Source organism: Myxocyprinus asiaticus, chromosome 37 (assembly GCF_019703515.2).
Source record: "Myxocyprinus asiaticus isolate MX2 ecotype Aquarium Trade chromosome 37, UBuf_Myxa_2, whole genome shotgun sequence".
NCBI classification, from domain to species: domain Eukaryota; kingdom Metazoa; phylum Chordata; class Actinopteri; order Cypriniformes; family Catostomidae; genus Myxocyprinus; species Myxocyprinus asiaticus.
In genome coordinates this window covers 24,083,681-24,372,038 of record NC_059380.1, presented here as the reverse complement: position 1 = coordinate 24,372,038, position 288,358 = coordinate 24,083,681, and the positions used below count along the sequence as shown (strand labels likewise).

Genomic DNA, 288,358 nt, shown 5'->3' with positions numbered 1-288,358 from the left:
TATTAGTAGTAGTAGTAGTAGTAGAAGGAATTAAATGTACACTCAGTAATTTCCCCATTAAAAGTACATTTACAAGCTGTTTTATTCTACATGGGGCAGAGGTGCTGAATACTACTTGCTTAATCTCAGTAATCATATTGTTATTGGATATTTTCACTCTTGGATTAAATGAATCATGGCTGATTGTGAACTGTGAATTTCTACAATGGCATTTGTAACTGAAAACTATTGATTTTGAATGATGCTGCATCCACACCACTAGGTGTCACTGTAAGTCCAAGATGACACAAAAATAAAGTTACTGTGTGCACCTGTAATTTATTTTAATTGCTCAGTTAACTGTCTCATGCTTCTTCAATGTGATCTTGTTTTAAGTATTCATTTGTAAGCTGTGGTTCTAGGACATTTTCAAAAATTTGATAGGCACTGATTTGTACAATATTAAAGGTGCTGTAAGCGATTTTAGCGTTCTGAAGCTTGACAGGTGAAAAGTGTAAATGTCTGCGGTCCTCAGACACATTTTTGTTTGCTGTTTACAAAGTCTACAGCTGTCACAGAGACCGGAGAGATTTTTCAGGACACTTATTTCATTAATATCTTTAAGGGAGTAGGACATTGTTTTGCACACTTTTCAATGAAAAAAAAATCACTTACAGCACCTTTAATGTATGGGCAGCTTCTACAACTTCATATGAATACAAGTGTATTCCAGTTCTGACCCGTCGTCAAAGGACTCATAAAGATTTGCTCATTAAACATAAATTGTACATACTGTATGTAAATAAATGTCTATCCAAACATACAAATATGTATGCATAAACTTTATGTACACTTTTTTATTTACAAAGGTACAAATACCCAAAAATACGAATGAGATCAGCCTGGTTTCTCGGTCACCTTATGAATTTTCCTGTGATGACTTGAAGAGCAAAAGCCAACAGTCAACTACCAACAGTAAACCAGCTATAACTTTAAGCTATTTAAAGCATCACCTGACAGCAAGTCAGAAACTTTGCTGTCCTTGGTAGTCAGTTTGTTTCAAGGACTCACTGTACATTAAACAGCAATGCCTGTGGGACTGTTTTTATGGTGTACAGCGTGTGAACCTGCCTCCACTCCAGTACCTCAGTGTTTCTAATTAACGCTGATCACTCTTATACTTGCATACAAATACAGACTAAATCACAACTAAGACACACACAAGCTGCCGCCATATGGTGCTGTCTGACGTCCAGAAATGAGGCCAGTGGTCCTGTCTGAGTTTTCAAACTAGCCACAGATTGTTCACACTGTAGCATGGTGCATTTACGCTGCACTGATATACTCAGCTTACCTGTATGTGTGTGTGTGTGACCTTCAGTAACTTGCAGTAGACATGTGAACTTTGGTTCTACCTTTCCTTTGTTTGAAATGCTTTATTTGTTCGTAGATCTGTGGGTTACAAATTGTTGTTAGGGGCCGTTCACTCAAATACGTACTTACGATGAACTGTTTTTAACTAATAGTTTACCAAAATGACTTTCATCATTCTCATTTACTTGCTTCTTCCAAAGATGCATTTATTTGCATCTTTTTTCCATACAATGCAAATAAAGTCCAACAATCTGCCCAATGTCTCCTTTTGAGTTCCATGGAAGAAAGAATGTCATACAGGCTTGGATCAACATGAGAGTGAGTAAATGATGACAGAATCTTAATTTGCATGCAAACTCATCTCATTAATGGACAAAGACGTCCAGCTGGCACATGTGTACAAAGACCAACAATTACAAAATAGTGCAAACGGACGTGTTTGAACATTGTGTCGTGTCTAGATGTTTATTTAGCTTCTTGTGCAATGAGTGGTGCATTTTAAAGATGCCATATCAAGTTGAAAAAGTTCTACAAACATGGGAATACACCCTTGCATTCTGTTTCATTTCATTGTGCTCTGTCTGTTTCTGAAATCAAAAATGTACCATGTGAATGCCCCTTTGGGTATGTTATTAGGCCGCAAAATAGCATAGGTGAAAAAAAAACAAAAAAAACGACACATGGTTCCATGATTGCACATTCAACCTCTTTATAACACATCCCAACTGTTTGGTTCCCTAAGTGTCCAGAAAAGGGGCTTTACTAAGAATTGTCCCTGAATATGTAAAACAAAAAAAAAAAAACATTTGAAACTCCACTGAGAGTGACTCAGCCAAGTACCTTTCAGGCCATCTGTTCCGTTACATGTATGGCTAATTCACAATTCAACGGGAATGCAGACAATTGAGGTGGACTAATTTAATCAATGCCACATTAATAGGTTTGTGTAGAGCAAGAGAAGGACAAAACTATATAAACTTGTGCCAAGATGTTGGCCGGTCTTTTGTGATGCAATAAAATGAGGTTGTCTTGGTCCACAGTTGTGAATTATTAATTGCTCTTCACAGTAAGAATGTTTGTTAAACAGTGGGGTCTTCTGCAGTTCAGTTCTTCTGCTTCACTGCTGCAGAACCCTCGGGATGAGATGACTGAACATTTCTGAGAGCCTGTTTATGAACCGCAGACTGGCTGTTTTAGAACAGCATAGATACAAACTGTGAAGATGCTTCTAGCAGAGCTCTGGTCTGAAAGAAGACTTATTTCAATTATGTGAAATAAAGTACAGAAGATGAGTTGATTTAAACATAGATGCTGTAAGACGCCACAGTGGACATATATATATATATATATATATACTGTATATAGTAGGGGTGTGCAGCGGAGCCATTATCTGTATTTGTATCTGTATCTTTTCATATGACAAAATTATCTGTATCTGTCCTGTATTCGGATAGAACTGGATGTGGCGGGGCTTAAACTGAAAGCCCATCAAAACTAAATGAAACGCCCATTTTTAAGTGTTACTCTTATTATTTATAGTTTCTATTAATAAAATATGCCTTGTATATGCCTTTTCATAATTATAGCCTAATAATAATAATAATAATAATAATAATAATAATTATGAATATTATTATTATTATTATTATTATTATTATTATACAATTATTATTTAAAATATTTTAGTCTTTTTTTTTTTTTTTTGTCTTACCAGATGAAGCTGAATTTGTAGGCTACATTAACTGTGAAATATGCTTTTAACTGTGGTTTCTCCTGGTATTTCAGATATTAATATCTGCATGAAACGTTTTTCATTTTCGTTTGTCTGTGCATGTATCACAACATTACTCATGAGGCAGGAGTTGTCAAGCAAAATGTGAAATGTCAAGCACACATTTTGCAGTGAATAATAAATACAAATTCAAACATTAAAAGAAATTAAAATAAAATCAATATAGCCTACAAACGGGAAAGTCCCATAAGTCTATCAGGAATTTTTATGATAGGACACCATTATTTAGTTAAATAATAATAATAATAATAATAATAATAATAATAATAATAATGTTACATTTACACTGACGGCCAAAAGTTTGGAATAATGTACAGATTTTGCTGTTTCGTAAGGAAATTGGTTCTTTAATTCACCAAAGTGGCATTCACCTGATCACAAAGTATAGTCAGGACATTACTGATGTAAAAAACAGCACCATCACTATTTGAAAAAAAAAAAAAATAATAATAATCTAGACAGGCCCCATTTCCCGCAGCCATTTGTCCAACACCTTATCCTTGAGTAATCATGCTAAATTGCTAATTTGGGACTAGAAAATCACTTGCCATTACATCAAACACAGTTGAAAGCTATTTGGTTTGTTAAATGTAGCTTAACATTGTCTTTGTGTTTGTTTTTGAGTTGCCACAGTATGCAATAGTCATGTCTTAAGGTCAATATTAGGTAAAAAAAGAAACACCTTTCTCTAGAAACTCGTCAGTCAGTCATTGTTTTGAGGAATGAAGGCTATACAATGCTTGAAATTGCCAAAAAACTGAAGATTTCATACAAAGGTGTACACTACAGTCTTCAAAGACAAAGGACAACTGGCTCTAACAAGGACAGTAAGAGATGTGGAAGGCCCAGATACAACTAAACAATAGGATATGTACATCAGAGACTCTAGTTTGAGAAATAGACACCTCACATGTCCTCAGCTGACAGCTTCATTGAATTCTACCAACTCAGCACCAGTTTCATGTACAACAGTATAGCGAAGACTCAAGGGTGCAGGCCTTATGGGAAGAATTGCAAAGAAAAAGCCACTTTTGAAGCAGAAAAACAAAAAGAAAATGTTAGAGTGGGCAAAGAAACACAGACATTGCACAACAGATAATTGGAAAAGAGTGTTATGTATATTTTGTGGGATCAGCTAGACTGTAAGGTGCGTGAGAAGTGCCTGACCAGACAGCCACATATATGGAAAATGCTACAGGAAGCGTGGGGTGAAATGTCACCTGAGAATCTGGACAAAATAACAGCTAGAATGCCAAGGATCTGCAAAGCTGTCATTGCTGCACGTGGAGGATTTTTTGATGAGAACTCTTTGGAGTAGTTTAAGAAGTTCTGTAAATTTTTGTTCAAATTGTAATAGTAATTTTTCAAGTTATTAATGTCCTAACTATACATTGTGATCAGTTGAATGCCACTTTGGTGAATAAAAGTACCAATTCCTTTCCGTAAGAGCAAAATCTGTACATTATTCAAAATGTTTGGCCGCCAGTGTATATAGCGCCTTACTAGAATTCAAGAACACAAAACATTTTCAAATTTAGCATAGTTTAAAGAAGAAGAAGAAGAAGAAAGACAAAGCATGTTTCAGATTCTTTGTTTTACATAAGGAGGAATATTCCTAATAGATGAATACTCTATGGAGCATTTATGTTACGAGCTCTGAAGTTAAATCACTTCAGGTTGGGAATTTAACATCGTTCTCAGGTTTAGGCTATAAATAAATACATGAGAATCACGTATACATTAACAGACATTTCAAGAAGTGGAAAGTGTATATGGTGTCATATCTTAGTTAATGTTACACTTGACAAGCTCCAGACGTGTACAATTATCAGAGACCGCAAACAAGACCGCGGCCAACTGATTTGAAATCACACCGTGCGCATTTTCATTCATAAGGTTTACACCTTAGAAATATTGGCTGCACAGATTCATACATTTGTTGTAATTTTGGATATGTTTATTTAAAATGTTGCTTTATCCTTGTGCTTTTTGGATTATTAGTCATACAAATATTTTTTTATATTATTCGGATGAATCAGTTGTTTTTTTTAAGTCATTATTCTTGCCTTTCTGAGTAACATATTCAGCTTCGGGCACTTCCTTAATATATAGGCACTTTAATTCACTTTTGGTCATTTCATGTTTATTATTATTTCCAATAAATGCCTCTCTGAGGCCTGACATCACAGCCACTGTATCTGTCTCTTGCTCACAATATAGATACTGTCTATACTGTATATACATGTACGTATATTCAGTATTTGCAGGCTGCATATATAAAAACACATATAAATATCAGTTCCCACTTTAAATATTTTTTTATAAAAAATGATATCAGTATTTTCAAAGCTCTGTGTTTTTTATTGTGGTGTGCATGAATGGAATCTAATGTTGATTGAGAGATATAGGGCCTACCTGAAATGCCTGTTGTATCATATTTGATACACGCATTTCATGAGAATGTACTATAAAATATTGCAAGAAATGTTAACAAGGCATAAGTTCCTTCAATTCAGCAAATACTAATTTTTGAAATATCAGTAACAATATAAACATTATTGTTACTACATTATCAAAAACAGCAAAGATTCTACAGCAAAAATGACATGTGCATCGCAATACAAAGGCAGTCATTTTAGAAATTATATTACAAGGTTTTCTACTTCCAGAAAAGTACAGAAACCTTCACCAAGAGGCAGTAGACATCTAGTACATTGCACACAATAGGTGTTTTCAGCAAAGAACTCATCATGCTGATGATGTAGAGGCTTTAGAAAATCATGTATCAGATATGATATGCATGTCTTTATGGATTAAATGCTTCTTAAAAATAATTCTGAGTAAATACTTTGGATGTAAAGGTATAATTCACCCAAATTCATCCTGTCATTATTTACTCACCTTTATGTTGTTACAAATCCATAAGCTGTTATTTTTATTTATTTTTTTCTGTGGAAAGAATACTGTAAACATTTTGAAGAATCTTTACACAACTCTTTCTACATACGTGAGAACCCACGGCGTCAATGTTGTGGACGCACCATTTTTTTATTATGGTGAACTTGGGCTAGACTAGATTTTGGAGAGGGGAAGATTGTCAGTGTATAATGTCTTAAACTTCACACAAAGTTACCATATGTCTTCAGGAGTCTTGGAATATAGCACAAGAGTCAAATGGACTAGTTTAATGATATTTTTATAGTGTTTTTTTTTTTTTTTTTTTTTTTTTAGTTTATTAGAGCTTCATAGACAAGGTCACTATGAAATGCTTTATGGGAAAGTCTGCATAAAGATTCTTCAAAAATTCTCCTTTGCGTTCCATGGAGAAAAAACAAACAAAAACAACAACATTTAGAAAAGCATATGTGTTTGTAATGACATGAGGGTGAGAAAAATGGTAGAATTGTCATTTTAGGGTGGACTATTATTTAAGTCAGTTGTAAAAATGCTTTGAAGTTATTTAATCTTTATGTTCATTTTCATGTAGATGGTTCTTCTGTCATATTAGCAGCTGGGACTAGTTTTCGTGTAGCCGTAAACGTTTTCTTGCAGTAGTAGTGATTACTCATCAGTGTGTGTGTGCAAATAGCGACTGAAGCACTAGTTTAACCTCCATTTACATCGTCCTACAAAGCCACAGTTTTTGTTCGCAAAATTTTTCGACATTCAACCGAATCCAGGTCATGTATAAAAATGTAAAAAAAATCTGTCTTTACTCCTGCCTACATGCTTGAATCATGAATTGTGGGATAAAATTCAGCGGGAGAGAGACGTCACTGCGCTTCTCTCCGCTAGAGTCATGTGACACTAACTTTGATCTGCAGAGAAACAGGTGAAAGCTTCAGGAAAAAAAATCACCAATGAGAGTGAGAGAGGGAAAAGAAAACATTGCCCCAGCCGATTATCAAGAGTTATGTTTTATTCAGAACCTGAGCTGGGCCCTGTGAATCTCCTGTACATTTACGGCTGAAAAAATTGAATGGCTCTTTAATACCGTAGAGATATTTTTCATTTATATTACACAATTTTCTTTTACTGTTTTCTGGGAGGAGAAAAAGAATGAACATGTTAATGTAGCTTCTGTTTTTGGTACACCTCGCTGAGAAATTCAGTAGGTATTCATATGACAATGCTGATGTTAGGGAATATTTTCAAGGATTTGGATTCATAACGAGAGCTACTTACTGTTCTGTGACATACGGGCAAGTCCTGTCTTTCTTTCATCTGGTGAATGATTGAAAAGTTGAGCCATGTCCCAGCTCTCTGCGTGCAATGACTGCAGTAATTAAGGAATTTCAGCGGCAGGTTTTTCTACCACATCATTCATCCAGTTTTCAAACAGACATTTTTTAATGCCTTAAAGCAAACAGACAAACATACAGTACTATAAAAAACTAGGTGTGCAAGGTGTCCTTTCTGTGTCAAAACTTGATTACCACTGAGATGGGCAATCCATGCTGTTTGACCTGTTGTGTAGTGGTCAACAAAATGTTTTTTTTTTTTTTTTTTTGGACAATAGCTATATCTCGAGAGCAGAGAGGCTAATTCCCAATATACTGTAATGCGGATATATATAATACAATTTAATAAAAATTAGACCTGCACAAAATCGCAGAAATCTCTAATTTCATTGGTCAGTCAGACAGAGAGTCCTGCCTCAAACTCACACAATTGGTTGAGCCAGTGTTGTTATGTTGGGCAGGTTGCTAAAAAATGATAAAAAAACAAAAAACAAAAAATAGAGCAATGTTTTGATAGCTCCATAGAGGCACAGCGTTTTCACATTTTAGCGTAATTTTACAAGTGGCTTACTTCTGTTGTCTCTACATATTAAGATGGGACAGAAGAAAGTAAAAAATTACACACATTACCTTTAAGTAAAACTTTATTTTACACAATATTTAATCTTCTGACAGACTTGTGTATAATTTTCTTTTTTTGAGTCCCAAGTAGGCATTGTTCTCAAATCCAAAAATGGCCAAAAATCTGTCCATAATTAATGTTTGGGATGAAAAAAAAAAAAAAAAAAAAAAAAAAACAACAACAACAACTTCAATTGTGTGTAGGAACCATTTTGTGAAACCAACATACACCCGAGATCACAGTACTGCCATAAAGGTGGTGCTACAACACTGTTGTCCCATATAATATGTGTGTGTGCATGTATGTGTGTGTGTGTGTGTGTGTGTGTGTGTGTGTGTGTGTGAGAGAGAGAGAGAGAGAGAGAGAGAGAGACAGAGAGAGAGAGAGAGAGACTTCATACACTCACTAACACACACTCACACACTTTCACACTCCCCCACACACTCGCTCCAACACAAATCCTCACCCACACATTTTCTCAGTGTGCTGCTAATGTTTTAATGTGGGAAATATTTTGTAATCTAAATGTGTCTGATTCATTAAATGGATAATTAGGCTCAGTGTTTTCATCTCTGTTTCTCTCTGTTTCTTTTATCTTCTCATTTCTTGTGCCATTGTAATTCAATGAAAAAAGAGGAATTTGCTTTGTCCACTTAAAGTTTCATAGTGAAATTTTAAAATATGCATTCTGGTGTGATACATGTATAATGATTGCCACAAAATTATGTTTTGAGATTCAATTGTCACATGATTTTGTTTTCAGAATGTCTAATTAGTCAAGATAAGATCACTTAAAAAAAAAAAAAAATAATACTAATAATAATAAAAAGATAAAAAACACTGTGCTTTTAATATTAGGGATAGAGGATGGCAATATTACCTATCCAGCTGCAAGATCAGTTTGTTAGAAAATAACACATTTAGATATTCACTTATGCTTTTTTCTTTGTCTTCTGCTGAACAAAACTCCAGCATTGGTTCTATGAGCTGGAAAGGGTGGCAGATATAATGTAGTCTGTGTGTAAACAAAAATTCACGTAAAAGAATGGAGCAGAAATTTCTGTGTGATGAAAGCAGCAGAATGATGAATGTGCAGTTCAGGTACTTAGAAGATAGAGTGATTCTGTCAGCACACCATATGCTTACAAATTATTCCTGCAAACACAACGGCCAGTTGACACAAGCTTTTGCAGCAGCACAGGCCCTGGACTCAGAGCGACACTGAACCATGTTGTTTATAGGTGAACTGCCAAAAAATAAATAAATAAATAAATACATAATATATATATATATATATATATATATATATATATATATATATATATATATATATATATCAGTTGTGCTCAAAAGTTTGCATACCCTGGCAGAAATTGAAACAGAAAAGGCATTGATTTTGAAAATATGACTGATCATGCAAAAATCTTTTATTTAAGGATAGTGATCATATGAAACCATTTATTATCACATAGTTGTTTGGCTCCTTTTTAAATCATAATGTAAACAGAAATCACCCAAATGGCCCTGATCAAAAGTTTACATACCTTTGAATGTTTGGCCTTGTTACAGACACACAAGGTGACACACACAGGTTTAAATGGCAATTAAAGGTTCATTTCCCCCACCTGTGGCTTTTTAAATTGCAATTAGTGTCTGTGTATAAATAGTCAATGAGTTTGTTAGCTCTCATGTGGATGCACTGAGCGGGCTAGATACTGAGCCATGGGGAGCAGAAAAGAACTGTCAAAAGACCTGTGTAACAAGGTAATGGAACTTTATAAAGATGGAAAAGGATATAAAAAGATATACAAAGCCTTGAAAATGCCAGTCAGTATTGTTCAATCACTTATTAAGAAGTGGAAAATTTGGGGATCTCTTGATGCCAAGCCAAGGTCAGGTAGACCAAAAAAGATTTCAGCCACAACTGCCAGAAGAATTGTTTGAGATACAAAGAAAAACCCACAGGTAACCTCAGGAGAAATACAGGCTGCTCTGGAAAAAAGACGGTGTGGTTGTTTCAAGGAGCAATTGCAATTTAACAAGCCACAGGTGTGTGAAATTAACCTTTATTTGTCATTTAAACCTGTGTGTGTCACCTTGCGTGTTTGTAACAAGGCCAAACATTCAAGGGTATGTAAACTTTTGATCAGGGCCATTTGGGTGATTTCTGTTATCATTATGATTTAAAAAGGAGCCAAACAACTATGTGATAATAAATGGCTTCATATGATCACTATCCTTAAATAAAATACTTTTTCTTTTGCATGATCAGTCATATTTTCAAAATCAATGCCAAAATTTCACAATTTCTGCCAGGGTATGCAAATTTGAGCACAACTGCGTGTGTGTATATATATATATATATATATATATATATATATATATATATATATATATGTATATATGTATATATGTATATATGTATATATGATATATATATATATATATATATATATATGTATGTTCATGAGACAAAATAATACATGTTATAAAATAAACAAATAACGTATATTATAACTAAAGTGTGAATTCTAAAGAAAAAAAAATCCAACAACAGTATGAAGGCAAATCTAACTTAATTATCTTTTCATATTAATTATTCATTAATTGTGAATTAAGATATAATTATGAATTTAGTATATGTAATTAATTTAAACATTACAGAAAAATTGCTACTTTCATGTGAACCAGTAATAGGACAACAGAACCATAGCTGACAAACATAATAATAATAATAATAATAATAACATATACAATAATATAGTAAAATAATTATTATTAATTATTAATTTGTAATTATGTTAACACTTTACAATAAGGTTCCATTTGTGAGCATTAGTTAACATGAACTAACAATGAACAATACTTTTACAAGATTTAATAATCTTATTTACTGTTAAGTTCAACATATACTAATACATTTAAAAAAAATAAATTGTTAACAATAGTTAATACAATATGAACTGACATGAACTAACAATGAACAATTGTATTTTTATTAATTAGCATTAATTAATATTAATAAATGCTGTAAAGAATATATTGTTAATTGTTTGTTCATTATACCTAATGCATTAACTAATGTTAATGAATGGAACCTTATTGTAAAGTGTTACCATTTGTATTACTGAAAAAGCAAACTAGGTTGCTATAGCTCATTGTTTAAATACAATGAATGTATGATTTATTGCCAGGTAGAAAGTAAAATAAATAAATTATGATAATAATGATTATAACAGAACACATTTCCTGTGACTCGTCTCCTGGTAATCTCATCAGAAATATAATGTCTAATATACAGGAAATATTTTACTGGTTAAGACAAACATCACCATGTGATTTATGATATCTCAGAAATCAGTAACATGATATATACATTCACATTCTAAAGTTTGGCATATTAAACATAAACTTACCAATGTGCTGAATTATATATATATATATATATATATAATGACCCTCGGTCACCTAACCTTCATTGAGCACAGCCTCATGGGAACTGTGGCAACTACTTGCAAAAGTAAATCTGAAATAGATTTGCATAAAAGTTATTTTCTGTTTGTGAGATGTGCTCCACTTAAAACTTGCCTCAACATCTGAAAGCAGGTATATTTTTCTTCATAAGAGACAAAAACACCATATTGCCAGTAAATCTGTTGAGTGGGGGCTGATATTCCTGTTCGTTTTCTTGCGCAGGATGTTAAAGTGTGTGAGAAGCAGCTGCGTGGTCACCCTGATGTATCTGTTAGCATGTCCAATCGAGCTGAAAGCTTTAATTCCCCATGTCTTGAGGTCCATCCGTTAACGCTTTTCCTGCTGTCTGTGCCAGTAAATACAGTTTTTGAGACAGACACACCAGCTTTTGCTCACTGGAGGTGTGTAAATCACAGGGGGACATCAGTTTCTAAAGCCTTTTCGCTTGGTTTGTCTTCCTGATGCTGTTTTTTTTTTTTGTTTTTTGTTTTTTGTTTTGTTTTTTTGGCTATGACACTATGTGAGGTTGACCTGTTAATAGGTCACCTGTCTTTCTTCTTAACATTCTTTTTGTAAGTTTTTGTTCTTTATATATATATATATAAATAGCTTTTTCTTTTTTTTTTTTTTTGTCTTTTGTTTTTGTGAAATTGAGTTAAGAAATTGGACAATGTGATTCAGGGCTGATGAGTGATACATTCAATAATACAGTAGTTATATATTAAACACTGAACAAAATGGAGTGGGGTTTACCTAGAAGAAAAAACCTAAGAAACAGTTTCATGCAGAAATTGCAAGCAAATTTAACAGACCACATTTTCAAGTAAATGCTACACAATTCATGGTGGCTTTAATTAGATATTTTCATGTAAAGTTTACTTCCCAATACTCTGTTTCAAGTACTCACACTTTGTTTGTACATTTTACTTAAAAAAAAATTGTAGCGCTGAATTAATCCATGCTTTTAAAAGTGTACTAACGTTTCAATGTTTTATAACATGCTTAATCTTGTACCACATGACACACAGAAACCTTCTACTAGGAAGCTTAATGCATGCAATGAAGTCTATTAGACAACATCACTTTGCTTTAATGGTGACTGTAACAAGATCCAGAGCTGCGCACGCAGACCTCAACCCTTGGTACATAAACTCAATGATGGTAACAATCAACAGATAATATTTTTGATCATGATCGGGTAATTAGGAGTAGAAAATGGACTTCCAAAGGTCACAACAAAATCAACAATAAAAACGGTGTAAATAAACTTGCAAACAGTAAAACCATGCAAGCGCATTAACTATTCAATCCCGGTAAATACTGGGAACACCATTTTCGAAAAGTTTAGTAAAATATATTTATTTTATTTACCTGTGAAATCTACTGAAATTAGCAAATACATATGACAAGGTTAGTACTGATACATAATGATGTATTGTAAAGATGTCAAACAATCATAAATAATATTTATTTATAAGCTAGAGCATTCATTTTTACTTGTTTGAATTGAGTACAAATGTAGAATTTACTTAATATTTTCACATTTCTGCTTAAACTAACTTATTCAATGTAAAAAGTACTTAATCTATTTTGCTTTATTTACTTCACCACAATTTTTTTTCAGTGTAGTTTATAAAAGCTTTGAACACCTAACCAAGAAGTTAATAATAATAATAATCAGTAGAAGCTTAATGACCTTTATGCCCATTTTCCATTATTTGCAAAGACAATATATTTTATTTGCTAAGGAACTATAAATCCATTGAACTATGATTGTTATATCCATATGGCTATATACTGTAGACAGTATACATGAATACTGGGGAGACTGGGGCTATTTGTCAGACAGGGTAGTTGTCAGAAGGGCTATATCTCAGTATATTTTTTGGGTTTTGGTTTCAAACAGCTAGTACAAAACTATAATTAATTATTTTTATTTTTTTTATTCTATCCTCCAAATGGCAATTTTGACATATGTTTGCTATAGCTGGGTAAACAAGTGGACATGATAAAAGCACACATGCATGCAATCAGGCAAGGGTCAACTTTTAGTATATTTGAACCGAAATTTAGAACTTTGTTGTCAGGGCTTTTATTTTTACATCAATTTCCGGTTGGGGCAAGTTGTCACACATACAGTATTTAAAATATTATAAATTCTTACTATGTACCACTTACGATATTTGCCAGACAAGTTGCTTGCAGGTTAGTTATTTTTCTTTTTTTTTTTTTTACAATTCTGTTTTATAATTATTTCACTGTGTAAATTTGGTTAATAATTGCTTTTGTCATGACCGGTTTCATTGTGACAACTTACCCAATGTACAACATGCCCCGCTATTGGTCAAAAGGTCAGCGTTCAATGAACTGTATCTTTTTCAAATCTACCAAAAGAAATATTTACTGGAGTGTGACGAGTAGCCCTGCTCTCCCCCTAAAAATACATAAATAAAAATAAATTGACTTTATATATAAATATAAAGAATATACAGTTTGGGTATATATGTGTACTTAACCAAACACAATGGCTTCATGACCCTTTGACCCCATCAAAACACACACTTGATCCAACAAACCAACAAAATCAGTGCCGAGGTTATTTGATGTTGTTAGAGGTTCTTTGATATGTGTGTAGGTACTGGTTCCTCTATGTAAAGAAACAGGCCCAAATGTTTGCAGGATCTTTTGTAATTATATTATTAATATACTTATTAATGTTTTTTTTTTTTTTTTTTACATAAATGTAACATTGATGGGAAAAGCAAAAGAACCATTAACCAAAACCATCTTCAATATTCACCGTTCTTGCAATGAAAAACACTGGATTGCTGAAGCATAAACTGTTAAAAACTGGCATTTTCTAATCTAAAATCCACACAGTCGGGATGCTATATTTGAAATCTAAGACCTCTTGAATGCATCTATGGTGATAGATTATACAGGGTTTAAGGGAGAGTAGGAGCAGATTAAGAGACGCTCCACCATTTGCCACTTTTCCATGTTGTTAACTCTCCTGTCCCCACAGGCTAGTATGACCAGGAAAGATAAACCTCTTTACAGGCCAAATGCAATTGGTTTTTATTATCTAAGATGTGATTTTAGTTTTAAAAGACTCTATTTAATATCTAAAACCAATCCCTCATTCTCTGTGTTGAAGTAAACTATATAGAATAAAATATCTTTACTCAGTTAAGACTCACTTACACTTGTTGTCATCACTTAAGTGTTTTTATGTAATGCTCATATAAAATTCAGTGGGTGAATGTTTTATTCTTTCATATAATAACATCTATTTCACTCAAGAACAAAATTGATTGAAATTAAATTAAGATGTTTGATGAAAAGCTTTGATTCTATACAACAGATTTTAAATATTCTTCTCATGCCTTTGGAAAAAGAAGAAAAATATTATTCATATTAGTGCAATTTCAGCCATGAATATGTTAAATGTATAGTGCAGTGTGAAATTTGATTCAGGACTAATATAAAGAGTGATAAAGGCAATAAGACACATTATGTAATTAATCATTAATAATCTAAAGTGCTCCCTTCCTGCTATAATCTTAAATCAGTCAGGCATTTTATTTTATTTTTCTCCTGTATTTGACACTCTCACCCGGAATGGACATATCAACTCAACAGCAATGTAAAATATACCTGCAATATTTAAATGGAAACAAACCACATATCACCAAAAGGTGCAACAATGCAGAAAGAAATTGTGATAATCAACAGAACGTTAACAACTTCCACTGTATATCATTTGTTTTAAAGAACATAAGTTTATTTTTAACTGCTAAGGAACATCAATAAAACAAAACAAAAATGGATTTGCTTCCACATGTATCTCTGGATCTATGTTTCTTTTTATTAAATAATAATATTGTATCATCATCTTTACAAAGGAGTTTAGTCTGTATAAGGTGTGTCTATGAGTGCCAAACAAACTTTATAACCTTTAATTCAACTACAATACAGTACAGATATTTTATAATCCAAGCAAATATATATGATGTGTGATACATTAATGACATTCCATCATCATTAAATTGTTTGCAACAAGACGTCCTTAAATTTATACATGCATTGTTTGATAGATCAACAGAGACTGCAAAACAATATTTAGTGCACCCTCAATGTTGTTACTACTCTGAACGAAAACTGTTTGAATGTGCCATTTTACACACAACACATATTAGAAATGCAGCAGGTTTTATTTTCCCCTTTCTTCCATTCTTTCTCACTCTGCTCAGTTCATTTGTTATTCATATCCATCTCTCAACTGGGAAACAGCACACAGGCACTGATATGGCTCACACTGAGTGATTGGGGAATTTCTATTTGTGTTAATTTACCTTGTGAGAATTTGAACACTATAGTGGGTTCTGTCACATGAGCATTGCTTTATATTTAGGAAAAGCTTGATTTGACTGATCATTTGTGTGCATATTTCAAAATCATCATGATGAGTTTTTGCAGTTGTTAAGTACTTAATAAGTGGCTCAAACTGCAACAAACTTTAAAGGAATTGTTCACCCAAAAATGAAAATCCTCTCATTATTTACTCACCCTCATCAACATCCCAGATGTTTGTGGCTTTCTTTCTTTTGCTGAACACAAGATGTTTAGAAGAATATCTCAGCTCTGTAGGTCCATGCAATGCAAATGAATGGTGGCCAGGCCTTTGAAGCTCCAAAAAAGGAGATAAAACAAAACAAAAATGGATTTGCTTCCACATGTTGCTTCCCGAGTGGACTCAAGATGGCGCAGAGTATGGCTGCTGCGTTGCGAGCTCCGACACAACATAGCAATGTTTTGTTTGTTTTGTTCACAATTCTTATGTTTTTTGTCTTGGATGTTGTCTGCCTTTTTGTCTACGACAGACAAACACTTTTGGACATTGGTTCAGCGATCTCACACCGAAAACCGGACTTCACATTCCTCAATGCCGACCCGCTGTTTACAAACACGCAAACAGAGCCCTTTGTCTGGGCAGCACGGCCGTGGAAATGCAGGAGGAAAAGGGGAAACAGAGCCGGCATTCTCATCAGAGTAAGACGCCGCGCAAATCAACCCCCACTACCCACTATTCTACTGGCAAATGTTCAGTCTCTGGATAACAAGCTCTGCGAGCTGAAAGCGCGGATCTCTTTCCAACGAGAGACGAGGGACTGCTGCATTATCTGCCTAACAGAAACTTGGATGTCTGCGGAGATTCCAGACTCAGCCATTGAACCCGCGGGGTTCTCCATGCACCGAGCGGACAGAGCGAAAGACCTCTCAGGTAAAACTAGAGGAGGTGGTGTATGTTTTATGATCAACAAATCCTGGTGTGATCAGAGGAACGTACATTCCATCAAGTCTTTCTGTCCTCCTGATCTGGAATTTCTTATGTTTCTGTGTCGACCATTCTGGCTACCGAGGGAATTCACAGCGGTCATTATCACTGCTGTGTACATTCCCCTACAAGCCGACACAGACCGGGCACTCAAGGAACTGTATGGGATTATAAGTGAGCAGGAAACCGCGCACCCTGAGGCCGCGTTCATTGTGACCGGGGACTTTAATAAAGCCAGTTTAAAATCAGTCGCACCAAAATATCACCAGCACATTAGTTTCAACACACGAGGGGACCGGGTTTTGGATCATTGCTACTCTCCGTTCCGGGATGGCTACAAATCCCTCCCCCGCCCACCATTTGGCAAATCGGACCACTCTTCCATTCTGCTTCTGCCCGCTTACAGGCAGAAATTGAAACAGGAAGCACCCACCCTCAGAACGATCCAGTGCTGGTCGGACCAATCAGACTCTACGCTACAAGACTGTTTTGATCACACGGACTGGGAGATGTTCCGGTCCACCTCTAATGACGACATCGAGCTTTACGCTGATAGCGTAATGTGTTTCATCAGAACGTGTGTAGAGGAAGTGATTCCGACCAGAACTGTACGAATCTATCCGAATCAGAAGCCGTGGATCAATAGCGATGATCGCGCGGCACTTAATGTGCGGACCTCCGCTTTTAATTCCGGGAACGCGGAGGAGCATAAACAAGCCAGTTATGCCCTCCGAAAAACAGCAAAATGCCAGTACAGGAGCAAGATTGAAGGACAGTTTAACACCACCAACTCTAGAAGAATGTGGCAGGGAATTAACATCATCATGGACTTTAAAGGGAATAAAAACTCCGCTGCCTCTCTACCGGATGAGCTAAATACTTTTTATGCTCGTTTCGAGGGAAATAACACCGCCCTCGTGGAGAGAGCTCTCGCAGCCGAAGCTGCAGAGGTTAGTTCACTCTCCGTCTCTGTAGCGGATGTAACCCGATCCTTCCGACGGGTGAATATCCGCAAAGCCGCGGGCCCAGACGGCATTCCAGGCCGCGTCATCAGAGCGTGCGCGAACCAGCTGGCTGGTGTTTTTACGGACATTTTCAACCTTTCCCTCTCTTTGTCTGTAGTCCCCACATGCTTTAAAACATCCACCATTGTGCCTGTTCCAAAACAATCAAAAATAACTTGTTTAAATGACTGGCGTCCTGTTGCTCTGACCCCCATCATCAGCAAATGTTTTGAGAGACTAATCAGAGATTACATCTGCTCTGTATTGCCACTCAATCTTGACCCGCTGCAGTTTGCTTACCGCAACAACCGCTCCACTGATGATGCCATTGCATCTACAATATACACTGCTCTCTCCCACCTGGAAAAAAGAACACTTATGTGAGAATGCTGTTTGTAGACTACAGTTCAGCATTCAACACCATAGTGCCCTCCAAGCTAGATGAGAAACTCCGGGCTCTGGGCTTAAACAGCTCGCTGTGCAGCTGGATCCTGGACTTCCTGTCAAGCAGATGCCAGGTGGTTAGAATAGGCAGCAACATCTCCTCATCACTAACCCTCAACACTGGAGCCCCGCAGGGCTGTGTTCTCAGCCCACTACTGTATTCCTTGTACACACATGACTGTGTGGCAACACATAGCTCCAATGCCATCATTAAGTTTGCTGATGACACGACGGTGGTAGGTCTGATCACTGACAATGATGAAACAGCCTACAGAGAGGAGGTGCACACTCTGACACACTGGTGTCAGGAGCACAACCTCTCCCTCAACGTCAGTAAGACAAAGGAGCTTGTGGTGGACTTCAGAAGAAAAGACAGAGAACACAGTCCCATCACCATCAATGGAGAACCAGTGGAGAGAATCAGCAGCTTCAAGTTCCTGGGTGTCCACATCACTGAGGAACTCACATGGTCTGTCCACACTGAAGTCGTTGTGAAGAAGGCTCATCAGCGCCTCTTCTTCCTGAGACGGCTGAGGAAGTTTGGAATGAACCGCCACATCCTCACACGGTTCAACACCTGCACTGTGGAGAGCATCCTGACTGGCTGTATCTCCGCCTGGTACGGCAATAGCACTGCCCACAACTGCAAAGCCCTGCAAAGGGTGGTGCGAACTGCCAGACACATCATCGGAGGTGAGCTTCCCTCCCTCCAGGAAATATATACAAGGCGGTGTGTGAAAAAAGCTCGGAGGATCATCAGAGACTCCAGCCACCCGAGCCATGGGCTGTTCTCACTGCTACCATCAGGTAGGCGGTATCGCAGCATCAGGACCCGCACCAGCCGACTCCATGATAGCTTCTTCCCCCAAGCAATCAGACTTCTGAACTATTGATCTCCCACGATCAAAATACATCAGCACTGCACTTTATTACCCTTACTCTTATATCTCACACCGGACTATTATAAATTATATTATTATTATATATTATATTCTCTCTTAACAACTGACTATCAACCGACAGCCTGAATGTCAATACAGTACAATACTGTACATTCTATATATATATATATATATATATATATATATACTTTTTTTTTATATATATATTTTTATTTTTAATTTTTATTGAATAATGTGTATCTATATAGTAAAAAAAAAAAGAAAACAGCGTATTGTATACTGTACAGTGTATGTTATTATTTGTATATTGTTGAGTGTAGTTATGTGTATATCAAATGTTTAAATTGCGTTGTGTTAATTTGATGTTATTGTAAATTGGTATATGTCTCATCCCTGTCACGACTGCTATGTTGATCGGAACTGCACCCAAGAATTTCACACACCATTGCACTTGTGTATATGGCTGTGTGACAATAAAGTGATTTGATTTGATTTGATTTGATAAAGTGAACATAAAGGTAATCCATAAGACTCTAGTGGTTCAATGTCTTCTGAAACGATACAGTTGGTTTTGGATGAGAACAGACCAAAATATAACTCTTTTTTCACTGTACATCTTGCCATTGCAATCTCCAGGCATGATCATGATTTCAAGCTCGATTACACTTCCTAGTGCCTGACACATGCACAGAGCACTAGAAGGTCATACACATCTTACATGGCATGAGGGTGAGTAAATGAAAGAATTTGTGTTTCTGCTTCTGTTGTAATGTTTATTTATTTATTTATTTATTTTTATTTTTATTTTATTTTTTTGAGAAGCTCAACAAACTAAATGTCTATAGCTGTTGATCCTTGTCAGCCTGGACCAGACCAAAAGCAGAGGAAGGGAACCCTTAGCCTTAGCTTTTGAGAGGTTACTGGGGCATTTTCAATCCAACTGGCACCTGCCTGTCCTCTGTATTACCATGTTTTAGAAAACCGTTTATCACAGCTGGTGTGGAGGTCAGGCGACGGCTCATGCACAAGAAGTTCTGCTCACCGGGCTGTAATTAGCACCTTGTTGTTCTCAGAGGTGCCATAGGCCGAGAGCAGTGAGCTGATGCCACTGTGGCAGGCAAACCGGAGATGCTGGGCTCAATCCAAATCCTGTTTAACTGCTCTGTTAATGCTCTCAATGAAACCTGAGAGGTGAAGCAAAAATTAATTTTAGTCAGCTGGTCCATCTTGGCCAATCACAAATTTTTATGAGAGGAGAGAATTTAAGGGGCAGGTTAGGCCATATTATATGTTTCTATGTATGTTTCTGTTTCATTTTAACTGAAGTCATAAATAAACCTAATTGTGGACACAGAGGCGTTATTAGTCATAGCTGACCATGTCCCAGATTTTGTGAGACCACCTAGATCTCACAAAGGCAAGACCCACAATGGGCATCGCACTGTGCTAGTATTGATGCCGTAAAGATATTTCTTGGTGAAATGCTACAGTTGTTTCTGTCCATTCCTTTAATATAAACACACACACAGGTTCTCTTTCAGTATATCTGAAGAAGCAGAAAATTCATTTTCAATCATAAGAGAGAGAGAGAGAGAGAGAGAGAGAGAGAGAGAGAGAGAGAGAAACTAATTAAGCAACAATAAATTAATAGTAGAGGAAATTGTCATAACTTCTCTTAATCACTGAACTCTACCATGCATTTGACACTTTATCAAATAAAATAAATTAAAAAATAAAATAAAAATTGAGGCCCGAAAAAAGAAAAAAAAAATCACAATTCTCCAAAGAGTGTGTTAATTTTCTCTTACCCCAATGGCTGACCCATTGAACAGACAGTCTAAATTACCTCCACTGCCCGCTGCCCCACTCATTTTGATCCAAATAATTGGACATTTGAATAAACCAGAGAGATTTCACTAATTCACCAACTGGTTCATCTTCACTGTGTAGTTTTTATGTTCTTCCTGAGTGGTTTTAACCTCTTTTTCAGATGGTAAAGTATTTAGTCTTCCTAGCATAGTGAGTCTTCCCTTTCAAATAAGATACATGTTGTCAAAATAGCCCAAATAAATGTCATTTGCAATTACTCCAAATATTTTCCATTTAATTTTACAGAAAAGGCCAAAGGCAAAAGTCAATAAACACCATAGCTTTGTTTTTCACACATTTAATGTTCTATAAAACTTGAAGCCCAAGTGCAAAACCTTCTACAGTGAAATATGTACTACTCTCTTAGAAAAGGCAGCCAGTCTAAAGAAAAAATACAACATCTTTTGTCACCTTTAGTAAAATCTTGTTTGATTTATCTAGAGGCTAGAGCGCAGTCAGAAAAAGGAAACAGTCCAGTAAAATAGAGGAAAGATTCTTCCATTACGTCTTATTTTTTTTTCCAACAGTTTTTAGTACTCACACTGTAAGCCAATGTGTGATGTGTAGAGCTGCTTGCAGTCCACACAGACCCCAGTAAAATGAGACTAGTCAGGTCTTAATGTAACCAACAAAAGCCGGATCACAATCCATACAAACTCAATTAGGAATCAATTTGAGTTTGTGTCAGACAGTCTGGTGCCAACAGAGAGGCTTTTCTATTAGCTTATGCACAAAAAAAAAAAGTCCTTTCATTTAAATATTTCACATGGCTTGCCTGAGAGTATCTGATGCAAGCCACTTCTACTCTTCTTCCTCTGCCTGCTTCATGGGCCAACTCAAGTACTGGATATTTATAGAACAGGATGAAGACTATAATCAATTCCTTTCTTTATTTTTAAGAAGGGAGCCATTTCATCATGTTGCAACTACCATTTAAGTGATGCCACCCTGTCGACATGTAACTCTTGTATGGAAATGAGCCAGGTGAATGGAGGTTCAGCATTGTACCAGCAGGCATTAGGAGATCCACAATGCCAGGATACAGTCCAGCCTCAGAGGTGCCTGGAATTGCATCTCCTCAATGATGACTCTAAATTCCCCACAACAGAGAGTAAAATATGGCTGGCAGCTTTGGCTTCAGCCAAAAAAGTTATTGTTCACCCCCACTTTTAGCACAATCAAACAAATTTAGATATCTAATGTTAAAATATGTACCTCTAGTCGTGGTGGTGAACTTATTGTAAGTGTGAGTGCTCCAGTTGATTTCCTGTGTTTCTACTAATATGTCTATTAATAAAATGGCAAAATGGCCTATATTTTTATACAGTATGCATGTGTGTGTGTGTGTGTGTGTGTGTGTGTGTGTGTGTATTAGTTGAATCTTTTACTATTTTTTACTAATTTATCACAGTTTTCTGTGATTAATCGCAATTAATCGAACATGATACTTTACAATGCACATAAAAAAAAAAAATCATAAATAGATTTACTTTATACTTTGTCTCAAAGAACTTGCAAGAAATGTGGTTATTCATAATTTATTTTAATCATTTAAACATATGCATGTCAAATGTTCAGTTTTTTCACAGATAGAGTTAATTAGGCATATTTTTTACATGTATAAATCATTGATGTATGAGTATACATGCCATGAAATCAGCGGACATGCTGCAATTAAAAGTTGGGCAAAATCTTCTGGCATTTTTTTAATAATAGGATCAAATGGGCAGATTCAGTTAATATCAAACATTATGGTCGAGACAAACTCAAGTGTGCTTTGCCAATGCATTATTAGACACTATACATACAGATTTAAAATATACTGAATGCTGAAGTTTAATTTGCTGGTTTAAAATCTCAAAACTATTATTTTCTCTGGCTGCTGTTCAGTCTCTACAATTGTACCTGGCTGCAGCTTGCTGAATGTCCAGGTCCCTATCAGTCTCTATCACACAGGTTCATATGAATGTGAGTGAGCATTTTCGGGCAATGCAAAGAGATATGGCAGCTTACCTGTAATGTTTAATGTGTGTGTTCATGTATATCATGTCTTTTATTTTGTATTCTATTTCCTGTTTCATGTCATGTGTTCCCTAGTCATGTGATGTCCTGTTTTCCCTCCATGTTCATGTGTCTTGTTTTCATTGGTTCATTGTTTGATTATCTTGTTTAGAGTTCTGTTTGTTCATTGGTTTATGTTCTCCCATGTCCAAGTATTTAAGCCCTCATGTTTTCCATTGTTGTTTGTCAGGTATTGTGAATGTAATGTTGTCAGTTTATGTCAAGCCATGTTTATGTCAAGTGTCAAGTGTCAAGTGTCAAGTGTCAAGTTCATGTTCATGTTCATGTTTCACATCTGTAATTATTATTTTTTTTTTATTTTTGGATATCATGTTTGTCAATAAAATTGAACTAGGGTTCTTCACATCATCGTCTTCATCATTGCCAGCAGCCACAGCGTTTCATTACCCTTGTCTCTTCCAAGACTGGTTCACTGCTTGCGGGTAAAGTCTCCATTCTCTATACAGTAAATCCGCTCTTGTGTTTATTATGTCCGGGACATGCGTGGTGCATAATGAATAAGCGTGCACTGCTCCACACAATCCGTTTCTATGCTAGGATATGCAGTTGAGTTGAGCAGTATCAAAACAGATACTGCATTAATTGTGTTTTTTTTTTTTTTTTTTTTAACACATTAAACATATGGAGTTTCATAACAAAGTTCGGGAAGAGTATGTTCATTTAATCCGACCAATCACATTGCCAGAGTAAGCATATACAAACAGCTGCTTACCTCCATGTTGCGACAATTCTTCCGGCATCCCTCCACCACCCCAACTTCCTCTGTCTATTCATTAATAAACTAAACTAAACTACTAAACTAAGTCCGGGGGATAAACTATTTATCGTATAAATTAATGCATTAAAATTCCCATATATAGGGTACCCCCTAGTGTTGTCACGGTACCAAAATTTCAGTAATCGGTACCGATACCAGTGAAATTTCACGGCTTTCGGTACCACAGCATAAATATGCTAATATGAAAATGTGCTATTGAACACACCCTTTTAGCCTTTTTAAAAGTTACTTTTTAATGTAAATAATAAATTAAAAGAAATCCATGTTTCCTTCAAGTGTTTCTCAATCAAGGATGCATTGCTTAAGTGTTTTTAAGTAGCGACCTACTTAAATCTGTTTTATTCTTTACCAAATCATGTTTTCCTTTTTGTTATTATTATTATTATTTTCCAGAACTCCATGTTTTAGAGTCTATTTAAATTTCATCATCAAAATGGTGTCTAATCAATTCATTCTTAAAACTTTTAACAAGTGAAAATATAACTTTTCAACATGTCAATGCATTTTTTTGCCAAACTTTTATTCAACAGCAGTCTTGTTTGTGATATATTGCTTGATTATTACTGTTATTATAATTATTAATTATTATTATAATTACAGTGAATATTAAATTAAACTAAACAGCTGTAATATATTTCTGTCACAATTTTTTTTTTCAATTTCAGGGCTGTAGCTTATATTTTGAAATGTGCTTCTATTATGATGTGCATTTTTTTTGCCGGAATCTATACTTTCCCGGATAAACAGTTTGTGACACGGAGAATTTTAAGTCACGTCTGGAATCTCATCTCTTTACACTGGCCTTTGAGTCTGACAAATGAAATGTAGGACACAGTTTTGGAGTGTTTGTATTTTGTGTTTTAGATTACTGGTGTTTGTGTATGTGGTAATTTTTAAATGTTACGTTTTAAATTTTATTACTGTGAAGCACTTTGGTGAACTGTTTTTATTTTTTTTAAATGCTATATAAATAAAGTTGAGTTGAGATTAAAGTACAAATGCTGTGATTTAATTCTATAAATATGTAGTTTACATGTGCTGCGTGGTTCACAGTAGATTAGTACTCTGCTCTGTCATCTGATACAACGTGAAATATTCTCAATGTCTGTGGAGTTTCCAGTGTATGAGCAGTCGGATTTATACATACATTCAAAATACGCAGCTCTTCCACACTAAGACTGCTGCCTTTAGCGGTTTAATGTATCACGCTAGGAAATGTCACGATTTTAATTTGATAAATTGTCCATTTCAGTGTAAGAAGTAACAGAGCACGGGCTCAAAATGAGCATTTTAAAGCAATTGTGTGTCAGTCATACTGCGCGCTGGTACCGGATTGAGTCAGTGGTCGGTACTACTGGTACTGCAGAAACACTGGTATCATTACATCTTTACTATTTTAGTATTGACTTGGTACCGAAGTACCGGTACTTTTGACAACACTAGTACTCCCTATATAAAGGGTTTATATACATACATACACTGGCAGCCAAAAGTTTGGAATAATGTACAGATTTTGCTCTTATGGAAAGAGACTGGTACTTTTATTCACCAAAGTGGCATTCAACTGATCACAATGTATAGTCAGGACATTAATAACATGAAAAATTACTATTACAATTTGAAAAAAAATTACTTAAACTACTTCAAAGAGTTCTCATCAAAAAATCCTCCATGTGCAGCAGTGACAGCCTTGCAGATCCTTGGCATTCTAGCTGTCAGTTTGTCCAGATGCACAGGTGACATTTCACCCCACGCTTCCTGTAGCACTTCCCATAGATGTGGCTGTCTTGTCAGGCACTTTTCACGCACCTTACAGTCTAGCTGATCCCATAAAAGCTCAATGAGGTTAAGATCCATAACACTCTTTTCCAATTATCTGTTGTCCAATGTCTGTGTTTCTTTGCCCACTCTAACCTTTTCTTTTTGTTTTTCTGTTTCAAAAGTGGCTTTTTCTTTGCAATTCTTCTCATAAGACCTGCACCCCTGAGTCTTCTCTTTACTGTTGTACATGAAACTGGTGTTGAGTGGGTAGAATTCAATGAAGCTGTTAGCTGAGGACATGTGAGGCGTCTATTTCTCAAACTAGAGACTCTGATATACTTATCCTCTTGTTTAGTTGTACATCTGGCCTTCCACATCTCTTTCTGTCCTCGTTAGTGCCAGTTGTCCTTTGTCTTTGAAGACTGTAGTGTACACCTTTGTATGAAATCTTCAATTGTTTGGCAATTTCAAGCATTGTATAGCCTTCATTCCTCAAAACAATGATTGACTGACGAGTTTCTAGAGAAAGCTGTTTCTTTTTTTGCCATTTTTGACATAATATTGACCTTAAGACATGACAGTCTACTGCATACTGTGGCAACACAAAAACAATGTTAAGCTTCATTAATAAACGAAATAGCTTTCAGCTGTGTTTGATATAATGGCAAGTGATTTTTAATAACAAATTAGCAATTTAATATGATTACTCAAGGACAAGGTTTTGGAGTGATGGCTGCTGGAAATTGGCCTGTCTAGATTTGATCAAAAATGACTTTTTTCCAAATAGTGATGGTGCTGTTTTTTAGATCAGTAATGTCCTGACTATACTTTGTGATCAGCTGAATGCCACTTTGATGAATTAAAGTACCAGTTTCCTTCCGAAACAGCAAAATCTGTAAATTATTCCAAACCTTTGGTCACCAGTGTATGTGTGTGTGTATATATATATATATATATTAAATGGCAATTAAAGGTTAATTTCTCACACCTGTTGCTTTTTAAATTGCAATTAGTGTCTGTGTATTAATAGTCAATGAGTTTGTTAGCTCTCATGTGGATGCACTGAGCAGGCTAGATACTGAGCCATGGGGAGCAGAAAAGAACTGTCAAAAGACATGCGTAACAAGGTAATGGAACTTTATAAAGATGGAAAAGGATATAAAAAGATATCCAAAGCCTTGAAAATGCCAGTCAATACTGTTCAATCACTTATTAATAAGTGGAAAATTCGGGGATCTCTTGACACCAAGCCAAGGTCAGGTAGACCAAGAAAGTTTTCAGACACAAATGCCAGAAGAATTGTTCGAAATACAAAGAAAAACCCACAGGTAACCTCAGGAGAAATACAGGCTGCTCTGGAAAAAGACGGTGTGGTTGTTTCAAGGAGCACAATACGACGATACTTGAACAAAAATTAGCTGCATGGTCGAGTTGCCAGAAAGAAGCCTTTACTGAACCAATGCCACAAAAAAGCCCGGTTACAATATGCCGACAACAACTTGACACGCCTCACAGCTTCTGGCACACTGTAATTTGGAGTGACGAGACCAAAATAGAGCTTTATGGTCACAACCATAAGCGCAATGTTTGGAGAGGAGTCAACAAGGCCTATAGTGAAAAGAATACCATTCCCACTGTGAAGCATGGTGGTGGCTCACTGGTGTTTTGGGTGTGTGTGAGCTCTAAAGGCACGGGGAATTTTGTGAAAATTGATGGCTAGATGAATGCAGCATGTTATCAGAAAATACTGGCTGACAATTTGCATTCTTCTGCACGAAAGCTGCGCATGGGACGCTCTTGGGATTTCCAGCACGACAATGACCCTAAGCACAAGGCCAAGTTGACCCTCCAGTGGTTACAGCAGAAAAAGGAGAAGGTTCTGGAGTGGCCATCACAGTCTCCTGACCTTAATATCAACGAGCCACTATGGGAGATCTCAAACATGCGGTTCATGCAAGACGACCAAAGACTTTGCATGACCTGGAGGCATTTTGCCAAAACAAATGGGCAGCTATACCACCTGCAAGAATTTGGGGCTTCATAGACAGCTATTACAAAAGACTGCATGCTGTCATTGATGCTAAAGGGGGCAATACACAGTATTAAGAACTAAGGGTATGCAGACTTTTCATTTTTTTCTTTGTTGCCATGTTTTGTTTTATGGTTGTGCCATTCTGTTATAACCTACTTGTTGACTATAAATCCCATAAGAAATAAAAGAAATGTGTTTTGCCTGCTCACTGATGTTTTCTTTAAAAATGGTACATATATTTCCAATTCTCCAAGGGTATGCAAACTTTTGAGCACACCTGTATATATATATATATTATTGGTCACTGTCCTAAGTGACAGCAGTTATACCTTCTTCTGATAGGCTCCACTGTGGCCTTGGAACTGATCTTACATGCAGCACAGACAGAGAATGCTGTACTGATGAGCATGTTATTTTAGTTGTTAACACATCCTTATGACTATGACGGATTGAGAGCAGTCAGTAACAACAACAACAACAGCAGGAGCCACAAAACTTTTTTCTCTTCAGATTAATGGGGTGAAAGAGCCACGGGGGAAAGCAGACCAAAATGTTAATCAAGTTCTCTGTCTGGTGTGTAGAGTTGATTTCACAAATATTGCTTGGAAGACATCTTATTTTTAAGCAGGTCTGGGAATATATATTGAAGGGACAGTTCACTCAAAAATAAAAGTTCTATAATTTATGCACCATCGTGTAGTTTCAAATCCATATGCTGTTATTGTCACGGCTCCGGTGAGTTTGCTGGTTTGTTTTGTTATTTTCTCTCCCTTATGTCTCGCATGATCTGCGTTTTCATGGGAACATTGATTGTTCCCGGGGGAACGCTGATCATGCCACTGATTAGCGTGCCGAGCAACACCTGTTCTCCTCTAATTCACTCCCTTCTTAAGCCCTTTGTGTTCTCAGTATCTTTGCTAGATTGTTGTTTGATGTGAAGTAACTAACCTCACTCTCTCTGCCTAGTTGGTCCTGTCTCATGTATCTGTTGGTTGCCCTTGTGTCGGGTGTGTGGCTGCCTTCCAGTTCGCTGCGTGTCAGCTGGGTTTCCATGGAGGATACCTCGTCTTTGCTCGCGTGTCGGTAGCTAGATCGCCCTACCCTGCTGGGCATCATTCTGCACCTCAATAAGCTTCAACGGAGGATTCCACGAATCTATTCCTGACTTCCACAACACACACACTCATTCTGCGAACACACTCTTCACGGATCGCCCCAGGCGCGGTCACAGCGAGCGCACTTCTCTGTCATCACTCCCCACTGCTGCAGCCAGTGTCAGGATCCTTGACATCCACAGTGACTGGTCACATTTATTGCAAATAAATCCTATTAACTGTTCCTCTGTATTTGGGTCTGTTTGTCTCGCTATCGCTTGTTACAGTTATTTTTGTTTTTTTACAGTGGACAACAAAGTATAACTTATTGAACAATCAGACACATGCTAGAACCAATGCTGCATTAACATCAATGACATAAATGGCTTGCTTTTTGGTAATTTTGTAATCTTTTTTGGTCAGTATGAACTGCCATTGTATGGAAAAAGCTTTGAGAATATTCTTAAAAAATATTACTTTTGTATTCCACAGTAAAAAATTAAAGCATACAGGTTTGGAATGACATATGGGTGAGTAAATGATGACAGAATTTTAATTATTGATTAAAATATTTCTTAGTGGTGGATCTGTTGGAAAAAGAGCAGAAGCAAAGTTAATGTGACACTGTTGGGTGACCCTACAAGTCACATATTTAACACCCCCCCCCCCCACATTGCAGGTCTCGATTCGTAACGGTTTGCCGAGGGAGAGAATTGCTCTAGCCACCTCTGTGAAGGAAACAGTGTCGAGTAGTGCGTGGGAGCTGATGCACCCCCCTACCACTACTGATGTGTATATGTGTCGGGCGTTGCCTTTACGGACCAGATCATCCAAGAAGCTTAGAAAAGGAGGGTGTGGTGTGTTAGGAGTGACTGTTTTTGGCCTTCCCTGTTTCCCTTTCCCATCTTACAAAGTAAATTTTGGCGTTAACAGGAGAGGGTACATAGTTTAGTACTGCTGACAGGGGGTCAGCGCAGTGTTCCTTTGAGGAGTTTGGTGGTCTTGGTGAACGTCGGAGCACGTCAAGCTACATTATTGCCTCCGTCAGGCATCTTCTGATTATAACCTCCATTTCCTGTCTCAAATCTTGTCCTCTGGGGGGGGGGGGGGTTTTGAAACCTTGTCTTCCCACTCACTCTTGTTTGGGTTTCCATTCAAACCGTACCTTTCCTTTTGGCCGGCGAACATTTTGCCATTTTGGCCCGGTGTGATCCTGGGGGTCTGGTCACCATCCCCCTGGTTCTGTTGCCCACCCTGCTAATGAGGTGGTCGGTGCCCCTGGGGTCCTGTTGTAATGTTCACCTTAATGCGAGGCATCTCACTGCCTTCAAGCGCTAGGTCGCCGTTTTCTGAGGCCCTCGAGCAGGGCGCACGCACGTCTTCCATGCCATTTGTGCATAACTTCTGATTTCCTGCATGGTAGGGTTGCCCGTTCTGCAGGGCATTGTAACGTCATAACACACGCTCTCGTGGAGGTTGTGAAGGAAGAGAGACTTGAAAGCCTGTTCCTCCTCCAGACCTGGTGCATTACATCCTTGGAAGTGTGCGGTTCTCAGGCATCTGTAATACTCAGGCAGAGGCTCCTGCCTCTTCTGCGAGATGGCGAAAGCACCTAGGGTAGCGGAGGCTGCGTCGGTATACGGCAAATACTCCTCGCGTAGGGCTTTACACAGAGCTGAATAGCAGTCTTGGATACCAGTCGGTAATGTTTCCATGAACACATGGATACTCCTCACTGTGGTCTTCCATATGAGCTTGAGTTGTTCACATGATGAAGCATGAGGTAAGTCAACAAGGCAGCACTCAATTTCTCTGAGATAATCATCGATGTTTGAATCTCGAGTACTCGGGACAAAGCGCTCTATGTCCATTGTAAGGGACTCGAGTTGACAAGTGCATAAGTCTTGGTGTTGGTAGACAGGAGTCCTGTCATCCGAGTCATCCGAAACACCATAGTCACTCAGATCGCTATAGCGATGAGCACAACTTCCCCCTGTGGTGTGGAATCAGTCTGGTTTATACACAAGGTGGCATGACTGAAAACTGGAAGGAGGGGCACCTGCATCCAACCAGCAGGCCGCTGGAGGCACTTGAAAGGCGTCTAGGAGGATGAAGTCAGAGACTGTACCACTAGGGGCAGCTTGGCTCCTAGCATGTGTCCCTGGGTTTCCTAGGGGCACATTTGTACTTGTTGTGCTAAAGAGGGGGCCTTCTTCAATGTCAGATGTGGTGTTGTGTGTTTCCTTGGTGGCCAGGTCAGCAGCTGCACTTACCTGATCTGACTCTGCTCTTTGCTGGGCAGCTTTGAGCTGCCCGTGCAGGGTTTCATTTACCTCCTGCATCCGGGCATTATCTTCCTGTGCCCAGACTCTTTCAGCTTGTGTGCATCTAACTTCTTGGCACAGGCTGAGATTTTCCTTCTGCACCACTTGGTAGCTGTTCTGCAGCTGGGTGAGCTGGGCCTGGTGCTCTGTTGTTTGCATTTGTGTTCTGCGGTGATGAAGAAGAAACATGTGGCCCACGAGGTTTGTGATTGTGTGCTCTGGCTACCCGACCGGGTTGTTGACAAAATCAACTAGTTCCTGCAATGCTTCATCACAACGGCTACAATGTTAGTCGTTGTGATGAAGCATTGCAGGAACTAGTTGATTTTGGTTATCTCTCTCCTCTACGGAGAGACGGAGGACAGCGTCGACCACATCTTGCAGTGCTGGGTCATCTGACCTCTGAGGAGCTTCAGCTCCGGCCACGTGGGGTGACTGGCGACTCATTTTACCGGGACAGTAAAAATGCTCGTGACACAGTGGCTCTGACAGCTTGTTGTGTTACAGTGGCTATACTACTGACACGAACGCACAGGTGAGAGGCTTCGACCTGTGGCATACGGCTTACTGTTATGCAATGTGCAAATTTCACTGCGACCTCTCCTTGGTGGACGTTAATTAGGTGACCTGACACCTCTCTGAAACATCTAGGAGAAAGCATTAGGAGTTAAATAACAACAACAGCTGGCTTGGAGCAGACTATTGTAAATTTACCAACCCCTAATCCACTCTAAGAGTACTTTCACAACACACTGACTTATACTTGGCAAGTCGTGAGAGAAGTCAATCGTCAAACAGAACCAAACTTCGAACTAATGATTCAAGTTATTACTTTGGATTCTTATGCATACACACTGTGACAAAACTGACATGTAGGATGCCTCACATGGGTTTGGTTATTTGCAATAATTAATAATTAAAGATAATTATTAATTATTAAAATCAATAGAACATTGATTAGAATCAGCATTAGCGTTTTAATCCTTTAATCAACAATCATCAAAGATAACCATCAATAATCAAAATCAATAGAATTTGAATTATCAAAGATAATTATTAATTATTAAAATCAATAGAACATTTATTAGAATTAACATTAGCTTATTGATCCTTCAAATCAACAATCATCAAAGATAATTATCAATTACCAAAATCAATAGAATATTAATAAGGATTAATATCACCGGGGCACCACCCTGGAATCAGGGACTAATAACCAGACAGTATGGCAGTCTCATTATTGGATTGTTCTCTTAGGAAAGTTGATGTCTGGAGAACATCGACATTCAAAAGATAAACAATGAAGGCTTGAATACAAGCACTGACATCCTCTGCCAGCCCTTGACACAGGTGCATGCAGAACGATACCAAAACACTTCTCTTTAAAGTATAACAAAGTTTACTGAAGCAGTAATATCAATTAATAATCAATACAATACAGTCGATAAACTTCAGACTTCCAACTACAAACTAAACAGTAACATGATTATATATCAAATAAATAAGCCTATAATATGTGAGAGGAAGTATGTGTGTGTGTGTGTGTGTGTGTGTAAGGAGAGAGGGAGGGCACAAAATGGCAGACGTGGCTCTCGTAGAGTGTACGTCACACGAGGTTTCCGGCCAAAGAATGTGGCCGTGATTGTGAGCGGAGAGACTGGTTAATGGCGTCCGCCCGTTTAACGCATGTCTCCGCTGGTACGATAACTTAGGGACAAAGTGGCCTCTATCGCCATGTTATCTGCTCGCCAAATGTGTGTGCGGGTATGTTTAAGAGGGGTCGTGTGTGTGCGGTTAGTACGAGAGAGAAAGAACAGAGTGACGGCACCAAAGCCGGTTCTAGCAATCGTTGGTCGTTGATTCTATAATGGATAAACTCAGTGTGCCAGTCTCACTCGCGATGGCAGAAATGCACAAACAGTCCAATGTGGTTGGACGACAACACAGCAAATCTAATTCATGGTAAAAGTAAGTTACAGTAATACCTTTGAGTATTATTAGCAGCAATGAGCGGACTCAGCGGTCCTTAAACTGTACAAGCAATAGCCTTAATACACAAGAATAACACACTATAATGATCTATCTCTGCCCAGACATAAACCTCTTACTTGAGTCACGTGAGGACATGGGTAGAATGTGTGTTTGTCCGTCGTTTGACTCCGACTCGGTTCCTCGAAGCTTGGATGATGACAGGAGGCCATTTCCTCGCTCTGTTGGTGGGCGGGCTGGCGGCTGATTCTCGGCGGGCTGGCGAAGAAATCAGTGAAGTCGACTTGGTTGAAGAGGGAAGGGAAATCTTCTTTCTTCACTTCTGCAGGCAAATGGATGAGACGTGGATTGCTCAGCAGTCTCCTTCGGATCCGTTAGCGTGCTCGGTGAAAAACAGTGGAATCTCAGCTACAGACGAGGCACATACTGTCCCTGGAAGCACGCCCAGAAGGAATTTCCGAGGTTTTATACTCTCAATGACATCATGGCTGAGGGAAGCGTTCTGTCATGCGTCTCATCCAATAGGAGTTGAGAGTTCAATCCTTCAGAATGTCACACATAGGTGTAATGTGATCAAGGTTTGATGGGATCTGTAGTCTATTTTGGACTCCTTTTGTTTGATTTTGGTGCTCTTTGTGTTATCAGGCTTCTAGTGTTCCTACAGGCTGCAGTCAGGCTTTATGACTGTGTTTGTAGGCCTGCCTTTGTCTCTTATCTGAGTACATGAGGCCCAACAATCTGTTGTATGCAGTTGCCCATAGGTAAGACAAATCACAAATGAGATCTCTTTTTAAAATCTTTTTTTTTTTAGACAGCAATCCATAACCCCCATCAAGTCAAGTGAAGTGGCTTTAATTGTCATTTCAACCATATACAGCTAGTACAGTACACAGTGAAATGAAACAACGTTCCTACAGGACCATGGTGCTACATAAAAACAACATGAAACAACATAAAACAAACACAGAACTACATGAGACTACACAGAACTAAAAGACCTACACATCTCTACATAAAGTGCATGTGCAAATGTGTGCAAACAGTACAAGACGGTACAATAACTGATGAAACAGGACAATAGGCACAGTAAGAGACAGTGCAGTGCTGATCAGTATACAGTTCTAGTGTGAAAGTGTCAGATGAAACAGGTAGTGCAAAAAGATAGTACAGTATAATAGAAAATGCAGTCTGGGCGTGAGAGCCCGAATGCTTCGTACCTTTTGCCAGACGGCAGAAGGGTGAAGAGTTTGTGTGAGAGGTGCGTGGGGTCATAGACAATGCTGGTGGCTTTGCAGATGCAGCGTGTGGTGTAAATGTCTATGATGGAGGGAAGAGAGACTCCGATGATCTTCTCAGCTGTCCTCACTATACTCTGCAGGGTCTTGCAGTCCGAAACGGTGCAATTTCCAAACCAGGCAGTGATGCAGCTGCTCAGGATGCTCTCGATAGTCCCTCTGTAGAATGTGGTGAGGATGGGGTGTGGGAGATGAGATTTTCTCAGCCTTCACAGAAAGTAGAGATGCTGCTGGGCTTTCTTGGTTATGGAGCTGGTGTTGAGGGACCAGGTGAGGTTCTCTGACAGGTGAACACCAAGGAATTTGGTGCTCTTGACGATCTACACAGAGGAGCCGTCGATGTTCAGCGGAGAGTGGTCTCTCTGTGCTCTCCTGAAGTCAACAACCATCTCTTTTTTGTCCACATTCAGAGACAGGTTGTTGGCTATGCACCAGTCCATTAGCCGCTGCACCTCCTCTCTGTATGCTGACTCATCATTCTTGCTGATGAGACCCACCACGGTCATGTCATTGGCAAACTTGATGATGTGATTCAAGCTGTGCATTGCTGCACATCGTGAGTCAGCAGAGTGAACAGCAGTGGACTGAGCACACAGCTTTGGGGGGGGGCCCAGTGCTCAGTGTGGTGGTGGTGGTGGAGATGCTGCTATATATATAGGGCCCCATCAACCACTGTTTTTTTATGTTGTTGTTTTTTTTTTCAACAGCCGTCAGAATAAAAGCTAAAAATATATATTTTTGTATCCTGTGTTGTTTCTTTACAACCCACTGGCTACATTGTTGGTACTGGGAGTGGAATGTCTGACTGATGGGAGCCAATAGGTCAATTTTTTGCTCTTTTTGAAATACAGTTGAGGTGATAATAGGTGCCTATGGGACACAGTGACATTCTACAAGCAAGAAAAGAAGTATATTATACAGACATTCGGCAACATATCCTTTGGTTTCAACTTTACAGTCTTATTAAGATAATTTTGCCCACAAGTGAAACTTCACTGTTTTTTTTTACTGAGTTGAACTGAGACATTTGAAATTTTCAAAATGTCACAATATGATGATGATAGTCCATTATTAGAAAACACTGATGATGAACATTGTGCAGGTAGTATGCATGACAGATTCAAGAGCTCAACAGAAAGCATGAAGAGACCATGGTTGCTATCGCCAGTTTGAGTAGACAGCCTAACAGGTCTTATGTTTATGTGCCAAGAGAACGTCACATTCAGCCATTCAGTGGTGATTTCACCAATGATGGGAGATATGTTGATGAGTTTATTGAAGAAGTAGAGAGGGTGTTACAGCACATGTTAGAAATCAGACCACTGAGGACCAGTTAGACCTCATACTCTCTCTCCTAAAGGGTGCAACCTTAGAAGAGGTCAGATTACGGATGGGGAATGAACCAAAGCGATCATGTGACCTCTTTGTGTACCTGAGAGAAGGTTTTCGAGAAAAGCGCAGTGTGTTTCAGTTATTACAAACATTCTATAGCCATAAACAACTGGAAAGTGATGTTCGTGCTTACACTCATGCTTTGTCTCAAATTCTGAGTTCTATCCTGAAGCAGTCATCAAATGCAGTATCAAATGTGAATTTGACAATCTGAGATCAATTCATTGAGGGGATTAGGGATGCAGGCCTTAGAAGGGAGCTTTGTAAGCTTGTTAGAAACAAGCCACAGTCAACACTATTTGAAGTGCGAGATGAAGCCCTTATGTGGTTTCTAGAAGATCCTAAATCTGGTGTCACAAAATTAGTCAGCAACAGAAGCGTTGTGTCTAAGATAGCAGAAGCTTTCAGTGTGCTGCTATTAGTATACCTGAGAAGAACCCTGCTTCTCTTGAAGAAGCTTAAAAAATTGTAGCAGAACAAGGAAATGCTATAGGAGAGCTAACACAAGTTGTCAAGAAACTCTTTGCAGTGCACTAATTCAGAACTTATGGCTCATAGTAAACCCAAGATGCAGGTTTACAGATGATGGTCAGCCAATATGTTTCCAGTGTAATGGTGTAAGATACATAGCTAAGAGGTGTGTGGAGAAAAAAAACAGACTGTCACAGAGAATGCTACATCATCAGTGCAGCAGTTAAACTTGCACCCTCACTTGCTGTGAGCCAGGCAGTGCAAGGGCAGTCCATAGGCTCAGCCATTATCGATACTTGTCGTGACCGACTACTCAAGCGTGCTGAGGGAAAATGTCCTATCGCTAATCTAAAGATTAGTGGAGTAATGGCCTCTTGTTTACTTGATGCAGGAAGCCAAGTCAGTACTATTTCTGAAAGTTTCTTCAGAGAACACCTATCTGGGGAGGATGAAGGTATGCTGTCCACAGCGATTTGGCGAAAAATTACAACTGCCAACAATTTAGACATACCTTACCTACTGTATGTTATCTTGAGTTGGAGGTTGAAACTGTTGCTTCCTGTACAGGCTGTGAAACTTTTCCCAGAAGATATCTGGTTACAGACCATAACCAGACTTGGTACTGTCTCGTGTCGAGAGTGTGAAGTCCAATGAGATGTGTGAGGTGAGATTTCAGAGAATTTCAGCTGATATTAAAGAGATCAGTGTAAACACAAAAGAGAGTCAGTTATTGGAGGACAGATCCAAAGAGTTTCTCAGCAAGCTACACATTGGTTGTGCTCCTGAACAGCAGGCAGAGCTGAGTGATATGTTGATGAAGTACTCTGATGTTTTTGCTGTCGAGGATGAAAGATATTGGTTTTACAGACAAAGTGCAACATGATATTCAAGTAGGGGATGATGTACCGGTGGCCTAGACTTATTGGCGTATCCCACCCACAGCAATCAAGCAGTAACAAGAAGCGGTCAAGCAATGGAAAATTCCCAGTACAGTTAAAGAGCACCTATTATGGTTTTTCAAATATTACATTTCATGTAGTGTGTTATATAGCTGTTTGTGAAAGTGCATGACAAATAGAGTTATTGACTCCCAAAAGAAAGAACTGATTCTGAACACCTGAAATGAGTCGTTAGTAATTCCAGACTTACTTCCTGTACTAACCTATGTAATTTGGTAACAAAAAACCCGCTTCTGGTCTTCATTGGCTGCTCGCGAACAGCTTTGACCCATCCTCAAATACTACACACTAAGAGGTAAACCAATCACAACAGACTGGGACATCTGACCAATCAGAGCAGAGTAGGCTCTCTGAAAGGAGGAGTTTAGAATGAATCCTTTAGAATGGATCATTGAGTCGTTTTTGACACTGGGAAAAAAGTTAAAGTTGCAATTTAAATTATGAGCTAATTAAAGTGTTTTTTGACCTTGGATGCATTTAAATCTATTGTATGAGACCTTTAAAACAAAATTAGGCACGTTTAAAAACCATAATAGGTGCTCTTTAAGAAATTATGCTCATTCTTAGGGTTCTGTAGTTACTACAGAAAGTTCATTGAGGGCTATACTAGAATTGCTAGCCCCCTCCACAGGTTTAGTGAACCTGTATATCAAGCAGTTTGGAACCACATAGAGAGAGTTTAGTGCTTTGTTGTCATCAGAGTGCCAATCAATGTTTGAGCTGCTGAAGGAGAAGCTTACTTCTGCTCCCATGTAAGGGTATGCAGATTTCAGTCTTCCTTTCATATTGGAGACTGATGTGAGCAGTGAAGGCCTGGGTGCTGTCTTATACCAGCAGCAGGGTGAGTGTAGCAGAGTCATAGTTTACACCAGTAGGAGCCTTCGTAAAGCAGAAAGGAATGACAGAAATAACAATAGCATGAAGATTGAAATACTGGCCCTCAAGTGGGCTACCTCTGAAAAATTCAGTGGTTATCTGCTTGGTTCCAAGTTTGTGGTCCTCACAGATAACAACCCTCTGTGACATGGCCAAGCTAGGTGCAATTGAGCAAAGACAGATCTCTCAATTAGTCATGTCATTTTTATTTGTATAGCGCTTTTCACAACACACATAGTTTCAAACCAGCTTTATAGAAAATCATGCATTAACAGAAAATTAAACTGTAATATCTATAAAGTCTTAGAGTCATCATTGTGTCGTTTGATTAAATATGATTGTAAATTGTGTAAAAAAAAAAAAATATATATATATATATATTAATTGTATTTAGAAACCCAGTGAGCAAGCCAAAGGCAACTGTGGCAAGGAACACAAAACTGGTTAATGGAGAAAAATAACTTTGGGAGAAACCAGGCTCAATGTGGGAGCCAGTTCCCCTCTGGCTAAACAGCATGAATATAATGCCAATGTTAGTTATTTGTGTGCAGTTAAAGTCATGGTTTAAAATTAGTAAACTAAGTATGTGTTATTAAGGGCCAGTGTTTAAACAAAGATTTTGATTGAACAGTATGATTAATGACTAATGTCTTTGAAGTCCTTCCTGGATTAACTACAGAAGTTCAAATAGATTAATTGTCCTTTGCTAGTTGGCTGATGAAGGCTTTTGGCAGTTAATTTATAGTCTATGCATTCCATTTTAAGAGTGTAGTCCATCATTAGTCCAAGGAGATGCAGTCAGAGATCAGTGAGGTGAATTGCAGTTCAACCTCAAGGTAATTTCGGTGAAGTCTATCCTAAGTTCAAGGTTCAAGCTTTGGCATATGAAGTATCCCATGTCTTATGGCTGGAGTTGGCATCAGTTCATCCTCTGAAGTCCATCGTAATAGACTGAAGTGATGTCTGGCTGGCACCGGCTGCATTTAGTCGTCATCACTTAGCGACATGTAGCAATGGAGTCCGACACCAAGCAGGAATGGAGCTGGATCTGGCCGGCTCTGGTAACCTCGAGATATGAATCCCGAGGGTGAGACAGGGAAACAAATAGAATAATATTAACGTAGATACCATTCAAATTATTGCAGAGTTATAGATTATGATAAATGTTTCTGGTTCCAGCAGACCTAACTAAAGTAGCCTAATTGTGAGTTGATGGATAAATTAGGTGTATGCATGGCTAAATAGATGAGTCTTTAGTCTAGACTTAAACTGAGTGAGTGTGCCTGCATCCCAAACAGTGTTAGGGAGACTATTCCATAGTTTAGGAGTCAAATAGGAAAAAGATCTACCTCCTTTTGTGGATTTTAATATTCTAGGAACTATTAACAGGCTAGAATTTTGTGATCATTATGAATGTGATGGAATAAAGTGTGGTAGAAGGTCACTTAAGTACTGCAGAGCTAGACCATTCAAAGCTTTGTACGCAGTTAAAAGAATTTTGAAATTAATACGAAATTTAACAATGTAGCCAATGTAACAATGATAAAATGGGGTTAATATGATAATATTTCTTGATTTTGCTGCATTTTGAACCAATTAAGGTTTATTTATTGAACTTGCAGGACATCCTCCCAGTAATGCATTGCAATAATCTAGTCTTGAGGTCATGAACGCACAAATTAGTTTTTTGGTGTCAGCAAAAGAGAGCATGTGTCATAACTTAGCAACATTTCTGAGGTGGAAGAATGCTGTTCTACAAACACTGGAAATTAGATTTTCCAAGAACAGATTGGTATCAAATATAACACCTAAGCTCTTTGCTGTAGAAGACGATGTAACAGTACATCCATCGAGAGTCAAATTATATTTTAGCATCTTATTTTTAGAGGTTTTTGGTCCAATAATTAGTACCTCTGTTTTGTCAGAATTGAGTAGAAGGAAATTTCTGGACTTCCAATCTTTGATTTCATTGATACACTTGGCTAATTTGGAGAATTGTGAAATTTTGTTGGGTTCTGATGAAATATAAAGTTGGGTATCATCGGCATAACAGTGGAAACTTATTCCATGATTCTTGATAACATCTCTCAAGGGAAGCATATATAAGGAGAAAAGCAGAGGTCCTAAAACTGATCCCTGTGGCACTCCATACTTAACTTTTGTTTGATTTGACAATTCCTTGTTTACAAAGACAAAGTGGTAGTGGTCTGCTAAATAGGACCTTAACCATGCTAATGCAAGTCCACAAATGCCAACATAATTCTCAAGCCTATTCAAGAGAATGTCATGATCTATGGTGTCAAAGGCAGCACTAAGATTAAAAAGCACTTGAAAAGAAATGCAGCTGCGATCAGATGATAAGAGCAAGTCATTTGCAACTCTGATAAGTGCAGTCTCTGTACTGTGATGGGGTCTAAATCCGACTGAAATTGTTCATATATACTATTTCTCTGTAGAAATGAACATAGTTGGGAGGACACTACCTTTTCTAGTATTTTCAACATAAATGGTAGATTTGAAATTGGTCTATAATTAGCCAATTCTCCAGGAACAAGCTGTGGCTTCTTAATAAGCGGTTTGATAACTGCCATTTTAAAGATTCTTGGGACATGTCCAAAGGATAGTGAGGAGTTAATAATATTAATATGAGGTTCTGAGATTACTGGGAATACCTCTTTTAAGAGCTTTGTTGGTATTGGATCTAACATTCATGTTGTGGCTTTTGATGTTTCAATACATTTTGTTAGCTCTTCATGACAAATGACAGCGAAGGATTGAAGTTGCTCATGAAGAAAATTATGAGACACTTGTTTCTGAGGTACTGTGACAGATGATTCATAATTCCAATTTATTTCTAATTGTAACAGTTCAAGGATGGGCAAGGATGAGGCGGGAACCGGCTGAACAGTAAACATAACGTTTTAATGTCAAACTTTCCGTCTTTGATTTTGAGGTGAAATACCACCCAGGACGGCATAATGCAGCTGCAGATGCCCTCTCTAGGCAGCAATCAGCAGGGGAGCCTGCCACTCCTGAGGATGCAGAATACGACGACTTTATTGCCATCTGCAATATAATAAACAAAGGAACAGCCTTAGAGCCTGACTTAGTGATGGCTGGTGAAAAGTGCTGTAGCGTTAGACAGATTCATGCTTTAGTGTGTGGAGTAGAGGAAGTCAGTAACCCTCAAGGAAGTATGCCTACTCTGCCGGGTTATACAGCAGCTAAATCTGAAGGATTTTCAATTGAAAGATCCCACTCTCAGTTCTTTCAGAATCTTTTGGGAACGTAAACAAAAGCCCACCACTCGTGAGAGATGTAGTCTATCAAAGTCTTTACTGTCACTGATAAAGCAGTGGAAGTATGTTAGAGAGCTGGATACTTGCTTTATTGCATTGTGAATGACCAACGTCTTGGTGAGTGTCAACAGCTGCTCTTACCCTCATGTCTTAAAGAACAGGTCCTTGAAAGTGTTCATGACAGTATGGGACATAAGGGCATTGAGCGCACACTATACCTGTTGAGTCAGCAGTGCTTCTGGTTTGGCATGTATAGTGATGTTGAGCATTGGATCAAAAAGTGTCAAAGGTGCATCTTAACCAAGATGTCACAGCCATGGATACATCATTTCTGGCTTCAAGGCCACTTGAAGTAGTGGCAATAGATTTGACTGTGCTTGAACCTGCCTATGATGGCCTTGAGAACATGTTAATTGTGACAGATGTTTTCACAAAGTTCACACAGGTGTTTCCAACTAAGGATCCGAGGAGTGATACCGCTGCTACCAAGATCCTTCTGAAAGAGTGGTTCATGAACTATGGTGTGCCTGAACAATTGCATTCTTATCAGGGCAGACATTTTGAAAGCAACGTGATTGCTGAGCTGTGTAAAATATATGGTGTAAAGAAAACCCACACCACACCCTATCGGCCTCAGGGTAACGCTCAGTACGAGCGCTTCAACAGAACGCTCCATGATCTCTTACATACACTTCCCCCTAAAAAAAAGAAAAACACTGGCCAGAACACCTTCCTGAGTTGGTTTATGCTTATAATGTAACACCACATGCAACCACTGGATACTCACCACATTACTTGCTGTTTGGAGTCAACCCGCATCTTCCAGTAGATGCACTGCTAGGTCAAGAGCACACTGTGGACAGAAAACATGACTGGTTAGTTATTCACCAAGACAGACTTAAAGGAGCTCATGAAAAATCCAGGGAATACGCCGAACACAAGGTTGATGTGAGATTGCTCCTTTGAATGACAAGGTCTATTGCCCTGTGATTGATGTGGGTCAGCAGGTATACTTGCGTTACAGTTATTTGGCTAGGAACAAAATACATGATTCATGGGGTCCTACTGTATACAAGGTCATAGATGTGCAGGGTACCACACATAATATTGATCTCCTTGAAGATGGTCCTATAAAGAGAATCCAAAGAGTTGACTTGCACCCTTGTGTTAACTGTTCCTGAGCCAGAGGTGACTGAAACCCATTCTCCCACATGTTTAGATATTTGTATTGCATTACCGTATTCAGTTTCTGTAGTTTCTCTCTCTCTCTCTCTCTCTCTCTCTCTCTCTCTCTATATATATATATACATATACATATATATATATATATATATATATATATATATATATATATATATATATATATATATATATATATATATATATTCTGTTGGCTGTTGAAAAAAAAAAAAAAAAAACAGTGGTCGATGGGGCCATATATATATACTGTATATATATGCTCAACATCAACCACTTTTTTTTTTTTTTTTTCAACAGCCAACAGAATAAAACCCCCAAAAGATATTTTTGTATCCTGTGTTGTTTCTTTACAACCCACCAGCTACATTTAGATTAGGGGTTTTGTACTGACATTAGTGTTTCAGACATACTGAAAATGTTGTCATATATAACAAAGCACTGTAGTAAAGTACGAAAGTAGTACAATAACAAGTACTACAGCAAAAATAAATAAAATAAAATAAAAAAACAATAAACAGACATTAAATAAAACTGTGTCAGACAGAAAAAGGCTACATCCACAAAAGTGTTAATTCTCCTGCTTCTCAGATTTTTCTCTGAGAGCAGACTCCAGTAATGATTCATTCATTACTATGATTCCTTAATGAACGTTACATTTATATAGCGCTTTTCTGACACTACACTCAAAGCACTTTACACAGTGAACAGGGGACTCTCCTCAACCACCACCAGTGTGCAGCATCCCCCTGGATGTTGCGACAGCAGCCATAGTGCACCAGTACACTCACCACACACTAGCTATTGGTGGAGAGGAGAGAGCAGAGTTATAGAGCCAATTAATGGATGGGGATTATTTGGAGGCCTTGACTGAGAAGGGTCAATCAGGGGAATTTGGCCAGGACACAAGGGTTACACCCCTGCTCTTGACGAGAAGTGCCCTGGGAATTTTAATGATCGCAGAGAATCAGGACCTCGGTTTAAAATCTCATCTGAAGGACAGTGCCTTTTCACAATATAGTGTCCCCATCACTACACTGGGGTGTTAGGACCCACACAGACCACAGGTTGAGCACCCCCTGCTGGCCTCTTCCAGCAGCAACCTTAGTTTTCCCCAGGAGGTCTCCCATCCAGGTACTGACCAGGCTAAATCCTGCTTAGCTTCAGTAGGCAACCGGTCTTGAGCTACTTTTTTTTTTTTTTTATCTTTTTTATTTTTCTTTCAATTCACAAAATTACATTTTCATAATTCAACGTAATATTTACAAAGAGTACCAGTACTTTTACATCCAAATAATCATTCTAGAAACCAAAAACCAAAAAACATTTCACATGATATATGCATATATATATATATATATATACCTTTGACATTTCCCCAACCCAAAGATAGCTCTTTTTCATAAAATCTCATTTAGAACTCCAAAATCATTATAGCACAAGAAATTAAACCTCCTGATTTTTACCAATTAATGCAGATTCCTCCCGCCTCCCCTTCATGAATAAACTTATTCCTACTTACAAAAAATTCTTTTACCTCCTTCCCTCCATATTCACAGATCAATTCAATGTCTCTCTTTAATATTGCTTTAAATAAATCTTTTATTTTTACTGCCCTCCCCTCAAAGTGTGCAAAGTTCCTTCTGAGAACAACTGCAAGTCTGGCATGGCTTAAAACAAAATTAATTAAACAAAATTTCACTTTTTCCTTTTTTTCAAACAAGCCAAACAAAAACATTTTCTTCCACCCTTCCTCCGAATCAGAATCCACATCCCAATTTTCTTTTAATAGCGCTTTCAAAAAATTGAAAAAATCAACTAAAGCATCACATTCCAAAAAATAATGTAAAAAACTCTCATGACCACTTCTACAGACATCACACATCACATCTACATCATTGTTTATTTTATTTAACACCACATTTGTATAAATTCTGTTGTGCCTTATTAAGAAATCGTTGTTCTCACATTCTATGCTGTTATATTTTATATTTAAATTAGACCATATTTTCTTTATCTCTAAGTCTTCAAACACTCTGCACCACACTTTTTCTGCTGCTGGCTTTTTTAGTACATCAACTATTAACCATCTATACACTTTTTTCACACTCATATCCTTTATTTTATATTTCTCTTCATCTTGCATCACATACATCTCAGGCATACATTGTTCTTTTTTATTAACACACTGTCTCTTAATGATAGTAACCCATTTCACAGGTATACATGATTTTATTCTTTCATAAATTTTATTTACCTTCTCTTTATTTTCCATCCCCTCAAATTCGCTTACGGAATCATATATGCAATTCTCTCTAAGAAATCCTGGAATAACCTCGTAAATAATGTCTTTTACTTGCTTTATACCACTTTTCATGAATTTGGGTTCATATAACGTTTTGTTGTTATATTTGAACTTTTCATTTAAAAACAGGGGTAGGTTTACAAACATTTGTATTCCATCACACTCATAATCTACCTTAGGTAGAAAACGCCTCCATGCCTCCAGTACCTCCCTGTAAATTTCTGGTATCCCTATAGTCATTGACTGTTTAAAACCCATGTACCAGCCATTATCACCTATTCCTCCTACATCATCAATGTACTTCCTTAAACATTCCTTCCACCCATAATTCCACTTCCCTACCATGTATTTTTGTACAATTTTTATTCTCATTGCGGTCTTTTTCATTTCTAAGTCCATCAGGTTTAAACCTCCTTCCCAACTCTTCCCCACCAGTGTTTTCTGTGCAATTTTCACCCCCTTCCCTTCCCATATAAAATCACACACAATTTTGTTTAACTCATTCATTACCCACTCTGGCATTTCAATAACACTCATCACATACACACATACTGATAACAGAAGACTGTTAACAACAATTATTTTCCCTTTTAATCTTAACTTTCTCCCTCTCCACGCTGTACATACCATTCTTATCTTGTTTATCACCCCTGCCCAAGTCATATCCCTCGCCTCTTTACTTTCCACCCCTAAATGCACTCCCAACACCTTCATGTACTTTTCCTCCACTCTAAATCCCACGTCTATTTTCTCTACCTCTCCTACGTACATTATTTCTGATTTATCTTTATTTATTTTAGCTCCAGATGCCCTCCCATACTTCCTTACTAACTCTAAAACCCTTACCACACTTCCACCCTCCCTCACTGTGATTGTTGTGTCATCTGCATATTGGTTTATTATGCATCTCCCTCCATATGGCAATTCAATCCCTTCTACCCTTTTGTCTCTTTTGATTAGTGTGGCCAGGGGTTCCACTACAATAGCATATAATAATGCAGATAGTGGACACCCTTGCCTCACCGACCTCCCCACCTCAAAAGTGTCTGTTAATACTCCGTTTACTTTAACACAACTCCGTGCACTTCCATACAGTCTCTTCACCCATCCCACCATTCTCCCCCCAAAACCAAACTTCTCTAATGTCCTATACAAAAATTGGTGCTCTACTCTATCGAAGGCCTTGTTCCAATCTATCCCTAACACTATTCCCCCTATTTTGTCTTGTTTCATATACTCAATCACATCCCTAACTGTCCCTATTGTATCTGCTATATCCCTACCTGGTATGCTATAACTCTGTGTTGGTTGAACTATGTCGCCTATCACTCTTTTTATCCTGTTTGCTAATAATTTTGTAAGTATTTTATAATCCACGTTTAATAAACTGATTGGCCTATAATTTTCTAAATCTAATTTATTCCCCTTCTTATACACTAACGTTATCACCCCCTCTACCATCCTATCCTGCACTATCCCTGTTCTTTCCATCCCCCTAAATACCTCCACTAGTATTGGTGCTATCTCTTTTTTATATACTTTATACCACTCTATGCCTATCCCATCACTTCCCGGGCTTTTCCCACTTCTTAATCCGTCTATTGCTTCTATCACTTCTTCCTCATCTATTTTCCTATCACACCACCTCCTATCTTCTTCACTCAACTCACTTTCCACACTCTCTAGGACTTCATCTATACTTTTCTCCTCCACTCCTCCCCTCTTGTATAACTCCCCGTAAAACTCCTGGACCCTCTCCAATATATCCACATAATCTTTTATTGCCCCTCCCTCCTTTGTGTTTATTTCATTTATATATGCCCTACTCTGCCTCCTTTTCTCCAATCCTAGGAAGTACCCTGTGCACTTTTCACCCTCCAGCGCATACTTCGCCTTACTTCTCAGGATTGCTCCTTTACATTTCTCCCTCTCATACTTCTCTAATTCCATCTTCACCTTAACATATTTTTCCATGCTATATCCCTCCTCATCTTCAGCTCTGCTCAACTCCACCCTCAATCTTTCTCTCAATACCCTCTCTTCCTTCCTCATCTTTTCCCTCCTTTTCTTGCTATGCCTAATACTAATTAGTTTTACATTATTCTTTATCTTCTCCCATCTTCCCCCTATACTATCATCTATCCTATTACTTTCCTTATATACCTCTATCCTCTCATTTTCCTTATCTAAAATATCCCTAATCTGTTGCTCATATTCTTCCTCCTCAATATACCCTGCATTCAAAATCCACATCCCTCCCCCTACCTCCTCACTCCCTACTTTAATTTTAAACCTAACCCCGTCATGATCACTTAAACTATTTTCCTGGTGCCTTATTCCATCTATATACCTAATAATTTCCCCCTGTACTAACACTAAATCTATTCTACTCTGTTTTAAAACCCCATTCCTCATCTGTCTCCTAGTGAATTCTCTCTTCTCTGGGTTTTCATACCTCCAAACATCTATCAGTCCTTTATCTCTCATCACCTCCATCAACATCACCCTTGATTTCTCCCATCTAAATTTTACCCCCTTCCCCACATCAAGCCTACTACATTTAATATTAAAGTCCCCTACTACAATACACCTCCCCACAATTAACTCTTTTAACACCTCTATAATTTCTCTCCTATCTATTTCTATGTTTGGGACATAAATATTAATTAATCTAAATTCTATCTTCTTATATTTAAACTCAATTACTAAAATCCTCCCTATCTGATCCTTGTACACCTCCTTTATATCTTCTACACTGTCTTTTTTAATCATTATTGCTACCCCCCTTGCATTCCTAGCCCCATTATTATAATATATGTCTCCCTTCCACTCCTCTCCCACCTCTCTCACCTTATCCTCATCCCAATTAGTTTCTTGTAAACAAATAATATTACTTCGAAAAATAAACAAACACTCCTTCATCTTCTTCCTATCCCTTAAACCATTTACATTAATTGAAGTTACAGTGGCCATGAGAGCAAACAAACAAAGAAAGGAGTTGTCAATCATTCATTTAAAACAAAACTCACATACCCGATCGTTGTTCTTTAATCTGTTCAGCTCGTTCTCTGTCCTTCTTCGCCTTTCTCTTAGCACTCAGTCTCTTAGTTGTCATCTTCACGCTTCTCAAGCCCACTCCTCTCTCCTCCTCCCTCCTTACTCCTCCACTTCTTGATCTTGGCTCTTGTACTGTTTCTTTCTTTTCCACCACTCCATCTCTCTCCTTCTCGCAACCTTCTTCTCCCTCCTCGCTTTCTCCCTTCTGCTCCATCTCCTCCTCATCATCGCCATCCTCGCTCGTACTTTCAGACCTATATCTCCATTCCATTTTATCTCCACCTTCGCCAGCCTCGCCTTCGCCCTTCATCTCTCTCTCCACATCATCGCCGACCTCCTCGTCCTGCTCCTCTGTCCGCTTGTTTTCTGTTCTTTCACCATCATCTTCTTGTCCACTTTCCTCCACTCTTTCTTCTCCCCTTCGATCATCACACTCTCTCGCGTAGTGTCCCTCCTTGCCACATTTGAAGCATTTAAACTCAGGGCACTCTCTGAATATGTGCCCTGGTTTAATACATAGTCTACAGACACGCACTTGTCTATCGTGAATAACACGAAAATATTCCGTGCCCCTCAAAGTCTCAAACTTTGTAGAATATGGAAGTGACCGCACTTGCTCAGTGAAGCGAACCTTTAGAAATCTTGTTCCATCAGCTGTCTCTGTTCCAGGCCATATCCGCCGTTTGATTGCTGAAATCGGTTTTACTCCCCACTCCTCCAGTTTAGTGAATATCTTTTCATCTTCTAGATACACCGGTAGATTTATAAAAGACACCACCATCTCGTTGTTAATAATGTCTCTGGCATGCACCATCGCTCCTTTTATTCTCACCCCATCCATTAGTTTGCTCTTTGCCTCATTGTCTTTCATTGTTAGTTCATAAATCCTTTCGCTTCTCACTCTGCAGCCCATCACTTCTCCACATTGCTCCTTCACCCCCTTCAGTAATTCCATCATGGAAACATTCTCAGTTCCTTCCACCTCCACCTCCACAGTTAGCTCCTTGCAGTATTTCACTCTCTGTTCTCCACTCACTTCACCACAGTTCTTCACACTCTCTTGTCGTTCACTTCCTATTCCTTTGCTTGTTCCATGTCCTTTCTCATTATGATTTCTCTTTCTTTTGTCATTTTCAGTTTGCTGAACTTTGTCTTTACATCTCTCCTCACCTTCATTCTTTGTGTCCATTTCCTTTCTCGTCATCGTTTGTTCTATCATCTTGTTCATAGCCGTGCTATCCATCCGTAATATTAAACTCAGAAAGGTCCCCCAAACAGCAAAGCTGTTGGGGGCAAAACAACTGGAATTAAACCTAACTTTTCAAAAATAGAAGCACACGAAAAAAATAAGAACAAAAGCACTATGATATAAAGAAAGTCTCCAAACAAACACTCTCCTGTAGCTTTGTTGCTTGCTAACACACTGGACTGTACCACTATGTGAGCTACAGGGTGATATGGCTGCTGGCTAATATAATATAATATAGGGTGTCTCCTCTTAGTCTGCATTCAAAAGTCATTTCAACGCAGTGACGCTGGAAGTTGGAGTGCTGGAGTTTTCAAGCAACTGTAAATCTAACACATACTGTTTTATAGGGCTGGAGACAAGACGATGTAATCGGATATAGACGATATCTGACAAATATCCCCATGCAGTATCGACGCTCACTGACAGACGATGTTTGACAATATCGGGAACTGACAAAACCATGGAGCTGGGAAATCGCCAAATACAGTCAGTATATTAAATACTAGCCCAGGGTTTGTTATTATCACCTGCGAGTTGCAACCCGCCAAATGTGGGTTGCCTATTTCATGTGCATTTTGCTCATTTACCCGCCACTGTGGCAGGTGATATGCAAGACGTCTCGGAGTGACACATGACAAGAAATGCTGTTAGACACAAAGATACATGCTTGAAGAAACACACTATATTATATTTTTAACAACAGATGACAGAAAAGCTGTCAATCTGTGTGTCTGATTTGCTGTTTGTTCAGAGGTGTGCAGTGCAAGTGTGTCTCATGGAGCACATGTTTGTAAAGAGTTCTCACTCTTTCTACCATCTATGAAAATACTTAAAATGACATCAGATATTATCAGGAGGTCCTCGGAGTTAAGTTTGCTCTATTTCCACAGAACAGTTTGAGCTTAACATGCATTGTGAACGCAACTCTGCAGGTTTACAAATAATAAAATAAAACAAAAACATCTTGAACCCAAAACATTTTTTATATTTCAATTATAAATATTATTATGTTTAGCCTACATGTATAATTTTCTTTAGATCAATTTGTGTGATCCTTACTTCCCAAATTAAGGACCAATAAGTTACACGCGCTAGCTGCCTCACTATTGTCTCTCAAAAATGTAACGTAATATACATGTAGCCAAGTGGAGAAATTTCATGCAATTTAACTATTCATAAATCGGATGTGGCCCCTTTAAAAACTCCTCATGTTGCGCATGTGTGCCGGTTTGAGATGTGAAAACAGACATTGTGCAAAAGAGCTACTGATTTTGTTTATCGGTTGATAATTCTTTGGGTTAATATAAAATATTACATAAGATGCTTATAAATTGTTTTAAATATGTGTTGAGAAGAGTTGTGTGTTAAAACTGAGTGTTTGTTATGGGTTATTTTTGAAGGATGCATATGGATTGCATGTGTAGTGTTTGAGCACATTTGCTACACATGTGCAAGAACTGGGTATGTAAATTTTGTATTAATCATATCTTATTTAATGATTTATAGCCCAGAGTGTTTTCCAAATAAGTGTAAAACTTGTTATGTGTGAAAAATGTGAATTATGTTGTTTTAAACTGCAATACATGTCCTTAAAGCCTAGTTAAAAATAAGTAAAATGCTTTGAGTCATTTAACCATGTGTTAAATGCATAAAATACTGTGAGAGTTTAAGCATATATTAAATGCATAAAATGCTGTAAATGATATACGCATGTATTAAGTATGTATGCTGAAGCATATGGGTAGACTAATGCCTTGTTTGTATTTTCTTTTGACATTAACCTCTGCCGTATTTCATTGTACCTTTTTCATTACCATATTTCAAGCGCAAAGACACAATTGTTGTATTTTCTTTATTCTTTATATATATATATATATATATATATATATATATATATATATATATATATATATATATATATATATATATATATATATACACCTGACATTTCAGCACTCCTGCCCCAAAACATTTTTCCGTGCCCCTGTTTCAATGTAAATTCACGCATTACTTATCAAACTCTTTTTAAGACAAAATTTTCTGAGCTACAGTATGCAATCAAATTTTAGATAATTTTATAGCTCTTTACTCTTACTGTCCTTCATCAATTATGTCATTTGTGTTTATTTTTATTTCTCTTAAGGAATTTTAAGAGAAACACCTGAAATAAAGTTGTATCTTGGTCTCTGAAAGAGCCACCTCTGAGCAATAAAATTTTCCACTGGGCTCTTTAAGCGTCTTTAAAATAATCTATCGTTGTACTGTACCATCCCATTAAAATCTCTCTCACTGTTACTCGTATTACAAGATCAGGTGCTTTTCGAAGATGTGTGAATGTCTGTAAGTCATGTATGATTATTGGACATGGGCAAGCATGTATTAAAAAAACTGCCAGGTTGATTATTTGACAATAGGACATGACACCATTTTATGAGAGCAGGCTCATACAGTTTGGAACAGTATGTGAGCATTATATTTTAGCAGTGCAAGTTATATTTTTAAGATTTGGGATTTTCTCTGAAAACATCTTCTCAAGTCAACATCTACACCCGCTTCCTTCTTGCACTCTGACAGTGATTGTTATAGACATCCATTTATCATTTCTCTGTATCACAAGGTCAGGCTGTCACAGATCAGGTGCTTTATCGTGTGCTGACAGCCTCTTGTTATATCCATTGAGTTATTTCAGTTTGGGAGGAGGTGTGACATGCTTGTGTGCTTGACTGCAGTGTCATAACTGGGTTTCGCCATCTGGTACCGCAGCACTGAAGCTCGGGACCGGAGGAATTTTGGCAGTCGTGAAAACAGCCTGAAGAAATCACAAACCTATCAACCATTGATTAGATCTGTATAAATTGCAACTGCAATAAAACCTGCAGTTTATTAAAGGATCCAAACTGCTGAGGCAAAGGATGGCTAACTCCACTCAAGTGGAGCCACAGTAGCATTAAAATGTGAGTCATTTCATTAAAAAGTATCGGAAACTAATGAGCAACCTCACTTGTCTGCTCTACCATTGTATATGGTTTTGTTTTGTATCATACTTTTTTCATAAAAATGTCCTATATACAAAACATATAAGTATTGGGCATTTCACATATAATGTTGTTTGTATGTAATACCGAAACAGAAGGATTAATGCATTTAGAAATCAGTTTGATTAAATACTGAGAGACCATCTTGATTAATTATGGAAATGTCAATGTACAGAATACAAAGATGCAGAGTATGTAGGTATTGGCTTGGGATAAGATAAGATTAAAATAAATCACAAAATTAGAGTGAGTTAAGAGAGACCAGAGTATAGGGAGTATAATCTGCCAATCAACCTGCAGGCAGTGGAGTTTATAAGCCACAACTTACCTCAGTCTAGCCACAGTCATCCTTGCATCCCTCCACCTCCCAATCTCCATCCTCAGTCTTCTTAGAATTGCCACATATGTTTACTCTTTATCACTCAAATATTATATGGGCAGGTGAACTCGTGAAACCAGAGTAAGCATGTAGAAATCAGAGTGAGCATGGAAAGATCAGAATAAGCAAGGAGACATCAGACAGAGTGTGGAGAGATCTGTCAGTGAACACGGAGAGACCAGAGTGAGTATGGTGAGATCAAAATGAGCGTGGAGAGATCAAAATGAGGATAGTGAGATCAAAATAAGTATGGAGAGATCAGAGTGAGAATAGTGAGATCAGACAGAGTGAGCATGGAGAGATTAGAATGATTGTGGAAAGATCAGATTGAGTATAGGGAGATCAGAATGAGTATAGAAAGATCATAGTGAGTATGGAGATATCAGAATAAGCATAGTGAGATAAGAGTAAGTGTGGAGAGACCAGAGTGAGCATGGAGAAATGCGAGTGAGTATGGTGAGATAAAAAACAAGTAGAGAGAGATTGTCAGAATGTGTATGGAGAGATCAATATGAGTGTGGAGAGATCAGAGTGAGTATAGTGAGATCAGACTGAATGAGTGTGGAGAGACCAAGGTGAGCATGGAAAATTCAAAGTGAGAATGGAGAGTCCAGAGTGAGTATCGAGAGATCAGAGTGGATATGGTGAGATCAAAATGAGTATGGAGAGACAGAGTGAGTATGGAAAGATCAAAAAGAGCATGGAGAAATCAGTGTAAGCATGGAAAGATCAGAGTGAGAATGGAGACACGAGAGTGAGCACTGAGAAATCATTACGAGTATGGAGATATCAGAGCGAGTATGGAGATTTTAGAGCAAATATACAGAAATCAGAGAGAGGAGAGGTTAGCAAAAGTATGGAGATATCAGCTGCAGTACAGGAGATCAGACCAGAAAAAAGAACATAAAGAGATCAGCGTGCATATGGAGAGATTAGTGTAAGTAATAATAATAATAATAATAAAAAAAAAGCACTGACATGCATTGTGGGTATGTAATTATCAATTCACACTGCTGCTAGTCAGTTTCTTAGTTCTTGAATCGCAGCTGCATACCATACTGTTCATGGATTCAGCATTCTGGGATGGAGTGAGCATTGTATTGGAGTCTTTGACTACTTTCTAAAGACCATATGGCATCACTGATGTATCATATTTCTCTGATACTCCAAAAACATTTTATTTCAGGAAATAAATGACAAATCAGTTACATTATTTAATACCTTTAATTTGAAAGGCCCTTCAAGAGTCAATCATGCACACAGTTACACCTATCAAATAATAACAACCTATCAGAATTAAAAAATTGTTCTGTTTCTCACTCCAACCTATTATATCGCTCCTGAAGACATTCATTTAACCACTGAAGTCTTATGGATTACTTTTTGTGTTGCCTTTATGTGCTTTTTTGACCTTCTGAGTTCTGGTCACCATTCACTTGCAGTATTTGGACCAACAGAGCTGAGATATTCTTCTAAAACTCTTTGTTTGTGTTCTGCAGATAAAAAAGTAATACATATCTGGGATGGCATGAGAGTGAGTAAATGATGAAAGAATTTTCATTTTTGTGTAAACTATCCCTTTAAAACAACACAAAGTGAGCAAATAAACCATGCTATCTGTGGGTGCAGTTCATTCTTAGTGAATTCCCCCAACGACACTGACCAAGTCATGGTGATTGCCGAGAGGAATGAGAGTGAGAGAGAATGAAAGATGAAAAGTTTCTGAGTTGAGTGATGGCAAGGTAATGCAGCTGGGCTCCAGGGACCTGTTGCGAGACTTCATGATGGTTCGGGCTCCCAGTCACCTGAGCTTGGCTTCTGTCTGATATTAGAGAACTTTGCTGACAAGCAGTCACTCAAATGTGCAACCAAGCCTTTCAACATCAGCCCGACGGCCAACTATACACAGAATATTCACTCCGAAAGGCCCTGGCATGCTTTTGTCAATAGGGTAATTATTGTAACTGGATACATACATATGTTTAATACTGGTTTTATTACTAATTGAGGCTGAAATTTCTGGAAAAGAAGGGGAAAGGCTTTCATAGTATTTCTGAAAAATTAGTCAAATAATTTGTGGGCTTTCTGCTTGCTGACATGTATAGGGAGCTTTAACTGACAGAGTGAAAATACGCTGAAATACACTGCTTGGCCAAAAAAAAAAAAAATTCGCCATTTGGATTTAACCCTTTCATACGTACCATCACACATATGTGTTGTAATAACTTGGCCCCGCAGAGTAGCGTCACACATATGTGTTCCTGCAACAGCCAGTTACGTTAAAAGCTGCCAGATTCAAATCGGCTTTTGCGCCGACACAGGCTGCGTTGGTCAAGCATCTGTAATTTATATTCGCTCAAACAGTTACTCATACAATCTTTCAAACCACATAATAAGTTTATTTTATATACATACATCTAACTCGTCACCAAAGGACCATGATAAAAAGTTTATACGCACAATCAACACATCAAACGCGATCTTCCTCCGATGCGTGCTGACATTTGTTTACATTAGTAGCGGTTGTCATTCGTCAAACAAACAGCTACTCAAAGAGTCTTTTCAAGCACATAATATGTTAATATTATGTAACAAACAGCCTAATTGTCACCAAGGTACCACAATAACAGTTCATAGCTTGTATATGCATAGCCATCATATCTAAACGCGATCTTCCCATGCACGCAGCCACATCTACTTATTATGTGTAGATGCATTTTTCATTCACACAAACAGCAACTCAAACAGTCTTTAGGCATATAATATGTTTTATTTTTTTCTGAAACAGACAGTCAAACTATTACAAAAGCACCATGATAACAGTTTAAAACTCATATACTCACAGTGTAAACATGCTGATCGAGCGTGATTATCCGATTAACGCAGCCAAGTCTGTTTACATTAGCGCTTGTCACACACACACACACACACACACACACACACACGTTAGTGTGGCGATCCTTTTGAGGACTCTTCATAGACATAATGATTTTTATACTGTACGAACTATAGATTCTATCCCATAACCCTACCCCTAAACCTAACCCTCACAAAAAGCTTTCTGCATTTTTACATTTTCAAAAAAACATCGTTTAGTATGTTAAGTGATTTGAATTATGGTGACACTAGAAATGTCCTCATAAACCACATTTATAGCATTATACCCTTGTAATTACCAGTTTTTAACCTAAATAAATGTCCTCATAAACCACCCAAACCCACAAACCACCACCCCCCCCCCCCACACACACACACACACAATGTCTGAGAAGTCAAAAAGCGCATATAGGGAAACTGGACTGCTGATATTATTTGTTTGTTTGTTTATTACAGCCATAAAAACGAATAAATAAAACAAATACAGTACAGCAGACATAACCCATTGGTCCACATGTTTACTATATTATATACAGTATTTTCTTTATTTTTCTTTATGAAAAGAAATAAAAAATAAAGATAAAAAATACTCCTCCACCTCTACCAGCTGTGCAGTGTCACGTGCAAAAATAACTCACTCCAGGGGGCACTGCAGGGAAATTTAGACCCTACTCATGAAAAGGTTAAATTAGCAGATACTTAAGAGCCTGTGATTGGATCATTATTGCAGTGATTAATATGTATCAGCTGGCAATAATTCTTTTAACCCTAACTGATGCAGTGTGCAGCTTCTCATTTCTTAAACAACCATGTCGGAAGACTTATTCCGTGGTCGTGGAAAAGATGTTACTGTGTTTCAGGAGGGGCAAATTATTGGCCTCCATCAAGCAAAGAAAACAACTAACGAGATTGCTGAAATCACTGGAATTGGGTTAAGAACTATACAATGCATTATTAAAACCTGGAAGGATAGTGGTGAATGGTCAGCTTCGTGGAAGAAATGTGGTTGGAAAAAAATCTTGAATGATCGTGATTGGAGATCACTAAAACGCTTGGTGAAGTCACATCATAAAAAAATTGACAGTAGAACTCACAGCTCTGTATAATAGTAAGAGTAAGAGCATTTCTACATGGACAATGCGATGAGAACTTACAGGATTGGGACTAAACAGCTATGTGGCAACAAGAATGCCACTTGTTAGTGAGGCTAATCAGAAAAAAACAACTTCAATTTGCTAGGGAGCATAAAGATTGGATTGTGGAGCAATAGAAAAAGGTCATATGGTCTGATAAGTCCAGATTTACCCTAGTCCAAAGCGATGGGCGCGTCAGGGTAAGAAGGGAAGCGCATGAAGTGATGCACCCGTCATGCATAGTGCCCGATGTACAAGCCTCTGGAGGCAGTATTATGATCTGGGGTTGCTTCAATTGGTCTGGTCTAGGTCCAGCAATGTTATGCAGCAATAAAATTAAGTCAGCTGACTACCTGAATGTACTAAATGACCAGGTTATACCATCAATGGATTTTTTCTTCCCTGACGACAGGGACATATTCCAGGAAGACAATGCCAAGATTCATCGGGCTCAAATTGTGAAAGAGTGGTTCAGGGAGCATGAGGAATCATTTTCACACATGAACTGGCCACCACAGAGTCCTGACCTTAACCCCACTGAAAGTCTTTGGGATGTGCTGGAGAAGACTTTGCAGAGTGGTTCGACTCTCCCGTCAACAATACAAGATCTCAGATAAAAATTAATGCAACTTTGGATGGAAATAAATGTTGTGACGTTGCATAAGGTTGTCGAAACAATGCCACGATGAATACGTCCCATAATCAAAGCTAAAGGCAGTCCAAATATTAGAGTATGCAACTTTTTTTTTTGGCCAGGCAGTGTATGTACAGTGCCAAAGGAATGACATTTCTTGGCTCTTGGCTTCACATTCAGCTTTGCAGTTTCACCCATCTGCAATATGAAGTTCTTTGGAAATACTATGGCAATGGTGTTCTACGTCAAATACATAGGCCATTCTGTGAGAGCTAATGTATTCTGCAGACAGTCAAGCAAGAGGGAAAGAAAATATATTCCCTCACATTTACTTTATTAACACTGATGGCATTTCAGATTGCTATGAAATTCTGAAAGTATTACATGCATGACGATAGGTTTACCCTTAGATGTCGGTTCAGAAGAAACTGTAGGAGTAGAGAGAGATATGATTAGTTGTGCCATCTGCCACACCTGTTTCTCGACTTTGTTAGCCATTTTAAACTAATTTATTATGAGTTAAGGAACTGCTGACTGTGTGAGACAGATAGCAGAAGGTGGTTTGAGATGCATACAAGATATCACTCGGCCAAATTTAAGTGTATCAGTGTGTTCAGGCCACATACTGTACATACAAATTGTATCATCAAACAGAAGTTTGGGAGCCCTGCAATCCAAATGTGAGCAATCAATCATGGACCAAGCAACTACAAAATGTATTAAATCAAAATGATCTAGATTACACTCACGAGCACTTTATTAGGAACACTATGGTCCTAAAGTACCTAACGTGGTCTTCTGCTGTTGTAGCCTATCCCCCTCAAGGTTCAATGTGTTGTGCATTCTCAGATGCTATTCTGCTCACTACAATTGTTCAGAGGGGTTATCTGAGTTACTGTAGCCTTTCTGTCAGCTTGAACCAGTCTGGCCATTCTCCGTTGACCTCTCTCATCAACAAGGCATTCCCATCACTGGATGTTTTTTTGTTTTGTTTTTTGGCACCATTCTGAGTACAGTTTAGAGAATGTTGTGTGTGAAAATCCCAGGAAATCAGCAGTTACAGAAATACTCAAACCAGCCCGTCTGGCACCAACAATCATACCACAGTCACAATCACTGGGATAACATTTTTTCCCCATTCTGATGGTTGATGTGAACATTAACTGAAGCTCCCGTATCTGCATGATTTTATGCATTTCACTTCTGCCATACGATTGGCTGATTAGATAGTTGCAAGTAGGTGTGCAGGTGTACCTAATAAAGTGCCCTGTGAATGTCATTAAATCAAACAGAATGAATTGAACTTCATTACATTTGCATACTGTATATGAGCCCGGGAATAGTAGATCAGATGTACAGTATATTCATTTTGCAGAGACACATTTATGTGGCCAAATGTACAGTAAATGTAAAGTATGTTCAATCAATATGCATGAAGTGACTTGAAAATCAGAATGTCACCATGACAAATCACAACACATTCCATCAAATCCCACATACTGTAAGTAAATGAACTAGAAATAACGTATGGTTATGTCACTTGTCATATGTTTCTTGAAAGACAAATGTACAGTTAATTTGTTTTGAGTAAAGTAGCTGTTAACTGTGTGAGGTGTTATAACTAGCGTTTGCAGCAATATGCTGGGTTTTTATCAAATCATGGACAATATGCACAAAAGAACATACAAAACAAAACTTCATGAAGGCTTTCTAACAAATCAAATGTCTTGAAAACACCTTTTTTTTATCATCAAAGTGGGTTTGAATTTGCAATGGACTGGAACTACAGTCCACACTCCAAACTATGACAAATCCCAACCCAATTCCAACAAGTCCCACCAAAGTAAATTAATTAGGAAATAACTTATTACTAAATTCAAATCAAATGAAGCTGAAATTATTGCATATATGAACATAGAAAGTGACATTAAGTTCCAGTATACAGTATATTTGAATGAAAAAACATACACTTCTTCACACTGTAAGCAGGATTTTTGTGAGTCTTGAAATTATGCTGAATGGGAAAACAGGAATGGAAGAAAATGTTATGCATACTGTTTTCTGGTGGCGTGTAATGGGCTAACAAAGTTTGACTGGGAATTGGGCTCAGATTTTATCAAAGGATTATTTCTGTTGTAAAGAGGAGTCTGCCACCTCACGCTGCTGTTTTGGATTTTGTTGACAGGAACGTCTCTTCCCCTTTCAGGCCATTTTATGTCTGAAGACTATCCAGTAGTAAATTAACATTAAAATCAGCCCCAGTGAGTCTAGACTCCACAGTGCACTCGGCTCTCCCAATAATCCAATATTTTCCAATGGAGTTGCTCGGCAGCTGTGAAGTCTGAGCAGCAGGGATGTCTTTCATGGGAGAAATGAAGGTCTGTGTGATTTGGAGCTCTCAGGCATACAAAGGTCATTCTCTTTTGCTGAAGTAACAGTATATCCTCTAGCTGTGTGTACAACTGTCCTCTGGTAGGTGGCAAATCTTCAAATGAGTCAAAGGCCAGGGAGCTTTCTCGCTGCAAATGTTTCTTTCTTTGTTAAGGGTTTAAATAAATCTCTGTTCTGCTCCCCAGAAAGTCAAAGGACGGCGCTTGAGATGCTCACTGATATAGAATGACACGGTGCACTGATTTACATTTACATTTACATTTATGCATTTGGCAGACGCTTTTATCCAAAGCGACTTACAGTACCCTTATTACAGGGACAATCCCCCTGGAGCAACCTGGAGTTAAGTGTCTTGCTCAAGGACACAATGGTGGTGGCTGTGGGAATTGAACCACAGATTTCAGTGCTTGCAGGGCAGGCTGAGCAGCACTGTATTGATATTCCTCAAAACATTTTTTGTGGTGTTTGCTAAGGCAAGAGTCACTGTAACTATTGTTTATACAGTACTTCACTAACCCTAAGTAATATATTCTGACCCACAACTCACACCACACCATTTGTGTTTTGAACACGAATGATACTTCAAGTCATGCTGCTTGCTGAGGAGAGGTGTTTTATTATTTTTCTAAGCAAATTGGACTAAAGGTTTTTGCCTGGTGGGCCAGTAGCAACAACCTAGCAACCACCCAGAACTAGCAACCACATAGAAACGTGCTAAAAAGCCAGAGCCCTTCTACCAAGGGGAGCTTGCAAGGTTAGCAACAAAATGCATAACTTGGCGGTCCCATAGACATCCAATGGGCCGTAACTCGGCGAGGAGAACAGAGGCCGTTTAAAAAAAAAATGTATATATTAATTTTTTTATGGATGTCTATGGAGGAGATGCTTCAGTGTGCTGAATACATTGTTTTTGTGAGGAAACAGCTCATCACTTAATGAATTAAATGCTTGTCCGATAATCTTCAATATGTTTTACACTAATCAATCCTTTTGGAATTAACTATGTGTGGAGTTTACTACGGTACAATTGCTGTTTTATTAAAGAAGACAGACAATTTTACGACAGGTAGGTGTCAGTGTTACGGCTTTCCTCATTCATTTGTATGGTATCTGCAAACTGTGACATACTGTCGTAACACGCTAGTTGACCGTTATGCTCTCTATTATGGTATAATATAAAAGATCACTGCAAAAAAAAAAAAAAAAAAAAACACTAAGAACACCTTAGCAACCACAAAGCAGATCCCTAGCAACCATCCACAACACCACAGCATTTTTTGCACAGGTAAGAACCACTCATATTGTCTTCAGAACATTTTTACAATTTTGATCTTTCATTTCAGCAATTCATTTGTTCCTGCTTAACCTACAGTCTCCATTTAAACTTTGTTTTGATCATTTAGATAATTTAAGTATTTGGCATTTACTTGAATAACATTGATAAAATGTTGATTATTCAAAAAGTCAAATATTTGCATAATGAATTCTGCATACCGAATTGTGATTGATCATTTCCTTCTTAAGCCGTCACCTGTGCACTCAGTTCACTTTGATTCGTATTCATGCAAATACCGGAGAGCAGAAACGCAAGCTCATGTGAAGAAATTTAATCTTGTGCTGCAAACCTTTGCGCCAAGTTCAAGTGTGATGAACTCTGACCTGTGAATTTGCAAAATGAAAAGACGTTTATACAACATAGGATCTATAAATAAAATAAAAAAAACTTCAAAGCTAGATGGTTTGCAGTGTTGTAGGGTCCTAATTTTGCATGCACAAAGCATAGTGTAACCTTCCTATGTGTATCTTTTCATCTATATTGCATTTTACTATCAATTTCGGTCTCTCTCTCTCCCTTTCTCCCACTATTTATATTTGGGTTTACAACTTTTCTAACTATGATAATGCCTAAAACATAAACACTATCCTTTTACTGCCTTGCAAGCACTGTATTTTCCTTTTGGAAATGCAAATCTAGCTCAAGGTAATAAAATGTCTGCTATATTTAATTTTATAAACTGACATGATCAGACTTAAAGAAAACAGCTGAGACTTGATTTAATCCAAATTGGGTTAATTAAACCAAACCTGACTAGATAAAAAAAATCAGGCCTTTTTTATTTATTTATTTATTTTATAATAAACCATCATACAGTATGTTCAGGTTCACTCACATTCACATAATTTGTTCCCTAAAATGTAAAGCATTTGCATGAATGGATGAAGAAATACCACACACACACACAAATAGTTTGGTAATGCAACTGAAGAGCCACATTATTCCTTTTCCCTTAAAACGTATTGAAGACGTGGCAGACGGGGGGAGTGTTCATGAAATCTTGTATTCCTTATATTTCTTATACAATTCTTTTTATTTATGTATTTATTTATTTTTTATCCATTTGGTGCCGCTAGTGGTGCAGAAATTGCACACCTAAACATGTCCAGAACATCCAGCAATCATTCAGATGGCACATCATTGTATTGTCAATTAGTCCATTTTTTTTTTTTTTTTTACTTAATGCATTAGTTGATGTAAATAGGAAATTAAATTTTCATCCCACCCTGATTTACTGTGTCTCGAGCCTCATGAGGTTGCATAGTTGTTATGGAGTTAAGATGAGTTTAAACCTTCATTTCATCCCATTTATGCATAACTGAGCACTTACATTTAGAACAATAATGTTTTATGGAAATAAGCTGTATGTATTCAAAAAGTTTTATAATTATCGTCTTTCATACGAACCCAAAGAAGTTTAAATGAATAGATTTAATAATGGTACACACGGCTTGACTGGGGATTGTGCATTTACAATTATGTATTTCTATGGGAGATTTTTCATCTTCTCTTAATTAAAAATTCAGGCAATTATTTCAGAAGATTATTGACCTCAGAAGGGACCTGTAGTGTCACATTAGTTTTTGACTTCTACCTTTCTCTTACAGTACTCATGTTAATTAGAATACAAGAACTGACCAGCATCTCCATGTGTACAAACACAATGTGGTGCAGATAAATTATTCTTGGTTTGTGATAATTTTATTGTGGATTTTGGACTCTATTTTTTGGTTTGTTGCACAACAAAAACTACTAAAGGGCTGTTAAATGTCAATCAATCACTTAATTCTGTTACCTGTAACATTTTGCACAGGTATAAATATTACACATTGATTACTCGCTGGTTTCTGCAATATATTTATAAGGTGTAAGGATGTTTAAAATTGTCTAATTTTTCTAGGAGGAAAAGACAAACAAATAAAGAAATACAAGTACATACATAAATAAATGAAATGTTATACAATGATTGCTCATTTATTGGTTTAGGTAATATATGTGACCATAACATAAATAGATATTTCAGAATAAAATAAATAAATAAATAAATAAACTGTCTGTAATTTTGCTTATCATATCTCTTTACCCTCTGGGGCCGAAACAGGCTTCAGTTCATTGTGAACAATGTATGAAACACTTTTCAATCTAATAGTGTGTGGAGGGCCTACAATAACAGCGAATACTCTGAACAAAAGCAAATAGCTATATTTTTAAAGAAATTAAGCCAATTTAGGGCTTCAGGTCCTTGGTTCTGGGATGTTCTGGTCTTTTTTAATTCTAAAGATGATATCACAGATTGTCTAAACTTTAGATAATTATACAGTTTGGATAAGACATCAAGTCACTCTGAGCTTGCTAATGGGAAAGGGACAACATTATTGCAGAATGTGGTTTTTGGCCTCTTGTGTAAATAGTATAAATTGGAGTCTTGGAGGTCATCGTACAGCAGTTGTATACGCCAATGTCTGGGTTATATTAATCTTAACCAGCGGACCTCAGTGAAAGACTGAGCTGTCGGCCAGCGCTGTATCTGCCTTTATGCCACATCTGTTTCCACTTGGCTGTGGATGTCTTTGCATCGAGCCCCCGAGTTCAGACGTAACACTGACTTTAAATTACAGTGACCTTAATAACAGTTGCTAAACCATTCATTGCTGGTAAGATTTATTTCACAGATATTTGTTTTAGCAGATATCATCAGAGAAAGAGAGAGAAAGAGTTTGCGAGAGACTACAAAACCATTGTATAATAGAGTGACATACACATACAAGCTGTTGAAGGCTGTGTTTGCGTTACATGGAGGAGAGTGGCATTTGTTTGAATAAGCTGTTCTCTTTACAGGTCAGTTATTTGACATTTGTGTAATCCAGAAACCTACGTGGTCATAAAGGAAGCAAAATGTGAACTTCCTTTAAGGCCTGGGAGTGTACCGCCCTCTCTCTTGAGTAAACAGTGAAATTGGGAATGGGGAGGAGGGGTGGTATGATTGCATTCGGAAAGGGGTAGAATGGTTTATTCAAGTTATTGTTTGGTGTTTATTACAGATCTTTTATGTTATGCTTCTATCAAAGTTGTTTTTTGTGGAAATGTCAGATTTTTTTCTGGACTCAGAGGAAGAGGTTACTGCTCAGATGTTTCTTTCAATGGAGTTAATAGAGTATCAACTTTGTATCAAATTCCATAGGAGAAATAATAATTGACACAAAGGTAGCAATTGTTTAAATACATTTGTAGTATTATTAGGAGTAGTACGAGTGTATAGGTATAAAATTAATGTAAATAGCATAGCTATAAGATTATTTGCTCTTGATATAGTTTGATGAGAAATGTTTGAGTTCATACTGAAATTTATGACTTGCAGATTTGGCATTTTTGGCTTATCTGAGCACAATTTGAGAATGAGATCACTATGAAACTCTAAAGGAGACATATGTCCGAATACTTTTTCAGGGCAATAATAAAAAACAAAAAATAAAAAATAAAAATTGCTCTCCATTTAATTTTCAATACTGTCTAGGAGAAACAATAGAGACACTAAATACATCTCCTTTGTGATTTTTTCATGAGAACAATCATGAGAAATTACATGAGATTGATTTTTTCAGACAATTTTTGTTCATTTTAAACATTTAATTTATGTTATTTCTTACATTTCATATATTAATAACTTTCACCCATGATATTTTAAAAATGTGGTATGCTCCAAAACAACGGCAACAGAAAAAGACTTACAAATGTTTCTTTATTACAAAAAATACACCAAACCCAACCCCCACCACACACACACACACATATATATATATATATATATATATATATATATATATATATATATATATATATATATATATATACAGTGTGTGTGTGTGTGTGTGTGTGTGTGTGTGTGTGTGTGTGTTTGGTGTATTTCAAAACACACACACACACACACACACACACACACACACATATATATATATATATATATATATATATATATATATATATATATATATATACAGTATATGTGTGTGTGTGGGGGGGGGGGGGGGCTTGGGTGGTTTATGGGGACATTTTTTTAGGTTACAAACTGGTAATTTCAAGGGTATTTTGCTATAAATGTGGTTTATGAAGACATTTCTAGTGTTCCCATAATTTAAATCACTTGCACATACTAAACAAAGTTTTTTTGAAAATGCAGAACATTTTTTGTGAAGGTTAGGTTTAGGTGTAGGGTTAGTGTTAGGGGATAGAATCTATAGTTTGTACAGTATAAAAATCATTATGTCTATGGAGAGTCCTCATAAGGATAGTCACACCAACATGTGTGTGTGTGTGTGTGTGTGTGTGTACACTGTATATTGTATATTTGGTTTAAATTAAGGTAATTAATTCTCTCTCAACAGTATTGCTTTTATAGCTGTTACATCTAAACAACAACATATGGCACATGGAGTACAAATATTATTTTATGCAGTATTTAAAGTAGTGATTGAAAATATCTTATTTTGTAATATATTACGCATGCAACACACACACAGACACAGGTTTTAGCCTTTCACTAGTTTAAAAGAAATGGTTTTATCTCTTCAGGTCCTCTTAAACCACATTGTCTGGGTGGATATTTATATTTCTGTCCTGTTGGTATCTAGACTGTTTTTTATTTTTTTATTTTACAAATAAATAAATAAAAGGATGAATAAATTCATAAATAATTGAGCAAGTTGAAGAAAGTGATTTGAAGACGTGTGAAGTTCACTGACTAGAGAGTAGCTGCTTTCTGCTGCTGTCGAGAATGTCAAATGCAGCACAATATTCTGATTGACAATTTACACCAGCAACCCTCAGGTTTACTGCAGTTTTCCATTTATGAAAATGAACAAACCATGGATTAGAAAACCATATAAATGTTTTTGAAGAAATGAATAATAAAAACCCTCACACACACACACATACACACACACACACACATTTTGGTGAGGCTATCCTTATGAGGACTCTCCATAGACATAATGATTTTTATATTGTACGAACTATAGATTCTGTCCCCTAACCCTACCCCTAAACCTAACCCTAAAAAAAAAAAAACTTTCTGCATTTTTACATTTTCAAAAAAAAAAAAAAAAAAAAAAAAAAAAAAAAAAAAAAACATTGTTTAGTATGTTTTTTAAGTGATTTGAATTATTGGGACACTAGAAATGTCCTCATAAACCACATTTATAGCACAATACCCTTGTAATTACCAGTCTGAAACCTAAAATTTTTTTCCTGTAAACCACCCAAACCCGCTCACACACACACACACGCACACACACACAGGCCAATGTAAATAAAACATTACAAACACAAGATGGAGGGGTTGTTTGATATTTCAGAGGAATGTTTCTTGACAAGTGTGTGAGTGTGTGGCTTTCTAGAATTCCCAGCCATGCTGAATCCCTACTGATGTAAAAAAAAAAAAAAAATCCCAAACAAGCAAACTAACAAAGATAAATAAGAACTTTTATGATTTTATTTATTTATTTATTTTTTTATGTTTTTTAATGATAATAATAATTCTTATTTTCATCCAGGAGAAATGACCAGATGTTCTCTTTCATAAGCAGCTATAAAATTATATTATATTAAAAATACAGCAGTTCTGTATAAGTTCCATTAATATATTGCATGTTTAATTGTCTTTATTTTTAAAAGTTTGTTCTGTAGTGCTTTACACTGTTAGAAATGTAATATTAATACCAAAACAAAAATAAATAAATAAATAAATAAATAAAAAATACAAACATTAAATGTGCTTTGGTTTACCCAATAGACTAGCATATTTAAGTCGATAAAATCAGTTTTGTGTGTGTGTATCTGTGTGTGAATGTGCATATTTGTGAATGTGGATGTGGCTTTGCTACAACTCCGTTGTCTGCAAGAATGCAGCATGCATTTTGTTTTACTTCAGCAAAATGAATGCATAAACATCAAAAAATAAATAAATAAATAAATAAATAAAAAAAATAAAAAATATCAGAATGATCTTTACTACATCTGTTTTCTCTTTTGTCCCCAAAAATGGATCTATTACTATGTAAAGTTATGCATATGAAAATACAAGTGTGCGCTCTTACGCTGTGAACTTCACCTGCTGTAAGCCGTATGAGTGAAATTGTGAAATGTGCCCTTAGTGCTGCTGTATTTGACTGAAATGTCTCTCACTGGCTTTATTAAAGCCAGGTGTGGAGTAGGAGGGATTTTAAGTGTTTTTTTATTTTTTTTTTTTTTACTCCTGATCATATCCGAGGCAAATTGTACCAAATGCATGTTTCTCCTTGTACATCATTTTCATTTAATTCTTTAACCGAGTGTGTTCGTGTTGAGAATGGTGTGTGTGTGTGTGTGTGTGTGTGTGTGTGTGTGTGTGTGTGTGTGTGTGTGTGTGTGTGGGAGATGCCTGTATGTGCCTTTGTTCTGTGTATTATCACTCCAACCTCCCTATTGAACCTCGACTGCAGTCACTCTTTCAGATTCAGGCCAAATTGAGGAAAAAAAAAGAAGAAAATCTGCACTCTTCTGCCTTTACTCTTCATGCGAGCTAGAATTACAGTGAGAAAACATCTACAGTCATTGGCTGAGCAGCCCGGCCTTCCCACAGCATGAGTGATTCTGTCTCCAAAGTGTGCCCTGATGAGACACATGTAGCTGTTCAACTCCAATGGAAAATGGCCAAAAGTGGTACATACTAAATAAATAATCTGCTTCAAATTCCTCCTCAGCTCTGCGTAATCGTCTTCCACAACAGTCCTTGCTTAAGTTGTAGCCTACTCACGCTCTACATGGTAATATGTTTTAGCTACGAGATTATTCGCTCCCGATCTTTGCGATCCAGGAATCCAGTTCCACGTTTTAAACGCAGCCACTCGCGCACAGCTCAGCTCAGCTCTCACAGAGAAAAATCCTTCAGCCGCGGGCCGCTCTCTCTCCGGCTGGAACGGGACTCACCGCAACAAACCTGGAGAACGGAAAAGGACTGAATAAATAAAGAGGACTGTTTTTGTTTATTTATTTTTTTCTTGCATTATTTTTGTCCCTTTTTTGGTTGCTCAGTGCACAGATCCGCGTCCTCTCTTTCTCCTCCAGCAGGACGGACGCACTCTCTCTCTCCCCCCGCATCCCTTCATTCTGGCAACGCTGAGCGCAGGAGTGAGCGAGCGCTCGTCTGCGGGAATGTGAGCGCTCAGACTCAGATAAAGGCTCAGATGCGTCCCAAATGAGCGGAGCATGTGTGCGATGTGCGCTGAGACGCGCTGCTTTTATTATAAGATATTGTTATAATTGCCTCAACTGATTCATTAACTTTCCATCTGATTTTCAACCTTATCCGTTCACCCACAAAAGGTAAGAACCTTTCTTGGTAACGCTCATAAGGCGCTTAATACTTGTAAATCCTGTTGCTCTAAAGTGCGTGACTATTAACTTTATATTGGTTACTCTCAAACTTTTTTTAAGCAAAAAGATTCATGGGGAAAAATAAATAAATATCAGAGTCAGTTCATGCATGCTGTTAGATCAAGATATTTATGATAAACTGCTTCCATGATTGATCATCTTGTATTTTCCATGTCATAACTAAATAATTGGTCACAAAAATAGTTTGTATGAAAAGAGTTGGATTCCAGTTTAATGAGTCTAAAAGAACAAAACTGCTCTGTTCAGAGTAATTAAAATGATGGAAAGCGGGACCATGGCTAATTGAGAAATGGTTAATCAAAACACAACCAGATGTGGAATGATTTGGTCGGCTGCCATTTCTCTCTCTCTCTCTATTTCTTTGTCTATCTTTCTTTCTCTCTCTCTCTCTTTCTTTGCATGGAAACTATTAGTGTGGTAATAGAGCAGATCAAGGCATCAGATATTTCCTTCCACTGGAAATTCTTTAAAGGTGTCAGTGAAGTGTGCACACTTTAATTTATTGTCATTGCCATTTGCTTCCCATAACAAGTGTGGGATGACCTACATCAACTGTTGAACTTGCTAAAGCTTGACTTGGGTTGTTAAACTGAGGTCTTGTGTCTATAATTAAAATAAATTTCAGGATTTTTTTGCTCGTTTTTAACTCCTCGGGATGATTAATGTGAAAAGAATGGTTTGGGGTGCACAGCAGTGATGGAGTGCTAACTAGGGGACTGAAAGTCTGAAACTGACATTCTCTAAATCTAATGTTGTACACTTGTGAGCAGCCGCTGTAAAATTAGATCCTTTAACCCCACATTCATAATTAATCCGCACCCGAGCCCCCCGTGCCAACACTGAGATTAGCAGAATGTGGTCGGTAGCACTTCTCTGCTCGATCACACAGTGACCTGCTCTGAAACATCCATCCTGTTGGAGTATAGAGACAATATAGGACATACTTTGCATTAGTGTGCATATTACATCGTAATTACATAAGTAATAGTGTAATGAATGTGCAATTATTTGTGGAGCGCGTAATTATATTATTACTGTTGATTTTTACTATAGTATTTAATTATAATAAGATATAATACATGTAAAAGTACACTGCAATGTAAAACATTACCAGAATACTGAACAAATCACGTTTGGTTTTATTCAAACGTGGCTCAGTGCATTAATAAGAATCTGTGCAGTTAGGTGTTGTTTGAAATGCAGTGCATGAAGTGAGAGGTGCAAAAACTGAACTGAAAAACACACCGTGTCGGCTGAATGAAAGTCTTGCCTGATTGTTTCCGGGACAGTCTGGACCTAGAGATGCATTTTATATTGACGGGAACTGAACTGTATTTTAGGTTTGGGATTATGATAATGTTTAAAGTAAATTAAAGCTTTTCTAACCATTATTAAACAGCAATGTAAGTAACAATGGAAACATGGCATTAAGAAATATCTTGCAGTGCATTATAATAATTTTGTTTTTTTTACATTTTATCTCATAGACCTGCAAAATATTAAAAGTACCCAATATAGTTTGTATATGTGTGAGGGCGCAGGGATTTCTCTGAATCAGGACTTGCCATATGCAGATGTGGAGTTTTACCACATGGTGTGTGGTTTATGGTCTGGATTCTTGCATGTCACTGTTCATGCTTTAAATAGACACTCTCTGGCCAAAATGTTTTTTAAATTTGTATAAGTTTGAATGGACTCTGTTTGAAGCTGCTCCATTAGCATTTCAAAGTGGCCTGAGCTCTATTTGAGCCCTTTGCTCTAATAGCTTCAGCCCAGGCCCAGAGAACTGGAGTGGTGAAAGGGGACCAAGGCTTGTAGTTCATTTCTCCCCGTCTTTGTGTTTGTGTGTGAAAACACTATCCTATCCCTTTCATTTCAAAGGAATATTTTCCTTGGCTCTGTTTCTTTCTGGCCCCCTTTCCAGCATCAGAGAAAAGAAAACAGCCAAACATGAGCGGGATTATGAGATCCACCATAGAACTTGCTTAGGTATTTTCACTCTGAGTGGAAAAATAGCTTTTTTCTACATTTTCAGTAATGCAGAGATGAATGGATGTCATAACACCTACACAGTGCGTAGCTTTGTGTTTAAGAGAGATTGCTTCTTATAAAGCCCAGCGCATGTCTGAATGTCCTGAATGTCTACAAAGTGCAGATGTTGTATCTGAATTACATTAAAATGTGCTTTTGTGTGTGTCTGCATTAATGATTTCAAATTTATTTGGTTAGAGAGATGTTGCGTTAGATTTGCTTAATGATGCTTCTTTGACCTTGACCTGTTTTTGTTCCATTTACATGGTCATATAGTGTCTTCTGTTTACAAAGAACAATATTTCTTTATTTTCTTTAAAAAAAAAAAAAATTATGTGGAAAATGAGATTTGTGGCCAAGAATTCTGATTGAAACATCATCACCAAATGGTGACTATCAAAGACGTGTGGAGAGCGTTTTATTTATTGCGTACGGCAATGTGTAGAATACGAGCATTGTGCCACCTTAAACAAAATCAAACAAAGTCTGCTTAAATCATGCTAGAGACCTACATAATACACATGCCAAAGCTTTTGTTGAAAATGTGGAAAAAAACTTTTATTAGATCATGGTATTTTATGTGTGTGTTTTGCACAACAGTGTAATGCCATTGACAGCCATTGTTCTTTTAACAGAGCGTTTATCAGAGCGATTGCACAGCCTAATCAAATAATCGGACTCACTAAACAACACATTCGTCAGTCTGTGCATGCAGCCTGCCACCATCATTCCAAGTAGGCTATACAGAACACATTGGTCATACATGTGCTCGACGAAGGGACCACTTTAGCATAGACACTCGGTGTGGTAGGTCAGTGGTGTCATCGCTTTAGAGAAAGCATGCAGCATATGGGCCTTATACTGTGACTGGTGACTAAGTATATAAAATCAAAAATAGTTCCAGTTGTGCCAGAATATCAAATCAGATTGTTTCTTCCCCTGTTTTTCATTCAGTTGTGTTTACAGGGTGTCATGCTGTGCTGATAAATGGTTTCCAATTTGTGGGGAATAAACAGCCATGTTTCACATGGAGTTTTATGTAAAGTGCTCAGCTGCTTTTGTTGGGTCAAATACCTGCATTTTATGATGGTTTTTATTTTACGATCAGTAATCAGCGGAAGGCAGGGTGCCTTCTCTGCCATTTTATCAAAGCGTTTGTTTCTGCTTGCGAAAGGTTTGTGTGACAGTAGGACGGCAGAATTTATACACAGGCTGCCATTTTAATCAGCTACAGACTGGGCAGGACACCACTCTAAACAGAGACTTGAGAGTGTGTTCAGAAATGCAATCAGTTTGATTTATTTTTAAATATCTGGCATTTGAAAAAAAAAAAAAAAATAGATGATTAAAATGAATTGGTTATTTTTTAAATAAACAACAGCATAATAATAATAAAAATAATAACAATAATAATAAAAATGATGATGATGATGATAATAAGTATTATTATTATTATGATGATGATGATTATTATATTGTTGTTGTGTAGTAAACTATATTTGTAAAATGCTAATTGTATTATTATTATTATTATTATTATTATTATTATTATTATTATATTTTAAGGTTTTTCTTACATTTTATTTTCTGATTCAGTTTCTAAATGAATATTTTGGTAGCACGGATTACATCCATTTAGCATTTATCTTTACACCCTGGCATGCTTATTTTTATTTAAATGTAAATGAAGCCCACAGAGTGATTCATTTTATTTCAAATTCAGAACTACACATGCATTTAGTTTGGTGTACACACAGGGGGCATGACTTATCTATCCCAGGACTGGTATTTAAAAAAAAAAAAAAAAAAAAAAAAAAGATGAATTCAATTTTACATCATAGAGTATAAGGCAGGAACCCAAGTACAGGGTAAACAGTATCTGTGTGAGAGAGAGAGAGAGAGAGAGAGAGAGAGAGAGAGAGAGAGAGAGAGAGAGAGAGAGAGAGAGAGAGGCTCAGCAGAGGTCTGGAGGCAAAGGGGTTGTGTCTCAGCTGGCTTGCAGAAGCATGCTTGAAAGGCCCATTTTCAAGCAGACACACCTGTTATTTGGGGATCTGACGAGAAATGTAGGGCTGCAGTGTAATTTTCCCTTCGGTAGCTGTAAGAAACAGGTTAACAGGTTCAAAGGTTAAGAACATACTAACTTTTGAAGCTGCATCTTGCTTTTTATTTATATGAATTTCTTTTTATTTATAAATTACAATTTTTCTTTTTACAATTTAAATTTGCCATTTAAATTTGTGATCAATTGATAATAATAGTAAAAACAAAAAAACCCCCAAAAAATATATGCTAAATTTCTTTCTGAACATTTGGAATCATGTATATTACAGTTCAAAGTCTGGACACATCTACTTATTTTTCTTCTTACCACAAATTCAACATTTAATAATAGAATAACTGAGTTATCAAACTATTAAATACCAATACAAGTGGAAGTATGGGAATTATGTGCTAACAAATAAAAACTATTTTTTATTTTATTTTAGATTCTGTTCTATTTTATTATATTTTTTATTTTACTTTACAGCTCTGCACAACCTGGGCATTCTCTCAACAAACTTCAGCTTCATCCTGGGATGCTTTTTAAAACTTTGCATTTTAAAATGTTGCCTGCTTTCATTATCTGGTCTAAACCATCCATCCATCCATCCATAAATAAATAAAATTATATATATATTTACACAACTGATGTGTATCTGCAAAACTAATTTCAAGCATTTAAGTACAAGCCTTTAGGTTTTGAATGTCGTAAGTCTTTTGACTGGTAGTGTACATTCGTATCATGAAATGTTGAAATAGAATAATAGTTCAAACATTTCCTGCATATTCCACTAATCCTCTAGCTAACTAATCTAATCTGGAGTCAACAGGAAATGGTATGTTGAAAAAATTCCGAAGTCACAGGTCAGACTTATCTTGTGTGGTTCATGTGACAGTTTATCAGGGCAGTTGTAGTAAATCATGAGAGTTTAATCTGAAGCGTTGTGTTCCCAGATCTCCTGACCTCCTGCCACAGATAATGTTGCTTTAAATGATCTCTTCACATGTTAAGAAATTGGACCAGGTGCTGATTCAGCACAAACACTAAGTATGTGAATCAGAATGAAAGTTTTACGTCACTCTGATCAAATCTGTGTTATCAAAAGGTTTGATTGTTAAAGTAAATTATATGAAAGCGAAAATAATATATATATATATATATATATATATATAAACATATACATTAGAGGTAGAAGATTTGCTGCAGTCCAGTATGAGAGCTGGACATTCAACTGATGCCTGCCTGCTGAACTGTACACACCATAACACTGTATTTTCATAGTCAATGCTCTGCAAAATGTAAAACAGGAAAATTGTTACCTTCAGGAACTATGTTTACCTGATCTGACCCTTAAAATGACTTTTGTTGCTGCAACCCAATATAGTCAAGTTGATTCAATCATATTAAAATAATAATACCACATGATGCACATTTTTAGGTTACATGACACAGTGTTTTACAGTGTAGAACTTCTGTACACAATTAACTTCAAAACAGATTGCAGGCTAAAACAATTTGACACTATAACATTTTCACCCTGCATTTATTTAAAAATAATAATAATAATAAACCCTTGTGTGGTTTGTAATAACAGAGCTAAAATTTTTAGACCTAAAATAGCTGAAATTCTGTGATGATAGAGCCGTGATGCTTGAGATTTACAAACAAAAGAGACCACGGGATATCTGCTCCGCTTGACCTGATGCTGGCCACCAACCGCTGATCTTTGACCTTCTTTTCTTCTGTGGCATTGTACTGATTAAACTTAAGATAGAAGAGGATACTGTTCCTAGATCAGCACTTTGGGGTCTTTTCAAATGTAACAGCCTGTCAGCAGAGCACCACAACTCTTCATAGGATTAAATCAGTGCTGCAGCTGCCGTGCATTCATCTAAATTCAGATGTGTTGATTAGGAGTTTATTAAGGTGTGAGACCTGTGACACAACATTTGTGCAGGCCACGTTACGGCTGATTGGATAATCAGTCTGCGACTGACACCTGACAGCCCCGCCTCCATTGATCTTCTGGAGGCCGTCGGCCACATTGTGTAAGATGACACATAATGAGTGAAGAATTTAATTCAGACAAACAGCAAAGTTGCAGAGCTAAGTTAATTACTTTAAGGTAGCAGTCATTACTCTTTACTCTAGTGCTGATGTGCTCAATACAAACATCCTTCAAATGTCTCACACTCTGACACAGCTCACCTGGTTTTCAGCGTCAACGTGTTGTGTGTGCTTATTTAACGCAATGCGTCAGCCACGCCAGGCTGAGAAATGACAGTTGAAATATTTACTGCCCGAACAAACTGGATTTATGCGTATAAATCCTTTATTTTTTTTTTTTTTTTTTTTTATTTTTTTTGCCATGGCAAAAATGACGCATGTCAGGGGCTCTCGATTGTACAGGGCAAAATATCTGCTGAATTTTCTTCCTACCAACAAACTCTTCAAATTTACCTGATGCTTACCTCTTCAGAAATTAAAGTATACATGAAAATCAATAATTTTTTTTTCTTTCTTAACATATCTTCCTGGTCTTATTGTGGACAATTAAATCTAGATGGTTAAAATTAACCCTTGTCCTACATTTTTATTTTATTTTTATTTTTTTCTAATTGAATGTCCTGTTTAGTAAATCACATAACATATGGAAAATGGGTTGTGAACGCTATTTCACATTGACTGTAACAAGTTAGAGAGCAAGATAAGAAGAAACCTTACTACAACATGATGAGTTAAAATTTGGTCTAATATGAGCTGTAATTTCTTATTCTGTAAATTACACTATTTTTGTTGGGCTTTTGTCAAATTTTTTATCCAGAGAGACTGGAAATGATGCAGAAAGTGAGGGCAAATCGATACTTGACACGAGCAGTAATCAAACTCACGACTCCCGAATGAGCACCGCTGCTCAATGTATCTGGAGCATGTGTGCCGACCGCCAGGCCGCAGCTTAGATTGTAAAGCACTGGATTAACCAGCAGATGACATAAAATGAATTCTCGTAGCATCAGGCTGACTTTAATGAATACAATACATTTCCAATGTGAATTGCTTAAGGAGAGGGTGGAGGTCACTGCCTGTTACATGTGTAGCATAAAATGACAAGTCCAGACTGAGTGGATAAGAAGTATGTCATGGCTAATGTGAAAAGAGGAGATTTGTTTGATTTTCTTTTCCTTTTTCTTTTTTTTTTTTTTTTTTTTTTTAAACTAAATATTTTTGAGAATATACCCATATTTATCTTATGGTATAATAAGGTATGTTTTAAAACTCTACAGTTGTTTTCTATGAATAACATTTTAATTATCTTAAGTGTTTTAGCCACATGGCAGTTTTCATATCTTTGGTTTGTCGCAGCTGCTGATCGCCAAAAAACTGTGACGTGTCAAACACTTCCTAATGGCATTTGCATAACTCGCACATGCCTGGTGTGAATTTCGCCCCTGTTAACACAAACACTGGTGGGGTGGCTCGTCTCTCGCCACACACAAAATATGAAGTATTCGCCGCAGATCTCACAGGATATCTGCTGAAATGTATTCCACAGAAGAGATTTAATATTGCATACTATACAAAATCTATAAAAACCTTAAAATGACACAAAATCCCCCAATCAATCTTTACAAAAATCTCAAAAAATGTTATCTTAAAAAAAACAAAAAAAAATGTATATTATTATTGTGACATACCAACATATTTAAATGAAATGTGACAGAATTAACCAACCATAAATGCTTCTGTTGCATTATTATTACAAGGAATATTTCAAACCATTTTTGGCTGCAGTGATGGACAGGACTGCTTTATCTCAATTCTCCGATCTGTTACTCTGGGCTAAACGAGCTGCTTTCGACATACATTACTCTACAATTGGAGTGATACCAGCCCAGGGGCCAGACGGCCCTGTCAGACCCCCCCCATCCCCTCCTTTGTTGTGTCCTGATAAGATCTACTCAGTGTTTGCTTCACCAAACAACAGTTGTGTGTCTGGTTACTTCACTGCAATTAAGAAAGGGAAAACATGCCCAGCTGAAGCGTAGAGACATTTTGTCTATGTGTTTGTGTGTGTGTGTGTGTGTGTGTATGTTTGTGTATGTGTGCGTGGGCTTTCATTCAAACTGTTTATTGTGATTCATAGATTATGTGACAGAATACATGCTTTTATTGTGCAGTTGTTGTTTTTTTCTAGTGGTGTGCAGTGAAACGCAAGCCCCATCCAAGCAATTGCCTTTGCTAAAGCCATATTAGTCTTATAATTGGATAATCTTGTATTGCATTGGCTTAATACTGTCTGTTGCACCAAATGGTTTCCTGCCCTCAATAACTTGTTAAAAGCTCATGTTCTTAGAGAGAAATTCTCTAGCCTTCACTTCATCTTATATTGTACTCTCTACTCAATTCGACGAGTTTTATATTAACTTTAAAGTGCAACAGTGACAGCCCACTTTTTTAGGGGCTTTGCTTTTGGAAGGTTTTTTTTTTCTCTCTATGATTTTCTCTATACATTCTCTATACACTTATAAGATTTAATTTGAAGCAAAAAGATGTCTGAAAATTGAGAGAAAATGGCAACAATACAGGACTGTTCACTTGAAATATTTTATGAGGAAATAACTACTTACTAGAAAGTAAATTATAAGTAATTAGTTATGTGATTACTTTTCTGATTAAGCAGTCATAAAAATCAATAATCTGATTACAATTTTAGAGTAGTATTTAGTCATTTGTTGTGGATTACTTTTTTGAGTAATTTACCCAACACTCTATGTACAGTATATACTGTATACAAATTAAGTTGATTGAGAGTGTATGGAGATTTGTATGTATGGAGATATGGAGATAATTTCATCATTCACAGTGCTTCATAGGATTAGGCAATCACTGTTCAGGTCTTTCGATTCTGAATGGGGTAGTGTAGTGCTTTACTGAGAATTTCTAGATTTTGTTTCCCTCAGGCCTTGTGGTCTGTTTTTACATGTTTGTAGTGCTGCCTATCTTTTTTTTTTTTTTTTTTTTTTTACTTCCGGAACCCTACTGTTGCATTCTATTGTAGTGAATCTGTGTTTATTTTGAATTAAAAGAACACAAAGATATATGCATTGATTCTGATTGGTGGATTTTGCTTAAGGATTATGGGTAGTGTAGTGCTTTAATGGGAATTTCTGTATTTTAACGCTTTTTCCCCCCTCAGGATTCTGGTCAATTTTTACATGTTTGAATTGCTGCCTATCTCCCAAGACAACATTTTTTATTTTTTATTTTTTTTTTTAATATCCGGAACCCTACTGTTGCACTCTCTTGTAGTGAAATCTGTTATTTTGCATTAAAAGAACACAACAAAATGATGCGCTACATAGGCACAAAGACACAAAGGAAAAATAAGTCTGTGTGAACTGTATCAATAATTTAACCATATAATTTGTATACTGTGTGTTCAGCTTTTATTAAAACTAAACTTAAGTCCTGGTCAGAGGGAACCACTGCTTGTTATTTTTTACCTCAATGTGAAGCATGCTTCCTGAATTGATTCCTGCTTTCAGAGAGTTGCGCTGTCACCCCCGAGTGTGCTCATGATATCCTGGTCTGGACTCAGATTGTGGAAAATTACACTGAATGGCAGAGACCTTCCCAACATAGCTGGAAGAGGACCAATGTAGAGGCGAGATATAAAAGAGAGAGAGCAAGAGACAGGCAGAGAGGACATTTCTGTATCTGCAACCCCACTGCGGGTGGCACAAGACAATTGAAATCCTGGTAACCTATTTATATCAGGAAGATTTCTCAGGACATGACCGGATTTGATTTCTGGACAGGTTCAGAGTCCATTGTTGAGAGGTTGTGTCCCTAGATGCAGGCCACTTATTTGACACCTCTCCAAAAAGCATTCAGGTACCACCAGCCATTTTAGGGTCACATGAAATGTTGCAGGAAAAGTTATGTGACAACAAACCCATCAATGTCCAGGGTTGGGGAGTAACGAAATACATGTAATGGGATTACGTATTTAAAATACAAAATATAAGTAACTTTATTCCACTACAGTTACAATTTAAATCATTGGTAATTAGAATACAGTTACATTCAAAAAGTATTTTGATTACTGAAGAGATTACTTTGCATTTTATTGTCATTTGTTTAATTTAATATTTAGTCCTTTCAGATGGAAAAATGTATACATATAAATGATGCGATCCAAAATGCATTTGAACAGTGATGAAACACTTTCTTTTGATGTGTTACATTCATACGAGCAGACAGAGAAGTAAGTTTGAAGTAAGTTTGGAGCACAAGAAATAGAAATAAACCTTGTGTAAATTGTCAGCTTTATGCTAAGCTAAAATGCTATTTCTAGCCATTTTACATGCACATGCTACCAGGTACAATCATATTTTTTTTTATCAAGAAAATTCACGTTGGATCATAATTTCTTTTTTCTAGTAACACCTTTTCTATTAGGGCAAAAATCGTATTCTTGATAATAATTTTTGTATTGTTTTCCTGTACAAATATCTAAAAATCCTTAAAACAAGATCAATTTGATTTATCTTGTTTTAGAAACAACACTGCATAAGATATTTAGGTTTTTCAGAGAATGTATTTTTAACGTGTATTTTGTCTTGCTGTACTGGCAGAGTTTTTAAAGTCAAAACAAGTGAAAAAATCTACCAGTGCTGAAGAAGTAATCCAAAGTATTTAGAATACGTTACTGACCTTGAGTAATCTAATGGAATATGTTACAAATTATATTTTACAGCATGTATTCTGTAATCTGTAGTGGAATACATTTCAAAAGTAACCCTTTTTTTAATTAATTTTTTTATAAAATATTTATTTAAATGCTGCTGTTCATTACTGTTTTTGATAAATTATGTTTTCTGGTTTTGTTGGATGTAGGCCTATTTAATACAAATTGATCTGTTCAAATACTGCCACCGTTATTGAGATCTTTATTGTTTTTGTGCCATATTAATACTGCTCTAATTGCATATAATAATAATAATAACCTTATATATTAAATTATTGCATCTAAATACATTTAATATTGTTAGTTACTTTTTGTTAGTAGCTTGAAGTGTAGCTAATATATATATATATATATATTATATATATATATATTATGTATATGTATTATGTATATACTGTATACTGTATATTATATATATATATATATATATATATATATATATATATATATATATATATATATATATATAATTTTATATATAGTTTTTAGTTTAACTGCTTTAAATTATGAGTAGCTTGTAGCCTGGGTACACGTAGTTTGTCATTATTGTCTGAAAAGCAAGATTTCTTTCTTAAAAAATAGAAGAAAAATATAAAATAGACAAAGCAGCATCGGTATGGCAGTGTAAGGCTGAGAAACCTTTCTGCAATGGTTTTGAAAACGTTCCTAAAAAAATGTTGTAACTGGTTTTAGAGTCGGGCTCCAAGTCCTCCAGCAAACCACTGTTCCACATTCCATCATGCATTTATTACACTGTAAACAGGAGGAAATGGAAAGAAATCATGGTGTCATACTATGTCACACATTCTGTGCATGAAGGATGCCAGTGCAGCGATACACGTGGGCTTGTTAAGATTGAAAAAGCACGAGGCGATGAAGATGCATTCAGTTAGGCTAATATTGCATTCAAACTCTTCAGTCACTACACACTGAGACCGTTTGATTGCTGTTTTAACATGTGTGACAAACAAAACCGCCATATCTGCTGTTCATCGGCTCTGATCTTTAAAACTGCTAACTAGCTTTAAAATAGAGCCATTTTTGCTATGGGTAACAAACAGTCACACGTCACATGCCTGCTGGAACAGCTAGAAATTAGTGTCTGGTTTCAAAAATAAGATATTTCTGAAATAAAATTTTGAAAAGTACACAACAGGGAGACAAATATGATTCTCTTTCGTAGGAACTCGAGCTGCATAATCACATTGGGACATGCCCTGAGTGTCACGTGGTCTGAAGCCTTTATACAGTCATGGCAATTTATTGCCTGGTGGCGCTTAAGCAATGCCTTTAGGGAGCTACGTCATGGACTCCATAAAAGCGCTCGCTTTGGCGCCATCGAGTCAGAATTTCTGTTCTTCAGTGCACGATTTTGTCTAAGCCCGTGTTTGTTCAAGTGACTCACGTTGAAGTGAGGATTATTAATCCTCCCTCATGAGTGGCGAACACATAAGGATGTCGTTTATACAATGTAAATTTCAGAGTAATTTTAATGTGTTTTTCCCCAAACATTACAAGGGTCCGACAGGGACAGCTGCGCATTTCGAGGCTCGCAATTTCTCACCACGAGGCGTTATCCCCAATTGTTCCAGTTCCATGGCCTCCAGATTTGGAGCTCCATATGTGGGAGCCATTTGGGATTTTGGCTCTGTGTCTGAGAAGTTTGGAGTGCAAACGAACATCGTCGGACATGCTCAGAGGCCTAGATCGGCGGGCATTTTCTGACGAACAAAGCGTGCAAAAAAGTTACCATGTGCGTCTTGAGCCGTCGACATTAAAAAACGCTGTATGAGAGAATTCGTCGTTGGAAGGTAAGGAACAAATTGGCCCCTTTGTCCCTATTGTCTTTTTCTGTGTCATTCTGGGAGATTGCACATGAATAAGGCAATGGAGGAGCGGCCTCGACCTTTCACTTTCTCCCCGTTCAAAGCTAACTGCTCGTGGCGGAGGGGATCATGCATAGATCAGTGAGCCCAGGCTGCAGAACAAGGGGGCTGGAATAATAGAATATTCCCCAACAGAGTGATGGCGAACCAACGTGCTGAGTGCTTCGCCTGTGCCATTATTTCTTCAGGATTCTATCAGGAGATGTGAGGTATTTTACTTTTATACTTTTATCTTTCGCCCGTTCATGGACCACACGGGTGTTCTGGCATGCACTGCTATCTCTGCTCGATTTTTCGGTGGCGGCATGTATGTCACGCTTTTCAGTCAGCTGTTGGATCTACACATGATGGTTTTGCAGTCCAACCAAGTGCTTTTCGTTAAGGAATGACTTTGAGCTAATATCGGCTCCATTTGGAATTTCCCTCGTGTTTTCCCCCGCGGCTCTCGCTGGGGAACGAGTTGGTCAAGGCGATGCTTTTGTTTGCGAGGGTGTTTTGCTCTATCTGGGTACTACATGTTGTTCCTCCATTGTATACTGGGATCGGTTTAGTGTCAACCTGTTTTTCAGTACACCAATTAAGCTCTGTTTTCCCCATAAACTACACTGGCGAACTTGCATTAAACATTTTCAGCTTGAGTTTGGCCTCTGCCTCCATGACCAAGGGTCTCAGGGCATACATAATATAACTCAATGTACGAAATAAAAAGGTCCACACATGAGCCTACGGGCTTGCTGTGTAACAGAGGATGACAACCAGAATATGGTTTAGTTTTCGACCGCAGCTTGCTGGGGAGCGAACATAAAAATTGTTTTTAAAACACTTCCTGAATTCAGCCTCTGTCTTGAGCTATGCGTAACATAATTCAATGTTCATCAAGCACAAGTGTACACAAAACACACAGTGAACATAAACACCATACGTTGTCCCCCCATAAGAATGCTGGGGCCCTTGTGGTGAGCCTGCTTGCTCTCAACTACCCTCCATGTTCGCACGTTCTTCCCTGTTCTATGCTAGGGAAGATGGTTTATCTGGCGTCCTCTCTTGTAAATACATTCAGAGTGAATGTATTTTTATAATAAAGTTTTTTTTTGTTATATTGTAATTGCCTGATCAAATTTGGCCTTTGTCTTCATGACCAAAGGTTTTGAGACATGCATAACAGAATTCGATGGTCATCGGGCACAAGTATACACAAAACACACATGTTGTCACACCATAAAGAATGCTGGGGCCACTGTGGCGAACCAGTTTTCTCAAATAAACATTCCCCCAATGTTCATACACTTTTCCCAGTTCAAATACCAGGGAAAAGGTTTATTCTGTCAGCATCCCTGCTGTAGATACATTTCAGGATGCTCGTCATTTATGCCTAAATACAATAAAGGCAAAAACATCAATATTCCCTTCAACCAGCCACTGTATTGGAGGAGGGAAGGCTTCCCTCCGCTGTGACGCTGGTTCTGGGGCAGTTGCCAAAAGTAAGCCAAGCACGCCATCTAGTGGTTACAGGTCACACTGCAGGCAAGAGCCATACATTAATCCCTCTGTATGCCTGTCTGTCGGCTTGGCAGCAGCTGTAGGGCATTTCAGACAGAGTACTTCGAATGATAAAGCATGGTTATGTAATTAAATTCAGGTGGGCTCCACCAGTGTTCAATGGGGTTGTTCCGACAGACGTTTCTGTTCGGGAAGCCCCATTTTTGATTCGGGAAATTCACTCTCTCTTAGAAAAAGTGGCAATAGAGGAGATTCCCCCTTCTCAGAGAGAATGCAGCTTTTTTTCTGGTCCCGAAAAAAGACAGAGGCTTGCGTCCCATTCTGGATTTTGAGACGTTTGAACTTCGCTCTAATGAAATGTCAATTCAAAATGCTGACGCAGAAACAAATAATGTCACAAGTGCAGCCGGGGGATTGGTTTGTGACAATGGATTTGAAGGACATTTATTTCCATATTCAGATTGCACCGAAGCATAGGCGCTTTCTCAGATTCACTTTCGGGGGCAAGCGTATCAATTTTGCGTCCTTCTGTTCGGACTTGCACTGGCACCACGCACTTTCACAAAATGCATGGATGCAGCTTTGATGCCCTTGAGGCTTCAAGGCATCCGCGTTTTGAATTATCTCAACAATTGGTTAGTGTTTGCCTACTCTGAGATTTTGGCTCCCCAACATCGAGATATCATTCTCAGCCATTTGATCTAGGGCTGTGTGTAACCTATACAAGAATGTCCTGTTGCCAGGGCAACAGACTCTGTTTCTAGGGGTGGAGCTAGATTCACGAGCGATGCAGGCACGTCTGTCTCCAGTTCGTGTTCTGTCATTTCGCCAGTGTCTAGCGATGTTCAGAGTGGGATGTGTTCTCCCTGTGAGAACATTTCACAGGCTTTTGGGGCTAATGATCGCGGCTTCTACTGTCATTCCCCCGGGCATGTTGCATGTGAGACCTTTTCAGTGAATGAACTCCACAAAGGGACTTCAACCATTGACGCATGTGTTTCATCTCTTTTACGTGACATGTGGGTGCTACCGAATTCTGTTACCATGGAAATGGACCTGCCTTTTGATGTCGGGCGTCTAATGGGACAGGTGTGTCGCCGCAAAGTTATAATGACAGACGCAACATCCATGGGGCGCTGTGTACAAGGGTCGTCCAGCCTATGGAGTATGGATGGGCCAACGTAAATATTGGCACATAAACTGTCTGGAGATGTTCACGGTGCTGTTGGCGGTAAAGATTTTCCTCCCTGAGATTCAGGGCAGCCATGTCCTCATCCGGTCAGATGGGGCGGTGGTGTCCTACATCAATCTCCAGGGAGGAGTGCGTTCTCATGCCATGCTGAGACTGGCATGTTGCATTCTTCTGTGTTTACAAGAGAAACTTGTGCCGTTCACAAACCAAAACAGTCCAAAACAATTTCATAACAATATAAAATCAAATAAAAAATAATTTTAAAATAATAATAATAAAAAAAAATTATGTAAACAATGACGCGCTTCCTGACTCCTCCTCCACGTGATGTGTGACCTTACCAATGAGCTTATGTCATCCCTCTCATAAGTGCATGTCACAGAGATGTATGGAAGCGAACATTTGTAGTTAAAAAGTATATAAGTATTGTTTTGTTTCTAATAATAATCAATCGTTTGGGTTCAGAAGAACTTTATTTATTGACTGGTGTCATGTGGATTATTTTGATGCACCCTAAATATGCATTTTGGACCGTCAAAAATGGAGGACATTCACTTGCATTGTTTAGAGGAGGCCTGAAATGTAATCCTAAAAGTCTTCAATTCTGTTTTGATGAAGAAAGAAACTCAGATACATCTTGGATGGCCTGAGGGTGAGTAAATTATCAGCAAATTTTCATTTTTGGGTGAACTATTCCTTTAAAGTCTATGTTGCTGCTATAGCGGCTGAGTATGCGCTTATCAATGGAGTCTCTATCAGTAGACATTCTCTTGTCTCTCGTTTTATGCGCAGGGTATGTAGGCTTAGAACTTTTCGTCCCATCTGCATTTCCTTTATGGGATTTATCTGTTGTTTTAGAGCCGCTTTCGGGTGCTCCGTTTGAGCCCTTGGCAACAGTCACTTATAAGTTTCTGACACTTAAAACGGCCCTGCTAGTAGCATTGGCATTGTGTAAAAGGGTTGGTGATTTGCATGCCCTATCGATCAATCCCTTATGTATGGATTTTGTGCCAGGGTGTTCAAGAGTGGTGTTAAGACCTCGTTTGGGCTATTTTCCCAAGGTCAATTCTACATCATTTCGCTCACAGACTATTCATTTTCAAGCTTTCTATCATCCCACATTTGATTTGGAGAAGCATGAAAGATTGCATATGCTTTGCCCAGTTTGGGCGCTGCGAGTTCATGTTGACCATACTAGCCAGTGGCCTAAGTCAGACCAGTTGTTTGTGTGTTTTGGTGGCCGCAACAGGAGTGTTTCAGTGTCCAAGCAAAGACTCAAAATCTCAGTGGCTTATTGATACAATTTCAAGTGCTTATGAAGCGCACTATTTACCTTTGCCTTCGGGTATTCCAGCCCATTCTACAAGATGCATGGCATCCTCATGGACTTTGGCTAGAGGTGCGTCTTTGGAGGACATTATATGGTGGCAGGGTGGTCCTCTCCGCATACATTTGTAAGATTTTTTAATCTGGATGAGGGTTTGACTCTAACCTGCTTCCCAGATTATCTCTGTTGGAACAGGAGTAAACTCAGAATTTTCTCTGTTTTATTCAGATGCTTTAGCTCGCTTGTGCACCGCTATATGCTTGCCACATGGGCGTAGACAGATGGCAGATACTGTTTGCATGGCGAGAATGTATATCGTTCCCAGTGCAATTATGCAGCTCGAGTTCCTACGAAAGGGAATGTCTCGGTTACGTGAAATGTAACCCTGGTTCCCTCAGTGGGAACGAGTCGCTGCATAAGCTGGCCATACTCTCTAGCAGCTTCATAGGCTCGTGCATTCCCACAGAATATTTGACTCGATGGTGCCAAAGTGAGCACTTTTATGGAGCTCGTGACCTGCAGTGTGAACTGGCTTTTACTTTTCGACTGGAGTGTCAAGAACTGACATCTAGCCATTCAACTTCCTTTAAAGTTTAAATAGTGCACAAGGTCAAACAGGTTCGGTCTCAATCCAGTGTATGGACAGCTGCGTCTCAGTTCCACTGCTGACAGCATTAGTTAACACATGTAAATGAGGCTAACAATCCAGACACAATCTCTCCTGGCGTTCGTCTCTGAAACATTGAGCCTAAACAGCTTAGAATAAGCAGGGTTGGAGAGTAACGGAATACATGTAACGGGATTACATATTTAAAATACAAAATACAAGTAACTGCACTACAATTACCATTTAAATCATTGGTAATTAGAATACAGTTACATTCAAAAAGTATTTTGATTACTGAAGAGATTACTTTGCATTTTATTGTCATTTGTTTCATTTAATATTTAGTCCATTCAGATGGAAAACATTTATACATATAAATGATGCGATCCAAAGTGCATTTGAACAGCAGTGAAACACTTTCTCATGATGTGTTACATTCATACGAGCAGACAGAGAAGTATGTTTGAAGTAAGTTTGGAGCAGAAGAAATAGAAATAAACCTTATGTAAATTGTCAGCTTTACGCTAAGCTAAAATGCTATTTCTAGCCATTTTACATGCACGTTACCAAGCACGATCATATTTGTTTATCAAGAAAATTCACGTTGGATCATAATTTCTTTTTTTCTAGTAAGACCTTTGATATTAGGGCAAAAATCGTATTCTTGATAATAATTTTTGTATTGTTTTCCTGTAAAAATATCTAAAAATCCTTAAAACAAGATCAGTTTGATTTATCTTGTTTTAGAAACAACACTGCATAAGATATTTGGGTTTTTCAGAGAATGTATTTTTAACATGTGTATTTTGTCTTACTGTACTGGCAGAGTTTTTATAGTCTAAACAAGTGAAAAAATCTACCAGTGCTGAAGAAGTAAGCCAAAGTATTTAGAATACATTACTGACCTTGAGTAATCTAACAGAATATGTTACAAATTATATTTTACAGCATGTACTCTGTAATCTATAGTGGAATACATTTCAAAAGTAACCCTCCCAACCCTGAGAATAAGAGATCGCCACCAAATTGCCACACAAACAAACCCATGCCATCTGAAAGACTTGAAATGGGTTTAGAGGTTATTTTTTCCCCCATATTTTAGACAATATTTTGTCCCATTCAGTAGCTCCACGTCCCAAGACAATTTTAATAGCTCAAAAACATACATAACATTTAAGTATTCGGTCTACACTTCATAACTTGTCGTAAATCTTACGTAAACTTCCTATAAACAAATTTCCAACTTTATGACATGATTCAAAATATCCTTGTGAAAAATGATACATTACTTTTGTTTGGGGTCTCAGAAACTCTTGCTGTAAGACATGAATGAATGCAATGAATGTCCACACGCAAAATTCTCTGTTTGGTGTACAAAGTATATTATTGCATTTCTGTTAATTATTAGATTTTTTTTTTTTTTTTTTTTTTTTCTACAATGTGTATTTGCTGAGGTCAAACTGACCCCAAAAAGAAACATTGTTACAATATTGGAAAATAGTCAAGTTTGTGAAAAGTGCATGCATACTTTATGATAAAACACTTTTCTTATTACATTACTAATATTTTCACATTAGATTATATTATCTAACCTTTTGCAATAAAATCATTACCAAAGTAACGAAACTATAAATCTATGCATCATACATACTAGACACTTGACATACATAGACACTAGACAGATACATTTTTACATATGTTCCAGCAATTATATTTGCAAGTCAAAAGTCCTCTCTCCACTTGGCTTTATGGTGTTATTTAAATTGTAATCCTAATCTAGAGAAAATAATTTAGGGATTTGTGGGTGAAGATTGAAGTTATATAGAGTTAATTATGATTCATACTGTGATATAAACAGTGTGGACAGATAGAAGAGACACCAGGAGAAATGTTTTAATGAGATGGAGAATTCAAACGCCAAACCTACAGGACCACAAGTTTGTCATGTTTAACCACAGAAACCGTCGAGTGGTGACCCATAAGACACTTTTCCAAGCATTTAACTGTTAGGGTGAACTGGTGTGAGGCGAGAGGATAAAACGAAGGTCACTTTCTTTGCTAAAGTCAAACTGTTTTAGTTTCTCTCCCTCTAACCAAATACTCACAGCAGTCTGACACATAAAGCAGCCCGCTAAAGGACTCCATGAAAAAAGAGTTCATCATTTCAGTTTCAACATACATTAGTGAAAACAATCATGTCAAACATAAACAGCAAATTTGGCTGTACATTTCACATCCATTTATGCAAGCAGAAACAGATGCACATTTAAACTGTGGAAAACCCTCAGAGTTTTGATGGTGTCTTTGAAAAAGGTCAATATCGTAGCATCAGGTTTAGTATGAACCTTTAACCGCTGCTTGCATTGTCAGGAGAGATTTAGGCTTGACAGTTGATTTCTCTCCGGGAACAAACTCCGCCCTCCTTATCTGTCTGCCGATTTTTAAACGATTTACTGTCAAGCTTGTTCTCACACCAATGTGCTTGCTAAGATCAACAAAAGTCATCCAAAAATTTATTTTGAAGCTATAAGTGGTTCTTTAGTTAAGACTTTATATGATCAAGAAAACCCTTCTCCTGTTTTAGCTTATTTGCTTTAATTAAAGCAAGTGGCCTTTAATTAAAAGATTTCTAAATTAGTTTGTGGTTTGTGGCTTAAATCTGAATCATCTATGTTAGCGTGTGAACTATCACTGCTCAAATCAACTCCAAATAATTTCCTTTCACAAGAAATTAATCAATAAATCCAGCCAAATCAATCATCGTTTTTTTTTCATGCCACCCGGCTCTTAATGTCACCCATTCAAGACATTCTTTTAATGCCCCTCACTTTATGTTTTGTGTTCCCTTCTGCAATCTTAAAAATTAATCATCCTGTTGAATAATGGCTCACGATGGTGCTGAATAATTGATGATCTGCTGCTTAATAGAGGGACAGAGGAGGCGTTACGCTCAAACAACTGCTCTTGTCTGAGAGAGGCAGTGCGTATCCGTGCACACAGACAAGCTGGATTGTGTGTTTGTGTGTATATTCAAATAAAATGGTACTCAGTAATCAAATAGCAAGGGAAGACAGGAACCTGCACATAGGAGTGGTTATATATATATATATATATATATATATATATATATATATATATATATATATATATATATATATATATATTAAATGCATGTTCCTGGTTTATCGTGAATGATTTATTGATTATTTTAGAGGAAAAAAAAAACTGTCTTCATAATCTTGCTCTTTTAACTGCCTCTGAAACAACTTTAATTTTCAGTTGATCAGTGATCAATGGCTGATTTGCTTGTGTTTGTGGAGGGGCATTTTCATTCTATTCTATTGGGCAAAAATGTGTGCAGTGCAAGATGATGTCATCAATATTTTTTATCAATTTTCTTGGAAAAGAAAAGACTGCACATTTATTAAAGTTATTCTTGTCAACCTTTAGGAGTACACTAGCATATAGATGACCTCAAAGCTTATAGAACTGAGCTAAAAGTTATTTTTGGTTTCATGGGGACTTTAAAACAAGAGAAGAGCTCTTATGTGGAGTCAGGAGTTTAAATATATCAGAACAGATACAGCTAAATGACAAACCTTTTTCAGGACTGTCTCTTGTACACATGGTTACAAGCACACACACACATGAAGGCATTTTTTCTCATGCTTTTGCACCATTCTGAAAGCAACATTGCACAACAGTGCTTTCATTGCGTTTGAGGGAATGAAAAATTGATGCATTTTGTTGAAACTGAGATGATGAGTCTGCAGTAACCTCCTTTCAGTCTCGCTCTCTCTTTCATGTCTCTCTTGATGTTTTATGACCTTGTGCTTTGGGCGGCTGTCTTATCGTGACATGGAGACTGATGATATGACCCTGTTCTCTCCCCTTGTTCTGCCCAGCTGATGCAAAGACAAAGTAAAAATTTAGCATTTTCCTGACAAAAAAGCTCTTTTCCTTCTCATTTCCCAGCTGAAGAGGAAAGGCAGAGTGTCAAGGACTTCTTTTTTAAGATTGGCAGGTGCAATCTGTGTAAGATACCAGAATAATGGTGGTCCTCAGAATTTTGTTTGACCTTTTTATATGTTTTGCCACATTAATGTCACTCCATTACCGTTAAAATGCAGGGAAAACAAGTCGGAGCTGAATCCTCCTTATCGTACGCAACCTGAAAGGAGGAATTTGCCACTATCAGTTAATGGAAAAGACATAATTCACTCCTTGTCCACTAAAACATCAAAATTACTGTTAACAATATGTGAAGGCCGTATTAAAATGGACTTACTCATAGCAGTCGAGTCCCATTATAATCGCTGTGAGAGACACCGTGCCATTTTAATAGGCACGTTATTACAGCGGTGTGGATGTCATTTACTGTCAGAATTAGAAAGCTGTATATCAGAATAATGAATTGATGTGTAAACTACCCCCTCCCTGGTAATCTCTGCTAAAGTATTACTGTTCAGTCTATTTCCAGCAACTTCCCTAGAATTCAACCAGTCAGTTTCAAAAGCTTCAGTTTGTTCTCAGAAATTCAGTGCTTCTCTGGTTTGTACCTTTTAGTTTGTTGTGTCCCTGTCTCTTGGACACAACAAAAGGAGTGATATAGGATTCAGAGAGAGTAATTACAGTACTTTACCAGCACTCGTGTTTGTATAGTTTTATACTGTATCTACACGCTCTACATAGAGTAGTTATTCTTTTCACATGGTCATGAGACAGTTTTATCATTTAGAGCTTCATGTATCTCTTCCAGATCTTACATGAGCTTAATGGACAGATAAAGAGATAGTTCACCCCAAAATGTATTTACCCTTATGTGTTTCCAAACCCATATCAGTTCCTCTCTTCTGTAGAACACAAAAGATGTTAGGCATAATGCTAACTGTAGTTATCATTAAATTCCATTGTAAGGAGAGAGAAAGAGAGAGAGAGAGAGAGAGAGAGAGAGAGAGAGAGAGAGAGAGAGAGAGAGAGAGAGAGAGAGAAAAAGTGAATGGTGACTGAGGGTAACATTCCACCTCTCCAAGAAGAAAGAAAATCATACATGTTTGGAACAACATGAGGGTGAGTAAATTATGACATCATTTTCATTTTGGCCTGGACTATCGCTTAAATCCATTTGCAATAATGATTGTAAATGAACTAGCTCTACTCTGAAGTTGGGATGGAAATTGTAAGGAATATAACAACTCTGGTTCTGATTCTGATTCCGCTTAACAATTCCAGTTCCCTATTGAATCAATTAACGATTCTTTAAGTACTTTTAAAGACACTGTTTCATGACTAAATGATTCATGGGCCTTTTTGATGGATTTGTTAAAAAAGTCTACTCTTAAGTCATTCGTTCGTGAATCAGATTACAGTAGTCACGCATTATGTTTGTTGTTACAGGCTACCAGCTGGACAAATTCAGTAGAAAGTTGTGTTGTGTATTTAAAGCATTTGTATTATTTGAGGTCCCCAATATTTCTCTCTCATCACATTTAAATGAGACTGCAAACTCACAACTAAAGCATAATTTTTTTTGCTGTCACTGAAACACTATCAGAGTATTTTAGTGCTGTGTTTCATCCAAGTTAGTAAATGTTCAAGAACAATTAAAGGGATAGTTCCCCCAAAAATGAAAATTCTTTCATGATTTACTCACCCTCATGCCATCCCAGATGTCTATGACTTTCTTTCTTCTGCAGAACACAAATTAAGATATTTAGAAGAATATTTCAGCTCTGTAGGTCTTCACAATGCAACTGAATGGGTGCCAAAATTTTGAAACTCCAAAATCCACATCAAGGGAGCATAAAAGTAATCCACATGACTCCAGTGGTTAGCTCCATGTGTTTATACACGATATGATAGGTGTGGGTGAGAAACATCAATAGTTAAGTAATTTTGTTATCATTAATTCTCCTCCCTGCCCATTAGGGGGCAATATGCATGAAGGATGTGAATCACCAAAAACAGAAGAAGGAGAATGAGAAAGTGAAAGTGGAAATTGACTGAGCAGGGAGGAGAATTTATAGTAAAAAAGGACTTAAATATCTCACCCACACCTATCATATAGCTTCTGAAGATATGGATTTAACAACCAGAGTTGTCTGGAGTACTTCTATTTTGCCCTTAAGTGGATTTTGGAGCTTCAAAATATTGGCACCCATTCACTTACATTGTATGGACCTAAAGAGCTGAGAAATTCTTCTAAAAATATTTGATTGTGTTCAGCAGAAGCAAGTAAGTCATACACATCTGGGATGGCATGAGGGTGAGTAAATGATGAGATAATTTTTATTTTTGGGTGAACTAACCCTTTAATGAAGTCAAATTGAATGAAAATCATTCAGTTCTGAATCAGAACTGGTACTCAATTCCCAAACCCAAGGTAAACAATCCTCTTGTGTGTTTTTGTCTTTAAAAAATGCAATATAATTGTGTTCAAATATGAGGAGGTCCATCTGGAAAATCCTAGAAATCCAAAATCCTGCTCTCCCTGTCCTTTACATTTAGTTTGTAGTATAATTTAATTGCTTCTAAAGAAGCATTTGGAAAGTTTTTTCTTTCTTTCTTCTAGAGAATCTGTTGTTCATTTAGTGTTTGACATTGTCGTGTATGTGACCTTAACACACCTGTCGTCCCGGACATCATTAGGTTTCTCTTGTTTGATTTGAAGATGTACCAAAAACTAACAGTGTCCGGATGGCAAAGATAAATGTATCACAGATGAGTGCGATTGGATGCATTCAGGGTGACTCATGTGTTGCTGTGCATTAACCAGCCCACCGCTGGACCATTGATTGATTTCCTCTAGCGTTTCTGGCTCAATGGGACACTGTCATCCGATCACTGAGCTGATATTCCAGCATAGATACAAAAACATTGCAAACAAACCCTTCACAGGCAGGTCTTGATGATGGGGTGTGCTGCTAATGGTGGATTATGAATATTTAGCATGCCAGCTTGTGTGCATTGTCCTGACGTTAGGTGTTTGAGTGCTATTGTGTGAGTGCGTGTCCTTGTTTATGGGCCCATTTCTTATACACTTGTCATATTCTTTGAGCATCAATCTCATTGCTCTTTTTGTAGTTCATTGGGAGCTTGGGGGTTAATTCAGAGGTCAAGCGAGACTTGCAAGCTGTCAATCTTGCATTGTAAACTTTGTAAACTTCCCCCGTCTTCTCCAAGCCCCCCTCAGTCTTGCCTCTTGCAGATTATTTCTGCGCCCACCCTTCTGACTCCTCCTCTATTCTCTGGTGGGTCTCACTCCCACTTGAGAGAAAGACGGCCGCATAATTACACATCTGCCCTTTGTTTCTCTGTTTTGGCATTAACATGTCAAACTAGTCTTTCAGCCCTGATTGCAACGGCTCTCTTCTCTCCCAGAGAACTGAAATGTTCTTTCAAAGTTCCTTTTTTTTTCACCGGTTTTGTTGAGGAAACTTGAGTGTTGCTAGCTTGTTGGAGCAGATGTGCGAAGCTATGAAAAAGCCCTTCAAGTCTAGACCTCTCAATCAATCACAGTCCTTTTACAGCAGTTTTGTTGTTAGTTTATATGTAAGCAACACAGTTGTGTGATTCTTTCACTATAAACCAGCAGCCCTGTTAGCTTCCCAATCAAAAGAAGTGTTGGGATCAAACAACCCGGCCTCAGTCCTTTGTAGATGAATGCTAGCTGTCTTCATTTGTTATGATTAGAGTTTTTAATTTGATTTGCTAACTGAAAACACACAGAACAGCGACAACAGGCTTCCCCGCTGTGCTGTGTCGGCGTTCGAGCGCGGTATTTGTTTAAAGCACTTAACAGGTGCTGATCGGTGGTCTTTGCCGCAGCTTAGGGAGATAAGGCATCCCGCAGAGGGGAGAGACCTCAACATGTTTAATGAGGAGCGCGGGAGTCAGGCGTGCCGCCTTCGACCGCACTGCAGCTTCTGCAGACTGATCAGCATGTTAACCGCTCACAGCATGAGACTGCAATATGAAAGTACAGAGCTGTTGTCATTGATTTAGTCGAACACCCCTCGACTATGTAGGGGATCAACCCTCATCCTTTATGCATTTATTTTCCTTACAGCTAACCTGCTGTGAGCCACCACCATTACTTAGCTAGTCTTTTTTTTTTACTCAGGAAAACATGTACTAACAAGCACAGACGGTCTTTGGTATAAAAAAATAAAATAAAAAAATAGGAAAAGAAAAGGGAGTTTTAAACATTTTTAAAAACCTGTGAGTTTTAACCCAGTTAGTATCTGTGTTATTTTGCTAATGTTAACGATGCTATGCCAACCATTTAGTCTCGCTCTCCTTGTATAGCTTACACTCATGTAAAAAAGGCCCCTAACGTTTTCTTAATCACATTTTTTTCACCCCACAAGTCTCAAAAATAAATAAATAAATAAATAAAATACTGCTGATAGGTCGTTTTTTTAGTTCAAGAGATCTGATTGAGTTCTCAGTCATGTTTCTTTTAAACATCAACCTTGTATCAGATATTTCTTCCAGGATTCCTTAAAATAAAAATAGAAACAAATGAGACAATTGTTGTCATACAGTAAGATTGTACAGTAAGAGCTATAAAATGAATGTGGGCAGCATCTTGAAAGTATTTGATGACAAATGTTGTAGTTCATATTGAATTTTATGACTTTTGAGTGCAAAAATCTTCTTCTTCTTTTTGAGGCTGTCTACAATGGAAATAGCAAAGCGAACATTCTAAACCATTTATTTGTCTTGTTGGTAGGTTTAGCGTCATCGTGTGCAGTGCAAAATGGAACGGGACATCTGTTTACTGTCAGCGCGACGCACCACAACAGACGCTTCCAGTGTAGCTTTATTGATTATGATGGGATCTATTAGCTTTTGACATGATGTGCTGCTCGAGTCTGGTGTAGACAGGGTGCAGGGTATTGTGGCAAACCTGAGCACAGTTTTAGACATGGCTGAAATCTCTACTGAAACTTCAGAGAAGACATATGAAATAACTAGAAAGAAAATCTCAGAAGCAGGAGACTGCTCCACTTGTTCTCCATTTAATCTCATTGCTGTCTAGGGCAAAGGATTGAGATTGTAAGAGATCTCATTTTGCTTTTCTAATGGATATGTATGACAATTCCAGTAGCAGAACAGACATTGGGAAATGCCTTGTAATGCAATGATATCTTCAAGGGTGGTGAGATATATTTAGTGTATCTTCAACAAACTGAGGGGGGTGCGCACACTGTTTTTAATGGGCTCCTAAGTGGCTCGTTACTGCAGTGACGATGTCCCCCATGAGGCTGTGAGTGTGTTTTATTGGAGGCCGGTGGATGGTGTAAACATCCAAAGAAGGAAAACATTTAATAGATGAGATACTGTACATGACTCAGTCATCTCAGCTCTCAAGCTGAGCTAGGGGCAGTGGTGGCTCAGTGGTTAAAGTTCTGGGTTAGTGATCAGAAGGTTGGGGGTTCAAGCCCCAGCACTGCAAAGATGCCACTGTTGGGCCCTTGAGCAAGACTCTTGACCCTATCTGCTCAGGGGCACCATATCATGGGTATGTGAAAAAAATTATTTCACTGTATATGTATAATATGTGATAAATAAATAAAATTGTTAATTATAAGCAGAGATGTTCTAGGTATGCATTGGTGGCTTTAGTGGACAGTCTTAGAGCCAAAAAACCTGCTCCCCCTCAGAAAATTGTAGTACAGGTTTGGGAGGAGAGAGTCAGATAAACAGTGAAGGCTAGTCCTTGAGGTAAATAGATTGTTCTTCAGCTTGTTTGTGATGCAGGAGGTGGTGTTTCAGGTCTCAATCAGCTTCCAATGGAGGGGTTTCCACTCCTGAGATTTGATTTGAGTGAATTTGCTGCCTGTTTCTACTGTGAAAAAACAAAAACAAACAACAACTCTGTGGAGGAAACTGAAGCAAGTGAGACTGCAGCAGTTTAAAGGAGGAAGTTTGTATGCCTGAGGAGCTTTTCATTGACTGCTTGAACGCTGACAGTCCACTGTGGTTTTCTTGCAGGCTCTGAGGTCAATGATGGTTATCTCTGAAAGTGACTTCCCCAGATCGTTGTGACTACAGTGATTTCGACCCAAACATGTGGAAAGCGCCTGGTCTAGTCGGAGCCAGGATGGGGCATTCGGAATGGAGATCTTTGGCTCTCTGTGGCCTGCTGTTCATTTTGATGGTTGTACAGAGTTCTGACGGTAAGTCTTAATTCAAAATATCACAAATCTTCTTAAAAAGCAACATCTGCATGGCTCAATAAAAAGAAAGACCTGGTGGCCAGGCCTGGCGGTTGGGGGGGGGCTTTTAAGGCAGACACCATTTCTGATAGCTCAGATAAATAATGACTGTTTCCTTACAGACAGATAGCCTGAGGTTCTTGCAAAACCTACTGCATTAACATAGGACCTGCCTTCGTTTCTGTTTGAATTAAATTAAAAGAAAGACCATACAATGTTTTCTGCCTCTGGATTTATCAGTTTTCCCTCATCTCATCTCAGTCTGTTTACTCTCATGTCCTGTTCTAACTATAGGCCTAAACCCAACAACTGCTCATTATAAACAATATCCTCAAGTAAACACGCCTCATTACACTCTGTCCCTGCCGTAATATCTTTTTAATGCATTTTTATAATTGAATTAAATGGGTTACTGCCAAAGCCATAAAAGGCTGGAAGTTTTCGCTTGTGCAGAAACTTGGAAAGATTGATTGCTTGAGGGTTTGGTGCTTGTCTCTCTCGAGGATATCCTACAAACTTCAGATCTCATCTTTCTGATTTCATTTCGTGGGCCGAACGCTGTCTATAAGTTTGGATGTAACTACTTAGTATTCCGTGCATCTTCTCAAAGTCTGTTTTTTTTTTGGGGGGGGGGGGGTTAGCTGAAGCTGAAATGCAAAGCAGTGATGAAGTCTTGTGGAGCTGTTTTATTGACAGTGTGTCTGCCATTGTTTGAAATGTGGCATTGTGCTCTTTTATAAATGAATCAGGGCTGTATATGCTGAATAGTATGTTAGTCTGAGCTCCTAATGCTTTTTGATTTGATAATCATAGTAATATTTCTACTTCGCAAAAGTGATCTGTTATTTTATGATACATTTTAAAAGTGCACAAGTTGTTCTAACATTGGGGGATGGAACGTTAAAGGCCTGAAAACAAACTGAAACTCTTTAATATGTAATGCACATAATTTGACCTCAATTACACTTGAGATTGACTCACCATCTTGCGAATATTCTGTAAAATAATAATCTGTGGTTTTCATTGACAACCAGTATGATCTTTAATAAGCATAAGACTTTGAAAAAGTATACTCTGCACAAGTATATGAACACAAACATTTGTAGCTATGCAAGCTTGATTATAGACATTGTTTCATTCCAAAATGTGTCAGAACCCAATTCATAATGCTATGAATGCATTGCATTCTCAAGGTTGACACTAGGGGTGCTATAGTGAAAAGTAGAGTAAACTGCCATCTACAGTCAGTTTTCTCTTTCAGGTCAACTACTGTCATGTTGGAGCAACAGTTTGAAAAGAATCTTGCTGAGCAAGTTAGTTGTTAACATGTTTAAAGCTTGCTAAAACACCTGAATAATAACACATTCGGTTTAATTGGACATTTGAAGTTAACTCTGTTGGCCCCTTGAATACTGTGGTTTGTTATTTGGTAAATTGCATTCGTAAGTGAATATCCCTTAAAAAAAAAAAAAAAAAAAAAAAAAAAACATGTGGCTCTGTGGCACTACCAAAACATTGCTTTGGCTCAACCAATGGTGTGAATTTGGGGTGGTACTATCTGTTTGACAATGGCAGATGGGTAAGTGTTTGGATAACATTTTGGTTACTTTTGTAACCTCCGTTCCCTGATGGAGGGAACAAGATGTTGTGTTGATGTAGTGACAATAGGGGTCGCCCTCGGGAGCCCCAAACTCACCTCTGATCTTTGAGAAAAGGCCAATGGGAATTGGCGGTGGAATTTGCATGCCACTCCCCCGGACATACGGGTATAAAAGGAGCTGGCTCACAACCACTCATTCGGGTTTTGTGCTGAGGAGCTGAGACAGGGTCCCGGCCATTTCAGCGGGTAGTTCAGAGTTGTGGCAGAAGGGACACAACGTCTCGTTCCCTCCATCAGGGAACAGAGGTTACGACAGTAACCAGGATGTTCCCTATCTGTCACTCACTCGACGTTGTGTCGATGTAGTGACACTAGGGGTCCCTATATGAAATGCCACAACTAGCTGAACTGTGTTAGGTGGACTGGCGGTGCGAGACAGGCAAACCATTGTGTGCTTCGTAGCTAGTGCACCTGGCCAATACGTAACCTCCCCCAACGCTCTATGAGTGTCGTATGGTCCCCCGCACCTCGGGGACAAGTCGACTGCTCAAAATGGGGACAGGCCACCCCAGCCATGGCCTCTTCTCTTCTTTTTTTCTCTCCAAAAAAGAATGGAAATCGTTCAGCTGGGGGCCATAAATGTCCACGTCGGGGGGTGTCCATTCCCGCGGAGATCACATCCTGCCCAAAGGGGAGGCAATTGTGTGGAAATATGACACATGGTCTTACCGAGTCTTGTCGGCAGTGTCGCATGTGGAGAAGTCCCTGTGGAAGGTCCTACCCAGAGGGGACGGAGCTCTACAAACATGGTGACCGGTGGCAGAGGGAAATTCTGCCCAAGGAAGACGCGGGTTTACCAACAGGGAGACAGACGTCTTGTGGAAGGTACATCACACAGGGTTACAAACAGGCAACCAGCACATGTGGACCACCTACCCCAGTACAGGGCCTAATACGTACTGGGCTGGCATCAAGTTTCTCCGCGAACTCGCCTGCCACAGGGCTAAGGAGGAAGGACATCCAGGGTCCACGACCTCATGAACACGGCTGGGGGGTAAGAAGCGCATGTCTCCCCCTCAAGGAGGGGAAACACATTATATGCAAGCGGTACACCTGGCCAGTTGTCCCACCAACTTACCTGTTCATACCTGACAACACACAGGATGAACCAGCTCAACCCGGAGATTGAAGAACCTCGAAGGTATTGGGTGTTGCCCAGCCCACTGCTCTAACGATGTCTGCCAAAGAGGCACCATTGGTCGGGGCCCAGGAGGCCGCCACACTCCTGGTGGAGTGTGCCCGAAGCCCCAAGGGGGGCGTCACATCCTGGGTGTGGTATGCCAAAGCGATGGCGTCAACGACCCAGTGGGCGATCGTCTGTTTGGAGGCAGTGCTCCCATTCCGCTGTCCTCCGAAGCAGACAAAGTGCTGCTCAGAGCCTCTAAAGCTCTGCGTGCGATCCAAGTAGATGCGCAAAGCATGCACCGGACACAGCAATGACAAGGCTGGGTCTGCCTCCTCCTGGGGCAGCTTCGCTTGCAGGTTCACCACCTGATCCCTAAATGGGGTCATGGGAAACTTGGGCATATAGCTTGGTCAGGGCCTCAGGACCATGCCTGAGTATTCCGGACCAAACTCCAGGCACGTGTTGCTGACAGAGAACACCTGCAGGTCCCCTACCCTCTTGATGGACGTGAGCTTTGTCAGGAGGGCAGTCTTCAAGAGACTGCCTTTAGCTCAGCTGACTCCAGGGCTCAAACGGGGCTCCCCGTAGGACCACGGAGAGATCCCATGAGGGAATGAGGCGCGGTCTGGGAGGATTCAACCTCCTCGTGCCTCTAAGGAACCTGATGATCAGGTCTTGCTTCCCTAAATACTTACCATCAACTGCATTGTGGTGCACCGCCATAGTGGCCACGTACACCCTCAAGGTGGGGGGGGACAGCCGCCCCACCAGCCTCTAATGCAGTAAGGAAAGCACCGACCCGACTGTGCATCTCTGGGGGTCTTTGCATCAGAACACCACTTAGCGAACAGACACCACTGCAAGGCATATAGGCACCTCGTAGAGGGAGCCCTAGCCTGAGTGATCGTGTCCACCACTGCGGGTGGTAGGCAACTTAGGTCTTCTGCGTCCCGTCTAAGGGCCAGACATGAACATTCCAGAGGTCTGGTTGCGGGTGCCAGATGGTGCCCCGTCCCTGAGAGAGGAGAACCCTCCTCAGGAGAAATTGCCAGGGAGGGACTGTTGCGAGGAGTGTGAGGTCTGAGAACCAAGTCTGGGTGGGCCAGTAGGGTGCCACTAGGATGACCTGCTCCTCATCCTCCCTGACCTTGCACAGGGTCTGTGCAAGTAAGCTCACTTGGGGGAACGCATACTAGCGCAGCCCCCAGGGCCAGCTGTGTGCCATCGCATCTGTGCCGAGGGAAGCCTCGGTCAGGGCGTACCAGAGCGGGCAGTGGGAGGATTCTCAGGAAGCGAACAGGCTTACCTGCTCTTGACCGAATCGACTCCAAACCAGCTGGACTACCTGGGGGTGGAGTCTCCACTCTCCCCTGAGTGTGACCTGTCGTGACAGCATGTCTTCCACGTTGTCAAGGTCGCACGGGATGTGAGTGGATCGCAAAGACTTGAGTCACTGCTGACTCCAGAGGAGGAGACTGCGGGCGAGTTGCGACATGCGACGTGAGCACAAGCTGCCTTGGCAGCTACTGTACACTATCATTGCTGTGTTGTCCGTCTGGACGAACACGTGATTGCCCTGGAGCAGGGCGAGCAACATTGCGAGCAACTCGAGGCAGTTGACATGCCAACGCAGTCGTGGCCCTGTCCTGGAGCCCGCGGCTGCGTACCCATTGCACATGGCGCCCCAGCCACACTTGGATGCGTCTGTCATAACCACGGTGACCGGTGCACGAGGGGGAGAAGCCGCTGTAATGCGCTGTAAATCCAACAGCTTTCTTAGAGGTGAATGGAATGGCAGAGGATTCAGCTCGCCAAACACAGTTTGTGGTTGCGAGCCAGCTCCTTTTATACCCGTATGTCTGGGGGAGTGGCATGCAAATTCCACTCGCCAATTCCCATTGGCCTTTTCTCAAAGATCAGAGGTGTTTGGGGCTCCCAAGGGCGACCCCTAATGTCACTACATCGATACAATGTCAAGTGAGTGACAGATAGGGAACCTGTTTGAGAAGAGTAATTTTTTTATATTTCATTTGGTGACGCAAATGGCACAGACATAGCTCACTTTTTAATATGTACAAACAGGACAGTGCGCTTGTAATGCATTGGCCAAGCATTTACGCCTACGTTTGCGTACTTGCTTGGAGTATATTTCTGGTCTTAGTAAGGATAACTCCCACAACAAAAGGTTTCACTCTCACTAAAGGCTTTTTTGTCCATGAGATTACTATAAAAGTCAACAGGACTCAAATTGACTAATTTCATTTTACAGTAATGAGGTGCATGTTTATTGTCTGATAAATTAACATCATCATTTACCAGCAATTGCAGTTTTGCTTTGAACACCCTGATGCTGGCTTATTTCAGGAGCTGGCTAAGTAGTTTTGAAAGAAAGCCTTGCTTTTTCCATCTGGCCAATTTGCTGGCAAAGGATTGTGAGTAATATGAGACGCTCTTTGTTTTATTTATTTATTTATTTTTTAATGAAAAACGAACTGAATAATATCCGGCTGTGTCGTGCTGCCTTGAGCTTATTGAGAACGAATAGTAGGAAACCGTGGCCTCGACCAGCGGCCACCCGCCCATATTCATAAAAAACACTTAATCTCCATCTTAATTCATATCAGAACATATTTTGTATGGCTTTCAGACAGCCAAATCACATATCTAAGAATTATCAACATTCCCGGCCATTTTAAACCTTTTGACAAAACAGAATTAAAGGTTGAATTTTTGCTTTATGAGGAACAACTTTCACCTGTTGTTAGGTGAATACATTACCCGGTATTTTTCACAATGCAAATAGTTTCCTCTCATGATTTCCTTTTGCCCTGAGACACGATTGCAATCTTGACCTATGATGCCTCCATTTTTTCCACAACTCAATCTTTTTAGATATGTAAAGGTCATGCCCATTGAATTTTGGATTCTGTACATGATACGGACTCTATGTCAGTGATTTGCATATGTCCAAAACATATGCATTTGTTAAATACTTGGGTTGGGATGAAAAATGTCAATATTGGATAGGGCTGGGTGGTATATTTTAGAAGATTAGATATTTGCTATAAAGTTTATACCACGGTATATATATTTGCGTGGCTGTCAGTGGGCAGGACTGCTTTAAGTTATTTACCCATAAGAGTGATGAAGAAACATGGAATGATGCAAAAATACAGAGCAATTCATGTCCCAAATTGTTATTAAGGGGTGTAACTCAAAGCAAAATTTAATAGTCAGAACTAGTTGTTTTATAACAATAGTTTTACTCATTTTAGTCAGTTGTTTTTTCATAAAGGTAACATGTTTTAACACCTGCTGTTTTTTACACTAATAGCAGACTTATTCAATTGTTGTAGATAATCTTATTTAATGGTTTGCATCCATTAAGTTCCAAATAAAAACAGAAAATGAGCAAATGAAAAGTACCTTTTATTTGTAAAACTTAATCCACTGGATTATTAAATAGGCATTAATACATGTTTTATATAAACATTTTGGTTTGAATTTCCAGCAAACAGTGATGTGAAATTACTTATACGGTGATATATACTGTACGTTTGACCATTCGACAATTCCTAGTTATGTTTGAATAATTTCCCAACAGTTAACAGCCTTCACCAATATATATGCAGTGCATACATATAGCTTTACCCCCTATAAGTGTAACCTAAAAATCATAATTTCCTTCTCGGAGGGGCTCCTTATTTGGACAGCTGCTGTCCCTCTTGCCTTCAAACTCTGACTGAAATGAGCTGTCTGTCTCTCTGTCTAAAACGAGCCGTCTGTCTTTCAATGGGAAATGAGCCATCTGTCTCTCTGACTGAAATGAGCTGTCTGTCTCGACTCTTTAAACACCTCAGTTTAATTCAGTTTAATTCGTGCCTGTGGCTGAATCACAGCAGTGCTGATGTAAGGCCATATCGCACTCTTGCTCATGTGATATTGTGATATATATATATATATATATATATATATATATATATATATATATATATATATATATATTTATGAGAACATTTTCTTTAGGTTACAAACTGGTAATTACAAGGGTATTATGCAATAAGTGTGGTTTTGAGGACATTTCTAGTGTCCCCATCATTCAAATTGCTTAAAAAAACATACTAAACCATGTTTTTTTGAAAAATGTAAAAATGCAGAAAGTTTTTTTGTGAGGGTTAGGTTTAGGGGTAGGGTTAGGGGATAGAATCTATAGTTCGTACAGTATAAATATCCTTATGTCTACAGAGAGTCCTCATAAGGATAGCTGCACCAACATGTGTGTGTGTGTGTGCTTGTTTCAGAAATTTATGTTTGCTGATGTATCATGAGAAGTAAGAAAGTATACAAGCTTAACGTTTACAATAGGTCTGGGTCAGTTATGTTGAGTTGTTTTTTTGGAAAACGTTTGGATCAAATATTTGTTGAGTTGTCTTTTTTTTTCTTCCTTTAGCTGTCTCGTTGTATTTCACTTTTTGTCTGCCTGTCTCCCTCTTGCTGTTTCTGTCTCTCTCTCGAATTCTGTCCATTTCTCCACAGACAGAATTAGAGCGTATCTTCCAGGTTTCTGTGACTGACTGGGTTGCACATGTGTCTCCTCATGTGTGAAGCAAGTATTTTAGGGAAAACGATGTTGAGGTGGTTTGTATTGTAATTTGGCGTCTATCCTGTGGGATGCTAGTGAAAAATAAATATTACAAGCTCCTTCTAATTATTTGTCTTGAACCAGGAATAATGCTAATGCAAAAGATTCATCACAGATTTGGTTCTTTCACGCAAAGGTTTTCACTGATTAAATGACATGAAACCTGCTGTGAGAATGTGTCATTCCCTTTTAGAAATGGACAAGTGTGGACAAGCCTTTCACATGCCTCAAAGTCCCATCTGTGCAGTCATCCTTTGACAGGAAACATTTAAACCAGTGAAATTGATTATCTTTGAGCAGCTAAAGCCAGTTCCCATCAGCCTCAGTCCTTTGACTTTGTGTTCATATCAACATTATGCCAATATCAATATATCAAAATTCTCTAAACCTTTATTTAGTAGCCCCGAACGTTCTTTTATTAAGATCACGGATTCAGATCTTGTATTCTTTTGTTTTTTGTTTTATACCACAGAAGAGTCTCTTTGTGCCTTTCTTTTCCTTGTTTTGTGTTTTTTGTTTTTGCTCTTACCCAGGGGTTTCTTATCAGACTGAGGGATCAGACTCCCCATAATGCAGAGCGGCCGGGGGGGGGGGGGGGGGGGTCAATATGCCCGCATTCGTCTTCACTGTCTTTCATCAGCCCATCTGTGCGATAAGAGACTACAGTGGGTCGGGGGTAGACTGCTCAAGATGTGTCTGTTGTCCAGCGTCCTCCTGCAGTCAAGCTCTTCAAATCCTCACTAGGATTTAACCGGGAGGAGATGCTGGCTTTAATAGATTAAGCCTCATCACAGCTGCCTCCTGATTGGTGTTTGTCATGCAAAAATCAAACCAGGACAGTCACGTTACTCGTTACTATGTTTCCTACTCTTCCCGGGAGGTCTGGTTGATAAACACTCTGGTGTCCCATTACTTCTTTTTTTTTTTTTTTTTTTTAAACATTAGAGGCATAAATTGTCAGATTTTATTGTGAGAGCTATTAGATATGTTAGATAAACTAAAAAGAGCCTAGTGTGAATAATAGTTAAATAATGTTCAAACTTGATTTTCAATTCATTGTAGCAACACAATGTTTTTAATTAACCAGCCCATCTGGCACCAACAATCATGCCACGGTCCAAATCACTGAGATCAGATTTTTTTTCCCCATTCTGATGGTTGATGTAAACTTTAACTGAAGCTCCTTGCCCGTATCTGCATGATTTTATGCACTGCACTGCTGCCACACAATTGGCTGATTAGATAATCACATGGATGATTGTTGGTGCCAGATGGGCTGGTTTGAGTATTTCTGTAACTGCTGATCTCCCGGTATTTTCACGCTCAACAGTCTCTAGAATTTACTCAGAATGGTGCCAAAAACAAAAAACATCCAGTGAGCGACAGCTCTGCAGACGGAAACACTTTGTTGATGAGAGAGGTCAACAGAGAATGGCCAGACTGGTTCGAAATGGGAAAGTCTGTGGTAACTCAGATAACCGCTCTGTACAATTGCGGTGAGACGAATATCATCTCAGAATGCTATTCTGAGATGCTGGTTGGTGCTGGTTTGGCGGCACGAGGGGGACCTACACAATATTAGGTAGGTGGGTTTAATGTTGTGGCTGATCGGTGTATACACAGAATAGTATATAGATATACTCAGGGTTGTACTCAGGTACAAAATATAAGTAACTTTATTCCACTACAGTTACAGTTTAAATCATTGGTATTTAGAATACAGTTACATTCAAAAATTTTGATTACTGAAGAGATTTCTTTGCATTTTATTGCTATTTGTTTCATTTAATATTTAGTCCTTTCAGATGGAAAACATTTATACATATAAATGATGCGATCCAAAGTGCATTTAAACAGCGGTGAAACACTTTCTTATGATGTGTTACATTCATACAAGATACAGAGAAATAAGTTTGAAGTAAGTTTGGTGCAGAAGAAATAGAAATAAACCTTGCGTAAATTGTCAGCTTTACACTAAGCTAAAATGCTATTTCTAGCCATTTTACATGCACATGTTACCAAGCAAGATCATCTTTTTCTATCAAGAAAATTCACATTGGATCATAATTTCTTTTTTTCTTGTAAGACCTTTGATATTAGGGCAAAAATCGTATTCTTGATAATACGTTTTGTATCATTTTCCTGAAAAAATATCTAAAAATCCTTAAAACAAGATCAGTTTGATTTATCTTGTTTTAGAAACAACACTGCATAAGATATTTAGGTTTTTTAGAGAATGTATTTTTAACATGTGTATTTTGTCTTACTGTACTGGCAAAGTTTTTATAGTCAAAACAAGTGAAAAAATCTACCACTGCTGAAGAAGTAATCCAAAGTATTTAGAGTACGTTACTGACCTTGAGTAATCTAACGGAATACGTTACAAATTACATTTTACAGCATGTATTCTGTAATCTGTAGTGGAATACATTTAAAAAGTAACCCTCCCAACCCTGGATATACTGTGTGTGTATATATATATATATATATATATATAGATAGATAGATAGATAGATAGATAGATAGATAGATGTCAATTCAATGTTCATTGCTAGAAAATGACAAAATCTCACAAATTGTAAACTGCCTTTAGACTATTGTGTAAACTCGTGTTTTTAATGGCTTGCAATAAGTGGGAGAGAGAAAACTTGCAGGATGGTTTCAGAGTAAAGAAGACTTCATAAAGACTGGGTGTGGACGGTGATAGAATGTGATGAGAAAGTGATTGAAACTCATTCACCTTGTCAGTTCATTTGCATTGTTTTGTATTTAGGCCCTATCAGCTACATATGGTGTAATAACTGAGATTAGCACAGTTTAGGCATTTGTGAACAGACTGAAATTCTTGTGATTGTGGCATTCAGTGTTGGGGAGGAACTAAGTACAAGTTGTGACACTATTAACAGAGTAGTAACATTTTTTATTATTATTATTATTTTTTTTTTTTTTTAACAAGTGGCAGTGTATCAGGACAAAATGCTACATTGTTGTTATTGACTTGCAACCAATATTCAAATGTGATCTAATAGACTGTCCTTTCTCTAAAGTTTGAGTCATGTTAGTGAATCAGATCATTCATTCCAGATTCATTAAAAAAAGCAGTCACATATCAGTTGAAAGAATCAAACAAATGGTGTCATAGGACCTTATAATGTAAGTATAACATTAACATTATACTGTATGTACTACAAACACATACATTTAAAATTGACTATCTCTTCCGGGAAAATGAACAAAATATTTATGTATTTATTTATTTATTTATTTTTATATGAAATGCTGTCTAATGAAAATGGCCCTCCCTCTTTCGTTTGGTTGTGACAAAATGAAAGACTATGGGCCATTTAAAAAAGTGCCCTTTGATATATCCCACACAACATTCATGATTTAAAGGAATGTTCTGGGTTCAATACAAGTTATGCTCAGTCGACAGCATTTGTGGCATGATGTTGATTACCACAAAAATGTATTTCGACTCATCCCTCCTTTTCTTTAAAAAAAAAGCAAAAATCTGGGTTATAGTGAGGCATTTACAATGGAAGTGAATGGGGGCCAATACATAAACTTTAAAATACTCACTTTTTCAAAAGCATAGCCACAAGACAAAGTATATGCGTGTAAACATGATTTTAGTTTGATAAAATCGCTTACTAACCTTTTCTGTGTAAAGTTATTGCCAGTTTTACAACTTCATTACCATGACGATGTAGTCAACAAACCCTTAAACCCTAAAATGACTGTAAAGATTACATTTTAAACAACTTTATAGCTCAAATAATACACAAGTTTTAACAGAAAATTCAATGAAAGTGCTTTTATAAAATTATAAGCTTCACATTTCTGTGTTTAAACCCTGTAAAACTTAGCCACATTCACTTTCATCGTCCCCATTCACTCCCATTGTAAGTGCCTCACTGTATTTTTCAAGAGGGACGAGTCAAAATAAATTTTTGTGGTAATCAACATTATGCCACAAATGCTGTTCATTGAGCTTAACTTGTACTGAGCACAGAAAATTCCTTTAATTGGAAATACGTCAACACAGGCAGAACACTGCACTTCTCAAGCAAATTACACCCCAAATTTTATTGATTTATTTATAAGAAATTGCCCCCATAAGTTGCTTCAGCTATTTCTGTATAGTAGCTTGTAGCTTGGTAAACTACAGTTTCAAAGTAGCTTCTCCAACAATGATTGCATTTGAAAGAAATTTCCAGAGGAAGTTTCAGCTGAGAAGAAACTTCCAACTTAAATTGACCGATGAAGGCCAGCTCTTATTACAGATTTCTGAGTGTTTGCAGGTTTTCAGTCAGTGAAGATGTAGCTGTTAGCCCACATGTGTGTATGTGTGTTGTGTCTGTGTCTCTGGCTCTCTCTTATCTTGTTTGGTGTCAAGCTGGTTTGTGGAGTGATCTGCAGAGCAGTAGGAGGTCACAGTCAGCCCAATGAAAATCAGACCTTAAATCTGCTTGTTAGAGCACATATCAAATCTAAATGGAATTGTGCTGTGGAATATTTAGGATTTGGCTCTCTGATGTTTTGGGAAGGGTTCTCTGTAATATGGTTGTTTAAGAAATCTCAAGGGGGTGATATCACAAGGAGATACAGATCCACATAATAACAATCTTTGTTTCATTTCTCTTGTTTTTGTTTCGACTTTGAAAGACTCGATCATTCTGATGGATGGTGCCGAGAGATAGGATTGTAGAAACACCTCGGGGCCATCCCAGTCTCCAATCTTTGAAAACAAAGATGAAAAGATGCATCACTGTTACTCATCTTCTCTTCTGTTCATCATCATCAAAAAAATAAAATAAAATAAAGATAAAAATTAATAAATATATCAAAATTCCAAATTGACAACAGGCGTTGTTTCAAAGCAGCTGTAGATGAAATTATGTTATAACAGAAAATGAATTAATATAATGCCAATATTAGTCATTTATGTTTAGAACTATTAGTGGTTAAAAACTATTAGTGGCTTTTGTTATAGGTATCATTCAGTGAGGTGCATCGTGGTCTGGCTGTAAGCTTATGGCAGGTAATTTTGGTGAACTCCATCCTAAGCCCATTCAGACAGAGGCTCATGAAGAATCCCATGTCTTTGAGTTTTCATCAATTCATCCTCTGTGAAGTCTGTCTAAGTAGACTGAAGTGAAGTCTGGCTGGCACATGCTGCAGTTGGTCATCATCACTCAGCAACATAGTGGGAGTCGAATGTCAGGCAGGATCGGACATGGATCTGGCAGGCTCTGGTAACCTCAGGATATAATCCTGTTTTCCTGGTTTAGACAAGGAAAGAAATAGAATAAAATTAGCATAGATGCCATTCACTTTAAAGCAGGGTTAAAGAATAAGAGAAGTGTTTTCGGTTCCGGCAGACCTAACTAAAGCAGCATAACTATGAATTGAGGGATAAATTAGGTGTATGCCTGGATGAATAGACAAGTCTTTAGTCTAGACTTAAACTGAGAGAGTGTGTCTGAGTTCCGAACACTGCCAGGAAAACTATTCCATAGTTTAGGAGCCAAATATGAAAATGATCTCCCTACTTTTGTGGAGTTTGATATCCTCAGTGTTGTTAACAGTCTGAAGTTTTGCGATCGTAGTGATCATGATGGATTATAGTGTGATGGAAGGTCACTTGAGTACTTTGGAGCTAAACCATTCAAAGATTTGTAAGTAGTCAACATAATTTTTAAATTAATACGAAACTTAACAGGTAACCAATATAACACAGATAAAATAGGGCTGATATGATCATATTTCTTGGTTCTAGTTAGCACTCTAGTTAGCATTTTGAACCAACTGAAGTTTATTTATTAAACCTGCAGGACATCCACATAGTAATGCATTACAGTAATCTAGTCTTGAGGTCATGAATGCATTAATTAGTTTTTCAGCATCAGAAACAGATAGCATGTGTCATAACTTAACAATATTTCTGAGATGGAAGAATGCAGTTCTACAAATATTAGAAATTTGTTTATCAAAGTTTGGATTGCTATCAAATATAACGCCTGCATTTTTCGCTGTAGAATTTGACGTTGCAGTTCATCCATCAAGAGTCAGATTATATTTTAATGTCTTATTTTTTTGAGGTTTTTGTTCCAATAATTATTACTTCTGTTTTATCTGAATTGAGTAGAAGGAAATTTCTAGCCATCCACTTCTTGTTATCATACAATTAATAATTTGAAAAATTGTGACATTTCGTCGGGTTTCGAAGAAATATAAAGTTGGGTATCATTGGCATAACAGTGAAAACTAATTCCATGGTTCCTGATAATGTCTTCCAGGGGAGCATATATAGGGAGAAAAGCAGAGGCCCTAAAACTGATCTTTGTGGCACTCCATACTTAGCTTTAATTTGATCTGACAGTTCCTCATTTACACAAAGTGGTAGCGGTCAGAGAGATAGGACCTAAACCAAGCTAATGCCTGTCCACAAATGCCAACATAATTTTCAAGCCTATCCAAGAGAATGTCATGATCTATGGTGTCGAAGGCAGCAATAAGATCTAAGAGCACCAGAAGAGAAATGCAGCCTCGAGCAGATGATAAGAGCAAGTCATTTGTAACTGATAAGTGCAGTCTCTGTACTATGATGGGGCCTAAATCCTGACTGAAATTTTTAATATATACAATTTCTCTGTAAAAATGAAAAGTTGGGAGGACACTACCTTTTCTAGTATTTTCGACATAAATGGTAGATTTGAAATCGGTCTATAATTAGCCAATTCTCCTGGATCAAGCTGTGGTTTCTTGATAAGTGGTTTGATAACTGCCAGTTTAAAGTTTCTTGGGACATGCCCTAAGTATGTTGTTGATTTAGCTGTTTTGATAATTTTTGTTAGCTCTTCCTGACCAGTAACAGTGAAGGATTGAAGTTGCCCATAGGGAATAATTTTAGTGTTCTGGGGTGCTGTGGCAGACGTATGAGTAATTCCAATTTTGTTTCTGATGATTTCGATTTTATAAGTAAAGAACTTCATAAAGTCATTACTACTATGCTGCGATGAAATATCTGGTTCAATCACAGTTTTTTTCCTAACCAATTTAGCCACAGTACTGAATAAACATCTAGGATTGTTGTGGTTATTTTCAATGAGTTTGCTCAAATATGCAGACCTGGCAGTTTTAGAGCCTGTCTGTAGTTAGAGACAGTATCCTTCCATGCACTGTGAAATACCTCTAATTTTGTATTCTTTCACTCTTTCACAGCTCCACTTTCCGAGCTGCTCTCTTGAGAGCATGAGTGTGATCATTGTACCATGGTGCTGGAGTTTTCTCTTTAATTTTCTTTAATTGAAGGAGGTGACACTATCTAGAGTGCTAGAGAAGACTGTATCCATATTTTCTGTGACAACATTAAGTTCTTCTGAACTTTTTGATGTACTGAGTATTTGAGACAAATCTGGAAGATTAGTAGTGAAGCTATCTTTAGTAGTTGAAAGAATAGTTCTACCTGAATGATTACGTTACGTAGATTGAGTGACCTTTGCTAAGCGCAGCATAGAAGAGATGAGGTAATGATCTGAGATATCATTGCTCTGCGGGAAAGTTTCTATATTATCATATTATCATATATTCCATATGACAATATTAGCTCTAGCATATGATTTTGGAGATGGGTTGGACCTGTCACATTTTGTATAACCCCAACAGAGTTGAGAATATCAATAAATGCTAATCCCAGTGTATCATTTTTGTTATCTATGTGGATGTTGAAATCACTGACGATTAAAGCTCTATCCACAGCAACTACTAAATTTGACAGAAAATCAGCAAATTCTTGAAGGAATTTAGAATATATGGTCCTGGTGGTCTATATATAGTTGCAAGAACAAAAGACAACAAAGATTTTTTTTATTTATATCTGATGATTTCACATTAAGCATTATCAGTTCAAAAGAATTAAACTTATATTCAGACCTTTGAGTAACACAAAAAATATCACTGTAAATTGTAGCAACACCTCCTCGACCTTTTAGACGAGGCTCATGTTCATAACAATAACCTGAGGGAGCAGACTCATTTAAACTAATATATTCATCTGTTTTAATCCAGGTTTCAGTCAAACAGAGCAAATCCAAACTATGATCTGTAATAATTTCATTTACAATTAGTAATTTAGATGAAAGCGATATAATGTTTAGTAGCCCTTCCTTTTTATGATGTTTATCTTCAGTTTTTTTGTTATTTTCAAGTTTGACATCAATAAAACATTTTCTAAATGACTTAATGAGGGTTTTTTTCTGGTAGTTCGGGTAACAGTCTCTATACGATATATAGGTGATTTATTCTCTATGTGTTGTAGTTTATGTGACCTGTGTGATGTCTCAAGGCAGCTAGCAGACATACAGATTAGCCAGTTTGTCTGCTTCCTGACCTGGGCCCCAGTAAGTCAGGTCAGGAAGCAGACAAACTGGCTAACACGAGTGTCACTGATCTAGCTGACTAAAATCAAGATGGCGGCAGTGTGGTAACAATATGGGCAGCTGATCTTTCCCACATTAACCTATTGAACTAATGGGTTTTGCATTCACTTTAATTAAAGAAGATGTTTTGAAAATTCAAAGTAAAAGTTTTTCAAAAAAATTTAACTATATCATTATTTACACACCCTCATGTTGTTTCAACCTGTCAGTGCTGCTTTTTCGATGCAATGAAAGTAAATGGGGACTGGAGCTGCCAAGCTCCAAAAAGGACAAGAAAAACATCAAAATTATAATAAAAGTATTCCATGATACTTATGTGACTTGCGACTCATGCTATATGTTTAAAATTGCATATACACTACCGGTCAAAAGTTTTGAAACACTTATTCTTTATTATATTTTTTTTTTCTTCTTCACATTTTAGAATAATAGTAAAGTCATCAAAACTATGGAATAACATAAATGGAACAATGGGAATTATGTTGTGACTAAACAAAATCCAAAATAAATCAAAACTGTGTTATATTTTAGCATCTTCAAAATAGTCACCCTTTCCCTAGAATTTGCAGACATGTACTCTTGACATTTTCTCAACCAACTTCTTGAGGTATCATCCTGGGATGTTATTTAAACAGTACTGAAGGAGTTCCCATCTATGTTGGGCACTTATTGGCTGCTTTTCTTTATTATTTGGTCCAAGTCATCAATTTCAAAATCTTTTCTTTTTAAATTAAATTTTAGTTTTATAATGAAATAAATTAATATGATGGCACAATTATATTTCTGTCTACAAAACTAATTTCAAACATTTAAGCATACACCTTCAGATCAAAAGATTTTTAAGATCATGAGAAACATTTCAGTCAAGTACACACACTGGTGACCAAAAGTTTGGAATAATGTACAGGTTTTGCTGTTTTGGAAGGAAATTGGTACTTTAATTCACCGAAAAGTACACAAAGAATAGTCAGGACATTACTGATGTAAAAAAAAAAAAAAAAAAAAAAAAAACAGCACCATCGCTATTTGAAAAAAGTCATTTTTGATCAAATCTAGACTGGCCCCATTTCCAGCAGCCATCACTCCAACACCTTATCCTTGAGTAATCATGCTAAATTGCTAATTTGGTACTAGAAAATCACTTGCCATTATATCAAATACAGTTGAAAGCTATTTGGTTCATTAAATGAAGCTTAACATCTTTGTCTTTGTGTTTGTTTTTGAGTTGCCACAGTGTGCAATAGACTGGCATGTCTCAAGGTCAATTTTAGGTCAAAAATGGCAAAAAAGAAACAGCTTTCTCTAGAAACTCATCAGTCAATAATTGTTTTGAGGAATGAAGGCTATACAATGCTTGAAATTGCCAAAAAACTGAAGATTTCATACAAAGGTGTACACTAAATTCTTCAAAGACAAAGGACAACTGGCTCTAACAAGGACAGAAAGAGATGTGGAATGCAAGATATACAACTAAACAAGAGGATAAGTACATCAGAGTCTCTAGTTTGAGAAATAGATGCCTCATATGTCTTCAGCTGACAGCTTCATTGAATTCTACCCACTCAATACCAGTTTCATGTACAACAGTTAAGAGAAGACTCAAGGGTGCAGGCCTTGTGGGAAGAATTGCAAAGGAAAAGCCACTTTTGAAACTGAAAAACAAAAAGAAAAGGTTAGAGTGGACAAAGAAACGCAGACATTGGAACAACAGATAACTGAAAAAGAGTGTTATGGATCTTAACCCCATTGAGCTTTTGTGAGATCAGCTAGACTGTAAGGTGTGTGAGAAGTGCCCGACATGACAGCCACATCTATGGCAAGTGCTACAAGAAGTGTGGGGTTAATGTCACCTGAGAATCTGGACAAACTGACAGCTAGAATGCCAAGGATCTGCAAAGCTGTCATTGCTGCACATGGAGTATTTTTTGATGAGAACTCTTTGAAGTAGTTTAAGAAGTTCTGAATTTTTTTTTCAAATTGTAATAGTAATTTTTCATGTCATTAATGTCCTGACTATACATTGTGATCAGCTTAATGCGACTTTAGTGAATAAAAGTACCAATTTCTTTCCATAAGAGCAATATCTGTACATTATTCCAAACTTTTGGCCACCAGTGTGTATATATATATATATATATATATATATATATATATATATATATTATACTGTATATACAGTATGTTAGTGCTGGGAAATTGTACGTGTAAATTTTTACAATTAATAGTTTTTGTTTAACGCATTAAAAAAATGCAATTAATGCAGTATCTGTTTTTTTTTTTTTTCTTCCTGAGCCTTCGCGAGGGTGGAGAAAGGTGTCTCGAGATGTTCCTGGCCTTACTGGCTCCATATAGCAAGGAATAGGGTGCGGGCAAGGTTAGGGCATCTGCTACCTGCCTGGAACAAACAGAGGCACCTTTGTACAATGGATGAAACTTCACTAATGCCTTTCCCCACTTTCTGTGGCGAATTGGCATATATACACTACCGGTCAAAAGTTTTGAAACACTTGACTGAAATGTTTCTCATGATCTTAAAAATCTTTTGATCTGAAGGCGTATGCTTAAATGTTTGAAATTAGTTTTGTAGACAAAACTATAATTGTGCCACCATATTAATTTATTTCATTATAAAACTAAAATTTAATACAAATAAAACATTTTTTTTTTAAATTGATGACTTGGACCAAATAATAAAGAAAAGCAGCCAATAAGTGCCCAACATAGACGGGAACTCCTTCAATACTGTTTAAAAAGCATCCCAGGGTGATACCTCAAGAAGTTGGTTGAGAAAATGTCAAGAGTACATGTCTACAAAATCCAGGCAAAGGGTGACTACTTTGAAGATGCTAAAATATTACACAGTTTTTATTTATTTTGGATTTTGTTTAGACACAACATAATTCTGTAACGATGTTGGCTGCTGACAATGATGACAATGACGAAGATGACGTGAAGATGAAGAACCCAAGTGCAGTTTATTTACAAAGTGAGAACCAATAACCCTGACTACAAAACAAAACATGAACATGGACTAGACTAGACTAGACTATGGCTTGACTTGACTACAGCGTACCAAACATATACCATCACATTCAATACTTGACAACCAGACAATGCAAACATGAGGGCTTAAATACAAGACATGGGAGAACATAAACCAATGAACAAACAGAACTGATAACAAGATAATTAAACAATAAACCAATGGAAACATGACACAACAGGGAAAACAGAAATCACATGACAAGGGAAACAGGAACTAAACTTTTCAAATAAAAGACATGAATTAACAAAATACACATGACATATCCCCCCCACTAAGGGGTGGCTCCTGACACCCCAACACAAACAAAACACGTAAAACATGACATAAATTCAAAGTTCTGTAGGGAGCTGGGGGGGGTGTCTTGAGGTGTGGGGCATGGCATGATGAGAAAGGGCGAGGGGCATGGGACCAAGGCAAAGTCTGTGGGGGGCGGAGCCATGAGAGGCTCGAGGGGCGGAGCCATGGAAGGCGGAGCCGTGAGAGGCTCGAGGGGCGGAGCCATGGAACTTGGTGCCCGGAGAGTAGCCGAAGACTTGAAGGGCCAGGGTGGAGCCGATGGCAGGGAGGACCAAGGCGGTGCTGGAGGCTCGGAGGAGCAAGGCGGAGCTGGGGGATCGGAAGACTGAGGTGGAGCAGGTGGGACTGAGGACCAAGGTGGAGCTGTAGGGAAGGAGGTCCCCGGTGAAGCTGACAGATCGGAGGGACGAGGCGCAGCCAGAGGATCGGAGAACCAAAGCGGAGCCGGAGGGACCCCGGAAAAGCCGACAGGCTGAAGGACCGCAGTGGAGCCAAGGGAATGCAGAGCTGAGGCAATGTCGAGGGACTGACAGGCCAAGGTGAAGTCCAGGGCTCGGAGGGTCCAGGCAGGGTAGGAGGGTCCAGGCGGGGTCGGAGGACCGAAAGTTACCCTTGCCTGCTCAGGAGAACTAAGGGTGGGTATATGGGTGGGAACCATCTCCAGGTCCCACTGCTCAGGTGTGGCTGTGACGTGGCATGGAGCAGGCTGAGGCGTTGCTGTGACGTGGCATGGAGCAGGCTGAGGCGTTGCTGTGACATGGCATGGAGCAAAAGATGGCGCTAGCTCAGCGACCATGACTAGAAACTCTGGCTTGGCAGCCATGACGTGGACCTCTGGCTCGGCGGCGGCCATGTCGTGGACCTCTGGCTCGGCGGCGGCCATGTCGTGGACCTCTGGCTCGGCGGCAGCCATGACGTGGACCTCTGGCTCGGCGGCCATGACGTGGAACTCTGGCTCGGCGGCCATGACGTGGAACTCTGGCTCGGCATCCGCCTCCCCCACAGTGAACGGGGAACCAATGAACCGTAGGGCGAGGTCGATATATTGAGCCAGGCTGAAGGAACTGCGACCGCCAGGCATCAAAAAAGAAATGGACTCATTCGGTCCAAATCTAAAACAGTCTTTGAGGGCAACCTCATTAAAGTCCACCTGGCTGGCTAGACCGCAGAAGTCCTCAACATAGTCCTCCAGGGGATGATTCCCCTGACGTAGGCGCAAAAGTAAAACTGCTGGGTTCATGGTTGGGTCAAGTATTCTGTAACGATGTTGACTGCTGACAATGATGACAATGACGAAGATGACGTGAAGATGAAGAACCCAAGTGCAGTTTATTTACAAAGTGAGAACCAATAACCCTGACTACAAAACAAAACATGAACATGGACTAGACTAGACTGACTAGACTATGGCTTGACTATGGCTTGACTATGGCTTGACTATGGCTTGACTATGGCTTGACTATGGCTTGACTATGGCTTGACTATGGCTTGACTTGACTACAGCATACCAAACACATACCATCACATTCAATACTTGACAACCAGACAATGCAAACATGAGGGCTTAAATACAAGACATGGGAGAACATAAACCAATGAACAAACAGAACTGATAACAAGATAATTAAACAATAAACCAATGAAAACATGACACATGAACATGGAGGGAAAACAGAAATTACATGACAAGGGAAACAGGAACTAAACTTTTCAAAATAAAAGACATGAATCAACAAAATACACCTGACAAATTCCCATAGTTCCATTTATGTTATTCATAGTTTTGATGACTTTACTATTATTCTAAAAGTGAAAAAAAAAAAAAAAAAAAAAAAAAACAATATATATATATATATATATATATATATATATATATATATATATATATATATATATATATATATATATATAAAATAAAGAATGAGTAAGTGTTTCAAAACTTTTGAGTGTACATTTTCAGGAGGTAACACGCTCGACATGACTGCACATCCTAGCACAGAAACTAATTATGTGGAACAGTGCACGTTTCATTACACGTGACTCATATAAACACGGGAGTGGATTTACTGTATGGAGAATGGAGACTTCACGTGAACCAGGCATATAAGAGATATGGGCAAACTGCTGTATCTCTTTGCATCGCCTGTAAATGCACAACTACTGTCGTCTGAACCAGCGTCAAAAGCAAAACTGCCCGAGTGAGACCTGAGCAAGTGCACGATATAGACTGAGAAGGACCTGGCCGTTCAGCAAGCTGCAGACAGATATAGCCTACTTGTAGAGACTGAACGGCAGCCAGAGAAAATAATAGTTTTGAGATTTTAAACTTCAGCAAATTAAACTTCAGCATTCAATATGTTTTATATCTGTATACTGTATATAGTGTTTAATAATGCATTGGCAATGTACATTTAAGTTTATCTTGACAATATTAATTGAATCTGCCCATTTGATCCACTGTAAAACACTAGAAGATTTTGCCCAAATTTTAATAATAGCATGTCCACTGATTTTATGGCATGTATACATATACTTGTATCAATATATATATATATATATATATATATATATATATATATAGTGAGTTAATTTATGTATTTTAATTGGCTCGTAAATAATCTAAGTGGCTGGCAATATTGGGAATTCATCTGATCACAAGACTAGCTTACTCAGCATTACTCAGTTTCTTGCTTCATAAATTAGGACAGTTCCCATTTGTGTGGCCATCACAGCAGATGTTGCAGTAGTTCTTCAGCAGAGAGTGTATCATTGATGTCATCTCAGAGATCGATGGTCGAAAATATGCAGCAGATTCTGTTACTCTCTGGGAGGTTTGTTCAGGCTAGCCCTGCTAAATGAACTCTATCCTGTTGTAGTTTAAAAAAATTATCTGTGAGTTTGATGCAGAGACAAAGAAACATTCCCAGGAACAAGATAAATCTAAAGAGCAGAGGGCTGGTGTTGTAGATTCTATAATTTGTATATTTTAAATTGAGTACTTTACCGAAGGTCCACACTGATATTTGGGTCATTCTAAGTAATGGGTACCATTTGTATTTCCCTTTAGCAATAATGTTTAAGGTTAATCTAAGATAATGTATGTGCTTATCTTGACTTTAATAATAACAAGCTTATGACAACTTTTACAATTTTTCTATATAAGTTACATTTACAGTTTTATAAACATCAACAAAAATTCTGTAACTTAATTTTAGTATTATTTATTTATTTAGCCATTGGAATGCCTTTTTTTTTTTAGCCTGTCCCAAACTTAATCTTTTTACCGTAAGTTTTCTGCCTGTCACCCCTGTTACCATGGTCTTGTGTAGTAAATACTTATTTTTTGAGAATGGATATTTGTTGACATACCATATTTTCTCTTTACCAATACATAATTTGAAGTTTCATGATCTTACAAAGCTAGTAATGGCTATAATGAACTCTATAACTATGAACCATGTTACCTATTTGATGACTTAATGTAGTTGGGTTATAACCCAAAATATATTAAAATTTATTAATTTAGCTATAGATGGCACAATGAAATTCATTCACACATTTTTTTGTCTGAGAAAATGTTTAAAATTTTACAGAAATTAACTTTATACATCACCTTTTCATCATGAAAATTTTTTCCAAAAATTACGAATTTTGTATGTTTGTATGTACTGAAGTATGTCATGCCAATAAAGCAAATTTGAATGTTTGCACAATAATGCATATTCGGATTGGTGCATAGAGAACTATAAGTGTACAAGTAAATTTTTTCGTCAAATACATTTTTGAATGACTGAGAAAAATGTTAATCCCTAATGCCCCAAACAGTCTTCAGAGGTTTCAGTATTATAGGCATAACATTATTGAAAGAGACAACTAAAGACTTTGGGTTTCAATATAGGGTTCTGGCCAACATTCCAGTTCATCCAGAAAGGTTCTGTTTTGCTTTGGTTAAAGCCCAAAATTGGTGTCCTAATCACATTGCAGAGTTGGAACCCCTTTTCAAACCCCCTTTTTAGAATAAGCACCTTGAATCTGGTACACTGTAAACACTAATAGTAATTATAAAAAATAGTTTACTCAACTTAATCTTAAATTTTTACTATTCTTACTAGTTTAAATTAAGTTACAGTTACTCTCTAAATCCTAAAGTTGTCATTAATAAAAACATTTATGGTCCTAATTAAACATTACTTGAAATGTCACATTTTGGAATCATAACTCAAATACATAAGTTCTTTAAAATTTGGCTTCGAGTACTACTAACTTAAAATTACAAGTACAAAATTGCGGCTGTGTGGAATACCCATAAACCCTTGCACTTGAATAAATTTAGTTTGCTTGGTCAAAACAAGGGAACTTATGTAGTAAAATAATAGTTTTTTTTATTTAAAAATGTATTTAGTTTTAATTCTTATGACTATTGTTGTTGTTTTGTTGTAGCTGGTTGATAATTGAGATTTTTGTTAAGTCACCATGAGGGTGATAAGTGTTACCTCTGGTGAAATTGAGCCTGTTTAGTTTAAGCCATTGTTCTTTACTCAACTGTACTTTACAAAGGGCAGATTTATGTGCACTATGAAGTACTGAGTAGAGTCCAGTGTGCCATATGGCTAACTTAGAGTCTAGTCATAATTTCCCTTATCCCTCATATCTTTCCGTATAAGACATGCTATAACCCAATATAAATAATTAAATCCAAGCAACGATACTTTAATCATAGATGCGATAAGCTTACTTGTAACTAGTTAACATTACTTAAAAAATTACGTTCAGTTTACTTGAGCCAAATAAGTATGTTTACTTAGAAAAAGCATGCAAACCGATTGCCTTGAAAAATCTAAGTAAGGTCAACTAATTAGATTTTACAGTGTATGTCTGCATGACTGAAACACCAATTCCTTTGATTTCTTGATAATCACTATTTCTCTTTTCTAAAATAATAACTATTGAACATTACATTTGAATGTGGAAAAACACCCCAGTTATACACGCTTGCATATACAATAAAGTGGAAGTAGCTCTTGTTCAGTCTTTTTATGTGGGTTTTCTTTTTACTGTATCTCCTCAAGCATTTTGGACCATATGTGACTTGTCTCTGTAGTCAGAGTGACTGACTAGGTCCTGATATTTTTCAAAAAGCCTCAGACACATTTTTAAACACACTCGTCCTTTCAGTTGGACAGCAGCAGGGGCTGTTATGTGCTGCAGAGTAAAAATATGCCTGTGATTTTACTGAAACACGGCCCCGAAGTTCAAAATCTCACAATCATGCACTTAAAATAGTGACAAAAGTCAGTTTCCATAAACTTTTAAAACAGAGGCTCCAGAGAGCTTTCTTGTTCTTTTCACACTGCAAACAAGTTCTTAAGGGGTTTGAAGGAGACCCCTGTTTTTCAATTCAGGGGTATTGTAAGGAGTAATCGTGCTACTTAATTATCAAAGATACACATTTTTGGGGGAAAAGTTATAATTAAAATCCTCTGGGCTCAAAAAACGTTTTGAATGGGAATGGCACTTCTGTTAACGATTTCACTTAAGATGTATCCTAATATTTTACTTTGACTAACTTCTGAAACACTAAAAATGATGCTCTTAACTTTGATTTGAGTATAACAGTATTTTAGTATTTGTGTAATGCGTCAAATTAGCAGTTTTAGCTAGCTTGAGTAATTGGATTCATCAGTTCCCTTATCTGTCACTCACTCACTCAATGTTGTGTCTATGTATTGACACTAGGGGTCACCCTTAGGAGCCCCAAACACCTCTAATCTTTGAGAAAAGGCCAATGGGAACTGGTGAGTGGAATTTGCATGCCACTCCCCCGGACATACGGGTATAAAAGGAGCTGGCTCGCAACCACTCATTCAGATTTTTTCTTCGGAGCCGAGTGGTGTTGAGCAGCGAGTTCCACTACCATTCCATTCACCTCACATCGAGAAGTGTATGCTGTTGAATATATGGCGCATTTCAGCAGATTTCTCCCCCTCTGCACGATTTATGCAGAGTACACCCCTGGGTGCTTTGAGAGCTGAAAGTGTATATATAAAAGAGTGCGCACTGATGGAGATCGCCTTTCTATCTGTGTGTAGTTCCTGGATGCAGTTGCCATCTCTCTGCCTCTGATGGCCACAAGCACTGTCTCACGTGTCTGGGCCGTAGTCACATTGAGGCAGCGTCGTGGATGGTTCATGTCTTCACTGTGACCATGGCAACATTGCGGTCGTGGCTTTCCTTCTTCCGGGGGAAAGCCACTCCAGCCGCTCCCCACCCAGGGCCTTCTACCTACGGGTACGAGGTTGGGTCGGTTAGCGCTAGGGGCAATTTGGGGACCTCAATGGGAGTGGTTCCACCAGGTAATCCCCCACGGACCTCCCAGTATGCTCGTTTACCCTGGTCGAGTTCTGGGATGAGACAGGCAGCTCACCTCAGGGCAAGTTTAATGTCTCTTTTGGAGCTCGTGAGCAGGATGAGCTCTCGATCGCAGCATCAGAGAGTGGGTTGGTGCAGTCAGATGCAGAGGACTCGACTGGGCTTCCATCTTCAGGTGTGGCCACCCAGTCTGAGGCTGATACAGAGCTGATCGCCATGCTTGCCCAGGCTGCCGCGAGTGTCGGGCTGGAGTGGAACCCTCCACCCTGCCCTGAGCCCTCGCGGCTTGATGATTGGTTCCTGGGTATGGAGCGCCGCTCATGGCCGTGCCTTGCCCTGGTCCCATTCTTCCCGGAGGTGCACAAAGAACTCACGAAGTCATGGCGGGCACAGGTCCGCTTCCTCAATGCTCCCATCTCCCAGATCGGCCTATTCAGCGACACCATTGAGGACTTTTTCCCAGCAATTCGCAGCGGTGAAGAAGCAGATGGAGGCGATCCCGCACATCCTGCCCTGGCGCGGTTCAAGGTCCCGCACCCCGTCTGCTCACCACCGAGAGTGTCCCCCTGTGGCTGCAACTTAGGCGGCTCTGCCCCAGCCTGAGCCATCTGCTCGACCCCGGCGTAGAGACCCCCACAGGAAGCTGACGCCCCGTCTCATGGTCCGGCGCTAAGAGCCCCAGGAAGGCCCCCAAGCGCCCCTGAGACAGATGACCCAGGGAAGAAGAGGTCTGCTGGAACCCCTGAGCTGGTATCCAGAACACTCCATCCCCTGGTGGAGGGCTGGGAGGAGAATCCTGTGTTCCCTTTTGTTTTGTTTTCGCTGCACGTCCAAGAGCTGCAGTACCCACATTTTCAAAGAAAGAGCAGTTTCCTCATTCCCTGGGTCCGTTGTTGTCACGACAGCTGGACACCGAACACTCGCAGCCAGGGCACTACGAACGCGGGCCCCCCGCCTTCGCGCACCCGGCCGCAGCACAGCCAGTCAGTTGTGATGAGCTGCGAGGGTGCTCAGCCTCCTCCCCATCTCTGACCAATCCTATGGTGGGTATACGGAGCAAGGTAAGTGCTTTGATGTTTCCCTCAGCCAGCCATGAGCTCGCGATGCAAGGCTCCTCGACATGGCGCTTCCTTCTCCTCCCCGCTGCGAGGCCCCAGCCGCAGGTATGTCAAATGTGATCATCCCCTTGGTGCCCCTCGTGCGGAGTTTGGAGGCATGGCTTGCGCTCTCCAACCTGTCACGTTGGCTGGCCAGGATGATCCGACTCTGACGTGCGATTCAGTTTGCCTGGCGTCCGCCCGCGTTCAGCGGCGTCCATTTCACCACAGTTAGGGCTGAGAACGCTGCTGCCCTCCATGCGGAGATAGAGCCGGTCCCTCCAGCCAAGATGAAGAGGGGATTCTTCAGCCCCTACTTCATAGTGCCAAAGAAAGGCAGTGGGTTATGGCCAATCTTGGACCTGCGAGTACTGAACCGGTCCCTGCACAGACTCCCATTCAAGATGCTAACTCAGATGCGCATTCTGTCATGTGTCCTGCATCATGACTGGTTTGCGGTGGTAGACCTGAAGGACGCGTACTTCCATGTCTCGGTTTTACCTCGGCACAGACCCTTCCTGTGGTTCGCTTTCGAGGGCCTGGCATATCCGTACAAGGTCCTCCCCTTCGGTCTTTCCCTGTCGCCTTGCAACTGTACGAAAGTCGCAGAGGCAGCCCTTGCCCTGCTAAGTGATTTGGGCATCCGCATCCTCAATTATCTTGACGACTGGCTGATTCTAGCCCACTCTCGAGACCTGTTGTGTGTGCACAGGGACCTGGTGCTCAGGCACCTCAGCCGGTAGGGGCTTCAGGTCAATTGGGAAAAGAGCAAGCTCTCCCCGGTTCAGAGCATCTCTTTCCTCGGGATGGAGTTAGACTCGGTCTCCATGATAGCGCACCTCTCGGATGAGCGCGCGCAGTCGGTACTGAGCTGCATGAAGTTGTTCAGGTGGAGAACAGCGGTCCCACTGAAAAATTTTCAGAGGCTCCTGGGACATATGGTGTCCTCGGCGGCAGTCATGCCACTCGGGTTGATGCATATGAGACCGCTCCAGTACTGGCTTCAGACTTGAGTCCCGAGACGGGCATGGTGCTGCAGCACGCATCGCGTGGCCATCACGCCGATCTGCCGGCGCAGGTTCAGCCCTTGGACAGACCTTGCATTTCTGCGGGCAGGGGTCCTGTGCTGACGCACAGCTGGCCCTGGGGGCTGTGAAGTATGTGTTCCCCCCAGTGAGCCTGCTTGCACAGACCTTGTGAAAGGTCAGGGAGGATGAGGAACAGGTCATCCTTGTGGCGCCGTACTGGCCCACCCAGACTTGGTTCTTGGAACTCACACTGCTCCTGACAGCCCCTCTCTGGTGAGTTCCCCTGAGGGAGGACCTCCTCTCTCAGGGACTGGGCACCATCTGGCACCCACACACAGACCTCTGGAATCTCTGCATCTGGCCCCTGGATGGGACGCGGAAGATCTAAGTGGCCTACCACCTGCGGTGGTAGACATGATCACTCAGGCCAGGGCTCCCTCTATGAGGATGTATTTTCCGCGGTACGGTTTCCCTGTCGGTAAATTCGCGTCTTCCTTGCGCAGAGCTCCCTCTGCCACCGATCACCATGTTTGTAGAGCTCCTCCCCTCTGGGTAGGACCTACCACAGCACCTCTTCCACGTGCGGCTGGCAAGCCCATGTGTCGTATTTGCCACATGTTAACCTCCCCTTTGGGCAGGATGTGGTCTCTGCGGTATCTTTCCCCCCTGGGGAAGAACACCTTCCCCGACGTGAATACATATGGCCCCAGCCAAAAAAAAAGTTTTTCACTCTATGGGGAGAAAAAAAAAAGAGAGAAAAGGCTGTGGCTGGCACGACCTGTTCCCATTGTAGACACGTCACATCCCACCCTGGGCTAAACTTACATCATATTTCATAAATTATATTTTAGTTTTTTAACAGTGTAACAAATTTGCCAGCTGGCACTGAGCCATTAGCATTTTTTTCCCGCATGTCTGCAGATACAACCCAATATATAGACAAGTACAATCTACTAAAAAAATCAACAAATGCCAAATTTAAAGGTTCTTGTAACACTTTTCAGTGGAAAGGAGGAGGCGAGAAGCGAGGTTTCCCGGTTCAGGTAGGTGTTTAATTTGTCCACCTTGATGCTTACAGTTTCACAGGCAAATATTTACTTAAACATTTTAACTTCATAACACAAACATCACAATAGCTTCTGTAACACCATGGCCTTCCTTGTGCCAGTCTCTCTCCCCTGTCTGCTGGTGGTGTGGCTCTTTTATGCCGCTCTCCCCGTGCTCACTGTAATTAGAGACAGGTGTCTAGTTCAGGTGCAAGCGGCCTTACCGCTTTCTCTCTCTCCGGAGAGATGCTTGACCATGCCCCCGCTGCCACATATCCCCACCGCCCGACTCAGGCCGGGGAGGCATCCGGCCTGCCTACCACTCCCCCCCCCATTTCTGGAAAAGAAGTTGGTGACAGCCATCTGCGCTCCTGGTCTGTGGACCACCATGAACTTTAACGGCTGAAGAGCTACATACCAACGGGTGATCTGCGCGTTGGTGTCTTTCATGCGGTGGAGCCATTGGAGTGGGATGTGATCGGAACAGAGGGTGAAGGCCCGCCCCAACAGGTAGTATCGGAGAGTGAGGACTGCCCACTTGATGGCGAGACACTCCTTTTCCATGGTGCTGTACTTAGTTTCCCACCTTCTGTTTAGGACCGCCTCCCTCCACAATTTCAGGAGGTTGAGGTGGTATATTTGACGTGTGCCCCCTCTATCGGTTCGTTTAACCTCATAATCGAGATCTCCCACTTGTTGTGTGACCTCAAAGGGCCCTTGCCACTTGGCGAGTAATTTAGAGCTCGATGTGGGAAGTAATACAAGGACTTTATCTCCTGGTGCAAATTCCCTTAGCTGAGTTCCCCTGTCATACAGTCGGCACTGTCGTTCTTGAGCTTGGAGCAAATTCTCTTGTGTTAGTTGTCCCAAAGTGTGGAGTTTGGCTCTAAGATCAAGAACGTATTGAATTTCATTCTTACTATTTAAAGGTCCCTCCTCCCAGGCCTCTCGCAATACATCAAGCACACCACATGGGCATCGCTCATACAGCAGCTCAAATGGGGAGAAGCCAGTGGAGGCTTTATTACACCCGGTGTCCACCAACGCTTGGTGAGTACCCCCCTTGACACTTACCGGTATCTGGTACGCTCCGGCCCGGTCGGGGGCAGCCTGCGGGAGGTCGGTCCCCATGAGGGTCCCTGCACCTCCAGCAGGCTGGCCCAGGCGCTACACCCGCACTTGCATCGGCGGGCACCCCCACCTGAGGGGGAGAGCGGCGGGGCATCGGGGTAGGGGGGAGTGTCGCCTCCCACGTCCGGGGAGCTGGTCTCGGTGGCTGAAGTCCTCCTCGCCTGCGTGGGGCAGGAACGGGCCCTGGGGAGAGAGAAGAATGAGAGGGCAGAGGGGAGGGGGTTGAGACAGGGGAAAACGCAGTGGGAGGGGAGAGAGAGTAGGAGGGCTCTTCTGCCCTCGGGATCGCCGCCATGTGGTCCTCTGCAAACTGGACGGCTTCCTCCAGCGGTGCCGGGCGGTGGCACTGGACCCACTCCGCCATCCCTTTTGGCAGTCGATGTATTAATTGCTCCAGTACCACCTGGTCGATGATCTCATCGACGCCGTGGTCCCACGCTAGCAACCATCTATGGCAGACGTCGCGGAGCTGTTGGGCGAAGGCGAACGGGCGGTCAGAGTTCTCCAGCTTCAGGCTCCGGAAGAGTTGCCGATTCTTTTCCGGACTCTGACCAACGCGTTGTAGGATGGCTTTCTTCAAGTCACCGTAAGCCAGGAGGCTCATCGCCGGCAGTTGTTGAGCCGTGAGCTGGGCTTCCCCGGACAACAGCGGAATAAGTTGGGCCGCCCACTGGCCGAGCGGCCAGCCCCAGATCTCAGCGGTATGCTCAAACAAATCCAGGAACACCTTGGGGTCATCCACCGTCCCCATCTTCTGTAACGCAGGCGGGGACAATGGCGTGTGAGTGTCCGGGGTCGCAGCTGGGGACGCTTCCTGGCTGAGGAGGCTCCGGATCACCTGCTGGTCCTCTGCTTGAGTGCTCAGGAGCTCCACAAACCGGTGATCTTGATCTTGCCGGAGCTCAAGCAGGGTTTGCTGGTGGTTCCAATGTAGGCCAGCAAGGGCTTGGAGGATCTCCGCCAACTGGGAGGACTCTACAGGGCGACTCCTGTCCATCTTCAACCAAACTTTTCCCGGGTTTCGGCACCAGTGTAACACTTTTCAGTGGAAAGGAGGAGGCGAGAAGCGAGGTTTCCCGGTTCAGGTAGGCGTTTAATTTGTCCACCTTGATGCTTACAGTTTCACAGGCAAATATTTACTTAAACACTTTAACTTCATAACACAAACATCACAATAGCTTCTGTAACACCGTGGCCTTCCTTGTGCTAGTCTCTCTCCCCTGTCTGCTGGCAGTGTGGCTCTTTTATGCCGCTCTCCCCGTACTCACTGTAATTAGAGACAGGTGTTAGACATAATCTAGTTCAGGTGCAAGCACCCTTTCTGCTTTCTCTCTCTCCGGAGAGACGCTTGACCACGTCCCCGCTGCCACAGTACTATATGTAATATTTTTACTGTACTAAATCATTAAATGACCATAATATGTCATTAGAGAATTAGGAAACATGCTAAGTTGAAATACTGGCTTCTCCGATAACAATGCTGCAGCCAGAATATTCTACTTTGAAGTTTCCATTCTGGGCCGGAATTTCTGTTTATGTTTTGGCCTGTGTGATCCCACCCACTGCCCACTCACCAATAGTATTTTGACACCACCGGGTTGCCAGATTTGAACAAGTTTGCAGGCAAACAACACTGCGTGCTGCAGCCATGGAAGCCAGCAAATGAACTGGATCAGAGATAACAGATTCAACCTGACCAAAAAGCCTCACCATCCATCTAAATATCACAATGACCAGAGGCGTAGTAAAACAAGGATAAATATTGGAGATGCCTGTGGAAGATGGAGACAGCTTAAACCCCAGAAATCCTATAAAACGGATCCTGTTGCGTGTCCTCATTCTGGAAACCCACATGAGCTTTGAGTCTGGGACGGGGCAGACAACTCTCCAATATTTTGAATTTGGACTGCAGTACCCATTTCAAATGCTTGTTGTCAGTCTTACATATATCACCTTTAAATACATGAAAAAAAAAAAAAAAAAACTGTATTTGATTATTTGATTATTTTTATTTTGGGGATTCACTATGGAATTTTAATGTTAATTCATCCCCCATTAGATTCAGCCAGTCTTCAGCTGTACTTATTTAGCATAGCTGTCATGTTATTGCTCAAGTATGGTTAGCTGCTTATTTTGTCATAAATGGACAAACTTCCTCTTTGAACACATTCAAAGAGTCACAGTTATTACATTCACTGAGTCATCACACCTGTAAGCGAGTTTAAGATTGCAGGATGGTCGTGAAGGGTGCATTCACTTGAGCCAAAATGAACAGTTTGGGCAAATAACCTGCATGACAGGTTACCATCTTTTTGGGGAACAGAAATTTTTCAACACATATTGTCATTTTGTCATATTTTCAAGTTTCTTTTTCTCACTTGCATTTGAATATTTGTACATTTTATCTTTGAAAGGTGTCTTATTTCTTATGGGAGGATCTTTGAAAGTGTTCAAAAATATCTGTGTCTCTCTGTGTCTTTTGTTTCAAAAGTACATTCTGTGATTTCTTGAAGTTCAAGGACTGCTTATATATATATATATATCACTTCTCCAGAAAAGTATTTTTACCACATCTAGAGAGATTCAATTATTGAAATTTTTTTTACTGGAGTGTATCATTTTTCAGTCAACTTGACTAAACAGTTGACCTCTCTTTTTGTGACATTTTTAGAGACAGCGAGTTGACAAAATAAAATATCAAAATCAAATGATATTCATTAAAATTTCATACATTAGGCAGAAACTTTTATCCAAAACAACTTGCTGTCCATTCAAACTACATCTTTTATTAGTATGTGTATTCCCTGATATTTGAACCCATGACTCTGGTTGAGCTACACCTTGGACACACTGGCCTAAATCAAAAGAGCCCACCCCTAAGCCTCTTTTATATTCTGGTCCCTCAATGGAAGTCTATGGATTTTTTATTTATTTTTATTTTTTATCTGTGTTATTGTCTGCCAGGTGAAAATCGAATCGCTTAGAATAGTAACAATGCACATCTCATGAGTTACACACCAAAGTCAAATTCTTACTTTTAGGGGTTTGATCAAATCTCTACGTATGAGCAATAGTAATATTAAATATTACTGATTCTTCAAGTTATTCCAATCAAATTTGTTATCAGTTTGACTTCAAACATATTAGGCTGGGTGAGAACCACTTTAATACAGTTAATACAGTGTAGATTAGCCTATAATGCGTGTCTGTTTGGACTGATGCAGTTTGTTCAATATCAGATTGTCATGGGTCATTAGCAGTGTGTTACCCAAAAATAAAATTGTACTTATGCATCTATAGTCCAACATGGCTATGTCAATGTTGGCAAACTCTCTGCCCTGGGTCTTTTATTTCTAATGAAATTAAAGGGATAGTTCACACAAAAAAGAAACTTCTGTCATCATTCACTCAGCTTCAGGATGTTTCAAGCATGAATGACTTGCTGTATGACACAAAAGGAGATGAAAGGCTGAATGACAGTCTCATTCATTCGTATGAGATGCAATATAAGTTACTGGTTTGAATTTTAGGCTATTATTATGCCTAACATTTCCTTTTCTGTTTCACAGAAGAAAGAAAGTCAGATTGGTTTTAAATAGCATGAGGGTGAGTAAATATATATATATATATATATATATATATATATATATATATATATATATATATACAGTACTGTGCAAAAGTGTTAGGCACATAAGATGTTTCACAAAAACATTTGTCTTAAGATGGTTATTTATATCTTCAGCTTTAGTGTGTCAATAGAAAATATACATTTTAGACTCCCAAACATTCCTTTTGCAAATATAAAAGAACAGAAAAGAAGAACAGGAAACCCTGCAACAAATGGCATGACCCCAACAGAGCCCCCCACTGAACATCGAGTCAGTCTGGGATTACATGAAGCGATGGAATAAATGGAGAGAGCCTAAATAGATAGAAGAACTGTGGCGTATTCTTCAATATGCTTGGAACATCCTGTCTGTCAACAACCAATAAAATCCAGGTGTACCTATGATAAGGTCTGCTGTTTTGAAGGCAAAGATGGTCACACCAAATATTGATTTAGCTTTTTTTATGTTTACTGCAACTTGTATGGCGTGAATTGATATATGAAACCAATTTTTTTTTTTTTTAAGACATCCACACTATGCAACAGTTTTCACAAGTGCCTAAAACTTTTGCACAGTTTTTTTTTTTTTTTTTTTTTTTTTTGCTGAATTATGCCTTTAAATGAGACTTCAAACAATGCATATAAGCACCAATTTCTGTCAGGGGGAGTATTTTAAGAGAAGCCGATAGATTCAGAACCTGGAATTGTCTCACCATATATCTCGCTAATGAATACCCATAGCATGTGAACTTGAAACCATACAACATAAGTGTCATAAGGGTCTTTTCATTCCAGGATGTCCTTGCATTTTTAAAGTTCTCTTGAGGGTTTTAAAATATTAAACAGCGTGTGAACGGCATCAACTGGCAGTGCAGTTGATGCTTCATCAGTAGGTGAATATAAAGGAAGAATTCATGACCTTGATGTGGCCCATTGTGCTTAATTAAGTGTAAAGGTTGATTTACATGCGTGAGTGTGAGTGTGTGAGTCAGTGCAGAGGTTGTCAGATTCATTGGAGAAACTTAACAGCATTGAAAAACAAAACAAAGACCTTGCTTACATGTATAGTTGCTTATCTAATAGCTAGACTTGACACTCGTCAAAGGCACTTATAACTATAATGTTTTTGTCATTGTAAATCCATGTAGTCTTGAATTTTTTATGCTTGTTTGAAGATGACATCATTTATGTTAACGCGACATTGAAGTATTTTGCTTTTCTTCTATGCAATCTATGCCCTATGTTGGACACCAAAGATTAGCCTTAATGTTGTATTGTGCAGAGTTACGTTCAAACAAGCTTGAAGTTTTACAAAGACTCACCTTAACAATGCAAAAACCAGCGGGGTATATTTTATACATCTACCCCAAGCTAAATAACATGGTGTTTTTTTTTTTTATTGTTTTTTTAACAGCATGTACCTATATCAGAGATCTTCCTGATAGCCCGCCTGCTGTTGCCATGGAAGAGAAGGATGCAAATGAATTGGGGCAAATGCTGGTTGTGAATACCAATGAGCCTGGGAGCTGATAGTTCATAAACTACAGACACTATGAGTTGTACTATAATCTCTGATTTCCATATTGTGTTCGTAATAGTCCAGTGATACATCAGGGCAACTGAAGCGGTCAGTAGGCAGTTTTCATGAAAATGATACAAAATAGGGCCTGGAAATCCTAATCGTAATCATAATCCTAACCTTGAGAAAATGTTGATTGTCAACCTCCGGAGATCAAACTAAATATTAAATGAGCTGTTTTATTTTCTATTCATCTTCTATGAGGTTTGTATTTTTGCAACTCTGTTGCCAAATTGTTTGTCTTTTAGAAACTGTTTTGTCTGTTGTTGTTTTCTAGCAATAAACATATTACAGATACAGACATGTGGATGTTTAAAACTAGTTACTTTTCATGCTTGGCTAATTTAATAATAGTTAATAATAAATAAATGAATTGTTGTGGGATTTGTGGCTCTAATGTTATGAAAAGTAATGGGACACCAGAGTGTACCGTATTTTTGGAACCTGCCAGTAATAGTAATGGAATTTATTTTATGGAGCTTAATATCCAGACTAGTACTAGGCTTAAATTTTGACTGTAGAAATTTGCCTAGTTAATAAAGTTGTAATGCTGAGATTTGACAGTGGAATGCCGAAGATATTTGCTCAGACCAACACATAGGGTTGTGTCCTTATCGTAGCTTATTGGAGCTTCAATAAAACATCGTTTTTTTCACGCAAATCTCATTCAGCCCGAGAGCTTCTCCCCTGTTGTGGATATTTGCATTGCTCTGTTGTTCTCCCTGTGATGAGACCTGACTTTTAAAGACAACATGCCCTTATAAAGGATATTGTGGGATTATGAAAGCTGCTCTGTGGGAGGAAGAGTCGTATTCTCATTGGCGTCTTTGCCTGCCGTAGGTTTCTCTAGTATTTGCCTCTAGCAGGGAACAAGAAAGCGACAAAAAATTGCAGGTATCAAGCTGCGTCTCCAGTGGCTACAAACTGATTCAAGGTATTATTGGTCCCTTTTCTCCTCTGAAATTCCTCCAATAAGCAATGTCGTCAACCGCAAGTGTGTAATAATACTGGCCAGCTTTGAAACTGCAAGCTCATTTATAAATAGCTGTAGCCATTGACAGGACAAAGCACAGTCCAAACTATATTAACAGGTCTTGGCAAGCATGATGAGGTCTTGAATCCTCTGTGTTCTCAGTGGGATGGCATGCTGTTTCAAGCTTGAATAACCATATTAAAACTCTTTGCTGTCAGCCAGTGGCTTTTCCCAGAAGACCATCAAAGCAGCTGCAGATCTCACCTCAACTTTATTACAAATACTGAAACTGCTGAATTATATTATTGTACACAAGAAGCGTGTAGCAGGAGAGACTTTTCCGTGAGCTGTTTTCTTGAGTCTGGTAATATTTCTTTATTAGGTCACACAGTGACGTGACTCATCTGTTTGTCATCTGGCTCCTCTGTGGCCGGTGCAAGGGAGCTCAGAGCAGGCCGATGATGGTGATCTTTATCACTGGCACTCTGTTCATTACCCCACTGCAGTGACACTCATATCCTGACAGATGGTCACTTTCCGATTGATTTGCCACACTGTGGAGATTAAAACATTATGGCTCCAAAGAGACCGGCCCCTGTCATCGTCAAATTAGCATTTTTGCCTGGCTGTTGCTCACAGAATGGGTCAATGTCACCCCAGAGGTGATGCCGGACTTAGAGGAGGATCATGGGAACTGGGCGGCAGTGATGAAACTCCTGCACTGGATCCTAACATTTCAGGATGCTGGGATAAAAGGCTACAAGCCTACTAACCATGCTTATCGGGGCGTAGCAACCGAGGGAATCTATAATACCTAAAGACAGCAATCTGTTTGCATTCCCAATCATTTCAAATGCAGTTGCTTGGCTGGCACATGATCTCCCAAAGGAGCACAATTTAAGTTCAGCCAATTTTGGTCATAGGCACTCATTTCCACTTCTGGGTTTTTTCAGGCAGTAACCTTGGAAAATATTTGCAAATGCCATGTGTGGTGGGGTGATCAACAGTCAGACACAGTGGGAATTGCATCAAGCCTCGAGAAGGTGTTTATTTTAAATAATAAAAAACATAAAATGTCCAATAAATAGTGGGATAAAGTGTCTGAGGGCAAAAGTGTCTAAACTAAGGGGGAATCTGGTGAACTTGCAGGGCAATGGGAATATGATTAGGAAGGGAGTGAAGAGAGGCTATTAATCCAGGTGGTAATGGGTGGGGTCCGGCGGCCACATGCACTCTCCTCCTGGGTGCAAGGTGCGGCAGCTTCTTCAGCTTCTCAGCTTCCCGCGATGCTTGAGGGGAAATGGCAGACCAGCTTCCTGGCCTGTCGGCCACAACGTGTGCTTCAGTCCTTGGAGACACATCTAACTCACAAAGAGGATTTCCGGTGAGCGGGTCTGGCAACAAGTCTAATTTGTGCCGCTCCATTCCACGACCTGCGAGGACTCCAACGTGCATGCACTTGGAAGATAGAGGTCAGCCTGCCAAGGAGAGGCATGCTCGGATTTTATAGGCATCTATGATGAGGATGTATTAACATCAAGTGCACTTCACACGCTGTCGAATGGGGATAGTCTCTGCGCCTCTCCTCTCTCTTACGTACTCCATTTGTGAGAACAACGGCCCTCTGAAGAGGCGGGTGACGATGATCGAAGGAAGGGTGTGTTGTTCTGTCACACATGTGACTTATTACTCTGGAGCTGCAGGAAAAGTAAGCCATAACAATGGTGATTGGCTGATGGCAGCAAAAGTCAATCCTGCTGGTGCATGAGTTGTGACGTCAAATTCAAAATATAAAGGGAAAAATATAAATCCATGTCACAATTTTAAAAGCCCTCCGCAAAAATTTGGTCACTGGTAAAACATCTATTTCACTATAATTTAATGTTATGTGTTGGTTTAAAAAAAAATAGTGTAAGGAAATCATTATGTTTAAAAGAGGTTATTCGAAGAAAGAAATAAGTTGCCGGCACCAACATTAGCATTAGCATTGGCAATGGACTGAACGAACACATTGCACAAGCAGTAAGTGGCAATCCAACTACAGCTAGCATCTACTTTCCAATGTCGGCCTTTCAGCAAATCAATTAGTACTACTGGGTGCCCATCATGTAATAAATGTTAATGAGCGAAGCTAAAAAGTTTCATATCCCCCCTCCCCCGCCCCCACTTTTTAAATAGTTTCTATGCCCCTGGTGCTTACTAAAGGATGAATAAAAGAATCAACCTTTAAATGGCATGCTTTTAATACAGTGTAATAATATGCATTATCAAAACCTCTTGTGCCCCGACATCAGACATAATCTTGTTTAATTAAAAACATATGTATCACTTTACCACAATGAATCTCAGTGGTACAAAAGCACCTTGTATGTACAAAAACATTTACATTTACATAACAGAACTCAGCATTGTTAAATGGGAGGTGTATTTGAGCCCTGATTAAAAGGCTCTCCCACCAGTCCCATGGAGCAGATCTGTGGAGCCATGTACAGCATTGCAACTGATAAAGAATGCCTGTGAAAGGACTACATTGTGTGTCGGTGTGGGGCCTGTTTGCTAGAGTTCAGAGTTGGCTACCTATCTACCTGAAAGGAATTGAAAAGCGACCCTTGTGGTGACTGACCAGAATGACTGATAAGCCTCAGGGGGAGATTATAGCGATTTTGGCACTGTTGGAGAGGTTGCCATGACGATTAAATCGAGCATTCTCTTTAATATATTATTTACTGCCTTTGTCCCTGACCCACATAATTTAATCAGGAGAGAGCAGGAGACCTATGCACTTTTAAAAGCACTGGTTCATGCACAGCAATCTTGCGCACCTCTACCTGTGTTCTGTTCATCATAAGATGTGAAAAAGGGGACTGGGTTGAGCATAAACTATACATGAAAACCATCCCAACAGCAAGCTTATGAAACGCTGAAGGAATGGCAAGAGAGGCTATTCACAGGCCTTTTCTCTAAAACACTAAAATACTTTGGGTCACTCAGAATTATTCTGTTAGCTTTAAGAGAGACTTAACGGATTTCAGCACATACCCAAAAACAAATGTTTTATCATATCCATGTTATGGACATTTAAATATGTACTCAGTTTTATTTATTTTTTCCTCATTAAAAAAAAAAAAAAGTTTTTCTCCTAAAGAAGTGAATAGTAATTTTGAAATAAATGTATAAAAGCATGACCATTCACATGAGATGAAGACTCCAGTCATATCTGTAACCTAATAAAGGTTTTATTTGACATGGAAAGGATCCCCTCATGGGCGCTGCCATTTTAGGCTCACATGACCAGCCCAATACTACTCGCTTAATCTCAGTAACTGCCCTGTTATTGGACAATTTAACTCATAAATTAAACTGATCATGGCTGACTGTGAATAGTGAATGTCTACATTGGAATTGGTAACTAAAACTATTGCGTTTGAATGAGTGCACCTTTAATAATTTTGATTATTATTATTATTATTTTGTGTTGTTAAAATGCTTTACACAGTTTGGGGTAGGACTATTTTTGTTGTTCAACCAATGGCAGACCTGGGGAGTGTCATTGTTTTAGCAATTCTGTTTGTTGTCTCAAGTGCCACAGAGATGACAAACATATTTGCCTTAAATCATAAATGTGTGAATAGTTTTTTGAATTTCAAGACATTCATATAACATTTGAAAGTCAAAATGGTCCTAAAAATCATGGGAGTATAATGGCTGAACCATCCCTCGGTGGTCTCTGTTCATGTTTCACAGGACTGAGCATGTGAAAGTCACATAGTTAGTGGACATCACTGAAGCTTCAATAGAGGAAACACTGGGTCCATGTCTTTGAGGTGCAAATGTCTTTCAAATGGACTTTGTCCTTACTGTGGCCTGACTGCTCATTGACCCTGACCAGCTTAGACCAGAGCAGAAATTACACAAATGTTCAACTTTGAGACAAAATGGATTTTCAGGTTTACAGAGATAATAAAGGAAATGAAGAAATTAGGATATGCTCAAATCTCTTCATTTGGCACCAGTAAGTAAAAAGCATCTCTCTTTTTATTAATTTCACTAACATTATAGAAACTACTGATCTAAAGTAGATTTTTAATATATATATATATATATATATATATATATATATATATATATATTTTTTTTTTTTTTTTTTTTTTTTTTTTTAAGACAATGTGAGTGGTTCTTGATTGTGCAAAACTTCTCGGTTACGTGAAGCATAACCCTGTTTCCCTGAGAGGGAACGAGATGCTGCATAATCGCTATGGGGACATGCCCTGAGTGTCACATGGTCTGAAGCCCGTATACAATCACGCCAATTTATTGGCTGATGGCGCTTAGAGATGCCACCAGGGAGCTACGTCACGAGCTCCATAAAGGCGCTCGCATCGTGCCATTGTGTCAGATTTTCTGCAGAAAGGCATGAGCCTATGCAGCTACTAGAGAGTATGACAAGCTTATGCAGTGTCTCATTCCCTCTCAGGGAACCAGGGTTACGCTTAACGTAACCGAGATGTTCCCTCTCGAGGGACTCGAGCTGCGTAATCACTATGGGGAACAATGTACATTCACACCATGCGAACAGAAGCTGCCAACTGCCAGTGCCTGTTTGGCAAGCATATAGCGGTGCACAAGTGAGCTAAAGTGTCTGAATAAGACAGAGGAAATTATGAGCTTACTCCTATTCCAACAGAGATAATCTGGGAAGCAGGAGTCAAACTCTCATCGAGATTATAAAATCTCACAAATGTATGCAGAGAGGACCACCCTGACACCATACAAATGCACCTCTAGCCAAAGTCCATGAGGATGCAATGCTCCTCGTAGAATGGGCTTGAATACCCGAAGGCAAAGGTAAACCACGTGCTTCATACGCACTCGAAATTGCATCAACAAGCCAATGAGACAGTCTTTGCTTGGACACCAAAACACCTCTGTTGCGACCACCAAAGCACACAAACAACTGCTCCAATTTATGCCACCGGCTAGTACAGTCAACATAAACTCACAGGGCCTAACTAGGCAAAGCATTTGTAACCATTCATGCTCCTCCAACTCAAAATGGGGAGGACAGAAAGCCTGAAAATGAATAGTCTGCAAGCGAAAGGATGTAGACACGACCTTGGGCAAATAGCCCAAGCGAGGTCTTAACACCACCCTTGAATACCCTGGAGCAAAATCCAGACATAAGGGATTGACCGACAGGGCATGCAAATCACCAACCCTCTTAAACGATGCCAATGCCACTAGCAGGGCCGTTCTGAGAGTCAGAAACGTATCAGCAACTGTTGCCAGGATCTCAAACGGGGCTCACGAGAGTGCTTCAGAAACAAAAGATAAATCCCCTAAAGGAACGCGGACAGGAAGAAAAGGTCTAAGCCTTTGTATGACGCACATAAAACAAGAGACAAGAGAACGTCCACTGACAGAGAATCCATTAATAAGCGCTTGCTCAGCCACTATAACAGCAACATAGACTTTAAGCATTGCCAGAGCAAACCCAACCCCCAAATGCACTTGCAAATATTCCAGCACTGTATCGACAGGGCAGTGAACTGGATCTTCATCTTGTGCTGTACACTAAAAGGAAAAAAATACGCCACTTGAATGTATTAAGCTTCCTGGTTGTTGGAGCTCTAGCATTCAGAATGGTATAAACGACCGCAGGGGATAAACCATCATTCAAAAAAGCGCCCCGTTATGGGGCCATGCTGGCCAATATGGCGGCATAAACAGAAGCCGAACCCAATCCTCCCGAACTCTCTGCTGAACTGCGCTTAGCAGACTGGTCATTAGAAACACGTAAAGATGCGTTGTCGGCCACTGATGCACCGTAGGACACCATCGTCCTGTTGTCCAACCAGATATGGACATGGCTGCCCTGATCTCTGGGAGGAAACATTTTAACGGCAGCAGCACCGTGAATATCTCAAGATAGTTTATGTGCCAATATGGCAGCTGGCCCGTCCAAACTCCATAGGCCGGACGCCCTTTGTACACAGCACCCCAACCCGTGGAGGAGGCGTCTGTCGTTATATCTTTGCGATGACACACCTGTCCCAATGGAATGCCGACATCAGAAGGCGAGACCGTTTCCATGATAACAGTGTTTGGTAGCACCCAGGCATCACTTTGAAGGGACAGAATGCATGTGTCAGTGGTTGAAGTCCCTTCGTGGAGTTCATTCAGCACTGAAAATGTCTCGCATGTAACAGTCCCAGGGGAATGACAGTGGAAGCCACAATAATGAGCCCTAAAAGCCTGCGAAATGTTCTCGCAGGAAGAACATGTCCCACTTTAAACACCGCTAGACACCGGTGAAATGACAGAACGTGAGCTGGAGACAGCCGCGCCTGCATTGTCTGCGAATCTAGCTCCACCACTAGAAACAGAGTCTGTTGCCTTGGCAACATGGCACTCTTGTCTAGGTTTACACATGCCCTAGATTGCTCAGATGGCTGAGAATGACCTCTTGATGTTGGGCAGTCAGAGTCTCAGAGTGGGCTAGCACCAACCAATCATCAAGATAATTCAAAACGCGGATGCCCTGAAGCCTCAAGTGTGTCAAAACCACATCCATGCATTTTGCGAAAGTGCGTGGTGCTAGTGCAAGTCCGAACAGAAGGATGCAAAATTGATACGCTTTGCCACCAAAAGCGAATCTGAGAAAGCACCTGTGCTTTGGCGCAATCTGAATTTGGAAATAAGCATCCTTCAAATCTATTGTCACAACCAGTCCCCCGGCTGCACTTGTGACATTATTTGCTTTTGCGTTATCATTCTGAATTGACATTTCATTAGCTTGGAATTCAAGCATCTCAAACCCAGAATGGGACGCAAGCCGCCGTGCTTTATCGTTCGAAGTACCCACTTTGAAATGCCCTTCAGCTGCTGCTAAACTGACAGATGGGCAGACAGAGGGATTAATACATGGCCTTTGTCTGCAGCATGACTTGTAACCACTAGATGGCACGCTTGACTTATTTTTGGCAGCTGCCCCTGAACCCGTGGCACAGCGTATGGGATCTTCGCTCCTTAATACAGAGGCTGGTTAAGGAGGATTTGATAATTTTTTCCCTTTAGTGTATTCAGGCATGAAACATGGATGCTCTGAGATGCCTTTGCATCAGGGACACTGATAGAATAAACCTTTCCCTGGTATTTTGAACGGGGAAAAATATATGCACATTGTGGAAATGGGTTTTGTGCATATCAAATTATTTTATGCATGTCTCAAAACCCTTGGCCATGGAGACAGAGGCCAAATTAGATTTCAAGCAATTATAAAGGCTTGCCACTCTGAATGAATTTACAGCAGAGGACATCAAATAAATCATCTTCTCTAGCATAGAAACGGGGAAGAATGCAATCATGAGGGGGATTGAGAAAACAAGCAGGCTCGCACAATGGCCCCAGAATTCTGTATGGGGGGACAACATGTGGGGCTTATGCTCACTGTGTGTTTTGTGTACATTAAATTCTGTTATGCATGTCTCAAAACCTTTGGTCTTGGAGACAGATGCCGAATTAAATCAGGCAATTATGAGGGCCGGCCACTCTGAATGTATTTACAGCAGAGGATGCCAGATAAACCATCTTCCCTAGCATAGAAACAGGGAAGAATGCAAACATGAGGGGAATTGAGAAACAAGCAGGCTCGCACAATGGCCCCTGCATTCTTATGGGGGGACTATATGTGGTACTTATGTTCACTTTGTGCCTTTGCGAACACTTGTGCCTCGATGAACATCAAATTCTGTTATTCATATCTTGAGACCCTTGGTAATGGAGACAGAAGCTGAATTCGGGAAGCAGGTTTCTTTTTTTTTTTTTGCTCCCCAGCAAGCTGTGGGGGAAAACTGAACCATATTCTGGTTGTCGGATGTTCAAAGCATGTACAACGGTGAACTCAACTGATATTGCCCTTTGGTCAACTGATATTGATCAAAGGGCAGATAGAAGAGAAAAGGATACATTTATACAGTCCAACATCCTTCATTACACAGCAAGCCCATAGACTCATGTGTAGATCTATTTTATCATACATCGAGTTATACTACGCGTGCCCTGAGACTCTTAGTCATGGATGCAGAGGCAAAACTCAAGCTGAAAATATTCAATGCTCATTCGCCAGCGTAATTTTTTTTCTTAAAAAAACCGGGTAAGACACTAAACCGGTCACAGCATTAAAAGGGGGAACAACATGTATTGCCCGGATAGCGCAAAACATACTCGCAGAACAAAAGCGTCGCCTTGACCAACTCGTTTCCCAGTGCAAGCTGCGGAAGGTAAAAATTAAGGAAATTCCAAATGGAGCCGATATTATCTCAAAATATTCCTTTACGCGATGCGCTTGGTTGGACTGCAAAACCATCGTGTGTAGATCCAACAGCTGACTGAAAAGGGTGACATCCATGCCGCCACCAAAACAATCGAGCAGAGATAGCAGTGCACATCTCTTGTCTTGCCAGAATGCCCGCGTGGTCCACAAATTGGCGAAAGATAAAGAAAATTAGTTAAAATACTTCACATCTCCTGATAGAATCATATAAAGTACGAAAGAATAATGACACAGACGAAGCACTGCACGCACTTCACTCCATGGTTCGCCATCACTCTGCTGGGGAATTTTACCTTTTTCCAGCCCCCTCGCTCTGCAGGCAGGTTCACGGTCCCTGCATGATCCCCTCTGCTGCGAGCAGTGCGCTTCAAACGGGGAGGGGAGAGAGAGAAAGGACGAGGCCGCTCCTCCATTGCCTTATTCATGTGCATTCTCCCAGAATGACAACAAGGACAAGGGGCAAATTTATTCCTTACCTTCCGATGACTAATTCTCTATAAATCGTTTTTTAATAGCGACTGCTCAAGATGCGCATGGTAACTCTTTTGCATGCTTTGAACGTCAGAAAATGGCCACCGAGCTAGGCCTCAGAGCATATCCGATGAGACTCGTGCTTTCACTCAGGGGTGTGCAACAAACGTGAAGAAGAAACTGCTGTCCGTTCACACTCCATCTTCTCAGACATAGAGCTGAAAAACCCCAAACTGCTCCTGCACACGAAGCTCCAAATTTGGAGGATGTGGAACTGGAACAGGTGGGGATAACGCTTCGTGGCGAGAAATTGTGAGCCTCGAAAAGCACAGCTGTCCCCGTCGGACCCCTGTAACGTTTAGTAAAAAGGTTCTACATTAAATTGCTCTGAAATTTATGCTGTATAAACAACATCCTTACCTTGTTCTCCACTCAAAAGGGAGGACAAATAAACCTCGCTTCGATGTGAGTCTTTGGAACAAACACGGGCTTAGACAAATTTGTGCACTGAAGAACAGAAAATCACTCAATGGCCCGAAGAGAGCACCTTCATGGATCTCGTGATGTGCATGATAATGTATCAGATCTACAGTAGCCTAATAATCATTCCGTGGAGACAACTGAAGGACAATTATGAATTAAGAATTTCACTTTTACCTGTATTTCCTGGTACCAGGCCATGTTTTCATTATAGCCATAAACGACTCAAACAAACTTTAAAGTTGAAAAGATTGTGTTTTTCTGGGTAGGATGTGTCACTCAGATCCAATTTAATCTGAAAAGCACGAATTTGCATGTCTGTGAGTTTCTGCGCCACCACACATATGTTTTGTCATTTGTAAAGGCATGTTTGAGGTCATTTAGAACTAAAAAAAAAATTTAAGGCATTATTTGAAGATGTTCAATGACGTGCTAACAGAGAAATATTTGACTGATTACAAATGATAATGAAGGTCTGGTAGACCTGATTATCTAACAGCCATTGTAAACCATTACAAAATAAACAGCGAGATTTTAAATACTAAAACACAACAATAAAATCACATAATTTCAGATGTGTACGTTACTAAGCATTTGATAATTTAATAAATGTTGGCCTATAGCCTAGCCTATATTTAACCCAGAGGGGCACCTCTGCCCATGTGGGCAAAGGGGCAGTTTCTTGGGCCAATGTAGCCACCCCACTGTGTACGTGCCCGGAAACAAGCATACTACAGAGACATTTCATGTCGGAGCGGGATGTCAGCAAACACTTTTTACCGGTGAGCGTGAGTGGTACTTGAGAGGAGTGTTCACTTGTTGAGCGGAGCTCACACACATGGAGCGAGTTATTGAGCAGAATGTCACACCGCTCCGATTCGCTCACATACTCTGGTCAGCAGTGACTCCAGGCCTAATCAATTGCCCTGCTTTTGGAAAGCTGTTTATGAATCAGACTGCATGATGCATGAACTGCGCTGGTGGGTGTTTCGGGCCTCTGGCAAAGAGAATGAGTTTTAAAATAATTCCCAGACACTTGAGAAGTATTGCGTGTCGTAAACTTGACATGCCAGGCCACAAAAACACGTCAAAGTTTCTCATTAATGTCCCTTCCACACCCTCAACATGTTCTGGTTTCCTGGTGTTCTTGCAAAATGAAAGAATGGAGTATGGTTTGAGAGGATCAAATCCACTGCCATGTGGCGGATCTGCAGCTCAGGGAAGTACATGAGTTTCAGTGGAGCCACTCAGAGGTGGGGAGGGTTTTTTTGGCTGTACTGTTTCTGTTTGGTTGGAGTCGGAAGGGAAGAGAGCTGTGTGAGATAATGCAGCCTGGTCTGATGGACACTGCCGTAGCCCGATTGATCCACATGAACACCACTGTGACCTCATGATCGAGTTGCATTAGAGTAGAGTGGAATGTAGGCCAGGGGAAAGGGGCCAATGTTTTTTCTATGTTAAAGCAAAAGGTGGAGGGGGTTGGGGGTGGGAATGAACATGGCAGAGAGTAAATAAGAAAGAAATTTAAAGTTTGCCTCATAATTTATAAAGACTTAAATAAATATCTCATGAGCTGTGTTCAGACTAATTTTTGACTACATTTTAAAATAAAGCAAAAGGCTGTGTGTTATGTTTAGGATGGTCAAATAATTGACTGTCCAAAAATAAAGGTCAGTTGAGTTTATGTATTTTTTTAGGTAATAGTAACTCATTCCCTTTCAAGTTTCAAATAATTTAAATTATGTTGTTGTGCTTTTTTTATGCAAGAATGTGTCCTGCGTGAACCCCCCTTAGGACAACATTCTAATCGGTATGTAGTGGACATGACCTTAAATCAGCGTATTATATAGGGTTTCCTTAAGACTAACTAATCAGATAGCCCCTAATATAACTAGATAAATAGACGATTTTCAATCGATTTTGATTTCAAAATGTGGCAAATTGGTGTAGTAATGTGGAATTTGAACACAAAGCCAATAGCTGTGTCCCCAACCGCACACTTCTGCACTGCTCTACGTCCTTTTGTAGTGCAAATAGTGTAAGTAGTATGTTATTACTGAAAATGCAAGAAAAAGAAGTGTACTATAAGTACCCGGATGATGCACTTTTTCAACAGTCAAAATGGAGTGTGGAATGTTGAACACTTTGTGCACTCAGTGCTCGAGGCTTGCTGTACGTAGCGGAAGGGGCGGAGTTACCTGGCAGCTTGGTCTGTGTGGCAAAACAGTTGTAAATAATGAAGAATGCAGCAACTAGCGAGACTTCAGTGAAGCACCTTATAAATGTAAGTTGAATGCTATACTATAAACCCACACTGTGTGAATATGTACGTTGTTTGAGATACAAGTGTTGAACTGTGGTTGGCTAACATGCTAAAGCTAGCGGCAACACATCACATGCGTTTGCAACGTCACTTCCGTCGGCTGTTAAATGGCAAATGCTTCTGTGTAGTAAAAAAAGTCATGGTTATTTTTGTAACCTCCATTCCCTGATGGAGGGAATGAGACGTTGTGTCGATGTAGTGACACTGGGGTCACTCTTGGGAGCCCGAGACACCTCTGGTCTTTGATAAAAGGCCAATGAAAATTGGTGAGTGGTATTTGCATGCCACTCATCCGGACATACGGGTATAAAAGGAGCTGGCATGCAACCACTCATTCAGGTTTTATGCTGAGGAGCCGAGACAAGATCCGGCCATTTCAGCGGGTAGTTCAGCGTTGTGGCAGGAGGGACACAACATCTCATTCCCTCCATCAGGGAATGGAGGTTACACAAGTAACCATGATGTTCCCTATCTGTCACTCACTCGACGTTGTGTCGATGTAGTGACACTAGGGGTCCCTATATAAAATGCCGCAACTGGCTGAACTGTGTTACGTGAACTGGCGGTGTGTGACGGGCAGACAACTGTGTGCCTCATAGCCAGCGCACCAGGCTGACACGTAACCTCCCCCAACATAGTTATGAGTGTCAAACGGCCCTTTGGGGACAAGTTGACTACCCAAAAGATAGAGACAGGCTAGCCCAGTTGTGGCCCCTTTTCCCCTTCTTTTTTTTCCACTCCCTAAAAAAAAGGGGGATTATCCGACTGGGCCGACCAGGTCTAGTCGGGGGGTGTCCCTCCCAAGGGGAGGACACTGCGGAGACCACACCTCATCCAGAGAGAGGGGGGATATTTTAAGTGGAAATTTGTCACATGGCCTTGCCGAGCTATAACAGAAGTATGTCATGTGGGGAAGTTTCATGGTAGGTCCTACCCAACGGGGGAGGTGTTACTACAAACATGGAGACTGTGGCAGGGGGGCTTCTGCCCAAGGAAGACGCAGTTTGCCAACAGGGAATCAAATTAGTGGAAGATATACATCGCATGGGGTTACCTACAGGGAACCGCTACATGCGGAGCACCTACCCCAGTACAGGGCTTTTAGTTAGCATGTGTACTGGGCCGGCAGTGAGTCTCTCCGAAAACTCGACTGCCACAGGGCTCGGAGGAAGTCAAACATAGTTTGTGAACACTACTGGGAGTTAATGGCACACGTCTTCAGCTCATGGGAGGTGAAAGGCACTATGTGCAAGCGATACACCCGGCTGGCTATCCCGGACTTATCTGCTTGTATTGTGTGCCACTACACGGGACAAAACCGGTTACACCCGGAGGTTGTAGAACCTCGCAAAGGTGTTGGGGGCAAATGTCTGTTAGAGAGGCACCCCTGGCCAGGGCCCAGGAGGCCGCTACACCCCTGGTAGAATGGGCTCGTAGCCCTACCGGGGGCGGCACGTCCTGGGCGTGATATGCCATAGCTATGGCATCAATGAGCCAGTGGGCGATCCTCTGCTTGGAGACAGCGCTTCCTTTCCGCTGTCCACCAAAGCAGATAAAGAGCTGCTCAGAGATTCTAAAGCCCTGCGTGCGATCCAAATAGAAGCATAAAGCGTGCACCGGACACAGCAACAACAGGGCTGTGTCTGCTTCCTCCTGGGGCAGTGCTTGCAGGTTCACCACCTGGTCCCTAAAAGGGGTCGTGGGAAACTTGGGCACATAGCCCGGTCGGGGTCTCAAAATCATGCGAGAGTAGCCAGGACCGAACTCCAGGCACGTTTCACTGAAAAAGAATGCTTGCAGGTCTCCTACCCTCTTGATGGAAGTGAGCACAGTCAGGAGGGCAGTCTTCAAGGAGAGTGCCTTAAGCTCAGCTGACTGCAAAGGCTCAAAGGTGGCTCTCTGTAGACCCTGAAGAACTACAGAGAGGTCCCATGAGGGAACGAGGCACGGTCTGGAGGGGTTCAGCCTCCTGGCGCCTCTCAGGAACCTGATGATCAGGTCGTGCTTCCCTATGGACTTACCCTCCACTGTGTCGTGGTGTGCTGCAATAGCGGCTACATACACCTTCAAGGGGGAAGGGGACAGCCACCCTTCCAACCTCTCCTGCATGAAGGAAAGCACTGACCCGACTGCGCATCCCTGGGGGTCTTCCCATTGAGAAGAACACCACTTAGCGAACAGACGGCATATAAATGCATAAAGGAGCCTCATAGAGCGGGCTCTAGCCTGAGTGATCGTGTCTACCACCGCGGGTGCCCCAGGAGGAGGCAGACACAGCCCTGTCATTGCTGTGTCCGGTGCGCGCTTTATGCTTCTATTTGGGGCTGTCGCGAGGAGTGTGAGGTCCGAGAACCACATCTGGATGGGCCAGTAGGGTGCTACCAGGATGACCTGCTCCTCGTCCTCCCTGACCTTGCAGTCTTGAGTCTGTGCAAGTAGGCTCACTGGGGGAAACGCATATTTGCACAGTCCAGGGGGCCAGCTGTGTACCAGTGCGTCTATACCGAGAGGTGCCTCGGTAAGGGCGTACCAGAGCGGGCAGTGGGAGGATTCTTGGGAGGCGAACAGGTCTACCTGTGCCTGTCTGAATCGACTCCAGATCAGCTGGACCACCTGAGGGTGGAGTCTCCACTCTCCCTTGAGGGTAACCTGCCGTGACAGCGCATCCACTGCAGTGTTGAGGTCGCCCAGGATGTGAGTGGCTCGCAGTGACTTGAGGTGCTCAAGACAGCGGGCGAGTTGTGACATACAACAAGAGCGCAGACCACCTTGGCGGTTGACATATGCTACCATTGCTGTGTTGTCTGTCTGAACTAACTAACACGTGCTTGCCCTGGATCAACAGCTGGAACCTCCGCAGGGCGAGCAGAATTGCCAGCAACTCGAGGCAGTCGATGTGCCAGTGCAGCCGCAGGCCCGTCTTGGAGGCATCTGTCATGACCATGACGCGCCTGGAGACCTGTTCTAGGGGAACACCTGCCCATAGAAATGCGAGGTCGGTCCAAGGGCTGAAGAGTCGGTGACAGACTGGCGTGATGACCACACGATGTGTCCCACGGTGCCATGCCCATCTCGAGACTCGAGTCTGAAGTCAGTGCTGAAGCGGTCTCATATGCATCAACCCAAGCGGAGTGGCCGCCGCTGAGGATGCCATATGCCCCAGGAGCCTCTGAAAGAGTTTCAGTGGAACCGCTGTTTTCTGTTTGAATGCCTTCAAACAGGTCAGCACCAACTGTGCACGCTCATTCGTGAGGCGTGCTGTCAACGAGACTGAGTCCAACTCCAAACCAATTAAAGAGATGCTCTGAACCGGGAGGAGCTTGCTCTTTTCCCAGTTGACCCGAAGCCCTAATCGGCTGAGGTGCAAGAGCACCAAGTCCCTGTGTGCACACAACATGTCCCGAGAGTGAGCTAGGATTAGCCAATCATCGAGATAGTTGAGAATGTGAATGCCCACCTCCCTTAACGGGGCAAGAGCTGCCTCCTCGACTTTCGTAAAGATGCGAGGGGACAAGGACAGACCGAAAGGGAGGACCTTGTACTGATACACCCGACCTTCGAATGCAAACCGCAGGACAGGTCTGTGTCGAGGTAGAATCGAGACATGAAAGTACGCATCCTTCAGGTCTACCACCGCAAACCAATCTTGATGCCGGACGCTCGCCAGAATGTGTTTTTGGCCGCAAGATTGGCCGCAACCCACCGCCTTTTTTCGGTACGATGAAGTAGGGGCTGTAAAACCCCTTCTTCGTCTCGGCTGGAGGGACAGGTTCAATCGCACCCTTCAGTAGGAGGGTGACGATCTCCGCGTGCAAGGTAGCAGCATTTTCGTCATTCACCAAGGTGAAGTGGATACCGCTGAACCTGGGCGGACGCCTGGCGAACTGCATCACATAGCCGAGTAGGACGGTCCAGATCAGCCATCGTGACGGATTGGAAAGTGCAAGCCACACATCCAAGCTCCATGCGAGGGGGACCAATGGGACAGTCTCATCGGACGTACCGGCAGGTGGGGCCTCGCGGCAGGGTGGATCTCGAGGTGCCACAGCATGTCGTGGCCATGCTGAGTCTAGGGACATCGAAGCACTTACCTGGCTCCTTGTGACCACCCCCGAAACAGCCTGGGATGGGGGAGGAAGAGGCCTGTCCTCGTGACCCATGGAGACTGTCACATCAGGGGCGGATTTGTGCCACAGCTGGGCGCGCAGGGGCTGGGAGACCACCGCTGGAGTGCCAAACCTGCCAAAATGGAATGGCGGACGGTGGTCATGATGACGGCTGTGCACACCGGGTATGTGACCCAGGGAACGAGGAAACCGCTCTTTTGCTGAACTGGTGGGTACCGTAGCCACTTGGCCATGCGGCGAAATCAAATGAAAAGGCAACAAAAGATTCTCCTCCCGGCCCTCCACCGGGGGATGAAGTGGTCTTCTTACCAGCTCCAAGGCAGTGGGTTTTGTCGTCCCTGGGTCGCCCATCTCAGGGGCGCTTTGAAGCCTTTCGTGGGTTCTTGGTGGCTGGCCGTGAGACGGATGGCATCTGCTTCCTGCGGTGGGCTCCACGCCGGGCCGAAGGGGCGGGCTGCAGCGGAGCCGGTGCAGTCACAGCAGGTGGACACCCTTGGCGACGAGCAGGCGGGGTGCGGGATCTTGAGCCGCGCTGGGACGGGATATGCCGGATAGCCTCCTTCTGCTGCTTCACTGTCAAGAACTGCTGGGCAAAATTTTTTCAGCTCTTCATGTACTTCCGGGAAGAAAGGTACTGGAGTAGGGTGTGGCTGCTTTGAGCGGTGCCATGAGCCCAGGAACCAATCACCGATCTGCGAGGGTTCAGGGGAGAGCAGAGGGTTCCACTCTAGCCCGACGCTCGCGGCCGCCGGGAAAGCATGTCTGTCATTTCCGCATCAGCCTGTGACTGGGCAATCGTCCCCGAAGGGGGGAGCCCAGCTGAGGCTTCTGCGTCCGACTGGATGAGCCCGCTCTCCGATGCTGCGCTTGAGAGGTCATCAGCTTTGCAGGCTCCGAACAAGAGGTCGAACTCGCCGTGAGACGAGCGTGCTGGGGAATGAGAGGCCGTGGGGGGATACCCGGCGGAAGTGGTCCCATTGGGGTCCCCAAATCACCCCCAGTGCTAGCCACGCTGGGAGCCGCTGGGGTGACTTGCTTTCTTATGAAAGCAAGCCGCGACCGCAATGTTGCCATGGTCATGTTCTCGCAGTGAGTACATGAACCATCCACGAACACTGTGGGTCACGCCCAGACACGAAAAACAGCGATCGTGACCGTCTGAAGTTGAGAGGTAACAACTGCAACCAGGAATAACACACAAACAGAAAGGCATCTTTAAAAAGATGCGTCTTTAAAAAGACATTCCGTGTGTGCTGCTCTTTTAGAGAAATATACTCTTTTACAAAAATATACTCTCTTTTTTCTGCCAAAGCGCCCAGGGGCATTCTCGACCGTTTGGCTCAGAAGAGAAAATCTGAATGAGTGGTTGCACGCCAGCTCCTTTTATACCCGCATGTCCGGGGGAGTGGCATGCAAATACCACTCGCCAATTTTCATTGGCCTTTTATCAAAGACCAGAGGTGTCTCGGGCTCCCAAGAGTGACCCCTAGTGTTACTACATCGACACAACATCGAGTGAGTGACAGATAGGGAACACGAAGCGTTCCATCTGGAATTGTTTTTATTTTTTATTATTTCAAGGCTGAGTGAATAGTGTATATGTTCAGTGTGTAGTGTGTCATTTGTGACACAGCTATTGTAATCATAATTCTAAGGTGAAACCATCCATTTTATAATCAGTATTTTATCGAGTTTGACCTCTTACTGGCGATTTTACAGAGTCACAAACCTTTTGTTGAGCAGTACGCACAATAAAATGACATATGGCAACACGTGCCATTGTCAAAACTTTCTACTGTTGTGTCTAATGGTCTCAAGGAATGACTAAAGATTTGAAGAGGCCCAATAATAAATTCTCCTGGTTCAAGAACCAAAGATTTGATTTCCACTGAATGGACTTTTTAAAGTCATTTGAATCCATTTAGCTGTCAATGTCTGTGAGAACATCTCAGCATGTCAAACTAAGGGGGGAAATGTTGTTTATAAAAATGCCCTGCAACTGTGTTCTGAATGAAGAATTACAAGAGAAGCTGCTCAGCAAACAGATTATTTTCCTCTTCATTTGAAAACATGTTGAAGACATGTTGACTTTATAATTCCACTTACTTGAATAAATTAATTCTGCAGACTGATGTTAGATACATTTTTACTTAATATGCCCACATTCACACTCATTGCTGTAAGAACTATAGATTAAACAGCAGTCTTTCTCTCAGGTTATAAATATAATACATTATGCATTATTTTAACAAATCTCATTTTAACACCATTTACAGGGTGTAGAGGTGAATGATACAGCAAATAATAAAAAAAAAAAATAAATAAAAAAAGGGATTCACCAAAAATGTAAATCTGGCATCTATTTATATTTGTGGTGTTTGTTTAACAATATAAACATAATAATGTGAAATGGGATTTTGTGTGTTTTGTTTATATTTTCTGGGCAGATGAATAGATATAATTTTCAGTTATAGCACATAATTGATTATTTTTCCTGTACAGTTTGTGCATATGTGCTGTGTTTTGAATGTGAGATTAATTTCTAAATATAGCATTATATTTAAGGTCAGGGCCTGTGATTGGCTGATAGTGTTTTATTTGTGTTTGACATTACAGTGATGAGGGAAATGCCCTTTAAACGCTGTTCTGAGCACAGTCCCACATTTCACTCTCAGTGCATACATTTGACGCTCTTCACATTAGCAGAACACAGCTAAAGTATTGATTTGGTTTTTCACAGACTGTTTTTATCCCATGTTTGCTCTCTCACCCTCCATAAATGGGGAGAGGTACTTTTGTCAGTGCTTTGTATTACATTTTTTTGTGGACACTGATAAAATTGTTGCATCTGCCATGCAACTTTAAATTGAATTAATAAATAATCTTACTTTGTATGTTTTGGCTTGTATTGATGCATTTTTGTTTTCTTTTTGAGAACTAAATGATTTTGCTGTTTCTTAAATACTGACCTGGGAGATTATAAAATATATTTTAAATTATAAATATGTCTTCAAGTATTATAAAAATTAAAAACACAGTAGGCTCATTTTTTTTTCATTAGCGGATGAATCAAAACATGTCCAGGTCATATTCAACTCCAAAATCAAAAGAAATAAAGTAACAAAATTATATTTGCTTAATAAAAAATAAAAAAATAATAATAATAAAAAAAAAATAAAAATAATAATAATAATAAAAAAGTCAATTTAAGGAAAAAAAGCCATCAGGGACTTTGTTTTTTTTTTTAAGAAGATTTTTGCATTGTCATTATATTTTAATTCCATTTTTTCTCAATGGTGATTCTTATTAGATTATCATTACTGTACATGTATGTAATAAGTGTCTGTAAGCATAAATTAGAACAACAAATACTACCATGCACCATGGGTCCATTTCCACCCGGTGGAAAGTGGACACATGCATTTGGCATTTGACATTGTTCTAAACAATTTTGAAGCAATTTGGGTAAATATACAAGGAATATTTTAAAGTATGTTGTAAGAGCCACACTTCCTGCTGCCAGGTGGTGCCGCTATGACCGTGGCCCAAAATAGTCACATCTATGTCATTAGCCCCCCAAGACCAAATATACATCTCAATTTTGATCTATATCACACATTGCACACAGAAGATATGAGACACTTCCTGTTTCCCATTTTCACCATTAATTTAATGCCTCACCATGGCAACACCATTTGATATCTTCAATGTCTTGGCATAATAGTGCCTAAATGTGGTGACAGTCTCATGAATCCCCTAAGAGGAGTATTTAAAAGTTTCAAAAAATCGAAAATTGACTGACTTCCTGTTGGGCAGAGCTAATAACTATAATTATGAAAGTTGTATGTAACTATATATGTACCAATTTTGGTGACTGTAGGTGAAAATGGGGGTGCTACAGGGGCCATCTTACACATCCATTTTAAAGGGGGCACTACAGAGCTCCCCCTACATGCTCATGTGTGAACCTTTGCCCAGACCTAATGGCCAACGACTCTGATGTGTGTGCAAAATTTCATACAATTTTAAGCATGCCAAGTGCCTCAAAAACACCCAAATATAGGAAGAAAGGAATAATTACAATTAATGCGTTGCCATGGCAAAAGTATTTAAGATATCAAATATCCCTTTACAAATTTACATCAGCAGTGTCTTGACATTATTCTAAATAATTTTGAAGCAATTCATGTAAACATAAGAGGGCTATTTCAAAGTCTGTTAAAAGTGCTATACTTCTATGTACTAAGTTACTATGACCGTAACACATAATAGCAGCATAAATGTGATCAGCACCCATTACCAAACATACAGCTGAATTTTCATCAAAATCGTACAGTGCACACAGAAGATATAAGGAACTTGCTGTTTCACATTTTTAGCCATAAATGTATTACTTCGTCATTGTGACACCATTCAAAAATATCAAAAATCTGTTTGCAATTTCGCATCTACAATGTCTTGGCATGAAGTTGCACACATTTGATGAAAGTCACATGAATCCCTTAGGAGGAGAATTTAAAAATTCAGTGCTTACAATTTTCAGAATATCCAAAATGGACAACTACCTGTTGGGTGGAGCAAATGACTATAATTATGAAAGTTGTCCGGCTTGGTGAGAAGTATACAGTATATGTACCAAGTTTGGTGACTGTAGGCAAAAATGTGGGTGCTGCAGAGGCCATCAATCTCACCCATTTTAAAGGGGGGCATTACAGATTTTTGATATATCAAACGGTGTTGCCATGGTGAGGCATTAAATTAATGGCAAAAAAATGGGAAACAGTAAGTGTTTCATATCTTATGTGTGCAATGTGTGATTTAGATAAAAATTGAGATGTATGTTTAGTCTTGGGGGCTAATCACATGGATGTGACTATTTTGGGTAATGGTCATAGCGCCACCACCTGGCAACAGGAAGTGAGGCTCTTACAACAGACTTTAAAATAGTCCTCTTATATATACCCAAATTGCTTCAAAATCATTTAGAATTATGTCAAATGCCAAATGCATGTGTCCACCTTGCATTGTTTTACGAAAGCCACCGAGTGGAAATGGACCAGCTGTGCTTGGGCCCATTATCGCTGTTTACAGCTGTATATTTAGTATTGTTTCCACATTACAGTAATTAAATTGTTCTTAATTATGGTAATGCAAATTAAGGAAAAATTTGCTTCATTGTTATTAAAATGACACAATGCAAAAATAACAATGGTCCTAAAAAAGGCTTTATTTGCTTTAAGCAAAAAAAATAATCATCATTTATTTCTTTTGATTTTGGGTTGAAACATGACTCTGACATGTTCTTTTCAAGGATTGACCGGGATATGTTTTTAAAATTACCTTACTTAGACCTACTTCCACTTTCTCCTGGTTTATATATATATATATATATATATATATATATATATATATTTTTTTTTTTTTTTTTTTTTTTATTTATTTATTTTTTTTTAAGGATGTTCCCTGTTTTTGTGTAGTGCATTTCTGTCAAAAGTCTGGTTCCTCCCAAGATTTTTCTCCCTCTTCACCTAAACATTTTATTTTATTTATTTACTGCCAAAGTTACCTTTGTCTTGCCCACTGGACTCTTTTTGTAAAGCTGCTTTGAAACAGTATGTACTGTGAAACTGCTATACAATTAAAACTGGCTTGAATTGTCTAAAGTCTCTCTCTGTCCATCTTTCAGGGTTTAGCCGGGCAGCCATGCCGTTTGGTCTGGTGAGGCGAGAGTTGTCCTGCGAGGGTTACCCCATCGACCTGCGCTGTCCAGGAAGTGATGTTATCATGATTGAGAGCGCTAATTACGGCCGCACTGATGACAAGATCTGTGATGCTGACCCCTTTCAAATGGAGAACACCAAGTGCTATCTCCCCGACGCATTCAAGATAATGTCACAAAGGCAGGTTCAGTGCAAAGGCACTCCACATGTTAAAGACCCCATAAAATGGCTTGACAAGTACAGTTTTATTTCCTGTGTTGTCATATGTCAGATTGAAATAGGACATTGGAAGGAACATATTGAATTGTGTTTTTATTTGTATTTTTTTTTTCTTCTAATAGCCAATAAACTTTAGTTTACATCACAGCCATGAACCATGATTTGCTACTTGCTAGTCAGTTGCATGTGGTTCGGTGGAGAAGGACATTTTCATTCTAGAAAGCATTTGATTGGACAAAGATATGTGTAGTGCAAGATGATGTCATCAATATTTTTTATCCAATATCCTGGGAGAAGACTGTACATTTTAAATGCATGTATGTGCTAAAAGTTAGTTCTCAACTTTGTCGTAGCAATAGACAAAACTCAAATTCTTTAAGATCTGTTATATTTGTTCTTCCCTTTCAAAAACTCTCTCATAAAATTGTACCCCATTTCTGATTACACAGCGCATGAATACGTGCATCTTTAGCAACATACATGAAGGATATTTCCCTGCACTTTCTCAACAGCCAAACCAAATAGATCTCAATGCATGCAAATCTGCTTTCCTTTTGATTTAAGTCTATGTCATACATCTGGAAGCTTGTGCTAAAAAAACAGGAAGTGATGAGTAAGCCGGGCTTTGATATGTTTTACTGCCGGGAGTGGCGTATGGTTCCGCTCGGCTTATTATAAGAGTGCCACGATTCGTAGGGAAATAGGTTTGAAAGTGTGGCGTCTCAATTAGGCCTTTCAGCTGCAGGCAATTAGGCATCTCAAGTGGGTGCTAATCTAAACAGCAACTCTAGGCAGGGATTTGCCTGCGCAGGTTTGCAGAAGTCCAGATGTGAAATTGCATTGTTGTGCACTTTTCATTTTGTTAGTTTTCTGGTCAAATAATGAATCACCACTGGCTTCACAATCTTTCATTGCCACAGTTGCATTAATAATAGATTTAAGCTCTCAATCGATGCTAATTTAGTTCTTAGAAAACAAAGACTATTATTATTATTATTTATGTATTTATTTTCTTTCTCCCCTTTTCTCCCCAATTTGGAATGCCTAATACCCAATGCGCTCTAAGTCCTCGTGGTGGCGTAGTAACTCGCCTCAATCCGGGTGGCAGAGGACAAATCTCAGTTGCCTCTGTGTATGAGACCGTCAATCCATGCATCTTATTATGTGACTTGTTGAGCGCATTATCGCAGAGATGTAGCGCGTGTGGAGGCCCACGCTACTCTCCTAGACATCCACGCATAACTCACCACGCGCCCCACCGAGAGCAAGAACCACGTATTATAGCAACCACAAGGAGGTTACCCCATGTGACTCTACCCTCCCTAGCAATCGGGCCAATTTGGTTGCTTAGGAGACCTGGCTGGAGTCACTCAGCATGCCCTGGATTCGAACTCTTGACTCCAGGGGTGGAAGTCAGCATCAATACTCTCTACCCAGGCCCCCCACTTTATTATTATTATTATTATTTTATAATGGATTTTTACGGAGGGTTTATATAGAATTAATAGATGTTAACACATCTGTGTTGTGTCTCATGAGTTTGTGTTGAAGCCTATTAACTGTTTAATACTGTGGGTTTTTATGAAGTTTCAAACAACCAGAAGCACATTCAAGCATTTTTGCCTATGTGTTTTGGCCCTTTCTTTTTGTGTATCATTTTTTAGACATAAAATATGCATGTGTTCAGAAATATGCTCTGGTTAAACTCAGTTACACTTACAGTTAAGGCAGTTACACTTTATTATTATAGCTTGAATATCTACTCAATGGAAAGACAATTAACAGGACGCCTAATAGGATGGAAATAAAGTGCTAAAGTTGGCAATTGCTTAGCAAAGTTAATTTGGGTATATTTTTAACTGCTCTAAATTTTGATATCATATTGTTTTATGCTACTTTATCAAACAGGATGGAACGTTTTAAAGTCAGACAAACCAACTAATACCACAAAACACAGAATGCATCAAATATATTGCTAATATTTTCTGATGTTTGTGCTTTTGTTGTCCCAATAAAAATTACTGTATGTCATGTTGAAGATGTCATTAAGGACCTGACTTTTGCTAGTTAACCCTTTCATACGTACCGTCACACAAATTTGATGGTTAATATCTGGGCCTCGCAGAGTAGTGTCACACGTTTCTGCAACAGCCAGTTACGTTACAAACTGACAGATTCAAATTTGCTTTCGCGCCGACACATGCTGCACTGGTCAAGCATCTGTAATTTATATTCGCTCAAACAGTTACTCATAAAGTCTTTTGAAGCACAGGATATGTTTATTTTATACACTTACATCCAACTCATCACCAGATTACCACAATAAAACGTTTACAGTTCAGATACGCAAAGTCAAAACATCAAACGCGATCTTCCTCCAGTGCGCGCTGCCATTGTTTACATTAGTAGTGGTTGTCATTTGTCACACAAACAGCTACTCAAAGAGCCATTTCAAGCACATAATATGTTTATTTTATGTAACAAACAGCCAAATTGTCACCAAAGTACTACGATAATAGTTCACAACTTGTATATGCACAGCTATCACATCTAAACGCGATCTTCCCATGCACGCAGCCACATCTGCTTATTAGGTGCAGATGCAGTTTTCATTCGCAAAAACAGCAACTCAAACTGACTTTTCAAGCATATAATACGTTTGTTCTCTGAAACAGACAGCCAAACTATCACAAAAGCACCACGATAACAGTTTAAAACTCTTATACTCACAGTGAACACATGCTGAGTGCGATTATCACGGAGCCACGTCTGTTTTCTTTAACCCTTATGAGGACTCTTTATAGACATAATGATTTTTATACTGTACGAACTATAGATTCTATCCCTATCCCCTTGTTTACCGATGAAAGCCACACTATGTGATTTTTGGCCCTGCTTTTAGCATTTGAAGTTACTTGCGGAGGAACATTTTATGTGAGTTGTGATCCGCCACTGCTCTTCTGGCAGATGAATCTCATGGTTTAAGGACTCAGAGATATAGTATTTACCAGCAGAGCAGGAGTCATGACATGCTATTTTCATGTTGATATTATGTTATTTGTTTGAATATTTATAACCAATATATTACTTACTTTAAGAAAGATAAACAGCACTCTTAATTATATTTTTAAATGATTATTAAATTGTTTTGTCCACTAAACAATACACATTAATATTTGTATTGTACTACACATATCAGTTCAAGAGGTGAAACTTGTGAAATGGCTGATATGAATTCAGTTGAAGACACTTATTTTTTATATTACAATCTACAGCCTCAGTGGACAATGCAAGTGAACTGTAATACTGTGTTGTTTGGGGTTTGTGGTTCAGAGCTCGGGTCAAGTCTCGAACTCGTGCCCTCCACTATGGACAGTGAGTCAACTCATAATTTTTCATTGTTCTGCTAAAAGGAAAATGGAAGGAAAGTGACAACAACTTGTGCATTTCTGGTAAGGTAAAAAATAATAAAAAAATATTTTATTATAGCCTAAGCCTAAGCCTAGCCTAAGAAAACACTGGCACACAACAACAACAACAACCGCCATTCGCCACAAAGTGGCGGTGACGTCACCACGATGCTTGTGCCAGGCTATGTGCACCTTGAGGCCACATGAAGTGTCGAAAGCCCGCTGGCAGGGGGTCACGGGGCAGACCCAAATGCCACAGGTCGACTGACTGAGACGACTGGCTGATGGACCACCTGTGCCCCCTACTGTGCCAACTTGCTGTGCTTTAGCCACCCGACACTCCGCTCATTGTTGTGAGCGTCGCTCCTCCACCCTCTGTTGTTGTTGGAGGGTGACTGCCTCCAACTGCCAAGTAGCGTCCTTCATGCGCCTCCTCCACAGAGGCCGATCTTGTCCGATCAAGTCCACTCAGCTCCAGATCCTCCCATACCACATCATTCCATCTTCTCTCTAACCCGTGCTGCACCCATTTAGCCCCTTCAATCCAGCCGTACAAAAGCTGTTTAGTCATGCGGTGGCTGGGCATGCGGGCTACATGGCCCAGCCAACGCAGCCTTGCCTGCCGGAGGAGCTCACCGATTGGACTTTGTCCAGATCTTTCAAGGATTTGTGAGCTCCTCACACAATCCAGCCTGGTTAAACCCAGGATGGATTGTAGGCAGGTCAGCCTAAATGTTTATAACCGGCATAAATGTTCCATTAACGGGGTCCATGTTTCGCAAGCGTAGAGATGGGAGGGAATGACCGTGGCCGAGAAGACCTGAAGCTTCGTGCAGAGCGACAGACCAGGTAGCTTCCACACAGTGTTATGTAACCGATGAAAAGATAATGGCGCTCGACTGATTCGGAGTGAGACCTCCGCTGTTAAACCGGAGCCGGTCATGAGCACACTGCCCAGGTATGGGAAACTCTCCACTCTCTCCACAACTGCTCTATCACCAATTGGGAGTTGGGGGGGGGAGTGTCCGATGGTACAAAATACCCAGGCAGGTGCTTAGTTTTGGTGGGGCTGATGGTAAGGCCCCACCTCTTAGTGGCAAGCTCCAGGTACAACAGCAGCAGCCCCAACTCCTCCTCTGAGTCAGCAGCAATTACCAGATCATTGGCATACATAACATGGTTGAGCAATTGGGAGCCATCCCTTGACCGCACCCGGGCATCGATCAGCCTCCCATTGTATCTGTACCACATGGAAATTCCTCCGGTACAGCTATCGAAGGCTTCATGAACAACGTGGTCAAAATAGATGTTAAATAATGTGGGAGCAAGAGGACATCCCTGTCGCACCCCAAGGTTTAAAGGGAATGGCTCTGACTCCCAGCCACGTAGTTTTACCCGGGCCCGCTCACCATCATGAAGGTCCTTAATGATCGTGAGTAGAGGGTCAGGGACTCTGAAAGCACAAAGAACAACCCAGAGCCCAGGCCTACTGATGGTATTATAGGCCTTGACCAGGTCAACAAAGCAGAGATGTAGGTCTTGTTGGAATTCCCTACACCTCTGCTGTAGCAGACGGACAGAAAATATGGCATCTGTGCAAGACCGCCCTTTCCTGAAACCGCATTGGGGCTCCGCAAGCCTCTCCTCAGCGTGCCTAGCAAGACGATATTGAATAATCCTTGCCAGGACCTTTCCTGGCACACTGAGGAGTGAGATGTCCCTGTAGTTGTTACAGTCTGTGCGGTCCCCTTTCTTAAAGAGGGGGACCACCAGGGCATCCTTCCAATCCTGCGGATCCCGTCCAGTGGTCCAGACTGTTGTTATGATGTCATGTAGGGCAGTCTGTGCACAAACGCCACCCTCCCTCAGCATTTGACCTGGAAGATCATCTCTGCCCGGTGCCTTTCCCGGTGTCAGACTCTGGATTGCCTTCAGTACTTCCTCAACAGATGGCACCTCAGCTAACCACTCACAGGGGGTGACTTCTTCCTCCAATATTTGTGGCACCGCAGCCTCGGCAGGGTCATCCCCACTTTGTCCCACATTGTTTTCCTGGCTGAAGGATTTCCCCTTCCCCAGGACCTCACAGAAATGCTCAGCAAATCTGCAAACCTGTTCCTGGGGGTCAGAAATTGGATCACCATTCTTTCCTCTAATGATGATAATAGGTGTGGCGCTGCAGGTTACTTTTTTGATGTAATTAAAGAGCGATTTGTGATCACAGGCCACTGAGGCAGACTCCATCTCCTCAGCAACACGTGACTACCACCCATCCTTGCAGCGCCTCACGGCTCTCCGAACCTCCGAGCGAAGGCTGTGGTAAGCCTCCTCATTCTCCGACGTGGGATGCTGTAACCAATGAGAGTGGGCCTGTCGCTTTTTCTCAGCCAGGGTCTCTGGGGAGGTCTGGACCGTGTACCCAAAGCAGCCATTGCAGCTGTATGAGCCACAGTCCTAAACCTCGCCCATTTCCCCTCGACATCTGGAGGATTGGGGGACGATGCAAAACCCAGCCGCAAGCGATTGCAACTTTCATCAGCTAGCTGAGACCATGCCACTAAGGGTTTGAATGGGGAACTGGGTGTACACCCACCACCGGAGTGGAAGAATGGCAGGCGCATCTTACAGATGACAAGTCGATGGTCAATGGTCAGATCGGCTCCATGGTAGGTCCTGGTGTCAAGGACATGTGCCCGCAACCACTGTTCCGTCACTATGTAGTCCAGCAGATGTTCTTGCTTGGACCAGGCATGCATCCATGATGCATCCACAAAAATATAGCAGCTTTCCAATCACTCCAGGCCAGGTGCCAGCATCCTGGCCAACTCGGGCATTGAAGTCACCCAACAAGATGACTCTATCCCGAGGGGCCACTTTATCTAGCAACTGTGACAGGAGGTCATAGAAGGCATCTGACTCATCGGCCTTGCCTGCATCCCTCCATGGATGTTTGTCTTCAGTGGGGGCATAAGTAACCACGACCACCACTTCTCACCTCTGGTTGATAGGAAGGCGAGCCCAAAGTATCCTGGAGCTTACAGTTTCCCACACCTCACCACCACGCTCCCACACCCCCTTCATTCTTTTGTTCAGAAGAAGAGCCACTCCCTGTTGTTTGGCAGTCTGATTTCATGCCACTACTGAACAGCTGTCGGACTCGCTTCCCACTTCATGTGATCAAGCCAGACCAACAAAAGATTGGATCGAGGGCTGACTTTCAATGGATCGCAGCAAGTGAGCTGTTATGCCACGCACAAAACCCCAGCCCAGAAACAGGTAGTCTATGAGTCATTTAGCACCAGGTTCTCCACAATCATGTGGTGCTTGAAGGGAGAGGAGCGGCACTCATCCGGCCGCGTCCCGGCCCCATCTCGAGCGGCTCAATGGCTATCCCGGGCCAATCAGAGTTCTGAGGCGCTGCGGTATTGTTATGTTTAGGGGGGATTCTGACTTAAAGGGGATCAGTCATAATCCCACAGATGGTAGCTTCACACCAGTGGCTCCTCTGCCAAGCACACGCACCAAGTGTCTGAACCTGTGGTTCCTCTCGTACTAAGCAGGATTACTATTGCAACAACACATCATCAGTAGGGAAAAACTAACCTGTCTCACAATGGTCTAATCCCATGACATAAACATGTAAGTACGAATGACATATGACTGCAATTTCACACCAAATCCGACCCGACAGCTCTAAAAATCTTTATTGTCTGCTTATTATAGTGAATCGGGAAAGACAAGGACAAGGTTTTGAACATGGATTGTTTTATGTACTCACTCAATAATTAACTTTTGTTAATTGTAACCAAATCATATCTTAAATAGAAACATTGTTTTATAGCTGCACAAAGAAAACTGAAATAGAGTATTTCTCAATAAGTGTGGAATATTTCTTTTGTAACTTTAAAATGACAACATCCGCTCAAACCAAATTAGTGATAAGATTTAAAATTCACTGCTTTGTTCACTTAAAAATAAAGCAGAGGCTATTTGCAATAAGTGCAAATTGACATGCAATTAGCACTAAGTGCAAATACAAATAGATGCTATTTACACTAAGTGTAAATAGCAACAAAAAGCATCTTCTTTGCACTAAGAGGAAATAGTGTTAGATGCTATTTGCACACTTAATTAAATATTGACACATAGTATATGGGCATCACTGCAGCATGGGTATTGTGCTTATTTAGAGTCTCACAGACACCCTACACCAACCCCTATCCCTAAACCAAACATGAACCTTCCCTTACAAAAATTAACCTTGGTTTACTACAGTAAACATTGCATCACCATGGTATTTTGAAATAAAATCATAGTACCGCAAAATTAAACATGGTTACTTTAGTAACACAATATTACTATAGTAAAGACATAGTTAATTTTACCCAAATAAAACTTTCCTCTCAACTCCTGACCTTCGCTGTGACCAAATCACTGCAAGGGAATCAACCTTTATATACATTTTTGCTTATTATAAGTAGTATTAAAGGAAATATTAAGAGTGGAGACAGGAAACAGGATGGAAAAAAGTCAGACTAAAGGAGGATGTGAACCCAGATCGTCTGCATGAAAAAAAGCACATCCACACTGTTGTTACAGCCCATGCCACTGTAGCAACACTAGGGGTGTTGTTTGTCTTCAGTTTCTGTGTTTCCACCAGACTATTGGATTGCAAATTGCAGCGCTGTGTGGCAGGTGCTATTTACAACCAAAACTTTATTTGCAGAAGTTATCTTGTTCCTTTTGTCCTTGCTCAGCTAAGTACCCTGGCTAGGGCAACATGAGGGAATGGCCACAGAGATGTATGAAGGAAATTAGTTCTGTATTCACACCATTAATATCCATGACAGAGGTGTCTGCATGGTGCTCAGTAGACCAGCGTTAGCACAAGCTGTGCACGGCACTCTCGTTGTACTGTACATATGGTATTATGTACCATATGTACCATATGTATTGTACATATGGTATTATGTACCACCCTGCATCAGTGTGGCGTGGCATGAAACAACTCACAAATTACAGGACTCCTACCCCCAACCCTGTGGTGGACCAACAACTGGCTGACGATCTGAATGCGTTCTACTGCAGATTTGAAAGGCCCAATCTCACACCCCACACCCACTCTGACCTTCACTTCACACAAACACCAACACCTCCTGCAACCCCCCTCCTCCCTCCTCCTGCTAATCAACCTGCACTTAAGATCTGTGAAGATGATGTGAGCCTCGTCTTTCGGAAACAAAAGATGAGGAAAGCTTCAGGCCCAGATGGCGTCTCACCAGTGTGTCTTCGATCCTGTGCTTACCAGCTGGCCCCCATCTTCACACACAGATCTTCAATAGATCACTAAAGCAGTGTGAATGCCCATGCTGCTTCAAACGCTCAATCATTATTCCTGTCCCAAAGAAACCAAAAATCATAGGACTTAATGACTACAGACCTGTTGCCCTGACGTCTGTGGTCATGAAATCATTAGAGAGACTGGTGTTGGCCCACCTGAAGAATATCACTGGACCCTTTCTAGATCCCCTTCAATTTGCTTACAATCAACATGGGATTGCATCATATCCTGCAACATCTGGACAGACCAGGGACTTATGCAAGGATCCCTTTTGTGGACTTCAGTTCGGCTTTCAACACCATCATCCCAGCTATACTCCAGAATAAATTACACCAACTCTCTGTTCCCATGTTTAACTGTCAGTGGATTACCAGCTTTCTGACGGACAGGCAGCAGCTTGTGAGACAGGGGAAACTCACTTCCAGCACCTGTACAATCAGCACTGGTGCCCCCCAGGGATGTGTGCTCTCCCCACTACTCTTCTCCCTCTACACCAATGACTGCATCACCAAGGACCCCTCTGTCAAGCTCCTGAAGTTTACAGACGACACCACTGTCATCGGCCTCATCCGAGATGACGATGAGTCTGCATACAGAAGGGAGGTTGAACAGCTGGTTGTCTGGTGCAGTCAAAACAACCTTGAGCTGAACACGCTCAAAACGGTAGAGATGATTGTGGACTTTAGGAGGAACACCCCAACACTGACCCCCCTCACCATTCTAAAAAGCACTGTGGCAGCAGTGGAGTCATTCAGGTTCCTGGGCACTACCATCTCACAGGACCTGAAGTGGGAGACACACATTGACATTGATTGTGAAAAAGGCCCAGCTGAGGTTGTACTTCCTTCGCCAGCTGAGGAAGTTCAACCTGCCACAGGCGCTGCTGATAAAGTTCTACTCAGCGGTCATTGAGTCTGTCCTCTGCACTTCAATAACTGTCTGGTTTGGTTCAGCTATGAAATCAGACATCAGAAGACTACAAAGGACAATTCAGACTGCTGAGAGGATTATTGGTTGCCCCCATCCCCCCCCCCAAGAACTATAAACTTCCAGAGTGAGGAAAAAGGCTGGAAAAATCACTCTGGACCCCACTTACCCTGCCCACTACCTTTTTGAACTGTTGCCTTCTGGCTGACGCTTCAGAGCTCTGAGCACCAGAACCGTAAGGCACAGGAACAGTTTTTTCCCTCAGGCTATCCATCTCATGAATAGTTAAATTGCCCCATTGAGCAATAACTATGTGCAATACACATTTTATTCTTTTTTTATATTTATCCAACACATCCAACCTCTTCTGCCATTTCATTCCTCTGGGAAAAAAAAGAAAAGAAAAAAAAAAAAACATTTGCACTGTACATAACAGATTTGTATTTGCACTGTACATAACAGATAACAGATTTGTATTAGATTGCACTACGTATGTGTATGTGTGTATGTATGTATGTGTGTGTCTGTGTGTGTATGTACGTATGTGTATAACTATTTTTTATTTTTTATTATTATCTATGTCTTGCTGCTGTTTTTGTATTGTTTTTGTATTGTTGTACACTGGAAGCTCCTGTCACCAAGACAAATTCCTTGTATGTGTAAGCATACTTGGCAATAAAGCTAATTCTGATTCTGATTCTGATTAGAGAATACTTCAAGCATTGCAGATTAAGCTTTCATAAGTCACAGTAAATGCGGGCTTCTAGAAACAACATCTACATCTGTTTAAGAATTCAGAGCTTCGGGAATTGTGTTGGCCTGGTAATAAAGTCTTAAATAATGCCAGTGATGCCTGATTTAATTAGATATGTGAGGTTTGGGTTGCTTGCTAGTGGAGCGGATAGAGGAAGTGTGGTTTAATTAATAACAGACCTTAAGGGGGTACATACATTTGGCCAATTCATGCGTTTTTATGGATCTGATAGTGATCATGAAAAGACCAAGTGTAAATGTCACCCAAGATGTATGTATTTGAGAGGAGGTGGGGGTTTAAGACAAACAAGACGCGGTTGAGTGTAAATGCATCTGGTTGTTCAGGCCACATATGTAAATTTCACTCCTCCCAAACTGAACTGTTGCCTGACGGAAATTAGTCTCTTTTCATCAAGCGAATGCGCAAACTGATGTAAATGAAATTTAATGTTAGCCAATGCATCCTGATGTTGGACATCCAGTTATCCTCAGTAAAAGTAGTAAGCACTATATTCTAACACTGAGTCTGATCTCTCTCCCATTTAACTCTTTGATTTTTTTTTATTTTACTCTGACAACAAAGTAATTGCAGTGAAATATTTTGTCTTTTGTAGCACAATTGTCAAACCAGTTTCAACCACTTCCCATTTTTAGTTTAATGAGCCACATCAAATGGCAGAAAATTGCATTGCCTGGCATTAGCATCATCACAGAAGTGGAAATAGTAGTATGGATTTATGTCCATTTTGTGGAGACACTTTTATGTTGCCAAGTGTAAATGGAATGTGCATACCCAGTTAGATAGCAATACAAGTGATCAAGACACGTGCAGTGTAAATAGGCCCTAAAATTCAGGTAAGCATTCATACAAGTACTGTCAGCAAGCATTATAATTCCGATTTCACTTTTCAGTTCTCACTATTAAGATGCGTCTCGGGTGATCCGATCACATGAGGTCAGGCAAGACACATCGCTGTTTACACCATAAATCAATCCCTATATCAGTGTGCTACCGTGCGATTATAAACTGCAAAAAAAAAAAAAATAAAAAAAAAACATCTGTTTTTTTTTTTTGTGAATTACCCGTTTTAACTTGAGCTTTAGATGTGTGTGCTTGACATCTGTGTCACTGCATGTTTATATTAGAAACAATGAAGAAGATCTGTGAGTTTCTCATGCTTGTGTATGTATCCACATTATTAAATTGTCTGATGAGACAGTTATTTCCTTTTAAAGCCGCTCGTAACAATCAAAGTTTAAACTCTTGTTTTAGTGGAGCGGTTGATTGACAGGTGAGGGCTGGCTCTTCGCTGCTGTCCGGGCTGCATCAGGACAGATTAGCATTTACACCTCAAATGCGATGTGGTGGAACCATTTTTGACTACCTCTGTATGTGGTTTTTGTGATCTGATCACAAAATGTTTAAATTTGCATCCTGTTTACATTTTTAGTAGACACTGACCTCTTGTGATGGGATCACCAAAAACACAGCTTAATACCAGATGTAAACGGGGTCACTATCTATGATTTGATCATGTGAATATATGTGTTTTGGTAGGGATGAACAGGCTTGGGGAGTAATGGATTACTTGTAATGACATTATGTAATCAGGGTACAAAAATGTGTTAACTGTAATCCATTACAGTTACATAAAAATCGTCATGGTTACTTTCGTAACCTCCATTCCCTGATGGAGGGAACGAGACGTTGTGTCGATGTAGTGACACTAGGGGTCACTCTTGGGAGCCCCAAACACCTCTGATCTTTTTAAAAAAGGCCAATGAGAATTGGTGAGTGGAATTTGCATGCCACTCCCCCGGACATACGGGTATAAAAGGAGCTGGTATGCAACCACTCATTCAGGTTTTGTGTTGAGGAGCCGAGACAAGGTCCCGGCCCTTTCAGTGGGTAGTTCAGCATTGTGGCAAGAAGGACACAATGTCTCATTCCCTCCATCAGGGAACGGAGGTTACGAAAGTAACCATGACGTTCCCTATCTGTCACTCACTCGACGATGTGTCGATTTAGTTACACTAGGGGTCCCTATACAAAATGCCACAACTAGCTGAACTGTGAACTGGCGGTGTGTGACTGGCAGACTGCTGTGTGCCTCATAGCCAGCACACCAGGCCGTCACTTAACCTCCACCAATGCTCTTATAAGCATCGAACGGCCCATCAGGAACAAGTCGACTGCCCAACTATAGGGACAGGCTAGCCCAGCCGAGGCCCCTTTCCCTCTTTTTTCTCCCCAAAAAGAGTGGAATGTTGTTAACGGACTGGGATCCGTGAGTGTCCACGTCTGGGGGGGTGTCACTCCCAAGGTGAAGACACCACGGAGACCACACCCCGTCCAGAGAAGGTGGGGGGGGTACTTCAAGTGGAAATACATCACATGGTCTTACCGAGTCTTGTCGGAAATATGTCATGTGGAGAGTCACATGGTAGGTCCTACCCAAGGGGGGAGGATTTTCTACATGTATGGTGACCGGAGCAGAGGGCCCTCTGCTCAAGGAAGACATAGTTTACCAAGAGGGAAACGATTTTATGGAAGATATAACACATGGGGTTACCTATGGGGAACCACCGCATGCGGAGCACCTACCTCAGTACAGGGCCTTACCAGTGCCTTACCAGTTTCTCCGCAAACTCGACTGCCACAGGGCTAAGGAGGAAGTCATCCAGGGATCACAGTCTGTGAACACTACTGGCAGTCAAGAGTGCACATCTTCTCAAGGGAGGGGAAAGGCGCTAAGCACAAGCGGTACACCCGGCCAGCTGTCCCGGAACTTACCTGCTTGTGCCTACCACTACAAGGGATGAAACCGACTCAACCCAGAGACTGTAGAACCTCGCAAAGGTGTTGGGTGTTTCCAAGCCTGCTGCTCTGCAAATGTCTGCCAAAGAGGTGCCACTGACCAGGGCCCAGGAGGCCGCCACACTCCTGGTAGAGTGGGCTCGTAACCCCGCAGGGGGTGGCACGTCCTGAGCTTGATATGCCATAGCGATGGTGTCAATGAGCCAGTGGGCGATCCTCTGCTTGGAGACAGAGCTTCCTTTCCGCTGTCCACCAAAGCAGACAAAGAGCTGCTTGGAGCTTCTAAAGCTCTGCGTGTGATCCAAATAGATGCATAAAGCTCACACTGGACACAACAACGCCAAGGCTGGGTCTGCCTCCTCCTGAGGCAGCACTTGCTGGTTCACCATCTGATCCCTAAAAGGGGTTGTGGGAACCTTGGGCACATAGCCCGATCGGGGTCGCAAGATCACGTGACAGTAACCCGGACCAAACTCCAGGCACGATTCGCTGACAGAGAACGCTTGCAGTTCCCCTACCCTCTTGATGGAAGTGAGCGCAGTCAGGAGGGCAGTCTTTAAAGAGAGTGCCTTAAGCTCAGCTAACTCCAAGGGTTCAAAGGGAGCTTCCCGTAGACCCTGAAGGACTAGAGAGAGGTCCCACGGGGGAATGATGACCAGGAACCTGATGATCAAGTCGTGCTTCCCCAAGTACTTACCATCTACTGCATCAGGATGAGCCGAAATAGCGGCTACATACACCTTCAAGGTGGAGGGCGACAGTGCCCCTCCAACTTCTCCTGCAGGAAGGAAAGCACCGATCCGACTGCGCATCTCTGGGGGTCTTCCTGTCGGGAAGAACACCACTTAGCAAACAGATGCCACTTCAAGGCATACAGGCGCCTCATAGAGGGAGCCCTAGCCTGAATGATTGTGTCTACCACCGCGGGCGGTAGGCCACTTAAGTCCTCCATGTCCCTTCCAAGGGCCAGACGTGGAGATTCCAGAGGTCTGATCGCGGGTGCCAGATGGTGCCCCGTCCCTGAGGAAGAAGGTCCTTCCTCAAGGGAATTTGCCGCGAGGAGCGTGAGATCCGAGAACCATGTCTGGGTGGGCCAGTAGGGTGCTACTAGGATGACTTGCTCCCCGTCTTCCCTGACCTTGGGTCTGTGCAAGTAGTCTCACTGGGGGAAACGCATACTTGCGTAGTCCAGGGGGCCAGCTGTGTGCCAACGCATCTATACCGAGAGGTGCCTTGGTCAGGGCATACCAAAGCGGGCAGTGGGAAGATTCCCGGGAAGCAAACCGGTCTACCTGTGCTCGACCGAATCGACTCCAAATCAGCTGGGCCACCTGAGGGTGGAGTCTCCACTCTCCCCTGAGGGTAACCTGATGTGACAGCATGTCCGCTGCAGTGTTGAGGTTGCCTGGGATGTGAGTGGCTCGTAGCAACTTAAGGCGCTGCTGATTCCAGAGGAGGAGACGGCAGGCGAGTTGTGACATGTGATGGGAGCGTTGGCGGTTGATGTAAGCTACTGTCGCTGTGTTGTCCATCCAGACCAACACACCTAGACCAACGGCCGAAACCTCCGCAAGGCGGCAGTAGTGCCATCAACTCTAGGTAGTTGGTGTGCCAACGCAGCCGCGGGCCAGTCCAAAAACCGGCGGCTGTGTGCCCATTGCATATGGTGCCCCAGCCCATCTTGGAGGCATCTGTTGTAACCACGACATGTATGGAGACCTGCTCTAGGGGAACCCCTGCCCATAGAAAAGCCAGGTCGGTCCAAGGGCTGAAGAGGTGGCGAAAAATCTGCGTGATGGCCACACGATGTGTCCCGCGGTGCCATACCCATCTCGGGACTCGAGTCTGAAGCCAGTGCTGAAGTGGTCTCATATGCATCAACCCGAGCGGTGTGGCCATCGCTGAGGATGCCATATGCCCAGGAGCCTCTGAAAAAATTTCAGTGGAACCGCTGTCCTCCGTCTGAATGCCTTCAGACAGTTCAGCACCGACTGAGCGCGTTTGTTCGTGAGATGCGCTGTCATCGAGACCGAGTCCAACTCCAGACTGAGAAAAGAGATGCTCTGAACCGGGGAGAGCTTGCTCTTTTCCCAGTTGACCCAAAGCCCCAGTCGGCTGAGGTGTCGAAGCATGAGGTCCCTGTGTGTGCATAGCAACTCTCGAGAGTGAGCTAAGATCAGCCAGTCATCGAGATAGTTGAGAATGCAGATGCCCACTTCCCTTAGCGGGGCAAGGGCTGCCTCAGCAACCTTCATGAAGAAGCGAGGGGACAAGGACAGGCGAAGGGGAGGACCTTGTACTGGTATGCCTGGCCCTCGAAGGCAAACCACAGGAAGGGTCTGTGTTGAGGTAGGACCGAGACGTGGAAGTACGCATCCTTCAGGTCTACCGCCGCGAACCAATCTAGATGTTAGACGCTCGCTAGAATGCATTTTTGCATAAGCATCTTGAACGGGAGTCTGTGCAAGGCCCGGTTCAGTACTTGCAGGTCCAAGATTGGTTGCAACCCACCGCCTTTCTTTGGTACGGTGAAGTAAGGGCTGTAGAACCCTTTCCTCATCCCGGCTGGAGGGACAGAATCTATCGCACCCTTGCTCAGGAGGGTCGCGATTTCCACACGCAAGGTAGTGGCATTCTCGCCCTTCACTGAGGTGAAGTGGACACCGCTGAACCTGGGCGGGCGCATGGCGAACTGAATCGCATAGCCGAGTCAGATGGTCCGGGTCAGCCATCACGACAGGTTGGAAAGCGTGAGCCACGCGTCCAAACTCTGGGCGAGTGGGATCAAGGGGATAATCGTGTCAGACGTACTGGCGGGTGGGGCCTCGTGGCGGGGCAGAGCTCGAGGTGCCACGTCGAGGGGACTCGAGCCCCGTGGCCATGCTGAGTTGAGGGACATCGAAGCACTTACCTGTCTCCTGTCGCCCACCATGAGATTGGCCGATGAGGGGGAGGAGGAGTCCGAGCTCCATCGGCACTAATCCCGTGTGGGGGTATTCGTGCCACAGCTGGGCGCCCAGGGGCGGGGGGAGCACCAACCCTGCCAAAAAGGAATGGTGGACAGCGGTCTTGACGACGGCCGTGCACACCGGACATGTGACCCAGGAAACAAGGAAACTGCTCAGATAGGGAACCATCATTTTCAGGTTAGTTACATTTTTTTTTTAAATGGATTACTATCAGGCTTACAAGTTTTAATTTTTACTGTCACATGCGCAAATAACACCTGTCTCACATCAGCACTCTGCTCTCAGGCACACAGTTGTGATGGCCACGGGAGAAAATGTATTGTTGTCGTGGAAATTTCAACATTATTCGCTCTTTAAAAGAGAAAGACAAAACAACATTAACATTCAGTGGAATTTATGCCTTCCAGTTGTAAAGAGACTGTCATTATTTAAGAACCCGAGAATTTGAAGATAATAAGAGCCACACAGAAATCACATTAACAGTTTAGCTAATATTTGTTACCATTAAAATGTGTTAAAATGAGTTAGCATTAGTGCTCGATGAAATCCGTGGCACTCATAATTTGGCGGGAGCAGGAATAGGTGCCAATACTGCCAGAATTTGCTCATCATTGGTGGTACGGCATAGAAATCCCCTGGTTTACATGGTTGCAAATGCGAACTGTATTAACTACATTAGCCAGGACGTCCTGTATGTTGTTCCGTTCTGTATTGAAGCTGAAAAAATGATCCCTCCCCCTGGTGAACTGCACTATAAATTTAAACATTTAAAATAATAAAATATTTATATATAACAACTGCACAAATAAACAGAAAAATACCCTTGGGACACCTGACTTTCTCACCTTTTCCATCTCTCATGAGTTTGCATCTGATTATTATTAACAACTTCAAATTGTACACATAAATGCACAAGGATTTATCTGATTTTGATGATAAATTATTGTTGAGAAAAGTTAATCTGATTAAGAGAAATTAATCCGATTACATTACTTTCATACTGTCGTATTTGGATTACATTACTGATTACATTTATTATAAAGTAATCAGTAATCTGTAATGGATCACATTTAAAAAGTAACCCTCCCAACCCTGGGGATGAATCGACCATCTACTGATTCAGTATATTTCTGCCCTTTAAATTTGATTAACTTGACCCCATTTAATGTAATTATCTCAAACATTTGACAGTAACTAGAGATTAATGCTAATCTGTTCCGCCTAAATTGAAGATCCAGACAACAAGTGGTTATGTGTTTCTATGTGATCAGTGAATGAATGAGTCGCTATGCTCAGAGAATATATTTGTTTAATATACATCAATTTATTTTATGTTCAGATAGGATGTGAATGTAGAGCAGCTGCTTCACATAATTGTTTTTCTTCTACTTTGATATTGTGTTACTTTGATAATTATGAAATACAAAGTGTGCACTCTAGCATCTTTTTTTTTTTACGATACATATAACATTTAAAATACTTAATATGGTACTTCTATAGATCAGTCAGCATCACCACTGAATAGATTATTAATTAAACCATCAAAGCAAAGCAGTCTTTTAAATTAGATGTATTATTTGTTTTTGATCATCTAGTAATAAATATGTGGTTTCAAAATGCGGTTCTTCAACTGGTAAAATGTTTTAATTTTTTCTTTGTGAGCTCATGAACTAAAACAAAATGAGTTAAAAAAAAAACCAATGTATTTAAATTTTTCTAAATCATGTTCTGACAAAGACCACCAGGCCACTTTCTGGTCATTCAGAGGGAAAAAAAAATAATTGTCACATCACAGGAGGTTAAGGAATTCATTTAAGTATCAACTGTGTCTCAGATGTTTTTCCTAACATTACTGAAAAATAGATACAAATGAGTCAATTGTTGACCAATGAATCAATTGTTGACATATAATACTGTATGTCAACAATTGACTCATTTGTGCATTTTTTTAGAGATATAAAATTAATGTGGATTGCATGGTTTCAATTAAACTTGAAAAAACTTTGAATATGATATTATTATTATTTATTTATTTATTTTCAGTTTATAACAATGTCTCTGAGATGTCAATGCAGACTTTTGTATTTCGGGTAAATCTTAGTACGTTTGAGACATTTTTGAGATCTCTGTTATGAAACTCTTAAGAAGACTCGTGTGAGATTACTTGGGTCTTTTGTTTAGAAGAAAACTCAAGCAAAAGTCTCCATTTGCTTTGCATTTAGTCAAATTTATGTCTAGGATAAAAAAAAAAAAAAATAGATAGTCAAAAGCTATCCAAGTAGTGTGGAAAGCATTGTTTATAATTTGGTCTTGGAAGAATTTGATGAGAAAATTCATACTGAAATCACTGACTTTTCAATGCAGACTTTGATATCTCGACAAATCTGAGCACAGTTTGAGACATTGTTGACATTAGTTGGGATTGCTAGGCATACATATTTTTAAACTTACGGAGACAAAAAGGAAGTTTATTTTTTCCCTATTGTTTTCCTTTTATGGTTTCTGTTACTGTTTCTGTTTTATGTTTAAAATGTATACAGTACAAAGGTACCCTAAAAACGAGTTACAAAAAAAAGGTCCCCTTGAGTGAAGCCCTTGTAAGTTAAACAGAACCTTATTAAACTATAAATATCAAAGCAAGTGGCATTAAATGGTGTTAAAATTGTGTTTATACATGTGCTGAACTACACCTGTCCTTTCTCTTATAGGGCATTTGTGTGAACTTGAGGGGAACTGACCTCATACAGTACATTCACTAAAAATACCAGTTTGGTAGAGGTGATGTTTTTGATTTTTCAGTCTTAAAATGCTTTCTCCTATCTCAGCTTAACATTTATATATAACTTTAAGTAAATAATGTGTAAGTTGATTTCCCCGAAAATGTAAACACTTGGCTTTGTGTTGCTATAAAACATTGCTCCGTGTTTAAGCATCACGACCAGCCCTCATCAAGTGGTGTGAGGTTGGGGCAGGACCATCTTTTTGTCCAGCCAATGGAAGATGGGGAAAATGTTTGAGAAGCATGTGTAAAAAATAATCATAATAATAATGCTTTATTAGACTTTTCATGGCATTATTTGTTAATCTTTTTTCTTCTTTTACGATCATTTGCACTCATAATTTATTCACATGGCACATTATGCAAATGAACAACACAGTGTGACTGAATGAAATATGAATTGGTAACAGTCTCCCTTTAATACAACTACAAATAACCTAACAGCCAATCACCAGATTTGGCTCCAGCTTTGGCCGTGTGTTATAATTTTAGATCCATAATTCATTTATACGGGTAAACATGCTGATATTCTCATCTGTTACCACATATGAGGGCTCATTTATAAAGAAACTCCCATATGAGGGACGTGTTTTTCAGTGAAGCTTATTCTATGTATAAATTCTCATCTTCAAACATGAGCGGTGGGAATTCACAGCTGTGGACGGAGCTGCACTCTGTTCTGTGTGCTGCACTGTATTCACAGGAAAACAGAATGTAAGACAAATGAATTGTCAGAGTTACATGCTGAGGTAAAGAGAAATAATTGCAAGAGAGACGCTGCCCTAAGGCCGGGTCAGGAAAATGCTAGCAGGCTAATTCAACCACCTGTACTGTGCTAATGTTAAAACATGCTCTTTATTCTTCAAATGAAGACCTTCGACAGATGTTTTCAGATTGTTTCCTCGTAGTCCTATTGTACTAAACTATTGAACTCCTATTGTATTCTAAGGAACTACAAGATGATCAAGAGGACAATCTTAAAAAACAAACAAACAAAAAAAACATATTTACATTTTCTGCGGTGCAAAACTCAATGCCACAATGCTAGGGTGTTGTGGGAAGCTGTCGGAATTGCTATGTGGTTGCTAATGTGTTCTGAGTGGCTTTTAGATTGTTGCAATGTGGTTGCTAAAATTGGTTGCCAGTGCATTGCTAGGTGGTTGCTAGGCTGTATTCTGTATTCTATAGTTGCTGTAGTTACTAAAGTCTGTTTACTGGTCCAAGTCAAAAGTAGCCATGAAATACTGATCTCTAACTATGCCTTGGGTCCTTCCTTCAATACAATCTATGGATTTTTTATTTTATTTATTTTTTTGCCACATGAAAACTCAAAGTAATTGGTCACCCAAAAATGTAAATTCTGTCATCATTTAATCATGTCTTTCTAAGTCAGTATGCATTTATTTATTTTGCGGAACACAAAAAGGATATAATACAATGGCATTAGATTGTGACACTTTAGTGCTTAATAAAGCACCCAAAAGTGGCATAAAAGCCTTCCATGCATCATATTCTAAGTCTTTTGAAGTCATACTATCACTTTGTATGATGAACAGATCATAATTGACATAAAAAAAATTTTGTAAGGGAAAGCAGAGTTCTGACAAACTAGCCGCAAACTTGCTGCAAACTTAAAACCAATTTTCCACTCATTATTTTAATATGCAAATTAGCTTGCGATTTTTCACTCTTCAGTTTGCAGCTCACTACAGAAGTTTGTAGTGTTGAACCTGCAGCAAACCTTTGGCGACAATGCAGAGTTTACAAAAAAGCTCATTTGCATTTGAAAATGCAATGAGTGGCGAATTTGCGGCAAATTAGCAGCAAGTTTGCAGCAAGTTTTCCTGAACTCTCATGGGTTTCCATGAGATAAACTATGTAAACAGTGCTGATTCCAATATGGTGGCGAATCTCATTGGTCCTTGTGCGTCTCATGACCAAACCATCAATGTACTGTGTTAAAAAGAACTCAGAAATCAATACATGTTTTGCGACCAAACGTCATGATGTCATGCAATGTGATGTCATGATGCTTGGTCACGAGGTGCATATTGATTTCAGAGTTCTTTTAACACCAGAACTTTGAAGGTTTTTAAAAGAACAAAGGATTTTTTTTTTTTTTTGTAGATCTTTAAAAATTTCTCCAATGAAATCAGGCTATTAAACCCTTTTTGTTTCTAATTGGAAACTTTAATTGGAAGAGCCAATGAACAGCTGTTGGCATCAAGTGTACTTAACAGGTTTACACAGCACTGACATGCAGACAGATAGATGGACGATACTGCAGATACTTTTCCAAGTTCTCACTGACTGAATACTGTGTGTCTGTTTGCAATGAGATAAAATTATATTTTATTAATGTGCTTAATTTTAGTTCCTAGAGCTCACACTAAACTGTCTTGCATGACTTCCTGTTAAACAAGCAGTGGAGGGGTGGTTAGTTTATTCAGTGAAATGGCATATAGGGAAAGTAAATCCATCATTGGTCAATCAGCCAGGCCTCAAGGGGGATTCATGGAGACGTATAACTCATGTGCTGGCAGGTATGAACGCTCATAGATGAGGTTGTTTATCTTTGTCATTGGGCTGAAAAGGGCCACTTTGGCATCTATCCGCTCTGCAAATTCCTAGTGTCTTTCTTCTGGTTTCTGCACTGGGTTGCCGTCTGTCAGTCAGCTCTCTCTGTCTGTATGGTCATGCTTGGTTTGATCGAAGCCATTAGTGCAGCTATTGTACTTACAACTGACTGTTTAAAGACCCATGAAATCAAAATGTGGCTTTTAGTCCATGTCTTTTAGTTTTAAGGCCATCTATAAGTGTACTTCTAATGTTGACAAAATTATGTTTAAGAATATCTAAACATTTAAAATGTACAATGTTTCTCTTCTGAGAAAGTGGACCAAAAATATTGATTAGTAATTTTGCACTCATGGTTTACACAGAATTTTGTTCAGTAAATTGCTTTCTAAAATGAAAATGTCCTGCCCCCTAATATTACCTTCCTCCGACTAGCAACACCAAGTAGAAAAATGGTCCACGACTGTGCCATAAACTAAAGTTTATTGGCTATTTAAATATAAAAAAATAAAAATAAATAAATAAATAAAAATAAACTAAAAAATACAAGCACTTTTTTTTCCTTCCCAACTTGTTTCAAATGTCAACACAGGAAAGACAACTGCACTTGTCAAGCAATTTCATAGGGTCTCTAAGAAATGTTTTGGGGTTATAAACAAATTAAGCTCATTCAACGGCATTTGTCATATTATGGCAATTACCACAGAAAATATTTTTACCCTCAAAAAAATAATAAAATAAATAATTATTTACTGTAAGGCACAATGAAAGTAAATAGGCCAGAGCAAAACGGTAAAATACAGTCTGTTTCAAATATATAGCCAAAATACTTTTTACATCATGGCATAAGGCTAGCGGGATGGAATCGCTTATTAACCTTGCTCAGAGTTACAATCCACTATTTCCACTCATGTCAAACCCCTAACTTTCACATAATACATGCAAGAATTCAACTTTTTACAAAGAGAAAAGTCTACTGGATTGACATCAGTAACAAAGAACCAAAACTTCATCCACATAAAAGAAAAGTAGTCCCATCAATTTAAAGACCATTTAGGCTTCATAAATAAGCCTCAAATTGAGTGTTTTCTTTACTGAAAAATTTAATAAATGCTTTAACAGAAATACCAGGTTCTCATTTCTGCTACCCTCGAAGTGACTTGCTCTATTTAAGTCCGTGTAAGAGCATTTCCATAACCGTAAGAGTATTTTCCTTTTATTTTAAATGATTTCTTTTGTAATAACACAAATGCTGCAAGGGCTTGTATTGAACTCATAACATTCCTTTAAACTCTGTTTTCTTTTGTATTTCACTCATCCAATCTCTTTTTATTTCTCTATCTCTTTTCCTTCAGGTGTAACAACAGAACACAGTGCATTGTCATCACTGGACCAGATGTTTTTCCTGATCCCTGCCCAGGAACGTATAAATACCTTGAAGTCCAGTATGAATGTGTTCCCTACAGTAAGTATAAGCCATTTCTTATCTAAGAATAAATCCTCTTTTATATATGTGTGCCGTTAATTGTTCTCAGAATCCAGCTTTTGTACTTGAGAATAAAATTATTAATTGATGTGCTTGCAAGGCAGCACTGTATGTGAAATTCTTTTTCATCTTTATAGACGTTGCACACAATTCTCCATGATTAATTCAGCTTGAACCACTTAATGTACAGCACATACTCATTTAAGCTTTATTTTGTTGATAAAATCAATATTATGTGTGCTATCTATTTGTGGTTTCCGTGAGCATAATACTTGATAAAATAATTTTCAGATTAAAGTTTGAAAATCTCCTATTGACTTGCATTGTTAAAAAATCTGCCATTCATTTGCAAGTTTTAAAATTTGCGTACTGCATTGCGATAAGTCTCCTTTCTTGCCTTTATTTCATACTGAATTGTGATTGGTCTTTTGCTTTCTGCATCTCTTTAACAATATAGCTACAGCATTTCATTTACACAGAACCAGAGCTTTAAACTTAAATTTAGCTAAAACTTCAACACTTTTCTTTTGCTGCCTTGCAAACACTGGTATTTCCTTAAAGATGAACAAATCTAGCTTCTATTCCTGTTTACTTATAATACTTCATTCTAACCATACACACAGATTTGGTTTACAAATAATTATTTGCTGATTTGCACGAATTTGACATTGTTTTATAAAAGCAGACAGTTATTTGTAAACTATATCAATGTGTTTTATCCTTGTGGAAAACAGAATTGATCTTTTTAGCAGTCTGTCATCTACCAGTAAGATTAATACTTTAATACATACCACATGAATGCAAAGCAATGCTCACTAACGATCATTCTTTGTGCATATAATTGCTCAGACAAAGAAAAGCAGGATTTATTTGGCCTTAAGAATGAATTGGCTCAGCAAAGATACACCAATGTAATGCCAACAAATAAAAAGAACAAAGATGTTTCATGTTAGTGCTTGATCCTTTTGTTTGCTTGTAAGAAGCTGCAGTGCAGCCTTACAATACGACTGTCAGAAAAGACAAATGACTGCACATAGATCTAACATGAACAAACTCCAAACAAATGGCTCCTTTCTATTCTCAGATTTCCTATTACTTTAAGAGTATGGATTGTTTTTTCTCCATTAAACAATTAGATAGTTATTTTATTCTCTGATTTAATTTTCTTGTCTTCTCAGAGAATATTTCTACAGACTTCACATAGCAAACAGGGTTCTCTTCCAAAAATGTCCCAACAAAATCCGAAAATAACAAAGGCCCACTGGAGTTAAGTGCCTTATATTAGTTTAAAGAGCACCTATTACCTTTTTTCCCAGTGTCAAAAACGACTCGTTCAGAGTAAGCTCTCTGAAAGGATTCATTCTAAACTCCTCCTTTCAGAGAGCTTACTCTGCTCTGATTGGTCAGATGTCCCAGTCTGTTGTGATTGGTCTACCGCTTAGTGTAGTGTTTGAGGGCGGGTCAAAGCTGTTCGCGAGCAGCCAATGAAGACCAGAGGCAGGTTTTTTTTTTTTACCAAATTACGTTGGTTAGTACAGGAAGTAAGTCTGGAATTACTATCGATTTGTTTCAGGTGTTCAGAATCGGTTCTTTCTTTTGGGAGTCAATAACTCCATTTGTCGTGCACTTTGATTTTTGAAACTTTGCAGACTTTTTTACATTCACAAACAGCTATATAAGACACTACATGAAAGGTGATATTTGAAAAAAACATAATAGGTGCTCTTTAATTTAAGTCTGCATCTATTGGTTATTGCAGTCAAAATCCCACAAGAAATGATCAAAGTTTTGAAAGCTCTGGATTTATAAAATCTTGTGTTTTTCAGCTTTTCTTCTGTGACTGTTAATGTTCACAGCTTCTTCACAAAGAATACGTTTTTGTTGTTTTTTGTCTTAATGTCTTAATGCATTTGAATTACCTCCTCTAGGCAATCATATTTACTAATCACAATTTGATTTTCTAGGACGCCAGAGTGCTCACTTGACCATCAGACTACTGAACGGTGCTTTTTTGACTTGCCGATGCATGAAGCTTCAAGTTGTTTTATTAATTTGGTCTTGTTTGGTCACAACAGTGGAATTTTCACGATGATATTTGGCCGGCAGCATCTCAGACAACAGGATTTGTCCCAGTATTAACTGTACTGCATACTCTAAGATCCAGCAACATTGTATTGGCTGGGTTAAGTAAATGATTTCTCTGTCCTCATAAATTATACGTAATCTGTAGAGCTAAGCCATTTTTTGGTAGCTATTACAGCTGTTCTTTGTCCTATACAGTTAACATACTGTATCAATTTGTCAGTTTTAGACATGTGTGGGTGTAAACTGATGAAGCACTGAACACACCTTACTATCATCTCTCTAGATTATTCAGCCATATCAGTAAATGTCACACAAATTTGGATCATAATTAACCACAAAATCAAAAGAATAATATAGTTAATTACATTTTGCAATAAGAAAATTATGTCTATTTTTAGGACCATTTAGATATTATCACATTATTTTAAGGAAAAATAAATATAATATAATTGACCAAATAAATCTGTTTGTTTTGCTGTAATTCACATTATTCTCAATGGTGACTCTAATTACATTCTCATTACTGTAATAATAATATTTTTTAATTAAAATCATTATAAATGTATTCCAGCGCAACAACTATTACAATAATGTAGAAATGCTTAAATAACGTAAACAATAAATCTCTCTTTATTAGATTGTGATACGTTTTTGTGAGATTCACCTATGCGCTAAACAGCTGAAAAGAGGTGCATTTCCTACAAAATGGGGACTACTATACTGTATATAAATAAATGCAGTGTTCAGTGTTTTATGGACAGAGACATTTCATGATTACTAGACTGATGATAATAAGGCAGGAGGAAGTTTTGAGGAATGTTGCTGCAGGTTATTTGAAATGTTGAATTTGTGGAATATTTAATATATTTCAGCTGAAGATGGCCTTTCTGAGATATAACTGCTGTAGTATGTTGAGATTCTGTCTTTCTGTCAAGCTGTCTCTCTCTCTGTCTTTCTTTATCTGTCACTGCTGATACTGAATACTGAAGTATTTGGAAGGACAGTGTATTGGTCCGCATGAACCTGATAAGAATTTCTCGAAAACTGAGATGCACTTAATTTGTGTAACCAGCGATTATATGCCACTTGGTTGGTGAATTATTATGATTTTTATAATAATAATAATAATAATAATAATAATTCTCATTATTTTTAATGATAATAATCATATTAAAATATTATAAGTAATAATATAATAATAGTAATAATAATAATAATAATAATAATAATAATTATTATTATTATTATTATTATTATTATTATATATAAGTGTATATTTACTTTAGAAAATATACAAACAATTCTAAAGTTTCTTACAAATTACAGTATCACCTCTCACCATTAGTTGACAGCCGATATGGGCTTTTCAATCGCCAGTGCTGATATCTAGATGTAAATTAAAATAAATACTTATTCTACACAATATATATATATATATATATATATATATATATATATATATATATATATATATATATATATAAAGAAAATCTAAAAAAAAATGTAAAAAGAAAATGGGAAAATGTGCACCTAAATGTGCATTTATTGACAAGACTGTCTAAAGATTTTGGAACTGGCACTGGGTGTAATCGACTTGTGACTTAATTGAGCTTCATTGTTTTAATAGTGTCTGAATTGAGAACTCATTGGGTCTTTTTCATAAAAAAATCTTAACAGTAACACTTGAGATGACAGACATGTGATTTCCTCAGTAAAAGCACCAGCTCACCAATATCCCATGGCCACTCTGATTTGGCAACAAAAAAGAATGAAAATGCAGCCTTTTAAAAGTTTCAATATTTTTTTTTACAATTTATATGTCTTGGAAATGAAACTACATATTGCCAGACAAGACTATTCAAGTATTCATATAAACCCTAGAAGGGCCAACACAAACTTGGTGTGTGGAGAGGATGTGTATAGAAGAGGAACAGTTTTATTTTTCTGGTTTTGTGTTTCCCTCCAGCAACGACTCACCATCTGTCCACCTGGAATTCAGATTACCCCAGTCGATTTCTATGAAAATCAATACACTACTATCTGGAATTCAGCACATGTGTTTCCCTGCAGCTTTCCATCGATAACGAGATTGATTAGTCTTCAATACCACATACACTGTCCTTTTGTACCATGACAGAAACCCCTTTAACCTCTCTCTCTTTTATATATGTTGAAGGTGTCTAACTGCAATGTCTTCCTCCTCTGACTGCTGTAGCTCTGTACATAATGCCCGTAACCTCATGACATGTTAACTGCATGTGATCATGGACATGACGGTTAATTCATTGTAATCTCTTTTTCCCTTTGCACTCCTATCATTCTCTCTTCCAACGCTTAAAATAGAAGTGGAGCAAAAAGGTAAATCACTGACACAATCAGCTCCTTGTTTTTTTTTTTTTTCTATATATATATATATATATATATATATATATATATATATATATATATATATATATTTATTTATTTATTTATTTATTTTTTTTGTGGTTGTACAACCTTCCTGTCACCACTCTTGCTGTTCCGATCGCAGAAGTAGCAGAAAGGGTCTTGTATTATAGGAAAGATCAGTGCACAAGAAGCAATTAGAGGGAAGTGTTAAAAGAATATGATAAAGCAACAGTTAAATGTTAGTGGTAATGCCAAAAGTACAAATGCCCCATTTTCCCTAGTCTCAGCCTCAGATGGCACACCCACAGACTGTCCACTGCCCGTAAACTGACTGTCTGATGCATATTGCTCAAAAAATTGGCAAGCACTGTCTAAAATGGCCAGTTCCAATTGCCGATTTGACAGTTACAATTTACTGTACCAGGTTACTGCCATAAAATCTTTAAAAGATACTGAATGTTTTGTCTGAGGCTCCTAATAGCAAATAAACTAGATATCCACAAGCAGAATTGTATAATCTCCTGTTTTTTTCTGAATCGTATCTATGAAATAATCAGTAGTTATTACATTTGGACAGACAGAAATTGTGATCATAAAGTCTGTATAAATTTTCTGGAACTTTTCAGTATAAACATTCATGGAGACTGCCACGGCAATATTTGATTATTTTTTTTTTTCAAATTGCGGTTTTGTCAGTTCAGATAACCCCGCCCCTTAACGCACTTTAAATAAAACACACAGTGGCTGATAGCGTTACATGTTGGTCTGATGGCCTTTTCCTACTGTATATGTGGGCGGTTCCCTATATGTCACTCACTCGACGTTGTGTCGATGTAGTGACACTAGGGGTCACTTTTAGGAGCCCGAAACACCTCTGATCTTTTGAAAAAAAGGCCAATGAGAATTGGCGAGTGGAATTTACATGCCACTCCCCCGGACATACGGGTATAAAAGGAGCTGGTATGCAACCACTCATTCAGATTTTTCTCTTCGGAGCAGAGCGTTTGCATTCAGTGCACTGAATACAATTCGTAAAAAAAAAAAAAAAAATCACCTCGCTAAAGACTGCTGGATTTGATGCCGCATTTCAGCGGCTTCTCCCCCTCTGTGCCTGTGCAGTGCAAAGAACGCCCTTGGGCACTTCGGCAGAGCAAAAAAAGAGTACAGTATATTCTGAAAAGAGTTTATTTTCTATTCATAAAAGAGCGGCACACACGGAATGTCTTTTTAAAGATGTCTTTCCGTTTGTGTGTTATTCCTGGTTGCGGTCGCTATCTCTCCGATGGCCACAATCGCTGTCTTACGTGTCTGGGTGCTACCCACGCGGAGACATCGTTCGTGGATGGATCATGTCCTCATTGTGAGAACATGACAATGGCAACGTTGCGGTCACGGCTTGCATTCATAAGAAAGCAAGCCACCCCAGCGGCTCCCTGCCTCAGTCCTTCTACCTACGGGTATGAGGCCGTGCCGGTTAGCACTGGGGGCGATGTGGGGACCTCAATGGGACCACCTGCGCCGGGTATCCCCCCACGGACTTCCCATTCCTCAGCACGCTCTTTTGCCCCGATCGGGTGCTCGGACGAGATCGCCAGCTCATCTCAGGGCGGGTTCGACATCTCGTCTGGCGCCCCGGAAGATGATGAGTTATCGAGCGCGGCATCGGAGAGCAGGCTCATCCGGTCTGACGCTGAGGCTTTGGCTGGGCTTCCTCCTTCAGGAACGGTCACCCAGTCTCAGGCCGACACGGAAATGATGGACATGCTTTTCCGGGCGGCCGCGAGCGTCTGGCTAGAGTGGAACCCTCTGCTCTCCCCTGAACCCTCATGGCTCGACGATTGGTTTCTGGGCCCCGTTCCTTTCTTCCCGGAAGTGTATGAGGAGCTTACAAGGTCGTGGGAGGCACCTTTTACCACCCGGTCCCAATTCTTCAGCTCCCCCACTCTCTCTACCCTCGATGGTGGAGCGGTCAGGGGGTATTCGGTGATCCCCCAGGTGGAAAAGGCGCTCGCTGTGCACTTGTGTCCGCAGAGCGCCGCCACATGGCGCGGGTGCCCGAAGCTCCCGTCCAAGGCCTGTAGGTTTATATCATCCTGATGGCTAAGGCCTACGGTGCTGCTGGACAAGCCGCCCCCGCCCTGCACACCATGGCTCTCCTGCAAGTACACCAAGCCAAGGCGCTAAAAGAACTGCATGAGGGTAGTTCTGACCCCGGATTAATGCAGGAACTGCGCTCAGCGACTGACCTCGCTCTCCGGGCGACGAAGGTCACAGCGCGGTCTCTCGGGCAGGCGATGTCCACTCTCGTGGTCCAGGAGCGCCACCTCTTGCTCAACTTGGTAGAGATGCGAGAGGCCGACAAGGCACAGTTCCTTGATGCCCCCATCTCCCAGGTTGGCCTGTTTGGCAACACCATAGAGGACTTTTCCCAGCAGTTCTCGATGGTGAAGAAGCAGACAGTGGCTATAAAGCACATCCTGCCCCGGAACGGCTCAAGATCCCGCAACCTGTCTGCTCATCGCCAAGGGTGTCTCCCTGCAGCAACATCTCTGGCTCCGCCGCAGCCCACCCCGTGGCCCGGCCCCCATGTGCAGCCCATCGCAGGAAGCAGACTCTCCCCGTCTCACGGCAGGCCTCCAAGAACCCGAGGAAGGCTTCGAAGCACCCCTGAGATCGGCGACCCAGGGGCAAGGAGACCCATCTCTCTGGAGCTGGTGTTTCTTTTTTCGCCGCATGCCCCAGAGTCTGGTGTCTGGTGCGTGCTTTACGCATCTATTTGGATCGCACACAGAGCTTTAGAAGCTCCGAGCAGCTCTTTGTCTGCTTTGGTGGACAGCGGAAAGGAAGCGCTGTCTCCAAATAGAGGATTGCCCACTGGGTCATTGACGCCATCGCTATGGCATATCAAGCTCAGGACGTGCCACCACCTGCAGGGTTACGAGCCCACTCTACCAGGAGTGTGGCGGCCTCCTGGGCCCTGACCAGTGGCGCATCTTTGGCAGACATCTGCAGAGCAGCGGGCTGGGCAACACCCAACACCTTTGCGAGGTTCTACAATCTCCGGGTTGAGTCGGTTTCATCCCGTGTAGTGGCAGGCACAAGCAGGTAAGTTTCAGGACAGCTGGCCGTGTGTACCGCTTGCGCATAGCACCTTTCCCCTCCCTTGAGGTGAAGATGTGCGCTCTTAACTCCCAGTAGTGTTCACAGACTGTGATCCCTGGATGACTTCCTCCTTAGCCCTGTGGCAGTCGAGTTTGCGGAGAAACTCGCTGCCGGCTCAGTAAGTGTGCTGGTAAGGCTCTGTACTGAGGTAGGTGCTCCGCATTCGGTGGTTCCCCATAGGTAACCCCATGTGTTTTATCTTCTGTAAAATCGTTTCTCTCTTGGTAAACTATGTCTTCCTTGAGCAGAGGGCCCTCTGCTCTGGTTGCCATGCTTGTAGAAACTGCTCCCCCCTTGGGTAGGACCTACCACGCAACTTTCCACATGAAATACTTCCGACAAGACTCGGTAAGACCATGTGATGTATTTCTACTTGAAGCACCCCCCCCCCCCTTCTCTGGGCGGGGTGTGGTCTCCGCGGTGTCTTCTTCTTGGGAGTGACACCCCCCGACGTGGAGACTCGCGGATCCCAGTCCGTTAACAACATTCCACTCTTTTTGGGGAGAAAAAAGAGGGAAAAATAGGCCTCGGCTGGGCTAGCCTGTCCCTATTTGTTGAGCAGTCAACTTGTTCTGAAGGACCGTTCGACGCTCATAACAGTGTTGGGGGAGGTTACGTGACAGCATGATGCCTCGGTCCCTCTTGCCACAATGCTGAACTACCCGCTGAAATGGCCGGGACCTTGTCTCGACTCCTCAGCACAAAACCTGAATGAGTGGTTGCATACCAGCTCCTTTTATACCTGTATGTCCGGGGGAGTGGCATGCAAATTCCACTCACCAATTCTCATTGGCCTTTTTTCAAAAGATCAGAGGTGTTTCGGGCTCCCAAGAGTGACCCCTAGTGTCACTACATCGACACTACCTCTCGTTCCCTCCATCAGGGAACAGAGGTTATGAGAGTAACCATGACATTCTTGGCCAGAATAAGCTACAATGAGAACCAGACCTTATGCCGTTAAGTAAAAGGTCTGGTGACATGAGACATTTCACCCTTCTCTTCCTGTCCCCCAACAGTATTTTATTGCCTGTTCGAACCCTAGCTCCACTCCACACTCCCAGCATGCTCTGGTATCTAGTGTCTTCTAGATTGACTAGATTTACACTGTTTCTTTTCTAGATTTTCTGTTTCTGCTCCCTCTACCTCTATCATCTCTCGCACTTATTCACTTTACCCCTCTATATGTCTTTGATAAGAAAGGAAATGCTTTATGCTGTGAGTGTGACATTAGTCCATAAGAAAGACTCTCTCAGGTAAAGTGTAAAAACTGTGGGAAAACTGTCTCAAGACAAAGACATGCCTTGACTGTATGCTGCTCTCCTCTGCGTCTTTCTCAAGCCTTATTTAGTTGTCTGCTTTTATTTGCAGGGCAGAATTGTCGTTTTCTTCCTTTTTTCCTTTATATTTGGTTGTGGTTTAATTTTCCCATCACTCCCCTTCAGTATGTCCAAGCAGCAGTGAGCCGAAACTGTTTGCTTATGGACACATGAAAACTGTATTTTGCTTCTGTTTAAGCTTCAGATCCAGATTCTTCGTTCCTTTTACTGCTTGTGAATGTGGGTAGCTGTTAGATTTTTAGTGTGTGTTTCTGTCTACACCGACAACCCAGTTATCAGACTGATGTAGTGACAGATGGGTATTTTGCCCTCTGCTTTCAACTGGCTTGATCTGTGTTTGCTTAAGTTTGACTGTTTTCTGCTCTGTCTGTCATCACTAGTTTTTGTTTGTCCTGGAACTCTGAAAGCAGTGGGAGATCCATCGTTTCTGTATGAGGCGGAACAACAAGCGGGTTCGTGGTGCAAAGACCCCCTCCAGGCAGGAGACAAGGTTTATTTCATGCCCTGGACCCCTTACAGAACAGATACACTTATCGAGTACAACTCCCTTGATGACTATCAAAACTCTCGACAAACTACGACTTATAAACTCCCCCATCGGGTTGACGGTACAGGATTTGTGGTTTACGATGGGGCGGTGTTTTTTAACAAGGAGAGGACACGTAATATTGTAAAATTTGACCTTCGGACCAGAATTAAAAGTGGGGAGGCGATTATAAACAATGCCAATTATCATGACACCTCACCATATAAGTGGGGTGGAAAAACAGATATTGACTTGGCAGTGGATGAAAATGGTCTTTGGGTAATCTACGCCACTGAGCAGAACAACGGCATGATGGTTATTAGTCAATTGAATCCCTACACCCTTCGCTTCGAGGCGACCTGGGAGACAACCTACGACAAGCGATCGGCCTCCAATGCTTTCATGATATGTGGGGTGTTTTACGTGGTACGATCCACATATGAAGACAACGAGAGTGAAGTTAGCAAGAGCCTCATTGACTACATGTACAACACCAAACAGAACCGAGGTGAATACATTGACATCCACTTCCCCAACCAGTATCAATACATTGCCGCTGTGGAATACAACCCTCGAGACAACCAGCTGTATGTGTGGAATAACTTCTACATCCTGCGATACAATCTGGCATTTGGACCACCTGATCCAGCTCATGGTAAGCCTCATCTCTCATCTATCCATCAACATCAGCGTTGGGAAGTAACTAACTAAAAGTAGTGATACTACTAAATTACAGGAATTGTCCACACAAAAATGAGAATTGTGTCATTATTTACTAACCCTCTTGTTTTTGCAAACCCATCTGACTTTCTTTCTTCTGCAGAACACAAAAGTCTATATTTTAAAGAATGTCGTGAACACTGATTTCCATACAATATCATAATGACTATCATGATGGATAATGACTCAAAAAAGTAGTCCTGTGTGGCTTGTGTGTCATATTCTAGTCTTCTAAAGGCAGACAATCACTTTGTATGAAGAACAGACCAAAATTTAAGTCTACATTCACTCTCAAATAAAAACATTGATCAACTCATGTATACAGAGCCCAAATAAAAAAAAAAAAAAAAAAATGGCGACTTGTCAATAATATCAAACCTCATTGGTTTTTGTGTCATGACATATTTGGTCACAAGATGCACAGAAACAAATTAAGTTTGATGCTACTGAAGTGTCACCCAGAAACAAGCTACTTTTTTCCAATGAGTAGCACTGTAGTGTTGTTAGTAATGTTACTGTTTTTAATGTTAGCTAGCTTACATACTGAGGCGACAATTAAACACTGTGACGAGGAGGAGGGCATGAATTGTCCTAATCAGCCGGGAAGGGGTTATGGACGAGCCGGAGATGCCTGTTAGAGAGAGAGAGAAAAAAAAAGTGGCTCGCCGGTCCCCGGACATGCTGTTTCCTGGTCCTCAGCCAATACTCCACCCCCTGGCGGATGGCAGTGAGTCCTCCATCCCCTGGCAGACGGCAACTGCTCCTCCAGTTCCTGGCAGATGGCAGCGGTTCCTCCGGCTCCCAGCAGCGACTCTTCCATCCCCTGGCGGATGGCAGTGGCTCCTCCACTTTCTAGCGGACGGCAGGGGCGAGGACTCAACAACAGCGCATCCCTCCTCCTTCCAGGGTTTCAGCACCAGTGTAACGAATTCACACGATGGGCAAGGAGGAGGCAGGAACCGGCTGAGCAGTCAACATAAACTTTTAATAAACAAATGAACAAAACACAACTTAAAACTGCTTTCCAGCAGAACACAAAACACACACACAAGACTGCTGTCTCTCTCTCTCTCTCTCCAACTGGCATCTCTGGCTCATCCTTATCCCCCTCCCGGCTGATTAGGATGATTCAGCACCAGGCGTACATCCTCACGGCCCGGCCACACCCTCCTCCTCGTGACAAACACACTCTCTTAAACAGTCCTTTCTCTCATATATGGTGTTGTAAAGTATGATTCATTGTAGTGAATCAGTTTGTTTGGACAGGTTATGTAAATAAAATGAAAAACAAAATCACAGATTCAAGTACCTGCACAGCATTTTTAGTTCTTTTCTTTTTATAGCAGAATATTTAGTTTAATGCTCTTGTTTGTTTCTTTGACTCTTCATACATGTATAATATACATAATAGAATAGAATAGAATAGAATAGAATAGAATATATGTTTTTAAATGTGTATTTTATGTAAATGTATCTGTTAAAATTTGATAATTTAACTGATAAATTATATCATTGGATAGACATTTATTTAAAAAGCATTTTCAATGTAGTTTTTTGTTAGAAGCTTATAGTGCAGCCAACTATGTTTTCAAAAGAAAAGCTTCACTGTAGTTTAACTGCTTTAAATTATTAGTAGCTTGTTGCTTGGCAAGCTACAGTTTCAAAGTAGCCTTCCCAACACTAATCCACATGCTCACACAGTCCCCTGGGATATCTGTTTAAGTGTTCAAGCTATTTCAGCCACTGAGTCGGTATTCCTCTGGCGCCGGAATCTGTGTGTCAAATGTCATGGATGACTGATTTTTAATTTCAGATCTAATATGTGCTTGATGTATTCTGGAAACCTTTCTCGAGTGCAACCAACATCTCAGAGTGAAGTGGTAAGTCTCAGCAGTAAACAACATCATAGGTGTTGTTAGCATACAGTAAGAGACGTGTCCATGGGGGTTTAAAAAGACAGACCTATCCCTCCTCAGTGTTTAGGCTCATGGGGCTAAACTCCCTCCTGCTATCCCACAGAGAGAGAGAGAGGAAAAAAAAAGCTTCCCTCATTGATAGAGGGTTACCTGTCTGGACAGGTATGTCGGCAGCCTGGCGGCAACTGTGGATCACCCCCAATAGAGAGGATCACATTCCCTAACCACCTCTAAACAAACAGCAAACACTCTTGCTTGCAGGCCTCTGAATGTGGCTGTGCTGAGAGATGGCTCTCAGTCGAGAATGGATCAGTCTCAAAGCTCACATCTGCGCAGCATGTTTTTAATTTAGCTGTCAAGAGCAGGGACAAGACGATAAGACTATATGTCAGATCATCTTTACCTTGAAAAAATAATAATTGTAATTACCATAATCCCAGCTCAGCCTTGAGATTGAGATTCTTGCATTACACAAGAGACTTCGCTAAGCGTAGAGGTAAAAAAAAAACAACAACAAAAAAAAAAACACATTACTAGAGCTTAAAAATTTTATAAAATGTTAGTGTCTTTCTTCAGTGGGTATCGTGGTGTCTACCTAGCTGTTGAATATTCTTGTGTAGACACTGAGTACAGTAACCAGTAACAACGGATCCTCTAACAAAACCTAAACAGTAAGGAGCCCTCCCTGATTCACAAACCTAAATAAGAAAACTTTACAGCTCTGCATGCTCCCTTGTTCAAGATACTTAAAGTCAGCATGAAATGCTCCCCAATTATATGACATAATTTGAAAGTGAAGACTTTGTTGTACCAAAAAAAAAAAAAAACAACAACAAAAAAAAACAAAAAACCACAAAACTCAATATTTGTGTTATTTGCTTAATTTGCTCAATGCAACTTCGATGCATTGCATAAAGTTTTGTTAATAAATTCAGCAGGCTTACGCGTCATGAATGTGAGACCAAACCTTGCGTTTCTTGAATTCAAGCAGGTGGAGGGCTATATCTTGGGCCTATAAAATAAAATGTGAAGACAGAAACTAATAATAAAAGTGATATTGTTAATATATTTTACATTTGCCTTTTTGAATTTTTTTCTTTTATTATTAATTAATAATTTTTTTTTTAGTTTTAACAGTGATATTTTTAACAAGACCATAGTAAACACATAAGCATGGATCTTCTTCACTACCATGGTTAGATGTAACGTGATTTCTATAAAACAAACTATGGCATTTTTGTAATTATAAACAGTAGACCTACTCTAAACACATGTAAAAACAATAAATACTCAAAATAATATTTATAAGTTGTAACAAAAATAGATGCGTCGCTAGACATTAAAATCAGATGAACCGTGGTACAAATGCGTACCAACCCGTATAATTGAGAACCAACTGATATACTCCAAGTCTAGATAAATGTTTTAATGCAAAGAGGAACTTGATGCTAGATTTGATTATTATGACTGATAAACGCCCCCCATTTGTAACCTAACACCCCCACCCCCCCCCCCTACTAATTTGCTCTCAGCACCCCCTGGCATCCTTTCAACGCCCCCGTTCCCGTTGAGAACCCCTGGCTTAAGGGAAAGTCATTTCAGATGTGAAACAACTTATTACACTGTTTTATTTGGAACAGTGTGTTTCGATAAATCCTTCACAATAAGACCAAGCACATGTATAAAGAGAGTAAATAAGGTATTTTTTATTTTTTTATATTTAACCTCAGGTTGCTCCTAGGGGGTTGTCCTTATGGTAAGTGTACTGATCCTTTGGATAAAAACATCAGCTAGAAGTTTGAAATGCTAAGCAGGTGGCTCATAGCATTCACAATCACTTTGAAGGCTAAATGTGACATTAATAACCACCCTGAAGGTTAGACAAGTCACTCATAACCTCTCTAAAGGCTGTGTATGACATTCAAAACCACTTTACTATCTGCTCTAAATCAAACTTATTTTTTCAGATGAGTAGAATAGAAGTAGAGTCATTCCTAGCATGCTCTGGCAGCTTTCCTTTTGCCTGTAGCGATTACTAGTGCTGATTCAAAACCATCGAACAGATTCATCCCTGCACAAGCAAGCAATTAAGAAATATCAACTTAATACTGCTTCAGATGCAAAGTATTAAGGCTTCGAAATGAAATTCATTGAACATTTCTCTGGGGTGTTACGTCGGAGGGTTCAAATCTTTCATTAAGGAAATGTTATCACAGTGTTACCACAATGTAATCCACTTGTGGTTCTACACTTGTACTATGTGACAGACTGAATATGCTAGTGTATGTTCTGCCTCTCTTTTAGCTGCCTGTAAAGGAAGTAATTAGCTCTACAATCAGTGCTGATGAAGGACAAAAACATGCTAATTTCACTAGCATTAGCTCCTGTGCTATGCGCGAGTTGAATGATCGCCCCCTTCCTCCCCTTTTGAATGTAATCTGCCATCATTTTTATACTGATGTGTTTTCTCTATTTTGGATGTGGTGATTATCTCATCATCTCAATAATCAGCTCACTCACACAGCCATTGTAGTTGTGCTCTGTAGAGTTGATGTTTTCTCCACTTTACTTTGATAGCTGTGAAATTACCTTGATTTTCAAATGCGGGTGAAACTCAGCAAGAGTGTATGATAAGACAGGGTAAGCCCTCCCCTTTATAAAAGGGAAACTTTAAGCACATTATCCCCTAAAGGGAGGAGGTAAAAATAAGCCCCTCCCCTTGAAACAAGGGAATTACATAAGTCCCTCCCTCTAAGATAGGAGAGAATATATGCCCCTCCCTTTAAGGGGGGGGGGGGGCTGCCAGATCGCCTTTTTAGGGATGAAGAGAGATTATAGGTCTGTCCGACTTAATGCAGCGCTGCGCAAAACGATTGGTGCCAGACTTAAAGCGGTGCATGTGGGTTAAAATGTTTAAATCTGTGTTTTTATAACAGTACATGTTTTTATCATGTTTATATCATATTATATTATGTTTATCATCTAATATCATTTTTATTCATAAAACAATTAAAAATGATAAAAAGTACTGACTACTTTATTGGCAATAAAATAATATAGGACTTTCTTTTTGTACGCACTGTCACTGTATGAAGCAGCACATACGTCTGGCTTGATGGCTCTCTTTTCAAACCCTCCCCAGACTGCAATTGGCAAATCTCGCTGGTCGGTAAGGCATGGCGCACAGTGTCGAACATACTTTATGTCTCAGGCTATTTGTGCAAATGGCATCCCTGTCCTTTTCTCTATTAGTCTCGTGTAGCCATGTTTGACAGTCAGTATAAAGTCTGGTCCACTTTGCAGCTTATTTTGGCAAAGAACCACCCATTGAGACAGGAAGAGACCTGATCAACATGTACAATGACCAACCACAGTTTGTTTTGCTTTAATGTGACTTTTAAACGGATGTGGAAAAAGACTTCAAATAATTGCACAGCAGTGTTGGTCCACTGACGAAATTTATTTGTAATCAGAATTGCTGTCCATCCAAAAGTAATAAGTAGAGATTGTTTCACAGTCTTTCAGAAAACAAAGCAGAATAAACGCTTCTGCTCATGGATATCTAGTTTATTTGCTACTTAGGACCTCAAACAAAACAGTGAATATCTTTTCATCAGATTTTATGCCACTAACCTGTCAAGTTTTCGCAAATTGTGATTAATTCTTCCTGAAAAGCAACCATTGTATCTACCCTGTACCTTTTAGGTTTAAACACAACCTTGTTTCCAGGTGGACTGGTGCACCCAGACACTCGGAAACTACATAGAAGCCAGCCAACCAGAAATGAGCTGCCCATGTTCTGCTACAATTGATTCTAGTTATATATTTGTAAGCCACAAAAAATTTTTAAAAAAATAAAAATTATTTAAAAAATAATAATTAGCAATTCCTCACCAACATACACTGATCAGCCACAACTTTAAAACCACCTGCCTAATATTGTGTAGGTCCCCCTCGTGCCGCCAAAACAGCGCCAACCCGCATCTCAGAATAGCATTCTGAGATGCTATTTTTCCTCACCACAATTGTACAGAGCGGTTATCTGAGTTCCCATAGACTTGTCAGTACGAACCAGTCTGGTCATTCTCTGTTGACTTATCTCATCAACAAGATGTTTTCGTCCACAGAACTGCCCCTCACTGGATGTTTTTTTTGTTTTTGGCACCATTCTGAGTAAATTCTAGATACTGTTGTGCGTGAAAATCCCAGGAGATCAGCAGTTACAGAAATACTCAAACCAGCCCATCTGGCACCAACAATCAACCATGTGATTATCTAATCAGCCAATCGTGTGGCAGCAGTGCAGTGCATAAAATCATGCAGATACAGGTCATGAGCTTGAGTTAATGTTCACATCAACTGTCAGAATGGGGAAAAAAATTGATCTCAGTGATTTGGACTGTGGCATGATTGTTGGTGCCAGACGGACTGGTTTGAGTATTTCTGTAACTGCTGATCTCCTGGGAAAGCTCCAAAAATCACAGACAGTCAGAATAAACGTCATCTATACGACACCAGCTGTTAAATTAATGTCTTCTAAAGCAACACAATCGCTTTTGGTGCGAGAAAGATAAATATTTAAGTACTTTTTTAAACTCTAAATCATGCTTCCGGTCTGGAGCGGTACACACGTGTGACGTAATCGCATTGGCATTTGAAACACGTGAGAAATGAAGCAAGTCACAGCCGGATGAGCAGTGCTGTTTACAAGCGAGGAGGAATGCTGTACAGTAGCTTGGCTGGTTTTGGTTTAGATCTGTATTTATCTGTTTCTTTACTCACAATGGTGCGTTTGTGTGCTCATCCTGGATGTCTCAACCGAGTGAAGAACTTGAGATTACGTTGAGATTACGTGAGGTACGTAATCATGGCAATGCGAATATGTCACACGAGACCTTCTCGTGAAGCTTACCCTCATGTTGGATTATAGTTAAAACGTACTTAAATATTGATCTTTTTTCACACCAAAAGTGATCATATCGCTTTAGAAAACATTAATTTAACTGCTGTAGTTGTAACAATGATGTTTATGCTGACTGTCTGTGATTTTTGGAGCTTCAAAAGAGAAATCTCTATTCACTTACATGTTAAGGACCTACTGAGCTGAGATATTTAAAAAAAATCAAAAATCAAATGTGTTCTGGTGAAGAAAGAAAGTCATACACATCTGGGATATCATGAGGGTGAGTAAATAATGAAAGAATTTCCATTTTGGGTGAACTATCCCTTTAATGTAGAATCAGCGTACTCTTTACTCCTGTATACATGCGGCTCAGTCAGTAAGCAGCTTTCTCCACAGCAACGTAATTTTCCTGCAATGCTTGTGTAAATAACAAACATGGGATAGGAGGAAGACATTGCTATTTTATTCTCCATTGCTTCACTTTATTTCCAGATATTCCAGAGTTGTTGCTGTGTTAGTTTCCTTCACTTTCTATCACAACCTGCAGCAGAATTGCACTACAACTCATAAAACTCATATTTTACATTGGTGTGTATAAATGGGTATAGTTTATAATGTATGAGATTTTCCCACTGGACTCCCAGAAATGATGAATTCTTTCCACTGTGTTGACTTGCTGTTGGGCTCCATCCTATGACGTTTGTTATCCGTGTCTGTTCTATGCACCCATCAGAATGCCACTTATGCATTTACATGACCACATTAAGCCACGAGAAACCGAGGTGTGTTAAACCGCTTTTTCTTAATTCCTTAAACGGAAATCAGCGTTCTTGTTTACATAACATGTCAGAATGCCGCTTTCTGCAAAAACCCTGGAATAAACCGCATTTTTAAATGCATGTAAACGTGGTCAAAGTCATGTTTGATACAATGAGTGTTTTTGAGAAAGAAATAACCCCTGGATTTGCTAAAGCTTTCCATGTTACTGGCATCAAATCTTTGAAAGATTTTTCAAACTTTGAGAACTTTGAGGTTTTTTTTTTTGTTTTGTTTGTTTGTTTGTTTTTTGAGACATGTAATAGAAAGATAATGGAAAGATATACATGAGCAAAAAAGTTCAGTATATTATCCTTTGTTTTCATATATATATATATATATATATATATATATATATATATATATATATATATATATATATATATATATATTATTATTATTATTATTATTATTATTTTTTTATAATACAGACAGATATTCTGATCGCAAAGTGTCTATACACATTGTTTGCACATTTTTACTTTCTCTGTTACATTGAACACACCTACTATATTGATTGGTTGATTGACTGATTGATTGATTAATTGATTGATCTTACAAGTGAAATGTAGGCACAACATATTTGTGTGATATCTGATATAAATCCTAAAAAGTATCACATGCAGCAGAGAAACCTTTGATGAGAGGGACAAAAATTAAAACTAGCTGCATATTAATACTGGAATCATCTTTCATAATAGGGAATCATCATTGACAGACAGCATTTATATTTGCCATCTGGATCAGGGTGGTAAACACACATTACGCTGCTTGCTGCCTAATCTCAATTTTTCCTCATCATTAATGGAATTAGTTTGACACTGATTGTGATAATTGGCAGTTTAGCCATGTGACATTATACTTCTGATGTTTAGAGAAATATCCAGAACCCTACTGTGTTAAAGCGCTGCTTTGTGTGCAGACATCCACTAATGGATTTAGCTTTATTTTAGCCTCACTTGTACAGTCACATGGATAGACTGCTCGGCAGCATTTTTTATTTTATTTATTTATTTTTTGTTATAGACCTCTTTTGAATTAAAGGGATAGTTCACCCAAAAATGAAAATGTTCTCATCATTTACTCACCCTCCTGCGATCCCAGATGTGTATGACTTTCTTTCTTCTGCTCAACACAAATGAAGATTTTTAGAAGAATATCTCAGCTCTGATATTTGTCACAATGCAAGTGAATGGTTACCAGAACTCAGAAGGTCCAAAAAGCACATAAAGGCAGCATAAAAGTAATCTAAAAGGAGATTTATAATCATAAAAATAATAATAGATTTTATTTGTATAGCAAATTTCATATATAAAATGCAGCTCAAAGTGCTTCACAGTTGGAAGTATAAAACATAGAATACATAATTTCAGGGAGAGTAAAACAAATCATAGCAAAACAAATTAAACAGTACACAAATACAATAAAATGAATTAAAAGAAATGTAGGGAGAACAAAATTCAAATTATACAAATAATAAAAAATAAAAAAAACATAAAATACATTTATCATAAGCTACTTTAAAAAGATGTCTTCAAATTTTTTTAAAAAATTTAAATGCTTGGTGCTTGTCTAATTTCAATTGGTAAAGTATTCCAGATTTTTGCCGCATAATGGCTAAAAGCAGTTTCACCAGATCTCTTAAGATTTACATTACAGTGTGATAAAAATTCTGCATTGCAAGACCTCAAACTGCACATTGGAACAATCAAAAATGTATGATGGTGCTAAGGCATTAAGTGCTTTAAAAACCATTAAAACAACCTTAAAATCAATCCTGTATTTAATAGGTAACCAATGCAAATTAGCTAAAACTGGTGTAATGTGGTCTCTCCTCCTGGATCTTGTAAGCACTCTGGCTGCAGCATTCTGCACCAGTTGCAGTCTATCTATACAACTCTTAGATAAACCAGTATAAAGTGCATTACAATAGTCGATGCGAGAAAAAAATAAAAGCATGAATCATTTTTTTCGCATCATCAAGTGAAACAAAGGGTCGGATTCGTGCGATATTTCTAAGATGATAAAAACAAGTCTTAGTAACATAATTTATATGAGACTTAAAATTCAGATCACAATCCAGAAAGACACCAAGGTTCTTCACCTCTGTCTTTGACGGCAAAGCCAGAGTACCTAGTGCAGTTTCAATTCTTTCCCTCTCATGTTTTGTGCCAACAATAAGTATCTCTATTTTATGTTCATTTAAATGCAAAAGGTTTGTGTTCATCCATAATAGGATGTTGGACAAACATTCAGACAATCTGTTTAATGCTTGTGTGTCACTGGGCTCTACAGAGATACACAATTGAGTGTCGTCAGCATAAAAATGGTAGTTTACCTCGTGTTCCTGAATTGTTACCCAACAGCAGCATATACAATGAAAATAAAAGTGGTCCAAGAATTGAACCTTGTGGAACACCATATAGTATGTCATGTTTCGTAGAGGTACAGTCACCTAATTTTACAAAGAAATGCCTTCCAGTAACGTATGATCTGATCCAATTTAAGACAGTGCCTGAGAAGCCTATAAGGTTCTCAAGTCTGTTAAGCAGAGTACTGTGATCGATAGTGTCAAAGGCTGCACTAAGGTCTAAAAGGACTAGAACTGATGCATTCCTTTTATCAGTATTCAGTCTAAGATCATTCACCACTTTTAACAATGCAGTTTCAGTGAAATGACTGTTTCTGAAACCTGACTGATATGTCTCACACAAATCGTTTTCATCTAAAAATTGATTGACTAGTTTCTATGGAGCAATTTACAATATAGTAAATACGCAATTTAGTCCTTTATAGTAAAAAAAGGACTCAACTATTTATCTGTTTCTCAACCTCACATATCATACCGCTTTAAAAGACGTGGATTTAACCGCTGGAGTCGTATGGATGGCTTTTATGATGGCTTAATGTGCTTTTTAGACCTTCTGGGTTCTGGTCAACATTCATTTGCATTGTAGGGACCATCAGAGATGAGATAGATCTCTAAAAGACTTTGTTTGTGTTCAGCAGAGGAAAGAAAGTCATACACATCTTGCATGAGGGTGAGTAAATGATGAGAGCATTTACATTTTTTGGGTGAACTATCCCTTTAACTATAATTATTATTACTGCTGCTGTTTCCTGTTTAAAAAGAAACAGATTTCCACCTTTGATTTGAGTTTCCAACATTTAGCCCCTCCCCCAGCCACACCCACATTCACCCCTCCCCTAGCACAACTGATTTATCCCCTCCCCAAGCCCTCCCACATTTAGCCCCTCACCCAGTCCTTCCCATTGGCTGTCCCTGTAATAGCCCCTCCTTTTGTCCACTTTTTATGAGCCTCCCTTTGTGTGTACATGTGTTTGTAACCTAGCCATACATAATGGATACATTTGCAAAAAAAAAAAAAAAGATTCCCTTAAGGTTTTCTAAATCTGACAAATCCTACCTTTGATAGAGGCTGAGAAAAGTGGTTCATAAAGAAAGACATTTTTGTTTTTGTTAAGTCCTAAAGTGCAAAAATGCACACAAATGTATGGTTAGGGTAATTCTGGAGCAATTGTACTTTGTTTAATAAAAAAAGAAAGAAAAAAGGTATGTCCCCACTGAGGTAGTGAAGCAGGTGTAGGACTGTGTGTGTGTGTGTGTGTGTGTGTGTGTGTGTGTGTGTGTGTGTGTGTGTGTGATTCCAAACATATATGTTGGGTGCATATCACCACAACAGTATGTGAATATTTGGGTTGAAATTGCTCTTTGGCACAAAGATAATATTTTCTTATTTTTTGAACTGAAGGTTCCTTTGAGCTTAATGTGAGTCAGACACATTTTCATTACAGCACAGCAGACATACTTATATTAAGAGAAACTGCCTTTGTTACAACAAAGAGAAAATTAATACCACTATACCCATAAATCACATTTCAAAGGCTTTCTGTGAAGCAATAACAGACACCTGGGTGCTGTAAGACCGCTGACTGACTAAGTGTCCATTTACCGCTCCTGTGCTCAGAGCTAAAGGACACAGCACAATATACTCCGCGTTAAAACTCTGCTTTTGAAAAATACAATGTCACAGTTTGAAAACATATTTTCAAAAACAAAAAGTACAATGTTCTTGCATAGTGTTCAGTGTTCTTGTAATACCATGGTATTTTGGACATGTATCATGGCAATACCATGTTTTTTGTAGATGTACCATTGTAGTACCATTGTAATACCATGGTATATGAGTCTGGTAATAATTCAGTACCATGGTATATATCAAAGTACTGTGGTAATAAGGTCTGATACATCATGGTACCATTGTACAGTGCTTTTTTTCAAATGGGTTTAAAATCTAAATTTGATTTTCTGATATCTCAAACTACCTTCCAATGGTATTTGGCAGAACTTTTTAATGAGAAAATATCTGCCAAATTAAAACATGTAAATGTAAAGCAAAATTTGCTAGCAGCTTGCCGATGGCTGTTTGAAAACAGTAATAAAAATAATACTTTTGCCCACTTTTCACTATCCAATCAATTCCTGGTGGATAAAATCAAGCCCCTACCCTAAAATGTTTTCTCTCATCAAACATCGAGGTACACTCTTAAACACGTCACATCATGAATGTAAAATGTTTGTTTTTTTTTTTCTTTAAGGAAAATTCTGTTTCATGTTGACTTTAACCAGCTTCTCTTATTTGTGGTTTAATTCTGAGTGAGAAACAATGAGCTTGAACTTATTTTACACCCATCGTGACAACCAGTCAGAATCTGGAGTGAAAAGCCAATAACAGCAAACCAGTCATGCCAACCAAGTCAAAATCCACGCAGGGGTGAAACGCGTAAAGATCTGTGTGCGGGTAAAGTTACGGCAGCTGTTTTTGCTCAGTTTTTGTCTGAAGCAGAGCTCTGACTGCTCTGTTGACACTAATTCACAGTAGGTCACATCTAACCACAAAAAGAAACCTTTTCTTTCACTCTGCCGCTCTTTTTCTCCGACAAACATACATACAGACAATCTCACACACATACTGAGCTCAAATCCCTTACACTTCTATGGGCTGCTTCATCAATGGTCTCCTGGCTGCATGCTGTTGATCACAGAGTGTGGTTAGCCAGTAAAAGCAGCAGGTGCAGGTCACAGGTTTGTTTTGTTTTTTTTGCTATCGAACATGCTGTGGGTTTATATGCATTTGTGTTGGACTACATGAGGTCACATATGTCAGGTTTTACCCTGTAAATGAAGAAACAATACTGCCCTACAAATGTAAAATGCACAATAAGCAAAAACTTAAACAGTGAATGATGTACTGGCCATAGGAAGCTCCAGGACTTTTCTGCAAGATTTTTGAGTTACCCAGAACCCAGTCTCTGTCATGTGTAAGGTGTTTTGCTACAGGCACTTTTATGGCCCAGCATCTGTCTTGGAACCATTTAAGCATGCGTTGATTATTTATTTTTGTGTTTTCAAATGCCTTTTATGTGTAGATTTTATTGTTTTGCAGTTGTACCAGACCCAGACTTGTAATGGTAGAATATGTAAATCCATCATAAATAAAAAAAAAATGTAAAAAAAAAAATGGTTAAAACTATGATGATCTAGACAAGAAAATGCCATCATCGGGCAGAACAGTTCTGAGCACGGTACGGAATGGTTATAGTAACATTTCCACTTGAGCATGGTTCGGCACAGCATGATTATAAACCGCTCTCTGCCCGGAATTCTCGGCATGGTTAGCAAACCGTGCTCAACCATGCTGGTGTAATGGCTTTAGTACGTGGCGACTCATTTAGTGTATCTTCATGATTTTATTATGATGGTTTAACCAGTATTGTAGCCTACATATATTTTTTGCCAGAGAAGTAGATTACTAGCTAATTTAAACTCAAAATACATCAATATATTATCATCTACTATTTTCATATAATACTTATTTAATATTTTGTCCATAAATATCCTTTTTAACTAGTCTGGGAACTTTTACCTTTCTGCATGATCATGTCCGGTGGCAAACACAAGCCCTCAGCAAACCTCTTGCCTTTTTATCATTACTTTCCTTTTTGTGACATGGTTCGTGTCTTCGCTGTTTGTTAGCAGAGTAAAACCAGGGGAAAAAGCAATCCTAAAAAAACAATAGGTTACTAGCGTAACCCCGGTTCTCTGAAACATTGAGTGGAGAGATCCACCCATGGGAAGGGCATCCGTACCTGACCTCTGCAGAAGCATCCAATTGCACCAAGTCTGTCTAGACAGACAGAAGCGCATGACCTATGCCCGGTAAGGACCCGCCCCCTTACCTAAGAACACATTAGGACCTGCATGCGCTGCTGTTCCTCAGTTGACATTAGCTTCAACCATCCTCCATAGCACACTAGCTCCAATGCGTATCTCTTACGCCATTGCCAAAAGACGGATCTGTTACATGCATTCTCATGTTTTCACCACACCACAGTGGAAAAAGAAAGCGTAACCGAGCCAGCAGGCCCGGATCAGCACGGACCGGTACAGTTGTGAGATGAGAACTGTTCGGCCTGATGGTGGAAAAGCGGCTAATGGGTGAAATAAACAGACCATTTCATTATTTATTGTGTGAAAATTATTTGTATCCATTTGCCCTCAAATTATAGCTGTCCCCAAGTCGTGGCATCATTTCCACCACAATCAACAATTTTGGCAACAATTTTAGTGTTGATTTGAGATGTGGCAGAAGTTAAATTTGTTTATGCTGGTTCAGGAGGAAAAAAGTTACAGAAATGTACTGTGATGCTTGTACAGTATATACACTCATTGGTAGTAGATTAATCTAGTAAATTTGAAAAGTGTGTTTTAAGGGGGGTTCATTTCTAAAAGGCAATAGTAGTGCCTACAATTGAAGAAATACCCATAAATCTGTGTTCCTCGTTATCATTGTGCAACTTTCTATGTGTTTACATACTTGAAGAATATGAACATTGATACGTTTTTGAAATAGGATGTGCATAATTTTCACTTTAAAGTGTGATCTGCAAACTTTGCTCAGTGTACACTGATATGTGAACCAAAAAAATATGTATTTCTTGCCTGTGGCATTACATTAGTTATATATTAAACATATGATATATAGACAGGAAAGTAGAAAACAGTATGTGAGGAAATATATGTTCAAACAACTTTGTACTGCAGCTCTTAAATAAGCTCTTGACATGTAACAACAAAACTTAAAGGTCTTGTACGCAAGCTGAAAAAATATTTCAGAATTATTTTATTAAGCTCTAGGTGGTGGAATTATATGAAAAAATGCATGAAAAAAAGAATGAAAAAAGAATACATTTACTGTACAAACTAATTGTACCCGTGATTCTGTTTAGCACCGGCTATCTCAGAGGCGTCCACAACACCAAAGTTACAAAAACCAACAAACACTACAACAACGACTGTTCAGCAGAGAGGTCAGGTGACTACAGTTACCACTATAGGGACCAGGGCTGCTAACAAGACACCCAAATCACCAGCTGCACTTCCCCAAACCACCACGCCACCCTCACTGGAGTCTTTCCCTCCACCTGAGCGCTTCTGTGAGAGCGTGGAGCTTAGAGACATCCTGTGGCCACAGACCCAGCGGGGCATGTTGGTGGAACGACCCTGCCCCAAAGGAACTCGAGGTGGGTGCATGTACCTGTTGAAATGTGACACGTTGCAGTTTTCCACTCAGGGCTCTTTGGTTTGCTATCAGTCACTCTGTTATTTTGATATGCATTTTTTTATTTTATTTTTTTTATTTGGAAGCAGTTATTTATTGATAATAATTACAATAAACAATTCTTCCTTCATGTAATATAGTTCATTAGTCAAACTGTCTGATGTTTACCATTTCTGATCAAAGTTAATTCTATAAATGGTGCGCCTTCCTAATGATCACAATGTTTGTTGATATTTATATGGACATTTTGATTTATGGTGTATGATTCAAAGTACTACTCAGTAACGTTTGTATTTAGCAACTTCATACTCGAACTTGCGCATTGGTATATAATTCAACTGATGTGCAGTCTCAGGTGTTAATATTAGTTATTTTACAGTTACTTTGAATGAGGCTCATCCAATAAGATTTTAAGAGTTGGAACTTACATACAGCAAATAATATTTGAGAACATCTCCTTCTGCTATTGCAGCAAGTAATAATAATGAACTTTTTTGAACAGGCACTGCCTCCTACCTGTGTGCTCTCTCCACTGGGACCTGGAACCCAAAAGGCCCAGATCTGAGCAATTGCACCTCCCACTGGGTGAATCAAGTCGCTCAAAAGGTTTGTAGTTCTAGACCTTTTCTGTCCTCACAGAATGAGTAGCAAAAATGTGTCGTTTTCTAAACTCACTGTCATAAAAGTAAAATAATCTCCAGTGCCATATCGTAGACCCCATTCTTTCTGTTATCACTGGTTATGATGAAGACACAGCTACCAAACATCCACTTGGGATCCAGCGGACTGATCTAATGCTCTTTTGAGGGTGTGCTTTTTGTGTTTATATGAGATGTTTTCCGGTCAATAGAATGGATTGTTCACAATGGGGTACCAAACTTTCTACACCCAAAAAGTGAACAAAAGTAGTAGGAATGTTTTAACCATTGATCCCACGAAGCATTTCCAAATGCACTTTGAATGTGTTACCAGTTTCTAATGATAGCTGTAATTGCTCTGGGGGGCTGTTGCTGACTCAGCATGATGATGTCATAATGGGAGTTGGGAGCCTCGTAGATACAAAATTATATTTTTCAGAGATATGCTGTGAGGTTAATTTGTGTAATTTTCAGATCCGGAGTGGGGAAAATGCAGCCAACCTTGCGAATGAGCTGGCCAAACACACCAAAGGAGCCATCTTTGCTGGTGACATTAGCTCCACCATGAGACTCATGGAACAGCTGGTAGATATTTTAGATGCTCAATTACAGGAACTGCGACCCAGCGAGAAAGACTCCACTGGCCGCAGCTACAATAAGGTATTAACAGATTTTTATTCTCAGCATGATTTTTTAATAAGCCAGCCGCATGCCTAGGACTCTTTCAGAGGCAATTTGCTTAAAGGATAGAACTTTATAAAGTGCCAAATGTGTCCATACTTTAGTAGAGACCAAGTGGGCTGCCTCACTGTTTACTGCCTAGATAGGCTGCTACCTTCTAAGTCAGCACCCTAACTAATATTGAACCTCATAAGTAACTGTACATTGGCAGCAACCATGCACAACACAAATGGTGCCCTGCACAGGACACTCGACTTGTAGTTGATTTCAACAGAGTTTGATGTTAGCATGTTGCTAAGCTAATATTTTGCATAGTACTAAGTATTAGTCTACTTACTAAGCGTGATATCCTAATAAGCATTACAGTTTTTGACAATTGCTTACACAAAATTTCTGAAACTATAACTCTACATACAACACCCCAAAACACACACACAACATGCAAAACATCACACATCTCTTCCAAAAGCAAACACTTAATTCAAAACTATTTTAACTCTTCTCAAAATTGTGTTTTTGCAACAAAACTCTACACACAAACAATCAAATGATTAGCTTTTAAACACACCAACTACACACGGATGTGACAAATGTAAAACACTACTATCTTGTGTCTTTTGCATGTTCAGTGGATTGCACAGCATTTTGTCATAGCACTCATACTTACATGTATGTGCACAAATATATACAGTATGTGTGCATATTCAGTATATATTTACACTATAAACAGAAATGCAGGGGAGAAATTCCTCCAGACTTTGGGATGAACAGATTTCTAAGTGAAAAAATTAGCTATAAGTGTTTTCGCATTTGAGCACCAGGCGTAGGAAATCAGTACATGAGTGTGGCATTTTGAATGGCAGTGTTTTCCAAATTAAATACAAGAGCTGTTAGTTTTGAATGATGTGTCTAATTTAGAGAACTGTTCAGTGTTTTGCAAAAAGTGTGTTTTACAATTGCAATCTGAGTGTAAAGCAGATAATTTGCTTGTAGTTTTGCAGACTTGGTCTGAAGATTAGGTACATGAGTTAATGGTTTCACTGAGTGTGACGTTAGTACCATTTTTAGTGTGGAAGCAATTGTATAAAATACTGTAAAATACACAACACACAAAGATTAGGTAAAATAATCAATTTCAGTTATGCTGAACTGAAAACTTTATCAGTACTTTTCAGTAGTTTATTATTTTCTTTTGCCTCCACCTTCTGGATTAAAAAAAAATATATTATTATTATTATTATTATTATTATTATTACTGAGCTCATCACAACACATTATAGGATTTCTCCCTCTTCAAAGGATACACAGGATACTGCCTTAGAATTTGATATTTTCCTAATAAAGTCCCAACTCCTTGAACAATGAAAGATTTGTTCGTGATGGTTCTCAGTTGAAAAATAGTGGCGAAGAAACAAGGTTGAATCTGCCACAGCAATTTTTAAGCATACAGTATTAATCTAAAAAGTTAAATAATAATGCCTTTAAGTTAATGAATTTAGCTAGATGTTAATGCATACATGCTAACACAAACAGTATGCTGCAAAGGGGTCTGTGATATCACAGTGCACTTTTGTAACATGGTTGTATGTCCCAATATTAATGCACTGTCTTATACTTAAAAGTTTGTTCTTTCCAATCAACAGAAAAGTACATAGTAAGAGTTTGTAAATTGGGATGTAGCCACTGTGACATTCTGACAATAGAACACAAGGAAATAGATAAAGCAAGTGACCTTTTTTTAAATTATTATTATTACTTGCAACCCAAATTCTTGATTATATATAAAATCTATGCAATGCATTAAAGATGCCACTGTGCCTGGAGGGCATAACCAGAGTGTTTAAAGTAACACTAATTGTTTAATAAAGAGACAGATAACCTTTTTCACAGCTATTTTAAATAAAATTCTTGCATGGGTTTTCTTATGGTTAATTGGATAAAATGGGATAGTGGGATAAAAGAAAAGTGGGTGGAGTCGAGCAAATATCTGTGAACTCAAGTGGTTGGAAGACTGTACTCACTAAGAATACAGAATATTTCAATATTATTTACTTGGCATTGCTTTCCCTCCAAATGATTTTCAGAATTATAGCCCAAGGCAGGGAGAGAGGGCACACTAGCCTGATTAAAAAGAGGACGGACCCCAAATTCACTAGTGCCTTTTGATTCTCATGGGAGACGTGTGGTCATACGCCAGTGTGATTTAAACAAGTAGGGTATGATCCTGGATCAACATACTCTGTTGTTCCTCAAACAACAGTACTATCAACCATCTACAACCCCCCCGCCCCCCCCCCAACTGAACCCTGATCCCAAACTTTACCCCTAACCCTTAACCTCCAACTCCAAATCTTGTCCCTTGTCCCTTCATCTAACCTTTATCCTAACTTTTAGCCCTAACTGCAGTCCCTAATTTCCTACCCAAAACCCTTACTCTTACTCCTGACCTCAAACCCCAACTTCCAACTTTGAAACCTATATCCTAATCCCTGCCCCCACCACTTCTCCTGGTCCGAACTGGTAAACTCACTCCTGGTCCTTTAAAGGAAAACGTCATGGTTACTTTCATAACCTCCATTCCCTGATGGAGGGAACGAGATGTTGTGTCGATGTAGTGACACTAAGGGTCACTCTTGGGAGCCCAAAACACTTCTGATCTTTTGAAAAAATGCCAATGAGAATTGGCGAGTGGAATTTGCATGCCACTCCCCCGGACATACAGGTTTAAAAGGAGCTGGTATGCAAACACTCATTCAGGTTTTGTGCTGAGGAGCCGAGACAAGGTCCCGGCCATTTCAGCGGGTAGTTCAGCGTTGTGGAAAGAGGGAGACAACGTCTCGTTCCCTCCATCAGGGAACGGAAGTTACAAAAGTAACCATGATGTTCAGTATCTGTTACTCACTCGACGCTGCTATGAGCGTCAAACGGTCCTTCAGGAACAAGTCGACTGCCCAACAAATAGGGACAGGCTAGCCCAGCCGAGGCCTCTTTTCCCTCTTTTTTCTCCCCAAAAAGAGTAAAATTTTGTTTTGTTAACAGACTGGGATCCGCAAGTGTCCACATCGGGGGAGTGTCACTCCCAAGGTGAAGACACCGTGGAGACCACACCCCACCCAGAGAAGGGGGGAGGGATTTGGAGTGGAAATACGTCACATGGTCTTTACCGAGCCTTGTCGGAAGTATGTCATGTGGAGAGGTCCCATGTTAGGTCCTACCCAAAGGGGGAGGAGTTTCTACAAAGCATGGTGACCGGGGGCAGAGGGGCCCCTGCCCAAGGAAGACGCAGTTTACTGACAGGGAAAAGATTTTGCGGAAAATACCACATGGGGTTGCCTTCGGGGGAACCAGCACATGCGGAGCACCTACCTCAGTACAGGGCCTCATTAGCACACTTACTGAGCCGGCAGCGAGTTTCTCCGCAAACTCAACTGCCACAGGGCTAAGGAGGAAAGTCATCCAGGGATCACAGTCTGTGAACACTACTGGGAGTCAAGAGCGCACGTCTTCCCCTCAAGGGAGGAGAAAGGTGCTATGCGCAAGCGGTACACCCGGCCAGTTGTCCCGGAATTTACCTGCTCATGCCTGCCACTACTCGGGACGAGACCGGCTCAACCCGGAGATTGTAGAACCTCGATAAGGTGTTGGGTGTTGCCCAGCCTGCTGCTCTGCAGATGTCTGCCAAAGAGGTACCACTGGGCAGGGCCCAGGAGGCCACCACACTCCTGGTAGAGTGGGCTCGTAACCCCGCAGGGGGTGGCATGTCCTGAGCTTGATATGCCATAGCGATGGCGTCAATGACCCAGTGGGCAATCCTCTGTTTGGAGACAGTGCTTCCTTTCCGCTGTCCCCCAAAGTAGACAAAGAGCTGCTCGGAGCTTCTAAAGCTCTGCGTGCGATCCAAATAGATGCGTAAAGCTCGCACCGGACACAGCAACGCAAAGGCTGGGTCTGCCTCCTCCTGGGGCAGCGCTTGCAGGTTCACCACCTGATCCCTAAAAGGGGTTATGGGAACCTTGGGCACATAGCCCGGTCCGGGTCTCAGGATCACGTGAGAGTAACCCGGACCGAACTCCAGGCATGATTCACTGACAGAGAACGCTTGCAGGTCCCCTACCCTGTTGATGGAAGTGAGCACAGTCAGGAGGGCAGTCTTGAAAGAGAGTGCCTTAAGCTCAGCTGACTCCAAGGGCTCAAAGGGAGATCCCCGTAGACCATGAAGGACTACAGAGAGGTCCCACGGGGGAACGAGGTGCGGTCTAGAGGGGTTCAACCTCCTAGCGCCTCTCAGGAACCTGATGATCAAGTCGTGCTTCCCCAAATACTTACCATCTACCGCATCGTGATGAGCCAAAATAGCAGCTTCATACACCTTCAAGGTGGAGGGGGACAGCAGCCCCTCCAACCTCTCCTGCAGGAAGGAAAGCACCGATCTGACTGCGCATCTCTGGGGGTCTTCATGTCGGGAAGAACACCACTTAGCGAACAGACGCCACTTCAAGGCATACAGGCGCCTCGTAGAGGGAGCCCTAGCCTGAGTGGTCATGTCTACCACCGCGGGCGGTAGGCCACTTAAGACCTCCGCGTCCCGTCCAAGGGCCAGACGTGGAGATTCCAGAGGTCTGGTCGCGGGTGCCAGATGGTGCCCCGTCCCTGAGAAAGAAGGTCCTTCCACAGGGGAATTTGCTGGGGGGGCTGTCGTGAGGAGCGTGAGATCTGAGAACCATGTCTGGGTGGTCCAGTAGGGTGCTACTAGGATGACTTGCTCCCCGTCCTCCCTGACCTTGCACAGGGTCTGTGCAAGTAGGCTCACTGGGGGAAACACATACTTGCAAAGTCCAGGGGGCCAGCTGTGTGCCAATGCATCTATACCGAGAGGTGCCTCGGTCAGGATGTACCAAAGCGGGCAGTGGGAGGATTTCCGGGAAGCAAACAGGTCTACATGTGCTCGACTGAATCGACTCCAAATCAGCTAGACCATCTGAGGGTGGAGTCTCCACTCTCCCCTGAGGGAAACCTGATGTGACAGCGCATCCGCTGCAGTGTTGAGGTCGTCCGGGATGTGAGTGGCTCGTAGTGACTTGAGGCTTCTGACTCCAGAGGAGGAGACGGCGGGTGAGTTGTGACATGCAATGGGAGCGTAGACCACCTTGGCGGGTGATGTAAGCTACCGTCGCTGTTTTGTCCATCCAGACCAACACGTGCTTGCCCTGGATCAACGGCCGAAACCTCCGCAAGTCAAGCAATACTGCCAACAACTCTAGGCAGTTGATGTGCCAACACAGCTGCAGGCTAGTCCAAGAGCCGGCGGCTGTGTGCCCGTTGAATACGGTGCCCCAGCCTGTCTTGGAGGCATCTGTTGTAACCACGATGCTCTAGGGGAACCCCTGCCCGTAGAAATGCCAGGTCGGTCCAAGGGCTGAAGAGTTGGCGACAGACCAGTGTGATGGTCACACGATGTGTCCCATGGCACCATGCCCATCTCGGGACTCGAGTCCGAAGCCAGTGCTGAAGCAGTCTCATATGCATCAACCTGAGCGGTGTGGCCGCCGCTGAGGATGCCATATGCCCAGGAGCCTCTGAAAGTGTTTCAGTGGATCCGCTGTTCTCTGTCTGAACAACTTCAGACAGTTCAGCACCGACTGTGCTTGCTCGTTCGTGAAGCGCACTGTCATCGAGTCCAACTCCAGACCGAGAAAAGAGATGCTCTGAACCGGGGAGAGCTTGCTCTTTTCCCAGTTGACCCGAAGCCCCAGTCAGCTGAGGTGCTGGAGAATGAGGTCCCTGTGTGCGCATAGCAACTCTCAAGAGTGAGCTAAGATCAGCCAGTCATCGAGATAGTTGAGAATGCGGATGCCCACTTCCCTTAGCGGGGCAAGGGCTGCCTCCATGACCTTCGTGAAGACGCAAGGGGACAAGGACAGGCCGAAGGGGAGGACCTTGTACTGGTACGCCTGGCCCTTGAAGGCAAACCGCAGGAAGGATCTGTGTCGAGGTAGGACCGAGACGTGGAAGTATGCGTCCTTCAGGTCTACCACCGCAAACCAATCTAAATGTCGGACGCTCGCTAGAATGTGTTTTTGCATCAGCATCTTGAACGGGAGTCTGTGCAAAGCCCAGTTCAGTACTCGTAGGTTCAAGATTGGTTGCAACCCACCGCCTTTCTTTGGTACGATGAAGCAAGGGCTGTAGAACCCTTTCCTCATCTCGGCTGGAGGTACAGGCTCTATCGCGCCCTTGCTCAGGAAGTTCGTGATCTCCACATGCAAGGTAGCGGCGTTCTAACCCTTCACTGAGGTGAAATGGACGCCGCTGAACCTGGGCAGGCGCCTGGCGAACTGAATCGCGTACGGTCCGGGTCAGCCATCGTGACGGGTTTGAAAGCGCGAGCCATGTGTCCAAACTCCGGGCAAGGGGGACCAAGGGGATAATCGCATCGGACGTATCGGCGGGTGGGGCCTCACTGCGGAGCGCAGCTCGAGGTGCCACGTCAAGGGGACTTGAGCCCCGTGGCCGTGCTGAGTCGAGGGACATCAAAGCACTTTCCTGGCTTCAGCCACCCACCATGAGATTGGCCGAGGAGGGGGGAGGAGGAGTCTCGTCCCTGTGGTCCATCAGCACTAATCCCATATGGGGGTATTCATGCCACAGCTGGGCGCCCAGGGGTGGGGGGTCCGCCACTGGAGCGCCAACCCTGCCAAAAAGGAACAGTGGACGGCGGTCGTGATGACGGCCGTGCACACCGGACATGAGACCCAGGAAACAAGGAAACTGCTCTTTTGCTGAACCTTTGGATACTGTAGCCTCTGGGGCATGCGGCGAAAAAAGAAACAAAAGATTCTCCTCCCGGCCCTCCACCGGGGGATGGAGTGGTCTGTGCACCAGCTCCAGAGGAATTGGTCTCCTTGCCCCTGTGTCGCCCATCTCAGGGGCGCTTCGAAGCCTTCCTCAGGTTCTTGGCGGCCGGCCGTGAGACGGGTGGTGTCTGCTTCCTGCGATGAGCTGCATGCCGGGGCCGGGCCATGAGATGTTGCTGCAGGCAGACGCCCTTGGCAACGAGCAGACGGGGTGCAGGATCTTGAGCCACGCCGGGGCAGGATGTGCTTTTTAGCCTCCACCTGCTTCTTCACCGTTGAGAACTGCTGGGCAAAGTCCTCGACGGTGTCGCCAAACAGGCCAACCTGGGAGATAGGGGCATCAAGGAACCATGCCTTGTCAGTATCTTGCATCTCTACCAAGTTGAGCCAGAGGTGGCGCTCCTGGACCACGAGAGTGGACATCGCCTGCCCGAGAAACTGCGCTGTGACCATTCTTTGCCCAGAGAGCGAGGTCGGTCACCGAGCGCAGTTCCTGCATCAATCCCGGGCCAGAACTACCTTCGTGCAGTTCTTTTAGCGCCTTGGCTTGGTGTACTTGCAGGAGAGCCATGGCGTGCAGGGCGGAGGTGGCTTGTCCAGCGGCACCATAGGCCTTAGCCATCAGAGACTACGTAAACCTACAGACCTTGGACAGGAGCTTCGGGTGCCCGTGCCAGTTGGTGGCGCTCTGCGGACATAAGTGCACCGCGTGCGCCTTTTCCACCTGGGAGATCACCGAATACCCCCTGGCTGCTCCGCCATCGAGGGTAGCTAGAGCGGGGGAGCTGAAAGATCGGGACTGGGCAGTAAAAGGTGCCTCCCACTATCTTGTCAGCTCCCCATGCACTTCTGGGAAGAAAGGAACCGAACCCAGGAACCAATCGTCAAACCACGAGGGTTCAGGGGAGAGCGGAGGGTTCCACTCTAGCCTGACGCTCGCTGCCGCCCAGGAAAGCATGTCCGTCATTTCTGTGTCAGCCTGAGACTGGGCGACCGTTCCCGAAGGAGGAAGCCCAATCGAAGCCTCAGCGTCAGACCGGAAAAGCCCGCACTCCGATGCTGCGCTCGATAAATCATCATCTTCTGGGGTGCCGGACGAGATGTCGAACCTGCCCTGAGACGAGCCGGCGATCTAGCCCGAGAGCCCGATCGGGGCAAGCGAGCGTGCTGGGGAATGGGAGGTCCGTGGAGGGATACCCGGCGGAGGTGGTCCCATTGAGGTCCCCAAATCACCCCCAGTCTCCGCGTGACAGCGATCGTGGTCATCAGAAGCGGCGAGATAGCGACCGCAACTGGGAATAATACACAAACGGAAAGGCATCTTTAAAAAGACATTCCGCGTGTGCCGCTCTTTTGTGAATGGAAAATATACTCTTTTCAGAATATACTCTTTTTTTTGCTCTGCCGAAGCACCCAGGGGCGTTCTCTGCACTGCACAGGCACAGAGGGGGAGAAGCCGCTGAAATGCGCCGTCAAATCCAGCAGTCTTTAGCAAGGTGAGTTCTTTTAAGAGGAATTGTATTCAGTGCACTGAATGCAACCGCTCTGCTCCGAAGAGAAAATCTGAATGAGTGGTTGCATACCAGCTCATTTTATACCCATATGTCCAGGGGAGTGGCATGCAAATTCTACTCGCCAATTCTCATTGGCCTTTTTTCAAAAGATCAGAGGTGTTTCGGGCTCCCAAGAGTGACTCCTAGTGTCACTACATCGACACAACGTCGAGTGAGTGACAGATAGGGAACCACATGTCGCCAGTGATGCCACAGTTCAGAAACATAACCCTAACCCTTACCCTGCCCTACCTCTACAATTAGAGGGCACTAATTTGTCGATAGAAATGGTTGTTCCAGGAAATACCTTCTTGTAACATTAATCATGGACGTCAGTAATCTGCACACTCGATGATTCAGTGCTTTTGCTTATTGAATTGCATATGTTTAAATTGCTAACTTTAGATGATAAATGTCTGAGTTTCTGATGCTATTTTATGCAAAATTTTGGGTTAAGAAATCTTCAGATTAAATTGTTGTTCTCAATGCAAAGCCACTAACAGTTACATTCGTCTTCTAAAATTAAATAATAATAGCAGGTACTATTATAACAGAACTGCAATACTGTGTTGGTGAAATGCTTGTGGATTGGAGAATTCATTGGTATACCATTAATCTTTCTAACTATGTTTCTTTGGTCTGTTTTTGTTCTTGTGTGTGTCCTCTCTCAAATTAAAAGCTTCAAAAGCGAGAAAGGACGTGCAGGGCGTATATGAAGGTATATCTGTGCTACGCTACTATGACACTGTCTCTTCACTCGTCTTTTCTGTACTGTCTTTTCTTCTTTCCTGCCATATGCCTCAGCATGGGTCTTTCTATTCTTACTGTCATCACAGCATTTCACTCCACCAGTGTCCTTAATGCCGGAGGTTCAATAATTCAGTGGATTGAAATTGTGTGACTGCAATTTTTATTGACATTTCTTATCTTTCTGCGTGTTTTGGTGGTCTGTTTATTTATTAATTTATTACAGTTTCTTTAGAGCTGAAATCACGATGTCTGTTAATGTGTTTAATTTTCAGGTTGGCGGGTGCATGCATTGTTGTTGTTGCACTCTGATCTGATTAGTTTTTAAGGGTTGATGCCAATTTGTGGTGCTTGAAATCAATTTGATTGCTGCATTGGTTTTGCCAAAGCATCTTGAGTTGCCAAAAGATCTTAGGCATACCAAAACAGAGGTAAATCAAGTATGTATATTCAAAGTATGACAACACATTTTATGTTATTTGGAAATCAATTGCAGGATCATACTTTGGAGAGGCATTCCATTGTAATATAAATCAGCAAATCTGTGCTCCAATAAAACCCTAGATTCAGATATCAATATTTTATTCATAGTTTGGTATACTGTAGCATTAAGAGTGGTGTTAAGATTCAGCATCAAGAGTAATGAAAATGAACATAAAAATGTGAGAGATTGAAGAAGTTTCTGTTCTTATGAGTCAGAGCTGCAAAACCAATTGGATGAAAAAAAAAATTTTTTCTAAAGGAGGCAATAAGAATGAATCAATATTACAGAAGTCTGTAGGTGGCCCAGTGACAAATAAGGTTTTCAATTGACCAAAAATTTAAATAGGTTAAAACTGCACATCAAAGTAGTTTTTGCCTTTATGAGGATGTTATTGCCTTATTGCTAAAATCTTATTGTCAAACAATGTATATTAAATGTTTTAATTGAGAATCATTTGACGACACCAGTCAAAATGTAATATGGGATATCGTTAATTAATTTTCAAAATAAAACTTTTTTAATCAATAATACTTAATGAATATATAAAGTGAGGCAGTAACCAATATTTAGAGCTCGGAAAATAAAACTTTCACAATTATTTTTTTCTCATTACAATGTGTTTGCTTTAAATGTGACCCTACTTGTTAAAGTTCTTTACCCACATTTTAATGCTGCAATGTGATTTAAGCTGCAAAATGTCTGAAAATGTTTTACAGTACTTGGCATCATACTATTATTGTTTTCTCAACTCCATAAAATGATATTATGCGTTTTAAGGGAAAAAATCAGCGTTATCCCGCCTGACTGAAATTGTTACTCGGTATGACACCTTATGAGTTTACACATGAATTGTCATTTTTACACAACTTACACATAATTGATGTTCATAAATAATAATTTTTTTATGTTATGCAAAGGGAGTCACACTGAAAATAGTTTTTTTCAAGGAAATTAATTAGGTTACGCTGTAAAGAAAACTTGCTGCTCTCTCTTTGTTTGATAGTGTCATCTAGAAAAATCATCAAAATGTGAAAACTCTACATATACATATTAACTGTTAATGAGGAATAATTATATAAATATTAAGCATCTAGGCAAATGAAAAACATTATGAATATGGTGTATTCTCTTTTGACACAAGTTTAAACATGAAATAACTAATAACGCACTGTGTATAATGAAGTATGCTAAATAACATGCTTTATTAACTGAGAATACAAGTAATTTCATGTTTATTAAGGCTTTATTAATGTGTAATGACGCTTCACTTAATATACAGTGTGACCCAACAATGAATCAGCAATAATATAGGCTAATTTTACCTAGTGTGTGTGTGTGTGTGTGTGTGTGGGGGGGGGGGGGGTCCACATTTTGAGATTCAGTTAGCATATCAGCTTACAACAAACTGTGACTAGCTAACTAGCTAGTCTGGTTGTTGAAGAGAATTTGGTATAGTTAAATTTACATATTTTGGAAACATTTTATTCTAATCACTTCTGGCATATTTTATGCAGACAAGTTTAACATGTTAAGCTTGGACAGAGCAAGCAAGTAAGCAAACCTATGGAAAATTTGTCAGTAGGAAAGTAAGCTACTCACTCACCTCAGTTGAATTTCCCGCCACTGAAGAGAGAAAAAAAAAACTGTATCATGATGTCACTCGAGTGGATGGCCTTTTATTAAAGGGGCAGATTCCCCAAAATGACAGATTGGACAATCATTTAATTTAATTATAATTTAATAATTTAATATTATTATTAATATATAATTTGTTAGTATTTAACTAAAGAGTGTTCATAATAAGAATGGAAATTATACAAATAAAAGCTGAAAACTGTATAAAAAGAATATAATGTCAAACATGTGTCATCCAGGATAACGGATGACATTATGGGCTAACAGAAAATATCTGTTATCCTATATGACAAAATTGTTATCCGGTATGACAAAATTCAGTTTGAACCTTAATCAGGCAGTTGTTTTGTCTACCTATAGAAATCTGCAACCTTGACCTTCAACTTCCAAGTATGTAAATTCATATTAAATAAAAACATTTGCATAAAATTAACATTATGTATGTTTTTTTTAGCATTATCCCAAATGACACAGGATTTTACTACATAGTGTACCAGTGAGTGAAAAGGGTAAATTAAACACATTTTAAGGGAGACTTACTAACCTTTCACCATTGTTTGGGGGTTCTTCAGGGTCTTCCTGATTGTGTAACATCCTGTCTGATAATGTGTCAAATAAAATGCCCATAAAATTGCTCCAGATTGCTTGTTATCCCGGATGACATTGGCTCACTGCCAGTTTTGGGACAGAATGCTCCAAAGCATAACAATCAACTGGATGTCATATGTTTTTAAATATTTAAATATATTGTTGGCAACACTCATACAATAATGCCTGTGGCAGAGATTTTAGGTTTTATTTGATTTTTAACACTTTTTGTAGCATTTTTGCATTTCACCATGAGGTTCGGACAGTTATCCGGTATGACATTGTATGACTATAAAGTCTAATAATTCTTAAACTTTGTAAAACCCTCATTACATGTTCATATCATTTGATAAACAGAGATTAATAAATTCGGTAAATGTGTTTTTTATAAACATTTTCCTTATTTTTACTCCATAAAGGGGTTTAGACATCAAAATTGCACGTCATGTCATTGGTCCAGGTACTTCTGTGTGTGTGCACTCTGACTGAGAATTACAGACTGTCAGTAGGATGAGAGTGAAAGAGTGTGAGGTAAAATATTCTTTGTATAGATAAACTATGCAAACCTCTAATCTGGGAATGCTGTTTTAATGAAATATATCCCATTCTCTCTCATAATTATGTTTAGTATATCCAGCATCAAACTGATTTAAGGAAGAGAATTACTTAGAGGATTCAGTTAATAAAATTATGTAAGTAACATCTATAAAATTATGTCAGACTAATAGTCACCCAAAATTACATAATTTAAAGTGAACATTAAATCTTAATTATCGCTATTTACTTTCTTAATGCACATTTCTGGTTTCATTGTGCACAATTTATCAATTCATGTTATTCCAAAGAAAAAAAAACAAAAGTCATGTATTTCTTGCTTCATCCCTCAAATGACTTACCTTTTTGGCTATGGCCACACAGGCTATTGGTTTTTAACTCTTAAGCTTAATAGTTATTTAGGCATGGTTTTTAGGCTTGTTGATATTGCAGCATTTCTAAAATCTTACAGATTACTAATTCAGTGTTAATTCAGTGATTAAATGCTAATCAACGTTAATGTAATATAAAGGTTAAGGCAATAATTTAAAAAAAGAAGCATTACCATTGACATTCTTCAGCCTCCATGTCTCAGTCCAAAAGCCTCTTCAAAAATGTGTTCAGGACAGCAGTATTCCTACATGTGTGGAGTGTTTAGTCCTCCAATTAACTGCAAACTCAAATGCAGGTTTAGTCGCATTATTTTTTAGAAACTACCCAATCAGTTGCAGATGGATGAAATGGCTCATGTTTAAGCAGCTGTAAGAAGTTAAATGTGCCTTTTGTTCTATTCCACTGTGCTCTGTCTAGCTTTTTTTCAACTTGTCCCATGTGAGTGTTTGCCCCTTACTCTCCATAGAAATAATATTTTTATTTTTTCAAGATTTTTGAAAAATTCTCTGTAGATGGCCCTTTGCTTCCGTTCAATTTTATTATCAAATTATCAGGGCCTAGAGATTTTACAACAAATGTTCACGTGTTTCCATATTGCAAACAGGATCATAATAGATGATATTTGAAAATAGTGGCCTGCTTCAATTCTGTCCATGTCCATTTATGCGCTTAAGGAGCCTTTGTCATTCAATACGGCACTCTTGAGACAGACAGAGCATGTCAGAAGCATTTCTTCAGCCTGTTTTTATATGTGTCACCTGATAACAAACTAAAACAATGTGTGCATGTTTGCTTTTATTTGGGCACAGGAAGACAGCTGCTGATAAAATCAGGGCTTTGACATTTGACCTCACTACAGTAGTTAGTGCTGACACAAGCGTCTTATTTGGGCTTCAGGCTATCGTGGATACAGTCGACAACCTCCTCCGACCAGAGGTACTGAAATCCTGGCAAGATATGAACACCACGGAGCAGACGCACGCCGCAACCATGTTACTTGATACCATGGAGGAAGGAGCCTTTGTCCTTGCTGACAATTTAATGGAACCGGCCATCGTAAAAGTACCAGCCAGTAATATAAGTGAGTGCGAACGATACGCAAAACTAATTGAACTGTCAAGTATGTAAATGGTTTATTTAGTGTGTTGCATTTAATCAGCTTGAGTTCGCAGGTTGCAAGAATGAAATTAGAATGACAAAATTACAGTCCTGCTGACAAATAACAACACCTAAAACCACCCTAAATTGGTTTGCTGGGCTTAGCCAGCCACCAGTCTGGCATCCATTGCTCAGTCTGGTCTAGTTTGATGGTTTTAAAGGGGTTTTGGGCAATTGTCAACTTGGCTAAGCTTTGAGACTAGCTGGCCAATAAGCTTAACCAGCTGAACACCTGCTTGTCGATGCTGAGTGACCAGGTAGATATGTTGAAAACCAGCTTTGCCAGGCTGGCAGACAAGTTCATCTTATGCCATCTAATAAAATCCTAATCTGGTTCTCTGGTTTTAGCTGCTCCCCAGGCTGGTTTCCACTCTTCAGGCTGGTCTAGTTTTATAGTTTTAGAGGGGTTTGGGACATTTGTCAACTGAGCCAGGCTGGTAGACCAGGCAGACCTGATGAAACCCAGCTTAGTCAGGTTAGGAAACCAGTTAAACCAGCAAATAATCTTAGACTGGTCTTTTCGGAAGGGACATACAAGCACATGAATCTTGGCTTATTTTTTTCTCTGTTTACATCTGATGAAGTAACATTATGAAACACAATTTCTCTCTGCAGTCTTGGATGTTTACGTGCTGAGCACAGATGGGCAGGTTCAAGATTTCAGGTTTCCCCAGAGCAGCAGTGGTGGTATTTCCATCCAGTTGTCTTCCAATACTGTCAAGCTCAACAGTCGTAATGGTACACTGCAACCCATGCACAAACACATGCACACATGCGATCATTGTACTGTCAAATAATTGAGTCTATAGAGAATGAGAACATATACTGTATGATTCAGTTGCTCCTGTCACTATGGAGATAGCAATACTCTCATGGTCAGAGAAAGATCTGAACATAAATTTAACATACTGCTCAACATATGTTGTTTTCGACAAAATTAGCCAACCTGCTGCTGGGTCACTTTGAGAAATCTGAGAAACATTCCACTTACTGAAGTTAGAAACTTGTAAACACTGAAGTTTGAGAACATCTGGTAATTGGATTGTCATGTTTGCGGATGTATGTTGTTTTTTTTTATATATAAATATCTACAGTACATTAAAAAATAAATATCTGTGTCATATTTCATCACAAAATAAAGTAAATAATGTTTTGCATAAAGACCGCAGTGCCGCAGGTTAGCCCGAAACTGCACACAGACACACTCCCTTCTGTCTTTAAACAGGCACTCAGTGCTAGTGACAGACATGAAACAAGAACTAAAGGGGTGTTCATAGCCAAAGTTATCTTCCCCTTGCCCTTTCCCTTGCTCCGCTGATGAAGATGTGGGATTTCCGTGTATGATTAAAATACTCAAGTTGCGTTACGACATCCATTCTCGTATTCATTTTAATAGCAGCTTTATTTCTTCTATAGTGATGTACAGACTCTGAATGTTGATTATATGTCTTGTTGAGTTTGAAATGCACTTTATGTTGATGCATGTAGCGTAATAATGCAGGTATTAAGTTAAAACGTTGAGTTAGTAATTAGAGACTTTTTAGCTAAGGACCCTAATGAAAATTAACCATGGTTTTACTAGTAATATTGTAGTAACCATGACCGTAATAACAAGGACTGTTGTCACCATGGTTTTCTTAGCAGAAACCATGTTTTTGATAGAATTAACCATGGTTTTATGTAGTAATACTGTAGTAGCCATAGAGTAACCATGGTTTTACTATAGTATTATTGTAGTAGCCATTACTGAAGTAACAATGACTGCTGTCACCATTGTTTTCTTGGCAGAAATCATAGTTTTGTTACAATTAACCATTGTTTTACAACAGAAATACTGTAGTTTCCACATAGTACCTTTGATTTTACTATAGTATTGTAACCATGACAGTAACCATGTTAATTTTGTGGTTACCATAATTTTTACTACAAATACAATGTTTAAACTATGGTTACTTTAGTAAAACCATGGTGATTTGTAGTGAGGGCAAATCTCTTGAAGTGTATGTTACCAAATAGAATATTTTTACTTTTGGATTTGGCAGTAATATTTTCTTTTTCCCTGAACAAAGAAAGCAAACTTGAAAAGTTTTCTTGAGATTCTCTTACATTGTTATAGACTTTCATGAGAAATCAATTGTGCTGTTTCCTCTATGCAGGTGTTGCCAAGTTGGTTTTTGCCCTTTATAAGAACTTGGGACAGTTTCTAAGCACAGAGAACGCAACAATCAAGCTTGGCCATGAGGCTAATGGACGCAATTTCACAGTGGCTGTGAATTCTGACGTCATTGCTGCCTCGATAAACAAGGAGTCCAGTCGTGTATTTATATCGGAGCCTGTAATTTTCACCATGGAGCACATTGACGTAAGTGCAAGCAATAAACAAACAAAGAGATCGTAAAAACAGCAGGATGGCAAAGCGAGACAGTGAAGAAAGCGAAAATAAAAACAGTCTCGATTCAAACACCCTACAAGGTCACATAGGAGTTTGTTTAAGCCATCGAACATGAAATTAACAAAGTCTGAACCAATGTTAATTACAAGCCTTGACCGAATTCTTAATGAAAACTAATTCGTTTGTCGACATTAGGATGAAAATGATGCAATTTCCCTTTTTTGGAGTGGAAAATTAACTTCCAGATTAGCTATACAATGCAGGATTAAATTACCATAGGACCAATTATCGTCTCGCTCTCTCCTAAAGTGTCAGGAGCTCTCCCAGAGGAGACCCAGCTTGATTTTTGCTCTCTATCAAAGTAATTGTGTGATTTCTACAGACATGCCTTCAAATCATTCTGCCCCCTGTTAGCACCTCATATAATCAATAGTCACATGCTAGATTTCGCACTCATTTAACCATATTAGATTCTTTAGTCGTTTATGTGCAAACACAGCTATCAATTATCAATTCATTATCATCTGCTAACCCATCAAAAAAGTTTCCTGGTCATTTCTGTTATGCAGTACCTTCTGAGCTCTGTAACTTTTAAAAATGAATATGTTTGTGTTGTAGTTTAAGAAAGTATTGCTATTAATAAGTATAGTAGACTTTCAGGAATATGCTCTGTTCAAGCTAAGCACAGAATTGTATTAATTATAACTTGACTATTTATAAAATGGGGGGGGAAATTAACAGAATGGAATATAAGAGAATGGAAATAGAGCTAAAGTTAGCCCTTGTGCAGTGAGAGATTGAGATATGGTTTCATGAGACTGACAACTTAATTTACTTTTTTTAATAAACTTTTTACATTTTCAGAATATTAGAACTGAATTCTATAGTTTTAACAGGGTTGAATGTTTTGAAGTGCACAAACCAAATAATACCACAAATTAATTACCAAATTAATCAATTCCATTGCTAATAGAACTCATGTTGGTGCTGTTGTTTTCTCACAAAAAAAAATATTTCACTTTCTGGAGGATGAAGGAACTGGATGATTAATGCACTGGCTTTCATTAGTCAAAGGAATATTACAAGAGACTAACAGGATGGAAAGTAATATTGGGTTTACAAGACAAACCTATAAAATTAGAGCAATATCAATATAATATGTATTCATAAATTGCCATTATTATTATTATTATTATTATTATTTAGTTATAAATAATGTATAATAATTATGTATAAGTTAGTGTATATATCTCATGTGGACAAGGCAAAAAATGTCAACATATGCTAAAATTCATACCTACTGTATGTTCACTTAATTGTGATATTTTGATAAAAGGAAATAAGACTAATATGATTTCCAGCTTTAAAACTTGTGAGTTTGATATTTTATCCAGTATATTAAGATGGGCACATAAAAATGCACTTCATAGCAGGAATGATCTTTTTGTCTGCTCTCAATTTCAGATGCAGCATTACTATAACTCCAACTGCTCTTTCTGGAACTATTCAGAGAGAACCATGATGGGATACTGGTCCACTCAGGGCTGCAAACTCATCCACGCTAATAAAAGTCATACCACCTGCTCCTGTAGTCATCTCACCAACTTTGCGGTGCTCATGGCTCATCGAGAGCTGCTGGTAGGATATGATCTTTATAAATATTTAAGCTTTTGTCTGAGTGTTACTGTGAAACCCAGCTGTGATAATAGACACTGCCAATGCTTATCTGTATGCCAGCCACTGTGAACTGATAATTCACTGGATTGCAGATGGATGCAAACAGCCCATTAAATGGACCACATTCTAATCTTTTTTTTTTTTTTTTTTTTGTATTTAGACCCCCCATTCACATTCCATAAAGGAGGGAGCTTTGCATTGTGAATGTTACACAGTTTCCCATCTCTTACGTAAACCTGAGTTCCCTATCTGTCACTCACTCGACGTTGTGTCGATGTAGTGCTTTTTGAAAAAAGGCCAATGGGAATTGGCGAGTAGAATTTGCATTCCACTGCCCCGGACATACGGGTATAAAAGGAGCTGGTATGCAACCACTCATTCAGATTTTCTCTTCAGAGCCGAGCGGTTCTATTCATTAAGCTGAATTCACCTGCCGAGTTCATTCACCTCATCTGCTGGATCTTATGGCGCATTTCAGCGGCTTCTCCCCCTCTGCACCCATGGAGTGCAGAGATCGCCACCAGGCGCTTCAGCAGAACATCAAAAAGAGTATATTTTCAAACTCTAAAAGAGCGGCACACACGGAACGTCTTTTTAAAGATGCCTTTCCATTTGTGTGTTATTCCTGGTTGCGGTCGTTATCTCTCCGCTTCTGACGGCCACGATCGCTGTCTAACGTGTCTGGCCACGCGGAGACTTCGTTTGTGGATGGGTCTTGTCCTCATTGCGAGAACATGACCATGGCAACGTTGCGGTCACGGCTTCTCTTCGTAAGAAAGAAAGCCACCCCAGCGGCTCCCCGTCCTTCTACCTATGGGTATGAGGCCATGTCGGTTAGCACTGGGGGCGATTTGGGGACTCCAATGGGACCACCTCTGCCGGGTAACCCCCCATGGACCTCCCATTCCTCAGCATGCTTGCTTGCCCCGGTCAGGCTCTCGGATGAGACCGCCGGCTTGTCTCAGGATTAGTCCGACCTCTTATTCGGGGCCCGGGAAGATGATGAGTTATCAAGCACAGCATCGGAGAGCGGGTTTTTCCACTCTGACACGGAGGCTTTGGCTGGGCTTCCCCCTTCAGGTGTGGTCGCCCAGTCTCAGGCCGACGCGGAGATGACGGACATGATTGATTCGTGGCAGTAGACCTGAATGATGTGTAATTTCACGTCTCTGTCTTACCTTGACACAGACCCTTCCTGCGGTTTGCTTTCGAGGGCCGAGCATACCAGTACAAGGTCCTCCCCTTCAGCTTGTCCTTGTCCCCTCGCATCTTTACGAAGGTCGCAGAGGCAGCACTTGCCCCGCTAAGGGAAGTGGGCGTCCGCATCCTCAATTACCTCGAAGACTGGCTAATACTAGCTCACTCTTGGGATATGTTGTGTGTGTACAGGGACCTAGTGCTCACAAACCTCAGCCGACTGGGGCTTCGGGTCAACTGGGAAAAGAGAAAGCTCTCCCCTGTTCAGAGCATCTCTTTTCTTGGCTTGGAGTTGGACTCAGTCTCGATGACAGTGCGCCTCACGAACGAGCGCGCACTGTCGGTGCTGAACTGTCTGAAGGCGTTCAGACAGAAGACAGTGGTTCCACTGAAACTTTTTCAGAGGCTCCTGGGGCATATGGCATCCTCAGCAGTTGCCACACCGCTCGGGTTGATGCATATGAGACCACTTCAGCACTGGCTTCAGACCCGAGTCCCGAGATGGGCATGGTGCCGCGGGACACATCGCGTGGTCATCACGCCGATCTGTCGCCGCCTCTTCAGCCTTTGGACCGACCTTGCATTTCTATGGACAGGGGTTCCCATAGAGCAGGTCTACATGCGTGTCGTGGTTATGACGGACGCCTCCAAGACGGGCTTGGGCACCGTATGCAACGGGCACACAGCCGCCGGCTCCTGGACTGGCCCGCGGCTGCTTTGGCACATCAACTGCCTCAAGTTGTTGGCAGTACTGCTCGCCCTGCGGAGGTTCCAGCCGTTGATCCAGGGCAAGCACGTGTTGGTTTGGACAGACAACACGGCGACGGTAGCGTACATCAACTGTCAAGGCGGTCTACGCTCCCGTTGCATGTCACAACTCGCCTGCCGTCTCCTCCTCTGGAGTGAGCAGCGCCTCAAGTCGCTACGAGCCACTCACATCCCGGGCAACCTCAACACCGCAGCGGATGCACTGTCATGACAGGTTACGCTCAGGGGAGAGTGGAGACTCCACCCCCAGGTGGTCCAGCTGATTTGGAGTTGATTCGGTCGAGCACAGGTAGACCTGTTTGCTTCCCAGGAATCCTTCCACTGCCCGCTTTGGTAGGCCCTGACCGAGGCACCCCTCGGTATAGACGCATTGGCACACAGCTGGCCCCCTGGACTACGCAAATACACGTTTCCTCCAGTGAGCGTACTTGCACAGACCCTGTGCAAGGTCAGGGAAGACGAGGAGCAGATCATCCTAGTAGCACCCTACTGGCCCACCCAGACATGGTTCTCGGATCTCACGCTCCTCGTGACAGCCCCCCCCCCGGTGAATTCCCCTGAGAAAGGACCTTCTTTCTCAGGGAAGGGCAACATCTGGCACCCACGACCAGACCTCTGGAATCTCCACGTTTGGCCCTTGGATGGGACATGGAAGACCTAATTGGTCTACCACCCACGGTGGGGTTTACAGGGTGCTCCCTTTGAGCCCCTGGAGTCAGTTGAGCTTAAGGCACTCTCTTTGAAGACTTCCCTCCTGAATGCACTCACTTCCATCAAGAGGGTAGGGGACCTGGAGTTCGTGCGAATCGTGCCTGGAGTTCGTTCTGGGATACTCTCACGTGATCCTGAGACCCTGACCAGGCTATGTGCCCAAGGTTCCCATGACCCCGTTTAGGGATCAGGTGGTGAACCTGCAAGCGCTGCCCCAGGAGGAGGCAGACACAGCTTTGGCATTGCTGTGTCTGGTGCGTGCTTTATGCATTTATTTGGATCGCACGCAGAGGTTTAGAAGCTCCGAGCAGCTCTTTGTCTGCTTTGGTAGACAGCGGAAACGAAGCACTGTCTCCAAACAGAGGATTGCCCACTTGGTCGTTGACGCCATCATGATGGCATATCACGCCCAGGATGTGCCGCCCCCCGTGGGGCCGCGAGCCCACTCTACTAGGAGTTTAGCGGCCTCCTGGGCCCTGACCAGTGGCACCTCTTTGGCAGACATCTGCAGAGCAGCGGGCTGGGCAACACCCAACACCTTTGCGAGGTTCTGTAATCTCCGGGTTGTGCCGGTTTCGTCCCGTGTGTTGTCAGGTCCGAACAGGTAAGTTCCGGGACAGCTGGCTGGGTTTATCGCTTGCACATAGCGCCCTTCCCCTCCCGTGACGTGAAGACGTGCGCTTTTGACTCCCAGTCATGTTCACAAGGTGTGATCCCTGGAAGACTTTCTTCCTTAGCCCTGTGGCAGACGAGTTTGCGGAGAAACTCGCTGCCGGCCCAGTACATGTACTAACTAGACCCTGTACTGAGGTAGGTGCTCCACATGTGGTGGTTCCCCGTAGGTGACCCCATGTGATATCTTCCGCCAAATCATTTCCCTGTCGGTAAACTGCGTCTGCCTTGGACAGAGGCCCCTCTGCCCCCGGTCACCATGTTTGTAGAAACTCCTCCCCCTTTGGGTAGGACCTACCATGGGACTTTTCCAAATTACATACTTCCGACAAGACTCGGTAAGGCCATGTGATGTATTTCCATTCAAAATACCCCCCCCCCTTTTCTCTGGGCGGGGTGTGGTCTCCGTGGTGTCTTCCCTTGGGAGTGACCCCCCCCCCCCGACCTAGACATTTATGGCCCCCAGTCGGTTGACAAATTCCACTCTGTTTGGGGAGAAAAAAGAGGAAAAGAGGCCACGGCTGGGCAAGCCTGTCCCTATTTTTTGGTCAGTTGACTTGTTCCCGAAGGACCGTTCGACACTCACAAGAGTGTTGGGGGAGGTTACGTGACGGCCTGGTGTGCTGGCTACGAGGCACACAGCGGTCTGCCCGTCTTGCACCGCCAGTCCACGTAACACAGTTCAGCTAGTTGTGGCATTTTGTATAGGGACCCCTAGTGCGACTACATCAACACAACGTAGAGTGAGTGACATATTGGGAAAGTCCTGGTTACTTTCGTAACCTCCGTTCCCTGATGGAGGGAACGAGACGTTGTGTCCCTCTTGCCACAACACTGAGCTACTCGCTGAAATGGCCGGGACCTTGTCTCAGCTTCTCAGCACAAAACCTGAATGAGTGGTTGCATACCAGCTCCTTTTATACCCTTATGTCCGGGGAAGAGGCATGCACATTCCACTCGCCAATTCCCATTGGCCTTTTTTCAAAAAGCAGAGGTGTTTGGGGCTCCCAAGTGTGACCCCTAGTGTCACTACATCGACACAACGTCTCGTTCCCTCCATCAGGGAACGGAGGTTACGAAAGTAACCAGGACGTTTTTGTCCGAACCAACTTCGACCACATCCTGTTATTTGCAGCTGTCTGTTGCATTGCGCTGGGTAGCCCCACCCACTGCACAGTCTCATTGGTCCAATCCGATGCTCCATATAGCCGTAAAGTAAACAACAAATATATTTTGATTGGCTGTAATTGTGCATCGTGCAGCATTTTTGCTTTCAGTGTGGACAGATGAATGACTTATTACCGGAAACTTGCTTGTTGAACCTGGTTAAGACACCATATCAGAGTTTGCCTTCATAGTAGACTTCAAACTCTTTTCAAAAGATCAAAGAAAACCTTTCTTCTTTTTTTTTTTTTTGCATTTAAATTCCTTAGTTTCATCACTCTCTCTATCTGTTTGTTTGTTAGGTTCCAGACAAAATCCAGGAGCTGTTGTTGAGCGTCATCAGTCGTGTGGGTATTGTGGTGTCCCTCATCTGTCTGGCAATGAGCATCTTCACCTTCTGTTTCTTCAGAGGACTTCAGAGCGACAGGAACACCATCCACAAGAACTTGTGCATCAACATCTTCATTGCAGAGCTCATCTTCCTCATCGGCATCGACATGACAGAGCCCAGGGTAAAGTTACAGTTGATGGATGTGATGTTTTCAGCTGCACATGGTCTCATCAAAATGGCTTACCCCTAGAGTTGTGTCCGCAACCTCCAAGACATCTTCCTCTTGAAATCTAGCTGCAATTAGACTAGAGATCAACCAATATAGATTTTTCAATGACCAAGCAGGCTCGATTATTGGCCGATATTTGGCAATTTTGATCAGTGCGTGGCGTGACTTGTTTGGACACATGATTTAGATGAATGTATGTTTTTTCTAGTTTTTCAGGCTCATAAACGCATATGTTCGCCCCACAGGTGGCCTGCTCCATAATCGCAGGAATTCTGCATTACTTTTTCCTGGCATCTTTCACTTGGATGTGTTTGGAGGGGGTTCAGCTCTATCTGATGCTTGTGGAAGTCTTTGAGAGTGAATATTCACGCAGGAGGTATTTCTATATAGTGGGATATCTCCTCCCTGGTCTGGTCGTGGGTCTGTCCGCTGCAGTCGACTACAGGAGCTACGGGACCAAAAAAGCGTAAGCGACTTTGAATGTCTTCTTTGATTTAAAAAAAGATGCAATGCTGTCTGTGTGAGCACACCATAAGCCAGCAGATCCATTGGTACCACGCGCACACACACACACACACACACACACACAGACTTCAGAGGATGCCTTACAATACAAAATGCGGTTTCCATGCAGGGCTGTATGCGTTAGTGTCTTTTGTTCAAAGAGCCTCTGGTGACCTGTTGTTTGTAAATGCTCTCTAACGGAGATGAGGGCCGCATGAGAAAGAGGCTTTTACGCAGATTAATGGCAGTGCTTCAGTCCTGTCTGGGCTCTTGTGTTCCTTTTTATAACATAATCAGGTGGACATGTCTTGGCCCTGCCTGCCGCATCACTGTTAATACTGCAAGCAGAGGTTTGCTGTCATTTTCAAACGTGTATGGGTGATTCATCAATTAGGGGAACTATTCTGTCACCTAGATTCATTTGAAAGATAATTTTTTTTTAAACACATTTAAGTTAAAAAAAATAAAAAATAAAAAAATAAAAAAAAAAATATATATATATATATATATATATATATATATATATATATATATATATATATATATATATATATAGATTGAAATTGCTCAGAAAGACTGTGTGAAGGCAAATCCTATGTGGCTTTCTGTTTTGTGTTGACTTACTATTGAAAGAGGAAGTTTTGGCAGGACATACTGTATGGAAGAGTCCCTTATTTTTTTAAATGCCATTAGGCTTTAGTCGGTTGGAGATGGTATTAAAGGGAGGGAAATTATCTTTCTACAAAACATTTGAAAATCTGAGTGGTGCAGGATGTCATCAATATTTTTGGTCCATTTTCCCGAAAGAGAAAGAATACATTTTAAATGCATGTATGTTAAGTGTATTAACGCTTACAAATACACTGGGTAGCATATAGATTTTTGTATCATGTCCTTTTGATTATTTTTTATCCTATTTTAATAGGAGTGTTGAAATGGCACATATGGCAGAATTTCTCTATTTTAGGTTTGTCCCTTACCCAGACTTTTTAATTTCCCCTCTATATTACATTTATGAAAAATGTTAAAATCAGGGAAATTCTATTGTTCACTTTTACCTAAGGACTTACAAAACATATTTTCCTATTCATTTGGTAATTATGTCTACAATTTGCAATTATTTTATCACTAAGAATCACTGTTCCCAATACGGTTGTCTTTACCATCACACTAATTATTTTGGAGCTTGAGTTTTTCACTTGATATGGCGTGGTCAAGCGTTGTCCGGAGAGAGAGAAAGCGATAAGTGTGCACACACCTGAGCCTTATAATGTCTAACACCTGTTTCTAACTGCAGTAAGCATTGGGTAGAGTGATATAAAGGGACCACGCCAGAGATGAGAGAGTGAGAGAGAGAGAGAGAGCTACCAGTCAGAAAGAGACTGTGTGAAACTGTGACCTAATGAGTCTTATGCTGAAAAGCTATCTTTAGTTTGTTTAATTAAATGTCATACCTTTGAGTTGAAGAACCCAGTTCCCTGTGTCCTCCTTTCCCTCCCTACATCGAGTCTTTACACTTGGTTATGATTGAAATGAGATGTAACATAGAAGCACATCTCAGTAGAGTGACCATTTGATTTTAATATTTTTACATTATGATCTGAGAGTAGGTTTATTAAATGTCATCAACAAACAGATTATTATTTGAGAAACAATCAATTTATTTTTATTTATTTTTTAATTCAGAGTGTAACAATTATGGAAAGGAGGAAGCTGGGGCTGGCTTGACAAAACACGTAGATATTTATTATTGCACTTTTCAGCCACACACAATAAGGCCACTTTTCAGCAGTACACAAAAGGTTTGCTTTTCAGCAACACCACACTGACAAGCAGATATACACAAACAGCTTTACGCATCTCTCTCTCTCGTCTGCCGCTGTCTCCTCTCCTCAAATACTCCCGCTGCCCTTCACTGGAACGCGAGACCTGTGTGGCACACAGGAGGAGCTCATTCACCACTTATCTTCCCAGCCTCGCTCTGCCCAGACGCCGCTAGGCCCCTCCCTGTTTGCCACATAACCCCCATCGCCAAACTCAGGTCTGGGAATTCTCCGGCCTGTGACATACTCCCCCCTCATTTCTATGGAGGGAGCTTTGATGTGTCGTGATAGTCAACGGATCCGACCTGCATGTGCCTGGGTGTGGAAACAGGACGAGGGAGAGGAGAAGGGGAGAATAGAGAGAGAGAGAAGGAGCAGAGAGGAGAGAGAGAGGAGAGAGAGACGGGCTGGCCCTCAGCTCGCTGTCTTGCTTCCGTCTGAGATGCCGGGCGATGGCACTGGACCCCTCAGCCGTCCCTTTCGGTTGACGGTTGATGCAGACTGTGAGACCGGAGTGGCACACAAGTGGAGCTCATTCACCACTTATTTTCCCGGCCTCGCTCTGCCCAGACACTGCTCGGCCCGCCCTGCTCGCCACACAGAGTTATCTGAATGCTAGCTAACTTCTTGTATTAGCAAGTCCAAGGTTTATCCAACATTTTCTCATGAGAAATGTCATTACCATCAAACAAACACAATTTCAACAATGAATAAACTTTTTATTTTATTTTATTGTATTTTATTTTATTATTTAATGTAGTCAAATGTGCCTCTAATTAAAGAATCATCAGTATAGTGTTATGAATGCAAGGCTTGTAGCGTTGTATTTGGCTCATATCTTTCTACGGTTTCTAAGAGAGTTTTAACAATGACATTATTTATATGATCAGTGTTTCTTGCTAGAGGTCACAGAATAGATAAACTAGATCCATTACAGGAAATTAGTCTTTTTGAGCAGTGTTTAATAGACTAATGCATGGCTGGAATCAACCTGTATAAAACATTGTAACATAGCCCACACAATCCTGTTTCAGTGCTAGATACCCTTCTCAATGTGCATGTTAAATAGTGATGTTTAATACTTAGGTAAAGTTTTGAACAACATGTACCTCGTCCTACACCATTTGTGCTGGGCACATGAATGTTACCTTATTTCAAACAATTTTGCATTTTATTTGTTTTCTTAGTATAGCTATGTTTTAGGGAACTTTTATGACATATATTGTTATTTTTTATATTTATTTTAATATAATTCACAATTTTCATTTTTATCCCAATCAAATATTGCACTATATTATCATTGTCAATCACAGTAGTAAAATGTAAAAAAAAAAAAAAAAAGTAAAATTGTCTAGTTTTATCTGTCTTTTCTGTTTTCATTTACCTGATCATTTTACAAATGTACTGCATGTCATTCAATTTGTGTATGTACATTTGATATCTTGATATAGCCAATATGTATATTTTAAATAATCGTAAATATCTTTTCATAAAAGTAAGCCAGGGCTGTAGCAACCATTATAACCTGAGGTGGGTGTATATGTCATCCTTTCTTCTAGAAATATTTATAGGAAATAAAACATTAAATTAGATTTATATTTTTAGAAAATTATACATTACAATATACAATAGTGGCCAGCCGCCTAAACAACACAGAAGCTTCCGTCAACCGGTCGGTTCGGCAGTGGACTGAACCAGTGCTTAAGTGGTTAACAGTACAGCTTAAGGGGGTGCTTGTCAGGACTACAGGGCAAACGATGTCAGGTTAATGATGCTAATGTTACTTAAAAAAAAAAAAAAAGATTGATTTGCTCATAATGAAAGTAATAAAATTATGTCATAACCTTGTCTGGAGAGTAGCACATAATTTACTTACCCTGATAGCACACGTACTTCACCCAAACATCTATTTGAAGTGTGTGTTTACATCTGGAAGGCGTATTTTTAGGTTGTTTGGTTATTTGCAATACGTCTATAAGACATTTCCTCTCGGATGTCAATAAGACATTCGTCAGAATGAGTCTTTGAGATGTTTATGATTCAGAATGTTTGTAAATCTGACCTTTTTAAGATATTTAGTTAATTAGAATGCAATGCTTTCCAGATGAAAAGATCTAAAAAAGACATCTCTGAGATTTACATGTGCTATCTGAGTAAATATTAAAAAAGACCCATTTTCTCACTGTCAGTGACATTAAAACGTGTACACTCTCACTCTCACATGCACATATGCAGCACCTGCAGGAATAGAGAATGAAGCTGCATAGTAGGGATGTGCCTGAAGCTGAATACCTTATTCAGAAAGGCACGTCTACTGACTTCAGAACAAATAACAGATTCATCTGAATAATACAAAAAAAATATTTGTTTGACTGATTATCTAAGAGGCACAAGCATAAAGCGATATTTTAAATAAACATATACAAAATGATAAAGTATATATGAATCTGTGCAGCCAATATTTCTAAAGTGTAAACCTTATGTAAATGCGCACGTTGTGATTTCAGATCAGATGGGTCTCGACTCCGCTTGCGGTCTCTGGTAATTGTGCGCATCTGGAGCTTATCAAGTGTAACATTAACTAAGATACGACATGATGTACACTTTCCACTTCTTGAAATGTCTATTTTAATGTATCACATGATACACACATGATTCCCATGTATTTATTTATAGCCTAAACCTGAGCGCGATGTTAAATTCCTGACCTGAAGTGATTTCAAGTCGAAGCCCGTCTATCCGTCTTTTAAAGTTGACCACATTTATGTCCACATCAGCGATTATGGAAATTATCTGGTTAAAAATGTATTCTGAAAAAAAAAGTTAAAGTGCTCCATAAAAGTTTAAATGCTCCAAATGCCTCCTTATGTAAAACGAAAAACTGAAACATGCTCCATCATTTTTTTTCTTCTACTTCTTTAAACTGTGCTACCTCTGGTAAGGTGCTATATAAATGTATTATTATTATTATTATTATTATTATTATTATTATTATTATTTAACCATATAATGGTGTCCTATCATAAAAAAATCCTGATAGATTTACGGGACTTTCACCTGCTTATTGGCTATAATGATTTTATTTTATTTTGAATTTGTATTTATTATTCACTGTAAAATGTGTGCTTGACATTTAACATTTTGCTTGACACCTCCTGCCGTCAGAATAATGTTGTTATACATGAACAGACAAACGAAAATTCTGTTTCATGCAGATATTAATATCAGAAATACCAGCAGAAACCAAAGTTAACAACATATTCCACAGTTAATGTAGCCTACAAATTCAGCTTCACCTGGTAAGAAAAAAAGAATAAAATAATATTTTTGTAAATAATAAAAATTATTATAATTATTATTATTATTAGGCTATTATTATAAAAAGGCATATACGAGGCATATTTTATTTATAGAAATTATAAATGTAAGAGTAACACTTATAAATGGACGTTTCATTTAGTTTTGACGCACTTCCGGTTGAAGCGCAGCCCACACCCGGTTCTATCCGAATACAGAGACAGATACAGATAATTTTGTCATATACAAATACAGATACAGATAATGGCTTCGCTGCACACCCTACTGCATGGATACAAGGATGGTTAAATAAAAAATGGCATGCTTGATTTAAGTTTTTATTTGTCAAATGAAATTTAGAATTATTGTCAAAATATAACAAATTTGGTAAATGGTAAAATTCACTCTACCTCTTCGCTCTCTCACGAACCCCCTGGGGTTCACGAACACCATTTGGGAAACCCTTCCCTAAATTCCTGCTGCTTGTTAAGGAGAGATGTGCTTGGTGATTGGTCGTATAATTCCCGCTTGGTGGATGATAAAATGGGGAGAAAAATCCCATAAACTTACATTGAAGTCGGGGCCACAATCTAGGGGCCAGAAAATCATAGAGGCTTGGGAGGTGGGCTCTTTTGACATGGGCTAGTGTGCAACCACCTAGCCACTGCACAGCAATGCACAAACAAACACTCAGAAAACCTTAGTATCCAACAAGAAATGCACTTAAAACACCCAGAACACCTTAGCAACCATGTAGCAACAAAATATATATATATTTATAACACCCTAGCAACGCCTCGGCAAACACCCACATTACCCTTTAAACCACATCGCAACACACTAAAAACCACTCTTAATAAGTGCATACTAACAACCAACCATAACACCCTAGCAACCGCATAACAACACCCAGGTATACAACCAAAACAACTTAGCAACCACTCAAAACACACTAAACATGCAACATGTGAAAAAAGCACTCAGAAAACCTTAGCAACATGATAGCAACACCCTGGCATAGTGGCCATGCACGGCCAAACACTACAAATCGAATGGGATTTTATTTGGTATTTTATTTTTTGTCTTGAAAAACAACATTGAATTTATTGTCTTTGCAGATGCTGGCTCAGGATGGACAATCACTTCATATGGAGTTTTATTGGACCTGTCACCTTCATTATTATGGTACGTTCAGGATCTACTGACAACCTTTGTATTGCTTATGGTTGTATATGCCTTGTGTGTGTATGTGACTGAATGCTGAATGCATGTGTCATGTGAAAAACAAAAAAGAGAATAATATTTCTGTGCAGTTCAGGGCCGCAGGACTGTGTCTCCCTGTTTAAAGAGTAATTGGCGAAATCCTCTAGTGCGAAAACATCGAGCTGCCTTTGTTTCCTCAGTCTTATTCAACAGATTGCAGCTCATTGATTTCTGCTTAGATCGGTTCAGTCTCGGCAGACCCAGTCGATGAGGCCTGCGGGGAGGTTCGTAAATGCTGCTCTTAAGGTTTTATTTACAGAGATGGTTTTGATATGATGCGGCTTTTTCAGTGTGGCATTAAAGCACAATATTGTCCTCTATTGATACTCAGCAGGAAGTTTTTGAGCTATGGGGTCATGACAACCCCATGCAGGGATGAGGACTGAGTGTGAAAAAATGTTGAAGACAAATAATACAAAACAAAAACGTTTATTTGTGTGACTCAACCATAAGGAAGCATCCAGTGACTTTGCTGACAGTGCTGAGCTTGTTTGCCGTGAGATACAGGTCATACGGCACAACGGATTGACAGAGCTGCAGTTTAAGCACACTGTTATTTTCAAGCTGAAAGATTACTGTCTCAGACTACATTGGGAAGGTTAAGAGGAAGTAGGCCTGAGGGAGACAGAGATAGAGAGAGATAGAAAGACTACAGCAGGTGGCATTCACATCTGTCTGGCTGTCTGTTTGCCCTTTAATCTCTGGATGAAAAAGTGTCGTCTTCCTGAAAATCGAAGGACAATTGAGATGTTTGCTGAGGGGTGATTTTATTATATTATTTATGGTTGTATAAACAAACCAGGTGACCGGCATGCTGGGGTGAACTGTGATGGAAGTTGTTTGTTGGAAAAACTTTGGGATCAAACCCTGAGAGCACATGGAGACTTAAGTTAAAAATAGATTTATAGACACACCAACAGTACAAACACTGGTTTACACCAACATAAAATATAGCAAAAAAAGAAATAAAATATATATATATATATATATATATATATATATATATATATATATATATTAAAATGTGTATATATATATATATATATAAACACAAAAATGTTAATTAGTGAAATAGCCAGGAAGAAAAAACAATCTGATTTTCAGATCAATCAAAAGTGTAGTCGACTGATGCGTTTTTAAATGACAATGTCGATTCTTATATAGAGAGCAGGGTGGCAGATGGCCAAAATATTGCCCATACTGTATATATGTAATATTATTATAGCAAATAATGTGTAAACAAAATTACTTAATTTAAATTAACAATTATGTTACACAACATTTACTCAAAACTTAATGTGCATTAACATGGCTGTCAGTAGATTTTGGAACTGATACTGGGTGTAATGACAACTTGTGTTATAGCAGCCTATCTCTAGTGAAAACATATGAAAATATGATCCTCATATGCAGTACATTGCGTTACATTTAGCGCTCAAATCCAAAGATTTAAAAAGAAACAGCGACTATAAAAAGACTCTGACAGGCTACATGATGCTGCAACTATTCATATATTTGCAGCCACTCTTTGCAAAAGAGCTATAAGCCCTCAGATCTGTTCATTTGGCCGCTGCGGCACTGGACGAGGAGTGATGTATGTGTTTGTGCGCTTGCTGATAATCAGAATACATGTTCCAGTCATCAGCGGTAGAAAGCTCATGACCCTTTATGAAGCTGATTTATTGTTGCGTGCTCTGCTCGGACAGCAAGCAGGACTCGCAGTCCTCAGGCTGCTTGACAATGCTAGATAAAGCACAAAGTCTGCAGCCTCCCAGGGGACCTCCAGACCATGGTTTCCCCTGACCCCTGACCCCTGATTCTCAGTAGATTGGCTTTGTCCTTGTCAATGAGAGAGCCCGAACGAGTCTCATTATTCAGAGTTTCACCCATTTTGCCATGCAGAGGGAAAGAACGCCTGTTCAATTAGTTGAAGCCCATTGTGGTTCTCATTACCCCACATCTATTTTTAGCGTGCTCGATCCTGCGCTCCCCAGCCTCAGCGATGCAGAGCTCCTTGCAGTTCACAGCCAGTCCGAGGTTTCTCGGCTCTTGGGCACCAGGCATATGAGCTCCATGAAAACCAGGACATGGAGCTAATGATGGTTGGGAACCATTAGTGCGATTGAGTGACTTTAAAACACGCTTGGACAATGATGCGTTAGCATCATGCAGACAGTTCCATCTGCACCTTTAATATTTAATCTGGTTCACCCAAAGTTCAAGACACACACATACACGCACCAACACACACATGCAGCTTTCTCCAGTGTCCCAAAGTGGAGTTCAGGGTCTTTTGCTTGACTAGTGGTGATGATTCAGGGATGGTGGTTTGTTCAGGAAAAGCTCTTTCCGAAGCAGAGGAAACCCATGAGACTGGCAGGAACAAGGGGCTTTAGGGAGTGTAGCGGCTGCTTTGCGATGTTACCTCTCCCTCTGCTGAGCGTCCTAAGTTCCTCTCATCTCATCAGATCACTGTCAGCGTTCCGGTGGGGTGAGTTGCCTTTTATAGCTCTGTGCTTATAAACTTGGGCACAGGGGCTACAAAGCCAGGTGTAACCTTGCCATCCACCTCTCTCTCCATTTTTCTCTCTGGGTTATTCTATGAAATTGGTGCCTTTTCCAGTTTGATGAGGTGATTGTAAAAGTACATTTTTGTAAGATTTTAAACATTCTATCATGTATATAATGATGTTAAGTGTTAATAAATTGTATTGTGCCCTCTCTAGCTACATTAATACATTTAGAAAGGGAACAGGGCTGACAGTTTTACATTTTAACCTGACATTACAAGCCTTCTGCTCAAAGCCCTTCTGAGAAAAAATATTTAATGCTGATATGTCTACAAATTATCACTTTTCGATGATCAGACATTTATAATACAAAATCTTGGTAAAAGGGGTTGACTTCTAAGATCGTCCCCTAATGAGAAACACAACAAGACATTAGATAAAGTGAAAGAGGAAACTTTAACTTGTCCTTCAACAGTTCACTTCTTGAAAACATTATTATGTCCTTATGGTCACACTTTATATTAGGCGTCTTTAACTACTATGTACTAACATTAAAATACATACAATACAATGTATTTACTGTGTAACTACATGTTGTTCTGCAAAATTCTCATTAGATTCACCTTTGCTGCTACTGAGGTTGAGGTACTGTATATGTAGGTTTAGGAGTAGGGTTAGGGGTTAGAGGTTAAGAGTTAGGAGTTAGGGTGAGGGTTGGGCTAGGGGTAGGTTTAGGTTTAGGGGTAAGGTTTACAGTGTAACTATAGATGTAATTAAATGCCAACCTGTTCTCACTCCCTAAGCGTCCAATTTAGATGCTTGTGCAGAAGCCATCTGCGTCTGCATGATGACGCCAAAGGTGCCCCCTGGCGTCCTCTCATTGACGCTGTGAGAAACCCCATTGTTTTCAATGAGAAAACTTTGTTACCAGTTATCAATCTTTGAATATTATTTTGTGTGCTTAACCTCAATGTTTTATAATACTTATAAATAAATTAGTGTGATATTACATTATACAGTCATATATCATATTTTAGATCCCAACCCCATTTCTAAACCTAACTGATAATCAACAATATAAAACATGAAAGAAACACTTAGATATTCATAATGTGATATATAATAACACTATTTATAGATATTTTTAAGCACCCAACCGCACATTTATGCCTAAAATCAACCAGTTCTCGACAATAGAAAAGACGTAACAAGCAGATAAAGTACAGTCACGATCGTTTATTTTTAAAAATGCACTATAATAATATTCCAAACCATACGATGGCATCATGTGAGTAGCAGAGTGAAACTGAAGGTTTTAATCAGTAAAAAATATTCCCCCTCCATGAAGGCATCCTGATCCTGTGTCATCCTGATTGTACCAGCACATCTCATTAAAAAAATACATGTAAATCCGAACTTGAGGTCGTTGTAATCGGTCACAAAACAAGCGAGAGCCAATGGCATAATCGCTGAGTCTCTGACGTCAAACCCGTGTCATTACACTTGAGTCGGCAATTTTGAATGTGTTAGAATGAAACGTTTGCAGCATGTGTTACGGTGGATGCCGGGTGACCGCGATCGGTGACTAAAAACGTACATTTAGGTTTGTTCTTCACATGAAATGATTGTAACACTCTGAATACATCCGGAATGAAACGGGTCACTTCAGCAGTGCAGGATGTGAACAGAAAGATTAAATAGACAGATAAACAACAGATTAAATATTAACAACTGTGAATAAATGTTGCTGATTTCAAATGAAATGAAAATCATACCCCCAACATATGTCACGATGACAAAATTTTACCCCAACGTATAATTAAATGATGCTAAAATTCTAATGCCCATCGCGTCAATCGGTTGACATCAAAGGTTTCTCATTGAAAAGAAGGCACTTGCCGGATGCGTCATAAAACTGATGCCAGAGGGCACTTTTGGCGTCTGTAGATTGACGCGCTGGGCTCTTGCACAAGTGTCAGTCATTGACGCCTTGGGAGTGAGAACGTGTTGCAAATGCAGGAACTGTAAATGTAAGTACAATGCAATAACTTGTAAGTATATAAGTACATTGTACTTAAATACATCGTTGTTAAAGACACCTAATAATTTCTTTCTTTCTTTTTTATGGAATACAGTAGTACCTCAAAAAGGGTTGACACATAACCTGATATAAGTGAGAGTAAAGAATGTTACAATAAAATGCTAACTTTTTGCTTCATATATTCTGTTTTCATCAAAATGTGCCTACTGTAGCTGGAAACAAAGGGGTGTAGACAGTCCTACGATGTCTATAGTAATACAGAGTAAAAGTTGTGATCAGCTATTTTCATTGTTTAATTTTAACACATAGGTAAAGGAGGGACACAAACGCAAGCGCAAATGCCTGTTCTATAGAAGGATCACTCTCTCAGCTTAATGTCTCTGAGAAGCCATGGCGGTTGATTGCATGAATGGCATCTTATTGATCGGCATCACTATTTTGATGGTGGAATGATGAGCTTGTGCGGCCGAACGAGGAGTTGAAGAGCTCGTTTGAGCTCGGTGACACACCACAAATGATAGACTGCTATGTCCTCACTTGTCTGTGCTCCAAAAAATGGTTTAGACCAGAAAATGTTCCGTCACCACATTGTCGTCCCAAACACATGGGTAAAACATGATGAGTGTAGCTATTGGGAAGTAATTTTACACTGTACACGATAAAGTATGACCAATACGTTACTTTAGCTTGTTATTACGTCTTTCTCATGGAGTGTGTTTCATTGTATAAGTGTGTGTGAATGTGTCTTCAATGTACCTGATGTTTTATTATGAATGTTTTAATGTGAAAGAAACAGATGTGCAGAGGTTTGTTTACTCATTTAAACGTTTGAACAAATTTGAAATTCTTTATCTAGCTAAACGTGCTGAACACTCTTGGACACTTTCAATGATTCTTGCTGGGGTTTTTTTCTAAACTGAGCAAAGATATACTTTATCTTTTTAACTAAAAGTTATATTCCAGGTTATTTACTAAATTCAATTAATTAATGAGTATTAATTTAAAATGCTAAATTACAATTTAATTTTACAAAGAAAATCACGCTCAGTCACAAATCATATGTACTGTTTCAAGAACACTAATTTCAAGCACATTAGTCATTAGATCAAAAGGTTTTATGATTATGAGAAACATAAATTAATTTAAATGTGTTCAGATGTTTGACTGTAGTGTATATATCTTCCATTAGCAAATCTCAAATATCTGTTTCCTCATGTGCGGTCTCTGAGCTTCTCTGAACTATTTGTGTTTTCATTCTGCAGTTAAACGGTTTTATTGTTTTTTTGCATTCTTGTATTGATGTATAATGACACTGAATTTGGCGCCAGTCATCTTGGCTTTGTCCCGCAATATACCAGATGGTCATTGTAGCCTATTAGGCACTGGCTGAAGGGAGACTTAGATGGCTGTTTTCAATTAATGCTCTCTATAACGCATCACTTCTCTAATCTTTATTGTAATTTATTTTATTTATTTACAAAGGTTTTTCTTTTTTCTTTTTTTTTTTTCACAGCTCAATCTTGTCTTTCTGCTCATCACAATGTACAAAATGATGAAACACTCCACAACACTGAAACCCGATTCTAGCAGACTAGAGCACATCAAGTAAGTCACAATATTTTATTCAATATTTCTGCTCATGTGGCGTTAAAGTGTGCTGCCACCCAGTAAAAGGAAGAAACATTGTGAAGTTGAAATGGAGGATGGGAACAGACATCGGTCCTTGGTTACATTGTACAGTGGGGTTCAATAGTCCACATTGAAAATCTGTGATTCAAAATCTAATTGAAACCTGGAAAGAAACTGTTATTGGATTTAAAAAAAAATTAAGTCACAAATTAAATTAGTAAATTTGAGACCTTTTTCACCTTTGTGTAAAGGATCAGATTTCCTTGCTTCCATTGAAGCACTTTTTTTTTAAACATTATCAGATAATGTTGGGATAGCAGAAATCATCAGATTTTGCACAAACTTATTTTCAATTTGTCCTTTCAATTTAGTTTTGTTGTCATTGGTTTTCACTATATGATTTAGTTTTAATATAGTTTTATTCAGCATATTTATTTATTTATTTATTATGTATTTTCATTATTATAGAGCTTTTAAAATGAATTCTCTAGTGTTATTATCTAGTAGTATCATTATCATGTTAAATGATGCCAGGTTGTAAAGGTTTCAAATTTTATAATATACTTTGTATCTAAAACTGAAATTAATTTGAGTTCATTTTTATTTTATGTGAGCTAGATTTGGAGTCCTGAAAATATATCTTAGTTTTAGTTTTTCCCTTTATGTTTTTATTCTTATTTCAGTTATTAGAAATGTTTACATTTAACTTTTGTTTTAATCTTCATAAACAATAAAAACACTGGTTTATACCAGCTAAAGTTTTTTTTTTTATATCTTGCTGTTAATATAAGAAGCAAATTGGTGTATTTTCACAAGTGAACTTTTTTAGCTTTGAACCCCACTGTATAGCGAGTAAAGAATCTACTAAACCGCAACTTTTGCTCAGATGAATTTAAGTGCATCCGCTAAAGGAATTCAGACGGACTCCAGACAGATGTTATTCTCTTCAGGTGCACAGCGTCCATTAATGGGAGTGACAGCCTGAGAGGCACATAATGATCGAGACAGCCTCTCTGCTGTAGCTCCTTTACAGTGACCACTAAACTCTGTGTGTGTGTGTGTGTGTGTGTGTGTGTGTGTGTGTGTGTGTGTGTGTGTGTGTGGGTGGGTGGGTGGGTTTGGGTGGTTTAGAGGACTTTTTTTAGGTTACAAACTGGTAATTACAGGGGTATTATGCTATAAATGTGGTTTATGAGGACATTTCTAGTGTCCCCATAATTCAAATTGCTTATAAAACATACTAAACAATGTTTTTTTGAAATTGTAAAAATGCAGAAAGTTTTTTGTGAGGGTTAGGTTTAGGGGTAGGATTAGGGGTTAGAATCTATCGTTTGTACAGTATAAAAATCTTTATGTCTATGGAGAGTCCTCATAAGGATAGCTGCACCAACGTGTGTGTGTGTGTGTGTGTGTGTGTGTGTGTGTGTGTGTGTGTGTGTGTGTGTGTGTGTGTGTGTGTGTGTGTGTGTAAAAGCACTTCCATGTGTTTCTTTTTGCAAAGAGGGAGATCTCTTTCTGTGGCAGAAAAGTACAGAAAAAGTGTATTGGTTGACCACACAGCTCTATTTTGACTCTTTCTGCAGGCACAGCGATGGGTGTTACTGCTACTGCTACTATTTGATAAAGTTTGACATATTTTTATTGTTTTTAATGGTTTTAATATTACAGATGTTTGTTAGAAGTGTTAGACTTCCAAAGTGAGATGTATGTGTTTATGGCACTTTCAACAAATAGGTTACATCAGGGGTCAGCAACCTTTTTGACGTGGAGTGCCATTTTTTATTTTCCTGGTCAATGGCTGTGCCGAGCGCATGTATGTGATTTTCGAGTCCACACATATTTTGAATTTTTCCTAATTTCATTATTTTTCATTACAAATGATATTATCAGCATAACAGTTTGAGTGAAAAATCTGAGCAAAACCCAGTGATTATGATATAATCATGATCCTGCATGTGAATTTTCAAAGAGCATCTTGTAAAAGTGCTTTAATGAAAGAAAACATGTCCTTTTGTACAATATGAATTTGATTACTGATCACGAAATTGTATGGAATCTTAAATATTTCTTATATTATGTCATTGTAATCATGTAATCACTAGCATGCAAGCAAGACCGAGAGAGTTTTTTGCACCTGTATTCCAATCTACATCATGATGTAATCCTCATGACATGCAGCGTGTTTTCATCAGCTGTATGGGAGACTAAACACTAATAAAGTGTGACGAGACTCGCGCTGCGCATGCAAGCAATTTGCGCATCACAAGCTGATCAACTATTTAGCCCTTTCGGTGAATCGCACCTGCAAAATCCTAAAACTATATTTCCAGGTTTCATTTATATTTTGAGTGGACTTGAAATAGATTTTTGAACCCCACGATGTGGGTTTATGTTTTCTCTTTTAATCGTTTAATGTAATTTTGAGTGTGACCATGGTTTAAGGACGGTGTACCTGTATGCTGGGTTGGAAATCTCAAGGATTAATAGTGGTATTTTCCTTATTACATCACGTGTTGTTCTGAAAGCAAAAATAAGCAAATTAAACATGGAATGTAGGCTGTCATCCGCGCAGCCTGACCGAAGCAAAGCGGGCACATTTACTCGCACGATTAACCGAAAGTGAAGCGCTGCTAGCTTGTGATGTGTGAATGGCTTGCACGCGCTGCATGAGCCTGTTTGGTATACTGCAGTCTCGTCACAGTTTAACTTTTTGTTTAGTCTCGCATTCAGCTCATGAAAACACGTTGTGTGATCATGAGGAAGGATTACATCAAGATGTCGATTGGAGTGCAGGTGCGGAATTTATATAAATAAAATAGTCTTGCTCTCTTGCCGTTGCTGGCGTGCCAGTGATTACCCCTCCGCGTGCCAATGCTGGCACGCGTGCCATAGGTTGCCGACCCCTGGGTTATATTTTGGCTTTATTTATTTGTTTTTTGAAGCATTAGGTCCACAATCAACATTTTCTGGAGGTTAAGCACCTCCTTTCACTGACCATGTGTGGGGGAAAAAATCAGGGCTTAATATGTTGTGGATTTTTATGTTTCAGTCTGCTTGCATTTAATGTGATTTTTCAAACATAACACACAGCCAGTGGGGAAATATGCATGGTTTGTTGTATTTAACTTTGTTATAAACATGAAGAACACACTTAAAAATATGTTGCTCAGGGGATTGTGTTGGCCGTATGGTGTCTAAATTTCTCTCCACCCATCACCACAGGGCAAGATGAAACAATCCACTGAACTCTGATTTCATTGCAGCATGTTGCATGTTCAGTCTGCTAATCTTTAGCATTGCTTTTCATTTCTCTCTGTTTCCCATTTCTTCTTGTTTTTCTATTTCCCTCTCTCTCTCTCTCTCTCTCTCTCTCTATATATATACAGGTGCATCTCAATAAATTAGAATGTCATGGAAAAGTTCATTTATTTCAGTAATTCATCTCAAATTGTGAAACTCGTGTATTAAATAAATTCAGTGCACACAGACTGAAGTAGTTTAAGTCTTTGGTTCTTTTAATTGTGATGATTTTGGCTCACATTTAACAAAAACCCACCAATTCACTAACTCAAAAAATTAGAATACATCATAAGACCAATAAAAAAAACATTTTTAGTGAATTGTTGGCCTTCTGGAAAGTATGTTCATTTACTGTATATGTACTCAATACTTGGTAGGGGCTCCTTTTGCTTTAATTACTGCCTCAATTCGGCGTGGCATGGAGGTGATCAGTTTGTGGCACTGCTGAGGTGGTATGGAAGCCCAGGTTTCTTTGACAGTGGCCTTCAGCTCATCTGCATTTTTTGGTCTCTTGTTTCTCATTTTCCTCTTGACAATACCCCATAGATTCTCTATGGGGTTCAGGTCTGGTGAGTTTGCTGGCCAGTCAAGCACACCAACACCATGGTCATTTAACCAACTTTTGGTGCTTTTGGCAGTGTGGGCAGGTGCCAAATCCTGCTGGAAAATGAAATCAGCATCTTTAAAAAGCTGGTCAGCAGAAGGAAGCATGAAGTGCTCCAAAATTTCTTGGTAAATGGGTGCAGTGACTTTGGTTTTCAAAAAACACAATGAACCAACACCAGCAGATGACATTGCACCCCAAATCATCACAGACTGTGGAAACTTAACACTGGACTTCAAGCAACTTGTGCTATGAGCTTCTCCACCCTTCCTCCAGACTCTAGGACCTTGGTTTCCAAATGAAATACAAAACTTGCTCTCATCTGAAAAGAGGACTTTGGACCACTGGGCAACAGTCCAGTTCTTCTTCTCCTTAGCCCAGGTAAGACGCCTCTGACGTTGTCTGTGGTTCAGGAGTGGCTTAACAAGAGGAATACGACAACTGTAGCCAAATTCCTTGACATGTCTGTGTGTGGTGGCTCTTGATGCCTTGACCCCAGCCTCAGTGGGTGTCAATGATTGTCTTCTGGACAACTGTCAGATCAGCAGTCTTCCCCATGATTGTGTAGCCTAGTGAACCAAACTGAGAGACCATTTTGAAGGCTCAGGAAACCTTTGCAGGTTTTTTGAGTTGATTAGCTGATTGGCATGTCACCATATTCTAATTTTTTGAGATAGTGAATTGGTGGGTTTTTGTTAAATGTGAGCCAAAATCATCACAATTAAAAGAACCAAAGACTTAAACTACTTCAGTCTGTGTGCATTGAATTTATTTAATACACGAGTTTCACAATTTGAGTTGAATTACTGAAATAAATGAACTTTTCCACGACATTCTAATTTATTGAGATGCACCTGTATATATATATATATATATATATATATATATATATATATATATATATATATATATATATATATATATACATATATTCTCTCTCTAATCTCTTACCCATACCAGTAATTATCACGTCTGTGATGGCTATTATAAATCTGATTTGCCTGGGTAAGGTTCACTGTACATCACAACTTACAGTAGACTGCTTATATAACTACTGCCACTTTAAATATTGTAAAAAGGAAAAGCACACTTGACCTGAGAGAAATCTCTTTAGTCTTGTCAAGCAAGTCGGGTTTGCACACAATAGCACGGATTAATCAAATGTGTTCTTTTGGCTGTCTATTTGTAGAGAGACATTACAGTGGAAGTAAAGTTTTATAAAAGGTTGTATCATGCAATCATCAAATGTGTTATTAATATTTTGTCTTGTATACAGCTGAGGGCAAAATCTAACTCTTCTTTTGATCTGTCTAGCTTCATTTGCTTCATTCTTTTTAACTTAAGAATTCTTGAATTTGGACTTTAATGCTAATGAAACTGAGTTGCCTGATCTAATGTTGTCTCTCTCCTCTGCTGGCCATGCTCTCTAGCTATGAAGATAATAAACCATTTATCAAGTAAGAGTGTTAGCTGGACATGTTTACCACAGCCTCATGGTTGTTCCCCGTCATTTTACTGTCTGTTTGTTGGGCTCTTCCAGAAGCGTCGTCGCCCTGTGCTGCACATTTGTGCTGTCTGTCTGTCTCTGTCTGTCTTAAGCTTAACTTGTTTCTTCATTTTTATGCCACCTGGACTGTCATATACTGTATCTTTACCCTCATATCCATATTACCCCTTAGACGAGTTGTACACTCATATTCCTCAAATCCATTATTTTTGTTATATCCCCTCATACACTGTAACTCATAACAGAATTATGAAACTCATATCCCTAATACCCTCATCCTTCTCATACCCCTCTTACCATCATAAGGGTTGGGAACTGAGAACTGTTTCTCATTCAGAACGGTTCCTTTAAAAAAAATGAAAATCCTAGAACTGTTTGATTTTCATGCCGTTCAGTTCCGTAAATGGTTCTCGAGTGTGCAATTCAGTGGCAGCTTTACCCTGCTTCTGAATCTACAGTGTGAAACATACAGCACTACAAGTGTAGTTGGATTCCCAAACAAATGACTCAGATGAGCAGGTTCTTTTTAGTGAATCAAAAACATTCACCATGACCAGTGTAGTGCAGTTTCTGAATTTCTGATTTGTTATAACTACTCAGTTGAAATCTTCTCATCATTTGACAACAGACTGCTGGGGGCAGTAAATGAAAAAAACAAAAATAAATCTTATTTCCAAATATTTCTTTCTGAAAAATACTAAAAGAAATATTAATGGAACCGGTAAGGAACTGGAATTGTTCAGAGGGATCAGAACTGGAATTGTTAAATCCTTACGATTTAAATCCCTACCCATCATACCATCAACCCTCTACAATTCTTCATACTCTTCACACCTGTAATACTCTTCATACTTCCATACCCCAAACATTTCATACTCCACTGCCCTTATACCCTAAAACCCCAAGCCCAAAACGTCCTTATACCCTCAAACTATTTATTACCCAATGTCCTTAAACTCTCAAAACCCTCATACCCCAAACATCCTTAAACCCACAAACTCCAAATGCCCTCAAACCCTAAATGCCCTTATAGACTTAAACCCCTTACACTCCATTGCAAATAAACTCTCAAACTTTTCATACCCAAATTCCCCTATACTCTCAAATACTTCATACCCCAGTACCCTAATACCCTCAAACCCCTCATACTCCAATGGCCTTATACCCGCAAACCACTCATACCCCGATGCCCTTAAACTGTCATACCCAATGCCCTTACACCCTTATACCCTCAAAACCCTCATACCCCATTGCCCATATACCCTCAAAACCCAAATGCCCTTATACCAAACACATCTTAGCCCAATGCCCTTAAACCCTTATATCCCTAACACTCTTATACCCTCAAACCAATCATAACCCAGTGTCCTTATATCCTCAAATCCCTCATACCCCAATGCACTTAAACCCCCAAACCCCAAACATCCTTACACCAAGAAACCCCAAATGCCTTCAAACCCTTCATTTCTTTGTACCTTCAAACCCCTTATAACCCAGTGCCCTTATACCCTCAAAACCCTCATACCCGAATGCCATAAAACCCTTAAACTCTTCATACCCAAATTCCCCCATACCCTCAAACACTTCATACTCTAGTACATTTATACTCTCAAACCCCAAACACTCTTATAATGTCAAACCCCTCATACCCCAGTGCCCTTATACCCTCAAACTCCAAATGTCCTTTTACCCTCAAATCACTCATAACCAAATTCTGTTATATCCTCAAACCCTTTCTAAACCATTGTTCTTAAACACTTAGACCCCAACGACTCTCATACCCTCAAACCTCTCATACCCCAATGTCCTTATACCTTCAAACACCAAACACCCTTACACCAAGAAACTCCAAATGCCTTCAAACCCTTAATGCCCTTGTACCCTCAAACCCCTTATAACCCAGTGCAGTTATACCCTCAAAACCCTCATACCCCAATGCCATTAAACCTCAAACTCTTCATACCCAAATTCCCCCATAGGCTCAAACACTTCATACTCTAGTACATTTATACTCTCAAACCACAAACACCCTTATAGCATAAAAACCTTCATACCACCATACTCTTATACCATCAAACCCCAAATGCCATTTTACCCTCAAACCACTCATAACCAAATTCTGTTATATTCTCAAACCCTTTCTAAACCATTATTCTTAAACCCTTAGACCTCAACCACTCTCATACCCTCAAACCCCTCATACCCCAATGTCCTTATACCCTCAAACATCCTTATATCCTCAAACACCAATGGCCTTTATTCCCTTAAACCAATCATACCACAATTCCCTTTTACCCTTAAGCCACTATATTCCAGTGCCTCCATAACCCAAACCCCTCATACCCTCAAACTTCAAATTCCCCATACTCCTGTTTACTCATACTCCTGTACCCTCAAACTGTTTATACCTCATACCCCTTTTAACCCAAACCCCTTATACTCTTGTACTACAATGCCTTTCTACCATCGTATACCAATAGCATCATACCCCAATGCCTTATCCTCAAACACCTCATACCCAATTGTCCTTAAACCATAACACCCACAAACACCTTATACATTTAATCCTCCTTTCCTCATACTCTCAAATCTCTGTTAATCTCTCCTCTGATGAAAGTTAGCTCTGTCTTTTTGGTTTCTTTAGCCAGCCGAGACCAGTTGTCAGCACCTCCTCCACCAAATGGACCAATCAGAGATGATTATTCTTATTTCCCTTTCCCCTTCGTCTGAATGCAGCCCACTATCATGTGTCTTTACCCAGTAGTGTGGCATGCACAAAAAAAAAAAAAAAAAAACTCCACACTCCAATGCCTCAATACTGATTAAACTTTATTTATGATAATCCCCTTTTCACATGGGATTGATTTAACTTCTAGCGATATGTTCCACTGCATTTCCCATCTACTTGTGCTGAGTCCAAATGGTTTTCAGGGCCTGTATTTGATGTATATTGAATTAATAATTATAATATTGTAAATGTAGTGGCGTAATTGTTTTTTTTTTTTTTTTTTTCTTCTTCTATGCTGCAGCAAATTTCCCTCTTTCATAGCTTGGTGTGTTTTTCATTTATTTGCTCTTGAAGGTCGTGGGTCATGGGCGGCTTCACTTTGCTGTGTCTCTTGGGCCTGACCTGGTCGTTTGGTTTGTTTTTCATCAGTGAGTCATCCATAATGTTAGCGTATCTCTTCACCATCTTCAACACTTTCCAGGGCATGTTTATCTTCACCTTCCACTGCCTTCTTCAGAAGAAAGTAAGTGCTTCCTGAAATATATTGTTCCACCAGAGCCGTGGCAGCAGCCAATTTAATGAGATGTGCACCTTAAAAAGTAAAAAAGTAAAAAAAAAAAAAATAAACACATTCCTTTGAAATGCAGGTTCGGAGAGAGTACAGCAAATGCCTCCGACACACGTACTGCTGCAGCAGGATCCCGACAGAGAGCTCGCACAACTCCACAAAGACCTCAACAACACGGACAAGCGCTCTCTATTCCTCCGGTACTCAGGTAAAAAGACTACTGACCCATTTTCCTTTGTTTTCATTTCAACTTTTTTTAATATGACATTCAGTTATGAGACACATTTCACTTAGGAGTGAAATGAAACTATGAGTACTTCCACTTGCGCAAGGAATGCAGCATGGATCTTTAATGTATGTTTTCAAAAGTATTTTTCTTTTTTTTTTTTTTTTTTTTTTGTGCAGCTGTAAGACAGATGGTCGTAGTTTACTCAGAAATGTTTTTAAAATCAGATTTTATTTAAGCTTTATGATGCATTGCTTATGTTGTAGTTCATTGCTGCAATCATTTTGTACAATATAGTATATTTAGTAAGAGTTCAGGTATTGCACAATATAGCTCTGTTTTGCTTCTTTTTATTTATTTATTTATTTATTTATTTTTATGGTACCACATTTACCACAATAATAATAAACATTATTGTAAATATAATTAAAAAGTACTGTTTCTTAAATGCATACCAGAAAAAGATGTAACAAGCAACTTTTTTGTCTAGAGCAAAACATAGTAATCATTGTTTCACCGATGTTTCTTCATCTAACAGAGTCGAATCAGAAGAATGTGGAATGATACAGTCAGGAAACAGTCTGAGTCCTCATTCATCTCAGGAGACATCAACAGCACTTCAACACTCAACCAAGGTCAGTCAGACACCCAAACTCATTTAAACTGGGTTTTAATGTGTCATGAATGAGACTCAGTGATGTACAATCAGAATCCAACCATGTTTAATTAAATCTGTTTGAGCATGTCTAGCAATAATATTTAATTTAGTTCATATTTAATCAAATCTCTAACATACAATAATATTGGAATCTTTGCACTCCTCATGGTAGTTGTAATGAGGACAAAATTGAATTTTAGTGAACTGAGTGGTAGAAATGACACAATGTAATTTATATAGAATGTAATTTTTTTTTTTTTCAGTGGCCAAGTAAAATTAGGCGTGTATTAGATGTGTATTGGTATTAATGGACAACAAAATTTTAATTTAATTATTTATCTTTTGAAGAGCGTGATTAGTTTTACACTTGGAACATGCTGGATTGTCTATTTTAAATCTCTCATGTTATGTTAGTTAAAGTCAACATGAAACACCATTCACAGCCCATTTTACTTCAGTAATGTGATGTATTTCCAAGTGAAATGGAATATTCAGCAACTTAATTTTATACATTAATTGGAATTGATCTGATAGTGAAATGTGGGCATTACAAACCAGAATGGTGATGCCAAATTTAAAGTTGTTTCAGTGTCATAGCAAGTTATTACATTGTGATGAAAGACTGGGCAAATGTTTTTTTTTTTTTTTTTTTTTTTTAAATAATGTGCACCAACAAAATGTTCACAATAAGACCAGGAACATGCATTAATAGGATCAAATTTTATTAGAATGTCTAATCAAATGTCTTAGAAAGAAACAGAATGTCCATTAAAAGATAATGCAAGTCAAGTAACCAAAAAAAAAAAAAAAAAAAAAAAAAAAAGGCTCATTTTGGGCCTGTTTTACATAGCCAGTAGAAAATATGCCCACGGTCAGTAATTCAAGGATTTAGGGGGGGAAAAAACTGCCATGTATTATTTAGCGCAGGCCGAAATACATGTAATGAGAAGATGATGTTCATCTCTAGATGACCCGCAGTAAGGCTGTATTATTCAGAGCCATTTACTTTAGCTTGCACTAAAACACTCAGACTGCTCTTATGCATGCATTCAATCGCAAAACAAAAATCCAAACAAAAAATTTATATGAAATAAAAAATAAAAATAAATAAATAAATAAAAAAACACTGGTATGTCTCCTACACTTCAGTGTCTTTACGATAAAAACTGGAGGCCGCTGTTGCTGTTGAATCTTACAGTAAGATTCACTGTAAAAAAAAATAAAATAAATAAAATTCAGGCATTATAGGATGACATGAGAAATATTACTATTTAAAATATGATTAAATGTGATTAATCACACAGGGACATTTTGGAACATCTTTTTACACTTGTTTTTTCACTATGCATTATAAGGTATCCAGTAGTTACCAATGCAGTTAACAATCTACTAATACATAGTTTAGAGCATTTTTACTTTAAATATTTTCTGTAATTATAGGCATATAAACATTTGTATAAATATATATATATATATATATATATATATATATATATATATATATATATATATATATATATATATATATATATATATATATATATATATATATATATATATATATATATATATATATATTATTAATATTATTATTATTATTATTTATTTATTTATTTATTTTTTTTTTCTGAATTAAACATACTTCCAGACTAAATACACAAATATATCCATTTAGAGACATTTCAACATGTGTATTTCTTAAGGACATTGCAAATGGACATCTCAGAGGTCTTGATCTTATTTGTCCTCTTTTATTTTGTCGCTTCAGGAATGACGGGCAATTATCTTCTTACTAACCCTCTTCTGAGACCGCAAGGCACTAATAACCCCTACAACACCTTACTGGCTGAAACTATTGTATGTAACACACCAACGGTACCAGTCTTTCACTCTCCAGGTGTGACTACTAATCCACTACACTCCCTTTTGCTCTTTTGATACATGCACCATGTGATACTATTTAGTACTGTGAGTATTTTCAGAGTACTATGTAGTATTGGCCCCTCTGTGCTAAGAAAACACTCAGATGGATCAGAAATATTAAGCTATGTGTATGAAAGTGGAAAACGAATCATCTGGCGAAAAAATGTTTTTCCTCTTTGTAAAGATATTGATGAGGTTATTTGATGCATTGCTCAAAGCACCTTATAGTTTCATTTAGAGTGAAAATATAGATCTATACTAGCTATAAATAACTAGTGATTTCACAGCACAGGGGGTTATCTACACTTATTGAACCTGTTGTGATGTGTACCTAAAATGTATTTTATTTTATTTTGAATATTATTTTATTTTATAAATAAGATTTAATTTGCATTTTTAAGGTGATGTGTGAAATGTTTGCGATGGTAAATTACTATCTCCTATTCCAGCTTAATACACAGATACATAGTTAGCCATTTGTTGGTTGATTCACCCGTAAAGTGTAAACATTGTGGCTCCATTGCAGTTTCAAAACATTGCTTTCTTTGTTTGAGCATCCTAACCAGCCCGACATAGCAACATTGGCTTAACCAATGCCACAAGTTTGGGTCAGGATAATATGTTATTTTGGACCAATTGTAGATGGGGGTGAGTGTTTGGGGAAACCTGTTTGTCATTATTTTTGCAATTCTGTTTTGTGAAACTAGTGCCACAGAAATTACACACTTCACCTTTAATGTCCGATTTTTTTAATGGCATGACACTGGTAACTGTTCAATTGTTGTTTTCTCTTTCTCCTTCCTGCACACACTCAGTGACCTACAGAGAGACAAGTATGCAATCAGTTTTAAATTTGCCCATTAAATGTAATTGTTTTACCATGAATTTACAAACGGAACACTCACACACTCAGTGCTCATCAACAGATCATCCACATAATGTCCGCACATGGTCCAGAAATTATTAGAATGAGGAAATGTTGATGGTCGATCATTTCAGATTTGAACCGAAACTCTCACCATCTCTGCATTTACAACTCTGGGATGCTGGCACGATGCATTCACATTGCACACACAATTAAGATTTTCCTGAAGTTTAAATGTGCATGCATCATTATGATCAGATACTTTTTTCTGAAAGCAGAGGTAGAGTGCCTTTTCTCTTTGTTTAATGATGTCTCAGTTAAAATTCAATCGAGAAAATTGGACATTGGGTCGGATTCATCATACAGGTAGTTTTTTACCTGTATTGTCTGCCACAATCAATTTGTAAGCCTCCTATGATGTTTCCTCTTCAACACATTTCTATGTCAGTTCATGATTTGTCTTTAATGAAGAACTCTATCAAAGGAAAGCCCTTGTTTCTTTAGCCTTCTGTCTCTATATCCAGACAAAATGGCTCTCAGACTCCCATTCCTCAAATTACCCTCCTTCTTTTGCAATTTGCCATCTCATTCCTTTGTCTTGTCTGTTTTTTTTTTTTTTTTTTTGGAGAGGTTCTGAGAGTGACTGTGTCTGAGCCGCCCACCGGTGGGCTCTCAAAAGATGCAGCTGAAGATTATCGTATCTCACAAGGACCTGCGTCCATCCTTCATTGCACAAATGAGCTCAAATTACCACATGAACTCCAGTCCAGCAAATAAACCCAACTGTGACATTTAACAGAGGGAAAAGGCCTTAATTGTGATGTTAATTTAATTTGCTGAACCCTTTGCTTGTGCTAATGTTGTAATTTTGCTTTCTTTTCATTTTTTTGCATAAATGATAAATCATCGTGTGTTAAAATAAACCATTTTTCCTTTTGTTTTGTGTTCTTTTCGTTCATCAGCAGCGCTCAGGTCTGCTGGCCTGAACAGACAGACTTGATGTGAGTTGTTCAGAGTGAGTTTCTCTCTCCTGTCTGTTGGATGCTCTTTTTTCATTCACTCCCTATAGTGTGAAAAATGGCAATTTGTGTATTTTCTAATTTGGCTTTATTTTTGTGTTGCTTTTTTTTTTTTTCAAACCCCTCCACCCTACATTTTTCATCGCCTCAAATAAAAGCTGTTGATGATTAATTCTGTGAGTGTCACTGCTTTCCCATCTGTTAATACACATCTGTGCTGCTCTCTTTAATTTGTGTCTTTGATATTTGAAACTTGCTGAATAATTTTTAATGTTGTTTGGGATGTAGTTGGAATCAGCACCTCGAAATTGTTCATTTTCAATATTTCATAATCATTTTATTGAGAAAAATTCTAACCCCAAATTTGTGTGAATTCACCAAGAATGCATCCACCAAGAATTGCGTAGTTTAATTGCATACACTGGCTGTATTGTTGGAGCTCCTGATTAAATAAAATAATATGGAAATCAGGTAACAACGCAAACTGCCGTTAAGTCAGTGGAATGCAATTCTGCACCACACCATTCTCCATTTTGCGGAGTCAGTTCTGATTGCTCTGTTGTGCAGAATGCAGCCATTGCTGCTGCAATCCAAGCACATAAATGGGCTTTTTAAAATGCATATTGTGCACTCAAATACATGCTGGCTATACAGTATATGCCCAGTTTTAACACTCCATCATTTAATCAATTAATGCTGCCATGATCACTAGAAAATGTACACAAACATCTCTTTTTAAATAAAATGTGTTTCCTGCCTGCTTTCCTGCCGCAAATAGTGCTGACTTTTGTGAATGGGGCGTATTCTTTAATGTGCCTAGTTTGCATTAAAAGGATGTATGTATTCGCTGAAAAGAATTCTCTGGTAACACTTTACAATAAGGTTCCATTTGTTAACATTAGTTAACAACATTAGTTAACATGAACGAACAATGAACAATACTTATTAAACATTTATTAATCTTAGTATATGTTAATTTCAACATTTGAAATTTTTAAATCAAAAGTTATATTAGTTAACATTAGTTAATGCACTATGAACTAACATTAACAATGAACAACTGTATTTTTATTAACTAACATTAACAAAGATTAAACAATGATATAACAAATATATTGTTAATTGTTTGTTCATGATACCTAATGCATTAACTGAAGTTAACAAATGAGGCCTTATTGTAAAGTGTTACCAATTTGCTAAAAACGCAAAACCTTGCACACTGCATTGACCAGGCACTAAATGCGCAGTGCCATGAGTTGCTAATCACTGGGCCTTATTCATGAAATATGAGCAGAACAAATGACTGTGCAAGTCATTCATAAATTGTTGCAGTGAATTAAATTAATGTAAGAATGGTTTTAGCGCAATTAATTTTGGCATTTGTTCTGCTTGTGTTTCATGAATAAGGTCCAATGATTAGCAAATCATGGCATTTCAAATTTAGTGCCTGGTTAATGCAGTGTGCAAGGTTTTGTGCTGAAATCCAAGCACAAAATTGTCCCTAATGCTTAGTTACTGTAGTTTACCCCTTTAAGTTCTAGAGATTTACAAATTTTTCATCCGCTAAAATTGTCAGATTTTGACATTTATAGATATGACATAAACATGAGTCCTAAACAGCATTAAAAGTAAAGAAATGTGTCGCAGTTGCTGAAGTAGAAGAAACTAACGTAATTTGTTCTGTCATGTTGTTGCAGGACACTCGGTGACCAGCGGCAGAGACACGAATACATTTGGTACTTTACCACTCAACGGTAACTTTAACAACAGCTACTCACTTCATAACTACAGCGACGGTGTGCAGATGGAATGCGGGCTGAGTCTCAATGACACGGCTTTCGAGAAAATGATAATCTCTAAACTCGTGCACAACAACCTCAGGGCCGCCGAGTCTCGGATCAGCACCAAAAAGGGGGCAGGGATTGGCAGAGGGGAGGAGCTTGTCGTCACAGAGACATCATCCTTGGTGCAAGTGGGCGGGGACAGTGAGGTGGGTGGTCTTGGGCTGCACCAAACCCACCCCCGCATGCTAGAAGCCCCCCTCATCCCCCAGCGAACTCACTCACTCCTGTACCACACGCAGGAGAGTGCGAGGGCCGGCACGGACGCTTCGCAACCCCACGGCTTCATCGGCCAACTCCCGCCTCCGGACGAGACCACCCTACCCTCCCCTAACAGAGACTTGGTGTACACCAGCATGCCAAACCTCAGAGACTCACCGTTCTCAGAGAACAGCCCGGATATTGGTCAGGAAATCTCACCCTCCAAACACAGCCAGAACGAAGACGTTTACTATAAAAGCATGCCCAATCTGGGGTCCACCCAACAGCTGCATGCATATTATCAGATGAGCAGGGACAGCAGCGAGGGCCTCATCATACCCGTCTCTAAAGATGACTGTGCCCCCGAGGGGGGCGTACGAGAGGGACAAATGCAGCTGGTCACAAGCCTTTAAAATGGTTTTCATTATACAACTAACTTTAAGCACCGCCCATCATGTACACAGCCCCGCCCATCCACTGACAGCAGAGTGATCTTACTGTTTTTAGCCTCCCACATAACTGCACATATGCTGGAGAAATAACGCTGCTGTCCAATAAATTACAGCAGGCCTAGATGGAATCTACAGACTTTTTTGCAATTTGTTTGCTGAATTTGGTGGAAAATCTGCTGAGTTATATGTAATGGATTTAAGCAGGTTAAAATGGTGATAAACAGAGCTAAGAACATTACAATCTTATTGGTAGCTGAAATCAAATTTGAATTAGCCTAATAATTAGCTCTTTCTGTGGACTACTTCGGGACAGATTCCGTGTGGGCCTGGTTCTAGAAATACAATTTCACATTAAAAAATAAAAATAAGCCAAAAAAGAAATAAATAATAATGAAAAACAATTTCCAGTGCATACATTTTGCAAAAGTTGTACATATGTTCACATTTCTCTTTTGAACGCAGTTTTTATTTCATTTTTATTTTTTATGATTATAAATATATATATATATATATATATATATATATATATATATATATATATATATATATATATATATATATATATATATATATATACAGGACCTCAATACATGCAGAGATTCTCCTGGTCGGAAAGAGTTTAACACCCAGGATCTTTAACATCCTTCACAACATCAACAAAATCCCCTGTGACCACTAACAATTAAACCCCAGGCCTTATGTTTTCTCATACGCAAAACTGTCTAAGGTAATGATGATATAACAAAGAACAAAATATATATTTTGTTGTATTGACTGTGTAAAATAAATTGATATAAAATAAATAACAATCCTAAATGTAAAACAAATGAAGAGTTTTTGAAAAAATGATTGTGTTAAAAAGTTTTCAAGAGTGTTTATGATGCGTTCAGTGGATGACCAAATGTATGTTACAAAAGAAAGTTTTGCTGACATCTCTGTCCATGGAAATTATTTAGTTGCTTCAGATCATTTAGTTTTGGTTAGATTCGGAGGATGTTGTGCCTTGCACAAATTTATTTTGTGCAAATCTGTGCAAAACAAGAATAATGTAGCGACCCAATGCCACAGCTGAGCATAGAAGAGGACTTCTTCTTAAAAGACACATTACTGCAGCTGGGGTTGGATATTTATTTATTAAATTATTATTTAAAAAAATACTTTGCAAATCTTTTGTGAATATTTTACAGCACAGGCCTACATAGTTCATTCTCATAAGCAAAATTAAGAAACCCATCTTTGATAAACATGTTAAGAAGCCCATCTCTACAAAGTTGTAAAAAAAATTGTTTAAAAAATAAATGTGAATTTTTGTCTAATTGAATGTTAATTACTTTTTTACTCACTGGTGATTGGTAATATGAGTGTGTGTTTGTGTGTGTTTACCTGTTTGTGTGTACAAAACAAGGAGTCTGACAAATTGAGAGTCCAGCTTAAATTTTGAGAGCATATTTTTCATTGCTGTTTTATCTCAGCGGTTTGGTGTGTTTATGCTCTTTGTGATGCACATTAATGTGAAAAGCACTGTAAGCTAATACATAAACTGCAATTTGAAACCTCATAAACAGGCTTAGAACAGTTTGCTGCATTATAGCTTGAGGGCAGTTTATGAAGTTTAGAGTCTTTTGCACTTCAGAAAGTGTTTTCTTTGAAATCTCACAACAGTATACTGAACATGCTGAAATCATATATCTGACGATATAAAATTCAACAATATTGTGAATATTGCGATGATTTTAATGTGCCTTTTATTTGGCCATGAAGTTACATAGTGTGCATCAGTAGACAAAAATTAAGATTCAGAAGACATTAATTGATCAAGCAAATCAATAGGTTGGTGTACGAAACAAATAGATAATTAATATGTTTTTAACTTTAAATCGTTGCTTCCGCCAAGCACTGTATTTCTGTTTGAAATTAACTAACACTCGCGTGACGTTCATTCCTCTGTTGTTTACAAAGCGCTTGAACACATCATAGCGCTTACGTCACTGATGCTTCGACTGCTGTCAGGAAGCGATTTTTTTAAAGATAATAACGTTTCTTACACCAACCTATTGATTTGCTTCAGAAGACATTAATTGATCAACTGGAGTCATGTGGATTACTTTTATGCTGCCTAAATATGCCTTTTGGACCGTCAAATAGCCAGCAGCCTGATGGCACTCATTTACTTACATTATAAGGACCTATAGAGTTTCAACATTTTTCAGTGCTCTGCTGAAGAAAGACAGTCATACACATCTGGGATGGCATCAGGATAAGTGAACAATGAGCGAGTTTAAGTTTTTGGGTGAACTGTTCATTTAAATCTCCTGCTTCTCTAAGGGTAAAAAAAAACATTAATCTCACATGTGTCTTTTCTAGACTGTTTCAGAAGAGATATCAGCAATGTCTTATACTTTGCTCAATTTAGTGTTAGGTTAAGTCTGCAATTAAAAATAGGTTAGGATTGGGGTTAGGAGATCTCAATTTGAACAAACATTTCTCATCAAATTCCTTCAATTATCTAAGATATGCTAGCCATTGAAGAAAAAAAAATAAATGTCATAAAGTATCATCAGCTGTGAAAGCACAACCTTTGATTGAACTTTTTTCTGCCTACATGAACAGTATATACTTTATGTATCAGACAAGTCAGGAATATGTTCCAAGCGTTGTGTTGTAGTCTTTTAGACAAAAGTTTGATCCTGTCTGCAAGTACCCTCTGCAAGTTCCCTCTCAATACATGTCGTGCGCATCGTTCGTGTCTCCAACTATGTTGTGACTAAACAGCTGTAAATTATCACCTAAAATTGACTCATTTGCTGAGATTTGTTCATAATTATCATGAGTTTAATGTCATGTCTGCCCTTTAGATGATACTTTAAAAGCAACAGTAAAAAAGAATGTTGGCTAATTAATGTAAAGAATGACATTCTGAGTCTAGAAGAACAGCTTATTATGTCTGTCATATGCACCGTCATACCCTTTGCATTAGAATGGTAACTGACTTATGTATTTGAGCTACAACGGGGATTTTTCAGTTCAATAATGACTCCTGATGCATCACGCTGATGCATATTAGACTTATGAAAATGTCTTAAAATACTTTTAAACAAACTTATCTCAGCAAATGCTGCTGCGATGTGCGGCAGGTTGAATTTTTAATAAAGCTGCTCTAAGTGATGTTACTAAATTCCAACAGACTTAAACCACAACATCTCTGTCCAAAACCCTTCCTTATAAAGTATAAAGACATGTAAGCCAAACCGAACGCATAAAATGAGACTGGCAGAGAGGCTATTCTTTTTCACAGTTTACAGAGTCTAGAGCTGTCACAGATGCAAGTGCGATAAGGACCATTATTTTCACAGGATTTCAGTGAAATCTGTCATGTAGTAGAATCATTTTATGAGCGCAATTTAAAAACAAACATTAACAGCTAGTGGTAGGTGTAATCTAATTACAAAGTAATTAATTAATTTAATTTGGTACAAAAAGTGGCGTAGCACATTACATTTCAAATTCACAGATTACAGTAACTGACTTTTACATAAGTTGATTACATTAAATCACTGGGGTTACACATTTCTAAATAATATTATATATGTACTGTAGAATAGTTTCTTAAATAACAGTTAACATTGCTTGCAGCTGCTTTAAAGTCAACATGAAATGGTACACACAACCCATTTTACTTCATTAATATGAAGGTATTTCCAAGTGGTTATTCAGTTATTACAAAATGGACAGGACATTTTGACAGGACATGAACAATTATGAAGACAAAATTTGTTAGTTTTATTATTATTATTATTCATAATTGTAACACTGTGCACTTATAATCATGTACAATAAGACCAGGAACACTTAATAAGAAAGTAAATAGGGTCAGTTTTGATTTCTGTGCCTTTTCCAACAATCCAACAAATTCCGAAAGGAACACACAGTCTAGAAGTAAAGAATACAATATATATATATATATATATATATATATATATACAGTTGTGCTCAAAAGTTTGCATACCCTTGGAGAATTGGTAATATATGTACCATTTTTAAACAAAACATGAGTGAGCAGGCAAAACACATTTATTTTATTTCCTATGGGATTCATATTCAACTGTAGGTTATAACAGAATGGCACAATCATAAAACAAAACATGGCAACAAAGAAAAAAATGAAATGATTCCTGTTCAAAAGTCTGCATACCCTTAGTTTTTAATACTGTGTATTGCCCCCTTTAGCATCAATGACAGCGTGCAGTCTTTTGTATTAGTTGTCTATGAGGCCCCAAATTCTTGCAGGTGGTATAGCTGCCCATTCGTCTTGGCAAAATGCCTCCAGGTCATGCAAAGTCTTTGGTCGTCTTGCATGAACCGTAAGTTTGAGATCTCCCAAGAGTGGCTCAATGATATTAAGGTCAGGAGACTGTGATGGCCACTCCAGAACCTTCACCTTTTTCTGCTGTAACCACTGGAGTGTCAACTTGGCCTTGTGCTTAGGGTCATTGTCATGCTGGAAAGTCCAAGAGCATCCCATGCGCAGCTTTCGTGCAGAAGAATGCAAATTGTCTGCCAGTATTTTCAGATAACATGCTTCATTCATCTTGCCATCAATTTTCACAAGATTATCCATGCCTTTACAGCTCACACACCCCAAAACATCAGTGAGCCACCACTATGCTTCACAGTGGGGATGGTATTCTTTTTACTATAGGCCATGTTGACCCCTCTCCAAACACAGCGCTTATGGTTGTGACCATAAAGCTCTATTTTGGTCTCGTCACTCCAAATTACAGTGTGCCAGAAGCTGTGAGGCCTGTCAAGGTGTTGTTGGGCATATTGTGACCGGGTTTTTTTGTGGCATTTGTGCAGTAAAGGCTTCTTTCTGGCAACTCGACCATGCAGCTAATTTTTGTTCAAGTATCGTCGTATTGTGCTCCTTGAAACAACCACACTGTCTTTTTCCAGAGCAGCCTGTATTTCTCCTGAGGTTACCTGTGGGTTTTTCTTTGTATCTCAAACAATTCTTCTGGCAGTTGTGGCTGAAATCTTTCTTGGTCTACCTGACCTTGGCTTGGTATCAAGAGATCCCCGAATTTTCCACTTCTTAATAAGTGATTGAACAGTACTGACTGGCATTTTCAAGGCTTTGGATATCTTTTTATATCATTTTCCATCTTTATAAAGTAACATTACCTTGTTACGCAGGTCTTTTGACAGTTCTTTTCTGCTCCCCATGGCTCAGTATCTAGCCTGCTCAGTGCATCCTTGTAAGAGCTAACAAACTCATTGACTATTTATACACAGACACTAATTGCAATTTTAAAAGCCACAGGTGTGGGAAATTAACCTTTAATTTCTATTTAAACCTGTTTGTGTCACCTTGTGCATCTGTAACAAGGCCAAACATTCAAGGGTATGTAAACTTTTGATCAGGGCCATTTGGGTGATTTCTGTTATCATTATGATTTAAAAAGGAGCCAGACAACTATGTGATAATAAATGGCTTCATATGAGCACTATCCTTAAATAAAAGACAGTTTTTTTGCAGGATCAGTCATATTTTCAAAATCAATGCCAAAATTTCACAATTTCTGACAGGGTATGCAAACTTTTGAGCACAACTGTAAATATATATATATATATATGCTACTGGTAAATTGTGTAATATTAAGTGTAATAAGTCCATGAGCTATGAAAGGTACAATACATTTATTTATTTCGGGACTAAAGATTAATTGATTCCAACCCACTGATGCCACATACCCTGCCGTCTATCCCAAGCACCGCTGTAGACTGGTGTGCTGGAAAAAAAATTGGCATGAAATGGCATGATAAGCAAATGTGGCAGTTAATATTTATTTGGTTGAATTTGTAAAGCCTGCTTGAAAATCTCTCCTTTCACCTGCATTTGATTACTTTATAAATGCAATCATTGCTTTAATGTAATAGGACAGCTGTGTGTCTTCATTCTTAACAGAAATAGCATGGTCTGCACAAGTAATTAATTGATGTATTAACATGTAAAAAAAAAAGAAAAAAAGAAAAGAAAAGAAACAGACATGTTTTTCAGCATTTCAAAAGTGGAAGATATTGTCAGTGTGCTGTGCTGTCAGAGTAAATTATGTTTCCTTCAAAACAGAACTCTGTATCCACTGATTTAATGGAGCTTCTTTAAATTCCATAAAGAACAAGACTCTAATCAAGCTTTAAATAATATCTCGATACACAGCCATTGAAGTGGTGCTAAAATATATTGAAACTGAATCAATCGGAAATTAAGATAGAAGAAAAAAAAGGCAAGGCTAATATGCTCTAATGGAAGCCATTACCCTTCCGAATATGTGTCTCCATGCCTAATGGTTTCATTTTCATTCAGGGAATGTTTCACTGTGTTTTGCAGTGAGAAAAAGCATATTTTAACCTGTTACACACCATTTCACTCCATTTAAGATTGTTGTCTCTAATTTCTGATTTCTTCTGACATAGAACATGTGTGAAAGAGGTCACTTACTGCCTTTATACCAGATGGATTGAAATGATCAGTGAGCTTTGGAAACTTTACATAAATGTAATTATATATGAGCAAAAATAACAGGGAAATTAGACACCTCCGATTAAAAAATAAATAAATAAATAAAATAAACTGAGACATTGAAATAAAACTAAAACAACAAAAAACTATGACATCGTCAGTTTCCCGAGGATTTAATTTAAGTGACTAATCAATATTTCATGATATATTTATTTTCTATTCTGTCCACTCTCCTATTTTTCAACAAAAGTTGTAAATCGGGTGGATTAAGTATATCCTGTGTAATTAAATTAGATAAGTACAAATGATGATTTGTTTCTTAAACATTGTTTTCTAAATATCTAACACTCATTGTTTTGCTCTTTGGGGGCAAAATATCTCTGGATATTCCGTGTGATTAGAGGAGACTTTTGTACAATGTGTAATTACAGCTCTTTGATGATCAAACGATAAAAAATCATTGATGAGAACATAAAAACATAACAGAGACAAATATTATTTGACTGAGAGAAAGGAGTCATGAATGAAATATAGTCTCACATTAGGTTTCTGTCACAGGGGAGAGCAGGGTACATTACTCATAGTTCAGGGAAGTTCAGTAGCCAATGCTTGTGCCTTTTTGACAGACTGTGCCTTTTTTGTTTTCACACATTTTCATTCAGCCAAATATATATTTAATTTTTCTGAATTTGGAATATTTGTGGTTCATGTCTTAAAAGGAAAGAAATACAATTTATTTAGCCAAACTAGCAAATGTGTGCGGAGATACAATTTATAATTGAATGAGAATTATATGAGAAAACAGAAAATCATGTATTTTGGTTAATGTTAATTTATAAAAATACTATATATAGTATACTAATATATAAAATACTACATATTAGTTCATTTTAGTTCATAATGTAGTAACTTATGTAAATGTATACACATTAATGAAAAGAAAATAAATACAAAAACAAAATTATCATATATGTAGAAATTATCACAAATCAATTTTAATGTAACTTTACAATAAGGTTCCATTTGTTAACATTAGTTAGCAACATAAGTTCACAAGAACTAACAATGAACAATACTTTTACAGAATTTACTAATCTCTATTAATAATAAATTCAATACTCTGATACATTTTTTAAAATAAAAAATATATATATTGGTTAACCCTAACATAGTTAATGCACTATGAACAAACATGAACTCGCAATGAACAATTGTATGTCTATTAAATAAAATTAACAAAGATTAATAAATACTGTAAAAAAGATATTGTTAACTGTTTGTTCATGCATCCTAATGCATTAACTGATGTTAAAAAATAAAACCTTATATTAAACTGTTACCTTTAATTATGTAAATGTTATGTTCATTGCTTTTAACTACTGTTTAAACTATGTTAATGCATACAACATTATTGTAAAATGTTACCAAATCGGTGTAAACTGGTCAAACATAAAGTCTTGCTAATTGTTTAACCTATAACAATTAAACTTCTACTGATACACTGTATATATATATATAAAAAAGTTCTGACTGGTCACATGTAAAGCTACTGAATATAGCATAAAAAATAAATATGTATTTATTTGATAATCAACATAATGCCATAAATGCTGTCAATTAAAGTTAACTTGTATTGAACCCAGAATATTCCTTTAACAGCTACAGTAAGAAGTGAGATGGCAATGTAGCAGTTGTTGCATGCGGTCACTATCTTAGGAGGTGGAGCTAAACCTTACACACTTTAGATTCATGGACAGCAATGGAGGCAGAGAACCTGCCGAGCATGACAGCAGAGAAGGAAGCAACCAGAATGTTTGAGAAAGGCATGATGGGACTGAAGAAACTCATCTCTCTCCAGGAAATTATATTCCAGAACAACCAACTACAAATTCAGAAGTTCCTACAGATACGCTCTGAAAATGCAGGTGTGTTTGTGTGTGGGTTTGGGTGGTTTACGAGGAAATTTTTTTAGGTTACAAACTGGTAATTACAAGGGTATTATGCTATAAATGTGGTTTATGAGGACATTTCTAGTCTTAAAAAACATACTAAATTATTTTTTTTTTTTTGAAAATGTAAAAATGCAGAAAGTTTTTTTGTGAGGCTTAGGTTTAGGGGTAGGGTTAGGGTTAGGGGATAGAATCTATAGTTCGTACAGTATAAAAATAATTATGTCTATGGAGAGTACTCATAAGGATAGCCGCACCAACATCACTTGTTCGCTTACAAAATCTTACAGTGCATTTCAGTGAACTTTGGGTGAATTTTTCATTAATTTCAGGACTTTTTATGCACTGAATACTAATATAAATAAATAAATCAAAACAAGAATTTTGATAGAAAATCTCAAATCCAAATGTTTCAAACCAATCATATTGGGAATATCGTCTAGTATCCTCAATACCTGTTGATCATTTATAATATCCATTTAACTGTTCCTTAATGGCATCATTCCTTCAGAAAGTTTCAACATTTTTGGTCAAAGAACAACAGCACAAGCATCAGTATGCATTATCAATGGATATTATTAATACTGTGGTGTTTAAAAAATTTCAAAAGATGGTTAAAAATATCAAAATTAGCTTCAAGTTTACACCCTTGTGTAAGCTAATTGTCAATCCCTTATTGAGAAATGGTTAACTTTAGTACTTTATTTCTGAATTATTTCTGAATCCTGTTCTGAAATTCAGTTTTTAATCGATATAGTTTCAGTGCCTGATCCTGGCCAGATCATTCACCTCAGTGTCTGGTGACCCATTTTTTAGAAATGCTTTCTTAATTTGATGCAAATGATGATGCTAGACTAACTTTTATGAGCCATTTTTTTTTTTTTTTTTTTATTATTATTACTTTTAACCAACTGGTGTCAAAGTGATTTTTAGTGGATGTATGAAGTCAGTTCACCTCAAGTTCACACAGGTGTCTTAGTAGAGTAACCACATGTGTGGTTCATCACAAGGCCATGGGAACAGATTTTGAACAAGTGGTGCAGTGGACAGACGGACGGATGGACGGACGGGGGGGGGGGGGGGGTTTGGGTTGGTGCTGGGGGGTTTAGGGTTGGCCGCTGCTGCGGAAATAACAAAAATACCCCTTAACATTTTCGTCATTACTTTAGTTAATGAGATTAACACAGAATACGACAGTTTGACAGCACTTAACAGGGGGTGCTGTGATGTCGGCAGGGGGTGCTGCAGCACTCCCAGCACCCCTACTTCCCACGGCTATGGTCCATCACATTAACTATGGACATGTTACTAACTTCTGACAACCAGAAAGTGTATAATTTTTGTATTCATTTTTTTAAACAGTGCAGTATAGCTGTGGATATATTAGTTAAATCCCAACAAACATTGTGTGTGTGTGTACATGTTTATATTACATTGCGGGGACCAAACGTCCCCACAAGGATAGTAAAACCTGAGATCACTTGCCTTGTGGGGCCCAGCCAGCGGTCCCCACTAGGGAAATGGCTTATTAAACATACTAAATTATGTTTTTATTTTTGAAAATGTAAAAATGCAAAAAGGTTTCTGTGAGGGTTAGGGGGTAGGGTTAGGGGATAGAAATTATCATTAGATCTGTATAAAATCCAAATAATGCATGGAAGTCTATAGAGAGCCCCCACAATGATATAAAAACAAGTTTGCGTGTGTATGATTGTGTATGTGAGAGAGTGAAGTTTTGCTTGAAATATGCATATCTTTTTTTCTCTTCTTTTTTTTCTTCAAATAAATGACACTTGCTTTGATATATAATCTAATGAAATGAAATTCACATATTTTTAAGTGTGATTTTTAAGTGCCCAAAATCTTTTGAGGGCCACTGATATAGAAAGTTAAGCACTAAACTAACATAAGCGGCTATCCAGCAGTATGTTTGCATTGGACATCAAACACATTGGAGTCAGTAACTAGGAAAGAGAAAGAACTCAAAAGCAGTGAAAAAATTAAATAAAAAATACCTATGTTTTTCTGTTAGACAAAGACCTGTCACTCTTCCTAAACATGTAGGTGGCAGTTGTAGCCTGAGGGCCTGAGGTTTTAATATTTTATTTAATAACATGGGTCAACCTCGGCTTATGTGTCCTTGAATGCAACGAAGGACACAAGCTCTCAGTACGTTCTTGTGATGAAATGTTATGATATTTATGTCTATGAGCCTTCGCATTTAACAATCGATGAGAGAATGCATGATTCTCAGCGGCAGGTACATCCCCGCTTGATTTATTCAGACATGCTGACTGAGCATTCAGTGAATGAACATGTGTTTTTGTTTCACTAAGCCATACTGAACACGTTTAATTTGATTGTAAATACTTAATCATAATACATAAATAGGGTTGTTAATCAATTAACACTAGGGGTGTAACGGTACATGTATTCGTCCCGAACCGTCACGGTACTGACGTCACAGTTCGGTGCATGCAGTCAGACAAAGAATACATCTGAGTCAGTCACAGGCGATCCACTCCAATCCAGAAGGGGGCGCACGCGGTAATGTAATGTAATGTAAAGAGCAGAAGAAGAAGAGACCATCTATGCACCAACCCAAAACAAGAATGGCTTCTCCTAATGCACAAGTTTTATTTTTCATTATTCTATTTATTTTGTACTTTTATAACAGAAGAGATGCTTTTCAGTTTTGTAGCTGATTGTGACCAAATACCTTTTGTTTTTTATCAACACTACAAAAAAATATGGCCTATGCAAGAGTGCATTCTGTTTACTGCTTAGTGCTTAATACACTAAAGGAGGCTGTACTGTACCAACTACCTCAGGGGGGACTAAATGCCACTAGGTGAAACAAACTGTAATTTGTACTAATGTCTGTTCAAAATAAATGCAAAGAAACCTAGCATTTGGGATTTGTTGCTTTATCCTGTTGTACCGAACTCGTATCGAACCGTGACCCCAAAACCGAGGTACATACCAAACCGTGACTTCTGTGTACCGTTACACCCCTAATTAACACATTTAATTTGATTGGACTTTTACTGTGATCTGGGTCGCTGAACTCTCAGTGGAAAGTAAATTGAGCAAAGCCCCCAGGGTGTACTGGAGACTTGCACTGAGCTTATTGACATGGAGGCACTGGCTCCCCTGCCCCCATTAAGAACCACCTCTGGATGTGTCTTATATTTATTTTTTCATTGTCTTGCAGATTGAGCACCACGTTTTTGCAACGAACAACAGTTAAAGGAATAGTTCACCTAAAAATGAAAATTCACTTATCATTTGTTCACCCTCATGCCATCCAAGCTGTGTATGACTTTCTTTCATCTGCTGAAAACAAACAAAGATTTTTAGAAGAATTTCTCAGCTCTGAAGGTCCATGCAATGCGATTGAATGGTTTCCAAAACTTTTTAAGCTACAAAATCCACATAAGGGCAACACAAAAGTACTCCAGAAGACTCTGGTGGTTAAATCTATATCTTCAGAAGAGATATGATAGGTGTGGGTGAGAAACAGATCAATATTTAAATTCTTCTTTTGTTTTTGGTGATTCACATTCTTTGTGCATATCACCCCCTACTGGGCTGGGAGGAGAGTTATGATAAAACAAAATTACTTAAACATTATCTGTTTCTCACCCACACCTATCATGTCGTGTCTGAAGATATGGATTTAACCGTATGGATTACTTTTATGCTCCCTTTATGTGGATTTTGGAGCTTCAAAATTTTGGCACCCAGTCACTTGCATTGTGAGGACCTACAGAGCTGAAATTTTCTTCTAAAAAGCTTCATTTTTGTTTTGCTTAATCTACAGAAGAAAGAAAGTCATACATATCTGGGATGCCCTGAGGGTGAGTAAATCATGAGAAAATATTCATTTTTGGGTTAACTTTCCCTTTAAACAAAAATAGTTCAAATTTTCATCACATCTCAAGACCCCTGCATTGTGTTCCATTATTCAGCTCTTTGTCTAACTGTTTTTGTACACAAAAGCACGCAATGTGTAAACTGGCCCTGACTGGACTGGGCTGACTTTGGACTGGCAGACATGCACTTTAGCATGGCATTTGGTGGTATTTAAAACTTGTAATGATCTGAAGGTGTGGGAAAAGTACTTATTACATATATAACACAGGGGTCGGCGCATGACTAAAAGCATTACTGATTTTATTATGTTATGTTTATTTATTTATTTTTTTATAATTAATTGTAGTAAACATTACTAAACATTAAATTGGCAACCCCAATAACAATAATGTGATACATCCAAGCTAACAATATTTTGTGTTTTTTTCAAGTTTAAGCGGTTTGTCCTAAAGCCCTCACTGGGAAGCATCTCTGACAGTGACTGGTGTTTGCTTTCAGCTGGCTAGTGATATGAGAAATCGATTGGCTGTGCTGATCACTTCACCTTCACTAGAGCAGGGTGTTCAATCAATGCGTTTGATGTCAGGACTGGATTGAACTGAGTCAAGTGGAGAGTGGAGTTGATCTCTTTTCTGTCTCTATTGGGTTACAGTGAGATGGAGGAAGCCAGAGGAAGAAAAAAGGGAGGTCACTGGAAGAGTTGACTGTGATAAATTACAAGAAAAACACGTGGATTTAAGCAGAGTGAGCTAGAATTGTTAGGTCACTAGCTGTGAATATGTTTAAAAGAAGCGCTTGTTTTGGCAGGCACCAAGAAACATTAGTTTAAGGTACACAATATCTTTTTTTCCCTCATTAAGAAAGTAGTAGTTAGCATAAATCATATGTTAAAGATAACTCTGTCACCCTAATTAAAATTGTTCATGCATTCAAAAACCTTCATTGTTGTCGAAATTACAACTTACTGTATACCATATATCATGATGTATATACTGTATATTGCCCCCTGAACTAGCTTCAACCTAGTCAAGTACTTTTTGTTAGTAGCTTGTAGCCAACTACTTCTTCAAAACGGTACCTTGACTGTAGTTCAGTCATGACAAAACTTAGAATGAATATGTTAATGTGGGCAAGGATGAATTAAGAACTGAAAGGCCCATGGGCCGGTACACCATGGAGGCCCCCCATGACGTGTCACGTGACTACGTTCACCTTTATGCACTAAAGGACGCTTGCCAGATTTGGTTGGATTTTTCAAATTGACAGAAGAAACGTTTGGAGCAATGTCTTACACGGCCAATTATATGTACTTTTTAATTAATCACATGTTATTAATAGGGATGTGCACGGTATACAAATACCAAAGTCACTATTTGGTTATCCTGCACATGTTTAGAGGTCTTCAACCTGATCTGAGTCCGACGGTACCCGAGAAACATCCAGGTTTTGGTCCAGGTTCAGGTCAGTTGTTCAAGTAAGCTATAGAGCTTGTTATGAGCTGTTCACACGTTTTGAGGCCATGTAAACACGCACTGGACGGACGTCTTTGATCAATGTGCCACAACTCACTGTTAATTTTAAAATAACTTTAATATTTATAAACCCATCTCAAGTGTTCTGTTTTACAATTCGTTGTGCAGGACCGTCACATTTTTTTAGACACTGTTAACTTAAAAAAAATAAAAAATCAATATTTATTAACGCATCTCAAGACACCTATGTTTTGTTTCACAATTTGTTGTGCTGAATCAAGCCTTTTCAGCACTGGTGTCACAAATCGACATTCTGATGAAGTTCAGGTTGCAAAGAGGACTTAATGTGACTTACACATGATTCCAGATTGTTTTTCACCTGGCAAAGATTCAGCGCTTGATAAACGGTGAGTGTCTTCCCCTTTTGCTCTGGTGTGCAGACAATAATTACACAAGTTAAATGCTAAATCATTTAAAAAATCAAAGCATCCCAAAGAGGTTTATAAACTGTAGCAATCGCTGCCTCATGGAAAATGAATCTGCCTGGGCAGAATTACACATTTTCCATTTATTAAGAATAGGCCTACTATACTGCTGGCAGTGACAGAGATTATTTTTGATAGACTTTAACGTGATTTTATCATTTGAAGATCTATGTATTGTGCTATTTAGGCTCATAGCTCACTGTGCACTTTATTCCCTGCTATCTGAGTTTGTGTTTGATGCATCCATGGCAATAAATATTCTATATTCCCAAGTCCCAACTCCCGACAAATAACAGATTAACCGTTCGTGACCAAATATTTCAAAAGATTACTGTGCAAATATTTAGGGTATTAAGGCACCTTTCTCTTTATCATTAAACATTAAATGCATGCAGGACTTAAACATTTAAAGTCCTCTATACTGTTGCACAAATTCTGTTGCTTATATGTATTTAAACAATCAGCTTTTTACACATCCAAGGTAAATTGCACCTGTGTGTTTGGAAGCATTTAGTAAATCAGACGTTGTTTTCTGTAGTCCTTAAAATAAACACACTGCGCCTGTGAGACGCAGATTCCTTAAGCGTGCACTCGAGTGCCTGTGCTCGCACTGCTGTCGTCCAGCATGCATTTGGCTGAACAAATGGGATTTCACATAAGGCTGACATTTACGTGGATTTATAATAGATATCTCAAAATAAATAAATAATTGATTTAGAGCTTGGGGCCCTTTGGGTTTAGAGGCCCCTGGGCAACGGCCCAATCAGCCCTGTAGGTTAATCCGTCCCTGAATGTGGGGATGACATATTGATAGGTATTGATCTCAAGACTACATCTGCCACGCTGCTGCTGTACGAAGACTTGGACTGCTAGTACATATACAGACATACTGTTTTAGCATGTGGACAAACAACATGATAACATGAGCACCTGAGGGTGCTTTCACACTGGCAGTTTAGTTCGAAACAGAGCACGGTTCGCATGAAAAACTGGTAATGTGAAAGCTGTCATGCGGACAGGGGAGCACACTGCGGTACCGAACCCGAGACTACCTGTAGGAGGTGGTCTGAGTTCAGTTGCAATGGAACTGTAGCGCGATTCGTGTGAATGTGAAAGCAACTCGGACTTGGGTGCGCACTCGTTCAGGAAGTAAAGTAACCTGTGCATGCGTTTTAGCCAATGATGACATCTATCTATCTATCTATCTATCTATACACCTTAGAAATACTATATATAAATACTATTATAGGTTATAAATATAGGGTATAATAGGAGATGACAGTGGCAATAACTTCACCTTGGACACGAGCGTAAGCGTGCAGTGTAAACAAAGATGCAAATGAATTCTTTGCAATCAGCTGTCTCCTCAAAAAACGCTGTTTGCGAGCAGCAGCAAGCCGCCTTCCCCTGGACATCTGATGAGTTACGCCATGAAGCGCACATATACGCAGTTGTCATTCACTCTGCTGTGCATAATGGCACCAAAATAAAAAAATAAAATAAAGTATGATGAGTCACGTTGTGTTCTCCATGCGTGTTTGTGATGACATAAGATGAATGCAAATGGACTGGGGTTCGATAGAATCAAGTGCGTGTGAAACCAGACCAATGCTGCGGGGGGCACTGGGAACAATCGCACTCGGAATCGGACTGCAGCAAACGTGCCCAGTGTGAAAGCCCCCTTAGGATTAGTCACATTATACCAGTCACTGACAAGCGGCATTTCCTATCAGACATTTTTATGTGTTTACCTTTCCTTGTCATGCAACCGGAAGCTTGTTGAGTCAGCATCGTGGGAGACCTGGGTTCGGATCCTGCATTGAAACCAGGAAGTTATCGCGTTCTCATAATCAGTGATGGGCGCAATTCAGAGGTTGCATTTTTCCCTCTGACATTCAGCTTTTACTCCACTTATGGTTAGGTTTAGGTTTGGGGTTTGGGTTTGAGGGTACAGTTTATGAAATAAGCATCCTTTTTAGTGCATAACATCCTGTACAGCTGAAAACATCTCGGTGCACAACTCGCTTTTGGCGCCCCTCCGTGGACATTACACCTGGCTTTGGCCACTGGGGGCAGTGTTTCAAATTTTGGTAAGCACAGATTTTAGCTAAAGTCAACAGCATAGTCTAGCAGAAATTAATAAACAACCTCAATGCATCCATGTCAATGGGTGTCATTAGAAAGTCCAACATCACAGGGACAAATAAGAGCAGCAAAACTTTCAGAGTACAACTTTAAGATTCAAATTGTTCAGATCGCTAACTTTAATGCCTTCAGAGACGTCTGATTCTCTCTGCTGTGTGAAGAATAATCCACCTTCCAAATAAAAGACTGGTTCATCAGTTCTTCACAGTACTGGCCGACCTCATTAACCTCTTGTAATTAAGAACTGCTGACATAATTTACTCTTGGAATATGAATGGAATGAATCTCTATGAACTTTTATAAACTCTGAATTGCTACAGAGTTAACCTTTTCAGTACAGTTTTAAAATATAGCCAAGCAAACCAACAAGCTAACAAACAAACAAAGACATCATAAAATGCTAATTACTGGCCGGATAAGGGCGGTAAACACAGTAGCCTCAAACCAGTTTACCTGAGGGCAATGGTTGTCCAGGAAAAGATCCATATTAAATGGAACAGATTAGTTAATCTTTCATCAGAGGCTTATTAAAGGAGTTTACAGTGGGCTAATGGATATAGAACTGCTTAACAACACACTGTGTTTCACCAGGTATTTAACCGCTCATCATTACCATAAGCTTGAAATCTGCTTATGAGGTTTGAGAGCAAGCCCTAGACAGAAAGCCTAACTCTCAGGCAGACTTTAAATTTAATATGTCATGCAAACACTCACTCAAAACACAATATTCAATAATACTAGGCAGACTGGTCAGCTATGCAGGACACACAAGCACAAACTTGCAAACTTATAAATACACTCATTCTGTTCTCTTGTGTTTACTGTTATTAAACATGGAGGCACAGAGTATGCTAAGTTGTTTTGCTGGTCTGGCTGGTCTGTTGACTGGTTTTAGATGGGTTTTGGACACTTTGAGAGAGCAGCTTGGCCAGGCTTAAACCAGCTATGTTGTTTTGAAATTTCAGTCATTTCCAGTGTGAATTAAATGTAAAACTTAAATGTGTCAGACACAATTAAACTGCACTCACACCAAAGTTGATGTAACATTCATGCTTTATAATAATTACAGTGGTATTTGATAAATGTAACAGTAAATGAAAAAGCTCCATAATGTGAATAAATATGTCTTTGTAGTCAACACACACACACACACACACACACACACACACACACACACACACACACACACACACACACAAAATGACATCATTGAAATACAACAGTAGTTAAAAATCTTCTCCTCATTCACGCTTCGATATTTACAGTTATTGCAAATGTGTATGCTTCATGGACTGGACTCTCTAAAAGCAGCTGTTCATACATACATTCATACAGACAGGGACCTCACAGAAAAATTCTTATCGGCGGTAACACTTCATAATAATAGTCTGTCATTAATTGGTAACTATGCAGGAATTAATGCAGGATTAATGAGTAGTACTACATTAACACTTTAGTTACTACTATTAACTAATATGGAAACATGATTAACCAGTGTTGTATAAAGTATCTATTTGTCATACTTAAGTAAAAGTAAAGATACCTTCATGGAAATTGACTCAAGTAAAAGTTAAAGTAGCTCATGAGAAAACGATTTAAGTATTAAAGTAACTGATATTAAATTTACTTAAGTATCAAAAGTACAGGTAAATTGCATAAATTACGTAACAGTTCATTAACCCTCAGGGTTCGACAGATGCGCCGGTGCATCCTGCTGGATTTTTTTCCTCATAACAGCAGAAACAACTTAAAATACTCTGTCATTTTTGGGCATTCAGATAAGTGTAAGACATCATTAGAGACTATAAAGGGTCTACTTTTATTTGTGTACACTCACAATAACAACAAAACCTTGTGCTTTTGTAAAATAAAGAAAATAAACAGGGTGCGCTTTCATCCATCTCTGTCTCCGTGAGAATCTTTCTGAAACACGTCACAAAAATGAACTGAAACTCAGCGAATACTTATCAGACAAACATGAAACATATGTCTAAAGAAAGCTTAAAATGTCTACTTTTAAATAAAACAATTCAAATTTAAAACAAATTTTCTCCTGCAATGTAATCTGTATGAAACTAAAGAGATATACAATTTCTCCTGACTCAGCTAATTATCGCTAATGTGATCCCACCCATGCGCAGAGGGTGTTCGTACGGTAATGTGCTGAGGCGATCAATGCAAATGGTAAACGCCCCCAACAATGCCTTAAAAAACATCAAGTTCATCGTCAGATTCATTCACTTTCCAGCACATTTGGAAGATGGCACACTACACAGTTGAGGCAGCTCAACAGATGGTCCTGGATAGTGATGAAGAGTTCACATTTTCCTCAGAAGAGCGGGACTCTGATGATGAATGTTTGCATTTTGAAGAGCGACTTGATCCAGCCGAGGATACAATTTCAGATGAGTAAGTCTTTATTTACATTAGTTGACATGCTATTTTATATAAACATGTGCATATTTTACTAGTTGGACTATTTCCAGACTTGCCAGCCAGTATTCAGAATATTGAAATTTGAAATATGTCCTAATAGGCAAGTTTTAGTTACATTTAAATGTTGTTTCGGCTAAAGCAGGTATTTCAATTGTATGCTGTGTGATATAAATATGATATGTAATATGATATAAAAATAATATGAATGTTTAGATTATATTTTAACTAGTGTTTATTCTGCCTCATTATAATCAACAAAGCTTGTGCTCGCAAATATCTGTTCGGGTGTAAATGTGTAAAATGTGCTGTAAATATGCCCGGTCGATGATGTGCATGAATGTGACACTGAAGACTGCAGTAATGATGCTGAAAATTCAGCTCTGATCACAGGAATAAATTGCATTTTACAATATATTCAAATAGAAATCAGTTATTTTAAATTGTAAAAATATTTCACAATATCACTGTTTTTGCTGTATTTTGGATCAAATAAATACAGCCTTGGTGAGCAGAAGAGACTTCTTTTAAAAACTTTAAAAAATCTTACCGATCTAAAACTTTTAAATGGTAGTGTAGGTCTAAAGTTTTTAAGTAAAGTCTTTATGTAAAGAAAATGTATAGTCAGATTACTTCTTTTAACTTAAACTTGATTTTGTGAATAAGCTACAAACAATACATTCAAACATTAAGTCTCCTCACATTCATTCTCTCTCAGGGGAGGGGTCTTTGTCTCCTCAGGTGTGAATCACATTAATATTCACGATCATCCACGCCTCCTCGCATATGGCCTTTCTAACACTGAAAGTGTCTTACAAAAGTTAAATGACTATATTGTTTTGTACGAATGAGTGATCAGGATGGTTTTCACATCATTTTGTAGCAAAAACTCTAGGCTACAAGATCCAGTTCTCAAAAGCATTGTGAACAAATGTTTAGTATGTTATCTGGCCTTATTTCAGTGACTTAAAATGTTTGTTTTTTCAAAAACCACGCATAAACGTTATTTTCTCAAAAATACAAACATGTACATACATGTTGCTCACATATTATTGTAGCCCAATTTGTGCTGAATACAGTGTTATCAGACTTTAGCCATTAATATGTTTTTAAGCAACTGAAAAAAGCTCAAATGTCAAGGCATGTCAAAACTTCTCCAGGGCCCAAAACACCCTCAGACCCCAGAGGGTTAAACCCATGGCAACTTATTTGATTGGTGGTGCTCATCATTTACTCGCCCTCATGCCATCCCAGATGTGTATGACTTTCTTTCATCTGCAGAACGCAAACAAAGATTTTAGAAGTATATTTCATCTCTATAAGTTAATTCAGTGCAAGCGAATGGTGGCCAGATTTTTCAAGCTACAAAAAGCACATTAAGGGAGCATAAAATTATCCATACTACTACAGTGGTTAAATCCATGTCTTCTGAAGCGATTCGGTTGGTTTTGGGTGAAAACAAACCAAACTGTAACTCATTTTCACTGTATAACTTGCCATTGCAATCTCTAGGCACGATCATGATTTCAAGCTTAATTTCACTTTCTAGTGCTTAATGCATGTGCAGAGCCCTAGGTGGTGCTATAGGAAGTGTAATCGAACTTGAAATCCTGATCGCCAAGAAGACTGCTAATGTCAAAATGTATAGTCGAAAAAGGAGTTATATTTCGGTCTATTCTCACCCAAATACCAGTTTGATCCATTCAGAAGACATTGATGAAACCACTGGAGTCTTATGGATTACTCTTATACTGTATTTATGTGCTTTTTGGAGCTTCAAAGATCTGGCCACCAGACGGATGTTGAGTTGGCTAATTTGCATGTCAAAATTCTGGCAACCTGCATAAGCTTCGAGTCTGGGGCGGGGCAGACAACTCTCCAATTTTGAATTTGGACTGTAGTGCCCATTTCAAACACTTGTTGTCAATCTTACATATAGCACCTTTAATCTTTCAAGAAGTGTTTAATTTTATGTGAAGTGCATTTTTTTTAACTTAATGGATCCAATGAAAAAAAAAAGAATGAGTGTCTGGTCCATCAAGCTTCTAATACAGTCAGGGTTCGCCATATTCAATGCTCATGTTGAACTGAAAGTGCAATTTTGCTCCGCCCTCCCGTCGATCCGCCTGCACACGGTAAACTTTAACATACATTCTGTTCTGTTCGTACCGAACACAGGCAAAGGAGTAAACATGTCAAATTAATTTGATAAAAACTGTACGTATTTACAGAGTGGGCTTTGTAGTGTTGCGGGACGGGGGGTATACTATTACTTTAAGATTGGAAGACCGTGAGGTTTGTAGTCCTAACAGAGGGAATAATGGGTAGTGGAGTCTGGAAAAAGCATGGTTCTGTGTGGCTCGTTGAAAAGAAGGGAGAGCCATAAAGTTGTTTTTGTAACGTCCTCTTAAGCCACCCGGGAATTTATGTTCGCTGTAACACGGAAGATTTTATTGTATGGATATGTGCTGAGGAAATAAAGTGCCATATTTTGGATAATCCTGTCCAACTCATCATTTACACGAACATGAACTAAACTAACTGTTACACACGCACAGTTGCTGAGATCGCCGCTGGGGTAAAAAGATAACACTGGGGGCTCGTCCTGGGATAAGTTTGTCGCATATGGTGAGTCATATGGACATTCTGGATTGTTAAACTGAAGCAGATGTTATCAGAGAGAGAGCAAAAATGATGGATGCTCGTGAGAAAGCGGGGATGACGAGAAAATACTTCCATGTAAATATGAGCAGTCAGTTGAACCCTACTATGTCTGTAATGGCAGAGAATGAGGAAAAACGTATGCCCATCTTATTCACGGATTGGTTAAATTAATTGGAAGTTCAAATGTCAAGTAGTGACAGTAATAATAATCAATTTAAGCCAAGTTTTGCCCCGTGCCCTCAATCAGCCCCAGCTAACAGGCCCGCATGTTACTATGAGCCGCATATATCACAGCGAACAATGAGAGAAACCAACCCATTTAAAAGCAGGGTGGAAAATGAGTTTATGCATGACAGAGGAATTGATACACCATGTTTTATACAGAGCACTCCGGCGAATCTGAACTACCCACACGCCATGTGCAAAGAGCTAGCAACTAAACCAATGTTACAATACATATCGCCAATGAATCACCGTTCATGTCAACATGATAATTGTACAGTTCAGCATAGCATTCATGAGACTGGAAGTAATGCTTTTTATCCAGAAGCTGATGAGCATTGTTTCCCCGAGCTTGCTAGACCCAGACAGTGAGGAAGAAAGCCCCGCCAGGCATTATACAATCTATCATCTGACAGGGGAGAGGAAGGCAATACCCCAACAGAAAGAATTCCTACGCTCCGACCAGGTCAGTCTGATGGCTCAACATCATGGAGAGAGTTCCTAAATCACTTTGAGGATTGCACCAGAGCTAACCACTGGTCTAAAAGGACAATAACTGTGCAGATGAGGTTTTGTTTAGTAGGTGCAGCAGGTGCAGTGATCCATAAGAACCCCAGGCCGGGCCGATGGGATTATGCTCTTATAGTGGAGGAAGTGGATGCTGCGTACGGCCCATCGTCCGAACATGCTGCTGCCATTGGGATAGAGCTGAGGCAGAGGGTCTGCAAGACAGGTGAGCCGCTACATGTGTTGAAGGATGATATCAAGAAGAAAGTCTTGATTGTTTATGCAGATCGCTCTGAGAGAGAACAGGACTCTATCAGTGTTGAAGTGTTCACTAATGCCATGGGAGATGTTGACATCGTGCAAAGACTACTGGAAGAGCACCCACGTATGCTGGGTCGTGCTTATGATATCGCTCATAGATATGAAACCATATGATGAACAGCCACTAGCGTAACACAACTCATGCAGTCCACCATAAGACAGACAGAATGGAGAACCAGAGCAGCTGCATTAAGTGAATGCCCCGAACAGAGTGAAAGTTAAGGAGAGAATTCAGTGTCGTCACCCCCTGGGCAGAGACAGATGCACTTCAGAGTCAAATCCAAACCTCGGCAACTAGGCAACTGATTCAACAAGTGAGGAAAAATAAATTGGGAAGAAATCATATGTCACAACTGTCAAGGCATCGGCCATATGAGACGATCTGCATCATGTAACTCCAGTGGTACACCAGTCTACAGACATCCAACCTACCTCGACAGTTCTTCAAGTCAAGGGCACCGGTCCTGAAATGTGTATCCATACACTGTTATACAACATGGAGCTATGTGCCCTCTTGGACAGCGGGGCCAGGAGGAATGTGTTACCTCGTCACTGCTATGAGGCTATTAATGCGGGTGTTCGACCCCCGCTTGAGCTATCGACAGTGCAGGCTCTGCAAGGAATAAGCCCTATAAATGTTGATGTTCTTGGGGAAGTCCACGTGCCGATACAGGTCGGGACCCATACGTCAGTGTTCATTTCATTGTAGCCAATGTAGCAGAGGGCACAAAAGCCATTCTTGGACACCCATTCCTGGAGCAAGCACGATCACTTTGGCAGCCAGAAAATGTGATTGTTCGTTGAGCAAATACCTTACTATAATCCTAAAACAAACCCAGGGTGCACTTTGTTAGAATAGCATGCACCGCTGTCCTTGAGGCAGGATGTGAATATATCGTGCCAGGCAATGCACATTTTCGAGAGCATGTACAGGGCAATGTGTTACTGAGCCCAACAAAAGGGTTCATGGAGAAACACTGGGTGTTGGTGGCACGGATTGTAATTGATGCTCAACCAAAGAATCAAATTCCCATCAGGCTGTATAACCCAGGTACCTTTGCCATGAGAGTAAAGAAAGGAGTCATTGCCGGGTTTCTCCAGCCTGCAGATGTTGTATGGGTCACCAGCTCAGAGCCGCCATCTGCAAGCCCAACCCCCGCGGTTGTTCCAAGTCATCTACAGTCCCTGTATGCAGAGAGTACAGTGGATCTGGGGGAGGCAGAACAATATGAGTTGGCAGAGCTCCTTAGTGCCTATGGGGATGTTTTCTCTACTGGACCGACAGACCTCGGTCGCACCAACCTGGTGCAACACGACATTCAAACATGGCCAGGTCCGCCAGTGAAACAGAATGGCTTTCGATAAATAGCGAAATGTTGATGAACAGATCCAGTAAAACCTTGACGCTGGCTTAGCTGTCCCTAGCCATAGCAGCTGGGCTTCGCCAATTGTTATGGTACAAAAGAAAGACCAGACCTACCGACTGTGTGTGGATTACAGAATACTGAATGAATGCACTATTAAAGACGCTTACCCACTTCCACTAATCCAGGATACCCTGGATACTCTGTCTACGGTGAAATGGTTCAGCACCTTAGATTTAGCCTCAGGCTATTGGCAAGTGGAGGCTCGACAGGCAGCCGTGTTCTGCAGCAGGAAGGGGCTTTTTGAGTGGAATGTGGTCTTTGGTCTTTGCAATGCTCCGGCAACGTTCCAACGCTTAATGGATCATGTCTTGGCTGGAATGCAATGGGAAATCTGCCTGGTCTATTTGGACAACATCATCGTGCTGGGGAGGGATGTCTAGGAAATGATTCAGCGCCTAGTGCAGGGGTTCGGGAGGTTACGCCAGGCCAACCTCAAATTGAATCCCGCCATGTGTTGTCTCTTCCGCCGCCAGGTGACTTACCTGGGGCACATTGTTTCAGAGGAGGGCATCGCCACTGACCCCCAAAAAGTGCAGAAGATTCGAGAATGGGCACAGCCCACCAATGTTAATGAAGTCCGGCAATTCGTTGGTTTCTTACTACAGCATCTTACTACAGACGTTTTGTTAGAGATTATGCCACAGTTGCCAAGCCCCTTCATAACCTCTTAAGAAAACATGCCCAATTTCAATGGACCCCTGAGAGCCAACAAGCTTTTGACAAGCTGAAGGAACTACTCACCACTGCTCCTGTTCTGTGGTATCCTATGGACTGTGGTGACCTCATTCTTGATACAGACGCCAGCAACTTTGGAATTGGAGCTGTGTTATCCCAACTCCAACATGGTGAGGAAAGTGTGCTGGCATACGGCAGTCAAGGGTTGACGCCAACGGAACAGAATTACTGCACCACACGGAGAGAATTGTTGGCTGTAGTGGAGTTCAATACACGCTTCCATCAATACCTGTTGGTCAGACCTTTTATCGTGCACACAGATCATAGTAGTCTACAGTGGCTTATAAAAATGAAAGAACCAGAGGGACAATTGGCCCGGTGGCTTGAGAAGCTTTGGGAGTACAATTTCAGGGTTGTGCATCGCCCTGGGCGTTATCATGAAAACGCAGATGTGCTGTCCAGAAGGCCATGCCATTCAACTTGCGCCTGCAGCCTTAAAGAACCCTCTCTGAGCAGCCCTCAGCTCTGTCACCAGGCAGTTCAATGTGATTTTGACATCATACCTGTAAACAATGTACCTGGAACTGCTACCCCGGAGTTCTGTCCAGTGGGGGTAGTACAATCTGTCATGACGGCAAGTGCTGCTCCATCCTTAGGGTGGACTGCTGAGGAACTATGTTCTGCCCAGGCAACAGACAACGATATTTCCCCTATCAGAAGCTGGATGGAGGAAAGTGAGGAACGACCATCCTGGGATGATGTGTTGCCCTATGGACTGGCAACTAAAGCTTACCAGAGCCAGTGGAAAAGACTGTACCTAAAGGATGGCATTCTGGTACGGTGCTTCTATCCGATGGAGGGTCCTGAGTTTTACGCACAGATCCTCTTGCCATGAGTGTTCCGGAAGGATGTCATGCATCAGATGCATGATGGGCCAGTGGGTGGACACTTCGGGGTGGAGCGGACGATGTCCCAGCTGCAAACCAGGTATTACAGGTACCAGATGCCAGAAGATGTTACACTTTTGTGTCACACATGCACCAGCTGTGCTGAAAAGGCCCAACCCACAAAGAGGCCTCAAGCACCTATGGGCACCATACAAATGGGGGTTCCTATGGAAAGGATCGCTGTTTATTTGATGGGGCCCATGAATGAAACTAAACGTATCAATCATTACATTCTTGTGGTGCAGGACTATTTCACTAAGTGGGTGGAAGCCTACCCCCTGCACAATGACCAAGCTGTCACCATTGCAGAGATTATAGTTGCTGAATGGGTTTGTCGCTACGGAGCACCGTCGACACTACATAGCGACCAAGGCTCTAACTTTGAATCTGGGGTCTTCCAAACAATGTATGCCCTACTGGGAATTGAAAAGACCCGAACGACACCTTTCCGACCTCAGTCTGATGGACAAGTCGACCGGTTTAATGCCACCCTCCAGAAAATCCTGGCCATCACTTTGGAACGTTGTCACTGGGAATGGGATCTCATGGTTCCCTTTTGCTGTGATGGCTTACCGAGCTACCAAACATAGCTCCACCGGCTTCACTCCAAATATGATGCTCTTTGGCCAGGAGTTGATGGAGCCCATTGACCTAGTAGCAGGAATGCCCTCTAGCAATACCTCAGCTCAAACTCCCCCACAATATGTTGCTGAGATGAGAGAAAGGCTGGAGTTGGCGCATCAAATTGCCAGAGACACACTGGGTCGATCTGTTGAGCGTGCCAAAAAGCAATATGACAAGAAGGTTGCGAGGACACGCTATTAGGTCAGTGATGCTGTGTGGTACCTCTTAAAAGGGACTAAACGGGTGAAAAATAAGATGAGGAAGTTCCTTCCTGCTTATGATGGTCCTTTCTTCATCCTAGGACACCTGGATGATTTGGTGTATCGAATTTCTAAAAGTCCAAAGACAAAAGTGAAGGTCGTTCATCATGATAAGCTCAAGCCGTACCATTCCCGGCAACCCCTGGAGAACAGCTGGGTGTTTAAAGGCTCAGAAGCCTGGCAGCCCCAGGAGGTTCCTACTCCCAGTCTTGAAGCCGAGTTCAGTGATCTTGACCTGGACCTCACTCGCCTCTTCACGGAAGAACCTGTAAGTGTCAGCGGCATGGATAAAGTGCCTGTACTTGATGAAACGTATTGTGTGCCAGTGACAGAACAGGAGGATAAAGATGTTCAGTGCAGTGAAGGTAGCACAGTGCTAACAGGGACTGTTAATGGCCAAATGGGGGGTAGGCCGTAACGAGTTAGGAGACCACCAAAGTGGTTTGGTGACTGGACAAATTGATGCTTAATTATTTGAGAAAAGAGACTTTGTTGACAATACACTATTGTTCTACTATTTGTTCTACTGAACTCGGGGGGGGGGGGGATAAGGAAACAAAGCTATGGGCGTGTTAACTAAGGGTAAACTACTTTGTGTGAATGTATTGCAATGGCTTCTGCTAATTCCTTCTATCGGCATGGAAATGTGGAGAAGAAATTCCATTGTCTTACTGGACTCAGCGAACTGTATTTGAACTGGATTACTGTTGCTTTCAAAATGGACTGTGTATAGTGAACTCTTAAGTCCCCCCAGCACCGTGCTACCCCTCTGCCTTATGGACTGTTTACCCTGTCATGTGGGGTTAGATTATATGGGCCAGTGTCTCTATTGAGTGGAGTTCACTAAAATGGACAGTATGTTGAATGTATTTCTGCCTGTTATTTGCACTGTGAAATTATGTTGATGCATTTCATGTTAGTTATGTAAGGGGTGCTGGATTGATGTTAGAGTTAATCACCATCCAGAGAGGGGGTAGTGTTGCGGGACAAAGGGGGCGGGGCTATTACTTTAAGATTGTAAGACCGTGAGGTTTGTAGTCCTAACGGAGGGAATTATGGGTAGTAATAGTCCGGAAAAAGCATGGTTCTGTGTGGCTCAGGGAAAAAGAAGGGAGAGCCATAAAGTTGTTTTTGTTATGTTCTCTTAAGCCACCCGGGAATTTATGATCACTGTAACACGAAAGATTTTAATGTATGGATATGTGCTGAGGAAATAAAGCGGCATGTTTTGGATAATTCTGTCCAACTCATCATTTACACGAACATGAACTAAATTAACTGTTACACGCACAGCTGCTGAGATCGCCGTTGGGGTAAAAAGGTAACACTAGGGTGGAAGTACACAGGTGGAATCGGCCTCATGCTGCACGCTGTGTTTCTCTCCATTTTCTGTTGAAGTCTTGTGGAGATCAACACACTTGTACTTTAGACACATACAGTAATTGTATTATTTTACTTTATGTTAAGAGATAAGACTTTTAAAACATGTAGTAACCATGAGCACCAGCAATTAAAAGCATTATTAAAAGCAGGCTGCTAAAGTTTTGTAGCCTATGCAATTATGTTCAATTACTCAAATTATTCATAATTCAATGCCAGAATTTTTATTATTATTATTATTATTATTTGAATGTCTGTGAATGTTTGTTAACTATCTGTTTGATTAAATGAATAAAATGTAGGAACAAAAACTTGAGCATTCATTACTAACTGACAAGTAACACCTCAGTTACTATGAATAGTTTATAATGTGTTTTTACTTTAAAATAATGTTCCAGATAACCTTTAACTCCCAAGGAAGGAAACAGTAAGATCTCATTAATTAATAATGCATTACCATGACCCTCACTTTAAAATATTGGTCCAGATCATTAGTAATTCCTTCATACTTATGTGGTAACACTTAACTCATTGCTTATGCGTTACCAGAATTATTTAAAAAAGACCTTCAGCTATATCAAACATTCCTGCATAGTTACCTATTAATATCAGACCGTTATTATAAAGTGTTACCTTATCGCCGGCTACTAAACACCTTCTTACTGCCATTGGTCCACATCATCGGTAGGTGTGACCTAGAACTCCACCTACCTTGAGGCCGATGGCTAATTTTGTTTACGTTGTTCAGTGAGTCAAAATCAGAATCATGAACACATCGATGAGCAGAGTTATTAGCGAACTGGTGCAAATGTACCTACAGTACATCTGTATGATTGTTTGCATAGAGACATTTTCCAAGACCAAGTCATGTGATTATTTTTTTAGTCTACTAATACTCTCAAGTGCCCATTCACTCATGTGCCATCTGCAGCAAAAGCCCATCCACTTATCTGTCTAAAGTAAAATATGCCTCTATCATCATTGTTTTACCTTTGTTGTGCACATTAACAGTTTTATACACTCATATTTGCAATGGTATCAGTGTATTAATAAATGACAATAACAGAGTGTAACCGGTGCATATTACGGCCGCGTGTAGCATGTTAGTGCATTAGCATCATGAATTCATAATGTAAACAAGACAAATTAAAGATTTTCTACTGCATATATATATATATATATATATATTACTTTAAATCATTATCGAGTGGTTAAAACTGCTTCTTTTACTGATCAGAATGACACATAAAGTCATTGATAACACAGTTTTAAGGTTTTACATGTAGTGTCCTCATATTTAAATGTACTTCTAAATGCCTCCCACATCGGTGTGGCGGGTGTCTGAATGTTCGGAAACAGTATACTGTTGCTCGGCTGTTTAGAACTTATTGTTACCCTTGAACGAAGAATGAAGAAGAACTTCTACGGAAGTATATCGAAGCCTTAATGAGTAATATAAACCAAAAAGAAAGCAGCAGAAGTATGCTAAGAGGCCAGCAGACACGCACAAAACATATAATTTTGTCCTATCCACCATAAAGCGTGTGTATTTTAGTGTCTTTAAAACTCTTAGTATGTAGGTTCAGTTTGTTTAGTTATTCTCTTTTTTATACCAAAGTATGATATGGTAATTACCTAATTCTAACTGAATTAAGAGTGCAAAGTAAAAAAGTTTTATTCACAGAAGACTACATTATAACTCCAACATACAGATGCAATCAAAAAGCAGATTCAAACCCAAAGCAGGTTGCTATATATCCTGCCAGTCTGCATTTGTTAATTATCCCAAACTGGACAACATGCAATTTTTTGTTCTCTTTTATAATAATGATTATTAGATGATAAACTTTATTAATCAAAACATTGATAACTGTATGGTTATTAGAGTCGCATGACTTAGGGTGTATTATTGCGATTCAAGAGTAAATACATTATTTTTCCACACTTCAAATTGTGTGGATAAAAAAGCAAGCCAAAAAAGCCAAACATATATAACAAACTCATATAACACTTATAACAGCTATCATAAATAACAAACATTATTTTATTGTTTCAAAATAATATTGTTTAATATATATTTTAAATAATATTTATAATGTATATTTTTAACATTTATTATTAAACTATGAAACATTATCTTATGAAAAACTTTAATTAATTTTTCACATACTGTGTGGTCCAACATTTTAGTTAGTTAGTTAATTTTATTTTATAAAGCTTTTATATCTGATTTATTTATTATTTATATTTTGCATAAACTTGTGGAGACTATGCCAGCTTGAGTGCATGCTGTCTTTAGATCAAAAAGGTGCAGACCAAATACAAATAAGACATTCTCTTGTGTACATTTTTCAATTAAAATTGTCATGCAAATTGTTGTGTAGATAATATAATTTGTAATGAAATATTGGTATGACCTTTACAATAAGTTGAATCCATGAACATGAATATTATATTATAAATATTTTACAGCATTTATTAATTTGGCGTTAATGTATTAGTTAAAACTATTGTTCAATGGTAATTTTCAATGCAAGTTCATAATACCTTATGCCTCATTAACTAATGTTCATGTATACAACTTTTAAGGTTATACATTTAGTAGTAGTCCCTTGTAACAAGTTCGTTGTCTGAGAAGGAGGAAGCAGGCGATCCACGTGAGCTTTATTTGAATTATAACAGAAACTGCTTTTCAGCACAACACAGAACACCCCGAACACTCTGCTGCATGTGTCTGACACTATCTCCCCTCTCTGGCATCTAGCTCGCTCTTAAATCCCCCTCACTGCAATGAGAAACAAGTGTTAGAGATAATCATTGACAGGCGATAATTTGCACCGTTCTCATCTCCTGAACTCACTCTCCATTCACAAACCGGCGCTTGACTACGCCCCCCACCACCACATACTCCCATCGCCTGCCTCAGGCCGGGGAGCCATACGGCCTGCCCAGTACCCCCCCCCCCCATTTCTGGAAAGGAAGTCCGCGACAGCCATCTGCGTCCGCAGTCTGTGGACCACCTCGAACTTAAACGGCAGAAGGGCCAGATACCAACGGGTGATTCGTGTGTTGGTATCTTTCATGCGATGGAGCCACTGGAGCGGGGCATGGTCTGTACAGAGGGTGAAAGCCCGTCCCTGGAGGTAGTACCGAAGGGTGAGGACCGCCCACTTGATGGCCAGACACTCCTTCTCAATGGTGCTGTACCTCGCAGAGAGCTTCCAGCTGATGTACAGCAATGGTCGCTCCTCCCCCTCGACCACCTGGGACAACACAGATCCAAACCCCCTGTCCAAAGTGTTGGAGAGTAAAACAAAAGGGAGAGAAAAATCAGGAGAATGTAACAACAGCCCGCCACAAAGTGCAGCTTAAAAGTGTAAAAGCCTGTTGGCATGGCTCCGTCCACTGGACCGGGTCTGGTGCTCCCTTTTTAGTGAGATCAGTCAGCGGGCTGGTGATGTTCGAATAATTAGGCACAAACCAACGGAACTGTCTCACCTCCTTTTTGGTCTTGGGTCTCAGACAGGTTGCAATTGCTGTGGTCTTAACAATTTGCGGCCGCACCTGTCCATGACCCAAGTAGAAGCCCAGATACCGTACTTCACCCGTCCAATTACACACTTCTTAGGATTCACTGTGAGTCCCGCCCATCTCAACAACTTCAGGACAGCCCTCAGATGCTGCAGGTGCCACTGCCAATCGTTTATTTAAGTTCACCTCCAGTCCAAGCTCCTCCCTCTCTGGAACCACCATCGCCAAAGTCACGGGGACCACCTCTCTCCATGGTTTTAAGAGACTGAGGTGGTAAATCTGATGTGCTCTGCCTCTATCTGTTCGTTTAATCTCATAATAAATTTCCCTGACTTGTCGTGTGACCTCAAATAATTTAGAGTAATTTAGAGCTCGATGTGGGAAGTAATACAAGGACTTTATCTCCGGGTGTATTCACGTGGCATAAATGTTTTGCCTTGATCAGTGAGGATTTCTTTCGGAATCCCCACTCAGGAGATTATTCTGTATATATATATATATATATATATATATATATATATATATATATATATATATATATATATATATATATTATAGCTCACTCTTAAATCCCTCTCACGTCCTCACTGAAGTAAGAAACAGGTGTTAGAGATAATCATTGACAGGTGATAATTCGCGCAGTTCTCATCTCCCGATCTCGCTCTCCATTCACAAACTGGCACCCAGGGCAGGACAAATAAATGTTTTAAAAGTATTGTATGTTGTTAATTGATGTAATCCATTGTGTTAATTAATGTTAATGTACTCAATCTTAATGTAATGTGTTACCTTTTTTATTATTATTATAATTTTTTATCATATTAGAAATTAAATTAATGGTCTCCGACTTTTATGGATGTTAGTACACCACCTGATGGACACTGTATATTCATATTCAAATTAACTACTGATCTTTTAAGCATTATTTAATATTATATAACATTAAAGGCACTACATTAATGTTAGACTTCTTAATAAAATATATTTTAAAGTGTTGCCATGTTAACATGAATCAAAAATGGCAAAATCTAAACCACAAAGAGCAACATTTGTTGTAAAATTTATATCATATTATGGTGCTGATTCAGGGCAGGAGCGCCCCTCGATCCCAAAACAGTCTTTTCATCTCATGTATTGACACCAGCAGGTACTAATGGTTCTACGCTGAGGGCTTCGTGGCCCAGCGTCCATCAGGTGGTGTTCTAACATCCATAAATGGCTTTCAGAATTACTCCAAATGTGGATGAGTGATGTTTAGATAATAGACTGAGATGGATTAGCATGCAAATAAATATTTCAACACTTT

General features: G+C 39.7%; 2 protein-coding genes across 11 annotated transcripts; one reads left to right on the top strand and one right to left on the bottom strand.

Annotated features, from left to right (window-relative positions):
• Positions 1-40,976: 40,976 nt before the first annotated feature.
• Positions 40,977-49,289, bottom strand: LOC127428178 (uncharacterized). 2 transcript variants are annotated; one of them, XR_007895039.1, is made up of 3 exons: positions 47,927-49,289; positions 42,179-42,244; positions 40,977-41,158 (listed from the first exon to the last, which is right to left on the bottom strand). XR_007895039.1 is itself a non-coding variant. In XM_051676345.1 (2 exons), exons 1-2 carry the CDS (start codon positions 49,191-49,193, stop codon positions 42,234-42,236), a joined length of 1,278 nt encoding a protein of 425 aa, XP_051532305.1. In that variant the 5' UTR covers positions 49,194-49,289; the 3' UTR covers positions 42,024-42,233. The 2 variants fall into 2 exon arrangements, 1 of the variants encoding a protein (XP_051532305.1); XM_051676345.1 differs by lacking the exon at positions 40,977-41,158 and having other exon boundaries at positions 42,024-42,244.
• An 18,533-nt stretch (positions 49,290-67,822) lies between these two features.
• LOC127428165 (adhesion G protein-coupled receptor L2-like) lies at positions 67,823-256,188 on the top strand. Of its 9 annotated transcripts, none has more exons than XM_051676307.1 (25): positions 67,823-68,343; positions 95,753-95,937; positions 153,441-153,654; positions 176,623-176,732; positions 186,106-186,906; positions 201,918-202,211; positions 202,752-202,855; positions 203,362-203,547; positions 212,655-212,693; positions 217,254-217,437; positions 218,130-218,252; positions 219,671-219,876; positions 221,371-221,544; positions 226,398-226,607; positions 226,901-227,121; positions 233,398-233,464; positions 239,607-239,698; positions 245,057-245,083; positions 248,216-248,384; positions 248,509-248,637; positions 249,194-249,290; positions 251,082-251,210; positions 252,052-252,069; positions 253,064-253,102; positions 254,818-254,955. In XM_051676307.1, the coding sequence occupies exons 2-24, from the start codon at positions 95,829-95,831 to the stop codon at positions 253,099-253,101; spliced, it is 3,741 nt and encodes a 1,246-aa protein (XP_051532267.1). In that variant the 5' UTR covers positions 67,823-68,343; positions 95,753-95,828; the 3' UTR covers position 253,102; positions 254,818-254,955. The 9 variants fall into 9 exon arrangements, with proteins under 9 accessions (XP_051532267.1, XP_051532268.1, XP_051532262.1 ...); XM_051676308.1 differs by having other exon boundaries at positions 253,064-253,116; positions 254,818-254,946; XM_051676302.1 differs by lacking the exon at positions 253,064-253,102 and having other exon boundaries at positions 254,818-256,188.
• The last annotated feature ends 32,170 nt before the right edge of the window (positions 256,189-288,358 follow it).

What these genes read in the sequence shown, in the direction of transcription:
- LOC127428178 (XM_051676345.1), bottom strand. Translation starts at nt 49,193, where the DNA reads ATGGATAGCACGGCTATGAACAAGATGATAGAACAAACGATGACGAGA.
- LOC127428165 (XM_051676302.1), top strand. Translation starts at nt 95,829, where the DNA reads ATGTGGAAAGCGCCTGGTCTAGTCGGAGCCAGGATGGGGCATTCGGAA. An exon ending in GGTTGTACAGAGTTCTGACG is followed by an intron (nt 95,938 to 153,440) that starts GTAAGTCTTAAT and finishes TCCATCTTTCAG; the next exon opens with GGTTTAGCCGGGCAGCCATG. An exon ending in TCTATTCCTCCGGTACTCAG is followed by an intron (nt 248,638 to 249,193) that starts GTAAAAAGACTA and finishes TTCATCTAACAG; the next exon opens with AGTCGAATCAGAAGAATGTG.